Here is a 287,566-nt window from a genome sequence, read left to right as displayed (position 1 = left end):
AGGTTATTGGAGGATGGTGCTCACTCAGCTGGGCTGGCACCACAAAACCTCTGCCTGATTTAGTGGTGTTGCTGTCTCTGCGTCTGTGCTGGTGCCTGGCACAGCCCAGGGGTGGAATCTTCTTGTGGAATGACATGGGACAATGCCCACTGTGACCCCTCTGTGCTGAGCAGGACACAGGCAGGGGACACTAAAACTTTTTTACCCCATTGCTCACTTCCTGACATTTCCAGAACTCTTGCATCCTGCAATCCACTCTCATGAGTTGCCATTGGAGCTATTTCTGCTCCTATCCCAAAACCTTTAATTTTTTTTCTCCAACTGGCTGCCTCTGGAGGGGGAAAACAAGCCACGAGCACCTGTTTTCATGCCTAAAGGCAAAGTGTCAATCAGCCTCTGCCTGTCCCTCATCCCCCACGATCCCACTGTGACCTGCCTGGCTGCTGGGAGCGAGTAAAGAGAGAGAAGAACCTGCTCAGATAAAGGCTGGGAATTGTTTGCAGCAAACCAACAGATGTTTATGGTTCATGAGTGCATTCCCAAAAGGACGATGTTAGCAGCCTGAAAAAATGGGAGGGCGGAAAGATGGAGGAATTGATTTAACATCTGTGTTTTTCTTGAGAATCTGTTCTCTCAGGGATGTTGGGGAGCTGACATTTTCACAAGGCAGGAGTGGGGCTCACGGCTAATTGTGGTCCTGACAGTGAAACAGCAGAGGATCCAAAGGAAAGATTTGGAGGCTGCAGCATCTCCTTCATATCTCCTCCACCACCTGGAGCACTGACAACGAGAAAACAAAAATGAAAAAAAAACCCACCTCACTACAACTTTGTCCTCTTGGCTTCTTTCACACATTGATGGTTTTGCAGCCTGGCCCTTGCCTCAGCCAACACACAGCCTGGAGGGAGCACCACTGCTCCAGAAATGTGAGAAATCCACCCTCAGCTCCCGGCTTGTCCCTCTGCCTCTCTCCTCTGCTGACAGCCCTGCTGCTCTGCAGACTCTGCAGTGCAACAATCTGTGTTACAGGTGTTTGATTATATTTTAATTTCTCCTTAAAGTGGTGCTGCTCTCACACAGACAGCACAGGAGTGGTGCCAGCTGAAAAACCCAGCAGCAATAACTCTGTCCATGCTCCCGGAGTTAGGAGATTCACATTGCACTTCTCTGCATTTCAGCCTGCTGGGTGTTAATTTTAGAATCAAAAGTTCCTATCTGGGAGCTGATAACGTGGTTAACAACTGTTGCTGTGCCCTCTCTCGGCAGGAGGCAGCAGCATCCCTGCCTGTATTGCTGCTGTACTGCCAGGTTGGTCTCAGAGCTCCTCCCAAAATCCTAGCAGGTGCTGCTGAAGCCATGGGTCCTGCACTTCCCGCTGGTCTGACTGAATTATTAGACAAAATTTGGGGTATTTCTGCCACTGGAAATGTCAGTTCATGCTGGATGAGCCTGCAGGCATTCCCTGAGTCTGGATCTCTGCCCTGGTGTCACCAGGTGCTCAGGACACTCTGCTGGCAGGGGACATTTTTGGGAGATGGACTTGGAGTGTGCACTGAGGACAGACAAGACACCTTCCCTCACTTAGCTGGTGCTTGGTGCTCTCTCCTTGGCTCCTCGTGGATCCTCCCCAGTGCTGCTGGCCTGTGGTGATGCTCCAGCTCTGGTCCTCACTGGGGCCCTGGAGCTACAGAGGCTCCTCAAACTTTCTTCTAAAGTTTTGGGGGATCCCAGCTCTGCACCTGCAGGGAAAACCAGCAGCTGCAAGGTCATTGGCACATCTTCTCAACCAGCCTCAGAAGTGTGAAGTTGCACACCCCAAAAATGGGTTTTGTTGGTGCAAAAGGGAAGCCACAAATCTCCAGGGCACAGCAGTGCCAGAAATCCAGATCAGCCGAGAACACAATCAGCTGAAGCTGTGGAGTTGTCCTTATTTTCAAAGTAATAAACTCTGTAATTAACCATAGCTTAATAAGTCATCAATCTTATGTTAAAAAAGGAATAATGAACTAATTAACTAGAATGCATTTCCCAGTGTAGACAATCAATGCCTTATCTTAATGCTGGGTATCTCTGGAGGGGAAGGAGGGAGGTTAGAAACAGTAAAGATACTAAATATTGAGGGAGAGAATGATTTGCTTTTCCCCATAAAAGGAAATGGATTAAGAGACAAACTCCAGTGTTTGAAACCCAGGACAATTTTCCCCTGTTTTAATCCTTAGAGAAGATACAGACTAAGAACTACCCTTAGTATTCCATGAGTAACTGTTTAATGTTTAAGACAAGAACCACAAGGCTGGCAAAGCCCCTTTAGATCACCCTCCTTCCCTCTCCCCAAGTTTAAAGAGATGTAAATTGCCATTCCAGAGGCAGTGCCTTCAAAAAGAGGGACTTTGCATTTCTGTGAGATTTTGGAATGTGTCTTTCTAATCTTCCAGTCTCACACATATTTATTCCAGTGATTCCCTTTGCTTCCTCTTGTCAGGCTGAAGTTAATTCAAGTCATTTTCTACTCCAAAAGCAAATCTTTCCTTGTATGTTTAAAATATAGTTTGAACCTCTCCCGGTTCAATAGAGTCACTTGGGCTGTGAGCAACTGCTCAAGCAATTGCTGCTTCTTCCCTCCAGAATATGACATTCTCTGGTGCTCACAACAAAGCCATCACGAGTGTTAATATTGTTGTCATGGTGACTGACAGCTGCTGCAAACATGGCTGATAGAAAGTTAAATTACTGCACTTTGGAAGCTTTGAACGTCGCTGGGGGATCTGTTACATCCTCCTGGGGAAAGCTGAGAGAGTTGAGAGCCTTCCCCCAAATGTCATCACAAAAAGCCTTGCACTCACCTGTCTCTGAGTGAGAGGCATCTCATCTCATCTCATCTCCTGGGCTGAGCCTCAAGTCCCAGGGCAGGGAACTGTGGGTTGTACCCACATCTCTGAGGTTCCAGCCTGGCAGAGATGTGGCTGATATTAATCACCGAGTGTGTCTTGAAAAATCAAAAAGGTTTTAAAAAAGAAGGAAAATAATACAAAAACAAATAGTAAAACTGAGCACAGTGTAGAGACAAGTCTCCTACTTGCTACAACACCTTGAAGACTGAGGAGCTTCTTTGTTCTCTCTTTAGTACTTAATGGTTTAGCTGGGCTTTTTGGCCCTTGGCCCAGTGAGATGAACAACAGACCTTGAGTTCCATTCCCAGAGTCCAATCCACACTTCTGAGCCAATTACAATGAGAAACCCACAGAACTTTCCAGCTAAACTCCCTAAAATGTCTAAAGGTAAACTGAAACTCTTCCCCTATTTGGAAGCACCTGCTGGAGGTGTGGGGAATGCATCACCCCAGGGAACAAGGGGCTCCTCCAGCCCTGCACAGCAGGAACAGCCAGAGGGGAAAGGGACATCTCTGTTAGCAACAGTGGGTCCAGGAAGGGACAAAAAACCTCCCACTGCTGGCCCTGGTGGCCACAGCCCAGCCCAGCTGAGCTCTCAGGGATGGGAACTTTCCCAGTGAGCTGCAGGATGTGCAAACCCCGAGTGAGCCAGGCTGGGGGGAACCTGCTGAGCACAAACATCTGCACCTGGAGCCAACACCTGCCCCAGGCTTCCTCTGCCCTGTTTATTCCCTTCTGTCCCACGGTGATTTTATCTTCCTGCTCCCTACCTGTGGCTGCACCCAGCAGGAACAGGACATGCACCAGAGCAGCTCTGCAGGATGAGCTCCCACCTTGACACTGCCTGGGCAGGTTTAATCTTCTCATCCATCTCCTGACCCTTCCCCACATCACCCAGCAAGGCCCAGCAGAGCTGCTGGAGGAGTCAGTGCACCTTCCAACAGGTGAGCACCAGTCACTGTCTCTGAAAGCTCCACCAAGGAGTAAAACCCGCAGTGGAGTTAGAGGGAGAATCAATCAAGTAGATGGAAGTGTGGGAGTGGAGTTTAGGTTAAGAAAGGCCACCTTCAAACCTTATTTTTAATTAAATCGGGGGAAGTTTTTAACTGATAAAAACATCTTTAGTCGGACTTAATGGCATTTAGCTGCTTTAATTGGGATGTCTATATTTGGTGTTCGTAGACAGAGACAGATAATAAGGCAACAAAAACAGATCACAAGGGCTTAAAATCCTGGCATTTGCATAACCCAATTGTTCACATTATGAAACGGAAACCCTGTTATCAGCTTGCATAAAACAGCTTGTTTTGGTAGATTGCAAATACTGTGTTTAATTAACCAAGCTTCAGGGACAGTGAATCTTATTGTTACAAGATACCACTCTGTGGAAATAAAGGCATTTTCATTTAAATAAAACAAAAGGGGATGTTTATCAGGATGTTACTTAATTGTCAGCATTGCTAAAGAGTTTTGTTCCTGCTACAATTTATAAACTGGAATTGATCAGTGAAGCAGGGAAGCAGACGCCTTTGTCCTGTACAATTAAAGTTCTGTCATCTTAAATCCTGGCATTAATGACGCCAGCAGCCAAGAGGAAAGGGGGGAAAAAAAAAATCTGCCAAGTGCATTGGAAATCCTGAGTTGTGCATGAAATCCAGTTTAAACCAATTGCCCTCTCAAAGGATTTCAATTGTGGTGGAATTTACCTCTGGCTCTGCCACTGAGGTCCCATCGTGTTCCCCACCAAAGAGCAGAGGAAAAAACTGGGCAGGTGTGAGGGTATTTTCCATTGACATTTTCTCTGCCATCTCCTCCCTCAGCATTCAAGCAGGAGATCCTTATCTGAAATCCAGGAGCTGTCCACAGAGTGAGATGGAAAATAACTGAACTGCCGTGAAGGGAATGATTGGGTTTTCCTTGCAGAAAACACTGCTGGGAATGGAAAACATTCATTTTGAGCTTCCGACACGATAAAAACTAAACATTTCTCTATCTAGATGTATATTCACATTTCCACTATGTCAGAAATCATTTTTCATTTGGGAAAAAAATAAAATAAAATACCCAGACATCTGCAGAAATGTTGTTTACTGTGCTGCAGCCTCCCTGAGAACCTGCCTGAGGCCACACCTGGGTGCACACAGGGCATGGCAGGAGCATCCCTGTCCTGGGATCCCTTTTCCCAAACTCTGGGAAAAGCAAAAAGGGAAGGAAAGAGGATGCTGTGCCCACAGAGGACAGTCCTGCCCACCTTAACACGAATGCAAAGCACAAACCACAGGGTGTTTCTCTGAAATGTGTAATTGTGTTTGAAAGGACACAAAAGCTGCAGTTGCTGAGCTGCTTCCAGCAACAAATGTATTCCGTGGCCTGAGACAAAATCTTATTTATGTGCTGTGCTTTCCTGTGATTGCTTAAATATGCTTATCACAGTGCTCTTCTTGCCATGCAAGACCACTGAATTCCTTCTGCTCTGACGTGACAATGTGCAAAACCTGATTCCTAACCACAGCCAGACCCCCCAAACACCTGGAGGGGAGACTCTGCTGGGGAGTTCAGCCAGGGCAGAAGCTGCTGGTGAACCCAGCAAAGCAAAGAATCAAAGAAATGTGCTGGAGTAATTGGAGGGGAGAGCAGATGCTGCCGGCAATAAAAGCCTGTGTGAAACCCAGCTGAGAAGCCAACTGTGAGACCCACAGGGGCAAACTTCCCTGTGGTAGGACAAAAGAGACCCGGCGAGTGAATAGCGGAAAAATCCATCGCAAGGTGCCCATTATCAGGCAGCAGCGGAGCTGCAAAAAAGGAGCAAATTGGATTTGAGGAGGGAAGGGAAGCAGGCACCCTGCGGACACAATTACAGAGCCAGCTCAGGAATTGCAGGGTGTGTAAATGCAGGAGCAGCAGCTGGGAGAGGTCTGAGGATGCACTGGGAGCCCTCTCCCTGTAGGATCATCTGTGGATGGCAGGGAGAAGGAACTCTGCTGACCTGGGATATTCTAGAATACATGGGTTTATTGCAAGGGTTGTGGGTAAAGAGGGCTTTGCCTTCAGCCACCAGCCTGGGCTGGAGGGAACCCCAAAGAGAGAGGGGGAGAGAACAAGAGGGTGAGAGCTGAGAGAGAAGGGAGTGAGAGCGCAAGGGGCAGGGTCAGAGTGCAGGGGGAAGAGAGCTGGAGAGAGCTGGGGTAAGAGAGCAAGGTCCTGGTTACAATACATTCTATCTCCTTTTGTGATGAATATTCTAATTTACAGTGACTGACCAATACAAGACACAAAATCCTATAGAATCTGCATACAGCCTATAAGAACTACTACATTACCATACTGTGTTATATTTTAAACTCTAAAAACTACTCTTTAGACTTTTCTCTTTTTTGCATTGACCTTTGGATTCCTCAGCCATCAGAAGAGTATTGTTCAATCCAAAGGGATTCTCCTTCAGCTGCCCAGGCTGTTGTCTTCAGGTTATAAGTAACTAAGACTCGGTATCCTACAACTCAAAGTAAATTTCCATTTCTATTTCGATTCTAGGTTTCATATTTTCAGAATCTTTTGCTAAGCAATCATATTTATAAGGTTTCCCTGATTCATCTTCCCCAACATCTCCCCACGTGTCTCAAGGAAATGTCCAGCTGCTGCTCCTGTCCCTCCACACTGCCCAGCCCCACCAGCTGCTCTGTCCACACCTTGGCAGCTCCATCTCCTCTGTTCCCAGTGCTGGCAAAGGTCACCAGGGGCTGTTGGAGGTGCCCAGCAGCAGGACATGACCCCATCAACACACTGGGATTCTGCTCCCTGTCCAGCTGGGATCCAGCACTGCACAGCCCTGCCCTATCCCAGCCCTGGAACCTCCCAGGAAAAACTTCCCAGCAGCCAGACTGCTCCTGGAAAAGGTGAACCTGGTGCTTGAAAGGCACCGAAGCCTTTAATCCCTGCAGCCACTTTAACCCTTGGCCTCCAGAGCCTCGCCAAAGGATCTGAGAGCTTGCTGAAATCCCAGAGTATCACAAGGATCATTGTACATCCTTAAATAAACCTCCTTTCTTTAGCTCTCTCCCTTTGTGAGGATTTATGCTGCGAGAGGCACAGCTGCTCCCGAGGAAATGGCTTGAGGTTCCAAACCCCCTCCTGGTTTTCACTCCTTGCCTCTCGAGGGTTAACAATCCTCGGGAGAGCAGAGCAGCCTGTCTATCCACTTTGGTAATTGAAATCAATTTCTTTGCCTTATCTGTAGGAAACCTATATAGTCAAGACACTAATCTGCTGGCTCTGGCATCTTTTAAATGAAAACCTATTTTTAAAAAAAGAAAAAGGTCCTTTCCCTGCCTGCTGGTGCCTCCTTCCTTCAGCTTCTGAGGGTGGGGACAGACAAAACTCCAGGCCCTGGATTTATTTTGGGAGCTCACACACTGGCCAAGGGGACATCCAGTGGGAGAAGGATGCCAAGAGCATCTTGGAGAGGGGTTTTCAGCTGGATTTCTCCCTGCTGCAGCTCCTTGGCTTGCCCTGCAGTTGCCCCCAGGCTCTGTTCCTGACTCCTGTGGACAGCAGAAGGGTCAGGAAATCAGGATGGCACAAGCACAGCCACAGGCAGGGTTGGAGGAGATAAACCCCACCCCACAGCCTGCTCTGATGGGATCACAAACCTCATCAATCTCCAGTTACCCAAAACCAATCCTGCAGGAGAAAGAGCAGCCCCAAACCATGTTCTCTCCTAATCCTGGTCATTAGGAGTCCAGCCAAGCCAATAGATTTCTATTTTGCAGTCAATCAGGCTTGAAATCCCAGTGGTTTTGATTGTAATTACACAGATCAAGTAATCAATAGAGAATCACACCTTCCTGAGCCTAAAACAGGGGAATGAGAACCCGGGAGCTGCCTCAGAGCAGGGAATGTGGGACAAAGCAGAGGCTGAAAGGACCTGAGTTATTACACAGCCCTCTGTGTGCTCCCATCCACTGACCCTTCCCAAACACCCACCCCACTGCTGGCTGCAGAAGGCACCAGCCTCATTCTCCAGTGAGAAATGTTGCACTTAACCAAAAATGAACAATTTGTAGGTTCTTTCGAACCAAGTGGGCTTTTTGAGCAAGACAATATAATTAAATGAGGCACATTAATACCGTGAGATGAGCATCGCTGACCACATTTATGACAATATTAAAGGAATTCAGGGAGAAAAGGGACTTATACCCCATAAATCAAAGCATTTTGGTGCATAAAATTTGGGAACACGAGTCTATGAATTGTAATAGAGCATGACCAAGTCTCATCAGCAGAAGTAAATATTAAGCCCCCGATGACAAACAGACACACACATCCCATCTGAATGTTTTTTCAATTTAAAGCAGTTCCCTGATCCTTATTCTCTTAATTGAGGTAATTTGCTTTAAGTGTCCCTTGCAGCTGAGGAATTGCAATTGCCCCTTTAATATTCTGGTAATACTAACTGCATTTTCCCCATCTGATGCTAATCCTCATGTTCCTCTGAGGAGGAATCCTCTTTGGGTGAAAAAAGCTTGATAAGAGGCCAACATGCACATCAGAAAATGAAATGTCTGACAGTGATTTGACTGCATAAGAGGAGAGGAGGGAACGGCCATTTCCCTGGCCTGGCTTCCCCAGCCAGTTATCCATTATGGGAAATTGCCATTATATTCCTTTCAGCTCCCTGAGAAGTCAATAGAACATAATGAAGTTATCACAAGATGCAGCTTCCTGAGCTAATTTGGTGATGGCAATATAAACCAGCTCTGGGTAAAGGTGGGGAGGAGCTTTGTTTGCAGAAGGGAACAGGAGAATAGTTGGGGGTTATAGAGGACAGGTAGGAGTTTCTTCCATCCTCCTCTCATTTTCAGACAGACTTTTTAATAAAATGCCAGAAAAGTTTTAGTACTCAATGTCACAGCAAAAGGAACCTGAAAGATCAATATAACTCCAAGCTGTTCTTGCCTCTGTCCATTCAATGTGTTAAACAAAAGCTTGTTCCATGTCTCCAGGAACTTCCATCAGGTCTTGCAGGAAAGCCCAATACACACAGGTTGTTTTTCTCAGCAGAACTAACACCAAAACAATGACTCACAGGATGGTTTGGGTTGGAAAGGACCTTAAAGCTCATCTTGTTCCAGCTCATCTTGTTCCAGCCCCCCTTTCATGAGCAGGGACAGTTTCCACCAGAGCAGGGGCTGGATGCTGTGCTCACCATCCAAGATCCTCTGAGGTTCAGCTCAGCTGATTTTTCTCCACCTCTGTGGACAAATGATGCATGAGAGGTCCTGGAAGGATGCAGGCACAGTTTCTGTCATGCCTGGTGGAGTGACAGTCTGCAATGATTTGGAAATCCACCTGCACAGCTCGCTGTGTTTGACAGTGGGAATGCTGCTGGTGTTAAAGACAAACTCCATACTGAACACAGGGGGTATTTCTGACTTCTTGGTGAAAACACAACCCCATTTCAGCAGCAGATCTCCTGCCTCCTGCTCACCTGGAGCCAGGTGAGCCCTCCCAACAACACAGGGCCTGGTCCCATGCAGTTGGAGCTACCACTGGCAAACCCACTCTTTGTAGCCACACAATTTTGGCAGCTTTTACCAACCCAATTTAGGAACCAGAGGCACCTTGGAGCTGCATTAATGGATTTATTCTGCTCCTTGTAGGAATATTTATCCTGTCAGCCAGTTTTAGGATTGCAATAGTTCCTCTGTCAATCTGCAGTGTACCAAACTGAGCAGGGGCTCACTGTGGGAAGGAACATTGGGGGAGAATTGCACACACATTTTGGGGAATATGGCACTGAGGAATATCCCCACAGCTGTCACTCACTGCACTCACACCCCATTAATTGCTCACTAAAGGAGTGGCTGCAAAACATGCAGGGAGGAACTCTGGCTGCTGGTTTTGGAGAGACTGAGAGAAAGTGAAAATGCAATGAAATATTTCACTGCAGCCTGGGCACACAGTGGCTTCAGGGCTGCATCCTCAGGGGGGACGTGGAGGGGGATGTTGGGCACACACTCCCCAGGACTGGCAGGAGCAGGGACACCACAGAGCCCAATCTGGAGGATGAGCAGCCGAGCAAGGAGTGGATTAGGACAAAAGTTTTCACACTGGAAATTTTGACCACAAACCCTTCATGCTGAGGATCCCTACAGCCTGTGTTATTTAGATTATTACTAAGTTCTGTGTACAAGCACCACTGGGACAGTTTTTTCAACCTCTTGCTCCACCAAGTCATGAAGGAAGGAGGGTGGTGTTTAGTTTGGTTTTTGCAGGAAGAATTAACAGAATGAAGGTCAAGGAGCAGCGTGGGCTGACCTGTACAAATCTGGCATTTTTACTCCTGTCTCAAAGCACCATGATAAACCACTCTGAACACAAACCTGCCTGGAAATGAATCACCCACTGCTCCACAGAGCAGGAAATTGCAAGGGGACACTGCAGGCCCTGGGCATGGAGAACAGTTGTTCTCTCAGCATTTCTACCAATTTTTCTTCCCCCTCAAATTTCGATAGGCCACGTCTAATTATTGACTGACACGTGTTCCCCCTCACTCCAGGGTTTTATCAGAACACGTCACTTGTGTCAGTCCACGGAATTAGCAGCCATAATTGGACCCTTTTAACAAGGTACACAACACATTTGAAATTAAATTGCATTCCATAAATCAGGTTAACCTTTTCAACATTGCTCTAAGAAAATTAATTACTCATATCGAAGCACATGACCTTTTCACAGTGCCTGGGATTAGCTCCCACATTTCTTTTATTTCCCCTTCTCTCTGCTCCTCCCTCCTCTCTCCCCTAGCCCAGACTTCTTGCTTGACTTAAAAGCATCAAAAACCCAAAAAGCATCAAGGCAGAGCACCTTGCTTCAGTCTAGCATAACTTAATTTTTTAATCTCCTCTGCCAAGCAAGCTGCCCCTCTTCCCTTTCCCTCTCTCCTGGCAGGTGAAATCAGGGCTGCCCAGTGCCAGAGCTCAGCTTTGTCATCAAACCCTTTACTTTTGTGTTTTGTGTTTGCTCAAAGCACCAGGGAACCTTGTGGTGTGAGGATCTCCATTTCCATCACCAGCAACTGGCAGTGTTTCTACCTTATTAACCATAAATAAAGTGTGGATTAGTGCCAAACAACTCAGAGGGAAGGAAAGGGAAAAGTGCTTTGTGTTAAAGTTTGCCAGAATTTCCCACAACGTTTCTGGAGGGTTAATGGGAATAAATGTCAGCAGAGTCCCAGCAGCAGCAGGGCACCCTCTAACCAAACCAGGTGGGAGAAACCCAAACAGATAAAATCCCACCATCCCCACTTGATCCTGACTGGATCTTCCATGTGATTTGGGTTCTCTGAGCTTCCTTCCACCTTCCACAGTGAGTCCCGAAGCTGCATTAGCAACACTTACAAGTAACAAATCTCAGTTGTAGTGGGGAGAATTAGACACAGCTCTCAGGGAGCAGCAGCAGTTGGGGTGGGCTCACCCTGTCCCCAGCCACGTACCTGCCCCAAAATCCTACAAGTTCATATTAGGATTTCCTCCTTGGCAAGCAGCAGTACTGGGATATTCAGTGGGAGATAAATAAATTAAAGGCTCACTCTGGAGCATGAGTTAGTGCCTGGATCCCTTCAACCCTGGGCTCTCTTCCCAGAATCCCCTTTGGGATAAAACCTTAAGTTTTTATCACCCTCCTTGGTAAGGTATCACATTTGTAATTTAACTCGGACAACTTTGCAGACATCTTTCTGCAGAAAATCCTTCCGGAATGGAGAGGTAAATTTAGGATAGAGACCATTCCCTGGGCAGTGATGCACTTCAGCACATTTCAGGAGTTCCACAGTTCACAGTGCCGGTTTTGTTTGGCAACCACACCCACTGCTGTTAGCTGCTAAAACAGGTCTGGTGTATCATTTTCCTGGTCTGGGGGCTCCACTCCAGGCTTGGGCACCTTCACACTGGGAGTTTTAAAAAGCCAGAAAGGACTGGCACAGCAGTGCCTGGAGAAAACCCTGACAGGACAAACTTGGGGGCTGTGAACTGATCATTGTGGGGTCCCTGGTGCAGCCCCTGTCACACAGAATTACAGAATCACAGGATAACAGAGTCACAGAATCACAGACTGAACTGGGTTGGAAAAGACCTTTGAGATCATCAAGTCCAACCTATGACCCAACACCTCCTCCTCAACTAAACCACGGCACTGAGTGCCATGTCAGCTCTTTTTATAGACACGTCCAGGGACGGTGACTCCACCACCTCCTTAGACAGATTATTCTAGTGCCAAATCAGTCTTTCAGTGCAGAATTTCTTTCTAACATCCAATTTAAACTTCTTTGAGGCAGCTCGTGTCCTCTGTTGAGTGACTTGGAGTAAGAGGCACAGATCCATGGGTTGAGTTCCCCTGGTGTTGGTGCTTCCCAGAGCTGGACAGGCAGACAGCAAGACCCCCAGGCCTCATAAATGTGTATTTCCATTTTGAGGGCACCCTCTCTGTCCTGGCTCACGGGTGTCCAGGCTGAGGGAACAGCCCCTGGAGAGGGGAGGGGCTCTGTGGGTCCAGCAGCAAGGTAAGAGCAAAGCTCTCAGAGGCTTTGGTGTTACTTTTCAGCATGAGCTGCACCTTCCCTGGATGCATTTTCTGCAGAGAGACTCCTTACCCCTCTCTGTCCCTGCTTTCCACAGGTGAACAAGTCCCAGGTGTGGGTGTCTCTGTCCTGTGAGACCCACAATGGTGGGGATGGGTGTCAAACTCCACACAAATATGTGATTTATAGAAGATCTGCTGAAGTTAAGAACATCTGTTTGTGCTGTTTCCCCCCTGAAAAAGGATAATCTATGTAGTTTTACTATAGACTGTATTTCCCAGCTGCCTTAATTTCTTTAAATTGCTCAGTGAGTTGCTGAAGTCATCAGCAGAAATGCTGGAGTCAGCTGGATTTTAAACATTTAAAATGATATAGCACCGTTTTCCTTCAGAAAGAATCTTAAAAAATTTAATTATTCTTTTTCTTTTTTTCCCTATTTCTTTCCTTTCCGTTTAATGACGGGGTTGTTGAAACCTCTCATTAAAAGTGCCATAAAATAAAACAGACAAAAAAAAAAAAGCTTAGAGCAGAATCTTAGAATGTGACAAAGTTTTGTTGAAAACATCAGGCTGGTGATGCTTTAGTGCCTTTTTTTTACACAGAAAAGCGAGGAATGAGGAGGAGGGGGGTGCTTGAAGGTGGCTCCTGTGTTTTATGCAGAATTTGATGCCTCATCAGCAGCACTGCAGTGATACCTGCTCCTTGGAAACCAGATATATGAATAGATAAACACATTAATAACCCGTTGGAGTCCAGGACACCCTGTTGGATGAGCTGGGACCTGGGAAAGGGAATTTGAGCCCTGGACAGGGGGTGTGGAGCTGGTCCAGGGGGGTTGGAGACCTTGGCACAGCCCAGGAAGACACTGGGTTTGATCTCAGCCCATGGGAGAAACTTCCAGCACAAGGAGAGGAATTGCAAATCACCAGGAAGTGAAAATAGTAGTTTAGCACAGTAGAACATGCAAAATTCAGTAGTTTAAGGGTTTTTAGAATAGAGGTAAATGGGGGACAAGATGGTGGACTTTGGGTGGTGCCTCGTGTCCCTCTCCTTGTTCCTCATCCTCCATCCCCTGAGGTGGTGATGGCACAGGGCAGTGACAGTGGGTTGGGTCAGAGCAGAAATGACCTTTTTAGTGTGAGCCCTGGGCATTGGTACAAAATAGTAAATAACCTACACGTAACTATCTGTATAAATGTGAGGTGACCCCATCGGGGGCAGTCCCCTCATGTCCCAGCCCTGTCCAGACCTTGGCTGGGAGCAGAGAAAACTCTGAGATATCAAATAATAAACAACACGAGAAACCAGAAAACAAGGCCTTGAAGACTCCGCTTCTTTGTACCAACACGCCTCAGGGCTTTTAGAGGGCCAAGGACTTTAAACAACCTGAATCTTGGGTGAGAAAACCAACCTGAGAATAACCCAGGCACAATTAAAACAGCTGTTCCAGCCTGGTCAGGCCCATCTGGCCTCAGGGTGAGGGTGGTGAGGACTCTGAGCACATGTAGACTCTGAGATAGTGATGCAGAAATAAATCCTGGCCCCCTTAAACTTACTGAGAACTTATTGTGTCTTCTATAATTTCCCAATTAATCAGCCTGAGTTGATCTCAGAGTTGTAAGCTGGAGACAAAGGCAAGACTGAAAGCTCATTTGGAGAGAGGAAACAAACATAGGTTTTTCCCCTTGCAGTCTGCTTAAACTGTGTTTGTTTTTGTTCCTGTGTACCCAGACACACATTAAAAAGATTGAACATAATAAGTTAATTGTTTGCCTAATCCTTAATGAAGATTGCTATTTCCTCTTCAGAATTGCTGCTTGAAGTAAGATGCATTAAAGCTCCCTTGGAAGCACTGGGGGTGTTGGGAGGAGGTGGAACTCACTGGGAGTTTTTTGTCTTACTGCTCCCAGTCCCCTCCCAGCAGGGGGATCCTGTCACTGCTCTGTTCCTCAAAGGCAGCTTTCCCTAAAAAGCTGCAAAATTTTTCTTCCTGAAAAATGCAGGCAACAGTAAAATACAAGTCCCATCAGCTTCAGTCCTGCAGCAATTATCTAAGATCACCTTGAGGGTCATTTCTGGGCAAACACCTGTAGCAAATGTTTGCTGGTTGGTTGTAAGAGTGAGGAGCTCCTGGAGGGGCTGGGGGCTCTTTTCTGTCCCTTGTTTCTATGAAAAAATTGACTTTTTGAAGTTGTTCTGAAGGCCTTTTTCTGTGTCTGGTTCTCTTCTCTGTGGCAGAGCTGGCTACCCCAGGCTTCCTGTCATTTATAATTATGATGGTTTTGTTCAAGTGATTTTGCATCAATCCATCCATCCCTGCCCTCCAGTTGTAATTATGCTTTTTGATGCCACTGAATTGCAAAGATCTGGGGGAAAATGCTTTCAACATCTTTGATAGCAAAATGTGATACATCACTCAGCTGGGCTGGGGCAGTGGCTCCTCCAGCTTGCTCCGAGCATTAAATCAGATATTTTGATGGTGAGTGACAGAGCCATGGAAATGTCTGGTTGCAGATTAACTCAGTCCCTCAAAGTGAGGAGTTAATACTTAAACAAAGCCAGAGCCCTGTCCACGACACCGTGGTGCTGATGACTGAACAAAGAGTGTGAACTCAAACAACCCAAACCAGCATCAAATCAAACAGCAGCAGCTTTGCTTCTGAGAGATCCATTTTTTGCCCTAAAGTTTCATTTGTTGCATCCCACTTGTTTCAGATGTTGCTCCAGTAGCTCCTTCATTACAGCAAATCAAATAAACAAATGAAAAATTAAAGCTATTGTGATCCAGCCGCTCCCTCGGGGAGGTCTGTGGCTCTTTGCATATTGATGCTGCTTTTTGGGCTGTGTGTGGGATGAGAACAGATGGCTGATGGGTTCCACCGACTTACCTGCTCCAGCAAACTGGCAGGTGTCCACACCTTCAGCAAATGAAAACCCACAGAGCAGGTTTGGGAAGAGAAGTACATTGTAGCCATTGAAAGCTGCTTCCAATTGCTTATTGTTTATTTTTTTTTTTTTTTTTTTTTTTTTTCTAGTGGTCTCCTCTGCTGTGCTGTTCATTAGCCCCTCTGGAATTTAAATGGCACATTTTATGGATGAGAGTTAACTGGGTTTGCCAGATAGAATTGCTGCATTGCCATCTCCTCTGTGCGTGAATATAGAGATGTGGACATTGATAGGAATGCAAGTCACTCCAAATGTTCTGACTGCTAGAATATTTCTTTTTCCCCTCCTTATTTAATTTTGCTGTTTGGAGTGAAAGGAACACATTTAAATAATAAAACGAACCACAATGTGCCTGCTGCTCTATTCAGGGAGTTTTTCTAATTTCAGTCCTTTTCTGCAGAGCTGCTATAAATACTCTGACATGAGAATGCCTGAGAAATAGGTCACAACGAAAACTGCTAATATGTACATTTGATAGAAGTCCTTCCAAAGTTGACTTCTTTCAGAGTGTTTCATAAAGCAAATAATGTGAAGATTAGGCTGGAGTTTTCAAGAATACCTGCCTGAGAGTGGGAACCAGATGAACATTCCTCTGCTTCTCCTCACCCCCAGACACGCTCTGAATCCATAATCTCATAAGAGACAGGTAAAGCTGCTGCAGGCTGGAGTCCTGCAAGAGCATCAGGACTGTGATTATCTTCTCCTAGGACAGTTTGAGTTTTGAAATGACCATAATTTGGCAGATGCTGCTCCTTCCAAGGGATTTGCTGGTGTCTCGTACAGGGTGCACCCAGGAGAGGTGGAATCCCTCGTGCAGCAGAGTCCTCTTCCCTTAGAGAAAATCCACATCATCTTTCCTCGAAGGAAGAGCAAACAAAGAAAGCATCAACCTGCTCATTCTGTCAGAGTGTGAGCAGCAGTGGGGGGAAAGCCCTGCAGCAGCTGAGCTGGGAGTGTGACCTGGGAGGGAGAGAGCAGGGACGTGTTTGTGGCACATCCAGGGTAAAGCAAAGGGAAACCCTTAAAATAATTGGGAAGCTGGACGGGAGCAAACACAGATCCAATCACTATGATGAATTCTACATTCTCTGTTTATTTAGTCTAAAATGGCAGGTTATATACTCTTCTAGATAGTTTACAAATGCAGATACATTTTCGTTGGCACACAGCACAGGAAAAATGCAAACATAAATTGTTTTACTTGTTCCTTAAGGTGGCTAAAGTGTCCACACTAATAAATATACTTAGTAACCTCTAGAAAACCAACTATCTCCCATTAACACCTCAACATCTAATTTCTAACTGCACCACAGGCTTCACAGTTGGCCTTGGTGAGGGGCCCAGGCTGGGGTAGCTCAAACCTAATTCCAAAATATCTATACCAGGGAGCAGGGACGTGTTTGTGCCACATCCAACAGAGCAAACCTGGCATGCAGGGCTGAGCCTGCACTACCTGGCTGCTGCAGCAGCCTTATCTCTTGTCACAGAGGTGTTCAGCTCTGTTTTATCAGCTTGTCCCCATGTGTGTGTCAGCACGTGGCACCTTCCCCCAGGGGCTGCTGTCACCTCTCTGCCCAACCCTGGAGAGGCTCCTGAGCAAAAATCTTCTGGAAACAACTGATTTCTGTAAGCAAAGAAAAAAAAAAAAAAAAAAAAAAAAAAAAAAAAAAAAAAAAAAAAAAGGCATTTAAGTTCTCCCAGCTGAATGTGTGACATAATAAAATTCTAAACTGGCTTTGGCATCAGGCTAAGTAGGATTTTTGGCTGGGACTCTGGAGGTTTTGGCGTGATGTGCCCAGTGAGGCTGCAGCTCCAGAGGAGGGTGGTGGGGATCAAAGCCCAGTGTGTTGGCTGCATTTTGGCAAAAGAATTGGAATTTTGAAAATCTCTTTTTAAGCTTTTTCTCCCAGGGCCTGGGAGCTGGATTTTTTAAGAGACACGATGCACACTGGGCTCAATCTGATTTATTTTTTTCCCCCTGCAGCAGTTTGGAGGAACTTCAGATAATCATCAGAATGTGTGGACGCTTATTTAAACTGAACAGAACTTTAAGCTGCTGTGGAAAGTTGCTTAGAAAAGCTCTTTTGGGAGGAAGAGTAATCTTAAAAGACAGAATGGAAATATGCATTTTATTTTAAAAAATTCCTTGTGGTCTTCTAAGCATTCTTGATGATAGGGGAATTCATGGGCATGGCTGAACCTGAGTAGAAAATCCAGGCTGAACTTACGTGTTTTCAGATGATGTATTACACAAAATCAAATTAAGTTTTAGATTCTCATTAAGGTAATCTGCGCATTTTATTTACACTAATATAAATTAACCGCTTTGATCTAAGATGGTTAATAAACCAAATATGTCCTGAGGTCTCCCAAAGGGATAACAAGCCTGGTTTGCTTTAGGGCACTTGTATTTAATAAATCTGGAAGCATTGAATAAGAGAGGGAAAGGAAAACATGATGCAAACAGAATACACTTAACATTTATCGTGGCAGCATAAATAAATGTTTGGAATGTTGGAGCCTGAATCTGAGGCAATAACTGGTAAAAGAAAACAGTAGGAAAAAAAAATATGCGATAATGGCAGAGTGGAAAAGTTAAAATTTAATTCCAGCACTGGAAGCAGTGGTGCAACAGGGATTGTTTTTCATGGAGGCTGATCCCTTGAGATGCTGGCGACCTTCTGTTGTGGTTTGAAAAGCAAAACGAGTGAGAGGCTCCAAGTCAGAAATACAATTTAATAAGAAGAAAGGTAAAAAGGTAAAATAAAATTAAACAAATGCAATAACACAAAAGAGCACTGACAGAGTCAGAACACACCCTGAGCAGGGTGGTGGGAGCAGTCCAGGTGAGGGGCTCTTCCTGAAGCAGTGATCCCACAGAAAGGTCTGGGAGCTCTGCTCCTCTGGGAATCCAGTGGCTCAGGGCTGCTTGTCCTGTCCCAAATCCCAGATTCTCTCCAGGTGGGAATGCTTGGCTCCTCCCCCTGGGCATTGGGAGCATCTCCCAATGGGATGAGGAGTCGTGCAGTGGCTCCTTGATGGCCCATTAAACAGAGAGAGCTCCTGGAGGGAGTTCCCTGTGAGTCCTGGGCAAGGCATTGATGGGCCATGAGCAGAAGAGCCCAAAGGAGGGGCCTGGGAAAACACTGCCCCACCTGGTTCCAACAGCTCATGGGGATGGGGATGGAATAAATACTTTGTGCACATCCTACACTGCAACCCAGGACACCTTCCCACCAGGATTAGGGGAGGCTGAAGGGTTCCCAAACTGTCTGTTGGCACCTTCTGGGGGCACTGGGCTCCCTCTCTCTGGCCCTGCTCCTGCCCAGCCCAGGTGTGCAGTGAAGTGCTCTGGCAGCAGAGTGGGCACAGCCATTTGGTGTTTAATTACTGCTCTGCTGCTGTTAATTCTTAATAGACTGGCTGCAATAAGTGCGAGATGATCTATTCCAGCCAGGCTCCCAATGTTTATCATTAATAGAGAATGAACTGACATAAAAGCTTAAGTATCTCTTTCCCCTCCTGTAGTGAGTAAAAACTTGATTTCCTTAACTAATAGATTGCTGTCAGTGTAACAGGAATGGAGTTTCCAGCCTGTAGTTAAAGAAAAAAAAAAAAAATCACTTGCTCCATTTACTTCATACAGGAAAAAAAAAAAAAGAAAAAAAAAAAAAAAAAAAAAAAAAAAAAGAAAAAAAAAAAAAAATAAAAATCCAACCCCAGAACGCTGAAGAGCTCGTGCTTTGTGTGTGAAAAATCCTGTGTTTTGGAGGCAGGGATGGCATTAACATTCTAATGGTGGCTGCTTAAGTGCAATCAATGTATTGCAGGTGTTCAACAGATCCCGGGGATGGAGCGCTCCTTGTCTGGAGGTGGAATTGGCTGCCTGCCTTCTGCTCTCTGGGGGCTGATTCAGTTTGTCTGTTTGCTCATATTTTACAGTAAATTAGAGACCTGTGACCATCATATTAATACTTAGAACAAAAGCCTTTGAGGGCTTTTATCTTTAGAGTAAATTATACTGACTGGAATTAAGAGGCATTTTGAATTTTTTCCTGATGAAATAGGAATGTCAGCAGGAGGAATATGCAAGTCCCTTTTGCCATTTTCTCCATATCAAAGCCTGACATCCAGCACCAGGTTGGAGCTCAGGAGATGGACTTGGACGAAGCATCAATGGCTCTTCTGTTGCATCTCTTTGGAATAAGATACATCTTTTATAATGTTTTGGTACAGCATGAGCTGCAGGAGTGCTCCTGGCTGGGCTTTCCAGACACCAGCACACAGCTCATGAGAATCCAGGCTGCCCTGAGATGCAAGACTTGGAATCAGCTGGACAAAGCCAGGAAACTGCTGATCCTTCCCTACCTTGGGGCTGCATTTGCTCAGCAGAAATGGTCCCAGCTGGAGTCAAATTTAGTGACCAGAGTGATGCTGGGCTGGAGCTGGGGCACAAGGATAAATTATTTATACCAGTGACTTGTGGGTTGTCTTTTGTAATTTGTCTCCCTCGAGCATTCGTGGCCTTATTTTCAATGCTGTTGATCCCTTTATACAATTATTAATGAAACTGGGTTTTAGAGATAAAATGAAAACCAGACTCTCTCTGGAGATTTTAAAGATGACCATGTGGGTTTTGGGGTCTGGTCCAGACATGCTGCAGTCAAGGGAGTCCTTCAAGTGCCTGAGCTGGGCAGGGATTAGAGCCACAAAGGATCAGAACTTGGCACAGCAGCAGAGAACCCCCAAATATCTGGACTCACTGTGGGCACTTAACTGAGGACAAAGCTTTTGGCAAACTGGCAGAGCTGGGGGTGATTGTGGGGCAGTGGCACCCCCAGGGAAAGGAGAACAAGCATTTTAGAGAATGAATGTTCTCTTTCCAACCCGATAGTCCCTGCGGACCTGGAGAACGAAAGGCAATCTCATTGTAAAATATTCATAGACAGCTGCTCTATAGCATTTATCCCAGTGTTACTTCAGTCTTGAGCTAGTCTATAATTAAAGCATTTATGTTTCAGATGCTTAACAGGGTGTTTTAAAATGTTTAGGTCTTGTAAATGATGTTTATTTATGGTTAGCTAATTAAGCCAGCAGAGTTCAGCTTGGTCTCCAATCCAGTCCAAAAGACGAGCGGTGACATTCCCTGTTTACTTTGGAAGCAGCTGGTCCAAAAGGGACCCCCAGTCCCTCATTCCCTGGGCAGCTCTGGGTGTGGAACTGATGCCTTGGGAAGGCTGAGCTGGAACAGAGACAGGACAGAGCTGGAGAATAGAGTAGAGATTTATTAAAAGGCTTTTAAGGATCCACCTTGGGCAGGACAAGAGCCTGGCCAGGGCTACACCCAAGGTGGACCCAAAATGGTCACAAAATGGACAAACAGTCATGAGGTCTCACACTTTACTAAGTTTTGTTCCATTTGCACATTGGGGTTTAATTGTCCAATTGCAGATTCAGGTTATGAGGTCTCATCCTTCTTGCTTCTTCAGCCACCACTGTTTGTGCTTTTGGACCTGAAAACTTGTAACAGTTGTCCTCCTTCTCCAACAGGAAAAGGATTTGTTTTGTGTCCCTGCTGTGTGCAGAGCTGGGTGACACTGACTGTGAGCTCAGAGCTGCACCCCTGGGCAGCACAGAACCTGAAAAATCATGAAAGTTAAAACTTAAGTCATCAATGGTGCTGACAATAAGCAAAGGGATGGGTTCTTGTTTGAGTGTCTGAAGATTGTTTATTCAGGGGCACCAACGGGAACAGTGAAGGGTCCAGGGACACAGAATAGAATAAAGGAGATGGAGTTTGGGTTCTTGCAATGAAAGCCAAAGTCTGCAGTAACACTATTGCCAGTGAGGCTGGTTTGGGGCCACCCCTGCCTTCCACAGGGATGCAGAGAGCCAGCCCAGCCTTCACTCCCAGCTGCAGGAGGCTGGGCAGAGCACAGAGCCTGCAGAGCAAACCTGCTGCCAGCCCTGGGCTGGGCGCTGCGGGCTCCAGTTCACCCTGCAGACACACTCAAGCCTTTCTCTAGTGAACAGTTAATTATCTTTCCTGGTTTTGTGTGTGTGAACTCCCAGGCTTTCAGGGCAGGGATTCTGTCTCTGCTGCCGGCTGGATGCTGAGCAGGGCTGGCTGCTGTGCGGTCTCGGTGCTATTGTGATGCAAATACCAATAACACAAGGGAAGGAGAAGGTAAAGAGCTGTTGGCACCAGCTGGCAAGCTCGGATGTATTTTGTTTCCACCAGATAATCCTGCGGGGCTGTGATACCCTGTCACTATTTCTCAATTCCTTTTTTTTTTTTTTTTTTTTTTTTTTTTTTTTTTTTTTTTTAAATGCAGTATTACTGTGAGGGGTTGGCCTTTAGCATCCTTAAATCCTTGCTTTTAATCTTTGACTTCTTCTATTCATGTAATTGTTTCCATCCTCTTTCCCCCCACTGTGAAGTTTTGCTTTCAGAAGAATTCTACCTTAAAAGCAGCAACTAAATGAGGTCCAAAAGTGCATATATGGAAAGAATATCTTGTCTAAAACATTCAAGTTATGGTTCATCAGCCTCTTGGCTGTGTTGAAGAGGATATTAGCAATAGCATGTGTAACCTCCCGTTGCTTTACTACCCGTGTTTTTTTTTTACTTTATGCTTTATCCACCAATGCAAAAACCTCTGCTCAATGAGACTTGCTGATGGACTGGTCCTATTAAAAAAAAAATAAATCCTGATGGTGATCAAAGCATAGCTCAGACATTACCCCGAGGCTGTGATGCCCCTGTGCTCTTTACAGGGGCCAGATGGTTGGTACGTGTGCCAAATGCCACATATAAATTCATGGCATCTCCGTGGTGAACCGGTGCATTTTAGTCCGTGTAAATCAAAACACAGCCCCAAATTACTTCTTAACCAAATTGTAACACTTTAATATAACTGCTCCCAGGCCGGCTCGAGTGGGGTTTGCTTTTGTTCATTTCGGGAACCATCTGTGCCTGCAAGCACAGCTCCAGTGCAATAAAAATAACTCCAGAAAGCAGAGTGAACATACAAAGTGGGCTAAATCGGGTTAAATTAGCTTCAATATAAAACCTGGTAGAAATTCCTCTCTTCGGTGCTGCCTGACAGAGAAATGTGTTCCCACCTTGTGCATTGCTGGGCCATCCAAACCCTGGTCCCTTCAGGTGAGCACATGTTGGAATTTTTCTCCGTGGATGGCAGGGATAAGGAACTCTGCACACCTGAGATGCTCTAGAAACTCGTGGCTTTATTATTACAAGGGTCGTGGGTAAAGTGGGCCTGCTTCCAGCCACCAGCCTGGGCTGGAGCAAAGCCCTAAAGAGAGAATGGGGAGAGAGAGAGATAGAAGAGAGCTAAGGGGTAAAAATGGGGCAGGGGAAAAATGTGGGGAGAAAGCAGGAGCAAGGGAGGTGAAAAGGAGGAGAGGAGATGGGCCAAGAGAGGTAAGGGAAGACGGGTGAGAGGGCCAGAGGAGAGAGGTGAGGGCAAAAGGTAGGAGAGCCAGGACAAGACAAGACAAGAGAGGGGAGAAAAGGGGAGAAGAGCGGAGAAGAGGAGTGGACAAGAGCGGGGAGGAGAGGACAAGAGCGGGGAGGAGAGGACAAGAGAGCGATCCTCTGGTTACAATACAATATATCCTTTTTTCTGTTGAATATTCTAATTCACATTGACCAACCGGCGTGAGATACAAAACCTACACACTTTGCACGCAGCCTATAAGAACGACTGCATTACCATGTCATTTTACTCTCTATAGACTTCTTTCTTATGCCCTTGTTCCCGGATGTCTTTGCCAAGGTGGAAAGGCAACATTCTTGTCCTTTTGTCAGCTCATCACCGTCTTCCTGCCTGCCATGCTCACATCTCCAAACTGGCTTTCATTCCTATTTCACTCAGGTTTTACATCTACAGTATTTCTTGCCATGCAGTCATATTCATAAGTCCTTCCTGTCTCCTCTTTCCCAACAAGCACAGAGGGAGGAGAAGGGCAGGTGGGACCCACACGAGGTGGTTTCATCTTAGTGTTTCTCCCAAGAGCTGCCCAGGTGTGGGACAGACACACAGACCCCACAGCTCCACAGCACAGACACCATCAGGGTTATTAACCAGGGATATATTCTGCAGTTGCTGCACAGGAGAGGGAATTCTGGGAGCGATGTAATTCAGATTGGAGCTGTGATTCAGCTCCTGGAATTCATTGAAGCAGCAGGTCTAAAGCTGAACAGTTTTACCTGGATCTATGCAAATTTATGGCATAATATAACATGGAAATATATGTAAATGTTGTCAATTATTGTAAAGCAAAGAAGCACATTGATGGAATATTCCATGAAATGTTTTATACAGCATTTTTTTGAATCCCTAAAAAAGAAAACCTGAGAAATAGCAAATGAACTGGAATTGAGTGTGGATGTTCCAAGCCCATTACATTGGGACATTTTCTTTGAACTGCTTATTAATCTCACCTTCCGTGCGGGTTTTCAAGAGCTCCCTTCTCTCCACTGCTACATTATACCTTTACAAATCAGGAAAATGTCAACTCGTGATTTACTGACAAAGCCGACAACTGACATAATTTATCTCACTTGAGATCAGTTCATCAAACTTGGGAACATCTTGGCTGCTGTAAAACCCAGGCATTTGATACAATCGCGGCTGCTTAAAATGCAAAGGCTAACCTACATTTTTAAAATGCTGTAAAAAAGAACAAGAAGTGATGCCAGGATGAAAATTTATGAGGCACGGAGCCGGGATCTGAATTTAGCGTTTGCTGCGTTTGGAGTGTTGTTACTATCTTGTTTGCACAGTTGAAAACGAGTGTTAATGGGAGGATGGAGCGAGAGGGCTCGGCTTTAACATTCGAGTCCAACTCTGGCTCTGACCCCGGTGCTATGCAGGAATTTTAAATGCTCATCCTTGATTTAATATAACATTGTTTGATACCAGTGGCTCCTTGTTAGTGGAGCTCTGATTAGAGCAGCGGTTCGAGCGCTCGCTGCATTCAAATTCAGAGATAAATCTATGAAAACACACTGTGGAAGTGGAGGAATGTAGTTCAATATCAACTACTCTGATAATATTAAAATGGGATTAGCTTTTGCACCTTCTGTCGGGAGGTGTTCTGTTTGACGTGCCAGCGTTGTAAGGTTTTGGGGGGGGTATAAGGTTTGTTTTGGGTGTTTGCACAAGGTGCGGGATGTGGCTGAGTGCTCTGACAAATAACAGCTCCTGCAGATCTCAGCGCCCGGCTAAGAGATTTCATAGGATATTAAAACACAGAGCTTTAGATTAAAACCTGATAGCCCCTTCCTGTTATCTCCAAGTGCCTCGGTAATGGCCAAGCTATTGGATACAAATTGGTACAGATCCCTCTGTGGGGACTGAAAGCAAAATAACTGCCGTGGGAGATGAGTTCTGGTGTTGTAAAACAACTTTGGGGAGCACTTTGCTCTTAAATATTCATGACCAAGCCATCAACTGATGTGTCAAGAGCTGTGCTGACACAAAACCTGATCCAAGGGTAAGCCAAGGCTCAGCCTCGATGTTTAGCTCAAACCTTGCGCAGGATTTTTGCACCCCAAATGTTTCGGATGCTTCTGATCTCTTTGGCAGCCGGTGCTGAGGCTGGAAGGAGCAGGGCTGGGAGTGTCTGGGGGTTTTTCTGCAGCTCTGCCCGGTGATGTGTGTCCTGGTGACAACACAGCACTGCCGAGAGAGGCTCTGCAGGTTATGAGGAAAAGCATAACTTGGGTTAACATTTATCTCAACTGTCATCGCTATTTGCAACACTAAATCTCCCTCATAAATAAGTGCAGAAATCTCCTGCTTCAAAGTGAAAAATTCATGCTCCAGTTAAACCTCAATTATATTTCCAAACAATATTTATCAGATTTTCGGATGTGTGCTTAGCGCAGTTCAATTTTGTGCTATCACTCAGAAGTGGCAGCGCTTGAGGAGGGGGGAGCTGGGAGGTGTTTTTCAGGTGGGAAATGGAGCGTGCAGAGAGGAGGCAGAGCTGCCAGGGCAGGTGAGAGGGGCCTGTGGCTTGGGTCCACTTTTAATGAAATATCAGTGCATGATAAAATAAAAAAAAAAAAAAGGAAAAAAAAAAAAAAAGAAGTCACTGTAACGTTTCTCCCTGTAGAACAAGGGAAATGGATCTGAATTCTAAAATCTGCTCCAGGAGCCTGGAATGGGAAGCTGTTGTTTCTGGGGAGGTAAAAACCAAGCACCTCTAATTTCATGACTCTCTGAATTTATTTCACCTAATCTTTTTTTCTACAGCTATTTACCACATTAATTTAGTATAAAACCTGACAAGTGTGCTTATGCAGAACTTAAGCTCAGTCCTTAGGTACACATTAAGTAAAGATTTAAGGTTTGAAATATAAGATTAATTCAACTCCCGCTTACGGTTGCATTGCAAAATTGTTGATTATCCAGAAACTCATGTTTCTTGTTCATGTGAATTTGGCCACGTGTAATATATTCTATGTATAGTGCAAACACTTAACCATCAGAGAAGTAAAACTCTGGAGCTGAATGGGAACCAAGTGTGTGTGTTTTGAGGCTGCAACATGGAAGTGTCGAACAGATTCTTCTCAAAGTTTTGAGAGGAAACTTGTGGGCTGGAGCTGTGACAGCCTGAATACGTGAGGTGCTGGCTCTCAGCTCGTGTTTTAGGCAGCGTCCCCAGATCCGGTGCCTCCCTAAATGTTCCTACTCCCACTCACCCACCCATTTACACCTGGAGCTGCTTCTTGAAGTTATTTGTGCTTCTTCCATTGATGTACTAAAATTGGGCTGTTCCTTTTGTTCTAAGGGAGCTTATTCTTTGGTCCTGTCCTCAAGGCAGGAATTAAACATTCATTTCAGCGCTGGGCAAGAGGGAACTTTGTTTCAAAAGGGATTTGCTTTGGGCATGGGTAAATCTGGCTCTTTGTAGGTTTGTGGGGGCACAAATTACAGCTCCATGAAAGGAGAAATGGTAGGATGTTTCAGAAAGTCTCTGAACATGCAAGGCACATATTGTTGTTTATCTCTGATCTGTGCTTCTGAACAGGGCATTTTATATAGAAAAGGAGGGACCGAGACAAGTGCTGGAAAAAAACCACCAGTACCCAGAGACCAGATTCCAAGATTCCCATTTCAGATACATATAAAGAGGGGAGCTATAGCAGTATCATTCAAATGTGACAGCAGTCACTCCAACCTTTGCTATTACGGCACAAAATTACATGTTCTTGCCAGAGAAATAGGAAGGGCTGATAGGGACGACAGCTGGGATTTGCTTTCTTATCTATATTTTACACACATGCTCTTTCATTTCCCTCTCTCTCCCTCTGTTCCAGGATCCAGGCTGGCTCTTAGAGCTGCTGTTAGTTTGCAAACAATGGGACGGCTTTGTATCCTTTGGTTCTCAGCCCTATAGATCCGGGTTGAAAATTAAATTACTTAATTCCTGAGCTTTGTAATTGGTAGTATTAAGAGCGAAGCTCTGCCTGCAATGGGCTCTTTGTCCTGAAATGTCTCCAGAGGTCCTTTCCTGAGCTGTGGGTGAGGGATCCAGCTCTGGGGAATCGATGTGTGGTGGGTTTGACTTGGCTGTGAGTAAATGGGAATGCAGTCTCAGCCTGCACTGCTTCATGGCATCTGGAGAGAAAATGCTGAGCTGAAAATCCTGAATAGAACAGATCCTGGGAGCTTGCATGACCTTGCTCTGCTGGAGTTAATGGCAGCTATTACTTACTGCTAATAGCTCATCAAAGCTCTTTAAATTATCTACCTCTTGGGAGCATATTATAGATTCTATAAGTCGTAAGATTTGTAGTACCCTCTTGTCTCTGCCTTCCTGCTTCTTTTCTTGATCTCTGCAACACTTGCTCCTGGGTTCTCACCCACCAGTACCACAGGGAGGTCCATCCCCACACTCCCATCACAGATTTTAGAGGGATTTCTGCAGTGGGACACCCCCTGTGCCAGGGCTGTGCAAACCGAGGGGTTGGGAGAGGTGATCCAGCAGTCACTCCTGCATGGGATTTGCAGCAGTCACACTGGAGAGGAGCAATTCTGAGCTATATGAAATGTAAAACCAGAGCAAGACGAGGGGCTGATTTGATGGATTAATAGAAAAGTTAATTGGCCTTCCCCAGCATGATTATCATTAACAAAACGCAGCTGCTAACCTGCCAGAACCAATCTGTGACGACAGGGTTTGGGGCTTTTTTTTAAAGGCTGGTTTTTATTCCGCTCATCACTGCTTGGGATAAAGGTACTTTTTTTTCAGCCTTCACATTCTCTCCTGCTGGAGCCTGGCGTGGGCTGTTTCAGTGGTGGCTCCTCAGCCAGAGCTGTGGAAGTGGGTGAGCTCCAGCTCTGGGGATGGCCACGAAGTTGGATCCGTGCCTGTGGTTAAGGAAACTTGAACTGACAAGCACCGTGGGCTGCCTGTGCGAATGCAGGGAAGTTTTCTGTGCCAAGTCAGTTCCATTAATCTTGGGGCTGTGACATGTCTGTGCTCTTATTGATTTCCCAGCAGGCTGATCATCACCAGTCTCATCACGTTAGGAGCCAATATGGAGAAGGCACAGGGGGGAAATGGGGCTGGTGTGTTTATCTCTAGGGCACAGGAGGCTCATAATCAATGCCACTTGGAGACAAAGCCAGATGGGTTGAGATAATTGATGAAAAGCGCCTCTAAGTAGGAGAGGTTCTACATAACTTACGGGGGGGGGGGAATTTTTTTTTTTTTTTTTTTTTTTTTTTTTTTTTTTTTTAAGGGCAACAGATATCTGTGTAGCCCTGATAGTCAGAGCAGGTCCAGGCAGGCACTGACCACACCTGGCCTGATGGACACTGAGGCTGGCTTGTCCCAGGCTGTGCCCATGGGGAAGGTTCCTCTCCAGGATGGTGGAGGGCTGGACACAGCTGCAAAGAGTAAATAAAAAAACCAAGAGCAGCAATTCTGTCCCACAGTCTACACAGACACCACAGAACCAACCTCATGTCCCTGCAGCTCTAGCAAGACTCTTGCTATGCCAAAATACACAAACTCCCCCCAGAGTCCTTCATTTGGTGTCTGAAACTCTCCTCAAAGTAGTCACAAAATGTATTTTTCAGGAACTTAATTATTTCTTCTCTACTCAATCAATAATGAGCTATCCCAGTCAAGCCCTACATATTAAGTTGTTTTCTTGTTGTTCTTTTAGACAGCTGCTTGGAATTAAAATAGCTCTTAGGCAAATCTTAGAGAAACAATTAAAAGCCTGGTGTTTGGGAGATTTTTGCAATTATGAACTGATCATGGTTTGGTCCTGGAAAGAATTGTGCCTCGGGCATTAGTGGATGGGAGCTGTGTGAAGAGATAAGTACAGGAATATTTTTTTTTTTTTTTCTTGATTGTGGTCTTCATGCAAACTTGCAGTTGCTATTTGTTTATTTAGTATCACTTAATTTATCTCATTGTCTGTTTTGCACATCCTGGAGTGGTTTTGGCCCAGAGAATGAGGGCTGGGACAGGTCAGTCCTTGGCAGAGCTGCCTCTCTGATCAACTGCATTCTGCAGACACAAGGCTGATGGTTAATCTTGGCTTTTATCTGCAGAGAAATTACAGCCCAAATCTGAAAACTCTTTCCCTTATGAGCCCAAGGAGGGTGAGCTGCAGGTGCAATCCCAGGTGTGCACTGGCCCAGCAGAACCTCAGCCCAAAGGCTGAGCTCTGGACCCCTGGCTGCCCCAGAGCCTGGCAGGGAAGGGCAGGAGAGTCAGACTGTGAGTGGTGCCCTTGGAATTCTTGTCTCTCTCCAACTATTGTTTAAAAGAAGCAAAGCTTGAACAGCACTACCAAAAATAAAAATATATCCCAAAATATTTGTGTGTGTAGAATCCCAGAAGGGTTTGGGTTGGAAGGGACCTTAAAGCCCATCCTGTTCCATCCCCTGCCATGGGCAAAGACACTTTCCACTATCCCAGGTTGCTCCAAGCCCCATCCAACCTGACCTTGGACACTTCCAGGGATGGAGCAGCCACAGCTTCTCTGGGCACCCTGTGCCAGGGCCTCCCCACCTTCACAGGGAACAACTTGTTCCCCTCTAACCATGTCCTCTGGCAGTGTGAAGGCATTCTCTGTGTCCTGTCATTATATTTATATAGAGAGACAGCTATATATATATATATATATATAAAGATATGTGTGTATATATATATAGATAGGTAGATATAGATATGTGTGTATATATATACATAAACGTATGCACAGACATATATACATGTATATTTGACCTCACCTTGCTGATGGGAGCCAGAAACTTGAAATAACAGCACAGGTTCCATTTTCAAAATTAAATTATTGTCCGGGTTTTATAACAATTTATTGTTTCATGTTTCTGGATATCAAAGAGCTTTTTCTACCTACACAGAGTAGAGGGGGGGAAAAAATCTAATTTATTTTCTGTAGCTCATAAAAGGAAGCTCCTTTCCCCATGGCAGGACTTCTCCTGTCAGTTAATAAGCTCCTACAGCCAAACCTATTAGGAGCACTTTTAAGTGGTTGCCAGCATGGTTTAATTTGCAGCACCCCGGTGTCTGCTCCCTCCCTCTGACAACTTTCAAGTTGACACAATTGTTAAACCTTTAAGCTGCAAATAATTACAGTTAGTGTCTGATCAGGGACACGTTTATACATCATCAATATCAAAAGTTTGCCCCATGGGGAGCAGCTGAGGGAGGTGGGGAAGGGGCTCAGCCTGGAGAAAAGGAGGCTCAGGTGGGACCTCCTGGTCCTGCACAACTCCCCAACAGGAGGGGACAGCTGGGGGGATCAGGCTCTGCTCCCAGTGATGCCTCAGGATTTCAGCTTTTATATTCTTCATATATTTGTTATCCTGCAATTCCATAGTGTGTAACTCCAAACTCCACACACAGTGTGAGCTGCTGCTTCCCCATTTTGGGCAGACACAACAATTCCTCTCCAGGCCTGGGGATCAAGGACACCTCACTGCCTCAGGCCTGAGAGATGGAAACTAAAGTGAGTTGGGGGAGCAAACTTGGGATAAATGACTTCATTACCTGAAGCTGGAATTGGAAAATTAACCTCCAATCTGCAAATGGACCAAACTTATAAAAATGTGAAAGCCCCTGACCCGTGGTCTATTTTGGAGGCAGCTCCTGGGGGAGTTTTGTCTGTCCTAAATGTACCTGAAGGCTCTTCAATAAATAGAACTGCTTTTTATTCCTTTAATTTTCTCTGCCCTCTGTTTTTAGGTAGCCCCAAAAAAGCATCACCAGGGAACAGGGACAGGAGGAGAGTGAACAACCTCAGGCTGTGCCAGGGGAGGGTCAGGCTGGACATCAGGAGGAATTTCCTCATGGAAAAGGTGGTCAGATATTGGAACTGCCCAGGGAGGTTTGGAGTGCCCATCCCTGGAGGTGCTCAGGGAACTCCTGGATGTGGCTCTCAGTGCTCTGGGCTGGAGATCAGGCACAGGTTGGACTCGATGCTCTTGGAGGGCTTTTCCAGCCTTAATCATCCTGTGATTTTCTGCACCTTGGAGAGAAATAACACTGTACATTCTGTCATCCCTATCCAGTGTCAGAGCTTATGAAATAGAGAGCTCTGTAATTAATGTATTTCTTTCCCAGATGTATTTCTTTTCTTTCCCTTTTTATAAAAGAATGTCGTTCCCAAGGTGGGCACAGCAAAAGTGGGCTTATAACGTGTCATTAGAAGCTTTAGACCTTGTGCCTTGCAGGGTGTTATTACTGTTCAGTGTGGGAGAACAGATGCTATTTTACTGGAAAAGCAAAACTGCATTAAATTGACAGCACTTTAATTTTTCATGGTAGTAGCAAGAATTCTTATTTCCTATTTTATTTGCATTTTTATTACTGAGAAGCACAGTGACTGAGCTTCCTGGTGCTTTTGTCAGTGCTGCTCATCTAGCCAGGCTCTGACCATCCAAGTAGCAGCTGGACTGTGAATATGTATCATTTATTCATATGACAAACTTTTGGTCCAGGATGCTGAATAGATGGAGGCTTCCTGCAGTTACTGACCTGGAGAGCAGAGGGCAAAATGAAGTGTTTTGAAGTGGAACACTCCATCAAAACATTCATTGTCACCTAGAAGTGATTCTTCTGTTGTTGACATTCTCGCCCAGACCATTATTTTCTGATTTCGGAGCAGTGTTTAGGCTGTGTTGGAGCTACAGGCTTGTGCTGGGTTATTGAAATCAAAGATGCTGCATTGAAAAACACCAAGATTCTGACATTCTCCAGCCAAGGTAGGCTTCAAAAAACTCAGGGATTTTACTTTTCCTTTTTAGATTTAACTCACATTAAAAGTTACTAAGGTATCCGATGCCCCCTGACCTCCTTTTAGGGAGGGACATAATGCTGATTTATATATGAAGGTCAAGGATTGCTCAGTCTAGAAAACATTGACTAGAATGTTCTTCAAATGTGAAAAAACAAACCCAAACAAACCCAAAAAACTCCTCAAACTATAGAGGGGAGAAAATACCTTGTGTGTTCTAGGCTGGGCTAGAAGAAATGGTGTTAAATAGCAAAGAATAGAGGTTTAATTAATTTGTAAAAGCTTTCCACTGATGAACCAAGTGAAGCATGGACTTGTCATGGCTGGGGAGCACAGGGTGCCTGACACTGGGGGCTCTTTAAGAAAGTTGAACTGGGATTTTCTTGAAATTCTTCCCTGTGAGGGTTGGTATTCTTTCCTACATGGATATGTATAGCTGTGCAGTTATTTATAGTCAAAATGTCTGTCCTCCTGTGAAATTGTGACAGGAGCCAGTAAAAATAGAAAAAAACTTGTGATGCTTCAGGGCTGCGTCAAGGGAAAAGTCTGGAAAACAACGAGTGCCATCCCTCACTTGGGCCAGCACCGTCTGGAAGGGTCAGTCCCACTCCTCCTGGTGTGTCTGAGTCCAGCACGACCCTCAGGGAGCCCCACTGGGGCACTGCCCACTGCTCTCAGTGGGTGAACTGCAGCAGCCTGTGGTGTGCAGGAGTTCAGAGTAAATAACTCAGCTGTCTCACGGCTTTAAACTCCTTGAACCTGTGGAGGATTCAATTTGCTGCTGATGGGAGCCACCAGTGCTCTGGAGATGTTCATCCCTGAGCCTGGAGGGTGCCCAGGCAGTTCCAGCCTCTTGGTCTCTTTGCTACAATTATTTATATTTATAAAAAGAGTGAAGTGCCTGCAGCACTTTGCCTACAATGGTAATACACACTCCTCAACAATGCAAAAGACTTTCTTTTGATAAGATCATTTTAAAAGGTAACTGCTTATGATAATACAATTTATTCGTAATGGCTTGAGGGCAAGCTAGGATGGAAATGAAGCATGTCTTCCATTAGAACCATACAGAAACAAACTAATAGGCTGCAGAGAGAACCATTTGTAATGTTACTATACTTCACATGATTCATTAAACTGAAATGGAAAATGATAGCATTTCCCCCTGAAAAAAAAAAAAATCCGTATGGAATTACATGCTGAGATCACTTAGCTGAACTATTTTATTGACTAAGCATCTTGTTGTGCTGATGTGGAGATTATAGAGGCCTGCAGGCATTTATTTTTCTGATTTCTAAAATTAGAACTCTTTTTTTTCTTATGGGATTGCTGGGATGTGTTTCCCCTCTGGCTGGAGCTGCTGGCCATGACAGGGGCTGCTCTTGGGGCATGTCCTGGCAGTGGGAATTACAGGATCCTTGGAAATGTGCTGCTCACTCTCCCAGGTCACTGTGGGGAGGTGAAGGATTGAAGGGCTGTGAGGCAGCAAAAGGCACAGAAGTGATGGGTTTTAGCAGCTAGAGATAAAAACCACAGTTGCTTTCCAGGTGATTCATGTCTTTGGGATCTGGAGAAGTTTCTCTTGACACGCACACTCAGCCCTCCCTGGAATGTCACCCGTGATTAATGTCAGCAAACACGCTGTGCCATTTAAAGGATTTTTGGAAAACAGCACATTGAGCAGGTTTTAATGCTGATTTTTTGACAGCCTTCACGTTTGGCCCTGACATCCTGCAGAGTAGACTCTGTCTACTCTGGCCATTTATCAGAAGTATCGCAGGACAGAGAAAGAATATTTTAAATGAGCTCAGGATGACCTCAGAGTGGATTAATGTATTTGGGAGGACTGATCAACCTGACAATCTCACATTCATCAGTGTGAAATCAATCTGAAAGGTACAATGGATTGTATCTACTTAACTGTTGATAGAGGATGCCAGAACTGACAGAATAACCTGGCACTTGCTATTTATTGTGTAGAGATGCAGAATACTTGCCTGTATACATAAACATCTCTTCTCTCTATAGCAAGAAAAACTAATGGCAGTCTGGGATAACTGGGCATTTTCTGACAGACTCACACATCTCTTCATTTATCTGTAATTCCACTGAATTCCCATCTCATGCAGCAAAGGAAAGCAGGAGCTACAGTGATGGCATGTAACTCTCGTGCCAGTGTCATTTACATTTTGCTTTATTAGACAAAAGTCAAGTAATTAATCAGTTGATTGCTTAATTCAAAATTCAGTCGATTGCAATTGAGGCTTCATCACTCTGCTTTCCACATGATGAGATCTGGTTGATAAATTTGATTCTGTTTTGGTTGCCTGGCTCTAAATAAAGCAAGTTTGGGTACAGGCAAGCCAGAGGCTTCAGGTTTTGTGTGTGAGTAGAAATTGAAAAATTGGGCTGTGACCGACATTCCACAGGGAGGTTTTCAGACAGCCCAGTTGGATTTCAGAAAGTGCACTCAGGGTTGTGTTTTCAGAAATGCTGAGCTGATGCTGGAGAGAGGGAATCTCATCAATCCATACAAATATCTCCAAGGGGTGCCAAGAGGATGGTGCCAGACTCTTTTCAGTGCTGCCAGTGACAGGATGAGGAGCGGTGGCCATAAATGAAAACACAACATTTCCTCTCCACATGAGGAAGAACTCCTTTCTGTGGAGTGTGGCTGAGCACTGCAACAGGTCTCCAGGGAAGGCACAGAGTGTCCCTTTCCAGAGACATCCCAACCCCACCTGGACACCTGCTCTGTGTTCCTGTGATCATGTCTCGGCAGGGGATTGGTTTGGATGATCTCCAGGGGCTCCTTCCAACCCCAACTATTCTGTGATTGTGTTTGCTCCACTTCTTTCAGCTCAGTTTGGGTGCATTTACCTCTGGAAGGTCAGATCCTGTCTTTACAGGTGGGTAAAGCTTCCCTGCTCTAAACAACACTCACAAATTATAAAATACACTTGAGCCCCTGTTCAATCCCACAGGGAGGAATCAGAGCTACTTCTAGGCTGGACAATTTCTGCCCTTGTGCCAATGCCCAGAGGTGCAGGGCCTCATGGTGCAGTGAAGGAGAGCACTTGGAGCAAGTGGTGCAGACAGAGAGGTGAGTATGAGGGAAGGGCTGTGAATTCCAAGGGTGTGCTGGGTCCCTCTTCAACAGTAACTTGGCCATCAGTGCCTCTGAGCAGCCCTGAAGCAAGAGAAATACAGGAGAGACCCAAATTCCTGCTGCAGGAGAGACCTAAATTCCTGCTTTTAGAGTAAATTGAAGTATGAGTACGAAGAACAACCAAATGTGTGGCTTTGGAGATGCTCACTTCCCCGTGAAGAATATGCATTCAGTGGTCTCTTACCTGCAAAGTCATAAATCTGCACTCCAGCCTGGATTCCCCCTGTAAGCTCGAGCAGAAGCTGTCATTTCCTATTGTCTAAACAATTTACAGCTGCCTTAAAAGGGTGTCTCAGCAATCTTGACATCTCGACTTGATCATAAATTCAGAGGTATTGTTGAAGGAAAGGCTTTTTTCCCTTCAGATAAGCACAGCAGTGGAAATCTCCCCAGCCTGAGCTGCAGGATGTGGCTGTGTCTGCCCCTGTGCCCCTTCCCTGGGCTCTGCAGGGCCAGCCAGGCACACCCATGGGGATTGTCCCCTCCCCAGGGCCAGGGGCAGGCACAGGAATGCTGCTCTACCAGCAGCTATTTCATTATCAGCTTGTATTGCTTTAAGAAACTCTCCACAGTGGAATTGTAATCGGGTAAACCTGGGGCCCATGAAATGAGATTTTCAGTTCTGTGAGTTAGCAATAGGTGTGATATATTAAAGTAGATTTACGCCCCACGTGAGGGAGACTTTTATGAGAAATCTGATAAATTAAGCACAGAGATTTCTGGTACAGAGCTCAGCTCGCCTGCTGACCCACTACCCTCGTTTGGCTTTTTCATCTGCTTGCTGTGTTTGAGGGAGTGCTCCACAAATAAAATTAGCCATAACGTTACCCATACTTTTCTGCAGTGCCAAGGCCAGGGAATTTATTCTTGAAGATGTGTGAGGTTGTAAGAAGGTGAAACTGTTCTCAGTGTTCATTCCAGGAATAAAAATGGGGGTCTGGAGCATCCTGCTGACACCAGGAACATCTGCTGAGGCTGCTTGGCACTGGTAGAGCAATTCATCCTGGATCCCTGGTGCTTCCACAGCCCTGCCCCTGCTTGCCAGGAGCCAGCCTGTGTGAAGGCAGGAAAGGTGCCAGGTGTGCCAGAAGTGTGAGCTGTGGGGCAAGGAGCAGGTGTGACCTTGCCCTGATGCTGCTCTGGGTGTCCTGGTGCAGTGCCAGCCCCATGTGTGGGTGTGTCCCCACTGTCCTCTGCTCATGTGGGGACAGCTGGTGCCTTTTGTGGCTGCCTAAAAACAGAGGCCAGACAAAATTAAGGGAATAAAAAGCAGTTTTATTTATTGAAGGCCCTGAAGGTACATTTAGGGCAGACAAAACTCCCCCAGGAGCTGCCTCCAAAATAGACCACGGGTCAGGGGCTTTCACACTTTTATAAGTTTGGTCCATTTGCAGATTGTGGGTTCATCTTCCAATTCCAGCTTCAGGTAATGAAGTCATTTACCCCAAGTTTGCTGCCCCCAACTCACTTTAGTTTCCATCTCTCAGGCCTGAGGCAGTGAGGGGTCCTTGATCCCCAGGCCTGGAGAGGAATTGTTGTGTCTGCCCAAAATGGGGAAGCAGCAGCTCACACTGTGTGTGGAGTTTAGAGTTATACACTAAAGAATTGCAAGATTACAAATATATGAAGAATATAAAAGCTGAAATCATGCGGCCTCACAGCCAGGTACACTTGGCACCAGGACTGGCACAATGGGGCAGCAGAGAGTGCAAAGGGCTGGTAACATCAGTGACTTTCTGCTCATCTTCCTAAAACCCCCTGAGCTTTCTGGATTTTGCACTGTTGTGGTTTTCTTCTTTTCCTTGCTGTTATCACATTTTTTTTTTATTTGTTACAGATTTTCTCTCTCTCTTAGCCTTCCTGGGCCCTTGTGCCCTTTGCCAGGTTTCTCCTGGTGTGGTACAGGTTGGGGTCAGGGGGGTTCAGTGTCCAACAGCCGAGGTCAGGCCAAGCCCATCTCAGCTGTGGTGCTGCTGATCTCTGCTGTGACACCATCAATACAGTGTTTACCTGTCAGCCTGTTCAGCCCTGCAGACACCTGAAATAAAGGGTCAGGAAGAATGAAGTGGCAGTTTTGTGCTCTCTGTGCTGACATGTGCCTTGCAGGACGGTGGTGGTGTCCTGTGGGTGAGCTTCGGTGTGGAATTGCTCAGAGGGAACCCAGTGGGAATCCCCAGGTGAACTGGGCTCCAAACAGCTGAAAATCATGTTTCTTACACAGACAATAACATGCATAGAAATTCTATTCCTCTCAGACCTCGGGGTGGGATTCACAGGTGGTGTGGCAGCAGAAGGAAACGGGACCACAGTGACAAGTGCCACTGGATAGAGCTGGCAGGCGTGTGACAATGGGAAATTATGGAGGCAGCAGGTCATGGAGAATCCTTGCAACCACTTCTGTGCGATTCCAGAGGGAGAAATGAGCCTTGTTGTGTGTCTGTGGGTACATGGGTTCCTGTAATAAGCCTGGGCAGGTGGGGGTGTGGCACTGACCCTCACAGCAGGGACTGTTTGTGCTCACTGCACACAGACCACTCCAGCTGCATTCATTTAGTCAAAGTTTTTAATAAGATGTAATTGGAAAGGACTTATACAAGATCTGCATGTGGATCTGACATTTAAGGATATGATTAACTGAAAGCTGCTGAGGTCATTGCTTGACTAAATTGGCTTAATGAATGTTGATTACACTGTACAAGTTAATTTAATTTAGTGAGATTTTTATCTTCTGGATTGGGTATCACCTTCTGTTCAGCTATTGATTGAAATATGGGAGGATGCCAGATCTGGTTCTGTCTGAGTTGATAGGTCACTGCAGCCCTGGCTGCTCAGCATGCCTAGGAGCATGGGCTGTGTGTTATTCTCAGTCTCTCTGTCTTCCAAGACAGCCTTTTTCTCTCCACTGATGGCAAAAATTCCTCCAGGACAAGGAAAGGCTGATGCAATGCTCAGTTTCTCACAGGAGCTGCCCACGTAGACGTTTTTGGGCTGTGGTTCGTGAGTGTGTCACTGCTGTGCTGCTGCCTTTGGACAGCTGTGAGAACACTGTGGCCAGAGCTGCCTCTGCTCATACAAGTTTTCTGCCTTGTGGGCGGGAATCTGTCTGTAGGAGGGAGTGAAGAGAACAAAGTCACCTCCTCAGAAAGGCTGCAGAAAACTTAAGTCATGAGGAGACTAATTTGTCTGTGTGTGTTTTGTGTGAGGCTGGGAGTGCTGTCCTGGCCAGGGTTTCAGGGTGGTGAGGCTGGAGCTTTGCTGGCTGATGTGTCTCTCTGGTGTTTTGGGCAGGAGGGGTGGGAGAGGAGACTTCTTTCCCTCCATCCCTTTGCATTCCCATTATGGCTCTTCTGAGCTTGTCTCCTGGCCAGCTCTGCTCTTCAGATACCATATGAGTGAGTTATTCCTTTGGGTCCAGATTTCAGACAGAGATGTGACTTTGCTTGGAACAAGGAGCAGCTCACACTTGGTGGTAATTAGGGAGGTGTTTATTTAGGGCAAAGCCCTGGTGTCAGCAAAAGTGCAAGTGTCAGTCTTGGCTCTTACCTGCCTTTATGAACGGGGTGTTATTGATGGAAATGAGGGGGAGTGATTTAGGTACAGGGGGCATTGACATGGTCATTTTGGGGCAAAAGGGGTGGGAGGATACCTGAAGCCTTGGCTGAACCATCTGGCTCTGCCAGGGCCATCAAGCACCAAGGAGTGTCCATAGGTAAGATACTATAGAATGTACAATACACTGGGAGAGGGCTATAGAGGAGACATACAATGGGGAGGGAGAGGCCTATTGAGAAGTTTGACAGGGATTAAGGAAAGGGGAGTGGGAGTGGATGAACTTTTTACAGAAACTCAATAATAAAAAATCATACAGAACTTTAGAAAACCCAAAATGCACATTGCAACACCCATGTTTCTAGAACAGGGATTCTGCTGCTCCACCCTGGGATGGCAAAGGAGCCCAGAGGGCCCACGGTGTCTGGGCTGTGACACTGCCAAGGAGCCCCTGCCCACGGCACAGGCTGAGTGCATGGGGAGATGTGCTGCTGCCTTTGGAGAGAGCAGCTCCTGAGGGAGCCATGCTCCATATGGAATGTCTCAGTGGCATATGCCGTTAATCCTGTGTGCTGAATTATTCAGCGCTTCGGAATAATGAATCACTGAACAAAGCCTGGCTGTGCAGCTCCACAGGCCTCGGCTGCCTGGTGCAGCAATCCTGGCCGGTGCTCCTGGGTGGGAACTCTGCAGCTCAGGGTGACTTTGACAGGGTGACTTTGTTGGAGCTGAGATTCCAGGGAACCCTCTTTTGGGCCACTGCTTGTGGCTGCCCAGGAAAGCTCAGTGGAGCAGCTCTGGCTCAGGCTGCTCCTCTCTAAAATGTAGATCTGCTAGAAGGTTGTTTGGTTGGAAAAACCATCCAAGATTGAGTCCAGCCATTCCCCCTGCACTGCCAAGGCCACCACTAACATATGTCCCCAAGTGTCACATCCACATGTCATAAATCCCTCATGGGATGGGGACTCCACCACTGCCCTGGGCAATCTGTGCCAGGGCTTAACAATCCTTTTGGTAAAGAAATTGTCCCCAGTATCCAACTTGAACTGCCAGTGGTGCAGCTTGAGGCCATTTGCTCATGTCCTGTCCCTTGTCCCCTGGTAGCAGAGCCCAACTCCCCCCTGGCTGTCCCCTACTGTCAGGGACTTCTGCAGAGCCACAAGGTCCCCCCTGAGCCTCCTTTTCTCCAGGCTGAGCCCCTCGAGCTCTGCCCATGTTTTCAGAATGTTTTACTCTATGTCAGTATTGTCATTCTTGTCATCTTTTTAAGATTCCTACAGTTCTACTGCTCATGAACTCGAATTGGAATCCCTGCCCACACCCCAGCTCTGGTGTCACAGGCTTGGAACCTCACCACGGATCTTTTGGAGGCTCAAAAGGTGGATAAGGAGGGCAGGCAGCCGTGCTGCAGGGTCCCCTGCTCCTCCCCTGCCTCTAAACACGGGTGTCCCTGGGCAGGCAGGGGAGGGAGTGCTGGAGGAGCAGCCCTGGGACAAGCAGGAGCAGAGCTGAACAGTGCTGGGCTCTGCAGAGCACAGCAGCAGCTCAGCCCAGGCACATTTCCATACAAATGCAGCCTTTCCCTGGCAGCCTCCTGACCAGGCTCCGGGCTGCTGCTGGGGAAGATTATTCTGGATGTGTAAAAACTATAATCTGGATACCTCGAGGGGGGAAAAACTGCCTCCCACTTGTCCTCAAATCACAGCCTCAGTGGGGCTGCTGACAGCTGAACCCCCAGGGGGGTTCATTCCTTCACATTCCTCTGTCCCTCATCCTTGATTCTGCTCCTGACAGCCCTGCAGTGGTTAATATTTGTGATCAGGATTCCTTTGCTCACTTGCAGCAGGTCAGAGCTGTGCTCTGGCCATTGGTGGTGTCTGGTGCTGCTGGTTCTGCTCCCCTCCCACGCTCAGGGAAATGCTCAGGGCCAGGATTAAATTTAGATTTTTATCCAAGTGAAAACTTTGTCATCTCAGCAGATGTTATGTGCTCCAAAACACTAAAATCGCTGTTATTCATAGGAGAGAAGAGGAAAATGGATCTTCTAATCTCTGTTCAGAGCTGAGCAGTACACTTTGTCTTCAGTTAATATCAGGGTAACTTTCCAGGCAAAAGGAAAAGCAAGTTGAATTTGGCTAAAAGCTGACCTCAAAAGTGTAGACTGCCTTAAAGGTCAAACGGTTTTGCTCTGTTTGAAAAATTATTTTTAATGAGTATTTTTGGTATTTTTTAACAAGATTTCTCATTTCAGAAATGTGTATATTTTGATAGTACTGCATTTTTCCTTTTAATTTCAGTGGCATTTAAAAATTAATGTTTTAAAAAAATCACAGCTTTGCTTAATATCTTTCCAAGTTGTTTTGCAAGTTGTTTTGCAAGTTGTTTAGCTCTACTCTCCAGAGCATCCAATGGTTATGAACTGGTATCAATTGCTAAACATCAGATTGCTCAGTGTAAAAAAATGTTGGAGCTCTCTGGGGTGCTTGAGCCAAAGTGTGAACAACACTTAAAAATGCTTAAAGACCAACTATCCTGGAACTTCTTGAGATGATGCTGTGATATTGTCTGACTTCTGCACTGGTAGGTCTCATCACCCACCACAATCCTTGACCCTGCAGTCATGGATTGGGTATGAAACGGAGAGAAAAAAAACCCAGAGAATGTAGGGCTACAATTCATAATAAATTCCAAAATAAGTTAAAGTCCCAGAGCAACCCATTTAATGAGCAACTGAGCTGAAAGACACTACAGTGGAATTGCTGACGTTCTGATGTTGTTCCCACAGAGCCCATTAAACCTCTTTATGTAACATTGCTGCAGCCACACATTGCTGAAGATTTCCTCATTGTGCATTTCGCTCGACGGTTTCGCGTATTTTAATAATTCTTCTTTTTGTCCTTTCAATTTAAAAAAGGGGGGAAAAAAAAAATCACAGTTCCGCAGCTTAATAAGGGGCAAGTGAAATGTCTCATTTCTTTTTGAAGGCAAGTTTTCTGGTGTTTCGGGTTTTAGCAGCGCAATTCCACCCCGGAAAATAAAAAGCAGTGTTTGTTGCCAGCCCTGAGAACCTGAGCAATAAGAAAACTGTCAAAAGGAAAATATTCAGCACAGCATTCCACAGCAAGCCTATAAAAGTTGCCACAGCCTGTTTATTGAAAGGAATGCGTTTAGCTTTGCACTGTGGCATGGGAAAGTGGTGGCCATGGCTCTTTGGGAGAGGTTTTGAATGGGAAATCGAAGGCCATGTCCCCTTAGGAGGGATTTTGGATGGAAAGCTGATGGCTGTGGTTCTTTGGGTGGGATTTTGAAAAGCACAATTACACCAGCCTGGAATTAACTGTGTGCTGTCCCCAAAAAGGCTGGAGGGGGAGTGGGTGCTGTGTGGGTGCTCTGCTGCCTTGAGCACCCCAATAACACGTCTGTGCTGCTGCTGGAGGTGGGGACTGGGGGACTGGTGCACAGTTTCTTAATCACTCTCTGACAAACACTGTTAAGCCTCATTAATGCAAATTACCAGATGATCTATTTTTGCAGAGCCTCAGTCCCATCACTTGAACTCACACTACACAGCAACTTTAGAAAAAATCAATTTTTAGTCCTTACAACAAATTGATTTATGGCTTTTTGTGCTTGAAGCTGCTGGGGCCTCGAGCCCTGATCAGCCAGGCTGCACGTTCCCCTGTGTGCCACCATGGGGCAGAGGGGAAAGAAAATTTTCCTTAAAGAAAAATTAGCCTTGAGATTTCTTTCTGAAAAGGTGGGTAAAATCTTGCAGAATCACAGGGTTGGAAAAGCCCTCCAAGGCCATGGAGTCCAACTGTTCCCTCAGCACTGCCAAGGCCAAAATTGGCTCATGTTCCCAACATGCACATGGATTTTAATTCCCCCCAGGGATGGGGACTCCACCACTGTCCTGGGCAGCTGTGCCAGGGCTGGACAGCCCTTTGGATGAAGGAATGTTTCCAAGTGTCCAGATGTGCAAATAGAAGGGAAGGATTTGTGGTGATCATGTCTGAGTACTCTGCTACCCTTTCCTTGAAGTGTTGGAGTAAATATGTTTGTCACCCTGAATTTTCTTATTTTTGAATCTTTGAATCTTCACAGCAAGGTTCTCACGCAGCTTGATATAAGCTATGTGTATTTTTAGAACTTATCTGTGTGTTTACATGTTTCTCCTCTGGGAGGAGAAATATGATTGATGGTGATGTTGACCAAAGAGGTCCATGAGGTGGAAACCTCTACAGCCAATTTTTGGACCCTTGACAGAAATGTATAAAAAGATGGAGCCAGAAAATAAAATTAGAGCTTTCCTTGTTTGACCTGCTGCTGTCTGTCTCATCCTTTGTGTGTCCAAAATAGCGACACATGTTCATATTAGTGACTTGTGTGGTTACATCCCTGATGCCTCGTGGTTATCTGGGTGACAAGAATCCTGAACTGGAGGTTGGAAATCACAATCACTTCACTTGAAGGTGGTGTGCTCTCCTGGGCTCTGACCAAGTAATTATGTTTCAAACTTGAAATGAAATGTCTTCCTTGAAATGAGAATTTAAACGAATTAGCTGCATCTCTTGGCAGGCGCTGCTTTAATTTAAACTCCAGGTAAAGTCCTGCCTTGGCACACAGAGCTTAATTGCAGTCACTTCTAACAAAAAACAAAAACAAGGGGAGAGCAGAGCTGGGGCTTGAAGTTTTCTACAACTCTTGAAATTGCTCTCTAATTAATTAACCCTGACCTAATGAAGGATGTTCACTTGATCCCACAGCTGAGTCAATATTTGCCACTCAAATCTGAGCCATCAGGGCAGGGCTGGGGGAGCTCCAAGGTGGGGTTCAGCCATGGGTTGGACTCAATGATCTCAGAGGTTTTTTCCAACCTGGCTGATTCTGAGAGGCTGCAGAACTCGCTGCTGTGGGGGAGGCTGTCCTGATGCTGTTTTTGGGGTGTAAGAGTTGGCATTTCCCCCAGGGAGAGGTGGCAGCAGCCTGGGGCAGGATGGCTGGGTGATATCTGGGAATGAGTATCTTGTGATGGAGCAGGGTGGAGTGACTGGCACAGTGGGAATCAGCATAAAAATAAGTGTATTGGAATACTAGAAATGTTTTTAAATCTACTGTACACCTAAAAGAAATGGAAGATTATACCCCTAACAACAAGAACAATTTCATTTTCCTGCTCCTAACGTCAAACTGTTGGGGGGAACACCACGGAGCTTCCCAAACAGAACTCTTCGCTAATCATGAAATCATTTGTTGATACACCTCCTAATTCTGCGCCTGATATTTATTTAGCAGCCTAGAATGTTTTTGTCACGTCCTGGAAGCCCCCTGATTGTCTCTGTTATTTGTGCCATTAGCGCGGTTGATCGCACGTCGGCGTTGGCGGCGCCTGGCTCGGAGCTCGGGCTGCTCTGGAGGCAGATGTGTTTCACAGGCCTGAGGATGAGCTGGAGCTGGCAAAACAGGGGAGTGATTTAATGAAGTTTTGATACAGCTCATCAGATACCGAAATGGGAAGATGCAATATTAATTTAGAAAGGCATTATCATTTCAATTGTAGTCGTTCAGAGGAGTATTAATAACAGGGGAGCTTGTGGCGGTTTGGGAAGATGATGTATTATTCTAAAGGCAAAAATATTCTTCAGAATTATGTTTCATTTGACACCTAAACATCTAGCATATTCCTATTATCACTGTGTAATCAATTTTTTTTTTGCTGTGACTTCCGTGCTTACAAACATAATCACTGGAGGCACTTCAGGCGCTGCACGGGAGGTTCTGGAGGGGGGAGGCAGGATGAGCTTAAAACACCAGCCTGACAACTTCTATCTTTTAATCCTCAATTCTTCTGTGGATTTAAATGACTTGAAATTCTTTTTGACAGCAGGAAGTCCTTTTGCTGTCACAAGCAAAAGAAAGAAAGAAAGATGCAAATGTCATCTGAAACTTGTTCTGTCTGTGTCAGATCAGGTCGTGTCCCACGGGAGGGACTGACCACTCTGAAAGCTTTGATCCTTCTCGCATGGGACTTGATGGATCCTGGGATGAACGAGGGGTGTCCCAGTCTGCTGAAACAGACTTGGCTCAACCAGAGCAGCATCCCTGGTGATGAGAATTGTAGAAAACACATCCTGATTTTTGGACAAAACTGAATTAACTTGGTAATCTATGAAACCACTCTCCTTTTTACTGTGACACTTGTTCAGGGCATAGCCCCACTGTAAGTGCCCAGCCTGAACTCCTCATGGAACCAAAGACCTTGAGGATCATCAGGTCCAACCATGAACTGTGTAGTGCAAATGGTGAGCTCAGCCTCTGAAGAAGAGTCAGGAGGAGCTGGCAGGAAGGAATGGCTTTTCTATTATGGTTGGGGATGTCCCTCCTGCTGTGCCTGCCCCTTGAGGCATGTCCCTGCTCCTCAGCTATGTGAGATGAGATAAAAATGAATGTTCTGGACAATACTTAGCTGGCTTGAACTTTGCATTGAACTGTTGAAACATGGCAACATTTAAATGGCTCCTCACTCTGTCACAAGTGGGAGTCCTGCCATCCTGCATTTGAATAATCCAGATCCTCCTGTGATGTGGGGATGTGACCAAGGCCCTCAGTGTCATCTGTTCCTGTTCCCTCTTAATCCCATCCCAGCTGGGCAGCTCTGGAGCCTGTGAAGAATCTGGGATTCCCTCTATGGCTCGGGCTGTAATCGAGGCCTATTCACACCCTGATGGTGCTTTGGGAAAATGGGCAGGTTCTCTCCAAAACCCCTGCTCATGGCTTGGGTGAGCTCCAGCCTGAACAACCACTTAATTACCACAGTCTCCTGGCACTGGTGTACAAGCAAATTGCCATCTAACTGCAGAACAAAGCGATATTTAGCGTTTATTCATAGTCACAACCATTTAATCTGTGAATTCTTGAAATCCTCAGATGAGTTGTCTGCAAGACAGCTCCTTCCTAAAGCTTCACAGTGAATTCCAGCCTGCTGCCTTCCTGTCCAGGGGCTTGGGGCAGTTGTCCAGCAGCCACACCAGCTCTCCACAGCAGGCACTGCATCCTTGGGCTTCTCAAAGGGCTGATCTCACACCAGATGTCATCTTCTGTTTCCAGCTGCTCCTGAAGATGCCTTTCTGGCAGTGTCCCAGGAAGTTTCTGAAGATCTTACTGAGTCTCTGGACTTCAGTTTCTCTGGCTGGGTTTTAATAAACCCGTTACTGCTGCCTAGCTGGATGCTTGGCAGCTCTGCTGGGCTCCAGCTGCTCAGACTGCAGTGCCTTCCATAATTTTCCTGACACAGGCAGCAAAACAACCTTGGCTGGTTCCTCCCAGCCTGTGGGACCTGTCATTCCCCCAAGAAGGCTCTCAGAGCCTGCTGGATTTTTTTTTTTTTTTTTTTTTTTTTTTTTTTTTTTTTTTTTTAGCCACACAGAGCTGTGGTGGGGACAGGGAGGTGATGGATGAGCAGTGTTCCCTCAAGTGTGCAAGCAGCAGTGCATCATCTCGGCAGGCAGAGACAGCTGGGCACGAGGCAAAGCCTGTTTGCTCAGAGCACACTCAGGCTCACAAAAAAAAAAGTGTTTGCTGGACACTGTTCCCCCAGGGAGAATGCTGGAATTGAGCTTTTCTTAGGGAGCTGTGAGCCTGCTCTTACAGGCAGGGCTAGTCTTTCCTGACACTGGTTTTTAGTGGAAATGCCATCGAGTGATTCCCTGGTGCTTCTGAGACTGTCACTGTGGGGGCTCAGCTTCACTGCTGTGCCCAAGGTCTGCCATGGTGGGCACTGCTGGTGACAGGTTTTTGGGCTCCATGGAACAGCAGGCTTTTCAAACTGACCAAGAGCAGCCTTAGATTGAATATTTGAAAGAAATTCTTCCTTGTGAGGGTGGTGAAGCCCTGGCAGAGGTTTCCCAGAGAAGCTGTGGCTGCCCCATCCCTGGAAGTGTCCAAGAGCAGGTTGGAGGGGCTTGGATCAACCTGGGATAGTGGAAGGTGTCCCTGCCCATGGCAGGGGGTGGAACAGGATGATCTTTAATGTCCCTTCCAACCCAAACCATTCTGGGATTCTCTGTCAGTCTGTGCTCAGGCCTGAGTCATTGTGAAGGACAAAGTCACCTCTGGAGATGCTGTGGGTCCAGTCAGGATGGAAGATCTCACACACCTGTTCCAGGTGCAGGTGAGGAAATGGCTTTGATGGTTTTATGCAGAAGTTCAGAGGCAGCAGCCAGAGACACATGCTGTTGTGCTGTTGCCTCCACCATCTCACGGAATGAGAAGGTACCCGTGGGTTAAAAAGGACCAGATGCTCCAACAGCTGCCAGCAGACACCTCCTCCTCCTCCTCTTTGGGTGTCTGCTCATGAAACAAGGATTTTACCCTGTTGTGTGCATATATATATATATATGCAAAAAGTAACCAAGGATGAGCAAAGGTAAAACTGCCACTTCAGATGAAACAACAAAATTCAAATTTAAGGGAAGGTTTCTGTTAGGTAGAGACTTGGAAAAATAATTTTCTCAGTTATTTCTTTACTTGATTCCCAAAGCAGGACAAAAAAATGGGCTCAAACACCAGTTTTTACAGTGGTTTTCCTCACTGGGGACTGTGTTGTAGCTGCCCTCTGAGCTGGACTTTGAGCCTTATTTGTGTTTCAAAATTTTTACACACCTGGCTGCTCTGAGTGGGGCTGCTGGAGCCTGAGTGTGCTGGAAGGCCCATCACACAGTGCTGGGCCTGAGGAGTCACCACAGGTCACAGTGGCCTCGGGGACAGCTCATGGCATGTTCTCATTGAATCAAATCCATAAAAATAAATCCTTGTGTTAGACTGCTGGTTTCACAATAATTTAAATCAACAAAGGCCTGAGCTCCCTCTCCAGTGGCTGCTGCTCTTGCCATGTGATGGGGGAAGATAAATAACGAGGCAATATTTTACTCTTCAGGCTCTGCCACTGGCAAATGCTTCCAAACATGCTCTGTGAATTTATGCTGCTCGTGGCAGACTTCCCTGGCAATACTGGTAATTAATCACTCTGTTTAACAATGAGGAACATTTCACTGCTCTGATTAGCACCAGGTGAAGTGATCAGCACAATTAATCTAGTGCAGGCAAGGATTGGCATCGGATTTGGGCAGAGAAAGTTTAGTTTGAAACCAAAGAGTTTCGTGTGTCGGGTCTTGTCGTGGTTTGAAAGCAAAACAAGTGAGAGGCTTCAAGTCAGAAATACAATTTAATAAGAAGAAAGGGAAAAAGGTAAAAGTAAAATAAATGCAATAATACAAAGGAGCACTGACAGAGTCAGAACACACCCTGAGCAGGGTGGGGGGAGCAGTCCAGGTGAGGGGCTCTTCCTGAAGCAGTGATCCCACAGAAAGGTCTGGGAGCTCTGCTCCTCTGGGAATCCAGTGGCTCAGGGCTGCTTGTCCTGTCCCAAATCCCAGATTCTCTCCAGGTGGGAATGCTTGGCTCCTCCCCCTGGGCATTGGGAGCATCTCCCAATGGGATGAGGAGTCGTGCAGTGGCTCCTTGATGGCCCATTAAACAGAGAGAGCTCCTGGAGGGAGTTCCCTGTGAGTCCTGGGCAAGGCATTGATGGGCCATGAGCAGAAGAGCCCAAAGGAGGGGCCTGGGAAAACACTGCCCCACCTGGTTCCAACAGCTCATGGGGATGGGGATGGAATAAATACTTTGTGCACATCCTACACTGCAACCCAGGACAGGTCTGAGAGGAGTCTTGGCACATCCCAGACTGGGGGACCCGTGCTGGGGACAAGGGTAAAATAAAGTGCATCTGGGAAAAAACCATCCCAAATGTGGCACCAGGTCCATCACTCAAGGAAACTGAGATGGCCAAGTGACTCACGTGAACTACTCGCAATTACCTGTGTTTGCAGAAAACTCAGAAAGTTCCACAAGTCTCAAAACAATCCTAAAAATACATGTTCTCTAAAGACTCTTCCCCTTTTTTTGCTGTTTATATCAGCTTTCCACTGCCTGCTCTTTGACTGGAAGGCTCTAACACGCTGGTGAATATTTTATGTGGCTCAGTTCCCAGCAGCTGCTCTGAAGAGCCCTGAAGGAGCTGGTTGTACCCGTCACTGCTGTGCCAGGTGATGTGACAGTCCTTCCCACGTAGCTCTGCCGTCAGTGCCACAGCTCCTGTCCTGCCCTCCTCGCCTTCAGAATTCAGCCTTTAGCCACAGTGTGCATGTGCAGTGTTTTAAATTGCAGCTCTGGGCCCGTTTCTGTGCTGCACAGACACTCAGGTTCAGGATTTCAGTGGTTGTAGCTCACGGTGTGTAATTGAACAGCCTTAGGGAGCCACTGTCAGAACCAAGAGGCTCCCGGCAATGATTTGAATCTGTTGGTGAATTACAAGGTACATTTTTCAGATGTTCATGTATTTATCCGTTCCCGTGGCGCTGCTTTTCCTTTGGAGAATTGTGCTGATGAATGACCACCGCAGGCAATGGAGAGGGACAGGTTTCCTTTGAGCCAGGTGGTGTGGGCAGCCTTCAGAACCACTGAAAACAACAGAACAACTTGAAAACAATGAGCAATACCTTGATCTGTGCTTGTTCTCTTACCCTGTGCCACCATGAAGTTTTTTTGCGTGTTCCCAAAGCTGAGCTGGCAGCAGAGGGGTCTGTCAGTGAACAGGCAGAGATGGAATCCTGGAAAAGACCTTTAAGACATCAAATCCAACCATCAACCCAATATTCACCACAAAACTGTGTCCTCAAGTGCCACGTCCACATGTTTTTTGAATACTTCCAGGTATGCAGACTCTACTACTGCCCTGGGCAGCCTGTGCTGATGTTTTGTGACCCTTCCTATGAAAAAATGTTTTCTAATATCTAATCTAAACCTCTCCTGGCAGAATTTGCGGCCATTTCCTCAGCTGAAGCATTGCTGGCTGGGGGTTACTGTCTCCTGGGATTCCTTGATACCTAACCAAGGGTTTTCCTCTCTGGGTGACTGAGGTAGGAGGAGGATTTTCCTGCTCATGCTCTGCCTGCTCAAAGAATCAAGAGCTGTGGGTGCCCTGGGACCCTGCTGGTGCAGGAAGAGCCAAGCAGTTCCCACCTGACTCACTTCTGCCTCTCTGTGGTTCCACTGAGTGCAGGAATGGGATTCTGAGGGAGGAAATACCAAAAAAATTAGAAGTTAAGGCCTGGTTGTGCCTGTTGCACTCTTTTTGACTGGGAATCAAATAAGATACAAGCTGTCCTGGGTTTAGTGTAGGATGTGCACAAAGTATTTATTCCATCCCCATCCCCATGAGCTGTTGGAACCAGGTGGGGCAGTGTTTTCCCAGGCCCCTCCTTTGGGCTCTTCTGCTCATGGCCCATCAATGCCTTGCCCAGGACTCACAGGGAACTCCCTCCAGGAGCTCTCTCTGTTTAATGGGCCATCAAGGAGCCACTGCACGACTCCTCATCCCATTGGGAGATGCTCCCAATGCCCAGGGGGAGGAGCCAAGCATTCCCACCTGGAGAGAATCTGGGATTTGGGACAGGACAAGCAGCCCTGAGCCACTGGATTCCCAGAGGAGCAGAGCTCCCAGATCTTTCTGTGGGATCACTGCTTCAGGAAGAGCCCCTCACCTGGACTGCTCCCACCACCCTGCTCAGGTTTGTTCTGACTCTGTCAGTGCTCCTTTGTGTTATTGCATTTGTTTTATTTTACCTTTTTTCCTTTCTTCTTATTAAATTATATTTCTGACTCAGAGCCTCTCACTCGTTTTGCTTTCAAACCACAACACAGACACTCCAGACTGTTTCCTCTTCCTATTCCACACATTCCATGTTTCCCACAGACAGTGGGTGAGCGCGTACAGGGTGTGGCACCACGTGCAGTAATTTCTGTAAGGCTGGAGTTTCTTTATTAGGGATTTCAGTGCACACCAACATCTACCTGTTGTTACTGGTCCCCTCTGGAGTAAGAGGGAGGCTCTCCCAGGAGGAGGCAGCAGCAGCTGCAGAGCTGTGGAGTCTTTGTCAGCAGAGGGGACCTCAGACACGGACAGGGTGATTCATCTGGATTACGACAGGAAACACGTTTTCCCGTGTCAGATCCATCTCATGAATCCCAAGGCAGCTGCTGCTCTTCATCAGAGTTCAGTGAATCCTTTGCTCGAATTAAACAGTCCATTGACAGGAGAGGTGCAGGAAAAGGCTCTCATTCCCTTTAAGCTGACTGCTCACATTCCCTGTTCCCTCTGTTTGCCTTTTCCAAAGGTAAGGCCAACCATTAATTTAGTAATTTGTGGGCCCGACAGGCTGGGAGGCTTTCAAAGGTTATTTCTCACACATCCCTGTCTCCCAATCCCGCGGGACGTGCTGTGTGAAGGGGTGGAAGTGGTGCACGATGAGGGAGATGCCCTTTGGAAAAGGTTAAGGCTGTGCCAGTTTATCGCGGCCCCCGGGAAATCAGCGAGATCAGAGAGGGGCAGCCCCTCCCTCCCCGAATTGTGGAATTCGGATCGAGGCCTTGGGGTTTTAGATTTTATATTCTTCATGTGTTTGTAACCCTGAGATTCTTTAGTGTGTAGCTCTGATCTCCACACACAGTGAGAGCTGCTGCTTCCCCATTTGGGTCAGACACAACAATTCCTCTCCAGGCCTGGGGATCAAGGACCCCTCACTGCCTCAGGCCCCAGAGATGGGAACAAAAGTGAGTTTGGGGGGCAGCAAATTTGGGGTAAATGACTCCATTACCTGAAGCTGGAATTGGAAGATTAACCCCCAATGTGCAAATGGACCAAACTTATAAAAGTGTGAAGACCCACAACTCATGGTCTATTTTGGAAACTAAAGTGAGTTTGGGGGGAGCAAACTTGAGATAAATGACTTCATTACCTGAAGCTGTAATTGATTATTGATATTTGTAAAAGATTAACCCCCAATCTGCAAATGGCCCAAACTTATAAAAGTGTGAAAACCCATGACCCATTGTCCATTTTGGGTGTAGCTTCTGGGGGGCTTTATCTGCCCAAAATGTACCTGAAGACCCTTCAATAAATAGAACTGTTTTTTATTCCCTTAATTTTGTCTGGCCTCTGTTTTAGGTAGCCCAGGAGAAGGCACGAGGATGAGCAGGATCAGATGAACCCTGGCACTGCCACTGCTGCATTTCAGCTCCTCAGCAGTGTCCTGGTCAGGGGATGCAATGTCACCAATGTCACCATGGCAGGAGTTTTTCCAGCCCCCCAGTACCAATGTGGTGCTGCTGATTTTGGCTTTGCCAAAAACCCAACTACCCAATTGCTCTGTCCATGCCGGTGGTTGTGCTTGGTTCCTTTTTTTTTGTTTTGTTTTGTTTTTTAAATGCAGAAAATCACAGAATCGTTGAGGTTGGCAAAGACTTCCAAGGTCATGGAGACCAACCTGTGGTTGATTCTCAGCTTGTCACCCAGCCCAGAGCACTGAGTGCCACCTTCAGTCCTGCCTTGGACACCTCCAGGGGTGGGGACTCCACCCTGGACCCCCCATTCCAATGCCTGACCATCCTTTTCATGGAGAAATTCTTCCTGGATATGCATAATTCTGCATTTGGAAGCGAAACAGGGCACAGACATATTCTGAGCAACTGCAAGGAATGAAAACAGGAGCTGATATTTAGCTATTGAAATTTTATACTCCACCATTGTATACTTAATATCTTCATTATTGCTGCCCCCAAGCGCCTCCATTACACCACAATTGCGAAACTGCTTTTAGCCTGTGTTTTTGGATTAATTCTGCTTGTTCCTGTTTCCGTGCAGTTGGTTTTCTTTCAAACCAGGAGAACTGAAACCTCCCAGCAGCCGACACAAAGGAGAAGGGGAAACCTGAACAGGAAAGCCCAGAATTTGCAGCCTCATCCAGGGAGGTGAGCTGAGCTCTGTCACTGCCCCCTGTCCCTGTAAGACATTCCTGTAAGGAATTATTTGTCTGCAGCAGGGAATCCACAGCCTGCACTGGGAGGGAACGTTCCTGCAGCTTTTTCAGCTCCATTAGGTGGTACAGCTGAAATGGATGGAGCTAATGAACATGTGCACAAGCTGGATGCCTCAGGAGCTGGAGAGCCTGGGAGCAAGTGAGGCAGAATTAGACAAGAAAAGAACCTGATTGTTTTATCAGGTGATAAAAGATTGGTGTGGATTGCAGGAGACGCTGGAAATTTGGAGGATATGTAGATCTAAGTGGGTACATTTGTTCCAATTAAATAAGGGTGAGGGAACAGAATGCCTGTTCAGGAGCAACACAGACAGAGGTTTTCATCTTATTTACTCTGATTCCTGGAAGAACAATTAATGGGAATGTTCCTGTGGCTGGAAAGCCTCATGATGCTGGTTAAAGCCTTTCTCACCTGTCCTTGAGAAGGGAAGGGATGGCAAACCAAGGGGACATGGAAAACTCTTCTGACAAGTTGTTTTTAGTGAATCTGAACCTTCCCCTTTGCCATGAGGCTTGGTTTCTTCTCTGTAAAGTTTTGTTTGGCTTTGAAAACAAATTTTAATTGGGGACTTTACCAGGTTCATTTCCAAAGCTGGTATTGCTTTTTTTTTTTCCAATTACAAGTGTTCTTCCTGCAGCCTTTGGAAAACACAATATTTCTGTGAAGGTTTTGGGAAGCATCTCAAAGAAAATTTTGATTAAAATCCTGCAAACTGAAGCATGTGAGAAATGTGTTGTTACGGGCAGCCTCCCCAAAGTAATCTATTTTTATGAAAAACTGGAATGTGCTCATTTACACCCATTGCCCCGAGGGCACACACCTCTCCTGGGAGTGGGGGGAAAATGATGTTTCCAGAGGTTTTCATACTGAGAGGAAACTCAACACCTGAATTTCTCTTCTTTATGTCCCATCTTGAAGCTCCTGCTGTTCCTGTCACCCCTGTCCTGTCAGAGCTGCTGTGGAAAATGTAAACAGAACAATTTCCCAACTCCGGAGCCCCCTGGAAAAATCCCCTGGAAAAAAATCTCCTGTCAGGTTCATGCAGCCACTGCTTGGCCCCTTCCTCCCATTCAGGGCTCAGGATAACGGTGGCATTGACTGAGCAGGAAATTCATGGAGGAAAATTAAGCCTCCAAAAAGATACAATAATTTAAATAATTGGCAATTTTTTTTGTGTGTGTGTGTGTGAGAACATGAGGAACGCAGCCGCGTTCATTCACTGTCAGCTCCTCCAGGACCGCGTTACAGGAGCAGATGAATTCTTATGAAACAAAGATTCTATTTTCATGCAAATATCCCTCAGTAATAAAATACCCAGGGAATAAAAATGACAGGGAGATGTATGAGGTACAAGCAGAACTGTTTCCAGAGCAGTGTGTTTCCAGAGCTGTGCTGGGACAAGGTGCTGTGCAGGATCAGGATTGGGGAGCAGTGGGATGGGACAAGTGGCTGCACCTGCTGCTCATGGAATCAGAGAATTATTTAGGGAGGAAAAAAATGCTGATTCTGAGCTGAAATTTCTGTGCAGAAATTATCTTTTCTATTCTCATATTGTGTCAGGGAAACCCCTTTGTACAGGGTTGGGAAGAGTCTGCCCCAATTGCTGTGAAAGGGAGGTTTTCAGAGCTACAAATTTGAAGTTTTTCCTTCCTTCTATTTAAAATAACTTTATTCCGTCAAAGCAAAAAAAAAAAATCTTTTGTTCAGAATCCCTTTGATTGCCAAAGCTGTTAACGAATTCTCAATCGAGATGTGAGGAATTTACCTGCAATGGCAGCTGGTGGCAGCCTGTCCTGCTTGGGTGGTTCCCAAAGGTAATTCCTGCATTTTTTAAATTGATTCTCTCTGTCCCTTCCCTTTGGGAATGCCAGGTCCATCTCTCGGGCTGCTGAATGTCCTGCTAGCCTGTTGCAACATTAATCAGGTTTTTTTTTTTCCTGCTGTATCTTGGGCTTTCCAAGCATGGATTTAAACATTAGATGAAACTAAATTAATCGATGTATAAATTAATTACCAAAAATCGCTTTGCCTCAGAGGCTGAAGCAGGGATGGGTGAGAGGGAAACCTAAATGCCAAAATTAAAATCTCAATCAAACTTTAAAAATAATGGATAATTACAGGGCTTTTTTTTTTTTTCTTTTTTTGCTTTATGTTCATATTAAATTGTAAGGAATTATTAGATATTTAACTGACATTTATCCAGATAGCCCACAGCAAGTTAGGTAGCGCTTACATGCTGTAATAAATGTCAGCATTTAAAAATTAATTGCTGTGCTATCTAACTTGCTGTGGGCTGTCTCGTTAAATATTAATGGGATGTCTAAAAATATGTTATGAGCTGAAAGGATTATTTGGATACGGGATTGCGGAGCTCTAAGGCCTAGAGGGGAAAGCTGTGTTTGAGCATCGCCAGTTCCTTGGGATTTCTGTCTGACAAAGCAGCTCTGGCTGGGCCCTCTCCAGCAGAAATGGGGTCTGGGAGAGCCCAGGGCTGTGGGACAAATCCTTCCCTGTGAGAGTGATGCAGGTTCCCAGAGAAGCCCCTGGATCCCTGGAAATATTCCAGGCCAGGTTGGATGGGGTTTGGAGCAACCTGGGATAGTGGAAGGTGTCCCTGCCCATGGCTGGGGTGGGATGGGATTTAAGGTCCTTTCATTGTGGGATTCTGTGATCCTTCAGCTCCTTTGATAATGGATTAAAGGAAACCAGTCCTGGCAGAATTTGATCAGCTCCTCAGTAAGGAAATAGATTTTTTTTCCCTGCTCCCCTGGAGAAGAATCAGGAGCTGTGGGTGCTCTGCTGGTGCAGGAAGAGCCAAGCAGTTCACACCTGACCCAGTTCTGCCTTGCTGGGGTTCCACTGAGTGCAGGAATGGGATTCTGGAATGGGAGAAAACACCAACAAATTAAAAATTAAGGCCTGGTTGTGCCTGTTGCACCCTCTTTAAGGACCTGGAAACCAAACTCAGTGTTGCTGTTTCCCATCTCTCCTGCTCCCCCATCTCCAGGCTGGGGATGGCCCTTGTGCTCAGGCTGGGAAGGAGGAGGAGAGAAGAAAATCTGAGTGTGGCCTCAGCTGCTCCCTGCCAGGAGGAGATAACACACGGTGGGGAAGGTGAAAGAGGAGGGAGGGAGGTCCTGTCCAACACGAGCACTGGTATTTATTATTTATTTTGAGCAAGCCGTGCCAAATGCTTTGCAGAGAACACACAGCCGAGGATGCGAGGGGTGTAAAGAGCAGCACAAACACCGGGAGGGAAAAAAAAAGTCTTTTGCAGCTCAGTGATAAACTGAAGGGATATTTCTGTCCTGAGTCAGTCTCTGCCATGAATTATGCATGCTGGCCTCGCAGAAACACGGGGTAATCAGGAATACACCGTGCCCGTGGTGAACACAATGCATGTTGCTGTAATAGAGCTAAAGACCATTCCCAGCCGCTATTAAAGCTAAGAAATGTGCAGCGTTTTTCCCACTCAGCCACCACTTTAACTCCAGTGCTCTGCTATTCCCCAAACACTAATAAAAGTGTTTAGAGTGAGCCAGAGATTCTGCACGCAGAGAAAAGGCTGCTGGATCAGACTGTGGGATGGTTCTCCCTGTGGCTGCAGGGTTTGGAGCCACTTCAGGTGCCTGGTGAGCTCCTCCCCTGAGGGTTCACTCACAGAGCAAATTAACTCTACAACCAAGGAACTCCCTGTCCCCTGAGTCCCCCATGCTCAGCCAGGCTGGCAGGAGTGGGGATCAATCCCAGAGGAGGATCTGTGTGTGTCCAGGTGCTGGTCCTGCAGGAGCACCTTGTTTTTTTTTGTCTATGTCAAACAAAGTCCAACACAATTTGGATTTGGTGATCTTGGAGGTCTTTTCCAACCTGAATGTTTCTGTGATTCCCTGATTTTTGTAGCCCTTGAGATAAAAATCCACCACGATGTGGCTTTTCAGTCAGCTGGAGCATGTGGAACAGGTCTGCATGGATTTTGGAGAAGTGGCATCTTAGAAATAGAAATGGTGGGATTGCTGCAGGAATAACCTTGAGCAGGAGAAAAAAAAGTGTGTCCTGCACAATTTCTGTCCTTTCCAGCATTGATCTGCCCCCAACATGCTCTGGAATGCCCACATGAAATAGAACATCCTCAGCCTTGGGTGGTGCTCATCCAGCACGTTGCCTTTAATTCAACAAAAACCAGCAGAGAATTGAATTGAAGATGATCCAGAATTCCCACTTCCTTTTCCCTGAACAGACCAAGGAATGTGTTTTCATTCATCGCATACTCAGTTCAAAGCACCATTTACTGCTAAAGGATCGAGCAAATATAATTTAAAGTTCCACTGTGCATGTGGCAGATTTAATTAGTGTACTTGGGAGCTCGAAGTTACTCAGGAAGTATTTGTTTGCATAAAACCAGGCTATGTCTGCAATTTAAACTGGAATAAAGTAATGCAGTTATGGAGGATTTAATGAGTTGTTGCATAAACACCATCCTGGATGGGGAATTAGATTAGGAAATAAAACTGGGTTAGGAAGTGCACCCAAATCCAGGCTGCCACATCCTCCTTGCCCACGGAGGCTGTTAATGCCATTCAGTTAACGTGGATGGAATTGTGTGGCTGGAGTGAGGATCCCTTGTGTTTGTTATCCCCTCTGTGCACCCACTGGAGCATCACCCCTGTGGCTGGAAGTGACAGTGGTGAGGGCACTGGTGGGATCAGACCAGCTCCTTGGCAGGAGGAGCTGATAACTTCACTCCTTGTGGGGTCTGGGAAGTTTGTGCTAAAACACCGCAATGTTTTGTGCAGAGTTGTCAGAAAAGGGTCTCACCTGGGAGGGTGATGCAGAAACTGAGCCTGGTCTGGTGTTGTTTCATACAAGTCTGTCCACCCCACTCAGAGGTTGGGCTGCTGGCAGCCTGATTAGAACCTGCCTGTGAAGCTGGTGAGGAGTCAGGTTGGAGGCAAACATGATGACACAGCCCAGATTTGTGTGAGGAGCAGAGAAAATGGCTCAGGAGGTGCCGTGGGGCGCAGGGGTCACTGGCTGTGGGTGGGATGAGCGATGCTCCACCAGCCCTTGGGGAGGAACCCTCAGGTATTAATTAAAGCCAACATGAATGGCAAGCTGATGGGTCTCTCTCCCCACTCCCCAGCAGAATTTTCATCCTGCACTTCCCATATAAACCCCATTTATCTCCTACAGCCCAGAGCGGCAGTGATGAAATTGGGGGAGTGAACTCTTTTTTCCGACTCAGGAAGTTCAGTTGTTACCTGGTACCTCTGGAGGTCACTATAACAAAGAAAAATACAGCTACTGGAAGAGGTTTTTAAGGTTTTTATTTGACTATTTACTCTTGAAGTTATTTTTTTTGTGTCACAGCATGTGCATATGTGAAATCTGATCAATTAATGCAGGTGTTTTAATGAATTTCTCTGTGGAAAGTTCTTGATCCTGCAAGATTTTGATTTATCTGTCTGTCCTTCCTGTTACCTACAGCAGTCATTGCCTGCTGTGCCTTCCCAGTTTGAAGACTTTGCCACTGGTCAGAAATGGGAGATATAACCTGGCACTCCACATCCTACTAATCTGTGCAGACCTCCCAAAACTCTGGGCTTTCCCTGAGGTGTGAGGAGAGTTTGATTTAATTTAATGTTTTTTAAACATTAAACTGATGCCAGAACTGCAGCATGGGGTTCTTACGAAACATAGTTTTAAATGGGAATAGTTTTAAGGCAAATTAACTCAAGTAGCACCTAATCATGTCCACATGTCCAGCAGGTCATGTTCCACCACTGACATATCAGCCGGTCCTTCTTAATAAAGCAAAAAGCTTTATTAAATAATGACTAATCAAGGTGACAAACTGCAGTGAAATTTAACAGCTGCTAATTTTTTTTTTTTTTTTTTTTTTTTTTTTTTTTTTTTTTTTGTGATATGCACCAAACCAAGAAAGGACCCAATACTCTCAGTATTCTGTTTCTTTAATGCTACATAAATATCCCTACAAAGAGAATTTCTCTTAATGCTACCATTTAAAGCATCTTTTGTTTGAAAGAAAGATGCTGATGGAGCCATTTCCATTGGTTTTTTGTTCAACAGGTTCTCAGTCCTTGCTGGCAGAGGTGGGTGCTCATATCAGCCATTTCACACCCCGTGTTGGGTCTTTATTTCAGAGCAGACAATTGCAGCATCACTCAGAAGATGTTATTTGGGAACTTTCCAGGAGAAATAAGAATTTTTCATCTCGGTGATATGCAGCATGACCTTCAACTCTGAACACCCTAAAATAAAGTTTGTCTGAACTTTCCCGTTGATGTATGCAGGCTGCAGGATAAAGCCTGAAGGTTCCTCCTGCTCGGAAAGCTTGTGCTCTCCAGTAGTTTATCACCTGGAAAGTACAATGTCTATTCCCTGATATGTCAGGATAGAGACACTATTTTTTGTTTGATGGCACAGCTTGACTTTTCAATGACTAAAATTTACATCGTGGGGTTTCAATCATCCGAGTTAGTTCTTAGCCAAACTTCAAATGCCTTTGATCGCTGCCCATGGGTTAACTGCTCTGAGGAGTCTCAAAACTGTTGGTATTGTTAAACAGACAACATATTTTTCTTTTGATTAGACACCGAGGCCAGCAACACTGTCTGCTGTGCAGAGTTATCTGAGCAGTCTTCTCAAGTGCTGCAAGTTTACCCTTGAATATGACAGATATAAACCACCTTTTCTGTGTCTGTGTATCTTTCAGTCAAGTGATTGATCTGCCACATTAGTGCGAGCTCCAGCTTTGTCACCCTGGCACTCGCAGGCTGAGCTATATATTCTGCAAGGGGAGACTGCCAAGGACAATCCTAGGATGGAGTAATCACCAGAAGAAACCTTCGCATCATTTGCAAATATATGAATTTGGTTTGTATACTAAGAGGCACAGAATGTCCCCAACAGAAATTGTTTTCAAGGACAAGCACAGAGCCCAGAGAAAATGCTCCAGCCTCAGTCACATCATTCAACATCTTCAGTGGGCTTTAACTTTTCAGAGGTGCTACCAACCAGCTGGTTAAAACCCTCTGCTGATAATATTTCAACAGATCTGTAAGGACATAAAGGAAGGACACGAGGAACGCGGTACAAACTGCGTTTCCTAATTTCCCTTTAAATTAATTTTTGGAAATGAACGCAAAAAAAAAAAAAAGATGAAGATGCATTGCAGAAGTGGGACAGAGCATGGCAAATTCAATCACTTTATTCAGGACACGGATAATTCCTAATGACAGTAGGCAGAAGAGCAAGGCCCCATCAATTAGTGCCAATCAGGTGTTGAGTGCAGCTTCTGTTCCAGGGTAAATGTGGGCAGGAGATGACGCTGCCTCCTTCGTTTTGCTGGAGGAGCTGGATGTTCTCGGTGTTGTCTTGTGCAAGAGTTGAGCAGGAAAAAAGCCCATCGTGTCACCTCTCAGGGCTGAGCTTCCTGAATTTCAAGGGCTTTAAGTGTGGAGTAACTTCCTTTGGTGACTACAGGCACAGTACAGAGTGATCAGGACACATTCAGTGGGGGAGAGGGTGTCTCTTGTTCTGCCTTGCAATCACTGAGTGCAAAAAAAGAAGGAAAAAAAAAAAAAGCTCAGTTAGAGTTAAACAATGGTTCTTAACACCTGCAAAGTTAGGACACTGTAAATAGCAATTATAGCTTAAAAAGGATGGGTTTTACAGTGGCTTTGGAAAGTGATTTTTTTTTGTTGTTTTTGGAAATGAACATTTTAGAGAAGCGGAGCTTATTGTGTGGTAATGGAAATGGAATTTTGTACAAGAATCATCACCTGTGACCTGATGAACTGGGCAGCAGCAGGTCCAGGGCACCCTTCCCTCAGTCCTGCCCATGCTGAGCCTGGTCCAGGCACGACTGTGACATTCCTTCAGGATTTGGGGCTGTTCCTCTCCAGCCTGTTGGTGCCACAGCTGTGGGTGGCACTGACCCGTGGGGAACTCACAGAGTGTGAACAGTCAGATGGAGCTGGGGAGAAAATATCCCTTGGAAGTTTGAATGGCAGCCGTCAGATGTGCACCTGAGACCAACCTCTGTTTAATTCGCCTCAGGAGATGAGAGACTCCTTGGTGACATTTAGTTCTTTCTCCAGAGGTGTAGAGGTGAGGGGTTCTGGACACCACTTCTCTGAAGTGCTGCAGAATAACTATTCAGTTCTCTTTACTCCTAAGAGACTCTGGGCATCTTGTCGAAATACCAAGGAGAGAAAGGTAGAAAGACATAAAAAGGTCATTAGAAGAATTTAAGAAGGTGGCATTTAGCAGATGTAAGGGCCCCATGATGGCTGCAGAGCCAGCCTTCACACTAATTGTGGCTCAGAAAGATCACCAGGAATGGTTTTCCAAGTCTCATTTGTCAATAGACTTTTCTGAGGGAAAAGTTGATGGAGTAAAACAGAAAGAAACACATCCCTCTTCACTGCAGCATGGCTGGTGTAAGTGATCTCCTTGAAGTTACAACAGGAACTGCAAACACCAACAGGTTGTATCTCCCAGCTCAGTTTTGGGCAGTCTCAGTGGGGATGTGGAGTCCTGCCCTGTTCCTGACCTCCTGAAAGAGTGAAAAGCTGGACGTTGCCTGCAGTGGAATCACTGAATTGGGGAATGGCCTGGGGTTGGAAGAGAAATGAAAAGTCATGTATTTGTACCCTCTGATGTGGGCAGGGACACCTTCCACTAGGACAAGTTGCTGAGACCACCCTCCAACCTGGCCTTGAACACTCCCAGGGATGGGGCAGTTCCTGGAAAAATGGAGATTTGGTGATTCCTGGATTGTGTTTATTTGCTTTCAGAATACTCTCACCATTGAACTTTCTGTAAAGAGGCCAGCAGGTATTAAAAGAAATTTTGGGTTTTTTTTTTTTTTTAAATTATTATTATTATTAGTATTTTAGTATGAACACCCTCCCACCCCATACCGAATCCAGACTTTCTATCCAAGGGTGAATATTCCCACACAGGATTATTCCCTGGTGCTGATGTTCCGACTGGCTGGGAGGAAAGCTTGTTAACAAGATTTTTTTCCCCCAGTTCCTCCAGCTCTCCTCATTTGCCTTGTTTGATGTGGGCAATCTGATATGAAGGCAAATGCACCTTCAAGTGCTCAGGAAGTGCCAGGATTTACGGAGATAATGAATTAAAAACGCTGCCATGGAGCTCGTTCCACCTCTGATGTGCATGTTTAATTATGTGACAGGTTTTGATAGAAAGTACAATGTTTAAGTGTCTGTAAATTCCAAGCATCCGGTTTGATGAACTGATCTTTATGTATTCCTGCCTCATAAATGGCTTTGAATGCACTTCTAACAAGAGACTGGATTAGGCATAATAGGACAGGGACAGCACAGGGAGAACGTTTCAATTGGCATCTAAAAAGGCATCACTTTCTGTGCGGGGTGAGAGTGTGAAAGTGCCTTTTAGAATAACCCGTGAAAAATGCAGGAGATGAGTTAAATGTGAGCCCAGGAGGAAGGTCTTGAAGATTGTGCTCGCAGCAAAAATGTGATCAATGGGGAGCAGAGAGCGAAACAATGCGGGGCTGCCGGCGAAGTAGGTCACCCGTTAACGAGGCCCGACTCACGCAGAGGGAGAATTTAATTTTTAAACACCAAATCCCGCATTTGCCTGAAATAAAACGTAGCTAGAAATTTAGCGGTTGGCCAAATAAAGAAAGAAAGAAAAAAATTATTTATGTTTCGTTCTGCCGCGTTCGGTTTTTATTAAATTTACTTGTATAGCGATTTAATAACTTTTAGCATTTAAGTCTTGATTAGATGTGACTCCTTTGTGTTGCTGCAGCTCAGGACTCCCATGAACCAGGAGCTGTTGAACAGTGGTGGTTGTTGGGGATAAAGCTGTTCATTCCTTGCACTTATGCTATGGCAAGCTGATAAATTCGAGTTCTTTGTGTGCTGTCTGTTCACAGAAATAATATAAAAATATATGTGTGGGTATGAAAAGCATAAAATACCAAAGCTTTGAGAAAGCAGCTGCTGCTGGTGTATCCTTTACGTAACTCCAGGGCTGTATAAAGTGTGAGTAAAGTGACATAATTCAGATCAAGGCTTTCCCAGCATATTGGCTCTCCATGAACAACCCATAATTTAACACGTCGCTGTTCCTCCAAGAGCAGCTCCACTTTCACTCGAACCCCTTCCTGTTGTAATTAGTATTTTATCTTATTGATTAATGGAGAAGGATCTGTTAGGCCACTCTTAAAATCATTTAGCAGTAAAACACTGTGCAATAATAGTGTCTCTGTAATCCCTTTAGCAATGACACAGAGAAGTTATTATTTCTTCTCAGGTGTCCACGCTGGATTTATGTTAATGAGAGGGAAATTCCTGGTGGATCAGGGTGGTCACAGGCTGCAGTTTTGGAGTCCCAGACCTCAGCAGCTGAGCTGTGTGCAGCCAAGGCTCAGAGAATTGAATAAATCCTGATAAACCACTAATTTATAAGATTTAACCCTTCTGTCTTCTTTCATCTGCTGCACTTTTGTGTTAGTGGAAAAAATATCCTGTTTCATGCCCACAAATTTTCTGCAGAGCAAAATATTTTCGATAGTGTTATTTTTAATTTCTGTATTTGCTGGTTAGCAGAGGGTCTGAAGCAGGCCCAGGGAAGGGAAGGGAAGGGAAGGGAAGGGAAGGGAAGGGAAGGGAAGGGAAGGGAAGGGAAGGGAAGGGAAGGGAAGGGAAGGGAAGGGAAGGGAAGGGAAGGGAAGGGAAGGGAAGGGAAGGGAAGGGAAGGGAAGGGAAGGGAAGGGAAGGGAAGGGAAGGGAAGGGAAGGGAAGGGAAGGGAAGGTCCTGCCCACAGGAGGCTGGAGAATGCCCAGAGCCCTTTGTCAGGGTGAGCTGATCCAAAACAGTCTGCACTGAGGGCAGGATGCTCCACTTTAGGTCACACACCAAGTGCCTTTTTATTTTTTGGTCCCAACTGAGCCGAGTTAAGCCCACATCATCCCATTTTAAGGAGAGAATAAAACATCCACATGAAGCCGTGCCCCGATTTAATGGGAATAGCTCCTCTGAGCTGCAGAATTCTAAATTGAAGCTGGTGACTAAAGGTGGAATTTTTACCATTGTGCTTGGGCTTCTGCATTATCCAGAGCAACTCATCTTCACGAGGTTTCTAAAAGCATCCTTGAGAAATGAGCACAAATTCTGGGCATTGGCCAGCATTCAACTGGCAGGAAAATGCTTTATGTCTGGAAAATGTTTGAAAAGAGAGATTTGAACCTTCCCCAAGCTTCATTAGGGGGATGAGGTACCTGAAGAAAATTTCAGTGGAAGGAATGAAACAGGAATTGGGACAATGATTTAAACAAAGGCACAATAATTGTCCTTTTCTCACCTGAGGATCATTTTTCTCCAGAGTTAAACCTTCCTGTCTTTCTCCTTGGAGCAATGATGCTCCTTTGGACCATGGCAGAGGCTGAGACAGGGACTGAAGGAATTCGGGGGGAGTCTCTGTGCCTTCATTTCTGGTGGGTGTTTTTACAACTGTCTGCTCCTAGGCATGGGTCTAACACAATGAAATGCATATGTATTTTTAGAGGTGATATGAATTTTGGATTAATTAAGAATGTAAGTCCCAAGCTCCTTCTTTAGATGTTAGCTCTTATTAATATTTATAAAAAACCAATTCCATATTAATACATTCATAATACATCAGATATGTGGCACTACCTGGTTTAATGGATTTTTTTTAGACCATCATTGTAACTGTGAGGATGTTCTCCTCTGTCCTTCTCCGAGTTGAAAGAGTATTCATATGGATTTTTCTCCCAGTGTTTAGACAGGATTTTTCTGAAAAGCCTCCTTTTTAATTACCTCTCCAGTCCATCAATAAAGGGCCATAGGCAACGTAATTTCAGCAGCGAGCAGAGGTAGAAACTGCAATGGGAACAGCCAAGGAGCAGGATTGCTGCAGGTGTGGATTGAATCAAATCCAATCCCTGGCACTGCTGCTGGGGAATGGGAGTGGATGTGGGGCTGGGGCTGGGGTGGGGTTTGGGGCCTCCAGCCCTGTTCTGTGGGGTATCTCAGCTGTGTCTCCCTCCTGGTGCCCACTGAGGGGCTGTCCTGGGGCTGCTGGGGGGGCACTGCTGGGTTGGCACATCACAGGGACTCCACAGGGCACAAGGGGTGTCCAGCTCCAAACTTAAAACTGTGTGCCAAAATCTGCTTTAGAGCAGGGCTGGGAGCCAGGCACAGGGAGGAGGAACCAGCTGCTGGTTTTGAGTAATTCACAGAACTGTAGAATCCTGGAATGGTTTGGGTTGAAAGGCACCTTAAAGATAATCCTGTTCCATCCCCTGCCATGGGCAGGGACACCTTCCACTATCCTGGGTTGCTCCAAGCCCCGTCCAGCCTGGCCTTGGACACTTCCAGGGATCCAGGGGCAGCCACAGTTTCTCTGGGCACCCTGTGCCAGAGCCTCCTCACCCTCACAGGGAAGAATTTAAGGATTTCTTCCTAATATCCCATCTAACCCTGCCCTCTGTCAGTGTGAAGCCCTTTCCCCTTGTCCTGTCACTCCAGGGTCTTGTAAAGAGTCTCTCTCCATCTTTCCTGCAGCTCCCCTCAGCCATGCAAGGCCACAGTCAGATCACTCCAAACCTTCTTCTCTCCAGTCTGAACAATCCCAACTCTCTCAGCCTTTCCTCAGGGCAGAGCTGCTCCAGCTCTCTGCTCATTTTGTTTTTTAACCACAAAGCAGTGAAGGTGTGTCGTCGTTTCCTTGCTCTTTTGTGCTGCTGTTGGGCTAAAACTTCCCCCAGCTCCTTCCCCTGCAGTAATTAGGATTCCATATTTTTTTTGTAAAAATCTTTTTAACATTCCTCATTTCAAAGTTAATTTGCTTTGAGAACAACCCAATTAGAGGTGAATCACTCTCTATATGTGCAATTCTGCACTAATTGCTTTATTTGATCATTTTATATTTATAAGCTAAAAGCCTTATTTTCTTTAGGAGGGAGCTCTTGCTGCCTCCCACCTCTCCCAGCTCAAGGTCTTTTCCATTTGTGGGTGGCTGTTGGCAATAAAGAACAATGTTATTATACTGTTGTTCAGAGAATTTATGTCATTTGCAAAGGAATCTCAGTGAGGAGCCAGCACAGACCATGAGAGGAGAGGCTGCGTGGGGCTTGGGAGAGCAGCGTGTCCTCCTTGACATCACAGCTGTGGAGGCTGGGACTGAATCCCTGCCCCAGGAGCTGGGAAAAGTCCTCACATTGTGAGGAAAAAATCTCCACAGTGGCACTGAGGAAGGATCTGATAGCTTATCGTGCTCACAGTTATTCAGAGTTCACACTGAAATTTAACCACAAATGATCCCGTGTCCTGGTGATGCCTCAGGATTTCAGCTTTTATATTTTTCCTGTATTTGTAATCCTGAATTTTTTAGTGTATAACTCTGAATACTCGTGTATGCACTGAATTCTTTAGTGTGTAACTCCAAACTCCACACACAGTGTGAGCTGCTGCTTCCCCATTTGGGTCAGACACAACAATTCCTCTCCAGGCCTGGGGATCAAGGACCCCTCACTGCCTCAGGCCTGAGAGATGGAAACTAAAGTGAGTTGGGGGCAGCAAACTTGGGGTAAATGACTTCATTACCTGAAGCTGGAATTGGAAGATTAATCCCCAATATGCAAAAGGACCAAACTTATAAAAGTGTGAAAATCCATGACCCACCATCCATTTTTGGGTGTAGCCCCTGGGGGGCTTTGTCTGCCCTAAATGTACCTGAAGACCCTTCAATAACTAGAACAGCTTTTTATTCCCTTAATTCTATCTGGCCTCTGTTTTAGTTAAGCCCAAAAAAGCATCACTGGGATGTTATTTTTTGAGGTTGAAATGGGCGTCTCCAAGTTTGTAGTAAAGATAAATCAATAGTTATCATCTGTTTTGTTACATGGGTTTAGGATTGATTCTGAATTAGTCCACAGTGGCCTTTAAATAAATCAAGCTGTAAGATATTTTGCTGTTAGGAGGAGTGTGAAGCCAGGCCTGGGTGAGCCAGCTCAGGGTAGCAGCTCCAGCACTTTTTTAAGGCTGGTTAATGTCCATCAATCCTCACTGCCAAATTAACACCCAACATTGGCAGTTGGGATGTTTATTACCTGGGTTCCAGCAATCTTGTTGGAAATGTGAATTCTCCCAGTCCTGCTTTTCCCATGGAGGGGGTTATCCTGACTTTGTGCTCATCACTGTCATCCAAATCCATCATCTCCAAAAAAAGAGTGAGTGTGTTGTATGTACAGATCTAGCAATAGAGAAAATCTGAAATATTGAGGAGGAGGGTAAAAATGAAACAGAGGATGGGTAAAATTCCAGATTGAGCAGTGGGAGCAGCTCATGATCCAGGCCTGGCAAGAACCACATGACTGTGCCAATCCCTATTTATGTGGCATTAAAAATATTTATCTCTTTTTTTAAAAATAACACAATTAGAGACGATGCCATGTTTTGAAGCCTGGAGAAAATTTTCAAGGGAGAGAAAGAAAGTCCTGTTAGTTAGATAAATCAATATTTAGGTGAGTTTCCTGGTGGTATTTACAACACTGACATTTGAACTCCTGATTTATTTATAATTCAAAGGATCCTGAATCCAACTTAGCAATACAAATATTGCCACCGTATCCCATTTCAGAGCTGCAGGCAGCACTCCTCACCCCTAGCAGGATCCCATCTACCAGCCCAGCAGCAGGGAAAGAAATTGGCACCAATTCAATTTATTCAGGCTGGAAAGAAGATTGGGAAATACCATCACCTTAATTCATTATTATTTTCACTAGGTGAGTTGTAATCTTGTCATTATCCTTTATGCCAGCCTTAAGATCATTCTGTTCTCCGGGGGAGTTTCAAATGTTCCTTGTCAGGCAGCAGTGCTGGAACTCTGGCACAGAGCCCTGGGGGAAATCAGGGGGTCATTTCAGAGTCCCTGGTGGGGCTGGGGAAGGTGCTGTGCCCCCTGTGCCACCCAGAACCTGCTGCTGGTGTTGCTCAGGTGTGTGTTGGATCAGGCTGGTTGTTAATTCCACAACTCACAGAAAGCCCCGGGGATATGGTCAGGCCATAAATGTGCCTCCTTACCACTGGCTGTGCTGGAAATAAGGAGCTGTTGTGAGTAATTTCCAAAGCCACTGGAGCAAGCAGAGGCAGGGTGAGACCCCGCAGCCCCCAGAGCCAGGACAGCTGGAGGAACACATTGGGAATTCTGGCTCTTTTGGCCTTGATCCAGTGAAGTCCTGTGTGTTAATTGGGGGGAAAGAATTTGTACTGATGACTGGGACAGGGGCAGGGAGCTCTGGGTGGAACCTGCCTGCCCTGAACAATCCCTGGCAGTTTAATTTTGGCATCCTTGGGAGCTCTGTCCTGCTCTCAGCACCCCTGGCAGTTCTATCCCAGCTCTGACCAGGGGCTGGGCTGAGGCTGACTGGACAGCAGGATGGAGAACAAATGCTGATATTTGGGACAAAATCACTGTAATACAGAGGGAATTATTATTTATTAAACCAAAGCCCTGAGAGGTGCAGGTGAACAGGGTGAGTGCCCTGGAGCCACGGGCTGGGACCCTGTGGCTGCCCTGAGTCCCCAGCAGCTGCCACAGCCCCAGCAAACACACAACTCCTGCATCCTGCAGGCTATAAAAATCCATGATGGGGAATATCTGTAGGAGCATCAATCTTCCTGAATGAGGAGAGGATGGAGCAAGGGAGTCACGAGTGAGTTATCCTGTCACTCCTGACAAATGGAGATAAATCGTGTGACACCGGCTATTTATTTATACACTTTGCTGGGTTTGCATATATGGGTGTGAGCAGGAGGAGCAGCATCGTGTCACAAGTGCCACTGCTGCTGCAAAGGGCTTTGCTCAGGGCAAATTTTGGGTGGATTTCACTGTGAATTGGTCACAGCTGGCAAGGACTGGGCTCCACAGAGGGAGATCAGAGAAGAGCTTTTTCCAGCTGATGCTGTCTGGGCTGGATCCCTTTGTTTCCTGAAGCCCAGAGTGCTGTGAAGATTGAAATCTGTAATTCTGAGAGTTCTGTATTGTTGGAACAAGGCCCTGATGGAGGTAATCCCTGATGTTTTGCAGTGCTTGAAGCGCACATCTGACGGAGGGAGCCGGGAAGCTGCGGGATGTGCATCATGGACTTCGCATTATGCATCTTAGAAATGCAAATTTATTTTCATATTAACCCTCAGCTCAGTGCAATCCTGCTAATCCTTTCACAAAGGCATGAACTACTAATCCAAGTGCTGCACAGGTCTTGCAGATCCCTGAGCAGTTTCCCAGATTCCTCTCCATGTTGGAAAGGGAATTTGTGTTATTTGGATCAAGAGTGCAGCTGAAATTGGGGGTGACTTTTACTTCTCTGGAGAGATTTCCTGGGAGTGAGCTGGTGTGAAACCTTCCTTCCAAAGCTGCCTGAAATAGGAGGCTGTTGCAGCTGAGTCCTGCTTCTCCTGGAACTCCTTCTAATGGAATTGGACTAACACAAAATGACAATGAATCAGACAAACTGACACTGAATTTAGGGGGCTGTAGAAGCCTGCATTGCCTGTACTTGGTTTTGTTAAGGAAGAAGTTTGAGTGGGTTTAAAGATTTGTTCATCAGTGTCTGATTCATGAGCTGGTTTCTTTGCTAAAAAAGACAGCAATTTTTGTTTTGGAATAAATTCAGTACACAAATGTAATCACCCAGAAAAATATTTACTGTCACCAGCACAATCATTTCCCTGACCCCTTTGTCTTTATAAAATCACCCAGCAAGGCTGCTTTGTAATTTACTATTGTTTTATTAATTTTATCTCACTGCTCTTTCAGCAATCATTCCTGTCACAGTCAGGGATTTGTGATCCAAGCCAGCCAGCCAAAAACCCAAACCAGTTTGCAAACACCCAAACAGGACCATTAACAGGCCAGGGCTCAATGCTCTACGTGCATTGTTGGTGTCTCATCTCTGCTGCCAGCCCCTTGCTGGGGGAACATCCTTAAATGCTGAGGGTCCTGCAGGGCTGGACATGGTTCAGAGCTCCTGATTTACTGTGAGTGAGACAAAAAAGGGTGCCATGAGGTCAGGGAATGCTGCTTTTGGGAAGAGAGGGAAGGAGCCCATTGCCAGCATAACAAAACTGCTGCCCCTCCTGCCAATCCTCCCCTTGCTCTGTGCATGGAGGGTTTCTCTAACATTTCTGGCTGGAGGGTGTGTGTGTTCACATTCCTTTATTTATTTAATATTCCACGGACACATGAGCTGAGACCAAGCTGTGTAATTTTCTTCCCACTCCCTGTGTGCAGCCACTGAATTCATCTTAATTTCCTGCACCAGTGCCCGTGGACTGGGAGCTGGTTTCTGCCCCCCCCCCCCGCCCCTGAAGTGAATGATGCTGTTCAGGAGCTCAGGTGATTAAAAGGGGCAGACTCCAGCTAGGCACAGAAAAGGACATTTTCTCATGTGTGTTCTCTGTGTAATGCAGCAAAAAGCTGAGGGGTTGTGGGTTGAGCCTTCAGATGCCACCACTCATTTGCTCTGTCACCACATGGAGCCATGGCAAAGCTGAGCCCCAGAGACCCCCTCTACAAACCACATCCTCTCCCCACCCTGGATATTCTTGAGGTTTTGATTTTGCAACCCCTTTTTTCATGCTCTGATTGTGTATTTGTGGGGACTCCCAGGGTGTTTTGTGTGGGAAGTCAGAACAAGGCTCCTGCAACCCTTGCACAGTGTGGAAATGGGTGTTGGCACCTTGTGGCTCACAGCAGGGGAGGGATGGAGGGAGGTAGGACATTTCAGTTCAAAGAAGGATCTTTGCTTCCCTTTTTATCCACGAGCTCCTCCTGCCCAAACAGAGCCCCTTGGAATGTCTGGGACCTTAGACACTGAGCTGCTGTCTCCTGTGTAGAGTTAGAATTTCATAGATCCACAGAATCATGGAATGGTTTGGCTTGGAAGGACCTTAAAGCTCATTTTGTTCATGGCAGGGACACCTTCCACTATTGCTCCAAGTTGCTCCAAGCCCTGTCCAGCCTGGCCTGGAATATTTCCAGGGATGAAGCAGCCACAGCTTCTCTGGGCAACCTGTGCCAGGGCCTCCTCACCCTCACAGGGAAGAATTTCTTCCTAATATCCCATCTTGCCCTGCCCTCTGTCAGCGTGAACCCATTGCCCCTTGTCCTGTCACTGCATTTTTTGGTAAAAAAATTTAATAGAAATAAATAAATAAACAAAGAGCATTTCACTGGCAGCTGAAAGGCCACCATGTCATTGCTGATTCTCAAACATCCTTTTTCTGGTTTCTTGTTGATCCCCAGCCAGAGAAGCCCCAAGTGCAGGAGTTGTGTCTGTGCTGCCCCATGGGCAGGGCCTGTCCCTGCTGTAACCAGCCAACGCTCCCGCCTGCTGCAGGGGATAATTTTTTGTTTATAGAAAAATCCATAAGGTTTGAGTTATCAAAAGCTGTGTGCACTAGTGGGAAGGACACAAAATCAATGCTGAAATATTGTCTTATTTAATGGCTGCTGTAAATAGCTCTGTTATGATTCTTTACTAGCAGTGAGTTATGGCACGGGGTTGGGGGCAGTGGGGTGGGCTGGGCTGCAGCCCAGAGCCCCACGAGCCCCATGAACCCTGGGGGAGCTGACAGGAGGCTGTGACAGAACAGGGGGAACAGCTTCCCACAGCTGGCAGGGATAGATGGAATATTGGGAAGGAATTGTTCCCTATGAGGGTGGGCAGGCCCTGGCACAGGGTGCCCAGAGAAGCTGTGGCTGCCCCTGGATGCCCAAGGCCAGGTTATGGGGCTTGGAGCAAACTGGGATAGTGGAAGGGGATGAAATTCACTGGATGAATTTTAAGGTCCCTTCCAACCCAAGCCATTCTGTGATTCTGTGATGGGTTAGTTCATGGGTTCATGGGAAGGAATTTAGTAGAATCACAGATGCCACAAGCAGGGACACTTTCCACTGGGCCAGGTTGTTCTGAGCCCCATCCAACCCAGCCTGGAACAGGGATGGGGAACAGGGATGCCCAAGGATGTGGCATCCAGAACTTTTCTGGACAACCTGTGGCTGTGCCTCACATGTGTCTTCTCCCCTTCTCCTTTTATAAGACACGTTTTCAGAAACATCACTGAGGCTTATAAATGAGACTTCTAAAACCATTCAAATACTTGTCATATTTATGGTTTGTTTCTGTGTCGTTGAATACAATTATCTGCAGAAGTTCTTTCTAGAATGTGTTCAGGTAATTTGGAAAACACTGGTATTTCCCCCCCTTTCTGGAAAGGCCTGAGGTCTGGGTTGGAGTTGCAGGAGTATCCCAGCTTTGTTTCCAGCAGCAACAGCAATCACCATCGGTGAGAAGAAAATAATCTCACAGGGTTCTTTGCTTGAAAGTCAGAAGGAAATAGGAAATCCTGCTCTGCATCGCTCCTTGAAGGTCAGGCAGGCATTGCTCAGTCCAATCACATGTGCAAACTCCAGCATCTGAGGGCTCACAGAAGCTGATAAAGAGTTTTCCCTGAAGTGCTGCTGCAGCCAGTGGGATCGTGCCAGCATCACCTCTGTCAATATTTAACTCTGGGTCAATACAGCTTGATGTTTGGCTTAACAGAACTTAATATCTGCCGAATGTCAGCCAAGTTCTTGCAAGTGCAGGAGCTGCCTGGCTCTGTGGGGAAGGGGTTCCTGCCTGAGGAGGCAGAGTGGAGGGGAAGCAGCCCTGCTCTGCTCCCAGGTGAGGGCTGTGGGTGGCTCCTGCTCCTCTCCACCCCAACAGACAGGGCTGCAAACCCAGAATGAGTTACTGGGGCTGTGCAGGGAACAGGGAGCTGAATTTCAGGAGTTGAGCCTGTCACTGGTGCACGGGACAGTCACCAGGCAGGGCTGCAGCTCGAGGAGCAGCAGCTTCCCAAGGCATCTGTCCCTTCCTGTGTGAGCTGCTGGGGCTCATGGGGCTCCATCTGGCACAGACAATGCACAGCACAGAATCACAGAATGGTCTGGGTGGGAAGGGACCTTAAAGCCCATCTTGTTTTAATCCCCTTCCACTAAACCATTTGCTCCAGTAGAGGCCCTCTGGTCCTGTCAACATCCCCAATATGTGAGGGCTGCTGTTTTTCCCTGTTTTTTGTGTTCTCTTGAGTTTTTTTCCTTTACCTGCCCAGCAGTGATGCCCTGAGGCTGCTGCTGGGACCTGCCCCTCTGTCCTCCCCTCAGCCTGGCACTGTCCCCTCCTCCCCACAGCCCAAGACTTTGGGCAGCACTCACCCAGTGACAGGGGTTTCTTTTTCTCGTGGTTTTAATATTCATGACACATGCAAATTAGGGGAAAAAAGGTAATTGTCCCAATTAACACTAAATAGGTTTTTCTCACACATCTTGAATAATTCGATGCTTCTGCTTATCTCATAAAAAGTTTCCTGGTGGAACTGCCTCAGCCTCGGTGTTCATACAAGAGCCTGCTGAGCCTTGGTAATTAAGCTGTGATTAGCCAGCTATAAATACGTGGGGTGGAATTCTACACTGCACTCGTAGGGCACCCGGAGATGATGTTAATAAAGTGATCAGATCAGTGAGCACCTCAGGTACAGCAGCAGTGGTGGGAGAAAGCTTTGGCTGCTGATGGCAGGTCACTGCCATGGGTCAGCTCCTCTGGGCTCCAGGCTGGGGCTGATGCTGCACCAAGGCTGATCCTGGTCGGTCACTCCCACTGGAGTCCCAAAAGCATTTTGTCACAGAAAGGGTGGTCAGGCATTGGAAGGGGCTGCCCAGGGAGGTTTGGAGTCTCCATCCCTGGAGGTGACCAAGGAATGGCTGGACATGGCACTCAGTGCTGTGGGCATCAGGCACAGGTTGGACTTGATAATCTTGGAAGTCTTTTCCAACCTCAGTGATTCTGGGATTCCCATGAATGGGAGAGTGGCTTTTTGAGGAGGGAGCTCATTGGGTTCCTCTGCTCCCCCTGTCCCCTGGGTTTGGGCTCCAGAGATGTGATGAGAGGTCCAATGAGTGAGATCCTCCTCCCCCCCAGAGCAGAGGACAGCTCCTGGGCTCTAAACCAAGGGCCACGAGGTTGTGTTCATCCAGCCAGAGACATGATGGATCTCATGGCCTCTGGATCCAACTGCAGCTGTTTGTGATGTCAGGGGACTGCTCTCCAGTGAATTACAGCTGGTACTTCATCACACACATTATTCTGGTAAGGAATAAACTGGAGGAAGCCAGGACAATTTGGAGAAGAAAGCGAACTGACAGTTCCCTAGTAAATGATTCATTATTCACTCAGCTCTGGCTGCTTATTGCACTTGCCCCGACTCCTGAACAAAAGTTGGCTCATTTCAAACCCTGCTGCATTCCTATTTCTCTGCTGTGACATGACCTGGCAGCTAAAATGTTCATGAACACACTTATCTTACGAATTAGAAGTTCTGTCAAACCTGATTTCTGCGAACCGCTCGCAGGAAATTCATATCAGCTGCTAATTTCCATCCCTTTACGTCTCAAATACCATTTGTGAGCTTTCTAACTCAATGCTATTTCAGTTTTAAAAGCACTTCAGGAAAACAACGTGGGATTATTTGGCAGGAGGCAGTTGTCTAAAGCACTGTCAGAACAAGCACTTTCTCTTTAGCAGCCTCTTTCCTCACCATTACAGCTCCTGCAGGGGCTGGTACAGACTCGGCCCCTTTGGGCCTGGCACTGGAGGAGCAACGTGCACAAAATCCTGATGGTTTTGTAGAGTTTGACGTACTGTCGTGGAAGAGTTCCAGTTGTGTGAATGAGGAGGCAAACAGGGAAATCTGAAACTCCAGAACGCTGTGCAAGAGCAAAGAGTTGGATGCTGAGAAGTGCAGCACCAGGGAGGGAACCAGAGCTCCCTGTGCCCAGGTGAGGGGAGAAATAGAGGTGGAACAGAAAACAGTGAGCTACTGTATGTAAAATATTCACGAAAGATCCCAAACAAAATTCAAAGAAAGAAAAAGAAAGCTCCAGCTGCCCTCTGGAGCGGGATGTGTGGGTGGATGTGGTGAGTTCCATCATGAGGAGGTAAACAAGGAAATCTGAAACTTGTCCTGGGTTGCAGTGTAGGATGTGCACAAAGTATTTATTCTATCACCATCTTCATGAGCTGTTGGAACCAGGTGGGGCAGTGTTTTCCCAGGCCCCTCCTTTGGGCTCTTCTGCTCATGGCCCATCAATGCCTTGCCCAGGACTCACAGGGAACTCCCTCCAGGAGCTCTCTCTGTTTAATGGGCCATCAAGGAGCCACTGCACGACTCCTCATCCCATTGGGAGATGCTCCCAATGCCCAGGGGGAGGAGCCAAGCATTCCCACCTGGAGAGAATCTGGGATTTGGGACAGGACAAGCAGCCCTGAGCCACTGGATTCCCAGAGGAGCAGAGCTCCCAGACCTTTCTGTGGGATCACTGCTTCAGGAAGAGCCCCTCACCTGGACTGCTCCCACCACCCTGCTCAGGGTGTGTTCTGACTCTGTCAGTGCTCTTTTGTGTTATTGCATTGATTTTATTTTTACCTTTTTACCTTTCTTCTTATTAAATTATATTTCTGACTTGGAGCCTCTCATTTGTTTTGCTTTATAACCACAACAAACTCCAGAACCCTGTGCAAGAACAAAGGGTTGGTTGGATGCTGAGAAGTGCAACAACCAGAGAGGGAATGGCAGAGCTCCCTGTGCCCAGGTGAGGGGAGAAACAGGTGGAACAGAACCACTCTATGTAAAATGACACAAAAGAAGATCCCAAACAAAAATTCAGAGAAAGAAATAGAAAGCTCCAGCTGCCCTCTGGGCCGGGGTGTGTGGGTGGATGCGGTGAGCTCCAGCCAGGCCTGGACCTGAGTGCAGCTACCTGTGAGCAGCCAGAGCCGAGCTGCCGGCAGGAAACTTCCCGCAGAGGGCTGTGAATGCATCCCACGTCATCCAACAACTCCGCTCGCTGTTCTTGCCCGCGGCGGCGTTAGAATAACCACAGAGAGCACTAGCAGGCGTTAGCTTCGGTTCGGGCTGTTTGGCACAAAGAACCGCGTCCCTGTACGTGCTTATTCAGGCTGGGAGGGGAGATGGAAGCGTTTCCCTTTCATTGCTGATTTCTCCATCTGTTTTCTGTCTCTGCTTTGTTCGCCTGCAGCGCTGCGTGGGTGCCTGTTGGGGAAGGGCGTTCCAGAGCCCTTGCACAGTTTCCCTGGTAAACACGGTTTGATAGTCACTTCAAGTGTGGCTTTTGCAGTGTTCTCACATTTCATTCCTTTGTGCTCTGCCAATCCAGCCGGGTCCTGCTGCTCCTTTTTGTCCCCCTGCTCTTCCAGCTCACGAATGCAGTGCGAAGTATTTTTTTAAATATATTTTTTATTTTTTTCCAATTTAACGCTGACCAGTTTTTACGTGTGCCTGTAAGCGGGTCCATTAGCGCTGGTCAGAGGAAAGCTGAAGAAACATTTGGCAGATAATTGGGCCTGGATCCATCAGAAGGTCCTGATGTGGAGCCTGCAGCTCTCTGTGCTGGTGAAACATCTGTGTAAAGAGCTCTGCAGCTGAGGCTTCGTTAGAACTGCCCGTCACGATAGTCCTCTTAAAGCTCTGGATTCACCAGGGACTCCTCTGGGTCTACCCAAAATAGCAACTCTCCACTCAGGCAGAGTTGTCTCATTTCAGTGTTCCCGGCTGTAGGCATGACCTGAGCCTCCTTATGGGATGTGCTGAGCTATCAAAGCCTCACTCCTCACAGCTCTCGTTACTCCTGGAGGACCGTGGGGCTGGAGGTGGCACCCAGCTGTGTCCCTGAGCTGAGTGTATAATTTTTCCAGCCGCAGCTGGAAAGGGGCAGATGTGTAATTGCATGCAAATGGTCATTTGTCACAGTGAAACTGTCTTTTCTGGTAGGGTTACCCTTGAGGAAAAGGCTGTACCTTAGAATGAGGAGATAATTGTAGTGTTCATGGAACTGAGCGACAGCCAGATAAAATCTGGGGCACTTTCCCCAGCTCTGTTGAAATTCTGCTCATCCGCAGCCTGGCACACACCTGTGCAGTGCTCTGGGGTCCCTCACCACTGTCTCATGCCTGACCTTTGTTTCCCCAAGCATTTTCCAGCTGTGCCTGTGCCCAGTTCTGCTGCTCTGTGCTGGGACCTGCTGCTGGCTCGGGGCCTTCTGCACTTGTCCTGGCTCAGCGCAGCTCAGGCTGTGCCTCCAGAACCAACATAAGGTTTATTTAAGTGGCTGTCAGGGGATCACAACAAAATGAACCTTCCAGAAGTCTCTTAAAAACATCCAACGCTGAGAGAAGATGCAGAATGGACCTGAGGCATCTCTGCATTTCCTGCAACAGGGCACGGTGAGTTCCTCCTGAGCATCACAGCCTGATCATGTCAACTGTCCCAGGATCCTCCAAAGGCATCAGCTCTTCAGAGTCACCCACAGCTGTGCTGTTGTGCCCCCCTGCCCTCTCCATCACTGTGATGGATCCCACCTCCCTGTCCACCTCCAAACACTGCCCATGCTCGTGGTGTCAGCCTGGGCTGTGCAGAGGGAGCTGTGGGCTCCCCATCCCTGCTGATTAATCCGGAAGAGACATTATTTAAGATTATTGTTGCACCACTGAGATGAAGTCAGAGGATGCTGTTGGCTTGCTGGGATGTGGGATGGCTTGGTGCAGAACACACACCGAGGGTGATGCTGTGCAGGATGAATGCCAGCGAGCCCGGGGAGTTTTCAGACATGCAGATTTGTTTTGTGGATCGTCGTCTGTTCCTTCTGTGTGCTGCTTAAACTGGCTGTTGTTATGCAAATCCCGTAATGTATTTAGGAGTGCTCTCCAGAGATTTCAAATGGCATCTAATCTGGTTAGCAGATCCATTCTGCAAGAGACCTGGCTAATGTGCTCAGCTAAAGATGAGATATTGGTGTTTTATGCATTTCACCAGCGACAGAGGCTGTTTTATCCCATTCACCAGGCACTTACTGACCCAAAACCCGTGTAACTGCCAGCAAGAAGAATAAACACACAAATAATGTGAACAAGCAAGTGCAATGTATTTACATCTCCTGACAGTGCCTCGGAGTCGCTGCAAAGTGGGAACTTGCCTGTTCTCCTGAGTTAAACAAGACTGGGCCGAGTCTGTACCTGGATGAGAAATCCAGGAGATGCTAACTCTTGTTATCATTATCATTTCAGGCCCCAGTGCACCTTCCCTCTGCTCCCTGGATTTAGTTGTTGCCAGTTTGATTTGCAAACAGTCAGGGAGTTTTCCTGTGCCTCCAGATTGATGAGAGTTCCATGCTCAGACTTCTTCCTGATGTCCTTCTTGGGCTCTGGGATGTCCAACAGGAAACAGATCCCTATTAAATCTGTTTTTAATGCAATTATTTTCATGCAGATTAAGTGTTTCTATTTTACTGGCTGAATTTTAAAAGCTGTGTGTATCCACTTGGAATGTTCCACTGAAACCACTTATTTCTAGCCCAAATGGCAACCCAGACTTTTTGACCACATGGCACTTTACTTTCTGCTAGCTGAAACAAATGTTTCTGTTTTTTTTTTTCTTTCAAATGCCGCACTAGAATCGGATTGAGAGAAGTCAGCTCGAAAAGTATCTCATTGAAATAAATAAAAAAAAAGTTAATTGAAAAAGTTTTTGCTCTAAATTTAAATTTAAAAGGCAAATATCTTCAACAAAGCAACACGAGTGATTAAATAATTTCGATGTACATGAAACACTTTTTATCAAATTAATCTTTCCTTTGAAAACTATAAATATAATAAGTCACATTTGTGTGTTGTGGAAATTCAGAGGGTTTAGTGGAATTCTTCTTCTTGGTTCCATGTAGCTCTGGGCTGGCTCCTCATTCCCTTCTCCACCATCTGCTCAGAGTCTCCTACCCCAGCCCTGTCCCATGTGCCACTGTAAATGTTCCTTGTCAGATGACAGATTTCGGGCAGCTTTAGTAATTAGGAACTCCACTCTCATCAAGGAAAATAATTAGTGGGAATGCTTGTGGTTTACTAAAGCAGCTCAATTAAAGAGAGTAACAAGCTTTTTTACAGCAACAAAGGAGGGACTAAGCAGGCCTTGGTGAGTAAATAAAGCTGTAATCAGTGTGATTAATTTAAAGTCTCAGGAAGGCAGGGATTGGATTGATATTCCAAAAGTCTCACACGTCTCATGAGATCTCAGAAGAAATCGTTCCACATTTTAGGGCTGACATGAGGCCTCGTTAATTGAGAACAAGAAGTAGAAGTAAAGCCTGACAAATGCAATTTGCTATTAATTTCCTCTGAAACACAGATTTTCATGAGTGTTTTCATGGGGCTCCTAAAAAAAAAATAAATAAATCAGTGTATGTTTCCTGGCTAAAATAAATTCAAGAAAGGTTTAGGAATGGACTGGGTTTTAACCAGGATCATTAAAACCCTCCCTTATCTGAATTTTTTTCCACCCTGGCACTATCATGGGGACTCCTTTGTGCTGTTTCTGTTGCTCAAGAAATCGGTTCCTCCTCTTACACCTGAAATTTGGCTTTCCTCCACAGCTAATTTTGGGATACAACAAACCCTAAACAGCTGGACAGGAGCTTGGGCTGTAAATAGCAACCAGCTTTAATTTAGTTCATTTCCCACCGGTGACTGATGGTTTTATGGTGCTTTACTGCACTTCATAATAATTTAAAGCAGATATTTAGTGTGTCTATAAAACCTCTTTCGCGAGGTTCTGGGGAAGGGAAAGTAAATACTCTCCATGTTTTTGGTTGAGTTACAAACTGTTGACAAGTCAATCTATAAAATAAATAATTCCTGGGGATGGAGGAGTCTCTGAACCCCTTTGCTCATGGGAACACATTTATGGGGGGGTTCTCAGTTTTCTCTGATTAAATCCAGACAGGCTTAATGCTGAAATCAGTTTTTGAGCCTGGGAAACATCCTGATAATGTTTCAGTCTGGAAATGTCATATCAGACAATTCTTGGGTCTCCTTTTACTGCAAAACACAAGGATTGAATAATTTCCGTTGATAAGTATTTTTCATTCTCTCTCATTTTTCTAGTGTTTCCAGCATTCTCAAATTTTTTCCTCGGCTTTTTTTTTTTAGTGGAAAAAAGAAAAATCACTTGAGTGTCTTATAACTGATGATTTCCACGACAATTATCTGAGAATTATCACCTCTGATTGCTGAGTTTTCCCTTTGCACAAGGCAGAGCTCAGGGAGGTTCTGAGTGATTTTAGTGCAAACCCAGTGAAACCCTGGGTGCACCAGGCTTGGCAGTGAGGTGAAACCTCCTGTCTCAAATCACAGCTCAGGTTCTGCTCCTTCTCTTGTGTTTCCCAGAGTTTCCTCTTGCTGAACGTGGTGAAATCGTGTCTTGGCTGATGAAAACAAACACTCCAGCGCTGTGTCACTCTGCTGTGGCACCCCGGAGAGAGATGTGGCATTTCCAGCAGACATCTGAGCAGGGAGAAGCAAAACAGACCCTAATTGAAAATACAGCTGGATCAGGACAGTCCTGATGTGGTTCTGGCAGCCACTGGGGACGTGGAAATGTGGAGGGTCAGGGGGTGCATGGGCAGAGTGATGGTACCTGACAGGGCTTGGGTGTCCTTGGAGAGACTCTGGCCAGACCAAGGTCAGCCTCCAGTGGGAAACCAGATAAAAACCTGCAGAAGGAGCATAATTCTAAATTCTAATTCTAGAATTTATGAAGTTGTGGCTTTGCAGCGTCGCCTGGACTGGCTGTGGCTCTTGAGAGTATCCTGCCCATGGAGAACCAGCTCATCCTGCATGGATGTGGATCCAGGGCATCCCCAGGCTGCCCTCCCTGTCTCACTCCTGAAATCACATCCCCCTTGAGAGGGAATTTCATTTGCAAGTCTCCAGGTTTTGGATTATCCTTCCCAATCCCCTGCAGTATTATGAATGATTTTTAAATTTAACTCGAGTGTTTCTGTGAACCTTGCCCGTGAACTCTGCAGTAATTTGTATTGTAATGGGAAGGGCAGCACGGCACGGAAAGAACCTTCCCAGAAATAAATGCTGTGTGCTGGGGGAGCACCTGCAGCAGGAATGAAAAATCAGAGGCGATGGGGCTATTTCAGCAAGTTCAAATTCCAACCAACTTCCTTTCCAGCAGAGGAAAACACCATTCCAATACCTGCCGTGTGGTGTTCATTTGCACTGGAGAAGGATCAGCGTTTGCATTAGGTTCTCCAGATTTTGATAACCTCATTTCCCCTGAGGGAGTTTTCGGGCAGGATAATGTATAGCCCCATGTTGTGTGTTCCGAATTCCATTTGCGAGAGATCAGGATTTTATTGCCAGAGCAGCATTTAAAAATTGCTCTCTCTTTTTTCTTTGGCTTTGTGGGAATTTACAGGCCCAGAGTGGAAAGAAAAGGATTTTTTGATAAGATGTAGGCTTGATTTTTATTTATTACTTTTGATGGGAATCTTTACCCCATGGATGAATCTTGCTAGTTATAAAAAGTAGTTGCTGAAAATGCCCAGCTCCTTATTTCAGTGGTGCTGGAGCTGCCAGTGCAGGATTTCCCAGCCCAGGAGGGGCTGTTCTGGAGCTGAAACACCTGGTGGTCTGAGTGCCCAGCCACCAGCATCGCCAGGCAGGCAGCTCCAAGAGCTGGGGCTCAGCTTTTCCTAAAAATAGGACTTCTTTGAAACGTTTTAAGTTTTTTTTTTTTTCTTTTATTTCTGCCTTTATGCCATCATCCAGCAGCTGCTGGGGCAGCTGAGTCTTGTGCTCAGGTACCTCCCTGCAGCTGCCTTAAAGTTTTTTTTTTCCTTTATTCCTGCCTTTATACCATCATAAAGGTACCTCAGGTACCTCCCTGCAGCACCTCCTGCTCCTCTGCTCCTGCAGATGGATGTTGTGCCTCAGTGGCTGGAACAGCATCCTCTTCACTCTCCTCCTTTTTACCCTCCTCCTCCTCCTCTTCTTTGCCCCAAGTGCTCTCTTGCCTCACAGCTCCCTGTTCCCTGTGGTGCCAGATTTCAGGGAACAGTCAATCTATAAAATAAGTAATTCCTGGGGGTGGAGGAGTCTCTGAACCCCTTTGCTCACGGGAATCCATTTATGGGGGGGGGGGTTTCTCAGTTTTCTCTGATTAAATCCAGACAGGCTTAATTCTGAAATCAGTCTTTGAGCCTGGGAAACTTCCTGATAATGTTTCAGTCTAGAAATGTCATCTCAGACAATTCTCTAGGGGTTGCCACTCGTGCCTGGGTGAGGCTGGGGAGGCTGGAGGTGTGAGCAGACATTGTCCAGTTCATGCTGAGCTCCTGCTCCAGCCCAGATCCATTTTGGGGTTGTTTGGGTGCTCCCCAGTGCTGGGTCAGCTCCGTGCTGGGCTCTGTCTCCAAACTTGGAATGTGCATCAACGTTCCCCACTGAGTTTTCCACTTGTTTTTTATTTAATGGAGCATCTCTCAGCGCGTCTCCTGCTCACTGGTTTCCTGAAGGATTGAGGCATTGATGTAGATCATGGGAATTATTCCTGGGACAGTGGTTTGGGCAGTTCCGCTCCAACCCAGCAATGGGCTGAGATCCTTTAAATGCACGAGTTCCTTTCCTGAAGAATTAACAGAGGGACTCATTAATTCCTAATTGCTGCTAATTAATCCTCTGTATGGTTTCTCGTGTTTATGAGCAGATGAAGTAGAACTTCCCCTCATCGACGCCTTGAGAACATTTAAGCCTTTTGTGTGGCTTGTTAAATCATCACATTTCAAACTTCCCAGCTACCAAAGCAGTCAGTAATTAATTGATGTCCCCGTGGTACGAGGTAACTGTATGTTGGTTTTCTCATCCTGCTTTACTTTGTGTGTTTTCATGTCATATGGAAAATTAACTCCAGTTTCCATATTTTTCTCTGAACACTTTCAGAGCCATGGTCTCTGCTCTCTGAGGCCCATTTGCCCACCTTTTAAGAAGTCTTTACTCCAGCCCTTCTCCCCTCAAAGCTCCATTTTTCTAACCCAGCCAAAGAATAGCAGCACCAGCTCCACAAAACTCATCAAACTTGTTACTTCTTGGTAGCAACTGGAGGTGAATGGATGTTCCCTTCCCTCTGGGGGTAATGATGGTTTGAAACTCCCTGTCCTGCCTCCACTTCCTTCATTTGGCAGGTCTTCGGGAGTTTATATAATCTGGCAGTGATCCTCTGACTAAACCCTGTCCAGCATTTCATGCAATAAACTTAATGGACTTTTCCATCTTGGAACAGCTGAATTCTCTCAGAGCAGCTGCTGTGGTTTATTGATGGGCTCATTAGAGCACTGCCACTGGCCCAGGAGGGGCTTTGTACCTATCCCAGCATGGAACATAAACTGGGCAATTCCAGATGATCCTGTTTAAAGGCTGGGAGCTCCAGGGGCTGGGATTGATGGCTGGGATTGCAGGAGCTCAGACAGGGAGCCTGTGGAGATGGAATTGAGGAGGGCAGGGAAAGCCAGAGGGCAGGGGCAGTGTGCTGAGCCCTGGCTGGTTGGCAGGAATGCTGTTCCACGGTTTCCTGTGGGATCTGTGTGTTTTTGGGGTGGGAGATTGCATTGAGAGGCTGAGCTGGGGGTCTGTGGGTCTCTCCCTGCAGCCCTGCCAGGGAAAGTGGCACTTCTCTCACTACTACATTTGGAAGAAATCTAAACAATTTGAGATTGTTTTTAAATTTTCTTTGGAGGGCTTGTAATGAAAGTGATTCCCCTCCAAGCAAGAACATTGCTTTTTCCACATAGCTCTGTTGTTTACTTCATCCATCATCCTTGCTCGGGAGCTCAGTTCATAGGAGTGCCCTGACTGCTTGCCTGGGTGTGAAAATTGAAATTTCGGTTCTTGTCCTTGTCTACAGAAGTCACTTGGCCTGTGTCCATTGGTGAGCTGGTCCAGACTGTCTCATTAAACCTCGACTTTCAGGGGAATAAAAAATTCCAGCTTTATTTTCTGAGACTGTTCTGCAACATCCACCTCAATCACACTGTGACAGAAAACATTCAGGATTGCACTCATTTACAGGGCCCTTCTAGGGATCAGCATCTCCTGGGGAAAAAAAGCCTCAAAGGAGTAGGAATAAACTCAAAAGGCCTCCAAATTTTGTATTTAACATTCATGATCATTTTAACAATTCTTTAGGTCTCAGCTGGCACACTCAGAGCCACAGAACAGCCCTGTCTTTGCAGCTGAGAGGAAAAGCCTTGTGCAGCAAGTCTGGAAGGGACAGGTCCTCTGAGGAGCATTTGGAGCACAGCCTTCAGGATAATTAGGGCTTGTGTTTGGGTGAGCAGGTGCCAAAGGCTGCTGTGTCCAAACTGCCCCTAACCCAGCCCACCGTGTGCTGTAAATCCTGCTGGAAATAAATAACCCAGCCCACAAACCAGTGATTCAGCCCTCAGAAACTCAGATGGTTTTGTTTGTGTTATTTCCATTTGCCCGGGTAATCGAATTTGTTGGAATTAGGGGTTTGTCTGGATAATAACGTTTTCTCACCCTCTGGCAGGGGGAGCGAACGCCGATGCGCTGAGTGCTGCATGCACTGGAATAAACTGGCCCTTGATAGCATCAATTACCCACTCCTGATGGATGGCTGAGAGCAGGCTGCCAGCTTTGGATTGCACGGGATCAGCCACTCTTTCTCTCTGATAGAAAAGCTCTGAAGAAATTGCATTTCCAAGCATTGGTGGAGACCAATGTCTCCAATGTCTCTCTGTGCACATGGAGGGACACTGGGGACAAGGACAGCCTGGCATCCCCTTAGTGCCTGTGGGCCCTGGGCAAACCCCCACTGGTGACAGTGTTCTGCTGCAATCTGTGCCAGGCCACTCAAGGAATTGCCTCTTGGCTGGTGTTTCCGTGGGGATTGCGGGAGTCAGGCCCTGCCAGAGCTGTGGTGACAGGAGCAGGAGCACCTCTAATGGCTTGTGAAGCTCCTCAGAGGCTCCTGGTTCTCCAGGGGGAGGCTGGGGGATGACAAGCAGTGGCTGTGGTGTGTAGGAGGGGGTGTTGGTGATGGCAAAGCTGTGTTGTACCTGAGCCCAGTCCTGGTGAAGGATCCATAAAGTGGGTAATTGGTGCCCTTGTGTAGCTCTGTGTGGGGCAAAGGCTGCAGCAGCCACATCTCTTTGTTCCAGCTTCTCCAGCAGCAGCTGGGTGATGATCCCTGGGGCTCTGGTGTCTGAGCAGTCCCAGCCAGAGCTGCAGGAAATACAGGTTGGATATCAGGAAAAAAGTTCTTACAGAAAAAGTGATAAAGTACTACAATGGTCTGCCTGGGGAGGTGGTCGATTCACCATCCCTGGATGTGTTTAAGAAAAGATTAAATGTGGCACTGGGTGCCAGGGTTTAGTTGAGGTTAGGATTAGGTTGGACTTGATGATCTTGGAGGTCTCTTCCAACCTGATTCTGTAATTCTGTGATTCTGTGACCCTGCCAGCCTCACAGACACAGGGACCCTGCCACTGGAGGGGAGCAGGGCCTCTTTCTGCTCCAGCCACAGGAGCTCCCCACAGGTCTGCTCCATGGGCTTGGGAGTCTCTCTCCATCCAGGGACATCTTCAGGAGGTTCAGGGGTAGAGTTCTGTGCCAGGGAAGCCGCAGTACAGCAAAGGAAACTGGGAATCAGTACAGACAGACTGTGAAGTGTGAGCAGGGCTGGAGGGGTGGCTGTGTTGCTGATCATCAGGGGACCAGAATTCCTGCTGAAAGACAAATCATCCCAGTTGTATTACCCACGGTAGCTGCATGATCTGCAGGATAGATTGGGATTAGTGTTGTAGTGACAACCTGCTGAGCAGCTCCTGGCTCCTGCAGCCTCCCTAATGCTGCTGTGAGCCAAAGGAGTCCTGTGTGTCCCCGTGCTCTGCTGCTGTCTGAGGAGACAGGAGTGGCAGAGCCATTAGCTTGGAGCACATTCCTTAATGTGGCACAAGCAGCTAAAGAAGATGTATTTATGCTCCTTCACTTTCAATTGGTAATCTCAAGAGTGGGAGCTGGTAATAAATTCCCTCACTGGGGCTCCTCTCCCTCCAGCCCCGCCACAGAGGGGAAGAGCAGCTCATTTGCATGAGATAATGAAACTGCAGTGAAATAGTAAAATTGCAAAGCAACTTTGTTTTAATAATGACAGATGCTTCTTAAACACTTCAATTATTGCCTCTCCGAGCTGTTTTAGCAAGGCCACACAGAAAGGGAGAGAAGTATTCCTGAAATACCTGGAATAAAACTCCCTTTCCCACAACATCTCCAAGAGAAAACCTTTCCCCTTTGTTCAAAGGAAAGTATTTGGGTTTTTTCCTGGCTCAGGGCTTGCCTGTTTCAGGTCCTGAGAGGGGAAAGGTGAGTGTTCCCAGGCAGGGCACCCTCCCTGAGATGGGATGGTGTGGGCTGTAGGCCCTGGGAACTACCAAGGAACTACTTTTCCTTGTGCTGTCCCATGGGAATTATAAAAATGGTGCCAATTTCCATGGTTCACGACCCTCCAGTGACACAATGGCAGTACCAGCCTCAACTTCCCCGAGCAAAACTGGCTCCCTGGGTGCTGCAGACACTTTGCTATAAAGAAGCAGCAAATGGTGCATCCAACAAAGCACGGGGAGCAAGATAAACACATTAATGGAGAGAAAAAAAAATAATAAAAAAAAAGCCATTATGTGAGCACACAGCGTGCATGGAGAACAGGGAGAGAGATTCTGGGCAGCAGGGGAGGATGAAAATAAGACAAGCAGTACTGAAGGGTAAAAAGCCTGAGAGACTGGAACGCTCTGTGCCTGAAATCATTCTGCAGCACGTTTTATTTTTGTATTTTCTGCGGTGATCCTCCAACCCTGCGTGCCCCTTTCCCTCCTCTAATGGTGCCCTTTTCCTTTCTGCTGGGGACCACGCTCTGCTTCCTCCTGCCTCCCTTTCAATGCCATGAAAAGAAAACCTCTCCAGAGCTTCTCCTCCCCTCAGCCCGTGCAGTCTCGGGGCTCTGAGGTGTTACCTGTGTCACAGTCACTCCGTTAATTTACGACAACCATTTCCAGGCACATTATATCCAGAGCCCATATGTCACCTCGCCGCTGCCAAAAGAGTTCTTGTTTACTAAAGCTGATGCTTTCAGAGCGCGCTAAGTGGCACCATGGATGCTACTTAAAATAAAAGGTGTCAGCACCTTGTCTGCCCCTGTGGATTGCTCAGAGCTCTGAAATGTCCCTGAGCACCCACACCTCACTCTGAGCTGCCTGATGCTGCTCTGTCCCTGCAGTTCTCCTGTGCCCCATCTCCCCACCAGCAGCTCTTGGGGCTGTGGCAAGAAGGCAGCTCTGGGTTTGGGGCAGGATGACACACACACTTTTAGTGGTTTTCATGTTCTTAATGTCTGGAAAAGCAGGGTCCTGTGTCTGCAGGTGCTGGTGCTGTCCAGCTGTGGCAGAGGAGCATCTCCTGGGGTGTGCAGAGCCCAGAGAGAGCCTGTCCCTGTCACCCAGTGCAGCTGCATCCCTGGGATGTTCCCAGTGCAGTCCTGGGATGTTCCCAGTGCAGTCCTGAGCTGACACAGCCCTTCTGCTGATGGACCAGGCTCCTGCTCTCCTCCCTTTCCTCACCCTGCTGTTTTTTTCACTCTTTTAAAATTTTTTCTGCTTTGTTTCTTTCCCTGTTTACCTGAGCACAGCTGTCTAAGCCAGAGGCTCTGTTTTTTCCTAGTTAAAACCATAAAATTAATACACAACTCCAGTCCCACGGCTGGTTGGATATTTCGGTTTCTGGTGGAAAATATCAGATTGCAGGAGTTGCACGGAAATTCTTGAAGGGAAATAAATGCCTACCAAATTCTCCCAAATGTCACAATCCAGTTTGGATCCAGGCTGTGTGTCTGGAGGTTTGGGGCAGATTTCTTTTCTGTGCTATTCACCTTTCTGCTGGGCTCCACTTCTCAGTGGCATCACTCCCTGATCCTGCAGGGCCCAGCTGACCCTGTTCCCATTCTGTCCCTCCTGGAAGGGGGAATAATGGAGAGGTCTCTGGAGACAGCTCCACAGCTCCTGGTTGTGCTGCAAGTCACTTCAATTTCTCATCTGTGGAGCCAGAGATGGCACAAGCTGGGATCAACCTGTCACGCTCAGTAAAGCCGGGTTGGGATGAGATAATGCCACTTGTGAAAAGCTCAGGAAGATCCTGAAAGGCTCCTGATGCCAGGCAGACACGAGTGTTGTTAAATGGAAAGTTTTTATATTATATCCCTGTTTCCATGGCTGTTTGGGCCTCCTCATAGTGATGCAAACACAGTTCTTGTGCAGGGACTGTCCTGCCCAACCCACTCTGGCAGGCACTAGAGGAGACAATGAATTGCCATCACTCCCTCTGTTCCATCCCCAAATTTCCATGAAGGAAACCAAGTGTATTTTACCTGTGAGAACATTCAGCTCCAAACTTACCCGAGTCCTCCCCAGGTGACAGAGATTTTGTCTGGTTTGGTTTGGGGAGAAGGAAAGAGTTGGTGCTCACAGAGAGCCAGAGGGCATGGAGGGGTTGTGGTGGCCCATGTTGGTCCCTGTGAGAGGGCACAGGGATGTATCAGAACACTGACACCCGGGGTCAGCAAAACACCTGCTCGCTGATGTACAATTACTGCTTTGAAATGGTATTTCGCTGGAAGAAATCCAGGTTAAAAATCATTCTCTGCTGAGCTGAAAATCAAAAATGTCTGAAGGTGCCTGGCTGGGACCAGGAGGTGGGAGGGTGGGCAGGCACCTCTCACCATTTCCCCATTTTCTCCATATTTTGCCCAGAGGGATTAATTGACGCTTAAAGGGAACCGAACTGCTGTTTTATGAGTGAAATCTGTTGCCTCGTTCATTATTCATCAGGAGGTGATTGGCAGCTCCGGGGCGGTGGGTCACAGTCTGGTAAAGGGTGAGCTGCTGACTGACAAGGTTAATTACTGCCTGGCGTTATTGCTGATAACGATTTATGTTGACAATTCCTGGTGTTCCTGGAGCAGCTGGAGGTTTGTCACGCAGGGTCAGCCTGCTCTGCCCCGTCCTGCCCCTGCTGTCCTCGGCTCTGGGAACAGCCATTCCCTGGGCACATGGGAAGGGAGGAACATTTGTCTCTCTTATGATGCAGAAGCAGCTTTGCAAAGGCATCAGTGGCTTTTTACCTTTTTTTCCTGCTTCTTTTTGCTATGTTCTCTGCATATTGATCAGGGTTCAGAGCATGAAAGTGAGGCTGGGCTGATCCCCCCTTTGGTTTTTCTGGGGGCTCAAGCGAATAGAGATGTGAAAGATTTTTTGAGGGTGACCCTTAAAAACAATTCAAATGGGAAGGAAATTTGTCTTTATTTCACACTGTGCAGGGTGGGCTGTGCCACTGAAGCCCAGAGCCACCCCTGGGGGCTGTGCCTCCACTTTTGGGGTTGGTTTTATGGCTGCAGGAAGGGCACAGCTCTAGTTGTGCTCAGAGCTTCCCTCCCTGCCTCGATATAATAAAGCAGAGTCATAAAGATTTAGACTAATAAACGCTGGCCTTTAGGGTGCTCTCAGCTTTTATCGGGCTAATAAGATTTTTGACTTACATGGAAGGGAAGAGGCAAACGAAGCTTTTATGAACCTGATGGCCTCATTGGGGCTCTCAGCTCCGGCTCCTCTCTGTGATGGGAATCTCCAGGCAAACCACCATGGAATATCCAGGCTTCATTATCCAGGTATCAAACTGTGGGAGGTGTGTGAGGGCAGGGAGAGCTGCACTGTCTGAGCCTCATTGTCTCTTCCCTCCCTCTGCCCAAAATCAGGACCTTCCCTTCCTCTCCATGTGCTCAAGACCATCACCACTGCCCCAAATGTGCCACAACCCCCTTGGTGAGCAGCAGCATTTCCCAGGTGTTTAGTTTCAGTTGGGAATTATTTTATCATAACAAGCTTTATGGCTGATAAAGTTGGGATGTTGTTAAACAATGTGAGATTTAGACAGAACCTGAGCAAGAAGGAAGGGAGATGTTGAGTATAAACAGGCATAAACGTCATTATTTTCTAGAAATTATTTATTTAAAATTTAAAACCATATTACTTCATACAGCAAACTGTGCACTTTGATATATCACAGTGTCTTAAAAAGGAAAATAATCAGAATTTTTTCTTTTTTTTTTTTTTTAATTTTTTTATTTTTTGGAAATTGTATTTACATCGGCCTAGAATGATCAGCAAGTAACACAGTTACTATGAAACCAAAATCGTTACAAAATGTTTACAAAAAACTATATTCATAGAAATTCTGCATGTCCACAAAGGAAAATCCCCTGAATGTCACGGAGACTATTTTTTCCTTTTTCCCACTCTTTTCTCTTTTTTTTTTTTTGTTGTTTTGGTTTTTTTTGTGTTTTTTTTTTTCTTTTTAATTTTTTTTTTTTTTTTTTGAGAAACATGTCAAAGTAAAGTACAGAGCAGGGAGCTCATGATGCCAATGCCTGGGAATGCCCCTGCCCTGCCAGCTCCGAGCACTCTGGGCTCTGTTGTACCCCACGGTCACTGGGTGCTGGGCTGAGCACTGGGTGAAGCCACCAGGATCCACCATGTCCCTTTGCTGTGACCTGCCCAGAGAACCTCTGTGCTGGCACCCAGCTGAGTCCTGCTCCCAGCACCGGGGTGGAGCAGTGGGTGCCCAGAGCTGGAGCTGGTTCCCCTTTGCATATTCCATCTCTCTGTGGGTCTGTCCCCTCCACACCAGACCTGACTCGTGCTGTTGGTTGACTCCAAACAGAAAATCCACCTCAGGGTGATGCCTTAAGTTTGAGATTTTGTGTTTTTCAGGTTCTGTGCTGCCCAGGGGTGCAGCTCTGAGCTCACAGTCAGCATCACTCAGCTCTTCACAGAGCAGGGAGACAAAACAAATCCTTTCCCAGATGGAGACCAAAGACAACTGTTACAAGTTTTCAGGCCCAAAATCATAAACAAAGGGTGGGCTGAAGAGAGAAAACAAGAAGGATGGGACCTCATAACCTGGAGCTGCAATTGGACAATTAAACCCCAATATGCAAATGGACCAAAACTTAGGAAAGTGTGAAACCTGGTGACTGGTTGTGCATTTTGTGACCATTTTGGGTCCACCTTGGGTGCAGCCCTGGGCAGGCTCTTGTCCTGTCCAAGGTGTATCTTTAAAGGCCTTTTAATAAATACCTACTTTATTCTCCAGCTCAGTCCAGTCTCTGTTCCAGCTCAGCCTCCCCAAGGCATCAAGGGAAGCTGCTGGCTGTCCCTGCTCTGTCTCACGGGAGAGTTGGAGGGAAAAAAGCCAGTGATAAGGGGACGGTGAGCTGAGGTGACAACAATTTAGACACAGTTTAATAATCCAAACCTCCTTTTTCTGTATTTCCTTCTCAGTTTTCCAGTCCCTCTGCCCAAGTGAAGAAAGGAACTGAGTTAAACAGCGTTGGAAGTCAGATAATTTCAGATGTGAGTTGTCACTGGTCCCGACCAGGTCACAGAAGGCTTTGAGGCTTTGTCCTTGGGTCTGTCCCTTCCCCAGTCTCCCCACACGTGGCTGTGAGGAACATTGGGCTGGCTGCTCCTCCTCTGGCATGAACACACACATGGCTTTGGGCTCCGGGACCAGGAGCACACAGGGAGAGACTCCCCAGGGTGAGCTGCCCCGGGTCCTGCAGGAAGGCTGAGGCTGAGATTGTCCACGTCCCCTCAGGCAGGTCACAGTGAGGAAGGGTCTGGGGTCCCAGCAGCTCCTCTGCCTTCTTTTGGGGGCTGCAGAACATTCCCTTATTGGATGTCAGTTGTTCCAAATGAGCAAAACTTCAACACAAAGCTGTAGGTGCAGGATTTTGGCTGCAGTTCGTGGCTGATTTAAGGATGGGAGGGAAAAGGTTCATCTGCAAGGTTTGATCTGGCTGGCAGTACACCAGTAATTCCAGATGCTCACCTGTCACATTTGTGAGTAAAATCAAATCAGGCTGGTGTCAATAAATGAATGGGGTTTGTGGTATCAGCAATATTTATTTATTTTTAAAAAAAAATCTGCCAAGAAGCAAAATGAATGCTGATTTCTGTGGTATTTTACTCTCTGGACATTTAAAGCCAGCTTCAGGCTTTGTTTTCATCTCTGCTTTTTTTTTTTAGAGCTTAGAAATCCACAAGGAAAATATAAAATCTACTACTCTGACAAGCCTAAGGATTTGCAAAGGAATAGAGAAAACATGTCATTAGCTTTGGGAAGCTGCCCCACTCTTCAGTCTTGTCCTCTGCTCAAGGTATTTGGGCAGCAAACTATTAAGAATCTGATGCCCATTGCATTGGCAGCTTTCATCCCTAATTTTTCAAGGTTTTTGTGAAAAGGTGAAAATGAATGTAAAATCTTTGCATATCTTTACTTGAGTCAAAGAATGACAAATCACCTGGTTTTGTTTGGGGTCACTCTGTGGTTTCTTTACATTATGAAAAAAAACAAAATAAGGACAAACTATCTTCCATGATGGGGTGGGGGAGCAGCTCTTCCCCCTTGAGCTAATCTGCTAATTCTGCTCAGCTCGAGACAACCTTCCCAACTGAGCACGGAGAGGAGCAGGTGGGGAAAAATCCAAAACCAGCTACAGAGAGTTTTGTTCCTTTGGGCGAGGATAAACTCTCCAGAATGGCTGTGCAGCTCAGGATGGGGAACAGGCTCAGTTCAGCATCCAGGTTCCTGCAGGGGCCTCAGCACCCTCTGCACCCATGGCACAGAGCAAGGCTCTGGGTGCAGAGCTCAGGCACTGGCTGCTCCATCCCTGCCCCACCTGCCCTCCACACAGGTGGGGTCCTGCAGCAGGTCACTGTCCCTCTCACCCCTGCAGGAGAAGGACATTGCTGTTTTCTACACCACCAGCGTTTAAATCAGAGCTTTTGAGCACCTTTGCATCACGTGTGTGACATTCTGGGTTAGAGTGGGCAGAGGAGTTTCCATTTGTTTAATTTTTGTGAATGAATCCACTGTGGGTCCCCTGGCAGGGATGCAGCTGAGGGACGTTACTCAAGTGTTACCTTAGGTCAGCAGAGGGGTCTTTGGTAATTCTGCCTCAATTCATCTGCAGGACCAACCTTCTGGGTTAAGCAACCTGAAAACAAGAAGACAATTCATGGAAGATTTCCTAAAAACGTTTTAGTGTGTGTTTGCTTAAATCCCATGGAGAGGCTGCCTGAGGGGCGGCAGTTCGTGGTCAGAGCAGGAGGGATCCCAGGCTTGGCTCTGCTCCTTCCAGGTCAGCCCTGGCTGAGATTCATCTTTCAGGTCCTTGATGCCACGGAGAGCACTCAGTCCTAAACCAGGCCCACAGTCCCCTCCCAGTGTGGAGTTGCAGTTCAGCAGTGCTGAATTTCATGGAAATCGGTACTTTTGGCTCTTGGAAGCAGCTCTGCTGGAGCCTGTGGACCGGGTTGCTTCCCATGCCTCTCTGCAGGAGAGACTGAGCTTTGCAGGAAGAGCAGAGACAGAGCTGAGCACCTGGAGATCCCGGTGTCACCCTGGGCTTGGGCTGGAGCTCGGCACGGAGAGTGTGGGTGCTGTCACTGCAGAAGGTCCTGTGCATGCCACGCTGGCCTGGAACTTGGCTCCATTACAGTCTCACCTTCCCCTTCCCAGCCAGCTGCCCTGGATCTTCTGAGGGACCTGTGTCACCTTGTGCCACCACGCTCCCAGGTGGACGTCCCACTGGGGATGGCTGCGCCAGCACAGCCGCGAGGTGAGGGCCACCGCGAGCTGCTTGGAGGGCAGGCACAGCCTCCACCGCCATCCCGGGGCTCCCCAAATTCCTCTCCCTCTCCCGGGCAATGTATCCAAAATGTGCTCTGTGTGTCGGTGTGGGTAAGGCGCTCACACCCAACCCAGTGCTCCTGTTTATTGCCGTGCTGATGGAGCTGCCCTCGAGGCTCCTCCTCGCCCGCTCGGGGCTGGCTCGATTCTGCTTCGCCTCCGCGTGTTTTCGGTGTGTAAACATCAGACTCCTGGGTGGTGGTTGGACTCCATGAGGCCTGGAGGATCGAAGCATTGAAAAAAAAAAAAAAAGGAATGAAAAGTAACAAAAACAAACGCAAAAAAAGCCCCAAGACCCACGTTACTGTCCGTGCTTGGAAGTTCTGGCTCCTCCGCGGTGATGGATGCAGCTGGGTTGCAAAGGCCTTGTTCTTGAAATGAACAAACCAGGCTTTTTTTTTTGTTTGTTTTGTTTTTTCTTTTTCTTTTTTTCCATGTTTTTTTTTTTTTAATCCATTCTCCCTTAGTTAAGGGCGCATCCAACCTTTGTCTGCAGCAACTCCTTCCCCTCCCACCCACCCCCGCTGCCGTTCCCTAGGGAAACACGGGTGCCAATCCGGTGTTGCAGGTCATGTTGTCCTTGCCGGGCAGCCGTCGGTCGTTGAAGGTGTGCATGTTGATCACGGCGTCCGTCTTCACCATCACAGGGGGCTGAGGCTTGTGCTTGACCCGGCGCTGGCAGGTGAGCGACAGCCGGATCTCGTCGGCCATGGCGCTGCAGAAGGAGCGCTGGGGACAGCGGGGATGACGCCTTAGGATTTTTGGCTTTTATGGGTTTGTTTTTTTTTTCACGTATCTGTAACCCTGCAATTCTTTAGTGTGTGTTAGTTATTGTGGAGCTCTGTAGCCTGTCAAGCTACTGTTCTCCTGTTTTATTTGGACAAAGTGATTCCTCTCTAGGGCTGGGGGTCAATGATACTTCACTCTCTCTCAGGCCCCAAAAAGGATAAACAAAAGTGAGTTTGGGAGGGGAGCAAACTGAGGGGATGCGACTGCATTAGCTGAAGCTGTGATTGGAGGATTAACCCCGATATGTAAATAGACCAAACTTATATCTGTCTACAAAACTTGTGACTACTGTCCATCTTGAGTGCAGCCCCTCAGAGACTTTTGACTGCCCAAGGTGCATCTATTTATATATTTACTGAAGGTGCATTCAATAAAGACTTGCTTTTATTCTCTCAATCTTGTCTAGCCTCTGCTTTAGGTAGCCACTCCAAGGCATAGAGGACAAAACTCTCCATTACTGCTGCAGCGCTCTGCTCCCCCAGTGGGTAACCAGTACCCAGATTTAACTCCCCAGCGGGGCTGGAAGGGCTCAGCAGAGGGTGAGCACGAGGTCTGGGGCTGTTTCAGGCATTGGCTCTGTTCTGCAGGGCTGTGTGGGCACCTGGCTGACCCTTCTCCCGTGGCAAGGACTGTAGCTATGACATGCTAAATCCTGCACAAAGGCAGAGCTGGAGGCGGCTGCTGAATGTCTGGTGCTGTGTGATCCCTGCAGGGGGCTGGGACGGGTCTGACCCTCCTGCTACTGGGCAGTTTTCCTTTCTCTATCTAGTCCATCATGAGGGCAGCTGGCTTTCATTTCTGGTCATGCACACAAGTGCTCATTGCACTTACTGCACCGGGACACCCCACGGAAGAGGAAGAACATTAAAGCATTTCTGTTGTTTTCTGAACACTGATCAGCCACTGCTGGGCTGTGTCTGTGAGTGTGGCAGAGTTGATAAAAGTGTGAGGCTTCCTGGTGGGCCCTGACTTGTTCCTCTTTGAGTGGGACTGGGGAGAAGGCATGGATAGTCACACCTGGAACATGCAAGGTGATTTCAAGTGGATGCAACAGCTGAGAAAGGCCCCTGGTAGGGCCTTCTGTCTGTATTTTAATGACTTATTTGTCAGCTTGCTCTAAACTGCCCTGTCCTGGTGTGGAGGCTGCTGCAGCAGACAACCCTGCTCAGAGCAGAAGTGACTTTCCCCCGAGTGGAGGCTGTCACAGGGGTGCCAGGCTGGATCCCTGTGCCCCCTCCCTGCCTGTCTCTGGGGTCAGGATGCAAAGCTGGGCTCAGGGCAGTGCAGAGAACCAGAGGGAATCAGGCAGTACCTGCTCGCGCTCCGCCGTTTTGCGCAGCTTGTAGATGAACTCCACCATGGCCACGAAGACGGACAGCACCAGGCCTGCTGCCAGGACAATGAAGATCCCTCCGATGTTCTGGACACCCAGAGCACTGGCCTCCTTGTTCTCATCCTCAGGGCAGCCATTCCCCCGCCACCACTTCTCCTTCATGACGTGGAGCTTGTCCTCCTCCTGGAGCTGCAGGATGGCGATGGTGATCTTGTCCCTGTACGGTGACCCTGGGGATGGGAACAGCATTACACACAGATGGAAAGTGGGACAAAAATCCCACCAAGCAGGGAAGGTGTCTGTGCTAAGCAGAGCAGTTCAGACCTCTCCTCAATGGGCAGACACTGTCAGGTTTGGTGTTTGGAAATCACCTCTGTCGTGTTTGTGGTAAGCAGCCCCCCTCGGGGTGCCTGCAGACCTGTCACTTACCCATGGGTGTCCCAATCCCGTAGCCTTTGGTGTCGATGAGCCCCCCGATCTGGGTGAGGTTGCAGTTCCTCTGGGTGATGTACTCGATGGTGGTGGACTCCATCAGCAGCGCGTAATCGGCCGTCAGGGTTCGCTGGATCCCCTCCTCGTTGTTTTTAACCAGTGCCGTGGGTTTGCTGCTCATGAAAGCCCACATTTTTTCAAACGTGGAAATTTTGGATTTCTGGAAAAATGATACCCCCCACCCCCCAGCCCCAAAATAAGAATGAATTCTCCATTTGCTGAAAGGTGGTATCTTTTCAGTTCATGATAATAATAGTAGAGAACAGATCACACAATGGAGCAACCGTGAATTTGACTTTGTCTTAAATACCTTCCCTGCCCAACATTGTTTGGATTTATGTTCGAAGAGAGACAAGTGTTGCAGCAACATCCCACTGTGCTTCAGGTCCTGAGGTGGAACTGAGACCTTGCCCAAAGCCCTGCAGTCCCTTTTGTCTCTCAGATCTGCTTAAATGTGTTCACTTCCTAACCAGGATTTGTTTACCCTGTAATGTTTCTGCGCGCGGAGAGAACAGAGAGAGTTTTGGAGGACGTGGTTTTCTCTACACACACTCTATGATATTTTTGTCTTTCCTCTAGCATGGCAAGGAAACATGTCTCCTCTGAGATATGTGCAACTGCCAAACAGATTTAACATCCCCACGTAAACAGAAGCACAGAGATATTCAAGAAGATTGTCTTACGGCTAAAAATAAACACGGATATTCTTTCACTATCAGCAGACATTCTGTTGCAAAGGAAGAAATATGTTTTCTAGCTTGCTATTCATGTGAATGTGTTTTTTTTTTCTTCTAGAAAATGTGTTGAGTGAGAAGAAATATGGTTATTTTACGTCTTGCCATAACATTTGAAAAGTACCATTTATCTACAGGCACCTTCTGAGTTGTTTCTGTCAATCATCACAAAAGCCACAGAATCCCAGAATCCCAGAATGGTTTGGGTTGGGGAAGACCTTGAAGCTCATCCTGCCGTGGGTAGGGACACTTTCCATCTACTAGACCAGACTGCTGGTCAGAGCTGGCTTTAGTTTAAGATTTTCCAGACAGGCAGAGCAGTGTCCTCTTGCCCCTTTGCTGGTCCCAGTCCTCCTGTGGGTCACTGCTTCTCCCTCAGACCAGCCCTGGAGCAGCACTTGGATACTGAGCCTTGTGTTCCCACTGCTGCCAGCTCCTTTATGCGCCCTTCTTCTTTTCTGCCCAATTTCTTGTTTTTCCTAGATCTGTTTTTGCCTTCTTATTTCACAAGAGGCAGCTTAGCCAGCTGAGCCTCCTCCTCCACCGTGCTCCTCGGTGAGCCTGGAGCTGGCTGATAAGTCAGAGGGCAGATAAGTCCCTGTGCTGTGCCTGGAATAAGGGTGGCCTCTCAGCAGCTGCTGCACGAGGAGTGGCTGCGGCAGAGCTGTGATTTCAGCCGTCGTTTATCTCTCCACAGGCCTCTGTCCTTCCATGAGGAAGCAGGAGATGGAGCCCCAGCCCAGCCCAACTCGCTCTGCCACATTTCTTCAGCATCACCCAAACTGTGCCAGCGTCGGTTCTTCTGATGAAACCATAATAAATAATGGTGAGGTAGCTGAAAGTCCCTTGTAACGCTTCACATCCCGAACGCTTCGCCCATCCACCTCCTTTTATTCCAGCAAAAGTTAAACAAAAGCTCATCACCCCAAAGCTGGGTAGTGCAGTGCTGTTCAAACAAAGGTTGTTCCTCTGCCTTTAACCCTGTGGGCCCCTTCTGCTGGCTGAAACACTCAGGGATTCATTTCTTCTCCATTAAAGCTCGTGCTCGTTATAATCCACTTGATGAATGCGCAGCAGTGGATGTGCTGGAGCAAACTTCATTCAAGAGGCAGGATAATCTCCCTCGTTTGAAAACCTGGACCAGTGCCTGTAAGGTAGATTTGTGGCATCTATCAAGCCTCAAAGAGCAGCAAGAAATGTAGCCTCCAAAAGGATTATTAAATATCTGTACATTACAATGGGTAATTGAAATGAATCGTGCGCTCGGCTGGCTGATAAGGACTTGTTTAACATTTATACAGTTCACATCAGAGGCCTCTGGGTTCCTTGGCTCTCCCTCTCTCTTCTTCTTTTTCTGCATTTAATGCTCCTTGGGTGTTGACACAGAGCTTTTAACATCAGTGTTCTCCCAGTTTGGAGCACAGAGCAAAATAAACTGGCAAAAAATCAATAGGCTGCATTTAGTGAAGCAAATGGGACTTGCATGAGGCAGTGGACCTCTTCAGGCAACTGAAATTACATGAGACAGGGCTCCCTGGAAGAGAAAAACCACTTTTCTCTTCTTCTCTTAAATCACTGCTGCTGACCAGCTTGAAAGGACTTAATTGTGTTTGGGATGCCAGGAAGAGCCCAGATTTGTCAGTGCTGGTTGTGCTGCTCTGAGCCCAGCTCTGACCCTGCCAGGGGTTGAGCACTCCTCCTGGGGAAGGGCTGGCCAGGAGGATGGAGCTGCTGGGCACTGCTGGCTGGACAAACCCTCTTCTGACCCAGAGATGGGGCTCCTGAGAGGTGTTTTAAAGACTTTAATTCCATTTTCAGTCTCATGAGAAGGGTGAGATAGTGCAGATGTTACAATTCACATCCATCACAATCAGAAGCCAAACTATTTCTTAATTCCAGTCCATTATATGTGTTTTTTGGCCTATCAGCTTTTGCCACCCAATGCTGCTAATGCTCCTAAGTCAATCATCTATTAAAATACCCCACATGGATCTTCCTACAATACCTCTTTCATAGTTCTAATTCTCCAAAATGTCTAGTCTATTTGCAAGGCCATCATTAGAAACTTATTTCTAGTTCAATTTCTCTCTCAACAATGTCTGTCCTATCCCATGGCCTTTCTAAGTCAGCATTTTTTATCTCAAAGTTTCCATACAGATGCACAAGGCTGTGTGAGCCTTCTGCCAGGCTTTGAGAATTCTCTGTAAATCCATTTCCCACAACTGCTCACTTGTGCCTGATGAGCAGCTGGACAGAGATCTGGGTGCAGGGCTGAGACCTCGGCAGGGAGGATGAGCTGGGGGATCCCTCCAGGAGGGAGGGCAGGCCATTGGTGCTCACACCCAGCCCTGGTCAGGGCAATCTCAGGCTCTAAAACCTAATAAAAACACTACTTTTCCAAGGGAAAACTCCCCAGCTGTAATTCCCAGCACAGCCCTCACAAGTTGATCATTTACTAAATCCTGGAAGAAACTGTGAGAGCCGTGTCAGTCACGGATCCCAAATCTCAGGAACATCCCTGCTCCAGCTCACACCCAATTAAGCCACAGAACATGTTTGTAGTTGAAGGAAAAGTTCATTTCTCCCCTTCCTCCTCTCAAATACTTGGGCCACACTGCAAAGGCATTGCTTATTGATGGGAATTTGGATGTCATCAGCCAGGACAGCACCACGGAAATAATCAAAACCATCTTAGCAGTAAAGTAGTAATTTAGTAATAAAGACTGCCTTAAATTGTGTTTATTTTGCTGATGCTTTTTCTGTGTTCTTTATTTGCATGTACATTTTATTTTGCTGGACCTCTGGTTTGACCATAGTTTACCTCAAAAAATCCTACCATAGTTTACCTTAAAAAATCCTTGCTGGGGTTAGTTACTGGTCTGATCTGGTATTTGCTGTGCTGTGGGCTGGGTGATAATTTCTTCTCGAAAGATTCCCCATTTACTTTTATGGGCTTTTTAAAAGAAGCATATCTCAGTTGGTTATGGGTAAAGGGACCCTCCTGTGCCCCCACATACTCAAAGGTCCCCTCAGGGACAACTTTGCCGTCAAAGGCAGATGAGGAGGAGCTGCTTGGGTGCTCTGAAGCATTAAGATAAATTGTCTGACTCTGGTTTCTTCCTGGCAGAGCAGTTCCCGTGTCAGGAGCTCCGAGACATCAGGAATGATGGAGATGTTGCTAATTACCAAGGGCTGGTGCTGCAGGGGTCGAGCCTCACTCCTGCCCACATCTCTCCCTCCGACTCGTGCAAGTGGAGCTTCTCCTCGATTTGCTCGGGATAAATAACACCGGGAGCTGCTCTGCTGTGCTCTGCATCTTAATCATCCCGTGTTAGTGCTAAATGAGATGTGTGTGTGTGTGTGTGAGAGCCGAGTGCCAGCCCCTCCAAATGCAGCGACACCAGCGACGCCTCCGAGTTCATTCTTCAGAGTCACAGCTCAGAAGGCAACTTTAATAAGCAGTTCTGCAGGGCCAGTCACCCAAATCAATTAATGGAATCATTTAGAGGAGCCCCTACGAGGCATCTTGCCAAGACATATACGCTTTTTTATCAGCCAAATTGGCAAGAAAGGAACTTTCAGGCTTAAGATTTTCAATTCCAGCCTGTATGAAAAAAAAAATAAATTGATTTCCACCAACTGAAGATACTTAATCTTGAGGATTTAACATTTCCGTGTGAGTGAGTATCTGTGTACACACATACCCACACTCACACCCAGACTCCAAACTGCACATGAGACCTGGCTTTCCATTCAGAGAGGCAGCATCCTCTGCAGGATGGGAAGGATTTATAAGTTATAATGAGCTCTGGAGGCTGTTCTTAAATTAATTGATCTGTATTTATTCCTGTAACCCAATCTGCATTGCCAGGGAGTAAACAGCTTCTCAAAAGTTCTTTTCATTAAGTCAAAATCTGGCAATGTGGCTGGTAAAGCTCTCTCTTCTTCCCGTTTGCTGTGGCTGGTTTGCTCAGCTGCATGGGGCCAAATTTTTTGGGAGCAGCATCCCTTGTGGTGGGGCTGTCCCAGAGGTGTTTTGGTTCCATTGGGACCTTCTGCAGTGTCCCTGGTGAGCTCTGCACAAGCTCTGGGGCAGCCTGAACACAGGTAGAGCTGGTCAGTGCTTTGGGAAACATCTCATGGAAAGCATCTGCCTTCCTTTTCCTTTTCCTTTTCCTTTTCCTTTTCCTTTTCCTTTTCCTTTTCCTTTTCCTCTTCCTCTTCCTCTTCCTCTTCCTCTTCCTCTTCCTCTTCCTCTTCCTCTTCCTCCCACTGTCCACTGCTCCCCAGGCTCAGCCCCTGGGGTGGTGCTCTCCTGCATTCCTGGGGGGACCCAGCATTGGTGGGCACTGACAGAGGGGCTGCAGGGTGTGCTCAGGGCTGGTGCGTGCACCTTGTAGCTGATTTAACAGGGAGAAATGGAGGAGCCAGACCCTGCTGTGAGGGGAATGACTTTGGGGAACAGGCACACAAGGAGCCAGGCAGCAATTTGGGCCAAGTCTAGCAGGTAATCCACGGAGAAGGTGAGATCCTCATTTGTCCCAGCAGTGACAGTGTGTTCAGAGCTGCTTCAGGAGGCCTGGCTGGCGTGGGCTGGCTCTGCTGGTGTCCCCTGGAGCAGAGCAGAGGAAGAGGAGGGAAGCCACATGCTGTTCTTCCAGTGCCACCCATCTGAGGGAGTGTGGCACCTGGAGCTGTCCCCATGGAGGTGGCACTGACAGAGCAGCTGAACCTAAACCACCACAGGAGTTACCCAGTTGAGCACAAAGACCTTGCTGGGGGCTGGGAGGAATCCTTCTCTCCCTCTGCGCACGAAGGACAAGTGAACAGAGCATCCCACGTGGGCACTCCCACTGCTCCAGCACTGGAAACGCTTGTCAGAAGGGACATTCCTGAGAATTCATCTCCATACAGCAGTGATAATAAAAAGGAAAAGGAAAATATGCTGCATCAATAAAGCATGCCAAGGCTGTTAGGAGCCTGAAGTACGATTCTGATGGATAATGATATGAAGCAATAAATATACTGTGTCCTGATGATGGTTAAAAGAGACAGTTTCCTTTTATTCCCATATAAAACTGGTGTTGGAGAGCGCAGTTAAAGCACACAGTTACAGCCTGCCTTTCCCTGCTGGCTGCTCCAGGTTTATATGGCTTTGGAAGGCACCACCACAGAACTGCACGGACCAGCTCCACGGCAGGAGGCAAACTGGGCATTCCCAGGATTGTTAAAAGATCAAACCAACCCCTCCGTGGTTCTTTATCACCCTCTGCTGCTGCCTGTCAGAGCCAGGACACAGATTTAGGGAGGACAGTGGCTCCTCAGCCTGATCAGAGCCAAGAGAAGTTGCATGGGAGCAATGCTCTCTCTATTATTAAAATCCAGCATATTGCCTTCCTTTAATGAGTCTTGCCAATTAAACTGCTGAGGCCTCGTCAAGCTGCCATCACCCTGTGCCTGCTCAAATCTTCACAAGCCTGGTAAGGCCTGGACTGTGATAGTCACAAGCATTTCTTTCTGCATTGGGGTGGTGGAGGGGGAAGGAGGCAGAGGTGGGTGGGAGCAGCTCCCATTCCTGAGCCAAAGCCTGGGATCCTCCTTTGGGCCTCTTTCCTTGCCAGGGTGATAATTCCTTAATCATCTCTCATTTCTATCCTTTTATTCTCTCTCTTTTTAAACTGGGTTTTTACAGGCCAGCAGTGGTTTTAAAGGTCATTTTACATCTCTCAGTTTCTTTCTATTTTTGAGGCTACGGTGGAATCTGACTGACTTCTGAATTTAATTATGCTTTAAATAGAATAAATTAATGCAATTGGATTGTGATGCATTGGTAGCATTACCTTGCCCTGGATCTCAGAGGTTAATAAAACTGGATTACATTGATATGAATACCTGAAGGACGAGAAAGATATTTCTGCTGTAAAAAATACTGGTCAGGGAGGGCACTTTGCAACATCTGTCCAGCTGTTGGCTCTCCTCTGTTCCTGAAGTCTGGCTGGATCAGCCTGGGGGCTCCATGGGGTTGTGCTGGCAGAGGCAAGGAAGAAGCTGGGTGGGTCAGATGTGGAAATTGGGAAGTTGCTTTAGGGAAAGTAAGATTTTTCTGCATTGCTTTAATACGAGCTCCACTTTGGCACATGCTGCACTTTAGGGTATCTGAGCCAATATTGGATAACCCTGCAAAACTCTAAAATCAGTTTAATTTTGTAACTGTGACTTCAGTTAACAACAGGGAGGAGGATTTAGCCTTGGAGGGGCTCAGGTGAGCCACAATCTCAGTGTGGGCAAGATGTGAGAGTGCAAGAAGCTGCATGGCAGGAGCAGCAGGGGTGGCTTGGGAGGCTTTTCTGTCTTTGGATCTTTGTCCCGGCTCCCGTCGGCATCTCTGCCTGGAAGGCAGAAAGCCTCTGCCTGGTCTCACCTTGAAGAAGGTCATGGTAGCTCCATCCTTCACTGCTCCATACTCTATTTTTGTCTGCTTTGCCAAGTCATCTGCCGAGTCGATGGGGGATTCCATCCTCTCCACCGTCAGGAAGGCCGCGAGGTTGGCCGTGTAGGACGAGATGATAATGAGGGTGAAGAACCACCATATGCCACCAATGATCCGTGTAGACAGGGCTTTGGGCATCAGCTCCGAGCCTGGCGTGGGACAGGGGAACAGCGGAATGGAAATAGAGGGGAAAAAAAAACCATTTTATATATCCATATGTACATTTTATATACATATAAATATATGTGATCAGGTATCACTGTCAAAAGTGCTACAGCCATGCAATTAAAGCCAACTGGTTTTGAGGGAAATTATCCAGACATCTTGCATGCGAGGACATCAGTGGGGTTTTTGTAGCATTTGCAGAAAAACCCTCTTCCTTGATTACTGACCTTGGGTACGGTGCCCAATTTACAGGAAACATCCAAACTGAAGTAATTACTGGGCTGCTTTTATGAGATTTAAATAGCAAGCTATTTATGAACTTTTATGAGTGTTTTGTTCTGTCATTTTAAAAGGGCTCTGCTTTTATACAGATTATTTTCAAAAGACTCACTCTGGGGAATGTGTTCAAATACACAAGGTTTTTTAAAAAAATCAAACACTGAGAGAAAGGAACTATCAGGGTCCAGGGCTTTGAGTGCCAGTCAGAAATGGGGAAGCAGGAGATGTTACAGCATAAAAGGTGTAGTGGGTCTGGAATGACTTTTATTGAGCCGACATGAAGGGCTAAATGGCTTGTGCTATTTTTGTAATCACCCAAAACACCTTTTAAAGCCAGGCAAGAGCTTTGGGTTTGAAACAGCTGTGCTCAGAGGATTTATCAGCCTGGAATGTGCAACAAAGATTGGGCTTTGCAAAGCAATTTTAGGCAGCGTGGCATCAAAGCAGAGCACGGGGTGTAGTTTTCTTCTCTCCAGAGTGCAGCAAGGAGACACCAGGAAGAGGAGGAGTCCTGGATATTGAGGGTGCTTTGGTTCTCCTCAAGATCCTGCTTCTTCCCCCTTCCATCTCCGGCCCTTTGATGCATTGGATGCTGTGACATCAGCCTGGCTTTGAAATATTTTCCTTCTGAGATGCAGAATTGAGTTAAAAAGAATATAGCTCTTTTCATTTATCAGCATCTGATAAGAGGGATGATTCATCCTGCTAAACCGCCTTGCTGGGAGCTGTCACTGTCCATGAGGGCAGCTGAGATCCAGGAGGGATCTCTATTACAGGCAGCAGTGGAGCTCAGAGCAGGAGCTCTGTGCCTGCCACTGAGCCGGGGCTGTGCTTCTTTTGCTCTCTGGATAGAACCACTGATACACGGTAAATTAAAGTGTGACAAATGTTTGACATTTTTCCACTTATTTCTATTCCTGGATTTTCTGCAATTAGATCACAGCTGAATTTCGTTCCTTATTCAGAGCTGCTCCCAAGCTCTCCCCCATCCCTGCTGCCTTCTGAGCAGATTTATTCTATTCATTCCCTCTCTCTGTTCCATTCACACACAGGGGTGTAATCCCATCCAGATCCCATTGCTGAGGTCCCTGTGACTGTGGTGGTTCACACACAGCTCTCCTGAGGAATTGCTGGGCAGAGGCTCCCAGGGCAGCTCCTCACCTCTGCCCTGGGCTGGGGGAGCTTCAGGGCATCTCACACTGCTCTGAATGACCAGGAGAGGGGAAAAATGGGGCTGGAGCAGAGGGCAAGACTGGAAAAGTCTGCTGGAAAAGTTGATTTAGAACAGAGAGAGAGACAGAGCCAGGTGAGAGATCCTGAAACTGAGCAAATGGTTTGAATGAACAGAAATAGGAATTTGCGGAGTCTGTGGGATGTGGGTGAATGAAGCAGCTGAGGGAGATGAAGGCAGTGCTCCTCCTTGGAGCACTTGGTGCTCAGTGCTGCAGGGGCCAGGAGGTGCTGGGAGCTTCCAACCAAAATCAGAATTTCAATTAAAAAAAGCCCTAACAGCAGGTTAGGGTGCCACCCTACCTTGCTGCATCAGCGCTCCCATCCCGAACCAGAAGCTGTTCAGGAGGGTGAAGTTGTTCTCCACGATGTCGGAGCCCGGGTTGCAGGGGTGGGCGTCGTACCACTCGTAGGGGCTGAACCTGCAGCACACAGGGAAACCAGAGCTTGTCAGGATGCCTTGGAGGGGCTGCCTGGAACAGAGGCTGGACATGATTATTAAAGTAAAAGCAGGTATTTATTAAAGGCTTTCAATAGATACACCCTGGGCAGCCAAAAGCCTTCCAGAGGCTGCACCCAAGCTGGACCATGGTCATGAGTTTTTCAAACAATTATAAATTTGATCCATTTACATATCAGGAGTTAATCCTCCAATTACAGCTTCAGGTAATGAAGTCATTTACCCCCAGTTTGCTCCCTCCCATTTCACTTTTGTTTGTACTTTTTGGGGACTTGGGCTGTAGGGTGTCCTTGGATTTCAGGTCTAGAGGGATTGTTTTCTCTGACCAAAATGTGAAGACAGTAACTAACACTTTATATGGAGTTTAGAGCTGTGCACTAATGCAGCACAGGATTTGAAAAATATAAAGAGATGGAATGAGGATGGGATGGGATGGAATGGGATGGGATGGGATGGGATGGGATGGGATGGGATGGGATGGGATGGGATGGGGTGGATGGGATGGATGGGATAGGATGGGATGGGATGGGATGGGATGGGATGGGATGGGATGGGATGGGATGGGGTGGATGGGATGGGATGGGATAGGATGGGATGGGATGGGATGGGATGGGATGGGATGGGAAGGCATCCAGACATGAAACCTCTCGTATGTAACAGTTCAAAAATGTGGGAAAAAATGGCATTTTTGATTCACTGAGGGGAGAAGCCTCAGTCATTCTGCAGCAACAGTAAGGACAAACTGGAATTTGAGGAGACTGTCCCACCAATGCACATGGGAATCAGGGTGGGATTTAGGTCACTGAGAAGTAGAACCTTCCACCATCCTGATGAGCAGCAGTTTGGCCCAGTCAGGGCACTGGCAGAACACTGGAATGTGGTGACAGTTCACTGTGGATTGCTGTGTCACTTGGCCCTGTGCTGGGTAGTGGGAGAAACTTATTCCCTGTGGGGATGTATTTCCATGGATAGCCCTGCAGTTCTTCAGCAAGACTGAGGGAATTTCCTAGGAATATCTCTGCAAATTCTGCCCAAGACTGGCAGGCAAGCACTGCTGGGAATGAGCTCATTTAGCCAGGATCTGGGGAGGATGCTCAACAGGAGAGATGTTAATATTTTTAGAGCTGTTTATTTACATTTTCTGAGAGTCCCAAATTTTGCAGAGATTAAATTAAAAACATAATTGGTATAATTGCTTTTGAACCAGGCATTAATTATCATCTCCGCTTCCTTCTGGAATCCCTGGAGATTCACAACAGCCCCTTCTCAGAGCCCAGCCCACAGCCTGTAGCAGGAGATGTTTCCCTCTGTGATTCTGCACCAGATGCGCCACCACCCAAGGAGACGTTTGGTGGCTCAGTTCCAGGGGTCCCTTTGCTCAGACACTTGGATGTTTTTGGAGAAAGGCCCCAGCTCTGTGCCAGGAACATCCTGACAACTGAAACCTGCCCTGGGCATGTGTCAGTGCAGAGCTGTGGTCCTGGAGCAGCACCATGGGAGGGGTCCATGGGGAAAACCATCACTGAGGATGGACAAGGCACAGCCCACAGCTCTTGTGGCTTTAGGAAAGATCACCCTTGGGCACAGCTGTCCTAATTTTTGCTCCTGTTTTCCACCTTCAAGGTACAGGCTAATAATGATCTCTCCTTTCCTCCCTGGTTTATCTCACCTTCCTGCAGTGGGGACTGTTCCCTGGGCTGGGTTTGGGGTGTGGAAGCACAGGTCTTGTTCAGGCTGCACCCTGACATTGCTGCTTGTTCATCCAGGTAATGGTTGGGCTGTCCTGGCTGCTCACCCTCCTCTGCTCTCTAAATCAGAGGAAATCAGTGAGGAAACAAGGACCAGGCTGAACTCAGACCTGGATTTCTGTGCTGCTTATTCCTTGGAATTTGCTATAGATTCAGAGTTGGATAAAGGATGGTGTCTTGGTCCTTTCTGTCAGATAAAGCCAGAGTTCAGGAATTAGATTAAAACTTTCTTGGGCTGCCAATGCAAGACTATGAGAAAGAAAGGGAATGGGTAAGATCAATGAGCCTGGCAAGATGACATGCTGGAGAACTTCAAGGTCTGAGCAAAAACCTACTGGTGCAGCTCAAATGACAGAGAAATATTCAGAAATCTGCAAAGCAGCAACAGCCTCCTTGTGCTTGAGCAGGGAAACCATTAGTGGAAGGAAGAGGTAATGAAGGAAGGAGGGAGAGGAGCTCATTGACCCCGTACAGCCAGAGCTCCAATCAATGGGGAACTCAGGATTTCCTCATCCTCACATGCACAGTGGACTCTGAGAAATACTTCATCAAAACTAGGATCATTCTCCTGTCTCTTTTGGCTTGTTGGCAGGGAAATTGAAGCATTTCGAAGAAGTTTAAAAGATCTGACAAGAAATACTTTTGAGTCTAAATTGCATCTCTGGAGAAATTTTCAGTGGACGACCCAGTCCTGGCTGCAGTTGGGATGGAGATTAAACCCACCCAGCCTGCCCTGCAGCCAGAGGGGTTTGGTGGCATTTGGAGCCCAAGGACAGGTGGCAGTTCAGGCACCACAGTCTCCAGACACAGAGCTGTGGGGACAGCCAGTGTTTGATGGCTCTCTGGGGGTTGGGGGTTGGGAGCAGTGGCTCCATCAACAGCAAAGAAAAACTGATTAAAATGACAGATGGAGCAAATCCATCCTTTGCCTGCCTCTAAATACTTCCTGAGTCTGTTTTAAGTGGCATTGACCTATGGTTATGGCATGAGCAGAGGGCTCTGGTGCCTAGTTCAGAAGACTCATGTCTCTGAATTAAAGCTTTTCTATTTTGATTGTGGTTTTCTTCTGACAATTGGATTTCAGAGGCCTTGATGGGGTCAAAAGCAGATATTGTTTCCATTACTTCTCAATGCAATAAATATTTTCCCAGTGAAAGCTCTTGCATTGCATCTCTATGTGTTAAAAGAAAATTCTTGCAGAATTTTAATTACCCCGAGTACTTGGCGTTCTTTGAAAGAATAGGATGACAGAAGAAATGTCAGCAGCAAAACGTGAGAAAGAAACTGTAATTGCAATATTTTATGTGTTGAATTTAGTCCAAAGAATGGCCTGATAGGGAGAAAATGTTCTATCACATAACTGATGCGATGCAGAGAGATGCCGAGGATCATTTCAGAATAAAACCTGAGACAAAGCCACAATTCTTCAGGTTTTCATCCCTCAATATCAGTCAAAAGCTGCTGTTCTCAGACAGATGTTCCTGTTTGTGCAAAGTGGTGACTGAGGGACTTCACATCAAGACCTGTCCCAGCATTTCCTTCAGCCTTTCTGCAGTGTTTTGTGTGCAGATACAATTTGCACATTTAATGTGCTTTGAAAGCGGGATCTGGACAATTTGGGCTGGATCTGGCCATTAAGAGCTGGGAAAAAAATAAGCTCATAAATGTAAAATTGTGTTTGAATTGTCACTGCAGGCCACACGAGCAGTCTGGTGCCTGGTGCCATCCAAACCAGCAGAGCCCACTCAGCTGTGCCCTGCCTGGATGACAGGGACAGACAGCCAAGGGTTTTCCATCAGCCATCACAGGGTTTTCCTTCTCGTTGTGATGCCTCAAGCTTTAGCTTTCATGTTTTTCACATTCTGTGCTGCTTAGGTGTGTAGTTCTCAGCCTCATATTGCATTCACAGAGTAGGGAGACAAAACAAATCCTTTTCCTGCTGAGAACCAGGACAGCCTTCAGCCCAACAGCACAAACAAGGGTGGGCTGAAGGGAGGAACAAGAAGGATGGGACCTCACAACACCCTGAAATTGGACAATTAAACCTCAACATGCAAATGGACCAAAATTTATAAAAATGTAAGATGTCATGACCAGTTGGGCATTTTGTGACCATTTTGGGTCCACCTTGGGTGTAGCCCTGGCCAGGCTCTTGTCTGCCCAAGGTGGATCCTTAAAGGCCTTTTATTAAATATCTACTTTATTCTCCAGCCCTGTCCAGTCTCTGTTCCAGCTCAGCCTTCCCAAGGCATCAATAGTTACCTTGGGTCCATTTTCCTAGAGGAGAATCTTGTGCTGCTGAGAGCACCTGGTTATCTCTGCCACCCTTGGCTGGGGAGGCATGGCAAAGACAAGAGAGGAGGGAAATTCCAGCTGCAATCTGGATCAGGGAGGGTCCTCCATGTCCTCTGAGAGGAAAACACAACATCCAGCTCTGCCCCCATGCAGAGGAGGGATCAGAGGATGTGTCTGCCCTGCCATGAGCGTTTAACATGCTTTGAAAGTGGAGTCTGGACAATTTGGGCTGGATCTGGCCATTATGAGCTGGAAAAAACACAAGCTCCTAATGTGAGCACTGCAGGTGCTCACAGCACTCAGGGCCAGCTCACTCTGCTGTTCTGTGTAATTAGGATATGACAGAGTGAACGCAGGAAATCTGCTCTAAGTGCCCCTCTGGACCTGAGGGATGCTGAAGATTTGTTGTGCCATCAGGGTTAATGGAGTCTGCTTGCTCCAGTTGTGTATCTGATCTTTCCTTTGACTCTCTAATGTCAGTGGATGAGGGAGGAAGGTTTCTGATGGATCCTCCCAGGGAAGGTGTAGCACAGCAGGCCTTGGGGAAGAAAGAGGGTCTCCATGGACCCCCAGACCAAGGCAGCAGGGAGGGCTCTGAAATCCCCACTGGTATAAAGTCAACTGGAAATAATGAGAAATGAGCATCAAACTGCAGAGTGGGCTGAGGAATCATTCCTGGACATGGTGTTTATGCAAAATATCCCGTCGAGGGCCGTGTGTGGTCATGGAGGGCAGGTGCCTGCAGGAGGGGACAAGTGCTCTGTTTTGATTTGAAAAGGTGGGATCATAGATTGAGAGCAATCCAGGACTGCGTCTCATCAAAGGCCCTGTGGAATTAACAAGACATGCAAATGTATGCAAATTCTGCCTTTAAACATAGAGGATTTAAACATGCTAATTAGATGCATATTAATGCTGTAAACAGACACATTGTCTGATCCGTGGCAACGGCTTCTCCATTCTTTTGATACAGGGAGGGGTTTGTGTGAGGTGGAGGGATCAGAGACAGAAGTGGGAAATGGAGTGAAAATGGGAGCTCAGGACCCAGGAGAGGCTGGGAAGGGTGTGAGCAGTGACCAAACAGGAGCAAGAATGGACAATGACACAGAGCAGAACTGCTCCTCGCACACCTGGAGGTGCTGACGAGATGGAAAAGCCGCAAAATTTCTGAAACCGTGAAAAAAAAAGCCCATTTTAAAATCATTTCATACTGTGAATGTGTGAAAGTGAGCAGCCAGCCCATGGTGATGGACCAGAGGGGATCTCAGTGGTGACAAGGTGCAGCTCCCAGCAGGGACCAGCGTCCCCTTACCTGGCTATGACAAAGAGCACACAGCTGACCCCCAGGTAGGCGAGGAGGATGTACATCCAGATGTCAGGAGACAGAGGGTTGAGGAAGGAGAACACGCTGGGGTTGGTCCCGTTGGGTTTCCTGTAGAGGATGCTGACCCCCAGGGTCATGAAGGGCTTGGAGAAGTCGATGGCTTTCTCCCGGACGTGGGTGATGGTCAGAGGAGCCACAGCCAGGTCAGCTTTCTGCAGGCAGCACAGAGGGAGGGGACACGGGCAGGGAGAGAGGGGGAGTTACAAACTGAGGTGTAACTCAGTGTAACTGAGGTGTAACTGAGGTGTAACTCCATCCCCTTGGAGACACCACAGCTCTCACACAGCAGAAACAGACCAAAAACCCCCAAAGTGCAGCCCCCTCCTGTTGCACATGTGCTGTGAAATACAGATGTTGGGGTACAGTGTTTGCTGTGAAATACAGATGTTGGGTGTATGATGTTCACTGTAAAACACAGCACAACCCAATGGAGGCGTTGCAGCCTCTGCAGCTGCTGCTCCAATGCAAGGAGCTCTTCTGAAATGGTCAGAAAAATCAGATTTTACAGAGTTCTAAAGTGCCAGTGACCCTTGTCGTGCTTTCTCCTTGCCACAAGACTCTACAACAGTGAGTAGCTGTGTGCAGACCCTGCTGTTGGCAGCAGTGGTTGTTGCTCTTGTTGTCCTTCCTTTCATTCATTGTTGTCCTGCCTTTCAAGAGGAGAGGAGGGTGTGGAGGAAGGCTACTCTGGGTGGAGCCATACTGTGGCAGTGTGGGGTAAAAGGTCCAATTTCTTTTCCCTCAGTCATTTAATGATACAGCTTGAGAGGCTCCCTCAGGCAGGAATTCTCAGTGCCTGCCAGGTGAGAGGGAGGGAGGTGTGGAGCTGAGACCCTCTGAGAAAACACCATTCAGTGATGGACTCCTCAGCCCTTCCTGCTGGAGTGCTCTGGGGTCCATAAGGAATTTCAGCTGAGCATATTATTTATCCTGACAGCCTGCATGAATTGTGTTTGTTTCTAGTATTTCTGTTATTTACTAATTCCTGTGCTAATTCAGCCAGAGACTACATGCACCCTCTTTCTGTTGGTTGAGAGCTGCATTCATTCCTCTCACTCAATATCCATCCAGGTTCTTAAAAGCCACAAGTAAATACACCCAAGGTTTCCTCAATATCACCCTCCTTGCTTCAGCTTTGCAAATGATTCTTTGGGATTATGAACTTCCAAGGAAACACAGACACATAAATTACAGCTCTGAGACTGAGCAGAACCTCCCCCCATGCCAGGAGCCTGGTCGAGATTTATTTAACATCTGGTTCTGAAAATTAAAATTCTAAATTACCCACGAGTGATAATTACCCAGAGATACAGTAGATTTGTCATTATTCATGAACTTTAAATCAATACTGGCTGGAACACACTTTGCTTCAGCAGGAGCTGGGGGTTCACTTCAGTAGGAACCAGAGCAGATCCCTGGCCTGTGCTGGGAGTAAAGGTTGTATTAATGGTTTCATTTGACCTTCCCAATCTGTGATGAAAGATTGTATTTATATTTTTATAAATAGAGGAATCTGGTTCTTTTACTCTAGGAAGAGTCTCTACATGAGCTTTTGTCCACTCCCAGGTGTGTGTGTGTGTATCTGTAAGGGATCCCCCTCCAATGATGCAGCCTTAGAGCTCCTGCACAGAGACCTTCAGGAATTATGTAGCAAGGGTAAAAATGATGTATTTTTGTTCTAATGTGGCTCTCTCCAGCTGCGCCCTGGTTGGTTTCCTTTCCTTCTCACTTTCCAGATGGAAATACATTTTTACATCAGCCTGGTACAGGAAGAGCCCATTTCAGTCACTGGCATGTGTCAAAACCTGTGGAAAATGGGAACAGTGTTTTTTCCAGTGAGCCCATTGTGCCAGCTGTGGCTGTGGTGACATGGACAGGAGCTGAGGGGGTTGGAAATGGATGGGCATTTGTGGCTGCCCAGCCTGAGGTGGGGATGTTCCGCATCCTTGGCACCATCCTGGCAGGTTTGGAGCTTGGCAGCTCCCACCACCTTACAGCACATCTGGAAATTTTGGCTCGGCGCTCCCCACAGTCACAAGGCAGAAATGGCAAAAGAAATGCAGCATTTTCCCTCCTCCATCACTTCTGTGTGGGTGTCCTGACTCACCAGGGAAGAGCGAGGAAGATGTTGAAGGATTTGGCTACGGAGGGATTTTTCTGAAGGAGGGAGCAAATGTTCTGTGGTCAGAGCTCGCTGGCACTGGCCAGGCTGAGAGTTCCTTGGCCAAATCTGTCAGAATGATACAGTGAGAACTAAAGAACTGCCTGGAGTTTGTGCTTTGCCACAGAAAATGAAGAGACAGAAATCTGCATGGATGCCCAGCGATCCAACCGCTTTTAGCGCAGAAGTAAAATTTTACTGTGTCACTCCAGCAGCTCCTGCGATGTGCTCCCAGCCCTGTGTCCTTGCAGGGAATGTCACATTCAGGCAGGACAGCACGGATCCAGGAGCCTGGGCTGGGGTGTGTCCTGAGCAATTAGAGGCAGCACAGGGCTGCACTTCCATATCCTTTTTACCAATGCAGATTTTTCTGAAGGTGGCCTCTAATTAAGGGTTTGCTGACAGAGAGGATCTAAATCAAACCCACCAAGGGTGAAGCTTTGATTTGTCGTGCTCTGACATTCCAAACTGGGCAGTCAATTACCAGACTCTGGCTGTTTCCTTTACTCAGCCCTGACTCTTGTGCTGTTGCACAGTCAGGTGGGTTTTATTAAAGCTGAGGAATTAGAGCAAGTGCCAATGGCTTAAAGACCCTTGTCCAGCAAAACCACTTAAGCCTACACCTCTGTTTTACTGGAGCTTACACAACTTCCAAGCCTTGTGCTTGTTCTTAAGTGTTCTGCTGAATTGAGGCCAAAAAGATGAATTCTGCCAAGGCAGCTCCACATCAAATGCAGACACTTCTGCAGCACACCTCCAAGGGTTTGGATCTCCTCATTCACCCAGTCACAGCTGCTCTTGGCTGGAACAGCTCTGAGTTCACCGGGCGTTCAGCACAGGGATGATGATATTCACTGCAGAGATATTTGGCTTTCATCAGAAAATGCCAAGCCTTATCTCCAAGTCCTCAGTTATCAGGGAGATGTGGCCTGTGGGTCAGGACAGCTCTTGTGCAGCCACGGTCACTGTGGGAATCCTGCAGTGCCTGACCTCAGCCAGAGCCAACCCACGGGCAGTGGCTGGTCATGGCAGAGCCCACCAACAGTATAAGCACCAAGATAAATATTTATTCAGGAAAATAAGCTGCCTCTGTGCTTATTTTGCCAATCTGCGTTAGGTATTTACATAAACTAATCATGTGTGTGTTGCCTGAGAGACAGAAATAGTGTGTGTGTGTTTTACTGATTTAATTGTTACCCAGGTCTGGCACTGTCATCCCTCGGTCTCTTGCCACTGCCAGCACTGGGGTTTCTGCCTTGGGTCCTATCCCTGTTTCCTACTCTCCTTGTTTGGCTGCTGTGTCCTGCTCCTCCTCCCTGTGCCCATGGGCTCACACTGCATCTCCCTGCACCTTTCCCTGCAGCAGAGCAGCCCCAGGTGTGTTGGGGGATGAGGAATGAGTGGGGCAGGCACTGCTGGGCTCTCCTGAAGCTCAGAGCTCAGACAGGAGGTGCTGCTGCTGGGGCAGGGGTGGGAGTGCTCTGTGAGAGCCCCGTGCCTGCCCAGGGACAGGGAAGCACTCAGTGGGAGCAGGGATGCTCAAGGAGAGCAGGGTCAGTGCTAACTGTCTGACTCTGGCTCTTAATGGCTGCTCTTGCAATCTCAGTCCTAATTTAGATATAATTTTTTGTCAATGGATTCATTCAATATAAGGGATGAATTAAGAATAGGTGTCATGAGGAAAAACCCAGCTGAGAGCTGAAGGGGAGGAATGAGGGCCACGAGGTGCTGTTGGGGCTTTTCTAGTCTTCACTTCAAGAGAGATCTCCAGAGTTGGAACTGCCATTAATTGTACCTGAGGGATGTGAAGGCTGGAGGATTCTGGTGAGAACAGCTCTACTGTGAGAGACAAGCCCTGTGCTATGGACTCCTGGCAGGTGAACCAGGGGCAGGGACACCTGCTGAGGCACACAGAGAACTCGGGGCTCCCAAAACACAGACCCTTCACCTGGATCCCTGAGTATGACCCAGCCATGAACCACCCAATAATGATCTGAGCACAAAACAAAAAGCTGTTCTGGCTTATTTCCATCCCATCCCTAACACTGGGGTCCTGCAGTGTCTAAACAAAAGGTGGAGGATTAAATTCTTTCTTCCAATGAAATTGTTTGTTCCCCATCCCTGGCCCAGTGAATCCAAATGAAGCCCCAGTTCACGACACTTGAGATAAAACATCCACCAGTGCAGGGCATTAATGGGGAGCTGGCAGTGTGGTTACAATATGTATTTCTGCCAGAATTTACTGCCAGTAAATGCCCACTTATTGTGCCATTGTTAAATCAGCTGTCAGGAATCGTCCCTAAGGATGGATATTACAACTCCTCTACAGTTACCATTGGCAGGGATTTCCATTACAAACCCCAGTATTTACCACTTCTCTTTTATTCCCACCTGAAGCTGCAGATTGAATGGCAATGTGATGTGCACTGTCGCAGCAGAAGACAAGTTTTATTTGTCAACAAGTTTGTGCAAAATGTCCAGAACAACTCATTCTGCTGGTTTTATGGGATTCTGCCCACAAACAAAAGGGAAGATTTGCAGGCGTCGCTTTGCCAGACAACTGGAATTTATAAATCAGAATGGATGGGCCACGGTGTGCAGTGGAGCTTTGCTTGTATCAGTAATAATTTCTATGAATAAACATCAATAGCAGTTCACTGCTGCTGAAAGGAGGAGGTTTGGCTCTTGTCAGGTTCCCTTGTTTGTTATGAATAAAGGGCTCAGGAGCTTCTTTGCATCACCTGGGCTCCCCAGACCTCCCTGAATACCTGAGTTCAGCTCTCATGGCCCTTCTGATCAAGGCTCCTCTGCAGGAGTGGCCACAGGGGTGACAATCAGCAGTAGACTGTGGTGAGGAGAGAGGCTGCTTCTCCAGGGAATGAACTGAACTCCTCAAAACAGGGACTTTTTGTGCTGAGGATGAGCAGCAGATGAAAGGCAGCAGGGCAGGGCTGTTGCAGGCAGCAGCGTGGGGCTGTTGTCTCTGGATCTGCTACTGGGGACCTGTCGGACAGGGTCGTGCTGTGCCTGCTCTGATTGCTGTTGCTTTTCCTGTTTATGCTTAAGGCCAGACTAGAAACACAGGGATTTTACAAAGGATCATAGCCCGAGGCATCCCTGCCTGTGGCCAGACATGTCTGGATCAGAGAGAGCGGAGGGGGAGGATTCGTGACTGCATCCAGCCCAGAGTGCTGGCTGTGTAAACACCTGTCCTGGTACGTGACGTACCTTTGGGGTGCCAACTTTTGGAGATTTACCCCTTTGGTGACACCACCCTTGTCCCCTAGACACTGCAGTCATGCATCTACCCAGCTCCAGAGCCGACTCCCAGCACTGGGTGAGCTCTAGATCCCACTCCCAGCAGTGAGTGAGCTCCAGACCCTGTTCCCAGCACTGGGTGAGCTCCAGAGCCATTCCCAGCAGTGGGTAAGCTCCAGACTCCCTTCTCAGCAGCAGGTGAGCTCTAGAGCCCACTCCCAGCAGTGAATGAGCTCCAGTCCCCACTCCCAGCAGTGAGTGAGCTCCAGAGCCTGCTCCTAGCAGCAGGTGAGCTCCAGACCCTTTCCCAGCACTGGGTGAGCTTCAGACCCTGTTTCCAGCAGTGGGTGACCTCCAGAGCCATTCCCAGCACTGGGTGAGCTCCAGGGTCATTCCCAGCACTGGGTGAGCTCCAGAGCCCATTCCCAGCACTGGGTGAGCTCCAGAGCCCATTCCCAGCACTGGGTGAGTTCCAGAGCCCATTCCCAGCAGTGGGTGAGCTCCAGACCCTGTTTCCAGCACTGGGCGAGCTCCAGATCCCACTCCCAGCACTGGGTGAGCTCCAGATCCCACTCCCAGTAGCAGGCGAGGTCCAGACCCTGTTCCTAGCACTGGGTAAACTCCAGAGCCTGTTCCCATCAGTGAGTGAACTCCAGACCCCACTCCCAGGAGTGAGTGAGCTCCAGACCCTGTTCCCAGCACTGGGTGAGCCCCACAGCCCATTTCCAGCAGTGGATGCTGGGCAGAGGAGCCGTGTCCCGGGGGGCTGTGCCGAGGGGCACAGCCACCGCTGTGTCAGTTCTGATCTGTGTCACACTCGTCACTTGGAGCGGCAGAGCACCGGCGCCTTCCGCTGGGACACCGCCACTCGTCTCACTCGGCAAGGCTGTTGTGTAAGAGGCTCTGAAATCTGTATTTTGAGCTGCACGGAGTTTTCCAGAAGGAAAAGCACCAGGGCAGGTTTGCAGAGCTGGTGGTGCGTTCCCCCATGAGGACGTGTCCTGCTCCCTAGGGCTGTCCTTGCCTGCCCTTGCTGCTCTCCTGCTCCCTGGGCCGAGCCAGCCGAGGGCTGCAGTGATTGTCACAAGCTGATTAAGCATCACTTTGTCCCTATAAGGGACATAATCATTATCATCTGCATTTTACAGATGGAGGAAGCAGTGCACAGAAGAAGCAACTTGCTCAACGTCATTTAGGACAGAGAAGGCAGATCTGGAAGCTCAGCCCAGCTCCTGAACCACTCATCAGCCCCAGCCAGTGCTTGACTCTCCACACAGCACAGTGACTCACCCAGCAAACTCATTCTTCTCCCATGAATGGTAACAGCATCACAGCCCTACAGGGGATTATTTTTGTGTCTTTGCTGCTTAAGCCATGAATTCAGAATGTAGCCAGGACCTGGAGGTGACCAAGGGCTGCCCCACCTGAGCAGGACACTCAGGAGGAGAGCGCTCTGCACTGCCCGCACTGTCACCCTGTGCTGCAGAGAGCAGAGATTCTTCTTGTCCTTAGCTTTTCTTCCAGAGGCCTTCTCCGGGAATCAGATATTCATAAAAACACCAGCTTTCCTCACCTCCATAACTGGGCCCTTGGGATCAGGGGATGTGCTGGAGGCAAGATATCTAATTAGGAAATTGAGCAACCTCCGGCCGTGAGCAGCAGCTTCAGCCTCGGTGACGCTTTGGCGGCTGCAGGAGCGAAGCTGCTGCAACAGGTTCCCTGGGGTTTAATGGGCTTCTGGAAGTGGCCATGGAAGGAGAAGCACAGCTGCTGTGTGGCAGAGGGAGCTCCGTGTCCCAGGGGATTTGAGAAAATAAGTTGCTCTTATAGAAAATAAAAAATTAAACTGTCCAGGGCACACCTGCTCCTGCAGTCTGGATACTTCCTTTGGACTGGGCTGTGTCTGGGACATGCCTGGGGTCCCCAGGCCGCATTGGTGCTGTGCCCATGTTTGTCCTCGGGGGTGAGAGCAGCTCATGCTGCCAGCCCAGGACAGCCAGGGGAAGCCTCTTTCCTCTCCACATGCCCAGCCTGTGTCCTACTGTGGGACAGGCTGTGCCTGGAGTCACAGAGCCCATTTCTCTGCTGGGAGAATGGCTGTTTTCAGGAATTTCAAATGGAAATTTGGAAGAGCCAGACACAGGGATATTCTGACAACTGTAATAAGGAGCAAGGTGTGATCAGGAGCTTGTTGTGGGTATTCTAGGCCAGCAAGAAATGGAACCTGTCCCACCCCAGAGAACCAGCCCAGAGACAGCTCCAGGGACAGCCTGGGCACAGCCAACCCTCAGCAGCCACCCATGGGCTCACTCACATGGTCGATGAGCTCCTTGATCATGCCATTCCACTGCCCCTTCTCATCCTGTGCCCCGTATTTGCCGTCCTCCACCAGGCGGATCTCGTAGGAGAAGCCCAGGATGATGGCCAGCTCCTTCAGCAGGTCGATGCAGTAACCCTCGAAGCGATCGTTCCCGAACAGGGCCGTGTCGGATTTACGGAACATCACAAAGGGCTCCTCCTGCACCGGGAAAACAAAAAAATTCCCTGTTCAGGGTGACACAGAGGCAGAGCCACCTCTCTGGGTCATCCCGAGCCGCCAGGCACCGGCTCTCCAGGCGGGGCTGGCACTGTGACATGTTGGGAATAAATTAACTTTGCACAGCGCATCAGCTAATTAGCAACCTTGTTTACCCCACAAAATTTAATTTTGTCTCTTCTGAGCAGCCAACTGTTTTCCATTTGGTAGCATTTCAGGGAGAAAAAGAACCATTTCATGCTCTGAAAAATGAAGTGTTAGAAACAGTAAAAGAGGGGGAGGACAAACTCAGCCCCGAGCCCTGCACTCAGTACCTGCCATTCACCACAGCCAGCAGGAGGCTGGGGGCTGAAATTGAGAATGAGGGAGCTGTGCATGGCTGGGGCCACCCCAAAACCTCCCCACTCAGCTCTGGAACTCCTCTGTGCTGGCTCTACCTGATGGACACAGGGCTTTGCTGCTGCCCAGGGGAACTTTGCTGCATTTGTGGCTGCCTGAGAGAGCTGGGGGGTGTCTGAACCACAGCAGAGCTGAGCACCAGCACAAGGGACAGGAACTAATGCAGTGACCTCCTAGAACATGCAGAACTAATGGATCTCCCCTGGAGCAGGGCTGGATGAAGTCACACAGACAAGTCCAGCATCCTTTGGTGCCTCTCAGGCTTGGGCAGCCACCAAGGACCAGGAGCACTGGGGAGCCTGAGGGAACAACGTGTGGAGGACAGATGGAAATGGGAAAAGGTGGTGGGTGGGCAGCAGGCAGGAGCTGGAAGGCAGGAGGAGGGTGAGGGACCTACAACGAGTCAAACTGGAGGAGTCTGCAGAGCTCCTGTCCTTGCTGTGGGGTGGCCAGTGAGGGAGGGTGAGGGCTGTGCTTTGTGCTGGCAAACATCCTCTGTGATTTTGGTCAGGCACGAGGGGCTTGAAGAGGTGGGAGGGCAAGTCTGGAGCCCTCATTAGAGCCCTGTCATTGTGCCTGGTTTGGTGGGGTATGGATGACCTGTCCAGGGGTGCTCTGAGGAGGGGGCTCAGGTGGGGCTGTGCCAGCCTGGAGGTTGGTAGTGCTCTGCCCTGGGGTTCTGTGTTCCCACAGAGGGGCAGGGGGTGCTCCTTTGGCCCAGCAGCAGGGTCAGGAGGGGACGTGGCAGCACACAAAACCCCATTTTGCAGAGTTCTAGAGCCCAACTGATCACATCACGCCCGTGGAGTTGAACTTGGCACACGCGGCTCGGCTCAATCCCGCGCTCCCCCGCCGCCTCCTCGGCTTCTTCTGCTCTGGAATTAGTGCTTTGTTTGTGAATCAGCTGAATCTATGGATCCTGATATAAATACAGCAGCTCCAGAGCAGCCATAAAGCACTATTAATTTTGGGAAGCGCTGTAGGGATTACATACATATTTAACAGCCGAGGCACTGAACATTAGGACGCCACTCGCTTCAGTAATGTATCTCCAGGTCTCAAACATTTCCTAGGGGGTAATTCTGAACTCTGTGAACCACTTATTCACGGACTATTTCACAATTTATTACTGAAAATAGCCAGACATCCAATTCACAAGCTCTCTCAGTTTGCTAATCGATTTCTCAGTGAAGGTGCCCTCAATTTCATAACTTCACAGTTCCCATATTGCTTGGGGAGAGCGGCACTGGCTGCTGGGGTAATATTTCTCTTCCAACGAGTCACTGCAATATGAGCAAAAAGGGGAAAAAACAACCTTTCATGCTTTTTCTTTTAAAGGCTCCTCCTATGGCTCTTCTCTCGTCATTTACAGCAGTGCACAACTACAAAGGGGTGTTGCAAATGCAAATAACATCTCGGGTTGTATTTTATGTTTTAGACTCCAGCAGACGCAGTGCAATTACTGCAGAACTCAGGTTTGAGCACATCCTCTCCTCCCCTGGGCACAGGGATCCAGGACAGCCCTGGTTCCAAAGTGGAAGCCCCGTGGCACGTGTGCAAGCCCATGGAGTGGCACAATTAATGGGAACTGATATCACCCTGTGCCTTATGTAATTGGTACGTGCTCGCAGAGCATGAGATGGAAATGTTGCCTGAAAAAACCCTGTCAAAGGCAGATGGCTGACAGTCCCCTCCTGGCTCCATCGTTTTGCATTATGCTGTGGCCTTTGAGGTGTGGTGGGCACCAGGGCCTGGACCCAGAGAATTCCACAGCCATGGGAACGATTCATGGGAAGAAATGTCATGTGTTGGATGGGAAGCTCCTTAGGAGGAGTGGCTGATTTGCAAGGAAAGCTGCTGCAGCATCTGTCTTTGGCTTATGTTCTGCTTCCACCCTGCTAAACCTTTGCTGAGGGATACAAGACCTTCAGTTCCAGCTGCTATTCTGCCCTAGACCAAGCGTCCCCTTTCTGTGTTCCCCTCTGGGCACCTCGGTCCCATTCCTTCTATGATACAAATCCACACTATATCAATCCTCTTTTGGGAAGGGAAGCAACAAGGTTTCCCACTGCTCCAGACTGGGGGATGCATCCCCAGCTGGCTCTGCTCCATCTGCACCTTTACATTCCCTGAAAACACAGAACACAAAAGGGCTGGAAAATTTCCCCATAACTCAGCCTCAGTTTTGGGCAGGTTGGCCAAGGGCTGATGTGTTTTGTTGCCTCCTGGTGCCATGCCATGAGCCCGTGCTGTGTCACAGCCATGCAGGAACCAATGCCACCAGATTCATGAACTAGTCAGTAAAAGCTCATTGACATCTGACACCTGCTGCCAGATCCCAGAGTGAACAGGAGAACAAAATGCAGCACCACACTTGGGAGCAGAGCTGGATAACAGCATCAGTCCTCCCCACTCCAGCAATGTGTGCTCAGGAGGGGGACAGACAGACAGTGTCATAGACCCAGGGGCTCTGCTTGCTCTTGGTATTCCCTTCAGTACCAAGAACATTTCTAGCTGAGGTGGGCAGTGCTGGCCAGTGAAGTGCCCACTGCTGTGCCCCTGCCTGTCCAGGGTGCACGGTGACACTGGGCTGCCCTGGGGCTCAGTACAGTGACACAGGGCTGTACTGGAGCTCCAAGGTGACACAGGGCTGTCCTGGGGTGACATGTGGCTGTCCTGGGGCTCATCACAGTGGCACAGGGCTGTCCTGGGGCTCAGCACGGTGACACAGGGCTGTCCTGAGGTGACATAGGGCTGCTCTGGGGTGACATGGGGCTGTCCTGGGGCTCAGCACGGTGACACAGAGCTGTCCTGGGGCTCACCATGTACAAGCCCCCTGTGCCCTTTGGCATGCAGGGATCAACAGGGAGAGTTCTCTGCCCATCCCTCCAGCCTGCAGGGATCAGCAGGGCATGGGCCCTCTGGCGTGCAGGGATGGGCAGAGGAGGACTCTCCAGCATGCAGGGACATGCATGACAAGGGACAGGGACCTGGCCTGGCAGAGGAAGCAGAAGAGCTCAGCCCAGGATGAGCTTCCTGGGCAGGAGAAGCACCTGGAGGGGGACAGGGGCAGCTGAAATGGAGGAGCTCAGCCAGGACCAGCTCCTGTAGTTCCCACTGGCCCGTGCTCAGGGACGGTGGCATAGGGGAGGTTGGAGGTCACCTCTGTGCAGGGACATGGACATTGGGTGTCCCATGAGCCCTGTCCACGTTCAGGGCCCCTTCCAGCAGGTCTGCACTGGGCTGCTGTGAGCTTTAGAGATATTGGATATCCAATATCTCTAAAGCTCATAGCAATATTTGGGATATCCAACATTTGGGATATCCCTGGGATTCGTGGGGAAGGACAATGACAGGCTGGCAGTCTCCTACCAGCACCGTGGTGACAATCAGAGATCTGTTGCTCAGCGAGTCCGTGACGTTGGGCCCCCGTCCTTTGGAGATTTCTGTGATGTTCAAACCATCAGAAGGGCTCCATGCTCCAACCTGGAAGGAAGCAAAGCAACACAGTGAATCCCCATCTCGAATTCTTCAATCCCTGCCTGCATTCCTTAATCCCCACCTTGCATTCCTCACTTGCTCTCAGCATCCTGCTGGCCTGGAAAAGGGAACTTCCTTCTCCTGTCTGCAGCAAACAGCAGCAAAACTGGAATTCCCATGTGTTAACATGGGTAATTCCCATGTATTAATTCCCATGTATTAATTACCATGTGTTAATTACCATGTGTTAATTACCATGTATTAACCCTTCAGCTGCAGGTCAGTCCAGTGGCACACGTTCCACAGTCCCTGTGCTGCTGCAGTGGATGAAGACTGTGGGGACTGGAATTTAGGGGCTGAATGAATGAACAAACAATTTGCAAAGGCACCGCATAGAGCAAAAATCAAACCACACTAAAGAGTCAAACCTGGGCAAGGGTAAAGCACAACAAAAGAAAAATGACCACAAATCTGAGTCCATTTTCTTTCTTTTCCATTTCTCCACCAATTTGCTTTGGTGGGGAGGATTAAAAATGGCTCGAGCAGCTCTGAGGATCCCTGATAGGGACCATTCCTGCTCTCTGTGCCGTGGCAAATCAGCTGCAGGTTTCTAACACGTCTCTTGGCAGGGCCCTGGGCCCCCTTTGGGAAATCCCTGCCATGGGGGGGTCTCAGTCCTGGCTGCAAACCTGGAGGAGGGGGTGCCTTGCCCAGGCATGGCACAGGCACATCAGCTCGATTTCAGGTGCTCTGTTTCCTCCAGCTGTCAAATTTAATAAATTATTAGGCTTTAATGAAGTCTATTGATCCAGAAATGGCAAAACATGTCTCTATTTAGGGAAGTCATCTGGGCGAGGCTAAGCCTGTTAACCTGATCTCCACGGTGCAGGGGAGGCTTTGGGACAAACTTTGAAGGCAGGAGTGGCTAAAGGACTGTGACAGTGAGATAAAATGTCAAGAAAGCTGGAGGAATATGGGAGTGCTGCCAGCAAATGGAGCAGGGTGGCCACGGAGCCAGCCTGGCAGTGAGGAAAAAAAACAAACCCCACCTGGAAATGGGAACAGAATGATCCATCTGTAGGGTCAAACTGCAAGGTGGGACTCGGAGAGAAGCAAAAGGCAGCCAGCTCAATCCACCAGGGAGCCAGCAGCTTCCCATCTTTTATTTATCGCTGTTTTTAAGATTCTTCAGCCTCTTCAGCAGTCCAAGGGGAGAACTTGGTTTTACTGCATCCCCAAAAAGAGACTTTGTAATGAGCAATGCTGCCTGGCAAAAAAAATTGTCATAAATTCTAGAAGAGTTTCCATGAACTTTGTGAAAGGTTTTAAATATTTCAGGTAAAACCGAAGCCATCTCCCATCTCTGCCTTGGATCACACAACAGCTGCAATGTCAAAAATTATTATTATATTGGGGATGGGAAAAAAGCAAGTCCAGGAGGCCCCAGTTTACTGCACTGCAGCCTCAATCACTTCTGCCTCGCTACGTTTTCTTTAAGAAAATTAAATGCACGGCACTTAAGACTGAATTAATCAGTTTAAAATATTAAAAAAGGAAGAAAAAAGGCAAAAGTGCTTTAAGAGAACTGTGTGAGTCAGATAGTCGAACTATATGTAATTAGGATTTGGTAATGCTCCTGTAATCCCTGGAACATCCAGGAGGTATGAGGATCAGGGGTTCAATCCTAAAGCTCAACAAACATAAGCTGTGATACATAATGCACAATCCAGCTGGGATTTGTTTGTAGTTTGGCGTTTTGTTAGTTCAGATTAACTATTGACAGAATCCCGGCTTCAACAGAGATTTGACATCGATACTTTAAAACCCCTCTGGAGCTGACACGGAGCTTTCAGGAGAATAATGGTGGGAACTGTGAAATCTCTGAATTATTGGAGACAAAAGTTGATGGGGTGTGCAGGGGACGCGTCGAGCTTTGGCAGCTTCCAGTGGGCTGGATGTGACAGAGAGCTGCAATAACTCCAGCTGGTGCCAGCTCTGCTCAGCACACCTGAGGGGTGCTGGTTTGACAGGTGATGCTGTGGCTGTGCTTAAACATTTGGATGTGTGTGGTATTAAAGGCTGCCACGTTTTCTGTTACCTGCCCAACACAGCTCTCCAGCAGAGCGGTGATGCTGCCGGACTTCACAAAGATGTGTTGTTATTTTTGTGCTCTGCTCTATAAACAAAATATCTTGTGGAAAAAAAAAAAAAATAAGGCTACAAAGGTCAGCTGCTGCTCAGTTCTTGCAAGGCACTGGTGTCTTCCCCAGCTCCCTCCTGCCTCCTTTCTCAACCACAGCCAGACTGAAGGTCACTGGGTTGGTTTGAAACGTTCCCTTTATTCCGTACTTGACACCAAAACCTCCCCGGCAGGAGGAGGCTGTGCTGACCTTGAGCTGTGTTACCTGAGGCACCGAGCTGCTGCTGTGGTGGGGAAGTGTGGCAGCCATTCATTTCAAAGCCCAGGAAAAGCAAACTGTGAGGAAAGGAGGATGGGCTGGCGGGTCCCGGGAGCCTCACGGTGCAGAATCCATCCCCTCCAAAGGGAGGATTGGGATCCAGCCCTGGGGCTGCCTCCCTGTGCCGAGTGATTAATTCTCTGGACAAGTCCCCTGTGCTCTGGGGCCATTCATGGCTAATTGAAATCCCTCCCTGCTGCCAAGCCGGGGTGTCCCTCGGGCTCAGAAGCTGTCACCCTGCCCAGGGGGACAGGGCCAGCGCCGTGCCCGGCTGCCACCGGCACCTGGTACCTGTCGGAAAGCAGACTCTGCTCTAGAAAGGGCCTCGCTGCCCTGCCAAATTCCTCCTGTGCAGGTGATAGACACCTGTAGCAGAACAGGGACACAGAGATGCTCACAGAGTGGTCAGAATAATGGGATTTCTTGGAAATCAGAGCTCCCAGCCACTCTCTGCTCTGTCATCAACTGAGCTCACCTTGAAACCTGCTTTCTAAGGGCTTTAAGGCTGTGTGTGTTGCCTTTTTATTTTAAGTTTGGTTTTTTTTTAAGTAATTGAAGAGAAGGAAATTAAGTCCCCAGGCACACCTGGGATCAGATTTGCACATCAGCACATGGTTTTACTGTGCCCAGAGGAGATCTGCACTAATTTGAAGGACTCAAAGCTGCAGTCTTCATGCCTTCGACCCTCATGACACCCCCAGCCAGGCAGGCAAGGCCACACTTCTTATTTTTCCTTATTGTCCCTTAGATAATAAATAAAATACCCAGTGCATCCTCCTGCTAACTCCAGGCTGTAATAAACTGGGGCCATTCCCAATTTCATAGTGGGAAATGACTCCAGGTGATGATCCCCAGAGCTACAGGATCCTCGGAGAAGAACTGAGGGTTTGTGAGCCAGGCCAGCAGGAGGGAGTGGGACAGGCATCATTCCTGCCTGCTTAGGGCAGGGAGGAGTTAATGGATGCTCAGGAAGTTTCTTTTGCCTTCACCATCCCAGGAAAGTGCCACAAGCACTTCTGCAATCTGTAATCCCCCGCACTGGCTTCAGGGCGAGTGAGTCATGGCTGAGCATGGAAAAGGATCTGAGAAATCCCACAAAGTGAATATCCTTTTATATAAACCCCAGAAACCTGGAATCAATACAGCACCAACCATTCCTCTGTTGCCGAGCACCAGCGTTTATCCTCAGCCTCATGCAGATAAAACAAACCCTGCCTACCTTCTCAAGGCCGTCTTCTTTGAGGCTGATGATATCCAAATCAAAATCTGTCCGTAAACCACTGGTTTTATTGAAGACAATTCGTCCCGTTAATCCTTCCCATTGGGCCTGTGGAAGGGAGAAAAAGTAGCAGGGCCGTTACTTGGTATCATAAATAATCTTTTGCCCTCCACTGTATGTTCTTTTAATTAGTCCTTATGCTGGTTCTTTGTCCCTAAAGAGCCTGATTAATTAATAATCCCTCCGTCGCTGCTCAGACTGCAGACGGAGCTGGAGATTTCCCTTAACTCTCTTGCAGTCCTTGCTACAATTCCTGTTCGCACCTTTTGTGTTCACCAGCTGTTGCAGGACGTGATGACTCAGTAGAAAAGGACTTGCATTTATCACAGGCATCCTTGTGTGCTGCGTTTATCCTTGTAGTGCTGATAAACGCCGGCTGCAGGGAGCCGCCTCTGGGACAGCTCCAGCCACAAGAAATCCCTTTTGTGCACGAACTCGCTGGTGCTTCCAAGGTGTGTGGGAGCTTAAATGTCTGGAATGGTTCTCTCTGTTCTTCCAGAGGGAAAGTGGAGCGGAAGAGGCCAAGAATGTGTTCGTGCAAGCAAGATCTGAGGTTTGGGAATAGGCACAGGGGTCTGGGGGCACTGCTGGTGCTGTGCTTCAGTTTTTGGCAGCATAAGGATGGGGCAGGTGGTCACTGGGACATCCCATCCCCAGAGATTTCAGTGCTTGGTTGTCTGAGGTTCTGAACAGCCTGGTCTGACTGGGACCAGGAGCTTGGGGTAAAGATGCCTCAATTCAATTCCACAAAACCACCCCTGTAATTCAATTTCTTTCCCACTGTTCACTTTGCAGCACCCCTAGAATGAATCTCTCTGATATAGGAGGTGCTAGAACCCCCAGAACCAGGTGCTCTGTGCCAGCAGAGCAGGACCTGGGGGACAGAGAGGTGTCTGATGGCTGGGGACAGTGCTGGATGTGCTGTGTCCTGAGGAGGATGCTCCCATAGGAATGCCAGGCTGCTGCCACAGTTTGCTGCTCAGCAATCACATCCCAGCAGTGGGGCTCTGAGCCTCAGGCTGGGCTCTCTCCCCTGAGCAGCTCCATGCTGCCTGCTCACTGGGAAATGTATTTCCTTTATGGGTGGGGGAGCTTGAAATATTCCAGTGCGACCAAGGTGGCATAATGTATTCTCGGGGGGAACAACTGGCATTTCTCCCGGTAAATACGCTCCTCTGGCTCTCCCTCATTAATTCCTGAGGAGCAGTGACAGCCTGCTCCCAGCCTCGCCACCCTGGAGTCCTGGGGAGGCTGGTGTTTGCTCATTTGGGCGTGCAGGTGGTTTGCCTGTGGGACGTGCAGCCCTCGGAGCCCCCCGGGAGTCGGGGAAAACACGGAATGTTTGAGGTGCCCAGCTGGAGCAAACACAGCTGTGTGCTGAGCATGCAGCTCCCACGGGGCTGCGGTGCTGATGCCTTTTTGGGGCTTGCCTGAAAACAGAGGGCAGAGAAAATTAAGGGGATAAAAATCAGTTCTATTTATTGAAGGCCCTGCATGTATATGAAGGGCAGATGAAGCCCCCCCTGGGGGCTACACCCAAAAATGGATGGTGGGTCACTGTTTTCACACTTTGATAAGTCTGATCCATTTGCATATTTGGGTTAATCTTCCAATTACATCTTCAGGTAATGAAGTAATTTACCCCAAGTTTGCTTCCCCCAACTCACTTTAGTTTCCATCTCTCAGGCCTGAGGCAGTGAGGTGTCCTTGATCCCCAGGCCTGGAGAGGAATTGTTGTGTCTGCCCAAAGTGGGGAAGCAGCAGCTCACACTGTGTGTAGAGTTTAGAGTTACACACTAAGGAATTGCAGGATTACTAATATATGAAGAATATAAAAGCTGAAATCCAGAGGAACTGTCCTCTCCAAACTCCTATAAACTCAGAGTAGTGCCAAGGGATCTGTCCCCCAAGGCTGGGAGCTGGGCAGCCCCTCAGTGCTCCCACCAGTGCCTCAGGATTTAGGATATTTAAAAATTAAAAAATATTTATTATTATTATTATTAGGGTATTTAAAAATATAAAAATATTTAATTAATAAATGTAAAAAAATTTAAAAATAAAAAATTAAAATTTTTTAAAAATTAAAAAGTTTAAAAATTAAAAAAATGTAAAAAAATTTAAACATTTAATTATTTAATTAAAAAAATTAATAATTAAAAAATAAATTAATTTTTTAAAAAATTAAATAAAGATTACTAAATAGATAAAAAATAAAAATTGAAAAATGTAAATTATAAAATTATAGATATAGAATTATTTATTATTATAAATATAAAATTACAAATTAAAGAATTATAAATAAAATAAAAATAAAATAAATTTAAAATATAAATAAAAAATACAAAGAAAATAAATATAAATAAAATATAAATATAAATATAAATATAAATATAAATATAAATATAAATATAAATATATATAAAAAATTTAAAAAGTAAAATAAAGTAAAGTAAAAATAAAATCAGGGTTTTACCTCTTTGATGAAGTTCATGAAGCGGCCCCCAAACCTCCAGGCCTTGTGGCGGTGGCACTGCAGGGAGTTGACGGTCATCTGCGGGGCGCGCTGGTAACACACGGACACCACGTGCACCGCGTCGTACAACAGGGCAGCGTCTGTCTAAAGGGAACGGGGACAGCGTTGGTGGCCACGGCTGGGAAAAGGGTGGAACCCGCTCCGGGTTACCCACACCAGCCCCAGGGTTTCTTGTAGGAGCATCTGTGACTTACAGGGACAGAGTACTCTGCAAACCTGAGATATTCTAGAATATGTGGGTTTATTGCAAGGCTTGTGGGTAGAAAGGGTCTTGCTTTCAGCCACCAGCCTGGGCTGGAGGGAAACCCCAAAGAGAGAACGAGAGAGAGCAAGAGGGTTTGGGCTAAGAAGAGGAGAGCGAGAGAGCAAGGGGCAGGGTCAGAGTGCAGGGGGAAGAGAGCAGAGGTAAGAGCAGGGAAAAGAGCAGGAAAAGAAAGAGGGAAAAGAGAGCAGGGACAAGAGAGAGCGAGGTCCAGAGAGAGAGAGAGAGAGAGGTCCTGGTTACAATCCATTCTATCTCCTTTTGTGATGAATATTCTAATTTACAGTGACCGACCAATACAAGACACAATATCCTATAGAATCTCTATACGGCCATAAGAACTACTACATTACCATGTGTTATATTTTAAACTCTAAAAGCTACTCTTTAGACTTTTATGTTTTGCTACATTGACCTTTGGATCCCTCAGCCATCAGAAGGGTCTTGTTCAATCCAAAGGGATTCTCCTTCAGCTGCTCAGTCTATTGTCCTCAGGTTCTATAGTAACTAAGACTTGGTATCCTACAACTCAAGGTAAGCTTCCATTTCTATTTCGATTACAGGTTTCATATTTCCAGAATCTTTTGCTAAGTAATCATATTTATAAGGTTTCCCTGATTCATCTTTCCCAACAGTTTCTCTGTCCCTGCTTGGTGGTTCCTTGGATTTTTAGATTGAGATCTCGGGGGCTCTGTCTGAAATCAGCGATTCTGGAAGTGTCGTTTGTCTGTGAGTGGCTGTTGGGGTTGTTTCTTGCACATTTCCTGCTGTGGTGTCAAAGAGGGAGGCAACGGCTTCTAAATGTAGAAGGTAGTAACGGAATTTTCTTATTGAGTCTGTTTTGTCTGAGTGCAAAAAAAAAAACTATACGAGAACATATTTTCCGCGCTATTTTATACATGGGAAAATAAAAAACAGAGGTGTTTGTGGGCACACAGTTTTCCAAAAACGACACAAGCTGTCACCAAAATCAGGACCTCATGGCTTTGTAACATATTCTAGCATTTCGGTGATCTGAACTAGGGAGAACTTTTTTTCCCCCCCCGTATAATGTGATGATTTTAGATTCAATTTGAGATGCCCTATCTCACATCCAAACACTGATCAAGAGAATTGGATTTATTTTTCACTCTGATGTGGTAAGACCTCCTAGTGAAAACACATTATTTGCTGGCTTCACAGAGCCACGAAACAGATGTGAGTGTAGCAGCAGCGTAATAAACCGCAATAAAACAAAATAATACAGCAAATAACTGAGCAAACATCTAACAGGACGTAGCCATGGAGAAAATCCTCCAGCCTTGGCAGCCATCTCTGACCTTCCCTTCCCTCAGCAGCCAAGCATGAAGAGCAGGAGCCCCACCTGCATCCGTGGGCGGGTATGGACCACAGCAGGGACAGCTCTGTGAGTTTGGGCTGGAGGAAAGGGGGAAAGGATATGTCCATGCAATTTCATGGTGAATTACAGACTGTAATGCCCAGCTGAGTCCAGGGCCCCACTGGAGAGACACCTGGCAAACTGGTAGCAAAGGCAGGATCCCTCTGAGAAAGCAAAGAGGGGCTGGGAGGAGAGGCAGCCCCAGGGACAGGAGGGCTCAGCTGTGGGCAGCCTGCAGGAGAGTGGGAATCTCTCTCCCCTCACAACAAACACACCAGGAGGCATCTGAGGAGCCATTTCAAGGTGAAAGTCTGGGAGGCTTTGCCACTTTGCAGGGCTGGTTCTGGCACATCTAAAGGGAGAGGGAAGGAGGGAGGCAGTCAGCAGTTCCGGGGGTCGGAGGCAGCCTCGCGGGGAAGACAGATGGGCGAGCAGGTGCTGCACCTGCCGAGCAGAAACTCAGCAGAGCAGAGCTGCCATCAGACCCTAAAAGGAGTCATCAAAGCTGCAGCTCAGCTCATCTCTGGGCATTGCATTGGTGCTTTCCTCCTGCCTCAGTCTCATCAAAGTGCCTGGCCCAGCCTGGCTGTGTGCTGTGCTCCCAGCCCTGGGAGTTGGTGTCCTGCTGCTCTTGGGGCAGCTGGAGCCCTTTGGGACACATCCTGGCTGCCTGCCTTGTCTGGTGGCAAATCTGTTGGCAGCTGGGCCGGAGCAGCAGCATTACCACACAGTGGGGCATGGGCTTCACCCCAGGCTTTGAGGGACAGTGTGGCAACCAAGCTAGCTGAGATACCTTAGCCCAGGTAGCTTATGCAGAATCGATAAACCTGAGACTGTGGGAGGCAGGATATGGAAATTAGGGTGTTAATGGTGTCATTCCAAAATAGGTCATGTCTCTGGTTCTGGTTCTCCGTTGATTTGGGACCTTCGACTTATAAAGTCATGTCCCTGTCCCATGTTGGGATTGGACCCCTGCCTCCAGATAATCTTATATATTGTTATTAGCCATGCCTCTGGGTCTTTGGATGTTGCTCTCTGGACCATTCAGTCTCTGTGTTTGTTTTTTTACCACCAATAGAATTCTATTTCTGGGCAAATCCATCATTCCCTCTTCCCTATTTCTGCCATGCTCCACCCAGCTGGACTGGACCCGGAATCACAGTGCTGACTGTGCTGGGACAGTCATTAAAAAAATGCAAGAAAGCACCTCAGGCGTTACTGCTACCAATAAAAGCAACATTTATGCCTTACTGACTGTCCCTAACTTCCTTTACCAGCCTGCCCTGCCTCCCCAGAGCCCCGTGCCCTGCTGGAACTGCCCATACCATCATCACACCATCCAGAAGCCCCAGCTCTGCCTTGGGTGCCGACTGCAGCCTCTCCATGGACCACTTCTCGATGATGGAGGACACGTGAGGGTTCTCCACGTTGAGGATCCGGAAGCCGGTCAGGTTCACCCCAGAGTAGCGGTATGGTTCTAGGTCTAATGCATAAAGATCCTTAAAAGAGAGAAACCAGGTTAAACGTTTTGCTTAGCTTTGTTTTGTTTTGAGTTTTCTGCGTCGGTTTGGTGTCTGTGTTTGGAGACTGCAGAAGGTGGGAGGGAGTGCATATCCCTCAGGAATTCAGAGGATTGTGCTGTCTGCTGCCGTCAGTCGCTGCCTGCAGAGCCCTGGAGGTGTTGGTGGAATTTGGGTGCCGTATGTGCAGGTTCCCCCGCACGCAGCAGAAGGGAACTCCTGCCAAAGAGCCAAAGAATTTGCTCTCAGCATGAAAGAGGCGAGTGGATTGTGGGGACAAAAACAGAATCAATGCCTGTGACCCCGAAAAAAGAGACTTGTGACCCAAGGAGGGGGGACAAGGCAGAGTTTCTGTATCTGAGGTTCCCATGGGCTTTTCCATGGAGGATTTGCTGGCAGTGCCGAGGCCCACGGGGTGCTGCGGATGACAGAGTCACTCTGAATGCAAAACACCAATTTGCAGACTATCAAAGAGGAACTAAGACGCATTCCCTGACATTCCGACCAGCCTACACAGTCTGCAGATGAATGAGGGTGCCCTTTAGAGGCTGTGAGAACCAGAGCCAGGCAGTGCTCAGCTCTGCTGGCTGCCAGCCTGTGAACATCACTTAGGAGCCAGTGAGGAGCACCGGGGGTGCTGGGGGGCACAGGGGCAGCACTGCTGTGGTTCTCTTGGCTCTCTGTGTGTCTGAATATCAGCTGCAGTGCTCAGGAATGAGTTTGGGGTTAGGCAGCACATCAGGAGCATGTGGAGGTTGATCTGCTCCCCAAAGCCAAGCAGCTCACTTGAGGGGTGAGTGAGGGAGTGTAGTGAGACCTCAGCCAGGGGTGGCTTGGTTAATGGGAGCCGTTTGTTGGGTGGGACATATTTCATCAGTGTTTATCCTGAACAATTTCTGCAAGTGTTTTGTGGCAGTATAAATGTGGAGAGGTGGAGAGGCAGCACCAAGAGTCTTCTGCAATGGAGCTTGGGGGTGAAGGCGCGACATTTGCTGCTCTCACAAGGGCTTGTCAAAACCAGGTTCAATATGGGATGAGATGCTGTGGCTGTGGCTGTGCTGGGGCTGTTCCGTGCTCTGTGATGGGGCTGTGCTGGTGGGGCACAGCTACTCTGTGGGGCCACCCAGCTACAGCACCCACAGGGGGCTGGTGAAGTCCCACACGAGCTGCCCTAAGCAAAGCAGAGCAGCAGCAGCACTTGCCAGCAGCTGAGACAGCATTCTCCAGGGAAGAGGGAGGCTTCTTATGGCTGTTTTGCTTTAATAAGCTTTGGGGGTTTGATCTTTTCAGTAAGCCTTGCCCCAGCCCCTGCAGCCCCAGGGCTCACTGCTGATGGATGCAGTGCTCAGACCTGCAGGTGCAGCAGGCACCAAATCATTAATCACCCTGCAATGGCAGTCCAGACTTGGGTTTTTTGGGTTGTTTTTTAACCCTGAATAATTGCGAGTGTGAACCTGCACGTTCTGTTAAAGGGCACTGTGAAAAGCAGGCCACAATGTTGACTTTTAAATGACTTAAGGGAGCTCAGGGCAAATACAGTGGTTTGACCTCAGACAGGTGCTCATGTCTCTGGCTGGGAGGGGGGACAGCAATTCTGTGCTTGACCTGCTGTAGCGGGTCTGGTTTTGTCAAGATTCATTTTTGATCAGACACTTCAGTTTGTATTGCAGAAATCGTTGTGAGGAAATAATTTTTAGTTGCAAAAGCCAATGATTTCCCCTCAGAATGTGACTGGGTGTGACAAATCAGGTCTCCCAAGCTCCAGACCCCATGGTCTCTATTGCCCATCTGTCAAACCACCAGCCCTGGTCACCTCTCAGATCCCACTGGTATTTTGGGTGCTGTCCCTGTCCTGCTGCTCCCCTCTGATCATTCCTTTCACCAAGTTCCTATAGACACCAATATCCTATCAACCCTCCCTGCTTGGTTCCAGTTTAAATCTCAGCTGCAGCCTGATTTATCTCCTCCTGGAATCAGAGGGTAATTCAGAATACCAGCTGAGTGTCAGGACATGGGGAGGTGTGGATGGGAATCATCAGATCAGTTTCTTGTGGATTTTCTGCTCCTGCACAGCCACAAATCGAAACATCTGGTTCTATTTTCCACCTCATCTACATTCCCTTTCACTCATTATTTTCTGTGCTGCAGATTAATTCTCCCCTCCACCCTTAATTTTATTCTCAGTGTTGCCGTGACGCTCTCCCCCTTCCCCAGTTTGCCCAGTTTGGGCTCCTCAGTGGTGGCAGCAGTGCTGAGGACTGATCCTCTGTGCACCCCACACCCTCAGGGGGAAGCTGGAAAGGTGATCCAGGAAGGGCACCCCTGTCTTTGCTGCCTGTGGGTGAGGTGTCACCACAGCTCTGGCAGGGTCCCATTTTACAGACTGCTGAGACACCCCAACAAGAGTAGAGTTCTGGGGTTCTCCCTGCAGGATGGAAAATCTGCAGTGGCAGAGACCAGAGCTCATCAGAGATCCTCCCTCTGCTCCTCCTCCTCCTCCTCCTGTGGTGCAAAAGGCTGGTGGGGCTCTTCATGCTGGAGTCAGTGAACTGTAGTCGTGCTGCCTAGCAAAATGTTGAAGCATTTCATGCCAAGTGTTGATACACTGTGCTCAGTATTGACTGGGGACCTTTTAGAAACATTCAGTATAACATAATAGACTAATTCATTAGCACCCCATGGGTCTCGTACTGGGGAAGCTGAAGCACAGGCATTGCAAGCTAGGAAAACATTGCCTTAAGGAATGACAGATTAAAATATCTTTCCCATGATATAACTGTTATTTCAGGAAAGTGGCATTAATTGTGATTGCTTATCTATTAATTTATTATAATTCCTCTTTTCCCACCTCCAGGCTGTACCTACACATGAAATGTACTCCAGGCTCAGCTGGGGCTGATTAATAGGAGGTTATCTGGGAAATGCTTAAAGCTGCCTGGAATAGATAATGGCAGCAGGGGTAATTAAAATGTCTTTTGCATTTGAAAAATAAATTTTGTAGTTTTTAAGGGTTAGTTTAGTCTGCTTCTTTCCTAAAGGCAAAAAGATAAATTGGATTTTCAAAATCACACAAAATTCAACAGTAGACTTGACAATAGCATCTTAAATGGAGACAAAAGTGACCCTGCCAGGAAAGCCAAATGCCTCCCAGAGTCAGAGAGGAACTGGCCCGTGTTTAACAGAGGGGAGTTAATGTCAGGCTGAGCTCCCCTCCTGCAAAATAAACCTGCAGGGCTGAAGCTTGGAGCACAGCAGGGCTGCTCCTGCCTCCAGAGGGGTCCTGGGTGCTCATCCCCAGCTCCTGCTGAACCAGGATCTTACCAAATCCTGGGTGGGGGCTGCAGCCTTGCACTCTCCCTGTGCCCATTGTCAGTGCGTGGGGAGCTGTACTGAAATTAGAATGACTGGGAGGGAAAATCAAACCAGAACCCACAGCAGTGCACTCCAAAGGAGTGACCTGTCCAAGGGCAGGGGAGGGAAGAACTGAATCTCTCAGGAGTCAGAGCCAGGTCACTGGGGTCTGACCCTGACCTGCAGCCAAGTCCAGCCCTGCCCTCTCCTCCTGGCAGGGTCCCAGAGCTCCCCTTTCCTTGTGTTTCCCACCCCATCCCAGTGCAGTTCACACCAGGATCAGACACCCATCCCACCCTCACATCCCACCCTCCCTCAGTGAGTGTACAAGGAGTGTGCACAGCCAGATACTTTACCAGAGTGGTGAAGATGAAGTGGTAATATTCTGTCATCATCCCCATTGCCATAGCCTTAAGGAGAGCAGGGAAAAGGGGTTAGTAAAGGATACAAGAATATAACAACAGCCACACAACATAAAACTCAGAGCTTGTTGGTAAATGGGGCAGGAAAAATCCAGAAACACCAGGGCTGGATTCAGGGTTGAGGTCATGGAGCAGTTAAGCCACACTCAGTCCTCAAGAGGCACATGCTCAAGTGTTGAGCTGAGCAGAGCTGTGGCCCTCAAACCATTCTGAAACCATGGCAAAGGCTCAGTGCCCAGCTCTCATGAGGGCTGGTGGCATTTCTGGGTGACACTGGGTTTCCCTGGGTGTGCCAGGGCATTGTGGCACTTTGCTCATGGGCGCAGGATCCTCCAGGGCCACAGGCTCTGTTGGGAAAGGGGGTCACCTTTCCTTCTCCAATACCAAACAATGAGTAACCTCACATAAACCTGTGCAGACTGACCATAAATTGCCCATTTTCATAGCCCTGTAATGGCTGAGAAGCCAGCTGAAAGGGGTTTGATTTCTGACACGTGTAATTCTGGGGCTCTGCATCCCCACTTTCAGTCCCATTTGTGCAGTGAGTTCATGGAGCTCCTGCCTCTGTCCCTCCTTCCTGAGTACAACAGCCAGATCCTAATTTAGGGCCTGGTTTAGAGGGGGCTCACTGAAGGTGTAGGCACAAGGATGGGGGGTGGGAGAATCCCCTGTCCCTCAGCTTTTGGAGATCACAGTCCTGAGAGCCCCTGGCCAGCACAGCTTGAGATTCCCTGCCAGCCCCTGCACGGAGCATGGCTCCTGCAGATTGCTGGGATTTGCATAACTGAGCACTGGAGAGAACAGACTGTCCTGGAAGCTCTTTCAGAGGACAACTGTGGGCTGAAGGGGCTTGGCTGGATGACCACATCCAGACCCTTCCCAGCACGGGGGGAGAACATTTCAGTCGATGAGAAAGGTCACCTTGAAGCTGGTGGCTGGTGATAGGAAGATTCCTGTGGGTTTGGCTGGGATGCTGACTGTGTGAACATGTTTTCTGGAGAAAACACATGCAGGAGCACTTTAAAATCCCCACTGATGGGAAAGTGACTTCAAGTCCCCCCAGGAAATGTTTGCTTCCCTTGGCTTTTTGCTGAAATTACTAGGGCGGAATTTACCTCCGAGGAAGGAAGTGACAGTCTGAAAAGAAGTGAGATGTCAAAAAAAACAAGGGAAAAGGAAAGGATCTGGATTGTAAGCCTAGATACTGTGACTCTAGAGTGTGATTTCACCCCAGGTTTCCTGCTCTGGAATTAGCTTTTAGAAAGTGTGGGGGCTGTCCCTGTGGCCTTTCACTGTCCTGCCCCCCAATCCCTGCCTGGTCAGTGGATCCAGTGTGGCTCTCCCCCTCCTGCACACCCTGGTTCAAAGAGCTGAAGCAGGGAATGGAACCTCAGTATGGGAAGCATCACTCAGTGATGGGGAGCCAATCTGGAGCAAAGAATGAGATCCCAGTTCATGCTCTACAGCTGGATCATTCTGGCCATAGCTGAGGAGCCCAGACCTGCTGTCAGAAGGGAGCTCCAGCCTGGGGCAGGATGCATCTGGGTTTTTGGGGACATGAATAAATGATCATCCTGGTGGATAAGCCACAGGCAGTGGCCAGGATGAGAGCAGGAGCTCTGTCAGAGCTGACAGGCACAGCTGTGCCCTGCGGAGCACAGTGACTGCTTGGGGCAGCACAGGAAAGCCTGGGAACAGACCTGGAGTGATAACAAGGGACCAGAACTAAGGAAGGCCAGAGAATCTGGGGTAGAATGGGAAAGCCTCACAAGCAGGACTCACTCTCTGGTATGTTTCTACAATTATTTTTTTTCCAAGAGCACAAAATAATGGATGGTTTGATGCCTGGTCACTCCAAGGAACCCAGTCTGGAGCAGTAGGTGACAGTCTCATCTGTACAGCTGTGCTGAGTCATGTGCTGTTACTCATGGATTACTAATCCATGGTGTTTTTTTACTTAAAAAACCCTGCCCAGATGATCAGTGCAGTGCTGTGGGAGCACAGAACCTTGGATCTCTGGGGAGCAGGATCCCAACTGGCACCATGGTGTGTGTGCACTGCTCAGTCAGAGCTGCCTCAGCCAGCACAGGCTGTAGGTGCTCAAACTGTCTGTGTTATCTGAAGATGTGCAATGAAAATCATGAAAATCGGTGTCAAGGAGTGGAAATTTCAGCACAAGTCTTGTGAGAACCTTGTTGCCATCCATGAAGCTACATAGGATTGGCAGCAGGGCCGAGAGACTCCAGGGACTCTGTCCAGCCAAATGTCTGCAGAGCTGACTGGTGCAGTGACCAAAATGTTACAAAAGGCACATAATGGCAATAAAATATGATTATTACTGATTTTGGCATAAACAGAATGCTGGGCCTTCCTCTCTGGGTTTGTGGGGGATTTTTTTTTTTTGTTTGTTGTGTTTTGTGTTGTTGTGGGGCTTTTTTTAAATTTTATTTTATTTTAATTTTTTGTCCATTATTTGTTCTGTGCATTGTTCTTCTACTGCCGTGAAAGGAAGCAGATTCCCCTCCTCCAGGAGATGACTTTGCCTAGCTCACACTTTCAGTGGAAAAGAGCTGTTTCACAAATAAAGGTGGCACCTCTTTTCTACCTTGTTACAGGTAGAAAAGTGAGGAAAATATGAGGTTTTTAAGCCTCCTAATCTTCAGCAGGGTGACCTGCAGGTCGTGGTGTTCTGCTCTGAACCTGCCTGATGTAATACACCAGAGGGGCCCAGCATGCAGAGACCAGTCTGTGGTTTGGGTTTGTGCAACTCCTCAGACTCTGAAAATACTTCAGGATTTCCCTGAGTAAAAATACACGCTTTTATATTGCTAAGCTGAAATCCATGGCTTCAGGTCCTGACAAAACCCCGACACAAACACACAAACCCAGGCAGAAGGACTTAGAGAGACTTGTCTCCCCTGGTCCCCCCTCTCCTCCATCTTCCTCACTCTGCACTGGCGGTGATGAGCTGAGCAGATGGCACAATAAACTATAATAAACTGCATAATAAGTGAGCAGCACCAAACACCACCAGCACGGGAAAATAACTGGCAGCAGACAATGAACCCCTTCTATTGCTTCCCATAATAATCCCTCCCAGGCTTTCCCAGTTCTCTGAGCACTTCCCTTCATTTTGCATCAAGCAGGCTGCAGGAAAAGGCTCTTGCCTTGTGCTCTCTTTCTCATCCCTTTGGGGATTTATTTAATCTGTGTTGTGGTGTCGTGCTGGGCTGATAGCAGCAACACTTCCACCAGCTGGTTTTTAGCATCTCTGTGAGAGCCTTTTCCTCTGCCTCACATTGACCCTGAAACCCAAAGGCACTCGGGAATGAGGTGGAGCTGGGGTGAGCAGCAGGAATGCCAGTGGAGGAACTTGTGGAGGAAGAAAGGAGGGAGCCCAGTTGAATGGAAAATCACTGACATCTGGCTTAAAGTCCAAGAATTGCAGACAGTGCTGGGGAAGGGACAGAGAATTCTGTCCCTCCTGGGTGGGCCTGGCTGGGAGAGCCAGTCTGGATGGAGGTGGAAGGGGAAGAGGGACGAGGGAAGAGGGAAGAGGGAAGAGGAAAGACAGAAGAGGGAAGAAGGCTGGGGCTGCACAGCTGCAGGGAGAGCCACAGAACTGTCCTGCCCCAGCCTGGGCCTGGTGCTGCATTTGGCACAGCCCCTTCTCCTCCTGTAGCATCAGTTTGTTCTCACCCACAGCCACTCCTTGGTACTTCCAGTTTTTCAGTGAAAACACCATTTTCTGCCGAAATCCAGCAGTGTCCTTGAAGGATGGACATGCTGTAGCTCTTAGTGTGGCTGTGGATTGTGGCCCAAGGGAAAGCTGCACCCCAGGCTGGGGTCACCCTTCATTACGGCCACCCCACACCCACGAGCTCCTCAGCAGCCACTTCACTTTCCTGCTCGCCCCCTGCTCACCTGCTTGAGGATCTGAGCTGCCATCAGGTGGCTGCAGTCGAAGATGATGCGGAATTCCCTGCCCCTCTTCATCTCCTTGAGCAGGGGCCGGGCGTCGTCGGTGTCCAGCGGGAGCTGCCGGATCTTCAGGCGGATGTTGTAGCGGGACGGGGCCATGATGAGCTCCTGCAGCCGGATGAGGCCTTCGGGGGTCACACAGAGATAAACCCACGGGGTTACAGCCTGCCTTCCCCACAGATGGGCCTCAGCACCTCAGGGCTTCCCCTGTTCTCCACGGAATGAGATCAGGACCGACATCCATCCATCCATCTATCCATCTGTCCATCCGTCCATCCACCATCCATCCATCCATCCACCATCCATCCATCCATCCATCCACCATCCATCCACCATCCATCCATCTATCCATCCATCCATCCATCCATCCATCCACCATCCATCCACCATCCATCCACCATCCATCCATCCATCCATCCACCATCCATCCACCATCCATCATCCATCCATTCATCTATCCACCATCCATCCATCCACCATCCATCCGTCCTCTATCCATCCATCCACTATCCATCCCTCCATCCATCCAGCCCTTCATCCATCCATCCATCCATCCATCCATCCATCCATCATCCATCCACCATCCATCCATCCATCCATCATCCATCCATTCATCTATCCACCATCCATCCATCCACCATCCATCCGTCCACTATCCATCCATCCATCTATCCATCCCTCCATCCATCCATCCATCCATCCATCCATCCCTGCTTCCATCCATCCCTTCATCCATCCATCCATCCATCCATCCATCCCTTCATCCATCCATCCATCCATCCATCCATCCATCCATCCATCCATCCATCCATCCCTTCATCCATCCATCCATCCATCCATCCATCCATCCATCCATCCATCCCTTCATCCATCCATCCATCCATCCCTTCATCCATCCATCCATCCATCCATCCATCCATCCATCCATCCATCCACCATCCATCCATCCATCCATCCATCCACCATCCACCATCCATCCACCATCCATCCATCCATCCATCCATCCACCATCCATCCATCCACCATCCATCCATCCATCCATCCATCCATCCATCCATCCACCATCCATCCATCCACCATCCATCCATCCATCCATCCATCCATCCACCATCCATCCATCCATCCATCCATCCATCCATCTCTCCCTCAAATGGCCATTGCTAAAGGGCACTGAGGCACTTTGGGTGCAGGATCCTCCAGGGCCACAGGCTCTGTTGGCACAGCTGTGGGAAAGGGGGTCACCTTTCCCTCTCCAATACCAAACAATGAGCAACCTCACATAAACCTGTGCAGATTGACCATAAATAGCACATTCTTATAGTTCCATGTCCATGTAGGCTATCAAAGGGTATCAAAGCCAAGGTGTGACATCTCAACCATTAACCAGAGAAGCTGTTCTAGGACAAAATGGCTTTTCCTGGTGGTTCCCTGCCACCACTGCAGCCAGCAGAGCTGGATGGGGTCCCTGCACTGGGTAGGAAGGGGAGAACAGCAGGTTGGTCCTAACCTCAGGCACCTCTGGGATCACAAAAAATTGTCTTAAGCAGATGTGCCCTTGAGAAAGGACAGCGTGTGATAATCAGCCACACAACAAATTAAAATCTGCATATTTACCATGCACAGCAGCAAAAGGAAAAAATGAATATGCGCTTGGATTTATGAGTCGCATAGATCGTAATGGTCACTTAATCACAACTCGTAACTTCCTACTACCCTCAGAACCCATTTCTGTTTCCTGCACAAGGCAGAGAGCCATGGTGGATGCAGCTGAGCAGGAATTATTGGGATCTGGTGTTGCAAGGAGAATTTCAGCAGATGCCTATTGCAAGGGGGATGAGAGAAGCGTGTCCCTCTGCACAGAAGAAACACATTAGAATATGCCACGAAGGGAACATACTGTGACCCACATTTGCAAAACAGGAATGTCAAACTGTGTTCTCATCAGCCCTCCCCTAAAGAAACCATTTGGTTTAGTGAAATTAGGTTGGACAGGCTATCCAATGAGGCTTTTGTTTTTTTGGGGGGGCTTTATCTAGAGCTGTGCAGCACTTTGCTTTGTTTAACCATCAACAGCTTTCCTTACATGAACAACTTTGCCAGCTCTGTGTTACAGAATTATCCAGAAAACAAAAAAACTTTCCAGAATTGCTTTTGGTTTTAGCTGGGAACTGCTCCCTCCATGGCAGCTGTGGACAGGGGATTTTCTGTTGCAGGGGGCACCACAGTGCCAAAAGAGCCAGGCTGAGATGGTCACTCCATGTCAGTGAAACCCCCCATGACTCTTTTCCAGCTCACAGCCTCACTTGCTGAGAGCTTTGTGAATGAAATGTTTAGAAAGCTCCCGGCACTGCCTGGAACTCCTGGGAACACTTCACTGCATGGGGCTCTCGAGAGGGTTCATTGGAAAAGCTCCCAAAGAGACTCAGGACAGGAAATCTCCAGGATCTCTTCTCTGAGCCCCTCCTTCACCCACCTGTGCTGTCGTCGTACACCACAGTGGCTGACCTCCACTTCAGATACTGCACCAGGTCCAGGATGGCGTGGCTCAGGGAAGCATAGTCAGGGTACAGGTTGACATAGAAAGTGTCCTTGTTATCCAAAGGGTGATGCTTCCATCGGAGCTGTATGTGGGGCACTTCCAGGGCATTGCAGATGGACTGGACAGCGTTGGTGCAGGAGCCTTGGGAAGGTCCAAATATTGCAACGACTCCCAGAGCGAGCTGGTCACAGGCTGCAGGGGGAAGGGAGGGATGTCAGCAAAGCCTGAGGGGGGCTAAGCATGGGGCAGCCCTGGGCACAGCCCAGACACTTCTGGGCACTGACCCAGCACTGATATTTGGGTAATTATAGCAGTGATGAGGCACAGAGAGAGGACAGAATATGCCAGGTGGGTCTGTACTGGTGGCACAGAGGAGTGCCAAGCTCCTCTGAGGGAGCCTCCACCACAAAATCATCTGAAAAGGGAGACAGGGGCGTCACTGGGCTGGCTGGGAGCAGAGAGCTCCCTCCTGGTGATGTCCCTCCAACAGCAGCCAGCTCAGGCAGCAGGTTTCCTTTCTCCCCAGCCAGAATCAAACTCCACAAACCCGCAGGTCACCAGCTCACAGCCTTTGCTGTGCAGTCCCTCCCCTTCAGCAATTCGAGTGTGCTGCTGTTATCCAGTAATCAAAAGTGACTGCTATTAAGAGAACAGAACATCCATGTGATGGAGGCGAACACTGCCAGGGAGGCAGTGACACAAACACAGGCATGGCCTCCAGACCTCTGCTCAGGATTAGAGCAAACGCTGAAAGGAGTTTTGTGAGGCTTTCAGAGGGAAAAAAGGGAGTGTTCCCCTTGTATTAAAATGCCTCTGGAAGGTCAGCTCCAGCAGGAGTTCTCATCCAGATCACTGGTGAGAGTAGGACAGAACAAGCTGCTGGTCTGGAAACCAGACCTTTCTTACGCTGAACAAACGCCCACAAAGCTGCTCAGAAGTTTGCTCTGCTCTTACCTTTCTTAGTTGCTTCAAAGCTGTCGTGGAAGTGTATCCTCTGGATGTCATAGGTCAGGGTTGTGTTGGGCAACAAAGTTCTGTTCCTGTTAATGATGTTGGCAGAGAATCGGAAGGCTTGTTCCTCAGCACTCATCACCTGCGTGTTGGGGCCATCTGCATACTCAAAAATTCCTCCTGCAAGACAAAAAAAATTCCACCTTTGAGCCACAGTTTGTTTCACAAACTTGTGCAGCAAGGATGAGAAAACTCTTGGGATGTTTGCAGGTGGAGCAGGGTTGGCTTGAGGATTTGTCCTGTAGTGAAATGAAGACATGAAGATTTGGGATTTTCTTATATCCTGGTCTGTGGGAATGGTCAGGGTGGCAGCTTTGTGGGGCAATAAGAGGAGGTTTAAAGTCTTGGAATATTTTTACGAGCCAGATAAGTGGCTTCTCATAAAACTTTAGGAGCAGACCGTGGGAAGTGGACAGGCTTATTGCCCATCTGCAGGGAGGCTCCAGGTCTGTGCTCTGAGGAGTTACAGGGTACAAAACTGGCACTGCCCTCCTCTTGAAATCCTCCTGCCTCATCCCCCACCTCTGATCCTCGCATAGGAGACAGGCAGGGCAGTGCTGCTGCTGCCTATTTTCAGTGCCATTTTCAGCCCCCTTCTCCTTCTTTATTATTCCTCACGTTTAGTCCTCCAAGTTCTTAATTCAGACCAGCAGAGACTTCTGGATTTGCCTACCCTACAGCTCCTCTGCTCAGTAATGCACATCTCGGATGCAGCTTTGCTGTGTTCAAAAGTTGTTAATGCCATTACACCTCCCCAAGGGCAGCGAGCTCATGTCGCAGCATCGCTGGGTTTCTTGGCTCCATGTTCTGTGAGTCTTGTCCTCAGCTCCCACTGACAGCCACTCTAATTGGAGTGACTTGGTGCAGGCTACAAGGGTTATGTAATGGTGTGTCCTCGTCTCCCAGATGCAGGAGGCACCCTGCTCCCCTCTCAGGACCATGGGAAGTCACAAACCTTGCTCTACCTTATTCAAAAAGCAAACCAAAATAATTAATGGACGAGCGAAACGAGCAAGTACAATTGGTAACAGATGGTCTCAGGGTTCATTAGCAGAAGGAAAATCTTGCTCTTCGATTTAAGATCATCCTCAAATGTTTTGTTGTAGACAACAGATGTCTGCTCAGCCCTCCTGGCTTTCAGGCAATGCCATGAATCCTTCTCCAGCAGCCAGAGCACATTTTTTACAGTTTTGTGGCAGTTTGGTGTTAGCCAGGAGCTCCAGTTTGGCCAGAGCCAAGCTGACAGTTTCTCTGATGGCCATGCTCTGGGTGTCCTCCCAGGAATGTGACCAGAGCCAGGACTGGGTGAAGCACAGGAGTGATGGTTGGAGATGATCTCAGCAAAGAAGCAGAAGAACTTGCAAAAGACTTCTGACTTTCCACTCCCCTTGATGGTAACAAGTCCCTTTCCTCCTCTTCCTCTGCAGTTTTTGTGCATCCGTGTCCCCAGTTGTGAAGCGAGTGTGGGAATTAATTTACATCCACAGACATGAAAAAAGTTTGAGCTTGAAAAAATCCCACTGAACTCAGTGCTAATTTTGGTAATAGGCAGAAGAATGAAGGAAAAAAAGAGTCTGAATGCTCATTCTGGAGCATCATTCCAGCCTGATGTGATTTCCAGCCACTCACTCATGGGCAGGTTTTCAATCCACAATGCTGAGCAGCGTAGGCAGGAGTGTAGCAGAATTGTCCACGTGCCTCATTCTCACTGGATTGTGCCAAAACATTTGGGCTTTGACTGGTGCAAAGAAAATTATTCATCCCCATCTAAGTTTGCATATGCTGGCAGCTCAGTTTAAATTTCTTAGGGCAGAGGAAAGTTCATCCACAGTATTACATGAGACACAATAAACAAAACTAAAGCGAGTGTGAGATTCACCCCATCTTTCTGTTCAAAGCTTTGCTGTCCAGACTGTTTAGCCAGGGATTTTTTTGTTTTCTAGTGTCATCCTGAAGTGATAACTGGTTAATGTTACATCGATTATCCACTAGCTGGCATTAGGCTTTCTCCCAGCCCAGCACTTTCAGGGTTGCATTGGAGCATGTCCTACTAGGAGATAATATAAAAGGGCTGAGTATGTGGATTATTGGTGTTTGATCCTAAATAAATTCCCCTTCCAGACATCCAACTGGATATAACAGGCTTTTTGACAGGAAAGAACTTCCTGTGCAGCCACCCAGTACCTTGAGTTCAGGGCCAGGCGATGAGAGAGCTGACAGGCAGCAGGGACGTGTTTCCATATATTTCCCATTACTGGGAACAGATTGGGAATACTCTGAGACATGAGGAATCTCCTACAGCTGCTGAGGGCAGCCACCACATGCCCCAGTCAGCTCTTTGCTCAGAAACTGGGGAGACTGGGAGCACCTGATGTCAGCTCTGTGCAGGGATGGAACATCCCACTGGATCCTCACATCCCTCTTGGCTCTGCGCCGCTCCTTCAGAGACGTTCATTCCCATCATTATTTAAAGAGCCTAATAACTGGCTTGAAACAGCTGATTAATGCATAATCTTCATCATGATTACACAGCATAACCGGCATTAATTTGCAAAGCCAGCTAATTATGAAAATAATTGTTGCGGTTCTTCCATTTGAGCAAAATGGAGACGCTTGGCTCGTGGCGTTGAGAGCACGAGGGATGTGACGTCAGCTGGGCTGGGGGAAGCCAGGAGTGCCCTGCAGGCCTCAGCAGGAGAGATGAAGGAGCAGGGCTGGGCAATCTGTTTGTCCTGGGTTTAGTGTAGGATGTACACAAAATATTTATTCCATCCCCATCCCCATGAGCTGTTGGAACCAGGTGGGGCAGTGTTTTCCCAGGCCCCTCCTTTGGGCTCTTCTGCTCATGGCCCATCAATGCCTTGCCCAGGACTCACAGGGAACTCCCTCCAGGAGCTCTCTCTGTTTAATGGGCCATCAAGGAGCCACTGCACGACTCCTCATCCCATTGGGAGATGCTCCCAATGCCCAGGGGGAGGAGCCAAGCATTCCCACCTGGAGAGAATCTGGGATTTGGGACAGGACAAGCAGCCCTGAGCCACTGGATTCCCAGAGGAGCAGAGCTCCCAGACCTTTCTGTGGGATCACTGCTTCAGGAAGAGCCCCTCACCTGGACTGCTCCCACCCCCCTGCTCAGGGTGTGTTCTGACTCTGTCACTGCTCCTTTGTGTTATTGCTTTTCTTTTATTTTATTTTACTCTTTTTCCTTTCTTCTTATTAAATTGTATTTCTGACTTGGAGCCTCTCACTCATTTTGCTTTCATACCACGACACTGCTGCAGAGGGCTGGACAGCTGCTGGCAGCTCCACTGCAATGATCCCACATGGGCTTAGGACAGAAACCTCCTCTGGCTTCACTCTCACAGACCAGAGTCAATGGCTGTGAAAAGTCCACAACAAGTCTCCACTTTCATACACCACAGATCCACAAATCGTGCCTGAGAGAGTAAAACTGAAGCTCCTTTAATGTTGCTGTCCCTCTCTAAACCTCTGCCCTGTTTTAGAAGCCAGTTCCAATGTCTTGGAGATCACTGGGTGCTCTGTGGTGCTCGTGGCCTTTCCCACTATTTTCTGTCTCTGCAGGTCTCAACTTCTCTGTCCTTCTTTCTTCCCCTCCTGTGGCTTGGCAGAGAGATAAAAGATGGCTGTGACAAGGTCTGTCATGCTTTGTACATCCTCCTGAGGTTCATGAGAGGATTTGCTGCCTGATTCATGTGTGCTGCTCCTTGGCCAGTCGATAGAGCCCAAGGACTCCCCACTGCAGCACCACTGAAGTTTATCAATTCAGATTGACTTTGTTTGCATAAATATTTTTCCCTGGAAACCTTCTCTTTATGCCATGTTTGGGGGACCTTTGGTGCAGTGAGATCTGGGAGTCAGCCTTGTAGGAGATGCCTCACACAAGCTGTTGATGAAGGCTTTCAACCCTTATCACTTATTTTACATATTTTTTGATGGAGTCATCCATTATCATATCTGACTTCTTGGATTTTAAAATCAATCCCAAGAAGGTTAAATAATTATTCAGTTGTCTTTTACTCTTAAAGCAGACTAATTGCTCTCTGGAGAATGTCAGCCAGCGTAGGGGAAAACACACTAATTACAATCAACTTCATGTCTGACTGTTTTGTGTTATTTGATGACCTCGACATTGCTGCTAAGGTGAGGAGTTTTCAAAATCAGAAATGAGATGCCAGAGCAAGTGCCTGAAGCTCCCTTTGGGTCCAGACCAGAGGAACAACAGTGGGGCCAGGCAGGCAGAAGGAACCTGGCCTGGCACAAAGGAAATTTGGCTGAAAACCACAGAAAGTTTCACCCGGAGTAGCAGAACTTGAGCCTCTCTTCAGGGTAAATCCTACAGAGCACCTAAAATCCCATTGGTGGCAATCAGTACAGGCCCAGGTCTGTCTGCATCCAGCAAAACTGCATTTTTCTGTCCCCAGGGATGGATCAAGACCCTGGGAATGGCCCCAGGATGGAGCAGGAAAGACACCTGAACACTGGGCTGGGAACTCTCCTCCATTGCTCCAGTGATCCCAGGACAAGGCTGCATGGGCTCAGTGCCAGTGCAGTTATTTTTAGCTTTGTCAAGAGCTAAGTCAAGAAAGTCAAAGTATTTTAGGTTTTCATTCCTCCCCTCCTTTTGCTTTTTACCAAAACAAACAGCTTCATTCTCAGAGAGAAAATTCCAGCAGCCCTCAGCGTGTGGTGTGATCTCTTATCTTCTACTCCTTATAAATCACGGAGTTATTTAGCTTTGAAGAACAACTATTTCTGATAACACTTTTCTCTCCCCCGCTGACAGTGTTGTTCACACATTTAGACAGCTCTGACAGCCTCTTTCCGTGTGACATCCGGGAAGAAATACCTGGTTTGAGGCAGCTCTTACCGAGTTTGGAGCCAGCAGAGCTCCTCAGGGACACGGGAGCTCCTGTTCCCTCACAGCTCTTCCATGCCCACAGCTGTATTTTTTCTGTTTTTTTTTTTTAATTTTTTTTTTTTCTCTGAGATTATAAAATGTTTTTTCTGTTGCCTTCTGAGATATGAGATTTGCCCTGTTCTGAGGACAAATCACTCTGTTTTGGGGACAGTATTAACAAATGGGCCAGTGAGGACAGGTACACAGAATTTAGTCCCTTTTCCTGCAGGATGCTGCTCCACAGCTCCCTGAGGCAGAGAATGGAGAGTCTATGGAGAGTCCTCCTCACAGAGAAGGCTTGGAGAACCTGGCACTGCTGCTTGGCTGACAAGCCCAGTGGGGAAAATCTCACTGTCATGGCCCAGGTCCCCAGAGAGCTGCTGTTTATACAGCAGCATTATATAGAGAAATGAGATAACACTGCTGGGAAGTGAAAGGAAGTTCCCTGGAGCACGAGGTTGTGGCTGGGAATGGGGCTCCAACTCCCAGAGCCTGCCCACCCTGGGGGACTGTGGCAGTCTCAGGTGCAATAACAAGGATGCAGAGAGAGCAGGGAAATCCAGAAGGCAACAAATATCAGCGAAACAAAAAGTGAAAGCAACAACAGATTTATTCACAAGAAATCTCTCCTTGCACCTTCCCCCAAGGAGCTGCTACCGTGAAATGTTCCATGAGTGTGCTCTGAGGAGCTGGTCCTGTGCTCAGCCTGGCGTGGAGCAGAGCCCCCAGCTCTGGCGTTGATTCCAGCTGGTCCCCAAACAGAAACAAACCCACCCTATCGTTGGGAAAACCCAGCTCGCTAAAAAACCCAGCACAATTTATTTCAGAGTTTACATACAGATGCACGAGACTATGTGAGCTTTAAGAATCCTCTACAAATCTATTTTCTCACACCCTATAAACTGATGAGTGAGGAAAGCAGCTCTGGGGGCTCCCACCCTTCTAGAACTCTTGTTACTCCTGGGAAGTCCTTGCTGCCAGAGAGGTGCAGTGGATATGTCATTGTAGGACACAAAAAAGATGAGAGACTCTAAATATTTCAGAAAGCAAAGAGCACAGGAAAAAAAGGCCTTATTTTCTAATTCACCTTTTATAAGGTGTTCCCATACTGACTGAACATGGTTGGTGAATAGGAACGACACCTCTCTGATCCCATTGGTTAAACCAGAGAAACAGCAAAACACCACCTGGAGAAAGATTGTTCTGAGAAAGGAGAGTTGTTTGCCAAGATTGTTTTGAGAAGAAACTTTCTTGAGAAATTTTTCCTTGGGAAAAAATTAGCAGCTGCCAGCAGGCTGAAATCTCTCAGACCTGGAAACATCAGGCCCCTATGGATGCCCCTGTCCCAGCCCTCCCCAGGCTCATCCAGCCTGGTGTGTCAGGTGGAGCATCCCGGGCTGTGCCCCGTGGCAGGACCGATGGTCCCTCCAAGGTTGTCTCTCCAGCCAGCTCTGCTCTTCTGATACCACATAAACGAGTTATTCCTTTGGGTCCAGATTTCAGACAGAGACATGACTTTGCTTAGAACAAGGAGCAGACTTAACACTGGGTGGTAAAGAAGGTGTTTATTCAGGGCGAAGGCCCAGGGTGCTGAGTGTGTGAGAGTGAGAGTGAGGATTTTGGCTCTTACTTGCCCTTAAATAACAGGGGCGTTACTGATGGAAATGAGGGGGAGTGATTTAGGTACAGGGGGGTCTACATTGCCATTTTGAGGCAAAAGGGGTGTGGAGATACCTGAAACCTTGGCTGAGCATCTGCCTTATCCAAGGCCATTAAGCACTAGGTGTGTCTATTTGATAAGATACAACAGGAGATCCAATACACTGAGAGAGGCTATTGGGGAGGTACAATGGAGAGGGGGAGGCCTATTGAGAAGTTTAACAGAGATTAAGGAAAGGGGGGTAGGAATGAGCCATTACAGGAACTTAATAACAAAAATCATACAGAACTTTAGAAAACCCAAAATGCACATTGCAACAGCGGGCGAGCACAACTTGCGAACAGATTGAAACAAACCTTCTGGGAAAGAGCTGAAAATAATTCCCGCGGTCTGTCAGTGGCTTCTTGGTTTTGACAGAGCGGCAGGATCCGAGTCCCTGTCCCCTTCAACTGCTGCTGATCATGCACCGGCCCTGTCACTTCAGCGTGGCACTGCTTAATGTGATGCAGCACAGCCACGGATCCAAAGCAATTTCAGGCTTCATCAACGCGCATCACGCAAGAGAGACCCTGCGCAGGGCTCAGCGGCTCGGGGGCTGAGCTGGCCCTGCCCACGGGAGCTCCTCACTCTGGATGTTGATTGCTAAAAACCCAGGAGCAGGATCTGCCTGGAACGCAGGGAGAGGATTAACCTCCGAGCCGGTGTGTCGGGATCGCTTACGCTCACACACTGCCCGCGCTCGCTGTGCGTCTCTTTTGTATAAATTAAAAAGTCACCAGTCTGTCCCTGAGCTGCTCCTGCCCTGGCAGCTTCCCTGGCTCTCAGGTTTGAGGCATTTCCACCTGCTTTTGCTGAGGATGCCAGTTCCATGGAGCTGATGAAGCCCATGACATGCGTGCCCACCCAGGAGCTTTCCCTGTGTCCACGATACTCCGTAGAGAAACGGAGCCAAGCAGGGGATGAGCACAGCCCCTCTGGGATTGGGTTTGGGTGTTCCTGAACTCCCCAGCACACCTGACTGGATTTGCTGCTCAACTCCCTTGGGGAGAGGCAGGACATGGAGCTTGAATCCCCTGTGAGGTCAGAGGAGAGACTGGCACAGTGGGGTGGCCGATCTCCCCAGAGTCCAGGAGGATGTCCCCAGACTGTCCCCAAACACCCTCAAATGTGACCAGGAACGTTTCTATTTCTATTTCAGCTGCTGTGACCCTGCATCACAGAGCCAAACCTGAGTGGGAACAGTCCTGCTGTCATCTCCCTGCCACAGCCCCCCATGCTGTGACTTTGGGGATGTCCCTGGGACCCCACAGTGGCTGGTGGAGGAGCTGATGGACAGAGACACATTCCCAGTGCCTCCGATTCCACCACATGGTGCAGCAGGAGGCAGAGCCAGGTACTTGCTGAGTAATGCCAAGGAAATGAATTCAACCAGAAAATCAGATCCGCGAAGTGCGAGCGTGTCCCACGAGGAGGGATTTCCCGCCTGCCAGGACAGAAATCCCATCACAGCAGGTTGATCCATTCCCAGGAGATGGTGTCTCCTTCTTTTCTCATTTTGGCATTGAATATGCAAAATCCCATTTCATTTGCTCTGAATTAGGCACTTCATGTCACAGGGGGTGACATTCTTCTATGTATAAGCTGCTTAACAGATGAGCAGTCAAGTGGCAAAGCAATACATTATTAATGCTTCTGGTTAAATTAACTGATTAAAACCACTGGAGCTAAAACGTATGTATCAGCACTTTACTCGCACTAAATGAGGAATTAATGGAACATGGCAGGTTGTGTTTTTAATGAACAGTAGCTCGGGAAGGTCTGGAAAGGTTTGTCACTGCTCCTGGGGATGACCTGTTGCGTCCTCAGCTGGACGTCAGCACCGCTCGTCCCCCAAGGGTTGGGACACGGCCAGGGCAGGGCAGAACAAGCTGTGGCTCCTAGAAACAAACTTCCCCTCATTGCAAACCCTCCTCGTTTGGCCTAATTGGCAGCGTTTCCTCTGCCACGCTTTGAACAAGCTGTACTGGTGTTGCACGTTTGACATCTGAGGAAGAGCGTTTACCGCCGCGGCGGAGCGTAACCCCGACCAAGGGAGCGGATCAAAGAGCTAATCTCAGATCAAAAGCCTTCAGTGGTGCTACAGCAGAAATAAATTAAGTTAGCAACAGATTTCTTAATGATATTTAAATTTCTAATTTGCATAATACATGATTAAAATAAAATGGGGCTTTTTTTTTTTTTTTAAAGCGGGCTCAATTAATTAAAAAGAAAGAAAGCAGCATCGTAATCTCAGAGGAACAGATTCCCATCAAGATAAAGGCAGGGAAAATGCTACAGAACTTTTAATTCAGCCAATATTCAGCTCAGAGGAAATACAAATCTCCCCAAGTGACAGTAGGGTTGCAGCTTGAGGCCTCCCCTTGGGGCTGATCTCCCAGTGCCACCATTGCCTTGGACGCTGGTTGAGAAAGGCTCCCACAGGCTCTAAGTGGTTTATTTCTCTATAAAAGTGAGATCTGGCAGCTTTGGGCTACTTGTGCTTCTCTTATTCTCACTGTGGGACACTTCTGGGCTCCCTGGGATTATTTACCAGTTCCCATTTTTTATGTGTGTGAGCTGAGAATTAAACCACGGTGCCGATTCCAGCCTCCACTCTCTGCCACCCACTGCTGGACTGGATTGTGCCACCAGTCCCCCCATGCCCATCCCTGCCCTCCTGCTCTGAGTGATGGGGCATCTCCTCCCCAAAACCTCACTGGAACAGTCTGAACTCAGCAAATGTGTCCTGGGAATCACCGATGGCTGGATAAATCAGGCACACTCAAATGTCACTTTTACAGCAGTGCTTTGGGCTGAGAGCGTGTGTTACACTGTGATATATGGGGGGGAAAAAAGGGTTTGAAAGCTTAAAATTATTGCAGATGTGTAACACAGGGTCGAGCTGGTGCAGCTGGGAGTGTATTTTCTGTATAAAACGCAAAAAGTGGTGTTTTATTGCCCTGTGGAGGGGTCTGGGGTGTCCATTGGGGGAGAGGCCACACTGAAACACAAATCCCACCTCGTGCCAGGACTGACCAGGCTTCTGACAAAGTTGATCACCAGCAGAGTGATGAAACACTCTGGATTTCTCTTTACCGTGTGCTGGAGAGCTGAGGGCTGGCCCCATGTCCCCCTGCACACACTCCCCACCCAGCAGAACTTCCACTGGGCAGGTGATTGCTCTTCCCATTTATCCCAGTGCAAACTGGGTCTGACTGGTCCATTTGTAAAAAATCACTGTAAACTGAATACAAGGTGTTGGAAACCAAACCTGCTTCTTTTGGAGAAAAAAAAAAAAAAATTGTCCTCCCAGGTAAACTGGAGTTTGCAAATATTTGAGCTCTACACTGGGAAAGCCCATTGGCTGCACACGAGCAGAATTAAAATACCAATTATTGCATGTTAATTAAATTCTTCTCCAATATTCATTGCTAAGACACAGCTAATAAATGTTAATACCCACCTGGCATGTAGCATATATTAGACTTAAGAAATCTACATTAAATCCTGTTTTCCTTCCACAGTGTAGCCAAACACCAACAGTCAACTTGTTTCTCACTCTTGCATTGATGCTTCCAAAAACTGAGGCCTTGACTAAGACGAGGCATTGAATGGCAAATTCAGTTCTGCAAATATTATGACATATTGTTTGTCATCTGCCCTAAATATTTAACAGTTCTATTTTGCAAGATTTTTGTGCCACATGCTGAGTATTTGCTCCTGATAGATGCTAAATTTGACTGATGGAATGGATTCCATTCAGGAGCTGACAGTCCCAAAGCCTTGTGAGGATCTTTGCTGTTGGCATCTTGTGTTTAAAAGAAAGCAGAAAAAAAAAAAAAAAACCCACAGAGTGCCCTGGGAAAATTGTTTCTGCTTAATCCCATCTCCTCTCCTCAGAAAATCCTTTTTGGAGGAAGAGATCAAAGGTCTGTAAGAGATTTCAACAGGTCTCCAGGAGGTGTGGGATGCAGAGGGAGCGTGGGGCTCTGCGGGATTGACCTGCCCTGGTGCCTGGGGCAGCCAAAGGTGTAACTGGGAGATTCAGAGACTCATTTTGCCTTTTCCTCTTCCTATTTTAATATTTTAGTGTTGTTAAGCAGAGGGAAAAACCAGACTTTGCCAGGATGTGGCACTTGCTGGGCATGGGAGGTAGGGGCAGCACAGGGGTCCACACAGGGACCTGTGAGAATAAAATCTCACCGTTTTTTACAAATTACTTCTCAATCTACCTTGACTGAAATCTTTTATGGTGGGAAATATCTGCCCGGGGAGGGCATTTTTGAAACATACAATCTTCAACATATTTTATGAATGGTTATTTTCCCTCCCTTTGTTTTAACCCTCCCTCCCATTTTTTAATTTTCAACTCTGAATGCTCAGGGTAATTACAGCTGAAAGATTTGCTGGCTTAAAAGCAGCACTTTATTCCAAGGAAAAAAAAAAAAAAAAAAGGGAATGACAAAAGGATCTGCTCTGAAAAATGCTTTCATTATTTTCCTGTCATCTGTACTCTTAGTTTACAAACAGCCCCACACAGACCAGGGGATGTGAAGGGGCGTGCTGGACCTGCCTGGCAGCGCAGCTCCAGAGGAATTCCACATTCCCTAAATGATCCAAACCAGCTTTTTAAAACCTGTTCTGTCTCACAGAGGAGGGACAGCTGCCCATGGAGGAGCAGCTGCTGTGGGGCTGTGTTGGTGCCATGGCCTGAGCACGTCACTGCCCTGGGCTTGGGGAGGGTGGCCAGGGGTCCCTGTCACCCTGGTGGGTGCCCTGCCAGCCTGCCCTGGGTGTGGGTTTGTCCTGCTCCTGCCTCTCTGCCCAGGCAGGGCTTGGCAGTGCCCTGGCAGAGCAGAATGGGGTCCTGATGCCACCTGTGCTGAGCTCTGCTCCCCTGGGAAAAGGGTTTGGGATTGTTCCATGAGAGGGGACAGGACCCAAACACCACCTGGGGCTGCAGCTGAGCTCTGGGGAGGGCAGGACCCCGCTGTGGCACTCTGCTCCAGAGAGGGGACGAGCAGCAAGTGCCATGGGCACAGTGCCAGTGCCATGGACAGAGTGTCAGTGCCATGGGCACAGTGTCAGTGCCATGGACAGAGTGTCAGTGCCATGGGCAGAGTGTGAGTGCCATGGGCAGAGTGTGAGTGCCATGGGTGCAGTGTCAGTGCCATGGGCGCAGTGTGAGTGCCACGAGCACAGTGTCAGTGCCATGGGCACAGTGTCAGTGCCATGGGTGCAGTGTGAGTGCCACGAGCACAGTGTCAGTGCCATGGGCACAGTGTCAGTGCCATGGGTGCAGTGTGAGTGCCACGAGCACAGTGTCAGTGCCATGAGCACAGTGTCAGTGCCATGGGCACAGTGCCAGTGCCATGGGCAGTGTCAGTGCCATGGGCACAGTGTCAGTGCCATGGGCACAGTGTCAGTGCCATGGGTGCAGTGTCAGTGCCATGGGCAGTGTCAGTGCCATGGGTGCAGTGTCAGTGCCACGGGCACAGTGCCAGTGCCATGGGTGCAGTGTCAGTGCCATGGGCACAGTGTCAGTGCCATGGGCACAGTGTGAGTGCCATGGGCAGTGTCAGTGCCATGGGCACAGTGTCAGTGCCATGGGCACAGTGTCAGTGCCATGGGTGCAGTGTCAGTGCCATGGGCACAGTGTCAGTGCCATGGGCACAGTGTCAGTGCCATGGGTGCAGTGTCAGTGCCACGGGCACAGTGCCAGTGCCATGGGTGCAGTGTCAGTGCCATGGGCACAGTGTCAGTGCCATGGGCACAGTGTGAGTGCCATGGGCAGTGTCAGTGCCATGGGCACAGTGTCAGTGCCATGGGCACAGTGTGAGTGCCATGGGTACAATGTCAGTGCCATGGGCACAGTGTCAGTGCCATGGGCACAGTGTCAGTACCATGGGCAAGGTGCCCTTGCACAGAACCGGTGGCCTTTGCTCTAAAGGGAGAACCCACTTCACAGGGATCCTCTGCTGGTGATGCCACTGCCAGAGAGATCCACTGCCAAAGGGATCCACTGCCACTGTGATCCACTGTCAGTGATTCCACTGAAAGAGGGATCCACTGCGACTGTGATCCACTGCCAATGATCCCACTGCCAAAGGGTTCTACTTCCAGGGGGATCCACTGCCAAAGGGTCTCATTGCCAGAGGGATCCACTGCCAATGATCCCCCTGGCACACTGGCAGAGCTGAGTGTCTCGGCAGGAACTGAACCAAGTGTCTGCTAATGAAGCTGAATATTCATTATTATGACTAAACACAACGAATCACAAATTAAAATGGGTAAATTATTAGTTGGTAGATCTGAAAAGGGGGAATTAGAAAAATATTCCTATTCCAGAGGAGGTGGGAGAGGAAAGCTTTATTAAGAGACCCAAATCCAGTTAAAAGTGAGTGTTAGTCATTGTGCAGTGCTTCACACAGCCCTTTGTCACTCGTGGCAGTGGATGTCACTGTGCCACTGGCAGCTCAGCACTGACCTGACCCTGTCACTGCTCACACCAACCCCCGAGCCTTGATGCTTTGTAAAAATCTGAAATTCATCATCATGATCACTGTTTATTTAGCACTAAGGACATTGTTTCCTCTGCTGCAGTGTTATGAATTACCAAGGATTATGTGTTCAGTGGCTTCCATTGATTCATGCAGAGCTAATTAATGGGATACATCAACCTATCATAAACATGAGCAATAACTCATGCCTCGTTAGCACCAATGAGAAAACTGCTCCAGGGAGCAGGCAGGTCTCTGGAAGGGTTAATGGATCTACTGATGGAAGTGAAACTTCTTTTTTTTACCCTAGAATAGGTTTTTTTTCCTGCACAAGTTTCTTATATTTTAGGTGTGTCGGTATCTCCTTTGTAATGGTTTAAACTGGGAGCTGTAAACTGGGAGTAGCATGAATTCAGTGGGAAAATGGTTTTGAAGAAGCTTGAGAAGAAAAGGGATACTGGTGAGTGGGAGCTGCAAAAGGAGCTGAGCATGCAGTTGAGCTGAATTTGACTTTAATTAAAAAGCATATTGAAGGAAGAGATTTCTGACAGGAAAACTGAGGAGTGAAGGGTTCCTATTTCCCACCCTATTTATAAATCAGTGAACACGAGCTGGCATCCTCCTCTCACAAGGGCTGTACAGTAAGCAGATTGTCTGGGGGGAAAAACCACATGAAGTTGGGCAAAACAATCCTCCTCCTCTTCCTCCCATGTGTGGGATGAGCAGGTGGGGAACAGCCCCATGGGGGGTCACAGCTCTGTGCCTGCAGCACCAATTGGAATCAGGGGCAACATCCCTGAATTTCCTCTCATTTAACAGGTAACTGCTGCAGAACTTGAGCGATATCTTCAGTTTCAGAGTTAAGTGACAAAAAACCAAGATTAATAAGTGGAGCTGTCCATGTGAAAGCAAATGTGGAGAGGATGCTGCATACTCCCCCCTGCTGCAGCGCCGAGCTGCTGGCTCCTGCAGCACTTTCTTCTTGAGGCGTGTAATACATTTAAAAGCTATTTGGAGAAGATGCTTCTAGCATCTCCTGGCCCAGCAGTAAGTGGGGACTGTGCTGGGCAGCAGCACGTGAATCTGATTAGATGAAGTGTCGGGTCACTGCCACTTGTCCTCTGCAATATTCAGAATTAAGCTGCTGCAAACACTTGAGTCCCAGTGAAATCCCAGCAAGGGGGCTGGACACGGAGCTTTCAGATTGTGTCCTCTTGCCCTGATCTGTGCTCTCCTATTATTGACCCTGAGTTGTTGACCTTGGCTACTCTGCCAGGGTGAGTGTGTGCAGTTCCCCTGCTCTGTGGGATTCCCTTAGCTAAAATCCACTGGTAACACCGTGAGGCTGTAATGATGCCTTAAGATTTTAGCTTTTATATTTTTCCATATATTTTTATATATTTATAAACTCCATATAGAGTGTTAGTAACTGTCTTCACATTTTGGTCAGGCAAAACAATTCCTCTAGGCCTGAGATCCAAGGAGATCTCACTGCCTCAGGCCCTGAAAAGTATAAACAAAAGTGAGTTGTGGGGGAGGATGTGACTTCATCACCTGAAGCTGTAATTGAAGGATTAACCCCTGATATGTAAATGGACCAAACTTATAATTGTCTGAAAAACTTGTGGCCATCTTCCATCTTGGGTGTATCCTCTGGAGGGGGATTTTTCTGCCCTTAATGTACCTGAAGGACCTTCATTAAATATAACTGCTTTTTATTCTCCTAATTTTTTCTGGCCTCTGTTTCTAGGCAAGCCCAAAAAAAGGCATCAGTAATAATGAGGATATATGGGGCAGCAATGGGAATCAGTGGTGGTATTCCAGCTCCTGTGGTGGGCCTTGCTGCTGAAATGTGTCAACAATGCAGAAAAGATCTGAAACTAAACCACAAAGTGAGATGGGGTCTGTCCTTGCACCCCTCACTGCTGCCCTTGTCCTTGGAGCAGCTCCAGGGGTGCCCCAGCTATGGAAGTGACCTTCCCTTCCCCAGAGCAGGGACCACTGTGGATCTCCTCACTTTGCCTAGGTCCCTCCTGGCCAAATACTTGCAAAGAAAAGCAGCGTGAATTATTTCACTTCTTAAATGCTGCTTATGGAAATACTTCAAGGCCTGACCTAAGTCACGTCTCACCAGACAATGGGTTGGGATAACCCAACCCCCTTAGTGCTCTGCTCAGCTTTGTAGTAGAAAGAGAATCCTCCAGCTTTATAGTGCAAAGAGAAAAACCAGACACCAGCTGGAAGGCACGGGGAGAAGGGATGTGACTTTTGGAGCTTGCAGGCAGTAGGATTAAGGCTCAGGATGATGAATCTCTGCTCAAAGTCAGCAGTGTGTTGGGTGCCCTGGCTCAATGTGGATCCTCTCCCTCCTGGCAGTTCTGGGTGAAGCTCCAGGCATGATTCTTTCTCATCTTGCAGTAATAAAATGCTTCTACCCCAATAAACAGGAGTTAATTTCAGTGCATTCGAGCTCTTTGTTCAGTTTTGTGGATTTGGGAGGTTCTTCCCAAAGCATTCATGCTGAACTAACAAATTTTTATTAATGCTTTCAAATGGAGATTAAAATGATACGTTATCTCAGAGACGTCAGGCTTGATGAAACCAAAAATCCCAGCTTCAACCTCTGTTCCTCCTGCTCTGTTTAGCTGAGCCTTAATGCAGTAATGATCCCGCAGTCCCCTCGGAGATGAAGACACAAACCCTGACTGGATTAGCATGTGGAACTGTTTATTCCAGCTGGGTTTCCTTTGCTCACAAGAGCTGCTCTGAACTTCATTCATTAACCTGCTGCTAAAACAACTCAATGGGTTTCAGACATGAGTTTTGTCTTTCCCTTCTCCCCTCACTTAAGGAAACCCACAACTCTTTATTTCCTCCAGCAGGGCAATCCAGACCCAAATCCCAGGGGAGGCCAGGTTAATCTCTTTGGCCACTGCAGCTGGTGGATAGAATCCACTGGAAGTGAATATTGGGGTTGGTCAGAGATAATCCCACCCTCATTCCTTTGTCCCTCAGTGAAGGGAGGGCTGGCAGCACTCACAGCTCATCTTGACAGCTTGGGGGTTTGGGGACAGTGACACTCCTGGGTCATAGGGCTTTGGGGACAAGTGGCTTTGGCTGCCAAGGGTACCACAGCTCCTATGTCATGGGGGTCTGGGGATAGTGACACTCTTGTGTCATGGGAGTTTGGGGACAGGTGACACCCCTGTGTCATGGGGAGTTGGGGACAGGTGGCTTTGGCTGCCACGAGTGCCACAGCTCCACATATGGCTTTGGCTGCTGAGGATGTTGTGGCTCTCCCGTCCCACTCTTTGCCCTGCTGGGGACACCAAGACATGTCCCCATGGGCTGGTGGCTCTGCTCAGAGGGGTGGGCAGTCACAGCAATGGGCTGTGAGCTGAGGAGGACCACAGCCATTATTGCAGCCATGTGTGTCCTGAGGTGTTGCTTTATCCTTCACAGATTTCACTGTTAATAATGTCATTTTCAGCTTTCCCTCCCAGAACTCATCCAAGCAGGGATTGTTCATCTTGCTCAAGTGTATTTTGAAACATATTCTCACAAGGTATATTGCATGAATATTAGAAACTTTTTTTTTTTTTCCTTGGGTGTTCTTCAAATAATCCCTGCTTTGAAATGCTGAAACAAAGCCACACAAAGGTCTGGCTCTGCAGGACAAGTGCAAGTGAAAGGTCACAGAGGAACATGGGGGTTGTGTGTGGAGCTAAAGGGATAAACACAAATGCCTTTCTGAACTTTCCTCCTCCTCTTGCTGCTCACCCGCCCCCACTGGAAACCCTTTTCCAGAGGAAACGGGGAGACTTTTCTCTCTTCTGAATCTTTCTGCAAATTTTCATTTTTAAAGTGGAATCAGGTAGTAATAACTGTGCCTTTTCCTGGCTTAATGCAAGGAATCTTCCCAGTGTCAAAGCAGCATTAGAAGCGATGGGGCCAACTCACTCCCTGGGTTTTCCTGTGACCTTTCAAGTCTGCACAGAGCTACACTTTGTATAAATAGACTGAAATAATAGTGAAGGATGTGGGTTGGCTCTTTAGTTTAGAAGCAAAAAAGGCTTTGCTTAGATAAACACAGCAATAAAGGTCAGAAACTGAGCCCCGTAGCCAGTGCAGGGGTTGGAATTAAAACCTGAATTGCCCCTTGGAGTCACCTCAGCACAGCAGACCAGCCCTGGACTGTATTTTGGCCAGCACCCAACATCTGCTGGGCTATACCCCTGGTTGGGGTTCTTGGGGTCCAGGCAGAGCAGTTCAGCTCTCCAGGTGTGCAGAACAGGTACTGGAGGTCTCCACACCAGGCTGGGAGTGTCCAAACCCTCTGCCAAGGCACAGCTGTGTCCTACTTGTGTCCCTGCTGCCTGTGCTGCCCGTGCCTATTAATGAGGAGGTATTTTAGGGCAGAGCACCAGGGAGTAGGTTTAATTAGCAGGTTACAGGGTATTTGTGCTTAAATTAGCTTTGGCTCCATTTTCCTTCCATTGCACAAACTCAGTTAAAACAGCAGTTACTCCTGACAGGGTCCTGGGCAAGAGGTTGTGGCTTCACCTTGCAACAACCAGAGGTTGTGATGTGACATTTTCCACGGGTGTATAAAAATAAACACGTGCAATGGCCTTTCAGCAATTCTGTGCAGGGTTTGGGCGAGGGGACAGAACATAAACACAGCCATAAAATCACTGTAACATCACACTGCTCAATGACAATATCTCGTCTAATTATGGAGAGCTCAGAGACATCCTCAAAGAAGATATAAAATGGAAATGTAGGTGTGTGGATGGATCTGGGATGAATCCTGAGGAGACTGAGTAAAAGAAGTGGGTATTAATGAGTAGTGCAGAAACAAGGAGTTGAGGAAATTCAACTATAAAAAGATGGGGAAAAGGGATTGTCTGTATAACTAGGAAACAGCTAAAACAACAGACCAAAAGGGAGACATAAAGCTGAAAATTGGGTAATAAATCTCTGCCCTCATCAAAGAAGAGACAGTTCTATTGGAAAATAAAAATAACATTCTGGAACACAACAAAGTGGAATTTATAGTCCAATTAAAAATGCACATCTGAAAAAAAACCAACCCAAACCTCAAATACTTTTCTTCCTACTTTAAGTAGAATGCAGTGAGAGCACAGCACATGGCGGGGGCTGATCCCAGACTGGAAGGAAAGAAAAGCTTGGGTGTGTAATTGATTCAGGATTTCTCCCTGTCTTGGAGGTGGTTTGCAAAGTCACAGGCTGCCCTAGAGCTGCTGTCTCCCTCAGTCTGGGAACTCATTTGCTCTCCAAATTTTCTCTCTTACCAGCTGAAGACTTTATCACTCTCCACAACTCCCTGAAAGGTGCCTGTGCTCAGCTGGGGTTGGTCTCTTTCTCCAGCAGCACTGACAGAACCAGAGGACACAGCCTTGAGCTGCACCAAGGGAAATACAGGTTGAATATCAGGAAAAAGTTTTACTAGAAAGAGTGATAAAGTACTGGAATGGTCTGCCTGGGGAGGTGGTGGATTCACCATCCCTGGATGTGTCTAAGAAAAGACTGGATGTGGCACTTGGTGCCAGGGTTTAATTGAGGTCAGGGTTGGGTTGGACTTGATGATCCTGGAGGTCTCTTCCAACCCAGTGATTCTGATTCTGATTCTGATTCTGATTCTGATTCTGATTCTGATTCTGATTCTGAATGTCTGGCTCTGGTGTTCCAACCTGAAGCAGAGAGACTGAAAATGTAGCCCAGGGAAGGGTTTGTAGGGATGGCTGTGCTCTGTGTGACAGCACAGTGTGGGAATCTTGTAGGTTTAAACCTAAAGCTTTAAACTCGTGGGAGATACAACTGGGGGACAGGGTGGAGGTTTGTACCTGAGGTGGTGTTGTCACAGGAGTCAGGAGCAGCCCTATGGATCTCATCCCTCAGGGAAATGCAGTGCCAGAGCATTATCCTGCCTACAAACCCGTTGGAACAGCCTGGTGACAACAGATTGTCTCATTATAGAGCCCACAAAAACATCTTTAAGCATCATAAAGAACAGAAGTGGAGGTCTGAGGACGAGCCTCTGACTCTCAAATAAGACGGGAAAGGGGGAGGAATCACCAGTGTGCTGCACAGGGACAGCAGGTCCCTCCTGTAAAGATGTATGAAAGGTCTCCAAAACTAGAAAAACCCCACTATTTTCAGTCCATCACTTCAGAGTTACTGGGGAATGATATGAAGAGGGAGCTCAGCCTCCTGCAATCTCCCCTCTGCACTTTTTCATGAAAATACAGATTTTCCCCTCTTGTCCTGTGCTGGTGGTGACAGCAGGGAGGACAGAGGGACCCCAGTAGGGTCCAGTGGGGAGAGAATCCCCCTGTCTGTGCAGGGAGGGAGAGAGGAAAGCAAACACTTTTGCCATCACAAACCCTCCTGAAAACTCAGGGCAGCTTTTGCATGAGCAACAAGAGCCACACTGGCCACACAAACCATCTGGAGCTCCCTGTGGGGATTCAATAAACTCCTGCAAATTGCTTCAGACATTTTCCACTCTCTCCACTCATTTTATGTGCGGAGTTCAGCGAGACGCTGTTTCCTATTCAAACAACACTTGTCACTTACATTTGGGTCGTTTTTTTCTTCTCCCTGGCAGTGCTTTGCTTTTCTGGCTCTTTAGTTTCCTGTGTGCCCTCAGTGTGGAGGGGCTCAGTGTGAGCCTTGGCACGGCTCAGGGCAGTGTGTGGTACAGCAGGGTGGGTGAAAACCTTTTTCTTGCTCCTAAAATTAAGAGCCAGACACAGTTAAGGGATAAAAGGCTTTTATCTTGGTATTTAATAAGGATCTTTAGGGTGTAACACTTCCACTCCACCAAAGTGGAGCACACTGAAATGCACACACAGGATAGATTTTTATAATTTTATATATATAATATATATATTTATATAATATATGATATATAATATACAATATACTATATATACTATATATATAGTATATAGTATATATAGTATACTATATAGTATATATACTATATATACTATATATAGTATATATATATATACACTATATATATATAGTATATAGTATATAATACATAGTATATATTATTATAGACCTTGCAAATTAGCATCTCTAACAACGATGCCCCAATAAGAGGCTTGAATGAATATAGCATTATATCCTCCTATTTCAAAGTATTCCTCCCTGGACGGGTCTAATCCTAGTTTAGAGGAAGTATTTTTGAGGAGACCTTGGTTTTTCAAGATAGTGTAGGGCTTTCCAGCCTCCAGCTGTGAGACCTTTAGGATGTTGGGTCTTCTGGCCTAACAGAATATTAGGACTATGCTAAATTATCAGAATTAAGGAATTACAAGTATGCATGTTAAGGGGACTGAGAATACATCAAAGGTATATAAAAGAAAAGGCAATCCTGTGGTACAGCACTGTGGGGTACTGATATTTCTGGGCCTGAGAGATTTTTACCCTGCTGGTAGCTGCTAACTTTTTCCCAAGGAAAAATTTCTCAAGAAAAACTTCTTCTCAAAACAATCTTTGCAAACAACTCTCCTTTCTCAGAACAATCTTTCTCCAGGTGGCGTTTTGCTGTTTCTCTGGTTTAACCAATGGGATTAGAGAGGTGTCGTTCCTATTCACCAACCATGTTAAATCTGTATGGGAACACCTTATAAAAGGGAGTAAGAATTAGACAATAAAGCCTTTTTTTTCTATGCTCTTTGCCTTCTGAAATATTTAGAGTCTCTCATCTTTCTTTCATGTCCTACAACAGCAGGGTGCAGCAGTGTGGGGTACAGCAGTGTGGGGTACAGCAGTGTGGGGTCCAGCACCACCTGTGGAGTGTCACAGTGACACTGGTGGTGCCCCAGGGCTGTGACTCAGTGCCTGCCCCTTCCCTCCTCTCCCACAGACCTGCTGTGGTTTCCCCTCCTGTCCCAGTCCCTGCCAGCAGCACCAGCTGGTCAACCACGTCCTGCCTGTCTGCTGCTTATCAGGAGTCCAGCCACAGACACTCACACTCCAGCAGTGAATTATGATATAAAAATAAGCACAGGCCTGATTATTCCCTTTGTCTGCTTTTTTTGCAAACAGATGCTCCATTATTTGTTGAGCGTGTTCTCAAACTCCACTGACACACACGTGGTGGGGGGTACCTTAGATCTGCAGCCACTTTTGTGTCTCAATTTTTAAAGTGCATTCTTGAAAATGCCTTGCAGATGAATGTTGTGTGTGGTGTGTGTTTGAGTGACCTCGTGGCCCAGGGCAGTGATTGAAGGCCAGAAGAGCTTTACTTCCTCACCCTGTCAGAGATGTGGATCCCAGCACAGCCTTGACCTGGAGAAAGCATGTGGGTACCTACCACATCCTTCCCTTCTTAAGGAAGGAGAAACTTTGTTGTGCTGACTCAGAGTCAGTTTTCTGCTAGACAGTGTGTGGGAATGTGCTGAAGAAATGGTCACCAACCCCTGATCGTGTCATCTCATGACATACAGAGGGCTGAACTCTTCACAAGTTGCCCAGTGCATGTTCTCTGCTCTGCTGAATGACTAAATAGGTATTTCTGGGGCTTGCATTTCACTTAATTTGCTCAGCTGCAGATTTTCTGTGAATATAGGAGCTCACACGATGAAGAGTTACCTTGTGTTGAACACGTTATCCCTTATCTGTCTGCACAGCATAGATGTGGTCAGGAGATTCATTAAAATAAAAGGTTTTACATTGAGAATATATGAAAATGTTGTGCCTACCAGGGTCGTTAGGCAGATGGTGGACAGAAAAGAGCCCCTGCCTGCTCATGGTGCTGCTTGTGACGTTCTCAAATCTCAGCCCTGTCCTGTTCACCAGTGCTGCAAGAGTGTGTCCTGAATAAGGGGATTTGGTGAAGCTCTGCAGGACTCAGCAATTTCAGCTCCCGGAGATACAGAGGAGCAATTTCCCTCATGCTCCTTGCCATTTCAGCTTTCATTTCCGCAGAAACTTAAAGGAAAATTCAGCCCAAATTACTCCGTATTTGCCTCCCATCAGAGCAAAAATTGTATGATAGCTTTTACTTGATTTCTGCATGAAACCCCGTGTCTTTGCTGAGTTTTTTTTTGGATGGATCCCACTAAATAATGAGAAAGAAATGCAGGTGTTTGAAAGGGTAAAACCCACTCTCAGCAAGCTCGACTCACTGCAGCTCTCCAGCCAGGGAAAATGTGGGAGGAAAATTTCCTTTTTAAAGGAGATTTCTTTCAGCTCCAGTCAGAACTTGTCCTGGTGCCTCTCTGGGTACCTGGAGCCCCTCAGCTTTTGGCACTGCTGGGAGAGGCCAGTGCAGGACCCTGTGGGAATGGAAAAAGCCCAGGCAAGAAACACTGACCGAGGCCAGGCTTTCTGCTGCTGCTGCTGCCAAATCTGTTTGTTCTGCTTCTAAAATAATAATAGAACAAATTTTCCGAGCGTCTTGGCGCCAGACTTCTCTTCCCTGGGTGCTTCAAAGGAAAGAGCTCCTTTTTTTTCCAGCCCTCGCTGAGGTCACCGAGGCTGCAGCACAACAACACTCCATGGCTTTCAAAAGCATTTTCAATTAACACAAAAATCTAATGAAAGCACGTAATCACAGGTGCTCAGCTGCCACGGGACTAAGCGGAGACGCCGACTTCAAATGCCGCGTCTTTAGAAACTCGGCTAAAAAAGAGGGTTTTTTAATTCCTGTTAGTCTGAGACAGGCCTTTCCACTTGTGCCTTCAGCCAGGGGATGGTGTTTACTTCGTCCTGATAGAAGGAAAAACCACTTTGCCCTGCAGGACTGAGTTTGGTCTCAGCCAGCAGAGCCAGAGCCACCACTGATTGTTGCTGCCTCCAACCAGGATCCTCATCCCTTGGAAAATCTGGCAGCAACCATTCCCTGGGTTCTTGCCCTTGGCCTGAATGGGTTTGTGTCACCCTGATCTTTTTCTGATGTTTGCATTTTTGTAGTGGAGTTTCTTACAAATTTTCATGTCAACTGTGTGATGTTATTGTAAACTGTTTTTCTTGTTTATCGTTTCTCTCTTGAGGAGGGACAATTGATGGACTTTTAGTTTGACCAGTGTGGTTGGAGAGGTGTCAACCTCATCCTCCAATCTGTGATCATTGTCCAAAATCTATATAAATCAAAGTAGAAAAATAAACTTCCCTCTTTTTACCCTGACAACTTAACTGTGTGTATGTCATTTATTAAGTGTCCTATAGTGACAGGTTTGACTTCTACAAACCAAATTGAAGCCTCCTAAATGATGTGCAGATGTGTCTGGCTGAGAGGGGAACTCCAGCTCCTCTGAACAGCCACAGATCACTCAAGTTGGGCCACTTTGTTGCTTTTTGATAGCCAGGAAAAAAAAAACCAGTATAAATTCAATATTGGTCAGAGTTTGACAGTCGTGGATTAGATTTGTGCCCTGGAAAAACAAGCCAAAGGAACTTTTATTATTAAGTGTCCCTACAGCACAGAATATCTGAGCATGAATCCACCCGGGCTGATTCAATTGGAAATAATGTTTTCAAAAACAAGACGCGTCTGTTCTCACCTCCCCTAATGCGATTATTTAGTGCCCTGCTATTATACTGCTGCAAGAAATAAGATTCACTGCATGCTAAAAATGACACAAAAAATTGATTCAGGCAGAGGAAGTGTGTCTGGAGCACCAGTGGTGACCTGAGCAGCTGTGCCACACTAGCACACTTCATGGGAAGTGCTTTTTATAGCAGCACCACTAAGTGCCTCACAAATGTGCTGCTCCTGTTTTGTTCACAGGCTGCTAAAGGCAGAGAATTGTTTGGAGCTCTTGGTGCAGGGACACTCAGGACTTGTTACTTCCCAGCGATGGGAAAGGTTGGGGTGGGGGGAAGAATGATTAAATCACATAAAGTGGAGAAGAAATGGCCCTTGAGTGCCTTTTCTGCCAGAGTACAATTTCTTTTTTTCTGGTGTCCAAAGCTGTGGTGTTTGCTGGCACTTTCTTCCCGCTCTAAAAACCAGACACATCATCACCCCTCGCTCCCAGAATTGTGTGACTGCTCCAAGGTGATGTCATTTCCAAGGAGGGTTCAGAGATAGTGGTACAGTGATTTGTTTTTCCACTTAAAATGAAAGCAAAAAATGCCAAAATGCCCCTTCAGACCCCTGGCCTGGCCATACAGGCCCCTCCAGATACACCTCACCAGTTTCTGTGCCTTTCACCATCCTCCCCAAGGGCTCCTCACAGTAATTTATGCCACTTGCCTGCACCAGGCTCACTCCAACACTAAACTCCAACACTGGATAAAGAGAGGCCGTACCCAAATCCCAAACCTCATAAGAGAGTGAAGTCAGATTTCTTTGACGACAGTTTTCCATGGAAATGTGTGCAGCAGCATCACACTACTGCTGAATGCTTCAGTTGTTGACCTTCCTGCCAGCTCTGCCCAGCCTGCATTAACAGGTTCATGCTGCTTTCCCCTCCTTCACAACTCTGTCCTCCAACTCCTTGAGCTCCCCAGATGTTGCACATTTTGTTGGGATCAGCCCTTGCACCCAGAGCTGCTCCTGGATATCACCCAGGGCAGCTGGTGGGTTTTTAGTCTCTCCTTAAAACCACAGTCTGGGCTCTGTCTCCGATCCCCACAGGAAGAAATGCACTTCAGCTGCCCTCAGTGGCACCTTCTCATGTAAAGACCAGGAAATCTGTTTGAATATTCTTCTGGTTCCCTCTGCACTGGTAACAACAATTACATCACATTCCTCTAGTAATGTCCTATCAGTTCAGTGGAGTCTCATAGGGTTTCACCTTTTCTCCTCCGCCTTGCTGACCATGGATATTTCATCAGGATGCCTTCAGATTTTTCTCACCAATTTTTTACTTCTCATTTATTTTACTGTTACCAATTTGCTACTTTTCCTTTTTCCTCGACAATGCTTTTTGTGGTTTGTTTCTGCCTTTTAATTTCATTGCTGGCTCCCATTCAGCCATGAGCCAGGGTGGGCTCCCAGCCAAAGCTCTCTTCCTCTCTGATTTGCTGAAGAAGATTTATCTCCATGTTCTGGTACATTCCCTGAGGTCTGGGGGCTGCAGTGTCTGGGAGCTGCTGGCCAGGGCTGTGGTGCCAGTGCTGTGTGAGCAGCTGTGCAGCACCAAAAAGTTACTCAGAAAGATTCCCCAGCTTGATGAGCTGCACCTCAGCCCCTGGAGCCTCTGTGGTGGATATTTAAATATTCTCTTGATGTTTAAATGAGAAAATCTGGATGCTGCACTGCAGAGAAGAAGGTTTCCAGTTCACTGTGGGCAAGGTCTTTTCATGGTGTGCCCATCCCTCACTCCAGAGCCCAAGCACAGCTCAGGGCAGTAGAGAGATGCTCTTTGGCTGGCACAGAGGAGTAGCTGTCTCTGTGCCTCTGAGGCACCTTATCCAGAAAGTTCTGAGCAGGTTCTTCCTTTATCTAGACAGGGATTGAGCCCCTTCCTTGCTCATGGGGGTCTGATCAACCCAGCTCTGTGCTCTGCCTGTGCCTGGATGGAGCCCACAGAGCAGATTTGCCCTGTGCCCATGGAGCAGGCAGCCCTTGATGTCTTTTTGGGGCTACCTAAAAACAGAGACTGGACAAAATTAAGGGAACAAAAACCAGTTCTATTTATTGAAGGGCCTTCAGGTACTTTTCAGGCAGACAAAGCCCCCCAGGGGCTACACCCAAAATGGACAATGGGTCATAGCCTTCCACACTTTTATAAGTTTGGTCCATTTACATATTTGGGTTCATCTTCCAATTCCAGCTTCAGGTCATGAAGTCATTTACCCCACGTTTGCTGCCCCCAACTCACTTTAGTTTCCATCTCTCAGGCCTGAGGCAGTGAGGTGTCCTTGATCCCCAGGCCTGGAGAGGAATTGTTGTGTCTGACCCAAATGGGGAAGCAGCAGCTCTCACTGTGTGTGGAGTTTAGAGTTACACACTAAAGAATTGCAGGATTACAAATATATGAAGAATATAAAAGCTGAAATCCCGAGGCATCAACCTGTGGATGGGGAGGAGGCAGCTGCCAGATTCTGATTTAGGGAAACAGGGACAGGGAGCACCCATGGGCTGGCAGCACAGAGCTCCCACCTCAGTGTGTGCCCTCCTGCCACTGGCACAGAATGAGTTTTGCTGATGGGAATTACAGGTCCTTTCATCTGCATTGCTGCAGGAACTGCTGCACAATCCCACCACTCTGCACAATTCCCAGTGCTCTGCACCCTGGAAGGGACACACACCCAGCAAGGAGCCACCAGCTGAGACACTTTTCCCTGTGCTTTTTCCAACAGAATCCTTTCCCCCGGGTCCTCTCCATCCCCAATCCTGGCTTACCCCAGGATGCAGTGGAGCACCCCTGAGAGCTTGTAAAAGCATCTGTTGGGCTCCAATTTCTCCTCTTTTAAACCTCCTCCAGCATTTCCTGGATGTTTAGTGGGAGCTGCAGAAAGCTTTCAACAACCACGGGAAAATTCAGAGTATTGGGATTTAAAACCAGCGGTCACAGGGGTCCTGATGTACCTGGCTGAGAGAAAGCTCCATTTGCTTTGCTCTCTGCAAGCCCATTCCAGCAGGGCTGTTCTGAACAACACACCAGTTCCTGGAATCTCAGACACAGCCTGAGATTGCAGTGTTTTTAAGACATAATGAAAAAGGTAATTTTCCAGCCTCCCTGCAATCTTCATCATTGGGGAGGTATTTTTGTGCAATTTTCAGTCCTGGCTATAATCATGCTCCCAGAGATGATGGCGTGCTGCTGTGACACTGGGGGGGCTTTGAACCCTGCCATGCTTTTGGACCCTCAAGTAAATGGAAGGAAAAGGGAGTGGAGGCACTGAGGTGCCATCCCTGCTGGGGCTGCCATGTACAAACCCCACACTGAGAGCACAGCGTGTCACCCACAACACCCAGACCTGAATCTCTGCTCACAAGATGAGAAGGTAAAACAGAAATCAAAGCTGAACGGATCCCATGGGTGTGTTGGCACACAGACCAGACATCCCAGGAAGGGAGCACTGACCTGTCTCTGGTGACACAGTCTGCTCTGCTGTGCTGCTCTTCCAGGGGAAACACTCACAGCTCTGAAATTGTGGCAATCATCATCATCATAATTTTGGCAGGATTAGTTGCTATGCAATGGAAGAGACACGCAGTCCTTCTGATGTCCAGCACCTTTGAACACACAATGGGGCTTGGAAAAGCTTCTTTCTTTCTGGGGGCTCTGCAGCCTTGCCTTTGTCTGGGATGGATTTGCTGAAGCCGAGGGCAGAGAGGGGGAGCAGAACAGGATTTATGGGGGGATGAGGGCTGGGGTACAAGGCACCTGGGGGCTGTTTTGGCCCCCATCCTGGCAGTCCCTGTGGGCAGGTGTTGGGCTGGGGAGGCACAGGGGCAGAGCTGTGGCTGCCACGAGGGTCTCCAGGGGCACGAGGCAGGGGTGTTACTCCTTCACTTAGAGGGGTAACACGTTGTGACGTGGGTGTGGACCCTCACAGAGGACAGCAGGCAGCAGCAGGGTCAAACATGGAAAGCTTCTTTATTATATGACTCCGATTAACTTATATACACTTTTTATAGAGGGCCAAGAATGGCCCAAGGAGGTCACAACCTCCTGACTCCATTGGTCACTGTGACCATCAGTCAAATTCTCTGTCAGAGAACAACTATGCAAAACACATAGATAAATTCTAAAAATACATATTGTTTACATCAAGCAGCGTGAGAATTGTGCTGCAAAGGTTCAAACACTTGAAAGCAAGAAAGTCAGGGGTGACACAGGGGAGCTCCCCTCGCCCCACAGCTGGGTCTGTAACATCTGCAGACTCTTGTGGAACAGCATGTTTCAGAGCTGTGGGACAAGACTGAGAAGAGCTGTGAGGAGCAGGTTGCTAATGCCTGAGTATGTAGATGTGAGGGGTATTAATAACAGAACAGCAGCTCTTTAGCTGGGAGCTCCCAGCAGCCTGGACGGGCTCCCTCTCCTGACACTGCAGTGATGGCTCAGCAGAGGCTGCATTTCACTTGTACCCACGAAGGAGATGCTGAGGGGTAACACAGAAGCAGCACAGAGTCTGTGGTGCCCTTCCAGCAGCAGCTGATGGAAGAAAAGTGCAAAGTTGTGTTCCTGGCAGAACAGAGCCCAGGAGCCCTGGCAGCAGCCTCGGAGCGCTCATGAAATAAAAACTGGCTCTTTGTGCTACCTGCCAGGAGCCATTAGCCAGAGAGAAAATGATCTCCAGGATGGTCTGTGAGGAGAGCAGAGCTCGGAGAGGAGGGAGGGGGTGCAGCAGCTCATCTGCCATCATTCACTTCATCAGGACATCTCTGTCACAGCCTCGTGCTCTCCAGCGCCAGGGCTCGTGATGGAGATTCGCAGGCAGCGGGATGCAAACAAGCTGTAATGCTCCATCAGATGATGTTAAAGGATTTCAAGGAAAACAGAAATGAAAATGTCAAACCTGTTAAGCTGTGGAGTGCTTTCACCAGAACGTGGGCAGAGGGACTCCGGGAGGTTGTTTTAAAAATAGGAGCCAGGGGAGATTGCTCTCACAATGGCACCGTTCTGGTGCCAATGCCCCGCTGGGGCACGGTGCACTCTGCTTTTTATAGATCTCAAAAGGAAAAAAGTGAGCCATGTGATGCTGAATTTATGAACCCACTCAAAAAAGCAGGGGCTCCAAACTTGGCTGTCATCTCAAGCCGAGCCTTGATAGTGTCTGTGTCATCCTTGTGAGAGCCTGAACAAAGAGGCAGAGGAGGGGAGGTCAGGCACAGGCAGCCACATCCAAGCCTGGCGCCTCTTAAAATTGTTTTTACCTGTGTAAGGACAGCCTAGGACACTGACACCTTGGAGAGGTGCCATCTTACACCTTTTTACAGCTCTTAAGTACAGATCTCTGCATCAGAGAACTGTAGGCCAGCTGCCTGTGCTGCCTCTGCCTGTGGCTCAGCTCACAGGGGCTGCTCAGCTCTCTGGAGCTGCTTCTCAGCTAAAGCACAGCATGGGTGAGGAGCTGCTGAATTGCCCGAAAGTATGGCGGGAGCAATGAATACCAGGAGAAGTCTCAGGAACATGTCTAGGTACAGCAGTTTCTCTTCCATGAGGGCACTGAGCACTGGAAGGGTCACTGGGTGGGATTTTGCAGTTTAAGGCCATTTCATTGCATGTGTAACTCGGGGTTTTGCTCAACTAAACTATGCAGATGTGATAGTAAAGTCTTTTCTCATGTTAATTTACATGCAAGGCTTTGGCTTGTGCTGTGCTGAGCAGGAGAGGCATCACTACAAATCTGTTTGTTAATGACAGCAGTGCTCTGGGAAAGGGAGGATTCTCCCCTCATCTCCTGCCCCAGCAGTGCCAGCACCTGGCAGTGACCTCACAGGATGGCCACAGGGTCCCCAAAGCCCCAGCTGGCCCACGTTGACCCCCAGCACCTCCATGAGGTGTCACAAGAGCTTGGCAAGGCTTCCTTTAGCAGCTCTTTCAGCCCACCAGGATTCCCTAATGGTTACAGCTGCTCTGGTAACATAAAAGTGATTTGTTCCGAGCCTACAGATACAGAAACATTTTGCCTACCCCATTTTTCTTCTTGCCTGAGAGGAGGCCAGGCCAATACATCATCACCAGGTCTGCAAGCAGCATCACAGCCATAAGTGATGTGTGAAAATATCTCTGAATCCTCTACTCCAACCACAGGCTGGGGACTCTAAATGTCCCTGCCCTGCCTGTTCCTGTCCCTGTCCAAGGCTTTGCCACACAGGACAGGGCAGAGGGCTCTCAGTCCCTGGGTGGGTAAGGAGGGATGTGCCCAGCTCTCTCTGTGCTGAGCTGAGAGCTGGAATGCTGTGCTTTGGGAAGGCTGAAGAAGGAGGGGTTTGTAACGTGCCATATGCTGTCCCTTGGTAACCACACTCCAGCCACTCTTCCCTCCATCTGCACCGCGAGGCTCCCACCCTCCTCCCCTTCCCTGGCCTTCTTTTCTCTCTCTCATCTATTTACAGCCCCAGAACCTCTTCCCAGCCACGTCTGGGTTTGTAGAGCCCCTCTATGACAGGGTCCTTTTGCTGTCAGAGCCTCTCTCTGTCCCTGTCCCTGTGCTGGGGTAGGGACTGTTTCTGTGATGACTCTGCTGGGGATGCTCCCTGTCCTTCCCCTCTCCTCTGCTCCATGATCCCAGGGAGCAAACAGACACTGTGAGTGCACTGAACAGGCCTGAATCCTGTCAGAAACAGAGTCTGATCCACATCCAGGTGTGAGGTGACAAAATCCCAAGCAGCCAGCAGTGCTGGGAGTGAATTGTGCTCCCACAGCTTGGAGGGCTCATCTTCACCCTCCTGCTCCCTTCCCAGTCACCTCCTCACTGGGCTCCTCCATGGAGCCCATCCTGCCAGCAGAGACCCACGGTGGGTGTTTGCTTTGTGCAAAATCAGTGTTAATGTCCCTGGGTGCTGGGGTTGGCCACCTCAGCAGGAGGAGAGCCACAGTGAGCACCCACTGGCCACCCCACAGTCAGCGTGTGGCTTTGGGTTGAATAAAAAGCATCTCCTCAAGCAGAAATCCCAAAAGCCCCTGTCAGAGCTGTGGCACCCTCCTGCTTCCTTCCCAGTCACCTCCTCACTGGGCTGCTCCATGGAGCCCATCCTGCCAGCAGGTGGGTCTTGGCTTTGTGCAAAATCTGTTAATATTAATGTCCCTGGGTGCTGGGGTTGGCTCCCTGTCACCTCAGCAGAAGGGGAGCCACAGTGAGCACCCACCGGCCACCCCACAGTGGGTGTGTGGCTTTAGGTTGAATAAAAAGCACCTTCTGGAGCAGAAATCCCAAAAGCCCCTCTCAGAGCTGTGGCACCCTCCTGCTCCTTTCCCAGTCACCTCCTCACTGGGTTCCTCCATGGAGCCCATCCTGCCAGCAGAGACCCACGGTGGGTCTTTTCTTTGTGCAAAATCAGTGTTAATGTTAATGTCCCTGAGTGCTGGGGTTGGTCACCTCAATAGGAAGAGAGCCACAGTGAGCACCCACTGGTCACCCCACAGTGGGTGTGTGGCTTTGGGTTGAATATAAAAAGCACCTCCTGGAGCAGAAATCCCAAAAGCCCCTCTCAGAGCTGTGCAGGGAGATGGAGATGAGGCAGAGTCGCTGCAGCTGCAAATCCCCCAGGGCCAGGGATGAGCTCCACGCTCCGGGAGAGAGAGGCAGGGAAACAAAAACTTCGGTCCCATAAAAAGTCGTAACATTCACCTTATAAAACACACAAACTCAGTGATTTAAAGGGGGGAAAACTACTATTTGTTTCCAAATTTACAGGCAATAACACTTGATTTAGATCCCTGTCTGCCTCCTGTATAGACTGCAGTATAATTTAAAGGACAATAAAGTCTGAGGCCATAACACCATCACCACGATAAATCAGGCCAGCTACCACCACTCAGAACAGAAATTATTAATCTGGCTTCCAAATGATATGCCTGCATATTGCTTATTTGAGCTGTTTATGCAGCAAAGCTGAGATAGCACTTTCCCTCGTTATTATTTTTTACTTTTGCAGTGAAATACCATCTCCTCCTACCAAGGGGGGCATTTATTACCCAGTATATATGGGACCAGCCAAGTGTGTTGTGAGGAGCATCCAGCATCGATAGGACTTTCCAGAGTCCACACTCTGCCTTTTCTAGGGTGTTCTCAGTGCTGAGGGCACTAACTCATCCCCAGACAGAGTGTGCCCTGGGCAGGGCTGCCAAAGCTGCCACAGTTTGGGGAAAGGATGGTGCTGATGCCTTTTTTGGGGCTTACATAGAAACAGAGGCCAGAGAAAGTTAAAAAAATAAAAAAGAGAATAAATAAAATATATTTAATGAAGGGCCTTCAGGTGCATGATTTCCCTAGACACCAAAATTGGGTGTCAATTTTGGACATCCAACACTGAAGATGATCACAAGTTTTTCAGACAGAAATAAGTTTGGTCCATTTACATATCAGGGGTTAATTCTCCAATTACAGCTTCAGGTAATGAAGTAATTTACCCCAGTTTGCTCCCCTCAATTCACTTTTGTTAATACTTTTTGGGGCTTGAGGCTGTAGTGTGTCCATGGATCTCAGGTCTGGAGGAATTGTTTTGTCTGACCAAAATGTGAAGACAGTAACTAACACTCTACATGGAGTTTTGAGCTATGCACTAATGCAGTATGAGATTTGAAAAATATAAAAGTTAAAATCTTAAGGCATCAGTGCCACCCAGGGATTCTGTCTGCAGCCAGGGAGGAGAGATCCTGCTCCCAGCACCAGAAAGTTCCTGTTGGGATGTCCAGGATCCCCAGACCTGTTTTTTCCTCTCCCAGTTTTTCTGGGAGGGCTCAGAGTTCCTGGAGGGTTTGTTCCCATTGCATTCACAGACCATCAGTGGGTTTGGCAAAGCATGTTCACAACACTGACAGAATTCAAACTTTAAAAAATTCAAATTTGAGGGGATTTTTAATGCTGCAGGGGAGGGAGGAAAGTCTGTTAAATGTTGAGGGAGAAAGCACATATTTTCATGAAAAAGTGCAGAGGGGAGATTGCAGGAGGCTGAGCTCCCTCTTCATATCATTCCCCAGTAACTCTGAAGCAATGGACTGAAAATAGTGATTTTTTTCTAATTTTGGGCATCTTTCATTCATCTTTACTGAGGCTTGATCGTGCAAAGTCCACCTTCCTCTAATAAAAAATTCTTGGACTCACATTTTCAGTTCAGGAATGATGAGTCCACCTGGAGCAAAGACCACCCCACCAAGGGTCTTCATCTGAATGAAAACTATTATGAGCTTCGTGGTTAAAATTAGAAGAAGTGCCAACTCCCCTGAAATTGCAGGGATTTCCTGCGAGGAGGAAGTGCTGCTGTCACAGGCAAACCCACTCACAGCTGCACTCAGGATTTTGTCTGCATTATCCAGGGATTAGCATCATTTTCATTTGCGGGAATGATCTGCTTTCATCTCGTTGTAAAACACGGAGATGTTAACGTGGATTTTTAATATACCCCTCAGGACGACTTAAAAATTAGTGTTTTTAATAAAGTGCAATTTATTTGCTAAACAAACAGCATTTAAAAAAATTAAATTGCCACCTCCCACATTTTCTACAAACCCCCTTCTGTCTGAAGCAAAGGGCTGCGAGTTACATTTGTACATCATGAAACATTCAGCACTGAAATTGTCCCCAGGAATGCCTCCATCTGCTGCTAGCTTTCTCTTCAGCTAATTATTAAATAGATCTGAACAGAAATAAATAATAGATTTCCTTTAAAGAACCAGAAGTAAAATTTAATGAGCATTTGGTGTCGGGGTGTGTTTTTTTCCCTCTGAAGCTGCAGTCCCTTAACACATCCTGAGCTCCCACCCAGCACACCAAGACTCCCCTTGGCCTCGTGGTTTTGTTCCTGTTCCATTTGCCATAAAACCTTTTTCCAAAGCCACTCCTCAGATCAAAAATTCCATTTTTTAACTGTTTTCAATTTGTAAGACCCCCCTGCCCCGTGGGAAGGCCACAGTTCCCCCCAGAGCTTCAGCAAACCCAGACTGGAAGAGCTCCAGGTGCTTCCATCATTTCCTGCTGAGTGAATTTTGAGCTCCAGTTTCTTCCATCATATTTCCCTTCTTGCTGAGTGAATTTCATGCCTTCACTGGAAGCTATATCCAGGAAAAAGTGAGTGTTGCTGTTAACAAATCATCTCACAATATTCTTTTAAAATGTGATGTGCAGCATTAAGTATATTAATTTATATTGCATCACTTAATTCCTGCAGGCAGGGCCAGGGCTGAGGCAGCAGTGCCAAACAGCCCAAAAGATCCTGGTCCTGCTTCTACTGGTTTTTAAACTTCTTGGAAATCTTTACTGAGCATAAGGAGCTTGAAGTTCCTCTGGTGCTGCTTTGGTAGAGCACAACAATGTTGGGTGTTGTGAGATGTGATTCCAAGCAATGCTCCTCTGGAGTGTTTTAGGGAAGGTGTTTTCTCTTCTTCCCTCACTCAAAAATGTAGTGAAAATATTAAGAAACATAAAAGAGTGACAATGTTATACTGCAGATACAGAAAATGTGGAAGAAAGGATGAGAAAAGTTTTATTTCCCCTTGGAGTAATTATTGACACACCCCTGGAAATGTTGCCTGAGAATAACTCTGTGCTGAGGTGTGGGACCCACTGTCACCTCCATCCCACACCAGGCAAGGATGTGTAATGTCTGTTTTTTGAGGGTTTTGCCCTCTTAGGCGATGCTTTATTGGGATAACATAAAAAAAAAAAAAAAAAGAGGCCAGGTAAAATTAAAGGAATAAAAGTCAGTTCTATTTATTGAAGGGCCTTCAGGTACATTCAGGTCAGACAAAGCCCCCTCTAAGGGGTTATACCCAAAAATGGACAATGGGTCACAGGTTTTCACACTTTTATAAATTTGGTCCATTTGCAGATTGAGGGTTCATCTTCCAATTCCAGCTTCAGGTAATGAAGTCATTTACCCCAAGTTTGCTCCCCCCAACTCATTTTTGTTTCCATCTCTCAGGCCTGAGAGATGAAAACTCAGTGACAATTGTGTCTGACCAAACTGGGGAAGCAGCAGCTCACACTGTGTGTGGAGTTTAGAGTTACACACTAAAGAATTGCAGGATTACAAATCTATGAAAAATATAAAAGCATCAGAAGAGCCACAGGGATGAGGTGTCTGTCTCCATCCCACAGCTCCCCACTGCAGCCCGGGGGAGGCACTGCCTGCTGACACCATCCTTACACTGGTACATTTTCTTTCCTCTCACTGGAAAGCAAAAGTGTCCCTAATAGTGCAAATTGCCGCAGAAGTGTTAATGAAACACATTGCAGCTGTAAAGTCAGAAGAAATCTGTTACTATAAACTGCGTTTCCATTTCCTTATTTCCACTCAGGCTCGGGGAGTCAAACGGGTCATGTTTGTGTACGGCTCATCAAGAAGAAGATTCACAGTTAAAATACCAAGAGGAAGAGTTGTTTAATTGTTAAATGTGCCTTTTTCTAGGGAAGAAATGGAAAGGTTTGCTTGGGATGAAGCTCTCTGCCTCATCAGTGGCTTTCTTCCCCCCAAAATCCCAAATATTCCTGTTCTTAAATAATGAACCTCTTCTAAAAATTACATATTCTTACCTCTAGGAAGATCTTCTTAATCCATTATTTATATCCCATGTGTTTCATGTTTTAAGGTGGTTTTAAAAATCGACAGGAAGGCGTCTTGTTGATGACAAATGTTGAAATTAAGTACAAATCCTGTTTGCAGCTTCTTCCCTTATGCCACAGGAACTTCCCGGGGAGGAAAAATGAAAGCTACAAATGTTAAGATAAAGGATTCTCTATAAATAAGGTTTGATTCATCTTTCCATCATTTCTGGAAGAAATAAACTGAACTGTACCACAGTTCATGAGGTACAACTTTACCTCTCTACGAGGCTTTCAGATTAAATCCTAAAACACTTAAAATCTGTTTCTGGTAGAAACTACAGGTCAGATGGTTATGATGAAGATTTTTTGGGGGGTTTATCACCTGGACAAAAAGCTGATTTGATTTTAAGAAAATCCCATATTCCTGCTCTGGAGATGAACATGAAATGTGTGGTGAAACATTTTGGGATCCCCCAGTAGGAAAGGTCTGTATTTGTGTCTGATCTCCCATCACCTGCTGCCAGTGGAGATGAAATCTTTGTCTTCTCCCATGCTGGAATATCTCATTCCTCCTCACATCTGTTTTCCCCACTTTATTCTAGATAAATTTGGATTAACATATATAATGGCAAGTGAAATCTGATTTAAAATGCTTTCCATAAACTATCTGTCCAAAAAAATCCATTTCTGCCCCTTCCAATTGGCTTTTTGGTTTTCTCTGAGTTATTGCAGAGTTGTCACTCAGGGTACAACAGGAAGGAGACTGAGGCAGCAGCCAAAGGCTGTGAATTATTCAGAAATGTGCATTTCTCCAGGGGACCCAGGTGAGGTCTGTTCATACCCAAGACCTCAGAAGACCCAGAGAAAAGTTGGGAGTTAGTGCACGCCTTTCAAATCTCCCAGGCTGAGATGATGTTTGTCCATTAGCAGGTCCCTGTACCTGTGCCCTGACAGGAACAGCCCGGACACACACATACAGCATTTCATGCATATTTAAAAGTACTTTTCTGCATTTTTCCTCTTCCCCTGAGCCCAAACCCTCCTGGTGCTGCCCACCTTCCCCTGCTCAGCTTGGTCCTGCCCCTGCCCTGCCCAGCTCAGCTCTGGAGAACAAAGTGTTGGTGGCTCTGGGGACACGGGAGAGGAGCTGTGGTGACCCACAGGGTCAGGGCCAATGGTTGTCACCAAGCACAGAGCCCTGCCCAGCTCACTGCCACAGTCACTGGGGTTGGAAAAGCTCTCCCAGACCATCGAGTCCAACCTGTGCCCAATCCCCACCTTGTCACCCAGCCCACAGCACTGAGTGCCACATCCAGTCATTCCTCGGACACCTCCAGGGATGGGGACTCCAAACCTCCCTGAATATCCCATTCCCCTTGATCACCCTTTCCATGAAGAAATTCTTCCTGATGTCCAACCTGACCCTCCCCTGGAGCAGCATGAGAATGTTTCTGTTTGTCCTGTCCCTTGTTCTCTGGGAGCAGAGACTGATCCCCACCTGGCCCCACCCTCCTGCCAGGGAGTTTTAGACAGTGAGAAGGTTCCCCCTGAGCCTCTTTTTCTCCAGGCTGAGCCCCCCCAGCTCCCTCAGGGGCTGCTCAGCAGACTTGGAGTGAACCAGAGGATCCAGAGCAGAGCAGGCAGGGGGAGCTGGACCGTGCTGGGAGGAGAGGAACTGGGCAGGGACAGGAGGGACAAGGGCTGAGACAGGAGAGAGAAGGGCAGGGAAAGGAGGGAGAAGGGCTGGGACAGGAGGGACAAGGGCAGGGAAAGGAGGGAGAAGGGCTGGGACAGGAGGGACAAGGGCAGGGAAAGGAGGGAGAAGAACAGGGATAGGATGGAGAAGGGCTGAGACAAGAAGGGACACGCACAGGGACAGGAGGGACAAGAGCAGGGATAAGAGGGAAAAGGGCTGGGACAGGAGGGAGAAGAGCAGGGACAGGAGAAGATCCACACAGGAAAAGGAGGGAGAAGTGCAGGGGCAGGAGAGGACCCGTGCAGCGTCAGGAAGGAGAAGGGCAGGAAAAGGAGGGAGAAGGGTAGAGAAGGGAGGGAGAAGGGAGGTACAAGAGAGAGAAGGGCAGGGACAGGCGAGGATGAGCACAGAGACAGGAGGGAGAAGTGCAGGGACAGGAGAGGACACGAGCAGGGGCAGCAAGGAGAAGGACAAGAAAAGGAGGGAGAAGAGAGGGACAGGAGGGAGAAGAGAGGGACAGGAGAGAGAAGGGCTGAGACAGGAGAGACAAGCACAAGGACAGGAGGAAGAAGGGCAGGAACAGGAGAGAGAAGGGAGGGACAGGAGACAATGAGCACAGGAGAGGATGAGCACAGGGACAGGAGGAACAAGAGCAGGGACAGGAGAGACAAGCACAGGGACAGGAGAGGATCCGCACAGGGAAAAGAGGGAGAAGTGCAGGGGCAGGAGAGAGAAGTGAGAGACAGGAGGGAGAAGGGAAGGAACAGGAGACAGAAGCCCAGGGACAGGAGAGGACCCGCGCAAGGACAGGAGGGAGAAGGGCAGGAACAGGAGGGAGAAGGCAGGGACAGGAAAGAGAAGGACAGGGACAGGAGAGGATGCGCACAGGGACAGGAGGAAGAAGAGCAGGAACAGGAGAGAGAAGGCAGGGACAGGAGAGGATGCGCACAGGGACAGGAGAGGACCCGCACAGGGACGGGAGGGAGAAGAGCAAGGACAGGAGGAGCCGCAGCCCCACTGGTTTCCGTGGCCGGCTTTGGGGAGGCTCCGAGGCGCATCTTTCCCGGGTGACCCGCAGGAGCCCCGGCAGGGCGGTGTTCCCCATTCCCGCACAAACTCGCGCCTTGTGTCTTTGTTATGCTAATGCCCCAGCGCCGCACAATTTAAATAGCACTTCCAGAAAAATTAAGTATGTTCATTGACACAGTGAAATGTTTTCACCCTCCATGTAACCTTCACAGTTTCTGTACAAAATCTATCAGTCAGTAAACTATTCATCTGCGAATGCTTACCAATTATTATGCTAATGCATTACAATACATTACAGTGAATTCTTTTTAAATGCCAGGAAATGCAGCTGTCTGGCATCCTACCTCGCCTGTATTATGGAGCTATCAATAAACAGCAGAGCGTTTGCAACTGGATTTTTGACTGCTTTGTCAGAACTCTGAAAAAAAAAAATATATATATATATATATATATACATATACTCCTTATCATTTAATATGACGAGGAAATTCTGGAATTAAAGCGGTGTAATGTATTCTTCAGGCAAGGGGACCCAAAAATGGCACATCATTCAAAAAAATAAGGCTGTTGCAGGGTGTTCAGTGAGCCAGGGTGTGCAGGGACATGGAGTGTGTGGGCCATGGGAGCCCAGAAATGTGCAGCATGCTCGGAGGTGTAACTGCTCCCCAGGTTTTTATCTCTTTTTGGACCTGGGTGGTATTAAAATTTTGACTAGCATATGTAGACTGCAAGTGCAGATCCCAGGTTATATATGGAGTGTGGCATATTAGCAGTTCACACTGAGATGATTCTGTCCCCACATCGTGGGAGCTGCTTCCAGGTACCAAAAGGAACTCTCTCCTTTTGTTGCCTGAGAGAGGGAATGTTCAATATCAATATAAATCTGGCTGTACTCTAAATCATCCAGGGATCATACGATAAAAATCCCGGTTTATTATCTAGAATTATTATTGCTTGTTGGAAAGACGGAATTGCTTAGTCTGTGTATTTTAGATTTCATTGCGTTTTTAGTGCCCTGCCTGTGCTGAGAGTGTGCAGAGCACTGAGCACCCAAGTTTGCATTCCCAGCAGCACTTTCTGTTCCCTTCCCTGAGAACGTGTGCCAATCCCTATCCAGCCCCTCGCAGGGCTGTGCTGTGTAGGCTCCCAGGAATGTACGTACTTGGTATTTTTAAACATTTTGCAATTGCATAATTCCTTAATGAATTCATTTATTCCTCCGTAGCATGACACAGAATCTGGGAGAGAGGCTGAGCATACATTAGTGCCACAGAAACCTCCTGGGCTCTGAGGAGCCCTGACCACCAGGGTTTGGATCCCTGGAGAACAGCAGCTGTCCTGTAGGACGAGCTAAGCCTGGCTGCACTCAGGGCTCTGTCAGATACAATAATCACATCCTCGAGGCAGAGAAAAATCTCCATTTTCTCAGAGGAGGTAACCCCTGGGGGCTGGAGATGCTGCCAGAGCCTGGTGCCCCACAGAGCTGAGTTGGCTGAGCTCAGAGCTGGCCTCCAGCTGGACCTGCCAAGCATTTCCTGGCTGGGAGGAGCTGGTGGACCTGGAGAGCAGAGCAGGAGCACTGGCACCGCCACACGAGCAAATCCCTCTGTAGGTACCAGCCCCACCATTCCACAGCTCTGCCTCCCCTCCAGGATGCCCAACCCTGGGGCTTTTTGGTCCTCATCACTCCCAGGCCCTGGGATGCTCAGTTTTATGCAGCTTCAGGCATTGTGGACATTCTGCAGGAGCCCCTCTTCCCACCAGCCCCATGGTTCCAACCCCACCTAACCCTTTCAGGCTACAGGGAGTTGTCTCAGTGTGGGAGATGTTTGGGAGTTTTTAAAGCAAAAATGCAAAGTGGAAAAAAATGCAGCTGGAGGCATCCATCAAAACTTCTCCGCTTCCTCTATTTGTCTTTTCTCAGAAGCTAATATCCATGAATTTGGTTATTAGAGTCATAATGTTATAATTATTTCATTTAATACTCTAATTATCCCTTGTGATTAATCCTGACCATAACAGGAATGTCTGTGAGTCTGGAAGGCATGTTCCAATGGCTTCTGCATTATGAATGTTAATTTGAGTTAACAAGTGTGAGAGCCAGAGGAAAAGAAACCAAAGAGCACGAGGACTCTTTGCTTACAAGCGAGTTCAGGGCATTTCCTGCCTGTTTTTGGTGGTAACTGGGCCAGCAGCCCCAGTTTCTGCTGGCATGGATCCCCTGACTGTGGTGTGGCATTGGGAATTTTGCCCACAGCTGGGGCAGGGGTAGCACAGGCTTCTGACAGTCCCACGTCCATGCCTTGTTTTGGCAGCACTGCCCTGTTCATCCCTTGTAAATGTCTTGCTGTTAATTTTCTTTGGGCAGAGTGTGAGCCCAGGAGTGTCACCAATGTCCTCCTGCACCTCCCTGCTCCCCATTGCAGATGGATGTGGTGAAGAGCTTCACTTTGGGCAGTTGTTATTTCCAGAGCTGTCTATCCCATCACTGTACCAGCTCCTGTTTTGTCAAGCTACAGCATCGCACTCAGAGAGAAGTACCTGAAATTTTTAACTTCCTTCAGCATTGTTGTCAGCAGACCTGGTGTAGCCACAGCCAGGAATGGCAGAGCAGAAACTTTTTCCTCATATCTGGAGGTCCCAGCACCTCTGTGAGTGAGATAAGTATTGGCTACATACACAGAGATTTCTGCACACACCTTCCACTGCAGCTGTGAAACTCCCTGTGCGGCAGCACCAGCCCAGCACCAGGTCTGGACCTTTGGGTGGAACCTGCTGCAGGGATAGCTTGACCCAAAAAACTTCTTGTGGACCAGCACCAGGTCTGGCACCTTGGACAGCTCCTGCAATGGTAACCTGAGCCAAAACACTCCCAAATGGGTCAGCACCGGGTCTGGGACCTTGGGCAGGTCCTGCAGGGGTAACCTAAGCCAAAAATCTCCCTGTGGGTGGGCACCAGGTCTGGACCTTTGGGTGGAACCTGGTGATGGGGTAGCCTGACCCAAAAAACTCCTTTTGGGTGGGCACCAGGTCTGGCACCTTGGACAGCTCCTGCAGGGGTAACCTGTGCCAAAACTCTCAAATGGGTCAGCACCAGGTCTGGCACCTTGGACAGCTCCTGCAGGGGTAACCTGAGCCAAAACTCTCAAATGGGTCAGCACCAGGTCTGGCACCTTGGGCAGCTCCTGCAGGGGTAACCTGAGCCAAAACACTCCTTGTGGGTCAGCACCAGGTCTGGCCCTTTGGGCAGCTCCTGCAGTGGCAGCAGCGAGCTCAGGCTCCGGGCTGTGCTCAGACAAGTGTGCATTCACACCCAGCACACACATGCCCTCACAAACCTCGGGTGCCCGTCTCCAGGGCTCCATCTGTGCCTTTGTGCACAGGGAAAAGAAACATATGGGCAAAGGGAGGGGATGCTGCTGGCAGAGCCCCGCGGGGCCAGGCTCTGGGATCCCTGGGGGGAGGCTTTGCCTCTCACAGCTTGGAGCAGCACCGTGTCAAAACCAGCCAGTGGCACCTCACTGAGGGCTGAGACAGTGGCTGTGAACAGACCTCAGTTCAGGGTGCAAAGTGAGGGTGTAGGAAAGTTTCTGAGCTTGTCTCCTGTGTGCAGGATTGGACAGAGCCAGCTTGGCCCCTGTGACCGTGTACTTCACCTGGGCCTCCATCCACCATTGTCCCTCCTGCTCCACCTCCTCAGGGCCCAAGCAAAGCTACACAGGGTTTTTTATATACACAAACTATGAGGCTGCAGGAAAGAGCTTTTCAGGGTGAGGAACCATTCCTGGCTCCTGTGTCCATCTGTCCAAAGAAATGCTTGCAAATGGGGAAGGCTTTCACCTCACATGTCCTGAACAACTCAGAGCAAAAAGAATCCAAACTGGATGAGCACATCACTCACTGCATGAGGAGAGTTCTGGGGCCTTTACATTCCCATTAGCCAGTCTTTGAGGAATCAGGAATCCCAAAGATGATCCTCCTGCTGTCAATATCTGAGGCTGTCCTGTCCTGTTCCCACTGGTGGTTTTTGGCTCCTATCCCCAGCCTGGTGAGACTTGAGCCCTGCAGGAGCAGGTTCCTGAGCTGGACAGGGAGCCCTCACTCTCTGACATGCTACTGCTTAGAAACCATTGCTGCTCAGAGGGAAGGAAAAGTCCCTAATGGGAAACTGTTTTGTGTTTCATCAGCTGCACAGTTCTGAATCCTTTTGCTTCATTTGTTTCCAAAATGAGCTGCATTGTTTTGCAAAGCAAGTAACCAGGGATAGACAAATTACCAAAATTTATTTTTCCTCCAAATAAAGGAACACCTGGCAATGTCTGGCTTCCAGGGGTCTGCAAATGTTGTTCTTTAAATATTTCTTCATGCGCTTGCAGACGTTTGCACATCGACCTCCCCGGAGCTGGGAACTCCGGGAGTGCAGGGATGGAGCACAGTGTCTAATTTTAGGTACAGAAATGTGAAAGATTGAGCTAAATGTGGCAAAGCCTCCTGTACAGCCTGAGGTGGGAAGTGAGGCTCAGGAGAACCTCCTGAGGGATTCTCGTGCCCCTGGATGGCTGAGGGCAAACAGGGAATTGCCCCAGGGCTGTATTATAGGCAGGAAAATGAATGTTACCTGGTTTCTTCTCTACTAGTCCCTGACCCACACATTTGTTCCCAATTTAGTTCCCCTTGTAGTAAGGCCACAGCAGCTGGATCTGCCACCCCTGCCCTGCTGGCTGCACTAAGGTTTCTGCACACTTGCTGCTGCACATCTGCACACAGCAGGCTCCTGACCTCCCCCTCCCACCTCCTGCAGCATTTCAGCTCCTCCAGATGGTTTCCAGAACTGCCCACAGCCGTGTCCTGCAGGGCAGAGCTCCTGTGCCCCTTCCCAGTGATCCATGGAGGCTGTTCAGGCTGTGGTGCCTCCTGAGCATGGACAGAGCCAGACAGAGATCCAGATGTTGAGCAGCTGCAGAGGGCAGGCACAGCCGGTGCAGAAGGCAGGCTGCTGGGAAGAGACTCTTCTGCAGGGGCACACAGGTGGCTCCTAATCCCTCCCGAGTTCTGTTCCACGTCCTCCAAAGCAGCTGCCCAGGATTGCCACCACACAACGGAGCTGCAGCCCTCAGCTGGCAGAAAGATGATCCCAATTCCACTTAAAAGTTCACATCAGACAAAATATCTCTGCTGGGTTTCTTAGCTCTCCCTGGGCTTGTGGGAGAGCTGCAGGAGCAGGGAAGGTTGGGGGAGGCACTTGCTGAGCGTCATAGGGCTGTTAAGGATGTGCTGTGCAGCACCCCCAAGGAAAGTGCTGATGGATGATTTTCAGATGGAGCAAACCTCATCCTCTGTGAGCAGCAGCATCCCCTGGACTACACAGTAAAGCTGTGGGGTGGTTTGCAGTAAACAGCCACAGGGAGGAACAGGCACAGTGGGTGCTGCACCCAGGGTGACTCTGATGCCTTGGGATTTTAGTTTTCATATTCTATATAAAATATGTATATATGTGTATATATATATATGTATAACTCTAAGCTCCACACACAGTGTGAGCTGTGCTTCCCCATTTTGGGCAGACACAACAATTCCTCTCCAGACCTGGGGATCAAGGACCCCTCACTGCCTCAGGCCTGAGAGATGGAAACTAAAGTGAGTTGGGGGAACAAACTTGGGGCAAATGACTTCATTACCTGAAGCTGGAATTGGAAGATGAACCCCTGATCTGCAAATGGACCAAATTTATAAAAGTGTGAAAATCTGTGAGCCATTGTCCATTTTGGGTGTAGCCCCTGGGGGGACTTTGTCTGCTCAAAATGCACCTGAAGGCCTTTCAATAAATAGAACTGATTTTTATTCCCCTAATTTCATCTGGCTCTGTTTTTAAGTAGTCCCAGAAAAGCCTCACCCCATCACAGTCACCCTCCCTGCAGAGAGCTGCTCACACCTTGCTCAGAGCCGAGTGGAGGAGCTGCACCTTGGGCACATGAAGAAAACCCTCCCAGGGATGTTTTCCCCATCCTGCCATGGGACAGGACGTGCAGGTGACATGGGACACACCCCACTGGAGCTGGAGGAGCTGGGGATCCTGGCAGTGCCCAGGCAGGAGCTGCCCCACAGCCTGGCCGTGCCCTCGTTTGATTAACGAGCGCATGGACTGGGCTCCAGCACCAGCCCTGTGTACAGACAGCCAGTCTTGGGCGAGCCAAATCCCCTTCTCTGTGTCTCTGGCAGCCAATTACTCATTTCCAGTGCGACAGTCTGTTCCTAATTTGGCCGGTCAGGGGTTGTTGAAGGAAATAAAGCAGCGATGTCCTCTCAGAGGGAGTCTCAGAAACAATATTCTAACACACAAGAGAAAATTAATGCAACAGTGTAATGTTTACCAGCCCCTGTCTCTGCCCATGCCTGAAGGACTGACTATTAACACCTGGTCAATAAGAAGATCTTTCTCTGCAGATTTTTTTTTTTTCCAAAAGGCATCAAGGATGATACTGAGGTGCATGAAAATAATCTGATAATATGATGACTCTCCTTGAAACATTTCTGAAATGTGTGAAGTGTTACTTTTACTGCAGGGTTCTTTTCTTCACAAAGTGGAAATCGAAGTGCAGAACAACAGAAAAAGCAGAGATCCTTACGACACAGAATAATGAGGCCATAAAACCAAACAATAAAGTTAAATAATTTACCATAAATATCGAAAGCTCTGAAATTATTCTCTACATTAACTGCCTATGTTTCAAATGATCTTTGCATTCACCATGTCACAGATGGCAACATCAGACAAGAGAGTCCTTGACAAAATCTCGCTGTAATTATTCTTTCCACAGCTGCAGTTATTTTAATGCCTTTTCAGTTAAGCTGAAAGAGACGCACACGTTTTATAAATAAGGGCTTTTAACCAGTTTGACAATGAAGCATTTGAAACGTAGTGTGGAAAAAAAAATAAGAAAAAAAAAAAAAAAAAAAAAAAAAAAAAACCAACCCAAAAACTTTTGCCGCATCTTGAAACCTGGGAGAGCGACTGTGAGGACTTGGAGCAGAAAGACAACCAGTCTTTCTACAGCAATACTTAGCAATTAAGACTAAAATTATGTTGATTGTGATGGTCTGAGATCGCTGTTACTGGCAACTTTCAGAGTTGCTCAGACACAATGCAACAATTAGGTTTATTTTGGCTGGCGGCTCAGAGGAGTCTTTTCTCCATTGAGAAACTGCCCCTCATGGACAGGCAGGGACTGAGTTCAGCAGGAAAATACAGCTTGGGTGAGGTCAAGGTTACACACTGCTCAAGACCCGAGTGTCGAGCTGCAGTCCAGGTTTCATTGGCTTTTCTTGCATGTTTTTTGTCTTTTTCCAAAGTGCTTTAAATCCTTGTGGAGGGCTCTTCTCCCCAAGGAGCACCACAAACCCATGGCCTCTCCTGCCCTGAGGGAGTCTGGCCAGCTGGGTGACCACAGTGCTGGAAGAGGAAAAGGATGAGCCACCCTGGAACACCTCAAACCCCCTTTCTCAGCCAGCTTGATGCCTTCAAATTTTAGCTTTCACGTTTTTCAGATTCTGTGCTGCCTAAGGGTGCAATTCTGAGCCTCATATTAAGTGTGAGTCAGCTCTTCACAGAGTAGGGACACAGAGCAAATCCCTTTTCTGATGAAGACCAAAGACAACGGTTACAAGTTTTCAGGCTCAAAAGCACAAACAACAGTGGCTGAAGGGAGGAACAAGAAGGATGAGACCTCACAACTCAAAGCTGTAACTGGACAATTAAACCCCAATATACAAATGAACCAAAACTTATAAAAGTGTGAGACCTCATGGCCATCTTGTGTCCATTTTGTGACCATTTTGGGTCCACCTTGGGTGCAGCCCTGGCCAGGCTCTTGTCCTGCCCAAGGTGGATCCTTAAAGCCCTTTCAATAAATATCTACTTTATTCTCTAAGCTCTGTCCAGTCTCTGTTCCAGCTCAGCCTTCCCAAGGTGACCAACACCTCCTTCCCCAGCCCCTGGTCATGCTCCCTCTGGCCCAAAATTCCTGTTCCCTTCAGGGCACAGCTTCTGCCCAGCTCAGCCCAGCCCTGCCCCTGCAGTGATTCCACTCAGGACACGGCTCTGGCACACTTCAGCACCTCAGTAAAAGCAGGCTCACTTTGGAGTGGTCCTGCATCACAGACTCACAGAATCACAGAATCACAGACTGAACTGGGTTGGAAAAGACCTTTAAGATCATCAAGTCCAACCTATGACCCAACACCTCCTCCTCAACTAAACCACGGCACTGAGTGTCACATCTGGCCTCTTTTTAAACACATCCAGGGATGGTGACTCCACCACCTCCCTGGGCAGACCATCCCAGTGCCCAATCAGTCTTTCAGTGAAGAATTTTTTTCTGTCAAACCTAAACTTCCCTTGGAGCAGCTTGAGCCTGTGTCCTCTCCTTCTGTCGTTCCCATCCACTCAGAGGAGTTGGAGTGTTTGGCACACATCAAACAGCACAGCTGAGGATTCCAACAGCGAGGAAAACTTGAGCTGACCACCAACATTTCAGTTCCCATGGGAGTTTGTGGAAATGTGGCCAAGCACAGCAGGCAGTGGGGCACTGGAGGAATCTTCATTCCTGCTCCCAGCTCTCTGGAGAGCTCACAGAACACCTCTCCCCTCAATCCACGTTCCAGGAGCCTGAATGAGTGGCTGTATTTTTTTAAAGCTCTGAGCACTCAAAAGCTCTTGTGGAAAACAAAAGGAGCTGAATCCTCTGGAAACGAAGTTCCCCTTCTCCCAGCAAGATGCAGCTGCTTCTCCTTCCCAACATAAGCTGTCGGTTAGTTTAAAAAGAAATGTGTGGAGATGCAGCTAAAGCAGTGGGAGCTGTACTGGGAGGCTGTTTTCCCGTTTAAACCAAATAAAATGAAAATGAAAGAGCAGGAGATCGGTGGGAGGTTTTTCTCTGTGGAATCCTGGCACAATCCTGGCGTACAAAGGGAGACGTTTCGGTCTCCGAGGCTGGCGGGCTGGGGAAGTCTGATTAATGGGGGTTATTGTCGGGGAGGCCTGGCTTTTGTGCTCAACACTGAAAGGCACCAAACCCTCCAAGTATTCAACATCACACAATAACAGATTGTGTGCAGTTAGCCTCAGAAAACAAACGTGTTCTCCCTCTATAGGATTATAGAGCATCCATCAGTGGCTGGCATTAAATGCCACCCAAGTGCGTGTAATTACTGATACATGAAACCTAAACATCGTTTTAAAGCTGTTGGAACAACAGAAAACACCTGGAGGTTTCTGTTTCCCCTTCACTTTGAAGCATCCTTCCTTTCCTAACCCAAATCCCAGGGAACAGCCTCCTCCAGCCCGTGTCTGGGAGGGAAGGGCTGTTCTCCTGGATTTCTGACACTGGCTGCACCAGCCACCTCTCCCAGGACTGGGACCATTCTCTGTTGATCTTCTCATTAGATTTAGACTGTAAACAAAATACAACTGCAGAGCTGAGAGGGGGAAAAAGGGATTTTTATGAGACACTGTGTGCTGGGTTCATGGGCAGCTCATAAACCTGGGCTGGCCTCGAAATCCCCTGCAAAACCCCAAGAGCTGCTGCTCACAGATCCCAATGCAGTTTGTTTGATCAGTTCTCTGTAGGAGAAGAGTTTGGTTTGCTCTGAGGGGCACAGGCACCACAGTGAGGGCCTGGACAGTGACCCAGGGAGTAGAAGGATTTTTCCTGCCTCCCTTGCACGGTACTGTAGGATCAGCCACACAATTAAGAGCTATATTTAAGCACTTGAATAAACAAGCTCCACTCCTGAAAGATTCAGGCACGCCTCGTGGGGTCCCTGTGTTCCTTAGTTTTGTATCTCAGGCTGATAAATTAAAAGCAAAAGAATCACTTATACAAATTAACTTCATATCCTGCCACGGAGCGAGCACAAAGCTGTTGTCACTTCTGATTTCCAGCAGGTTTGAATTAAAGGGGAGCTTGGATTATTATTTTTAATTTGAGAGAAGCAGAGCAGTCACTGGGTGGGATGGCAAGCAGCTGGCTGCAGACAGATGTCTGAGAGCTCTTGCACAGAGCCAGCCTGTGGCAGCCTGGCACGGGGCAGGATCATCCCAGCATTGCTCTGGGGGCCAGATTTATGATCCCCAGCTCGGGGAGAGGCCAGGGCAGAGCAGGGCAGGCCGTGGGCTGCTCAGGCACCCGGCAGGGGGACAGCAGAGCAGTTCCCAAGGTTCCCATGAACATCAGGCAGCATTTTGGCCTTGGTGCACCTTCCAAAGCTGCTCCTCCACATCAGAACTTCTGGCCAAAGCTGGAGGTGGCTCCTGCAGGGAAGGGGCTGGGGCTGGTTGCCGTGGCAGGGGTGAAGCCAGAGCTACTGTGATGAGCAGCTGCTTCTGAAGAGCCCTTTAACCTGTGACATTCCAGTCCTGGGAGCTCTGGAGTCCAGGAGCATAAAGAATCCATGGTCCAGCTTCTCTCCCAGAGCATCCCGGGATTGAAATTATCCCATATGGAGTAGAAGAGATCCCCAAGGTCTGCTGAGAGCCCTGTGGGGTCATGACCCTGCTGGTCCAGCCCCACACAGACCAGCCTCACACAGAACCAGCCCCACATGGACCAGCCCCAAAAAGGATCCACCCCACACAGAACCAGCCCCAAATGGACCCAGCATCACATAGACCCAGCCCTAAATGGACCAGTCCCACATGGACACAGCCCCACATGGACACAGCCCCACATGGACACAGCCCCAATAGGACCAGCCCCAAATGCACCCAGCCCAAAGGAACCAGATCCAGCCCCACACAGACCCAGCCCCACATGGACCCAGTCCCAAATAGACCAGTCCCACATGGACCCAGCCCCACACAGACCCAGCCCTACACAGACCAGCCCCACACAGAACCAGCCCTAAATGGATCACTCCAAAATGGACCCAGACCCACATGGACCCAGCCCTAAATTGACCAACCCCACATGGACCAGCCCCAAATGGACCCAGCCCCAATAGGACCAGCCCCAAATGCACCCAGCCCCAAGGAACCAGATCCAGGAACCAGATCCAGCCCCACACAGCCCCAGCCTCACACAGCCCCAGCCCCACATGGACCCAGTCCCACACAGACACAGCCCCACAGGAACCAGCCCCACATAGACCCAGCCCCACATGAACCAGAACCAAATGGACCCAGCTCCACACAGATCCCGCCCCAATAGGACCAGCCCTAAATGGACCAGCCCCACACAGCCCCAGTCCCACACAGCCCCAGCCCCACGCTGCCACTGTGTCATTCCAGGATGTGCTTGGCACCCTGTGACAGGCAGAATCCTCCATCGTGTGGGTCTGGCTGAGGAGCCAAACAATTGGGAGCTTATTACAGCCTCCCTTTTAATTAAGTGTCTCAAATAGGATGTAATTGCAATGTAATAGCACACACTATTGTACATTAGTTAAATACTAAAGGATTATTAAGAGTATGTTTTAAAGGCTTTCCAGTCCCGGATTGAGTAAACAGTTGCTAAATTTTGATAAATAACTTTTAAAATCTACATTAAATAAGCAGTTAAGTGTATTTAGGATACACTTTTTTTTTTCCTCCAGAATTGCTCCAGTCAGAGCGTCCCGGGTTATAATCTCAGTATTTCACTGGTAATAGGGTTGTGCCTGCTCATTTCTGTTTGTTCTGCCTCAAAGATCCTGCTGGGTGTGGCGAGCTCGGCTACTGACATCTGCAGGCTCTAAACCCTTCCCATTCCCACAGCCCAGAGGAGCTGCTTGTGTGCTCAGCCCTATTTTACAAGTACAGAATTAAGGCAAAGTCATTTGTTCAAAGCCATGCAGGGAGTCTGTAATAAAGCAGAACAGGAGCCAACAACAGATCAAAAAAATACTTCTCTAAAAATAAGGCTTTGAAAATCCATAAAGGAAACGTGGCTCTGACAAAACGCTCCGTTACGATCAAAAATGCAATTAGTCATTACTGACTCTGGTAATGAATGTACAAATGTCCCATGACCCCCCAAAAGCCAACAAACGTCTCCATCCATCTGCTCCTTGTGCCCAGGGACTGAATAATGGGTGAGCACCACTGAGTGATCCCTGGAGGCACCTCCTGCCTCTGTGGCACCAGGAAAAGTCTGCCCAAGGTTGCACATCACAAAAAAAAAAAAAAAAAAGAGGTGTCATGGCCCTGGCAGCCACAGCAAGATATAATTTAGTGCTCCCTTCACCTTTGTAAGGCTGATCTGGAGCTCCCTGCTGCTCCCTGCAGCCAGGGTGTTCCTGCTGGGAATGACTGGGGCATCCTGAGGAGTGAGCAGGTAAAAGCTGCTGTCCTGTAAAGGGGTACAGAGAGCCCAGTGGCATTTGAGGGACAGGATATGGCTGAATTCAGCCCAGCTGACAGGGTGGGAGCAGGAGCAAGGCTCTGGGCACAGGGACCCATCAGTGATGCTGGAAAAGCCAAAATTTCCAGGGCTGGGACAGCCGCACTGTCCTGGAGGGTGTCCAGAGTGGCTCAGAGCACGAGCAACCAGCCCTTGGTGATGGGGGCCACCAGGCAGGCTGGGGCCACTGAGCCCCTGAGCCAGCCAGCCCCGCTGGGGAGAATAAAACCTCACTAAAATCTTGCCACTGCTCCCTCCTTCTCGTCCAGAGCTTCCTGCTCCTGTTCTCCCCCTGTACAGCAGCCTGGAGTGAAATGCCCCTCCCTGAAGTGTCACCTGCACTGCTCCACGCTGTTGAACAGGTGACACTAATGAAGGAATCAAGGAGTCGGAACTCGTCAAGCAAGCGCTCTGAAAAATTAATGAGAAGCTGCAGAAGAACATAAATAATCCCTGCTCCCCATTAGAGGTAGTTAGCACCGTTACAGTGATCCAGGGAAAACCTGCCCAGGCACCACTGCTCTCCTTAGGAATCGCTGTCCTGCAGGTTTTGTCAGCTGGAGTCAAAGGACAGTTAACGCTTTAACACCCGGGTTATTTTGGAATAATTATTGTTAATATAAATCAAAAGTGACAGCTTAACTGGTCTCAGAAATGGATATATATAAACCAAAACGAAGTTGCCTGGCCTCAGAGGAAAAATCATTAGCTCCCTGGTGGGTTTACAAGTAATTTGCCGGCAATAAAAATGCAAAAACACATTTTGGTGTGCAATGATCATAAATAATCCTTGGACAAGATTTCTTTCTAGGACTCACAAGTCCACTCCCTTAATGGCAAGTTTTATTACCCTGGTTTCTCTGTGTTCTGTTACAAAATGTTGCTGTCAGAACAATTTACGAATTACAGCCCTGTTGGTATCAACTTCCATAATTCATATGGAAATTGGTTTCCCCACAAACCCTCACCGAGCACAAAGAGTCGTGTAACCACATAGAATGACCTTAATAACAGCAGAATATAGACACCAGGTGCCTGGGCCAGCACTAAATATCAATGGTCACACCAGGCTGGGAGAAGCTTCCATTTAATTTATGTGGTGGTGAGGTCAGTGTGGGTGCTCAGGCTGTCACCAGTGCTGGTGGCACCTCACAGGATCTTTAGGAGGCCAGGAACATTCTGTTCCCAAGCACTTGTGGTGAAAAATCCCCATCCAGCTGCTGAGGAAAAAACTCTGAATTGTCTTAAAATTCAGCATTTTCTTAAAATACCAGGAAGTACAGCTTGTTCAGGATTTCAAGTGTGTTCATCCCTTCTCTCCACTTTTGAGGCCTGGGGGAGAGGAGGGGAGTTCAGCAGCTGAGATGAAAGTCCCAGAGGGATGGCAGGAGTGTGTTTGTGCAGGAGCCCAGGGCAGGTCACTCCTGCCAGGGTCACTCCAGGGGCTTTGCTTGTGGCTCATCCTTAAGGATCAATTGTTTCTTTACACCAAATGTGTGTGTGTGTGATCCCTGGAGTAAGAGAGAGAAGGAAAAGGAGTGATGGTCAATGAGGTGAGAATCACCTCAAAAAAAAAGTTCTAAAATAAATGCAAATCCAGAGTGTAAAGAGAGGGGGATCTGCAGCCCAGGTTCTGGGTGCCCTGTGCCACTGCTCTCCCTGCAGCTGGAGGAAATGGATCCAGCAACTGAAATTGTCACATTTCATAGATGAAATTCCACTGCAGGAAAGAAAATTACTCAAACAGAAGCCACTGCATTGATGTCTAGGAAAATTAAGTAAAGATTAACTATATTTTTTTACAGATCCTTTATGGGCACACATCCAAAGCCAGTTCTGACTGTTGGAATATACCACAGAGTAGAAGGTACCTGCTGGAAGAACTGAGCATTTCTTATATTCAACACTTCATTTGTAACTTTAACCTAAAGGGAATCTGATTAACTGTGCAGGGACAAGCTTTACATTTTAAAAAATATTATTGGCTTCATCTAAGATCTTGAAACACCTGTTCTGGACAAGGCTTTCACCGTGATGTAAATGAATAGGAAAGAAAACTACAGGTCCTATTTCCATTCAAATATTATGAGCCAAGCTGAGACGCCACCCTGAAGCAAAACATCCAGGGTTTAGCTTTGAATTCCATCTAAGCAAAGATGACAAAAAACTGCTTTTGCAGAAATAAAAATTCGCAAGGAAAAGAAAGTGCATAAAATGAGGAAGAAAATGGTTTTCTTTCCCTATAAAGAAAGAGCGGGTCCTTAAGATTTTATAGCTCAGAGATTTAAACCAAGAACCTCCTTTTTACAGGTCCCTGGTTCAGCTTAAAATGGTAATGGCATTACTGCTGAAACAAATGGCAACTGGAGCTGCAGGAGGTGCTGGGCTCTGCAGAACTCTTTGGATGGGAGGGACATGGATTCAGAGGATTCTCCTGCAGCTTCTTCTCCTCTCCTCCCATCCCAGGGATGTTCTGGAGAGCTGATGTCACAATGGGGAGCAAAACACTGACCATCAGCTCCTGCTCCTGGGAACTCCATGGGGCTCTGCCACATCTCGAGGTTTTTGGTCTCTGTTAAGTTCTCAACTTTTGATGAGATGGTTCAAATCAGGGAAATCCTGTCTCTGTGCCAGGCAGTTAAAACTAAAAGTAATTAAGGGAAAATCTTTTCCTGCACAGAAAGTACCTAACATGTGGCAATAGCAGAATCATCAGCGTTCCTGCCATCCTAAGCCCACAAAACAAATTGGATTTTGAATGAAGCACATGGAACAGTGACCTTTGTATGAAACTTATCTTGACCTCTGAAAGTAACGGCATTTTGTCTCCAATTCTACTGCTAATTGCAAATGCCACATTCTGAATATTCACATTTGAGAGGGATCCATGGCTTGATTGTTTCAGGAATCTGAAAGTTTCTGTCCTCACAGGAACAGTGTTTGCTGAAGTTCCCAGACCTATTCTGGGAACGTTTTCCTGCCCAGCCCAAACTCCAGCAGCGCTGTGGGAGGCTGAACCCAGGCTAAACCACCCATAAGCTCCAGACTTGGCAACTGTGACTCCTCTTGCTTCCTCCCACGGTTCATTCCCCAGCTCAGCCCTCTCCTGACTCACAGGGGACAGACACATCAAACTCCTCATATCCCACTCCCTGAGCTGCACAAGACCAACGGGATAGGGAATCACATCCCACCTGGGCTGAGCCCCCTCTGCTGGGTCTGGCCACGGCTCCAAACCAGGCCAGAGATCCCCAAAGCAGATTAAGAGCAGTTAAAGCAGCCAATAAAGCAGAGCCAGAGCAGAGACCGGGGGCACGAGTGACCTGAAGCATGATTTGCAGCGAATGTCTTTCCCTCTCATAAATAGGAGAGACACAGTGGGACGATTATGAGCCCAGATTTATCTCCTCAGCTCCGTGTATATCCTTCTGAGCTTAAAAATGTCTCGCTGCCCTTTGCGTTATTGCATTGCCCTTTACATTCATAGCACATAAACCTCTCAAGTACCGTAAAACTTACAAGGTGTAATATAACGTCGGGGGGTTTCTTTTACACACCATAAACAAAAGTCACTGGGAAAGGAGCAAAGAAAGGGAGACATTACTCGGCCTGACAACGGTACGGGAGGAAAATATATATACAAGTATACATATATATACACTTAAAATCGTGAGCTGGATTGATTATCTGGCGTTGATGGATCACCTGAATGTGTTACGTAGATAAGGAAATTGATTATTCAATAAATCGCTGTCCGCACTAAGAATCCAGTGTTAAAAAAGAAAGAGAAAATATTATAAATCTGTCTCGTGCAGGCGAAGAAAAAGCGTAAGGTTTTAAGGTTAATCATGATGTACTTTTTGCTGCACGCCTGATAAAAAACATCATCTTGGAGTTCTGCAGGGCTAAAGGACTGGTGTCTGTCCCAAGGCTCTCTAGGAAGGGAACTTCCCTCGTGTGGCTGAGGGGCTGTTCCTGCGTGCCAGCACTGGGCAGGGTGATCTGACAGAGCCCCCAGGGTACCCCAGCCCCATCCCTGGAAGTGTCCAAGGCCAGGCTGGAGAGGGCTTGGAGCAGCCTGGGATAGTGGAATGTGTCCTTGCCCATGGCAGGGGATGGAATGAGATGAGCTTTGATGTCCCTTCCAACCCAAACCATTCTGGGATTCTGTGACATCCAGCCTTGTATCCTCTGCTGAGCAGGTGCTATGCTGTTTGTTCCATTCAGAACAAAAAATCCACCCTGTCCCCACCACAAAACTCCTCCTGCAGCCAGGAAAAAGCCCCCTCAGCCCGGTGTCTCCCAGGGGGGTGGAATTCCAAATCACTGCGGTGACTTCCCTCAGAGTGCCTTGAATTCACTGCAAAACCAACCAACAAGTCTGACACTTCGATAGACAGCCGTAACTCAGCTAAATTTGTGGGTTATACCAGATTTTATTTACTGTTTCATCCAGGGAGGAGAGTGCGAGCTGACAGCCGTCTATTCATTAGAGTGGGGGAAGCCGCCCACGGCGACGCTGGTTCTCTCCCCGAACACTTCCCCGTCTCTAATCGAGTTTGGATCCTGCAGTACCAGCTCTGGTATTTTGGGATTGACGTACATCCCTACTCTCCTGGGAGCTGGGGAGTTCGGAGAGATGGTCTGTTCACCTCCAAGTCTGAACAAAGATGTTGCGGCCATCGGTGTCATTTCCAGCTAATGACAGCCCAGTGGCCTCTGGCACAGTCAGTGGCCTCATCCCAGTCCTTACTGGAGGTGGGATCCATCATTTCCACCCAGCTGCTGCAGGGGCACCCCTGATGCTCCTGAAGCTGCTGCTTGCAGGTGCCAAGGATGAAATGGGAATTTGTCTCAAAAGCCTGTGTAACAGAGTGCTCCGGTCCCAGGGGAGCTGGTACCCCTCAGAGGGGATCCCCAGGGCCCAGTTTCCAGAGTGATGGGCAAAGTGCAAGGCCCAAATTCAAGAATTTATCTGAACACTTAGGTAATTTAAAGCCTTTATTTTGTGCCTTTGGTATTAAGTGATTTTTCTATCTGCTTAAAAACTTCTCCAAACGTACCCACATGGTCCGTGCCTTTGGAATCCCAGTCCCTCCTGCTGCTTTCCAGGTCACTCTGCTGTGCTGAGTGTCCCGGGCACAACGAGCTGATACACAATGTGCCAGTTATTCCCTTTACTACTTCCCAATTCTGATTTCTCTTCTCTGACCCCACACAGAGGGGTGCTGCAAAAAAAAAAAAAAGAAAAAAAAAAAAAAAAAAAAAAAAAAAGCCGAGGTCTAACGAGGTCCCTGGACTAAAATATTAAATAACACAGATCCTGTGTGGTGGCCAAGGCTGATATCTGCTTCCCTCCCTCCCTGCCGGTGCTGCAGAGCTGAGCAGTGTGGGGGAAGCTCAGAGCAGCTCTGGGGTTGCCTCTGACGCAGGGGTACCCCACGCTCTGCTCAGCCGTTTGCAGCTGAACCGCGTTTCCCCGCTGATCCTCCCTGCCAGAAATAACAGAGCAGTCACAATCCGTGCGTTGTGTTATTGGTGCCCGCTGTCTGCGGATTTAAAGCACAAGGAGCTGAGTGAGGAGAGTCTCACCGTGCAAACCTGAGAGGTGAAATGTGGGTGCCCCAGGGGGGTGAGAGGAGCCAGAAGGGGTTAAATGCGACCACAAAGAAAAGCTGGTGCAGGAGCAAAGACAAAGCCATGAGCTGAGCCCTCCACCTGCTTTAAGTAAGGACCGGCATCTATTTTAGCCTTTATTACAAGCGGTAATAGCAGCACATCATCCCTGGCAATAATTTCACTGTCAATAACACGAATCAATGCACCAACGCAGGACCCCCCATCCCGTTTGGATCCCCTCCGCACCGGCCCGTGCTGCGACAATCCCATCCTGGATCCTCAAAGGGGCACAGCACTCCTGTTTTCCACATCCATCCCCTCCTCTGAGCAGTTCTTATCCTCCCTTTCAGCCCTCAGCTCCTTTTAATATTTTCCTCCATCCCCTGCCTCGCTTTCTGGCGCTTTCAACTCGCTATCTGCCTTTCCCAGGGACTCGCATCCCCGTCCTCTGCTGCGCCGCCTGGACAGACAGAGCAGGGGAAGGGGATGGAGAAACTGGTGTAGCCGCACATTACACTGGATTAGAGGCTTAGGGCTGGCTGTGAACACGGCGGGTTTGACGCCGCGTCTCCTCCAGCACGGAGATGCATCGGCAGGTCCGTGCCGGGGGATGCTCGGGGAGAGGAGCGGGACGCGGCCGGGCACTGCCCTCTGCCGATACGGGGCATATCGCGACAGGCGGGGAGCCTGGAGGTCCTTTGGGGGACAGTGCTCTGTGCCCTTCAGAGCGCTTCATTTCCCGGGGGAAAAGGGACCCGGCTTTCTTTTTTAGTGGCTGCACCGGCAGGAGCCTTTGCAGAGCATCAGCCTCTGCTGGGTTTCGTTAATAAAAATATCGAGATGAAGTTCATAGAGGCGGGTTTGCACCTATGATAAAACCAGGCGTGACACTGCAGCACCAGAGGAGCGTGTGTCAGTCTGTCCTGGGGCGTGTCAGTGTGTCCCATAGTGTGTCCGTGTGTCCTGGGGCGTGTCAGTGTGTCCCACAGTGTGTCCGTGTGTCCTGGGGTGTGTCAGTGTGTCCTGGGGTGTGTCAGTGTGTCCCACAGTGTGTCTGTGTGTCCTGGGGTGTGTCAGTGTGTCCTGGGGTGTGTCAGTGTGTCCTGGGGCGTGTCAGTGTGTCCCACAATGTGTCAGTGTGTCCTGGGGTGTGTCTGTGTGTCCTGGGGCGTGTCTGTGTGTCCTGGGGCATGTCAGTGTGTCCCACAGTGTGTCTATGTGTCCTGGGGCGTGTCAGTGTGTCCTGGGGTGTGTCAGTCTGTCCTGGGGTGTGTCAGTGTGTCCTGGGGTGTGTCAGTGTGTCCCACAGTGTGTCTGTGTGTCCTGGGGCGTGTCAGTGTGTCCTGGGGTGTGTCAGTGTGTCCCACAATGTGTCAGTGTGTCCTGGGGCGTGTCAGTGTGTCCTGGGGCACGTCTGTGTGTCCTGGGGTGTGTCAGTGTGTCCCACAGTGTGTCTGTGTGTCCTGGGGCGTGTCAGTGTGTCCTGGGGTGTGTCAGTGTGTCCCACAATGTGTCAGTGTGTCCTGGGGCGTGTCAGTGTGTCCTGGGGCACGTCTGTGTGTCCTGGGGTGTGTCAGTGTGTCCCACAGTGTGTCTGTGTCCCAGTATGTCCCAATGTCTGTCTGTGTGTCCCACTGTGTCACTGTGTCCCAGTGTCTGTCACTGTGTCCCAGGCTATGTCACCGTGTCCCAGTGCCTGTCTGTGTGTCCCAGTGCCTGTCTGTGTGTCCCAGTGCCTGCCTGTGTGTCTCTGTGTCAGGTTATGTGCCCCCACCTCTCTCAGTGCACAACGAGCCCACCAAGGCTCTCTCACCCCTCGGGCTGTGCCCACCCCCGCTGTCTCCAGCCCGAGGTCTGTCCAACGCCCCGAGGCAGCAGCCCAGCACGGAACTGTCTGCTTTGCTGCCTCTCCTGCCTCGTGATAAATGAGAGTCTATTCTTTTCTGCTATGTGGTTTGATCTTAATTTCCTGTATGAAGTTCTCAAGAGAATGCCAAGATCAAATAATTAGACTATTTTGCGATAAAGAGTTAACATTGTTATTCAAATGTATTCAGAATTCATTTACCACCAAACAATTTACACTGCCGCCCTCCTATCCTGCTGAAATTACCAGAACGTGTTATCTGACACACAAAGCGTCTCATGACCTGAAATAACTTCATCAACCATTAAATGCTTGAGCAGTGGGTGCCTGGTCATAGAAATGCCCCAGGGAATGCAGGAGAAGCTACAAAGGCAATGGTAGTGAATTAAAAACACCCTGGTGCCATCCCCTGCTGGTGTCCCCAAAGGACTCTGGTCACCAGGCACAAGCTGAGCAGAAAACCCCTCGAGCTGCCTTTCTGAGGACTCCCACTGCAGTGTTCATGTCCCCCATGGCTGTGCAGCTCTCAGCCCTCGGGTGCTGCCTTTTCAGCCTGGAAAAGCCTGTTTCTGCCTTTATTTTTAAAAATACGACTTCATTTGCAGAGTGTGGGAAGGTGGTTTCAAAATAAGATTCCTGACAGGCATAATAAGCCTCAGAAAAGCCAATCACACAGAGCAGGATAATTATCCACAGAATTTGTTTTCTATGTATTTGTATAAAATAATCAATGATATTTTTTTTCTCACACGGACTCCAATTTGATTGCGTTTTCTGTGTTACTTGCAAATCATACAAACAATCAATGGCCTGACCCTTTCTCTATGCAAACACAGCTTAGAAAGACACTACAAGAAATAAAATCCGATAAATTCCTCATGCGGGGCTGTTTGTTTAAAAGCTTTGCTGGAGACTGATCCTGCTCACAGCGACTTCAGAGACACAGGACTGGGACTTGTCAGACATGCTCGAGGTGGGATTATTGCCACAAACACCAGCAGGGACAGAACCGTAGTGGAAAAACCCGGCACAAAAGTGAGGAGGACCCAGATGCAGGAGGAAAATGAATCCATTCCCTGGCCCAGCACACTCCTCCTGCAGAGGGGCCAGGTGAGCACACACAGCTGGGCTTGGGGTGACCCAGGGGCAGGGTGGGCTGGGTCTCTTGGCACATACAGGGGGACACACCAACAGGGTGGTTCAGTGTCACCTCCTCATCAACATCTGAGTGCAAACCTACTCAGGAATCCCCAGACCCAGCTCTCACTGCCTGCCCAGTGCCAAAGGTCTGTTCTTTACTGATCCCAACCATTGCCATCTGACCCCCACCTGTGTCTCACTAACACACCATCCCTCAAAACAATCACCCAGGGGCAGGGTGGGCTGGGTCTCTTGGCACATACAGGAGGACACACCAGCTGCACTCCTGGCAGGAGTGGGGTGGCAGCAGGATGGTTCAGTGTCACCTCCTCATCAGCACTTGAGTGCAAACCCACTCAGGACCCCCCAGACCCAGCTCTCACTGCCTGCCCAGTACCAAGACTCAGCTCTTTACAATTTACTGATCCCAACCCATTGGCACCTGTGTCTCACTAACACATCATCCCTAAAAAACAACCACCCCGAGCGATTCCTGGTGATGCTACAGCAAAGCAGGAGGCAGGAGCGGATCTGCTGGATCCACCAGTCCTGCTCCACCTGCGCCACCCATCCCGCTCATCCCGCCCTGCTTTGTCAGGGATGGTGCCACCAGCTCTGCAAAATGGCATCGAGCTCTGTCTGTCGCACTGAAAGGTGCTACTACAGCTTTTGAATCCGAGTGGAAGGTTACACAAATGGGCTGTAACCACCTCGCTCTCGGTGTTTTTAGCTCCTGGTGCCAGGTGTGATCTCCCCGAGCTCAGCCGCAGTCAGGGCTGGCAGCAGAGCAGGGGTTTTATTTTTTTTATTTAGGGTAAACACAGTGCAGCTCTTTACACCACCACCCTTCTCTGCCTCTATTCCGGAGTAACTCGGAGCTGAATCGAGCGCTTGGAGCGGCTCCGGATGGTGTTTTCTGATACGGCATTTTCAAATATTTAACAGATTGCGTAATAACCGAGCAGCTGTTGAATAAGCTTCAGATACAAACTGCTGCTTTAAAAAACCCCATCCAGTAACAAGGCACAGATTTCTCTTTGTACGGGTGCATGTATAGATTATGTTTAGATGTGTAGATTAAATATTTATATTTTACTGGTGAGGGAAAGAGCGCTTTTGGCTTTTTCTTCCCTTTCTTAGATATGCCTCCCTGTATTTATTTTAATAGTCAGCTTCACAAGGGAAAAAAAAAAAAAAGATCTTTGAGAAGTTACCTGCTTTCTCTCTGGTTTGATTTTCAGTGCTAAACCAATAGTTACTTAAGTGTTCTCCACTTCTTGGCATAACCTAATAATTAAAATAATTACTTGAAAGCCAGGGCAGCTTTGCACAAATTAATGCAGGGCAAGAAGCTGCAGTTTTCCAGTGGGCTGAAAACGAGGTCACAAAATGATGCCAGTTTTAGCTGAGAGAGAAGGTAAACACAGATCTCCCTGCAGCCCCGATTAAAGCCTTTTCCTGATCTTTTAAGTTTCTTATTTTACTGATCAAGAAGGTGGCTGGATGATGGGCTGGCTGTTGAGGGATTTCTCAGCAGGTAAAGCGAGGCTGCTCCTGTGGAAGGCACGGCAGTGCTGGCAGTGGCACAGCTGTGCTCCTGCAGTGGGCAAACCTTCCTGCCTTCCTGCCTGCCTGCCTCCATCCCTCCCTGCCTGCCTCCATCCTTCCATCCCTCCCTGCCTCCATCCCTCCCTGCTTTTCTCCATCCCTCCCTGCCTGCCTGCCTCCATCCCTCCTTCCCTCCCTGCCTCTATCCCTCCCTCCCTGTCTGCCTCCATCCATCCCTCCCTCTCTGCCTCCATCCCTTTCTCCCTGCCTGCCTCCATCCTTCCCTCTCTCCCTGTCTCCATCCCTCCCTCTCTGCCTCCATCCCTGCCTCCTTCCCTCCCTCCCTGCCTGCTTCTGTCCCTCCCTCCCTGTCTTCCTCCATCCCTCCCTCCCTGTCTCCATCCCTGCCTTCCTGCCCGGTGAAGGGGAGCAGAGCTGCAGCAGACCCAAATGCTTTCGTGGAGGGCTGGCAGCATCCTCTGCACCGAAATCTCTCCTCTGTCCTTTTGTGCAGTTGCTTCAAGCCTAGAAAATCCATCTTCAGGACAACTGAGGCACTGAGAGTCGAGACTAAACACCTCCAGGGATACTCCTGAGTATCCTGAGCATCCCCACCATGACTATTCCCGGGAGTCTCAGCATCCTCCAGCCCCATCGGCCTCAGCCCTTTCCCCCACCAGCATCTGCCACAGCTGCAGCTGCCCCTGGCCCTCCTCCTCCAGCGACAGCCTGGCAGCAGCCGCCTCTGGCCACCAGGAACCAGCCCCACTGCTGCCAAGCCCAAAGCAGGAGGAGCTGCCAGCCCGGCAGCCCAGCTGCACTCCCAAAGGGGATCCGAGCCCCGGGACCTGTCGGGGAGGGGAATTGAGGCACAGCACTGCGGTGCTCTCGGTGGGGACAGGCTGGTGACAGACGCGGGGGGGTGTCACAGCAGCAGGACGCCTCCTCCCCGCTCCCGGAGCCTTCCCGGCAGTGGGTTTGTGTGGCACAAAACATTTCCAGCTGTTCCAGGCGGAGGCTGAGCATACTAAGCAGCTTGGCTCTGGTGAAAGTTCAGCAGCCGCCAGGGCCCCAGGCCTCGGAGGCAGATCCATTAACCTTTTCCACCGATATTTCTGGCACCAAAATGTGAGTGGGGTAACATCTGCATGGAGCGCCCCATTCACAGGAGGCTGGGGGGGACCAGATGCTCACCCTGCAGCAATCAATCAATCAATCAATCATGGTCCCTTGTCCATCAGATCATCTGGGCCATGCCGTGCTGGAGGTGACAGTGTTTCACTCCAAAAAGCACCTGTCCCTCAGGAGCAGCATTTTTTCTCTTTCTGGCTTTCATATGGCTGCTGTGAGACTGCACTGGTATAAATAAGAACCGTTTCTTTTCCAGTTAAAAATCTAATTCACTTCTCGCTGGTTTCTCTGAGTTAAAATTCGAACCCTGAAAAAGGCAGGTAAACTCGTCCTTGTGATTTTTAGTGGGCAGACAGCAAATCCCCAGGAATGTGTACTGATGGCAAAGTGCACGGGATGTAACAGAAACCGGCGCCGTTCTTTACACGACATGATTAAAACAAGTATCTCGTTTAATTAGAAAAAAGAAAGATCGCAGTCTCATTCCCAGGATGTTATCTGTGCAATTACTTTATGTAACATTATTAAAAATTAATTTTTCCCCCAGAACCTCAGCAATTTAATGAAACACGCCTGGTCCTCAGCAGCAGCTGGGAAACCCACCGGCATCCTCCAGGCAGCGGGACTGGGGCACATCCAGCCCTGGGTCAAACACCTCTGCACAGCCCCCTCCTGCCGCAGGCTCCTCTCACCGGGTACCGCAGCCCTGCTCTCTGCGAGGGCTCGGCATCCCCATCCTTGTGAGCAAAAATCCTCCTTCTCCAGGGGATCAACATCCCCCTTCTCTGGGTACTCGGCATCCCCTCGGCATCTTTGGGGGCTCGGCATCCCCCCTCTCTCCTTGTGAGCAAAAATCCTCCTTCTCCAGGGAATCAACATCCCCCTTCTCTGAGTGCTCGGCATCTTTGGGGGCTCAGCATCCCCCCGTCTTTGGGTACTCGGCATCCTCCCGTCTTTGGGGGCTCAGCATCCTCCCTCTCCAGATTCAAAGCGTTCGTCCTCTCCGGGAGCAAAGCGTTCCCCTTGTGGGACCAGCCCCCCACTCTCCAGAGGGACAGAATTCTCCTCTCCTCTTCACAAGGTGCCCAGTGCCCCATCTCACCTCGACCGGGGCGGCTGCCGGTACCGAGAGCTCTGCCCGCTCCGTTCCGGGACAGAACTCCCGCCTCGGCACCGGCCGGGGCATCTTTCCCCGGGGAAACCACCCTGGGCACCGGGCAGCGCATCCCAGCTCCGGCTGGAGCATCTTTCCCCGGGGAAATCTCCACCCGGGCACCGGGCAGCGCATCCCCAGCCCCGGGTAGCGCATCCCCAGCCCCGGGTATCGCATCCCCAGCCCCGGGTAGCGCATCCCCAGCCCCGGGTATCGCATCCCCCTCGGCGGCCCCGGGCAGCGCGTTCCCCGCCCCGGTCCCCGAAGTTCCCCGCAGCCCTTACCGATCCGGATGACATGCGGCATCCCGTGCGAGTTCTGTCCCCAGAAGGCGCCGAGCAGGAGCGCTGCCCAGTATTCCCAGAGGACGCGGCGAAGCGCCGGCCAGAGATGGGGCATCGTTGGGGCGGGAGGGCCCTACGGCCCCAGGGCCAGCGGGGACGCGGGCGGCGGCTGCTGCTGCCCGGGGCTCAGGCGGAGCGCGGAGCCGGGGCCGGGCGGCTCATGGCACATCTTAGAGCGGCCGCGCCGGCCCGTCCCGCGGCGGCCACGGCTCCGGCCGCTCCCTTCCCTTCCGAGCCGAGCCGAGCCGAGCCGAGCCGAGCCGAGCGGTGCCGGTGCCGGGCGGGAGGCACCTGCGGAGCCGGGGCTGCCGGTGCGCCCCAGGAGCGGCTCTGTCCCCTCCTACCGCTGATGCGCGGCTCGCGCAAAGCCCCGGAGTGGAGCGAGCACAGACACACTCACACACCCCCGACACACACACTCTGACACACTCACTGACACACACACACACCCCTGACACACACACACACACACACCCCTGACACACACACACTGACACACACACCCCCTCACACACACACACACTGACACACACACAGCCCTGACACACACACCTGACACACACACTGACACACACACACCCCTGACACACACACTGACACACACAGCCCTGACACACTCACACCCTCTGACACACTCACACACACAGCCCCTGACACACACACACCCCTGACACACACACACCCCTGACACACACACAGCCCTGACACACACACAGCCCTGACACACACACTGACACACACACTGACACACACCCCTGACACACACAGCCCCTGACACACACACACACACTCCTGACACACACACAGCCCTGACACACACACACACAGCCCTGACACACTCACACCCCCTGACACACACACTGACACACCCCTGACACACACACAGCCCGACACACCGACACACGGCCCGGCCACCACCCGCACCCGCCCGCTCCCCCGGGGCCAGGGCACCGCAGGGCGGGGGGCGATGCCTCAGGGATCTCAGGGGTCCCGGCAGTGCAGGGTGTTCCTGTTCTCTCTGACCCCCATCCCGCAGATCGCGGGGTGCCTGGCGTGCCCCAAGCTCTGGGGGATCCCGTATGACCCCGGGGGTCCCGGGAGAGGCGGGCAGGGGGTTTGGGGCTGGGGACGAACAGGAGTTTAATGACCTCGGTGACAGAGACAAAGGGCTGCCCATGCCTCGGTCCGGGAGCTGCTTTGTCAACCTGCTGGGCCAGGCTAGGAAGAATTTTTAATTTTTTTTTCTCCTTTAAATAATTTGATCTATTCCATCATTTCCAATCGCTCCCATTTGCCAGCTGTCTGCTGACTCCAGGCTGGAACAGCCGAAGAGCAAATCTTTAATTCTCTTACAAACATACTATCACTCTGTATCGCCTCATCTCTTTAATTTTCCTTGCCCGTCGCTGGGGCTGGGGAAAAATACTGATCTCCATCCTGCACTCTGCTCCAGAGACCCATCCCGGGTGTCACAGTGGAGGGGATGCTTCACTCCCACCTCAGCATCCAGCCAGAGGTGCTGCCCAGCCTCCTGCAAAGTCCCAGGGGAGGGGGTTGTTGGTGTTGATGGTGGGCAGGGCCAAATCTCCACTCCCAGCCCCAACCTTCCCTCCTGTGCCCAAGGTGGTTACAGGAAAGAGTGGCTCGAGTGAGGGATATTTTTATCCCTCCTGACACCGAAATGGATAAGATTTAGCAAAAGGGCATGGAAGAAAAATTTCTTTACATACTGCTTAAGTGAAGGACAGCTGTTCCTGTGAACTTGTTATAAAATTAAATGTCACAACCTGGTGACTCTTTGCAGCTGGAGATAAAAAAGCCCCACAAAGCTGTTGGGAGGGAGCAGGTAAAAAGGGCTGTTTCAGTCTTTGCTCTTTGCAGACTCCAGCACATGGAGAAGAGGTTTGATTTTGTGGAGTGTTTAAACTGGGAGGAAATATTCTGTCAGTTTGGGATGCTGCTTCCTGCCTTTCTGTCAGTACCAGGCACTGATAAAGCTCCAACTGGATCCTACTGCAGGGCCAGCACAGACAGTTTATTTTGTATTAAATTATTTGATCAGTCACAGATGGAGGTCATGGACAGTCCTTGTGCATGTAGGTCAGAGAGGGCAGGACTGGAACAGTCCTGTACCAGGAATCACCACAGCAAAGGGCACAGGCAGAGGAGCACCCCAGAGCTGCTCAGATCCTCCCTGGGCTTTGCATGGCTTCTCCTTCCCAAAGCACCCCGGGGTGCTCAGCAGAGCTGCCCAGCAGGGCTGTGTCTCCCTTCCTTTGTATTCCCAGACTCCCACACTGTCCCCAGCCCATCCCTCAGGGGTGACATGGCAATGCTCCTCTCCCTGGGCAGCACCTGGGGATCCTCTGTGACAGGATTACAAATAGCACTTTTTTTATTCTTCTCTTAGATGTTGCACCATAACTGCTTGGGGTTTTTTTTTTTAATTTTTTTGCCTCCTACAAAGACTCAATTTCACCTGCTGCCCATGGAGGGGCTGCATGGACCCAGAGCTGTGAGCAGTGACCTCCAGCCGCCAGGCCAGACTCCCACTGGAGCAGCAGGCAGGCTGTGATGGATAATCACAGCACAGACAGCGTGGCTGGACAAAAGAAAGAAGCACCTGGGAGGTTGATAGAGCTCCTCGTGGGCCCAGAGCTCTGGCTCAGTGCTGCTGCACAGGTGAGTGGGATGCTGGGCCTTGGGAGTGGGATTTACACCAAGCTGAGTCAGGACTTTCTTCAGGAATCTTTGTGCCTTGAAGGATGATCAAAGGTAGCAGAAGGGCTTTGGCTAACTTCTTACAGCGATGCTAAAAATACAAGATATTTGCCCAGTTCATAAGTGCTGTGAAAATAGCTTTAATGTGGCAATTCATCAGTTAAGAGTGTATCAATTAATGCAAACTCGGGTGTATTTATAACTCGTGAACATGGTGTACCAGGGAGAAGTCGATTGGTTATTTTGAGTTTGTTGTGCGGATATTTGGATGTTACTTCTTTTTTTTTTTTTTTTTTCTGTGCTGCTGTTTTTACTATGAATACGTGTGGTATTTAGAGCTCCAGGTGTTACAGAGGTCAGATTTGAAACTGTAGTTTTTATAGGGGTTTTAAATACATAAAAATTTCAGTTCTCTCCGCCTACAAATAAAGCTGTAGGTTTGTGGGTGTCCTCAAGTCACTGATGTAAGACTCCTTATTTTTGAATATGAAAGGGAACCACTTGCAAAAATTGAAAATAATGTTGAGATTATTGATACCTAGGGGAAAATGCTGATTGACAAAGGACATTTTCAAATCAGACTAATGCTTTAGAACAGCAGCAGAGCCATGAACCTGGCAGAAAAAAAAATACATAAGCATCTCTATAACTATAGCATTTTTCAATCCTAATGAAGAAAAAGAGGCTCCTCTTTATTTCTGTAATGGTATCTAAACTGGCTCCTTCGAATTAGCTCCATCCACGTGTGTTTTGTTTAGATTTATATGCATCAGCTCTAATAGAACCACAATCAATCTGAGTTATGAGGCTCAGTGCTCGCATTACCGAGATTCATGTGCCGAATTCGGCTCCTAAAACATCAGAGGGAAAATACCTGGGAAATGCAGATTTCTGGGGCTTGAGTGCCCTCTACTGAAACCGTCCCAGCTCCGGCCCTTGGCTGTGACACCCGCAGCTTGATTGATGCCTTGTTAAATTGAATTGAAGCCTGCGGTTCACACATCCGTTATGAAGGATCCCCCTCCTTTCCCTTCCTGCGGGTCCCATCCTGGGTTCCAACACACAGGTTAGTTCTGGCTCCTGCAGCTCTGCCAGAGGAGATTTCCTGGTTTCAATGACCAGATTTTCCTGGTTTAAACGACCAGATTTTCCCGGTTTAAATGTGCTGTAAGGAGGATTCCCGGTGCTGTAAGGAGGATTCCTCTGGTTGTAATAATCCAGGAGCTGTGATGGCATTGAGGGCTGGGCTGGGAGAAGCTTTGCCCGAGGAGTTTGGATCTGCTCACTGCCTTTTCCTGGGAGAGGCACAAACTCTGTGACTCTGCCACCACCCACGCCCCAGCAGCTCTCGCAAAAAATCAACCACCAGCCATCCGCAAACTCATCGCCACTCGTGTTACGTTTCTCTCGTCGTGGGGCGGAGGGAAGAGAGGGAAAATTCCACATCCTACTCGGCATTCCATCTGGAAAGGTGTCGTGGTTTGAAAGCAAAACCAGTGAGAGGCTCCAAGTCAGAAATACAATTTAATAAGAAGAAAGGGAAAAAGGTAAAAAATAAAATAAAATAAAATAAATGCAATAACACAAAGGAGCACTGACAGAGTCAGAACACACCCTGAGCAGGGTGGTGGGAGCAGTCCAGGTAAGGGGCTCTTCCTGAAGCAGTGATCCCACAGAAAGGTCTGGGAGCTCTGCTCCTCTGGGAATCCAGTGGCTCAGGGCTGCTTGTCCTGTCCCAAATCCCAGATTCTCTCCAGGTGGGAATGCTTGGCTCCTCCCCCTGGGCATTGGGAGCATCTCCCAATGGGATGAGGAGTCGTGCAGTGGCTCCTTGATGGCCCATTAAACAGAGAGAGCTCCTGGAGGGAGTTCCCTGTGAGTCCTGGGCAAGGCATTGATGGGCCATGAGCAGAAGAGCCCAAAGGAGGGGCCTGGGAAAACACTGCCCCACCTGGTTCCAACAGCTCATGGGGATGGGGATGGGATAAATACTTTGTGCACACCCTACACTGCAACCCAGGACAAAGGGAGAGGCAGTGCGTTTGGCCGTGTCTGAAAACCTAAACACAGTGGGTTTTTAGGGTTGGGATGGAGGCAGCGGCAGCTCCACCGTGGGGCCAGGGCAGAGAGAACTGCTCATGTGTTGTGGTGCTGGGCAGATTTAAAAGTGGGGAGGTTTTCCCCACTTAAATTTTTATGAGGTTTATCCTCTAATTAATTCCCACTGCGGCGGTGTGGCTGCTCCGTCCGGGGCAGGGAAATGTGGGGTTTCTGCAATCTGTGAAATAACTCTCGGAAGGATTGTTGCTGCACTCCACCGCATGTATTTGTGTTGGAACACACTGTGGTATAATAGCTGGTTTGAAATGTATCCAGTTCTGCTGAATATATTATTGTGAAAGTCGGGAGAACACGAGCTGCTGTCAAACCCCGAGCAGCGACGCCCCACAGAACCTGGGAGGGTGGGAAAAGGAGCAAGAACTGCACTCCCCTCCTTGGCTGGGCTGGCTGAGGGGGCTGCAGGGAGCTCAAATCAGAGCCCTCTGTGCCTTTTGGGCAGATCAAAAGGCTCTGTCTCTGCTTTATGGAGCAGTTGGCATCACCCCACTGTGCAAACCCCACTCTGACCTGGTGGGTCCCGCCGTCAGCTGCTCACAGCCAGCACAGCTGGTGGAAACAGGTTTGAGATTTTGTCACCACTGTCCCCAGGCTGGCAGGAGATGTGAATTGGCTCTTCCTTCCCCTTGTGGTGTTTGCAGCACTCATTTCTTCCACGACTCCTTTCCAGACGTGGGGGTGAGACAGGGGCTGTGTTGGGAGTGCACGACCCTTCAAACAACGGCCAGAGAGCTTTCCCAAAACCTTTTTTCCTGTCTGGAGCTGACGTGTAGCTGAGGCTATTTAAATGAGATGATAACAAAGCGTGTGAATCTCATTTCCTATCAGTTCCTCTGCAGTTTGCCCTGTCCTAGACTGCCCTGCAGGCTCATGGAGTGTCACACACCCAGCAGGGTCCCTGCACCAGCAGCAGCCACCGGGGATGTCAGGCCTTGGAGGTCTGGCTGCTCCCACCCGGCAGGGCGTAGTGGGGACCCTTGGGTGGCATTGGGAGGTGTCAGCTCTTGCCTGGACCCTGTGCAGCCAGACACTCACTGGGCACCTTTGGTCAGCCCCTTCCTTCAAAGGGATCTTGGTCTGAACCTGGAGAAGGGCTGGTGCTCTGGGAGTCTGGACCAGGCACTTCCCAATGGACAGAGTCACTCCAGGAAGGTGAACACGGGAGGATACAGACACCTGCCTGGCCTTTTTGGATGTGATGTGGTGGCTGGAGCTGTCCTGGCACCTGAGAGGTGACAGATCCCCCTGGGCTCACAGAATGGAGCCACGTGCATCCCGGCTGATTGTCAGCCTCGTGCAGCAGCAGCTGAATTTGTACAATTGCAGCGTGTCATGCGGCTGAAAAGGGCAACAGGGAGCAAATGACTAAGTAAGACCAGTTAAAATTATTGTCTTTATCACCCACTGTGTTCGTATCTGACAGAAGAAACTGTTTTGGCCAGTTGCTCTCATCAAGGTCTCATGTTTCTGAGCTGCAAGATGATCTCTTTGAACCAGCTGAGTGAAAACACGTATTTGTGTCAGCCAGCTTTGCATGTGTTTTTTCATCCTCGAAATCATATTTTTTCCCCTCTGAAAAAAAAAAAAATTCCTCTATCTTTAGGATTGGTGGGAGAAGCCATTTGCAACTGATGGGTGTAAATTATGCCTGCTTAGTCAGACAAGAAAATTAGAGGCTGCGGAATTAGCCTCTGCTCGCTATTATCTTTGCATGGGAGCAGTTCACAAAGAGACTTGGTTTGCTCCACGGCGTCCTGCTCAGCCCTCACATGACTTGCTTGTGACTTGTTTGTGACCTGTCATCCCCGGAGCGTGGCCCATTGTACACACCCAGCCAGGGCAGCTCCTTTTTTTTTCTCCTCAACAAAGGTACCAACTGGCAGAGCAGAAGGTTGGGCACCTGCCAGCCCAGGAGTGCACAGGGCTCTTTGCTCCCCACATGGCTAATTACTCGTGCAAAGATTGGCAATGAGTTGTTAATACCTTTTTTTTTTTCTTCTTGTACACACGCAAAGGGCAAGAAAAGATCGTGTTATTTCAAATGCCTCTTAAATTCCACTTCAGTGGAATTACGCTGGGAATTAATTTGGCCAGCTGCAGCCAGTTGTTTTGCCCAATCTCTGTTAAATTCCAGCCCGTTTCCAATTCACAGCAAATTTCCTGGTTGTTCCAGCACGTTCAGAGGAAGTTTAAATGTTGGGTGAGAAGCTGTGGGTGGATCTGGCTGTACCTACAGGGAAGAAAATCTGTCCTGATGTGCTGGGACAAGGGAGTGAGGTCTGGAGAGATCAGCTCTCCCATGGCAGTGGGTGTTTGCCACAGGACATGCTGTGGAAGCCTGAGGAGAGTTAAATGTGTGGAGGCAAAAATTATGCTCCTGCAGGAGGAAAATGACCTGACCCTGAGCTGTGGAGGGGTCCCACCTCTGGGCAGGGGTGTGGCAGAGCAGGAGGGGTGATGTCCTGCCCTGGGGTGACTCAGGGGCTGGGATGATCCCTGCATTCATCTGGCACCTGCTCAGCCAAGCTCTGTGTCACTACCTGCACCCCCGAGCATCTCCCACCATTCCAGCTGCAAACCCCAACCTCCGTAAGATTTGCAAAGCCCACTTTTCCTGCTGTCCTGCCTGGATAATGACAGAGAATTCACAGGACCATGCCTGGTCCTGGCTGTGTCCCTATTTCCTGCTGCAATGGCAGTGACGAGCCCAGTGCCCACAGCTCTGATGGGCACCAGGGCAGAAAACCACACATCCCACATCCTCAAACACATCCCTGTTGGGGTTTTCAAAGCTCATTTGTGGTCCAGATGTGTCCAGTGAGACCATGGGGTGGGTCTGGCAGTGTCCCTGCATGGAGGGAGAACCTCTCCATCAGCCACCACCTCTCTCCCAGCTCAGCTCATGGGATGTGAGGAGCCTCTGGAACATGGATTTCCAGTGGCCTTGTTTTAAGCTGCTGTGAGACTCCTCCTAAAGGAGATCATCGTATCAGTTAAATCCCTTTTATTCCCAGTTGCCAGTGTCTGGGCACCAGGTTAATTTTGGCACTTTTCAGCTTAGCAAGCAATGAGCAGGTTCTTGTTCTTTCCCATGGGAAGGAGATTGTGCAGCACATGGGGATTTGTAGGTTGAAAGGGGAGTGTGGGAGGCTTCCCATGTGTATTACTATTCACAGAAAGAAAGAAATGCTGCTTTTTTTAATTTATTTTTTTTTTTTTAAATCTGATGTTTATTTGGCATTTACATGGTGGTAGGAAAACAGAGAAAATTAATTTCCAGAGATGGAAAACAAACTGGGTTTTAAAAAATTGCTCTGCACTCCAGTTTTCCTGCTTCTCCCAAGTCACACCAGTGATGCTGGGGATTGTCACACTGCCAGGGATGGCTGCTGCTGGTGGGAGACACCTTTCCCTCCAGCACTGGTGCCACTGAGCACCTTGGGCAGCTGCTGGCGTCCCCATGGAGGAGAGGCTGGAACATGATGTGCCTCAGGCCAAGCTGAGGGTGGCTTTTTGTGGAAACCATTTCCAGATGGTTCCTTATGGCAGCACAGCAGATGCAGGGCTCAAAGATCCCCCAGCAGAGGCTCTGGAGGTGCCTCACACAGGACATTTTCTTCTCGTGGCTCTAAATTGGAAGCCAAATCCCTTAATTTCATTTTGCTGCTGTTTCTATGTGTTGTTTCTGTTTGGTGATGAGGCAGAAGAATAATACATTTAAGCAGCTCTTAGCACAAGCAAAATGAAGCTGATGTGGCTTTATCTTACACAGTGTACACAAAAACTTCACTAGATTGTATCTGTGCACAGCCCTCCATGGTGGGAGTGTGACTTGCATATTGAAACTTGGTGTGAAAAATCCCTTGGAAAAATAACAAGCCTCTCTTCCTAGTTTATTTCCATTTTTTTTTTCCATGGGAAGCATTTGCCTTTTTTTTTCAAATGTAAAGGAAAAGGGAGAACTGTGTCCAGTAAGCATCTGATATTTAAGTATTTGTACACAGAGAGGCACTTTGTGTTGGCTTTTTTACAGTATAAAAGAAAAAAAAAAAAAAAAAAGCATAATTTTGCATAACTATTTTTGGTTTATAAGCATCCCCTGGGGGAAGGGAAAGTAAGGTCTTGCCAAAATTATATATGTTCTGCACAATTTTAATTTTACCTTTTTATCCCCAAGGCATTTCATTGTATCCAAAACTCAGCTGGGGGTGTGATGCTCACTCTGTCCAGGACAGGGGGAGGCTGATGCTGGAATGGCCTGGGTGGCTGATTTTTAATCAATGAAGGGCCAAATCACATCATTGATCCATTAGCACTTCTTTGTACACCCCAGCTCAGTTGCCTTTCTGCATTAACTGGAAGCGAATATATCTCTTTCCAGGAAAAGCCATCACAACCCTCATCTAATATTTCAGTGAGCTACAGCCTGAAAGTGAAGGTGAGCAAAATATCCCAGCTCTGCTCTCCTGGGGCTCAGCCTCTTCCTGCAGGCAGATGTGGCTTGGAGAGAGACAATTACACACCCTCATGTAGCAGTTTAAAGATCAAGTGCAGAGCAGTTTGACTAGAGATTAAATATAAAGATACCCATTTATGAATTGGGAAAAGAGAAGGAAAAACCCTCCGAGTAGATTAAAGTCTTGCAGAAGTGACTAATAAATCAGCGGCTGGCGGAGCGTGGCAACCTCGTCTGCCACTCTGAAGTGACTGAGGATGGGTTTAATAAAGCTTTACACTTCAGAGGCTCGATGAAGAGCAGGCAGAGAGAGAGCAGCACACCCGCTGGCTGAGGGTGGTGGAGAGGGACTCAGCAAGGGACTCAGGGGTGGGCAGTGTGACACCTCAGGATTTTTAGCTTTTATATTCTTCATGTATTTGTAATCCTGAAATTCTGTAGTGTGTGACTCTAAACTCCACACACAGTGTGAGCTGCTGCTTCCCCAGTTTGCTCAGACACAACAATTCCTCTCCAGGCCTGGGGATCAAGGACACCTCACTGCCTCAGGCCTGAGAGATGGAAACTAAAGTGAGTTGGGGGAGCAAACTTGGGATAAATGACTTCATTACCTGAAGCTGGAGTTGGAAAACAAACCCCCAATGTGCAAATGGCCCAAACTTATAAAAGTGTGAAAACCCCTGACCCATTGTCCATTTTGGGTGTAGCCCTTGGGGGATTTCATCTGCCCTAAATGCGCCTGAAGGCCCTTCAATAAATAAAACTGCTTTTAATTCCCTTAATTTTCTCTGCCCTCCATTTTTAGGTAGCCCCAAAAAGGCATCGCTGTCATGTAGGCACTGTGTTTGGGCTGGGCTTTTGGCATGAAGGAGATGAATGCTGTAGGCATGTGGGATGAAGGGGGAAGGCTCAGAGCTTTGCTGGCTCGTGGTCCATGGTTATTTATGTTGCAGTAATGTCATTTGTGTTGCAGTGACTCCCCTGCACCATCACAGGCCAGCTCTCCTGCAGCCCCAGCACTGCCCCAGGGCTCAGAGCCACCCTGAGGGTGTCAGGCAGTGAGATGAGTTTTACCTGCAATACTTGTGTTTGTTAGTGCATTCTGAGCACTTGTCTAAGGCACAGACAGCCTTTCAGTGCTGGGCTTTCAAGCAGGGGTGAAGGGGCATTCCTGTCCCCAGGTAAAAGCCTGGTGTGACCCCAAACAGGCTGGAATGCACTGGGGAAACACATAACCCTGGTGGGAGATGGACCTTACAGAGCAGGTGCAGTGCCACCAGCTAAGACAGGTCATTTACTCCAGCAGAGACCTCTTGCTTTCCCAGGCTGTGCTCTCCTAACAGCCCACCCTGCAGGGCCAGCAGCCTGCAGGATTGATTGCTGCCTCAGGGAGTGAGCAGCTCGAGGTGAAGTCAAGGGTGATCAGCCTCAGCCAGACAGTCAGTTCCCAGGAGATGCTGTGTGCCAAGGGTACTTCTGTCTATAAATTGCTTTGGATGTTTGAATATAGACCTCTTGTAAACTCAGACACTGCACAGGACACTCGTGTCCTCGCTCTGCCATCCCGCTCTCCATCACTGTCTCTTGTTCAAGGTCATAAGAAGAGCCCGTAGTGATCTAGAATTAAATCAAATTTGTTCAGCTGCTTGTGTTTTTTTTTTGTGGTTTTTTTTTTTTTTTTTTTTCTGTCTTGTCTTTGCACAGAGTTATCCCAGCTTTCCTGAAAGGCTTTTCAGTTGTGTCCTGTGGGGAGCTCCCGGGTCCAACTCGGCGCTGACGCATCAGGCGCCTCCTGAGCAGCCACAACTGGATTATTTCTGCAGGGTGCTCTCAGAATCTGCTCCAAGAGGGAGCACAGTGCTGAGAGCCTCTGGCAAGCAAAGCACTCAGGCCCCCATTAAAAACAGCAGAACAAGTTTAATCTCTGGATGGCAGGGAAGTTTGCATCGTCAGCAGTGTTTGATCCAAGTTTTCAAGGCAAAATTGAAATCATTCTTCACCAGGCTCAACACATTGATCTTTAGAAAAGAGCACTTGTAAATAAGCTCCTTGAGAATGTGTCGCCCTCTTTCTCCTCCAGAGCCACTCCTCTGTGAGAAGGGCGATCCCTGAGGATGCTCCACAAGCGAGGAGGAGGAGAAGCAGAAATGGCTTCAGGGAATTTCTCTCCCTCTCCTCCCTTCTCCAGTCCAGCACCGCATGCACACATCACATGCTCCAGATCACAAACCATTAATAAGGAAAACCACTGATGCTCTTGTTTCCCCTCTCTCAAGAAGGGCTGAGTTCCTTTCCTGAGCCAGGTTTGACCAGGCTCTGCCTTGAGCCCATCCCAGCAGACTTTGGCTGTTCTCCACTGTTGGAAAAACCCTTTTTCTGACCCAGAGATGGGGCTTCTGAGAGGTGTCTTAAAGACTTTTATCCCATTTTCAGTCTTGTGTGAAGGGTGTGACAATATGGATGTTATAATTCACACCATTGCAATCAAACTATTCCTAATTCCAACCCTTTGTAAATGTTCATCCTCTCTGCTGCAGGAGCAAGCACAGGGCAGGACTGACTGCAGACCTGTGGTGCCAGGGGGACTCACACCCCAAAAGTGGATTGGTTGGGTTCTGGTGCAGGAGTTTTGTCCCGCAGCACTCATGCTCTTCCTCTCCTTAGGGCCGTGGTTTTCCATGTCCTGCCTCGGTGAGGAATCCTTCTTGCTTCTTCCTGTAACTCACAGTAATCTCCTTGTTAGTGCTGCTCCTGGCTGAGGTTCCTCACAGTGCACAGGTGCCTGCAGGCAGCCCCCAGGGCTCTGCTCCTCCTCCCTCACTCACATCAAGAATTTATTCTTTCCACCTGGCAAAGCACAGAGGCCGAAGCCCCACCTCTCATTTTTTGGGCAATTATTAAAAATTACAAAGCACTTAAGCAAAGTCCCACCAGCTCTTCCCCTCTATCCAGCAGCAGCCCCAGCCACCACCTCTTGTTCTCCAAATCCTCATTTCTTTTTTGTACACCCTGAGGAGACCCAGCCCGTGGGAGGCACATCCCTCAGGGTGCTGTGCTGCAAATCAGAGAGGATAGAAGGGGATAGAAGGGAATAGAAGCATTCCCCTGCCTTTGGGTATGGTGCTGTGGGATTGAGCTCTGGGATCTGCAAGCTCACCTTCCCTCAGTGCTGATCCCATTCCATCCTCTCTCAGGGTTGTTTCAGTTCAGCCTTTGGGGCAGAACAAATGATCCTCTTGCCTTGGGAATCGATCAGATGTTTTCAGGAATATTTTCAGTCAAAAGGAGAAGCAGCTAATGTTAGACTTGCTCTAAGCATGAGATTTCCCTGGCAGGGTTGGATATATTTAGGGCATCTGAATGCCAGGGAATTATAAAGCAGTTTTGGGGTTTTTTTTCTTCCTCACAAAATTAAACACAATGATCCCTTCCAGCACCTTGTAAATTGCACTTGAAAAATGGCAAATTTTCCATTTTGGAGACTTAAATTTTAATTTTTGAATTAGCCCTTGGTTAACCTTGAATATGGCTCAAGGCTGGGGGAGCGTGGGACTCTTGTGCTGGTGTAACTGTGCTGGTTTAACTGGTTTAACTGGTGTAACTGCCACCAAGGCCATGGAGCTGCTGCCATGAACGTGGCCTCCTGTGGGATGTGATGGTGAAAGGTGCTGAGAGCACTTCAGATCTGATCTCTGAGCATCTTTGACTCCTGTGAGCTGATTCATTAGTGTCAGGTTAAGGATATGTTTAAATGGTTTGCAGAATTGAACCCAGCCAATGTGATTTTCAAATTAGATACAATTCCACGGGTCTTTTTTCCTTAGACTTATTGGATTTTAAACGGGTCTGAAGGGATTGTGTGGCAGTTGCTGTGACCTACTTCAGAGCAGAGGCTGGTGAGTCTATGCCACAGCTCTGTGCTGCCTGACAGTGTCTCTCTAAATGCAGACCTGGCCACTTGAATGTAATTCTCCTGTTAGGAGAAAAAAGAAATAATTAGGGCTGTGTAAATGGGGCAAATTCACAGGAAAAGCATCTTTTAACAGTGGCAGGCATCAAACCCCTGTTCCACCCTGAAGAAGGAGGATGTTTTCTTTCTCTCCCTTCTCATCTTATGTGGACAAATCTTCCCGACCAGGGACAGAGCCAGGACTGTGCTTACCAAGCATCTCAGTGGTGACATTTGATCATGTATTGTTCCAAAATCAATGTATTCCAAATTTCCCATTGATCTGGAAGGGCTGTCTGAGGTGCATTGGGGGTTGGAGGATATTCATTTTGGGGGAAACAACTCTAATTTATTTTTTCTCAAGCAAAGCTGTATCTGTATCTGAAAGTGAAAATGGCCACGATGCATTTTTCAGAACGAGCCTCAGTAGAAGATGCAGCCAGTGCGGGAGAGGACATTCAAAACCTGACAGAAGCCTCACATAGTCTTGTAGATCTGTGTGCAAACCTTAAGATAAAGTGTGCTGACTCAGAAAGGCCATGGAATAGGATGGACGTTGTTGAGAGAGAAATTGAACAAGAAACAAGTTTCAGATGATGGCCTTGCAAATAGAACAGATATTTTTGAGAAATAAAACTATGAAAGATGTATTGTATCAAAGCCATGTGGGATATTTTTAAATTATTAGCTTAGAAACATTAGTAGTGTTGTGTGGCAAGAACTCATAGGCCAAAAAACACTTATAATGGATTGGAATTAGGAACAGTTTGATTGTGATGGTGTGAATTATAACATCTATGTTGTCTCACCCTTCGCATGAGACTGAAAATGGGATAAAAGTCTTTAAAACACCTCTCAGGAGCCCCATCTCTGGGTCAGAAAAAGGGTTTTTCCAACAGTGGAGAGCAGCTAAAATCTGCTGGGATGGGCTCAAGGCAGAGCTTGGCTTGGAACTTGGTTCCAGCACTGGAACCTCCGTGAGTCTCTCAGGACACAGGGGCAGGAGAACCTCTGGTGGTTCTGGAAACCCTTGGGGAGGAAGGATCTGTGGATCTTGGGAAGCGCAGGCAGGAGGGGAGAGAGAACAAAGCATTGTTTGGAAATGAAATAAAATGAAATGAAGTCATCTTTAATGAGGCGCTTCGAAAATAGCTTTGTCACTTTTACTCACAAAGGAAGTCATTGTGGTGAAATTACCTGATCATCTGGCGCTGGTTTCCCACCACGCTGTGCCTCCAGTGGAAAGGGACTCAAAAAGCTGATTTTTTTTTTTTCCCCCTTAGAAAACCAATGCTGTGTGGGGGTGTGTTTGTAATCAATGGGGGCTCGTGGCTGATGCATTCGAAAAGTTTAGAAGCCAGCAACAAACTGAAGGCATTAATAACCGTTGCTTTCAAGTCAATGGGATTGATTAGCAAATTCCCTTTATTTCTGAATGATCATTGCAGAAAAGTGGAGAGCAAACCAATAGTGAGAGATGTACCTGCAAGCAATAACACATGATTGCAGGCTGGGCCGCAGGGCCCGGGCTGGTGACACAACAGATCATTCATAATTGTCAGCCAAATTGCCCAGCTGGCATTGAGCTCTAAAAAATGAACCATAAGAAGAATTTCACATCGATTTTTGTTTCGTTAGAAACAATACAAGGCTGTCTTAAAGAACCCAGAACAGACTGCGATTGATTCTCTTTACTTTTTTTTTTTTTTTTTTGAGCAAATTCTAGTAGAATTTGATATTGGTTATTAATGTGGGATTTATGAATGCTTTTCTTCTCTTTTTCCTTCAAATCTCTGCCCCTTCTGTTGCTGGAGGAGAGATTTGAAGGAACAGGACCTGAACTAGAACTTGGAGAAAATTGGTGCCATAGGACACAAATGCACTGAAGTTGGATATTTCACTGATCCTGTAGAGAAGGGTAAAAAAAATTAAACCCAGAGTCCAACACAGAGCCAGAGACTGCTGATTCCTGGCAGGTAGGCAGGATGTGCTGCTGCCAGCTCTGCAATTCATTTCTGCTCCTCTGCCAAATATTGGGATTATCCCCAGCTCCTCCTCACTGTCCTTCCTCTGCTGTACAGGTACTGTCATTAAACCGTTTATTTATGAAACATTACACCTGTACTTGCAAACAGAGAGTTCAGATGTCTACTTCCTTCAGATTGTTAGGCTTTAAAGTGAAAATGCCCTTTCTGTGGCAGGACCTGTGTTTCTTAGGTGTTGGTTTCATGGGGATTTGTGAGTCCTCAGCAGACCAGGGTTCCTTCTCAAGGCAGACAGAGGAGTTCCCTCCCAAAAAATTATGTCACTGCATCCACGTGTGGGATTCAGCTCCCCTGCTTTCTCCTAGACAGATCCATTTCCTCTTCCATTCCCCCACTGAAACACCAGTAAATACACAGCCCCTCATCCATGAAGGTTACACATCCATCCTTCCTTCCTCCTCGGAGGCACAGGCAAAGCCTCAAAGGCCTGATGTTATTTAAGGTCCTTCTTTACATGAAAATGAGATGTAATCACCCTTCACAGCTGAGGTGTTCTGAGGGGATTCATTTCACACGGTTCTACATTAAGCTGGTTCAGTGTAGGTGATGCTGTTTTTACACCACAACGACACAGACTCTGAACTTCAGAAGGCTGAAAATGACTCTTCTATTTTTGGGATGTGTTTCTCTTATATACCATTTTACACAGATCAATTTGATTGGTGACAAAAAATAAACTTCTTCACTCACATTGGTCAGAGCAGAGGGACATCAAGAAGAAGTCCCTCCTGGGGAAAGAAATGAAAACAAAGTTACAGTTACAAAAACATTTCTCTTATTTTTCAGAAAATTCCCTGGGAAAAGAATTTCAGAAAATCAAAAAATCTCGGGCACGAAACCAGGGCTACAGTATTCATTTCAATATTGGGAAAAGCCAATCATATAATGACATAGTGTTACACCACAATGACACAGACTCTGAATTCACAAGGCTGAAAATGACTCCTTTATTTTTGGGATGTGTCTCCCTTTTATCCCATTTCACACAGACCAATTGGATTGGTGACACAAAGACAAACCTCTTCACTCCCATTGGTCAGAGCAGAGGGACAGCAAGGAGAAGTCCCTTCTAGGGAAAAGAATGAAAACAAAGTTACAGTTACAAAAACATTTCTCTTGTTTATAAAATTCCCTGGGAAAAGAATTACAGAAAACCAAAACACCTCAGGCACAAAACCAGGGCTACATGTAGGTGCTTTGTGCTGGCTGTGAGGAGGGGGAGGCTGGGTGGGGTCTGGACAGGTGGGCTGAGCCTGGGCTCACCTGTGGGTGGGCACTGCCCCTTTCTGAGCTTCCTGCAAAGGCTCAGTGAGGCTGCAGAGGATGCACAGCACTGGGGTTTGAGGTAAAAAACCAAAGCAACCAGTTAGCTTAGAAAGTGTTAGTTAGAAAACTCTGAAAGTGTTTATGTTTTGCCTTGTAAAATACTTCCCTGCTGCCAATAGAAATATGATGTGAAACCAGATATTGTTTTTCTTCTCCTGGCATCACCCAGAGGGTGATGTGGCCCTGTTTGAGGGGAGCCACTTGTATCTGCCACTGTCCTGGCTGTCAGACACTCTTTTTGGGCCAGGATGGTCATTACCTGGTGCTGTGTCCACAGCCAGTCCTTGGCTCTGGCTGGGGATATCAAATTCCAGATCTAGAACAACATCTGTGTGTTCCTGATTTCCTGGAATACCAGATGTGCTTCAGCTCAGCCCTGGGAGCATCAGCTTTTCTAAGAGCACTGGTTTGTAGGGGCTGCTCATTCACACCCTCCTGTTAATGGTAAAGATTTAAAACTGCCCAAATAATCACAGGATCAAAATTACTCACAAACACCTCAAGGCCTGAAGCTGCTGCGAGCTGGTCAGATTTACATGGATCATACGGATAAATAATTGGAGTTGAGCAGATTAGTGTGTTATGCCTCTGATGAAATGATCCCTGAATGTGCCACGGCCTCGTGCCAGGGCCTTATGAGAGGTGGAAAATCCGTGTTTGCTGCCAGTGACATTCAAGTGACAATGAAAGCTGTTGCACTTAGAGATGCTAAAAACCAAATGAAGATGCAAGACTCTTATCAAGGGCCCAGGAAGAAAAGACACACTGGGAGAAAACAACAAATCTCTGATTTTTATGCATTTGTAGAATATTTTTGGCACTAGGAAGGTGTGTGAGCTTCTGTGGGGGACAGGACTCAGACCATGGCAGCAGCAACACTCTGCTCACCATCTCAGGCTGCTGATGTTCCCCTGGTTATTGTGGCTCTGGCATCTCCACAAACCCAGAGCTGCACACAGCATCAGCACAGAAATCTATTAGCATAAATTACTGACAAATTCACCTCAAAAGCCAAGCCCCAGCTCTGCGATTAAAAATAGTGACAGAACTTCAAAGGGGCAATAGGCATGATTTATTTTTGAGATAATGTGGATAATTTCAAGTACCAAAGGAAATGCTTATGCTGCTTTCTGTAGTGTTCTGCATAATCCGCTGTGTCCAGCTAAGATTAGATAAAAGTCAAAGCAGGATCTTTTTTTTTCCTTCCAACATTAACTATTTGACTTACCTTTATCCAGAGATGAGCTTAACATGCAGGATGCTCTGGGCTCTGCTTTCAGATAAAACTTTTGGGGGGTTTTGTTGTTTGGTTTTTTCCTGCCTGTGCTGCTTGTGGCTGTCCCTGTGTGAGCTCTGGGGTTGGGAAGGTGCCTTGGCAGAGCCAGGGAATGGTTTGGGTTGGAAGGGACTGTAGGGATCATCCAGTCACAGGGATGGTGCCTTGGAGTGGCTGCCTAGAAAAGAGAATAGACAAGATTAAGATAATAAAGTGGGGATTTATTAAAGGCCTTCAATAGATACACCCTGGGCAGTCAAAAGCCTCCCAGAGGCTACACACAAGATGGACAATGGTCATGAGTTTTTCAGACAGAAATAAGTTTGGTCCATTTACATATCAGGGGTTAATTCTCCAATTACAGCTTCAGCTAATGAAGTAATTTACCCTCAGTTTGCTCTTCCCCAATTCACTTCCATTAATACTTTTTGGGGCCTGAGGCTGTGAGGTGTCCTTGGATCTCAGGCCTGGAGGGATTGTTTTGTCTGACCAAAATGTGAAGACAGTCACTAACACTCTACATGGAGTTTAGAGTTACACACTGATGCAGTACAGGATTTGAAAAATATAAAGGCTAAAACTCTAAGGGATCAACAGGCCCCAACCATGTCTGTGGTGTGTGTGGGCACATCCCTGCTGGCCAAGGGCCATCCAGCCTCATCCTCCCTGCCTGTTTTCATCCAAAACTGTCCTGTTTTCATCCAAAACTTTCCTATTTTCATCCAAAACTTTTTATTTACTCACACTGGGTGCAGGTGAGCCTTCCACACAAACACCAGCAGAGCTCATTTGCAGTGTGCCAGGCATCTCTAAAAGTCCATTTTGTTTCATCAGGCTTTTAATTCTTCAGAAATTGCTCAGGCTCAAAGGGGAGTAAACGCTCCTGTAAAACTGACGTGATTTGGCCTCTCTTTTCCTACACTTGATCTACTTTTGGTTGTAATATCCTGGCAATCTTTCTTTTTTTGGGGAGCTCCTGGAACACTCTCGTGGTGCTGGTGAGTCTGTTCCCACATTAGAAACCTCCTCCAGGCCACAGTAACTGGAACATTGGGACTAATTAATCTCCATCTTTCTCCAGGATGGGCTCCAGGGATGGTGAACTGGGCTCTACCTGCACTCTGGTTTTACCCACCAATTTTGTTTTACCCCATTTGTGTCAGATTTTACCCTTTTCTGACCCAGAGATGGGGCAACTGAGAGTAGTTTAAAAACTTTTATTTAATTTTCAGTCTCATGTGAAGGGTGAGACAATAGTGATGTTACAATTCACGCCACCACAATCAGAAGCCAAACTATTAATTACAATCCATTATAAACATTTCTTTGCTCTACATTTCTATGGCAGAACTCAAAACAAAGCAAATAGAACTTTCAGGAACAATCAAACCCCAGCCAAGAGCATTCTCTTACACCTCAGCCACGCAGGCAGCCCAGAGTGAGCCCTCCTCATCCTTCCACTCCTTCCCTTTCCCATTGTTAGTGGCAGGAGAGGGGGGATCGATGCCTTTGGTGTCAGGGCATGACAATAATTCTGTGTTCTGGCCATGATATTGACAGCTCGGCTGCTTTTCTTGTGTCGTCTCCACTTCATTTGTGAAAAGTACCACAATTATCCCCTGGCAGTCGTTCGGGGAACGGCAACAGCTTGAAAAGAAAGCGAAATGGGCACACCTGATTGAAAGAAAAACACTTTAAATATTGAACAAATTTTTTTCCCCTAACTGGTTCAATATTTTCAGTTTTGTTCAATTTTCTATCTGCCTCGGCACTTAGCATCAGCACAGACGTTTTGTTTGAGCCTTAACAATGGGCATTTTACATCGAGGGCATTTTAGAGCAGCAAAAAATAAAGAAAGGTTCATCCTCCACACCCTTTCTCACTGTTCTGCATCTCTCCTTCCATGTCAGGCAATTACTAAACCCTTAAATCTGTCTTTCCCCCCCCATCCACGCAGTTCTGCCCAGCCTAATTGTCAGTCTGTCTTTCATTAAGCCAACTGCAGACTTTTGATCTACTCCTTTGGAAGAGCTTTTGTGCTCAGCATTCGAACGAACCAGTCCCCTGTTTACAAGATTTACATCAAAATAAGGTTTCTGGAAAAGAAAATGCAGCTTAGCAAAATAAAAAAATTGTGCAAAGCCCCAAGAGAGCTAATTCATCTGCATCTCAGCAATAATAGTAATAATAAAAAATAGCATGAGACAGGCTGGCTTGGCAATGGGGAGCTGCAGGAGGGATGGGGCGTTCTCTGCTCTCCAATTTTTTGGGTGCCTGTTGAAACAGCTCTAAGTCTGTAGGATCAAGGTGCTGCACCTCTGTGGCTCTTTTTATTTGGAAAATTTGTCACCTTGACACCAACCCCTTGGGCTTTGTGTTGAGGTAACTCCCAAGAGCCCTGAGCTGGAGGAAGCTCCTCGGGCAGGGGGTTCCCAGCCCTGCTCTGTGATAACTCTGCTCCCTGGGGATGTGTTCAGCTCTGGAACAAGTGTTCCTTGTTCTAGACACACACACCCTGTCACTTAGGGGAAAAAAAATCAATTTAGGAGCTGACAAAAGCTGAAGAAAAGTGCAGCAGTTAATTAATAGCCCCGTGTCTCGCACAGTTGGCTCCAGCACAGACTCCGGTGTCGGAGCTAATTGGGAAGTCAGGCCAGATCGTACCCTACAGAACAAGCTCATGTTAATAAGCCATTTCTGTATTCAAGGGTGGTTTTTTTATTCAATTTCTAGTACTTTGTTTTGACTAGCAAGTCAAATATTCTTGAAGTATCAAAACAATCTTTGTAGCTGTGTAAAAGGAGCAATGGCAGTGTCATTAAAACCCGAGCCCGGCTCGAGCTGGATGCTGGCAAAACAACTTCAAAAGTATCCCAGTGACTCCAGGGGAAGGGAGCTGCGTTCTCTCAGGATGAAAGGATCCACTGGAGAATAGTTTAAAGGCAAGCCTGGTCCCAGGTGCAGGGAAGGCAGCCTGGGGATCCTGCCTGGAACCAGCCTGAGAATGTGAGGGTGCATTTTGGGGAGGCTGTGAGTGCTGGGGCAGCCCCTGAGGTCACACAGACCCCAGTGTTGCCTGTGGGAAGGAGAGTGGGAGCAGCAATATTCTGTGCAGAGGGTTTGGATTTGGTTTTCTCACACATGGAGAGACCCACAGACATCTCTGGGTAGCTGTAAAACAGAGGGAAATGTTTGTTTTCAGAGCATGGAGGTCTTGGGTACTGGATGGTGTGGAGGACCATGAAGGGAAGGGAAGGGAAGGGAAGGGAAGGGAAGGGAAGGGAAGGGAAGGGAAGGGAAGGGAAGGGAAGGGAAGGGAAGGGAAGGGAAGGGAAGGGAAGGGATGGGGGATGTCCTTGGGTGGCAGATAACCAGGAAATTCCTGACACTTCACCAGAGCTGGAAGTACAGAGGGTGGGAAATATCATACTTTTAGTTATGACATGTTTCAGAAATACATAATTTTAGTTTTTTTCCTATGACATATTTTAGAAACACATACTTTTAGATTTTTTTCTCCATACATTCAATTTTGCTGTTCTTGCAAGCAGGAGTGACAGGACTCAGTTTACCTCAATTTTTACCTCAATTTTGTTCGTGAAGCTGTGAAAATGGCACTGATAATGAGAGACAGGGAAATTCTGGAGGAATCTATGGAGAGTCCATGTTATATCAGTCAAGGCTGTGTCACTCAGGGTTTGACAGAGCAGCCAAAGAGTAGAATAAAAAAATTAATTTCACATTGGGTTATGGAGACTGGGATTCTCTGCATTCCTTCCATTTTTTTGGGATTTATCCTTGCTTTTCTTTCTGGAGCATGTCTTGGATTTAAAGAAGAGTAGGGCTGTTATTTAGTGGCTTTTCTTGTCCTAGGAGAGAAAAGAAATGTCAGGCAGGTTAATTCAACCGTCCTGTGGGATGAGACTCTTCACTAAAAAACTGTTAAGGAATTTGGGCTTAAATTTCCTCATCTGGCAACATTCCTGTATCCTTATAGAGCTCAGCTCAGCTCTGGGGTCCCCCTCCCACAGCAGTTGCAGACAAATGTGTCTTTAATTTTGGGGTTGAGGCATTAAAAGGAGATCAGGACAGAGAGTTGTGGGTTAACACAACCTTTGTTTATGAGGCAGCGGAGCAAAACCCCAGAGGTGTGAGAAGCCAATGCAGACTCTTCATTTCCCCCAATATTTGTCTCACCACTGTAAAACCTTGTTCACATCAGCCACGAACGGTTGTGCAGCTCTGCCAGGAGGTCACTGTGCAGTGAATGTGCAACACAAACTATTTCTGCATATTAACCAAAAGGAAAAAAAAAAAAAAAAGAAAAAAAGGAAGAAAAAAAAAAGAGAGAGATTTTTCTTTTTGCATGCAATTTTTAAGAAGCAGAGAGCAAAGAGCCATAAAGTTTCCTTTTATAGATGGAGGAGACAGCAGCGGAATGCGCCAAAGTGAGCGAGGAAAACCCAAGGTGACACATAATTTTAGCGATAATAAGCAGTGGCAAAACTCCTCTTGTTAAAGACCTAAGGCAAAACTGTACAGCAGCCTGTGTGAATTCTGGAGCTGAGAACCGCGGGGAGCGAAGGGAGACGGGCTAAGACACCTTGAGCAGGATTCAAAGAGCCAGGCTTTAATTTTAGGGATGAAGAATTTGAGTATCTCTGCTGAGCAATGAATGAATAATGCCTGTCACAGTGGGATGAGCTGTTCTGCCCCTCAGGTTCACACCACGGGAATTCTCTGGATGAGGTGAGGCTGGGCTGGGCTGCAGCCCCTGGCACAATGTTCCCCAGCTCCTGACCCCTGAGCATCCCTGCTTCTCACAGCTTGTGTGAGCCATCAGAGGTAATTTCCAGTGTTGGAAAGGCTGGGAGGGAGCTGCTGGCTGTGACTGCAGCATTGAAGGGCTGGAGTCCTGCTCAGGTGCTGCTTTTTGGGTCCAGACAGAGACAGGTCTTGAGGGGCCAGTCCAGCCAAATTATCCTCCAGGCTCCTGGAGACAGAATCTGCCACCTCTCATCCCAAAACCTTGCAGCCTGTGGATGAGGGGAGGAGCTGGGTCAGAATTGGAGCTGACAGGCAGAAGGCATTCAGAGTGAAGTGTTTTCTTTAGCAGGTGACCAGCCAGCAGGTCTGTGTCCCAGCTCACCCTCGTTTGGCAGGTTTCACCATTGAAATCCCGGGTTCAGAGTATGAAGAGACAAAAATTCTTTGCTTTTACAGGTTTAGGGGCGAAGCACCATAATTCCCACCTTGTGCTCAGCTCCAGTGCACAGCTGGGGGCTGTTGGTGGAGTGGGAGGTCATGCAATCCCCCCTGCTCCAAACACATCAGTTTTCTGGGAGCACAGAGCCCTGGCAGGTTTGTGCTGCAATCCTCACCAATTTCTCTTCATTCACTGTAAATCCTCCCGACTGAACGTTTCCAGAGGGATGAGGGCTCCTTCCAAAGGGCTCTCTGCAGACGCTGATTCCTGGTGGCAGCTCTGTCTGCAGATAATTGCCCAACACCTATCTTGGCAGCACTTTCTAGGGAAGAATTAATAAAGCCTAATAAGGCACTTAGAGAGCCTTGCAGCTCTGGTACAGTGGGATATCGAGTGTCTGCTCCTCCCAGGGCTCCCCAGCCTGAGCTGCTCCTCTGGCCACAGCACTTCTGGGGCTGCTGTGGGTGCAGGGGGTGCAGGGGTGGCCCACCCTACAATGTGCATTTTGAGATTTCAAAAGTTCTGTATGATTTTTTTTGATATTGAGTTTCTGTAATGGTTCATCCATACTCACTCCCCTTCCCCTAATCCCTGTTGTTATCCCCCTCAATAGCCTCTTCCAGTCTATTGTACCCTCCCGTTGTACCTTATCAATAAACACTCCCTGGTACTTGATGGCCCTGGCAAAGCCAGATGGTTCAGCCAAGGTTTCAGGTATTTCCCCACCCCTTTTGCCCCAAAATGGCAATGTAAATCCCCCCTGTACCTAAATCACTCCCCCTCATTTCCATCAGTAACACCCCTGTTTATAAGGGCAAGTAACAGCCAAAATCCTCACTCACACTCACACTCTCACACCCTGGGCTTCTCCCTAAATAAACACCTTCCTAATTACCACCAAGTGTGAGTCTGCTCTTTTTCTTCCAAGCAAGATCACATCTCTGTCTGAAATCTGGACCCAAAGGAATAACTGGTTTATGTGGTATCTGAAGAGCAGAGCTGGCCAGGAAGACAAGCTCAGAAGAACCCATAGCCCACAGCAGTGTTTGCCAGCGAGCTCCAGGTGTGTTTGTTAATATAGGAGCCACCAGTTGGATGGAAAATAGACCTAAAAGTCACGAATTTTTCAGACAATTATAAGTTTGGTCCATTTGCACATCAGGGGTTAATCCTCCAATTACAGCTTCAGGTAATGAAGTCACACACCCAAGTTTGCTCCCCTCATTTTACTTTTGTTAATACCTTTTAGGGCCTGAGGCTGTGAGGTGTCCTTGGATCTCAGGCCTGGAGGGATTGTTTTGTCTGACCAAAATGTGAAGACAGTAACTAACAATTTATAGGAGTTTAGAGCTGTGCAGCACAGGATTTGAGAATAATAAAGGCTAAAATCTAAAGGCATCAGTGACACCCCCCATTGCTCAGAGCAGAGTCTCCAGCTGTGCAGGGTAACTCTTGTGCTCACCTCCCACAAGGTGTGTCTGTGCCCAGGAGCATTTGGGACACTTTTGCAGCCCCGTGAGCTGCTGGGGCAGGACCTGCCTCCTTCTGGGGGGGCAGAAATGGATGGGCCAGACCTGAAACTTCCCAAAGGGAAGTGTCTCCTTCCTTTCTGCACCTGGCAGGGGAAAGGAGATGGGCTGGCAGCTCCTGCCTGGCTGCCCCTGGGGATTCACTGCAGGGGGGAACAGGACAGAGAGATCAATTGCTCCCAAATCCATCCCTGCAGCTCTGCCTCCTCCTACCTGGATCAAAGCAAGGCTGCCTGGCCCAGACCACAGCTCTGAATTTTTGACATTAAGCTCCTTTATAGCAATCCTGTGAAAGGAAGTGGAAGGCAGCAAGAAGGGAGATCCTGCTGACCAGCAGCTGCTGAGCCCTCAGCTGGCTGCAGAGCCAGCCCTCTCCCTGCCTGTGAGGACGTGGGTATAAATAGCCACTGAGCAGAGGGGATGAGCTGGTTTTACAATGAACCTCAGCACTCCCAGAGCCAAAAATACCTGCAGGAATGATGGGCAGTTTGAATGACACTCGCAGAACGCCACTAATGGCAAAAAAATTGAGCAGAGTCCCTGTCACTGAGTGACTCATCCTGTCCTGCCTGTGTGAGCCTCACACCCTGAGCTCAGTGCTGGGCCCAGCTCTGCACTGTGCAATCCCTGCTCCCTGCACAGTTCTGCCCCAGGAGGGACAGGGAGCAGCACACAAAAGGGTTCCAGAGTTCTGTGGTATCCTCAGCCCTGCGGCTCAGGTTTCAGGTCAATGTTATTTTCCTTTTCCATTTTGCAGAATGACAGGAGGACTGATTGTGCTCACCTTGGCAAGGCGGCGAATCCTCCCTTTGTTGCTGGATAATAAGGGACAATAATTCTCAGAGAGTGAGCAGGAGACAGAGTTTTTGTGAAATGCTCCCATTTTGTATATAAACCTGTCTCTATTTTTCAATCCTAAATGGCCCTTGAATTGAAATCCCAGTGTCAGAGCTGTCTCCATTCAGTGTGAAATCTGCAGAGAAAATGAAACTGTCCTGAACTGCTCAGCCTCTGGAGAGGGGACGTGTTTCTCAGTGGATGTCTGTAACTGTGTCTTCCTGTGAAACTGCCATGATTTTATGTTTATGATGTTGGGACAAAGGGTCTTGAGCTTGTCCTCTGCCTCCATCACTGCCCTGGGTGGCTTTGGGTACTGTCTGTGTAAGCTGTGACACCTGTGGGGTCGGTGTCTGTAGGAGCATCTGTGGAGGGCAGGGAGAGGGAACTCTGCACACCTGAGACACTCTAGGAACAAGTGGGTTTATTGCAAGGGTGGTGGGTAAAAAGGGCTTTGCCTTCAGTCACCAGCCTGGGCTGGAGGGAACCCTCAAAGAGAGAGGGAGAGAGAGAGAGAGCCAGAGGGTAAGAGGGGTAAGAGGGTAAGAGAGGTAAGGTAACAGAGCAAGGACCTTATTACAATCCATTCTATCTCCTTTTGTGTTGAATATTCTAATTTACAGCGACCAACTGGCACAAGATACAAAATCTACAGACTTTGCCTGCAGCCCATGAGAACTGCTATATTACCATATCATCCTGTATTCTAAACTCTAAAGAGACTTTTCTTATCTACTTTTTCCCTGTTGCCTTGGCAGGGTGAAGAGGGGCTGCACCCTTGGGTCCTTTTGTTTTCTATCCCTCAACCCATCTCCCAGTTAATCCCCGTCTTCCTTCCTGCCATGATCACATCTCAGAGCTGCCCTTCATTTCTATTTCTCTCACAGGTTATATATTTTCAGTATCTCTTGCCAGGCAATCATATTTGTAAGCTTTTCCTGTCTCATCTCTCCCAACAGGTGTCCCCTCCCCTGGCAAGGTCCTGGGTGCTGCCCCTGGGTGCAGAGTGGGGACCTGCCCATGGGTGGGTGAGTGCAGCCCCTGCAGATGGCCCAAATGCCATCTTTTCTGGGCAGAAAATGAACTGTTCCTCCCCTCTCTTCACTTGAATCATGGCTCCTCTTGGCTGTTTCTTGGAGGTGGGAGCTGAGATTCAAGCACAGGGTTGTTAAATGAGGTGTGAGTAGCAGGTTCTCTAACTCAGGGGTCAGGGGGTTGGGGGCTGGCTGGGACCACAGGGCAGAGCTGGGCTAAAAGCAAACAGTGAAGGTCCAATGCTCCTTTCCAATGCAGATTCTGGGAGCATTCCCCAAAAATCCTAAGTGGGAAGTAAGGATGGAAATTTCCATCTGCCTTGCAAGGAGGGAGAGCCCGGTTAGAACTGCCTGATTGAAACTCCAACCTGTGGAATTTCAATGCTCTGTTTATTTTCCTCTGTTTGGAGTAGTGAAATGCTCCTTTGGTGGTGCCTGTACCTCTGCCTGAGCTCCTTCAGAGAACAAAACCAGCACCGTGTCCCTGCCTGCTCCCAACCTTTTGGATCCTCTAGACATATATTAGCAGTTGCATGACTCAATTGTATGAGTTGTTGCATTAAATTACACGGTCCTACTCAAAAAGAATGTTAATTTAGTTTTCCTACAACTGTGTTCCACTTAATTTTTAATCAGATCTGACAGCAAAAATTTAAATCAAGCGCTGTATCTCTGCTCTGAGAGGGCCCAGTACATCCTGAACCTTCTAAAATGATCAGGACAAGTTTGCAACACTGATACTCACTAGACGTGGGCTGCCTGCTGTGTGGGAGGCAGAAATTATCCCTTTTCTCCCACTAGGCTTCAGGGAGGAGCAGCTGTGCTGAGCTCTGGGGTTGGGGAGGCAGAACTGAGGCTTGTTTGGGGCTCAGCTGTCCAGACCCCAAAGGGCACAGCAGCTGTGGCAGGGGCTGGTGGCACAGTCCTGGCTGCAAACATCAAGCAAACAGTAGATTAGAAATCTTTGTAATTTTCTTTGTAATTTGAACAGTGCTGCAGGGGCAGGGAGGGAGGAACCAGAAGCAATTTGCAGCCCAGAGCAGAGGGTGACTGCAGGGAGTGGAGGTGACAGGGAGTTTTCTGGGCAGTTTCAGCATCACTGAACTTGTCCAGGTGCAGGAACATCTCCCAAATGGGGCCAGGGAGCAGCTCAGCACTTCCTGCTCTGCGTTCAGGAGATCAGGAGTGACTGACTCATTAGGAAGGGTTGGCTAATTAATGAAAAAATAAACCACTAAACCCCTAACAAGCCACTGGCCTGTTAATCATAGTAACACTCTGGGGGCAATTCAGGAAGATGTGCAAGTCCCTAAAAATCCCAACAAAAACATTACACCGCTCTTCCTTTCCTTCTTTGTTGAGATCATGGCATTTTAAATATTTTAATCTGCTGAAAATACCAATGGCCACTTGTCCAGCTGTGTGGGAAGAGGCAAATGTGGCCTCGTGCTCTGGGTTTGTCTTTGTTCCATCAGCAGGCAGGAAAGGGTTTTCCCTCTCTGGAAGCAGCCTGCATCACTGCATGTCTTCTAATAGAAAAAGCAAGATCTGTATAAATTCATAATGGCTGCAGTAATCTTTCTTCTTGGTGAAAAGCTGGTATTAATCAGGAGTGTCACAAACTATGAATTTTATTGTGGTGATATTCATTACGTGTGATGTACGGAGGGAAAACGTGATGCAGAAAGTGCAATGAATTGCATTTGTTGCAATGACTAGAGCTAAGTGGAAATAAATTAAGCGTGATGTGTTTTAGGAGGTTCTGTGTTCTGTAGCAGGTATTAAAAAAAACTGTCCAAAAACGTTGATATAGGAAAGATTTCCAAGGTGTAAACAGAGCTACAGACACAGCAAAAGAAAAATAAATTCATTTTGATGCACACAGACATGTCCTTTGCTGTGCACTTAACAGAGGGCTGCAGAAAGCAAATATTCTTTTTATTCTAGAAATTTCCAGAACCAGGATAATTGCTACCTGTGGTTGCTGTGGGAACCAGAACTTTCTGATTCCAGATTTTAAGAGCATGAAATCTCAGCCAAATGTGCCATGTCAGGGTAACTGCCGCCACCTTAAAGAAAATCAGGCAATTGGTGGTTAACATAAACACGAAAAATTGGGAGAGGAGGATTTTGTCAGAGTGGAGACTTGGCTGGTGTTTTTAATCTGGAGGAAAAAAAAAAAAAAGCAACAAAAAACTTATCTGGGGTTTTGGCAGCTGGATGGAGCCACAGGCTTTGTTCAAAGGTGGAGCTGTTTGACCCCAAATTTCCTCTTCTGTGCTGGAAGAAGGGAGAGGAGCCAGGGGCAGCACACTGGAGGAGCAGATCCCTCCAGAAGAGCAGCACCATCCCACAGCCCAGCCCTGGGACCCCTCTGGGTGTTCACAGAGACCCCCTGGTGCAGCTCAGACTCAGGGATCAGGGCACAGTGATGCTCCCGGGCTTCTGAAGCTCATGTAAGACCAGGAAGAGTTTTGTCATTCCACTGGAAGGATGTAACCAGGATAAAAAGGCTCCCTGCTTAATAATTCATGCTTGGCACAGGATGGTTTTCCATGTGTGTGATGATGGCTTGGCACAGCCCTGGGCTGCAGGTGCTGGTGCTGAGCTGGGCAGTGGCACCAGCCCTGGCACACCTGCACAGTCCTTCCTGACACCCTGGGGACATCCCTGAGCCATCACAAATCCCACTTTGCCTCCTATGGCACCACCCTGGCAGCGTTTGATTTTTAAGGGATGTTTTAAAAAGCTGGTTTGAAAACAAGGCAGAGAGAGGGCAGGAGGATCCAGCAGGAGAGGATCCAGCAGGAGAGGATCCAGCAGGAGAGGCTGGGCAGCAGCTGGAACCCCCAGTAACGAGGCCCTGGTGAGAACCTCAGCACAAAATCTCACCTGAACTCAGAGTGAAGGGAAGGATGCTCCAGCTTGGATCCATCTGCAGTGAAGCTTTTTATTGATTGTGTGAAACCCTTCAGGCAATTCCGCTCACACCTGCAAAGGAGGATTGGGGTTTGTTCCCGGGGATGCCATTGTTTCCTGCCTGCAATAGTCCTCCTGATTTCTTTTGTGCAGTGCTGGAAGCTCTGCTGGAATAATCACTTTAAAATTCGAGTTTCTAGAAGCAGCTAGAAGGAACAGAGCTGTTCAGCCAAACCCAGTGCTCCTTGCATTTCTGGCTTCCCTAAACTCTACTCAGGGTTTGCTGTGCTGGCACATTTAGGCTGAGTTTTAGCAACTGGCACTTCAGGAGATCTCAAATATTCCTGTGTAAAAACTTATTCTGGCTAATACACGTTGGCTTGTGCTTCCTCATTCTCAAAGGGTGTTGGTAAGTGCAGTGGGAATAGCAATTGTTGTGCACAAATAGGATAAATTAGAGGGAACACTTGAAACTCCAACACAGCAGTTAAGTGACATTTAAAGGAGAAGTGAAGAGGGTCCTGTGTCAGCACAGAGTCTTGATGCTCAAGAAGAAATTTGGAAGTAATAAATACTATGTGTTGTATTCTGTTCTGTGTAAGCAAGGGTTAAAAAGTGCAGAATTTAACAGATCTGTTAAATTTGGAGGTTATTGCTTGCAGAGCTTTGCTAGAGGTGGTTTATGGAGACAATGAAACTAAAACCAATGGGCTATTTGATGTTTCCTTCTGTTCTTTCCAAACCTCTCAAGTGCCCGCTCTGGCAAATCACTTCACTGCAGCCAGAGCTTTCCCAGGGGACTTGGGGCTCTTGGCTGGGGGGGCCTGCTGTGGGCACATCTGGCACTGAGGGCTGCTGTGTACACATCTGGCACTGAGGGGGTGTGTGCACATCTGGCACTGAGGGTTGGTGTGCACATCTGGCACTGAGGGGGGTCTGTCCACATCTGGCTCTGAGGGCTGTGTGTGCCCACATCTGGCATTAAGGGTTGGTGGGCACATCTGGCACTGAGGGCTATGTTTGCACATCTGGCACTGAGGAAGCGTGTGTGCACAGCTGGCACAGAGGCTGGTGTGCGCACATCTGGCACTGAGGGCTATGTTTGCACATCTGGCTTTGAGGAGTGTGTGTCCACATCTGGCATTGAGGGTTGGTGTGCACATCTGGCTCTGGGATGTGTGCACATCTGGCACAGAGGGCTGATGTGTTCCCAGCTGGCTCAGGTGTGTGTGTGCACATCTGGCATTGAGGGTTGGTGGTTGCACATCTGGCACTGAAGGCTGCTGTGTGCACATCTGGCTCTGGAGTGTGTGCACATCTTGCTCGGGGGTGTGTGCACATCTGGCACTGAGGGCTGCTGTGTGCACATCTGGCACTGAGGGCTGTGTGTGCACAGCTGGCTCTGAGGGCTGGGCTCTCTCTGGGCATTGCTGGAATTGCTTCTCTGAGCTGCTGGTTTAGTAACCAGTTCAGAATCCTGTCCCCACCTGTAGGGCAATGCCTTGTCCTGGATTGATCAGCAGGATTTTAGGATTGTGAGATCATAAACAGATGATGGAAATACCCCGTGCCTCAGCCATACATCAGTGTTGGCATAAAGAGCAGGAGTTACTCTCCTAAAAAAGCAATTTCTGTGCTCAGCCCCCTGCTAGGCAAAGGGGGCTTTTACTTACTCTGAATAAATGTTCTCATTTGAAAAGGAAATAAATCCATGAATTTTTATGATTATTTGGAGCAATCTTATAGCACAATTAAAATACTGGGGTTTTGTGTAATCTCACTGGGAAACAAAGGATTGTTTACTAAGTAAAGGAAATAACAAGCTTGTTGTTGTCATTTGAGATTCTCCTTTCCAGGGTAGGAACAAACCTGCCCCTGCACTGGAAATGGAAAGTAAAGATTTATTCTGAGACCACTGAGCCTGGAAGTCGGACAAGTTGAATCAAAATGGCTTTTTTCATTTTGAACATCTTTACCACAGAATTTTGAGAATCTCAAACTTGATGTTTCCTTTAACACTTTCATTAAACACTTTTCTTAAAAACAAGGTTTGGGCCAAAGCAAATGGAACCAGCTTGGGCTTGGAAATCTGGTTTGGATTTTAAACCTGTGATAGTACAACACTTTCCAAATTCCAATTAACTAGATTATTTTTCTCTGCCTTTTTTTTTCTCCATAAGCCTCTATTCTTTATGCATTTTTAATAAGCTTTATCCTGGGAAAACACGAGTGCTGACTACAAGTGAAAAGAATAAAAGCAGTTGCTGGGTCACTCTGAAAATCTGAGGAGTGCTGGCAAGCTTAGAGGGGCAAGTAAAGCAATCAGGAAATCTGAGCTCTGGTTTCATTGGAAACTGTGAATGGAGATAAAACCTTTCACAAACCCTGTTCAGCTGAAAAAAAAAAAAAAAGAAAGAAAAAAAAGCAGAGTAACAGCAGTAGATAAACCTGTGGTGGGGCTCACACTTGTGCTGATAGTGGAATCAACAGCAGGAGACCCCAGTGTCCTTTTTCCCTCCTTAAATCTCAGAGCTCTGAGTTTGGGACTGGCTGATCCCACCCTGAGAGAGGGAAAGTGTGTTGGGAGGCAAAATCCCTCCCAAACCCAGATTTTAAGGAGACAGCAGTGATGGAGATGATGCTTCCAGGATGTATAATTTATATTTTTGTTTTCCTTGAAGGAGAATAGGTGGGCCTGGGGTGCCCAGCAGGTGAGTTTGTCCCCAGTTTGTGTTCTGGGGCTGCTGGGAGCATGTCAGGGGGTCACTGGGAGCAGAGCTGGGGTGGCTGTCAGGGGTCTGAGCCCACCCTCCCCCAAATATGGGGATCACTGGGCTGGAGCCGTGGGGAGGGATGAGCCCCTGTTTGATGCCTTGTTTGGTTACCTAAAAACAGAGGCCTAAAACCAGATAAAATTAAGGAAATTAAAAGCAGTTTTATTTATTGAAGGCCCTGCAGGTACATTTAGGGCAGATAAAGCCCCCTCCAGGGGCTTCATCCAAAAATGGATGGTGGGTCACAGGTTTTCACACTTTTATAAGTTTGGGCCATTTGCAGATTGGGGGTTCATCTTCCAATTCCAGCTTCAGGTAATGAAGTCATTTACCCCAAGTTTGCTGCCCCCAACTCACTTTAGTTTCCATCTCTCAGGCCTGAGGCAGTGAGGTGTCCTTGATCCCCAGGCCTGGAGAGGAATTGTTGTGTCTGCCCAAAATGGGGAAGCAGCAGCTCACACTGTGTGTGGAGTTTAGAGTTACACACTAAAGAATTGCAGGATTACAGATACATGAAAAAAAATAAAAGCTAAAATCCTAAGGCATCAGTGCCAGGATGGGAGTGAGGAGCAGGAGTGCCTAGGAGGGCTGTGGGGATAGACAGACTCTCTGGGGCTCCCTGGGGCTCTCTGGGCTCTCTGGGGCTCCCTGGGGCTCTTTGGGGCTCTCTGGGGCTCTCTGGGGCTCCCTGAGGCTGCCCAGCACTTGCTGCCACATGTTCTTTCCCACCTGCTTGTGTTTTGTAAACACTAAGCAACAATATTTAATTGTTTAAACAAAACAGACTCCTGATTTGAGACTAATCACTTGTAGTGGGTGGCTGGAGCCTCTAGAGCTGCTGCTGGGAATATTTGCTGTTCCCAAAGGATATTGGTGCCTTCCCTTCACTGAAATGACACAACCTCAGAAGATCCCCCTGAATCGTGTCTGCTGTTTGCTGCTGCTCCCTTTTTTAATGCACCATGACCTCTCTGGTTAAATGTGGGGGCCCCCAGGGTCAGCAGCTGGGGCAGGGGGTGCTGGAGCTGCCAGGGTTGGATGGATGGGTGCAGGATGCTGCAGGTGAGCCCTGCTCACCTCCTGGCAGGTCCCAGCCTCCCTTGGAGAGCTGCAGCCCCAGCCCTTTCCCCGTCAGAACTAATCAGCATCAGACGAGCTAATGGGGAGCACAAAACCTATTTAAAAGCTACATTTACCACTTGGCTGATTCCATTAGGTCGTGTAATAACCAGGTGTCACATTTCCTCTCCAAATGCCGATTTTAACGCTTTCCCGGCCTGCAGGGCTCAGCCCTGTGACAGGGTCCTCTCTCTGTCCTCCTCCTGCCCCGCAGGATGCAGCAGAGGCCAGGAGGAGAGGGGACCTGGGGGTGCCAGTGGGTTACGGTGGCACAGAGGGTGATTCTGGGGTTTTAGGTTTCTTTCACCCGAGATTCCAGGCTGATGGTTCGAAGGGGTTCGAGGGAGTGTTTTTCCCTCTCCGATCTCTGAAGGCTTTGGATCAGAGTCTGGTGTGGGGCAAGAATGATGTGGAGTCTCAAGGTTTTGGTTTTCTTGGTTTCTCGTGTTGTTTATTAATTCTTATCTTACAATTCTCTGTGTCCGGCCAAGGTGTTCACAGCAGCTCAGGCACGATGGGACTCCCCCCGTGATGGGAGGTCACTCTGCTTTTATACAGATAATTACGTGGTTATTATTTACCATTCCATACCAATGCCTGGTGCCTGTACTATAAGGGTCATTTCTACTTTGACCCAATCCTATCAAACTACTTTGTGCCCACGTCACTACAGGAGATGGATGTCAAGGGAGAAGAAGAACCCAGGGCACTGCCCTAAAATCTCTGTCTTGTCCCTTTGCATCTACATTCTAAAAACCCCAAAACTACAAAATCTTCTACCTGGTGATAAACTACACCACTGTCTGTTATACATTTGTGACTTGCAATTCTTCTCTGCTTGGAAGTTTTTCACATGGCCCAAAATCAAAGCCTGTGTCCTCCTGGGCTCTGTGCCAGGCAAACCCCCCTGCACAGACCCCAGACCCTCTTTTTTGGGTCCCAGGCCTCTCTGCTGAGCTCTGTGATTTTCCAGGGTGCCCAGAGGGATGCCCTGGACTCTGACAGTGCTTGGATGGGGGCTCCAGAGCTGGGGATGGGTTTCAGTAGCTGAGCTGGTGTGACACTGCCAGACCTCAGTCCTGACACTCTCAGGGACACAGAGCTGATGGGGGAGGTTCTGGAGTCTCTCAGGTTTCCAAGGCTTTTCCTGGACCTGGTCCATGTGCTGATGGCCTCAGCTCCCCGTGGCTTCCTGGGAAGGCAGCAGCCCCTGGGTGATTTCTGAGATCTGAGAGCTGAGCACATTCAGTTTTAAGTCTGTGTGTAGCCTCCGTTGTCACTGAATTATGCATGATCTCTTGGGAGCAGGAATGGCTTCAAGCTCTCCGCATTTGTTGTTTTTAAGGGAACACCTGTGCCCACCTTCCCCCCACTGTAACAGTCAAACTGTGCCTCCCTGCCTGCTCTGTCACCCCAGCAGGGACAGGGACAGGGACAGCTGAGGCCACCCAAGGGTTGGTTGGGTGTCTCCCCGTGCAGTGCTGCCCTTCCCTGGAACCACCCGGAACCATGAATTCCTATTTCACAGCCATTCTTGCTTTAGAGCAGATATTTTTGCAAGGATTCGGGTGCTTAGTGAAATGTAAATATCACCGGGGCTGCTCACCTGCCTTCCCACTGGGGCTGTGTCAGGAGCAGCTTCACACGAGCCCCAAAGAACAACACAGATGCCAGGCAAGTTCTGCTGTGGGATTGGAATAGGCCTTGTAATGCTAAAGTGAGATTTTTTTAAGTCCCAGACAGAGCTCCCAGTGTGCTGGATTTCTCCCAAGGTGAGAAGAATGTTTTTTCAGCAAACCAAGTGCTGTGTACATAACTCCTTGAGCTTCATCTCTTCCCGGGACTTATGAGGCTGGAATTCCTTTTCTAGCTTTTGCTTTTCTTCTCTTTTCCTTTCCCTTTGGGCCCTGAAATCTCACAGATCTCTACTTGTCTTAGTAAGTGTATCCAGAATTAGAAGAAAACCTTATCTTGAGGCCTTGCTGATGCTTTCAGTTCTCAGTACACAAATGCCAGAAAAAAAAGCCCCTGAGTTTTCAGCTTGCACTCGAGCTGTCTTGCAGGGATCTGAAGTTCCTGGGAGTTCTGAAGCTCCTTCCTAAGAGTCTCGAGTCAAGCATCAAAGATCAGTTGTCATTTTTACTCTCCTGTTTGTGTTCGTGCTCTGGTGTGTGTGTCACCCGTGGTGGTTTTTTTATCTGTAGCTACAGTTTTATAGGACAAGATTAAGGATGTAATTGCTTCCTTTGATTCTTAACAAGATCAAACAGAATGACAGGAACACCAGGAAAAGGTTTGGTGAGCTGCTCAGCTCTGGGAGCAGATGTGTGGCTGCCTCCAGGAGCTGATGGGCTCGGGGAGCTCGGGGAATGCTCTGTTGGAGAGGCTGCAGCCCCAGGAAATGCTGCTCACACTGTGTCATGGTTTGAAAGAAAAATAAGAGAGAGAGTCCAAGGCAGAAATACAATTTAATAAGAAGAAAGGGAAAAAAGTAAAATAAAATAAATGCAATAACACAAAGGACCCCTGACAGAGTCAGAACACAGCCTGAGCAGGGTGGTGGGAGCAGTCCAGGTGAGGGGCTCTTCCTGAAGCAGTGATCCCACAGAAAGGTCTGGGAGCTCTGCTCCTCTGGGAATCCAGTGGCTCAGGGCTGCTTGTCCTGTCCCAAATCCCAGATTCTCTCCAGGTGGGAATGCTTGGCTCCTCCCCCTGGGCATTGGGAGCATCTCCCAATGGGATGAGGAGTCGTGCAGTGGCTCCTTGATGGCCCATTAAACAGAGAGAGCTCCTGGAGGGAGTTCCCTGTGAGTCCTGGGCAAGGCATTGATGGGCCATGAGCAGAAGAGCCCAAAGGAGGGGCCTGGGAAAACACTGCCCCACCTGGTTCCAACAGCTCCAAATGCTGGATATGGATCCTCTGGAGAGGAACAGGAAGCAGGAGCACTGAGGATACTACTGAGGATAAAAAATGCAGTTTAACATTTAGGGTTTTAGAAAAAAAACCTCTTTGGGCCCCCTTAAAGTTGCTTTATTTTAGGTGCTGTTGTGAACTCAACATGAAGGTACTGATAAATAGTAAGAAAACCCTGGAGGAATGCAACCAAAGTATCATATTTGGCACACCCTAAACTCAGATATTCAAATAAACAGGAGGGGAGGAGTGTAACAAATGGATGTAGAAGGAAATGTTCTGGGTGCAGGTGCAGAAATAAAGAGAAGGGGAGTCACAGGATTTTGTTTTCCTCTTTGAATTATCCTTTGCTCCTCTGAGATATGGGAGTGATAAGTCTTTGAGAAAGAAAAACCCCCCTCTCAGTGACCTTATGGATTTAAGATCTATTTCTAAACCAAATTTTCATAAAAAAACCTGCCACACACAATCTCCAGATTAAACCTCATTTTATTTTCAGGCAGACATGACCTTTCCCAGCTTTGGATATTAAATATCACAAAACCTGCTGCAATTTAAGCTGAGGATTTTACATTCAAATAAATGTAACTTAAAAGCAAAAGTAACTTCTCTGCAGAACACAGGGGACCAGGAGGGGGGAAGAACTTCCCCATCTCCCAAGGAGGGTCTCACAGTCCATGCCCTGCACCCCTCAACAGCCTCCTGAGGTTGAAATGAGCAGTTTTCTTGCTGCCAGTCCCTGTGGACACTGTTGGGAAAAGGAAAAGGCATCCAGGAAATCCTTCCCAGTGCTGCAGGGATGGTCAATGCCATCACAGTGGCATCAGTGCAGCCTCTGGTGATGGGCTTTGCAGGGAGGGAAGAGAAAACCCCACCTGGTGTGAGAACGCTGGGTTTGCTGTGCTCATCCTCATCATTATCAGGGGATTATGCACCGACATCAGCAGATTCTGTCTCTCCCTGCTGGAGAGCTTGTTCTCAGCTGTAAACCAAAGTTTGGCTAATTTGCAAAAAACTTTAAACTTCAGCAGGTTTTTTTTTGGTGTTTTTTTTTTTTTTTCCATCCTCCCCTTTCAGCTGGAAAAGGCTGCTCAGGTAACAAATGTTTTGTGACAACAAATCAATGTTGTTCTCTGTAACAGAATTAACTTGACTGGCTCAGCTCTGGCTCTGCTCTTTGGTCACTGTCAGTGTCTGAGCTCTCACAGGTGAAAGGAGGGATCTGAGCTCGTTAGCACCAGAGTCATCATCAGGAGGAAGGTAAAACCTCCAGAGGAAAGGGCAGTTTGGATGGACATGAATGTTGAACAAATGAGATAGTGCTGGCTAAGGCTGGGGTGAGGGAAATAATCCTGGTTTGAGCTGGGAGGGTTATTCTGGAATCCCTCCCACGGCTTTGCTCTGTCACTTGGATTTTTTTTTTTTTTTAGTCTTGCACTTGAAATTTCATGAGGATTAAATGGCTCCTCTGATTTCCAGCATTGCTGCTTCAATATCTGGACCTTAAATACCTCTCTAGAGAGGAGCTGTTGCACTTGTGCCTTAGGTGCAGAGCTAAAACATCATCAGGAAAAGGAGGTGGAAAGAAATCCCTGCTGTGGACAGAGGGCTCATGGCAGGGAACACTCTGCTCAAGTGATGCTGCCATGGGCTCCTGCTGTGGGGTAAAGGCTCCTCAAAGCAAGGGCTGAGCGGGGCCAAGGCCAAGGGAAGGGCTGGTGGAGGGGTGGTGAGGGTGGGGGACTGCTCCAGTCACAGGGAGCAGCAGGAGGGAGGGAGATGAAACGTTGAAAAGGGGATGTGGAGCATCAAATGGAATATTTCCACCCAGGTGGCTCCGTGCTGTGCTACATGCAGGTGGAGAGGGGAGCAGTCAGCCAGGCTCTGGTGGGGTGTGTTGGAGGATGGAGGAGGGAGGGAGGAAAGCCCTTGGTGCACTCAAACCTCTGCAAACTCCTGGCACTGCAGCAGAGCCTGGAGGGATTGGACTCCCTGCCTCCTTTGGACCATCCTCCCATTTATCCTGAACTGGAATCTCTGTCTGGGGATTTGACACGAGGCTCCTCATGCCTGCCCCATCCCACCCACGGAGCCAATCTTCTCCCTGACTCCCTGACACGCCTCTCTGCTTCCAACCCTGCAAATCTCCTTCACTGCGGTCATTCCAGCACAGACAGAGATGTTCAAAATCCACAGGCCCCACATGTCTCCTCGAGCCCACGTTGGCAGCTCCCTGCCCACCTCCCTTACTGCCCCAGCTGTGGGAGGAAGGTCTGAGCAAACCAAACCCACTGTGGCAGTCCAGGAGAACCCCGAATTTCCCAACACCAGGAAATTCAGGCCACATAGGCGAGTTGCCATGGAGATGTGCTGAGCGCGGGCACGACGCTCCAGCAATGGAGCCTCGCAGCCAGAGGCATCTGTTAATCTTATTTTTATCAATTTTTAAAGAGGGTACGATGGTGGTGTCTTCCCCCATTTCCCCCTCATCTCTTGCAAAGTTTGGCATTAGGGCTGGCTGAGAGCTCGGGCTTTGAAAACGAACCTTAACGAACACGGAGCAGCAGAGTGGAGAACGTGTGCTCCAAGGGGTGGAATTTAGTAGCAGGGAGCTGCCACCTTTGACACACAGCTCCTGTTTTAATGAGGGGGAGATTGACAGCCCAGCACAGGTAAAAGGAAGATGCTCCTTTGCCTCTGCCTCGGGGGGTCACGGCTAAGCTGGGGCCCGTGGCCAGGTCAGGAGGAGGAAATGGAGGAAACTTTTATTCTTTATTTATGGAACTCTGATTCAGAGTCTGTCTGCAAGTGGATCTTTTAATTGGGTTTGCTTTCTTCTTGTCCTGGGTCCCTGACTCCTGCCAATGTTGTGTTCCAGAGGGGATGAGTTGGTGGGTCCTGGGTCAATGCCTGGCTCAGAGGGAGCATCTCTGGCTGTGCAAAAAGAGGGACAATTATGTCTTTTTGAGGCTACCTAAAAACAGAGGCCAGACAAAATTAAGGGGATAAAAATCAGTTCTATTTATTGAAGGGCCTACAGGTACATTTCAGGCAAATGAAGCCCTTTAGAGCTACACCCAAAATGGACAATGGGTCACGGGTTTTCACACTTTTATAAATTTGGGCCATTTGCAGGTTGGGGGTTCATCTTCCAATTCCAGCTTCAGGTAATGAAGTCATTTACCCCAAGTTTGTTCCCCCCAACTCACTTTAGTTTCCATCTCTCAGGCCTGAGGCAGTGAGGGGTCCTTGATCCCCAGGCCTGGAGAGGAATTGTTGTGTCTGCCCAAAATGGGGAAGCAGCAGCTCTCACTGTGTGTGGAGTTCAGAGTTCTACACTAAAGAACTGCAGAATTACAAATCTATGAAAAATATAAAAGCTGAAATCCTGAGGCATCAACAGGAGCACCCAACAGCTCCTCCTGCTCTGACACCATGGGGGCAAAGACCAGCATGGAGCCTGGCCATGGTCCTGCTGCTCTGCTGAGCTCTGGGGGGCCCAGGCAGGGTGGGACCCCTGCAGCAGGTGAGGGATGGTCACCAGGATTTGAGTGGAAGCACACAGGGATTGTCACCAGGATTTCAGTGGAAGCACACAGGGATTGTCACCAGGATTTTCCTGGAAGCACACAGGGCTGGTCACCAGGATTTGCCTGGAAGGACACAGGGATGTCCAGCTGTCCAGCCAGGGTGCGTCTGTGGTTCACCAAGGTTTCAGAGCCTCCCTGTCCTCAGCAGCATTTGAAGTCCTCACACAGCCGCAGGAGGATGTGAATGCTGAGCAGTAACAGTGTTCTGAGGAAGAAATAATTGTTTAATGCAAAGAGAATATCTGTGTTTTCCTCGTTTCCCAGATGATTTTATTTAGCTAAGTGCCATCAAGTCTCAACAATGGGAACATTTCCACTTCAGCTCTGACAAAAGCCAGCCTGTCTCTCGCAGTAAATCACACTCCCTCCACTAAGGCTCTTAGAAGTCACTATAAAAATGACACAAAGAACCACACAGGGCGTGAGCCAAAACCAGCAGGGAGAGGGGGGAAATAAAGCAGTTTTCACCTTTATCACCACAAAGTGCACTTTCCAAAGAGATTCCCGAGAAGAATAGCCTGAAGTGAGATCCCTATGAACCAGACAGCGATGATGTGGAGATGTTTCTGCTCATAGAGAGTCCAGATTTTCAGCATCTTGGCAGTGCTTGAAGACATCACTGAGGCTCCAGCCTCGTTAAACTCTACAACCATGTAATGAAAGGCTGCTCTCCTGGGAAATCCATCCCTGACCTTGCACTGAGCAGGTTGGCTCCCAGCCCGGGGTGTGAGTGGGCAGCACTGATGGGATGGGAGATGATGCCATGGGGGGTGACATTACCAAAGTAGAAAGTAATTAGCACAAGCTGAACCCTAATGAATAAAATAACAGAATAAAATAACCTGGGGTGAGATCACCCAAGTGACTCTGGGCCATGTCCACACCTGTGCTGTGCCTGCTCCTGCCCACCCCAGACTCCACAGTTATTTCTGTGCCCCTGCATGCAGCTGTGTGCAGGAGAGTCTCTGGAAGCCAACAGGATTCACCGTGGGACACATAACACAGAAATATGAGAGCTGTTTGCCTGAGTATTATCTAATCTTGGAGCTAAACTGAGGTCTGTGCTGATGTGGGCACATTTTCTACACGAGTAATCTGCAAAAGAAGATGCTCTACATAAATGCCACCTGATTTTGCTGGGATTTAATTACCTTTATTTATTGCACCGTTGTACCTGTTTATTATTTTCAGTTTCTCCTCTAGCATTTTACCTGCGGTGTTTTAATCCTGCATCAGGACATCTGGGTGAGGGCAGCACAGCCCCTCCGTGTCACTCTCTGCTTGGGTGTGAAAGCAGGAGAGGGAATACAGAGGAAATAGATGCCAAAATAACTGCACGCTCCAAAAATAGTGCCACAGCTCCTCACAGTGCTGGCAGGGAGGACTCTGGGGGCAGCCACCAGCCCTGCCCTGCCCAGCAGAGCCCCTTCACTGGGTCAGTGCCAGCGTGGGCTCCCTCTCACTGCCAGTGCCCGTGGTCCCAGGGCTGTGATGCCTTAGGATTTTGGCTTGGATATTTTTCAGGTCCTGTACTGCGTTAGTGTGTAACTCTGAACTCCATTTGGAGTGTTGGCAGCAGCTCTATCTTGTGGTTTTGATAGCCTGAGGATTTTAGCTTTTATATTTTTTCAAATCCTGTACTGCATTAGTGCACAGCTCTAAACTCCATATAAAGTGTTAGTTACTGTCTTCACATTCTGGTCAGACAAAGCAATCCTTCCAGGCCTGAGATCTGAGGACACCCTCTGCCTCAGACCCTGAAAAGTATAAACAAAAGTGAATTGGAGAAGAGCAAACTGAGGGAATATGACTTCATTACCTGAAGCTGTAATTGGAGAATTAAGTCCTGATACGTAAATGGACCAAATTTATTTCTGTCTGAAAAACTCATGACCATTGTCCATCTTGGGTGTAACCTCTGGGAAGCTCCGACTGCCCAAGGTGTATCCATTGAAGGCTTTTAATAAATCCCCACTTTATTCTCTTAATCTTGTCTGCTCCCTGTTCCAGGGAGCCACTCCAAGGCATCAGCTGTGCCAGCAGCATCTGCCCCCAGCCCTGCCTGGGGCTGACCTGGCCTCCCCCAGGGTGCTCCCAGCCTGATCCATCAGTGGCACAGTGCAATGAAGGGGAGAGGCTCTAAGGAGCTGTCCAAGGTGTCCCACTGCAGCCCCAGGTTGGGCCAGCCAGGAATTCTGGCCTGAGGAGATTGGAGGACCCATCCAGACACCCCTTTTACAGCAGGAGAGATTCTCCCCCTGGATTCTCCCCCTGGGCTGCAGAGGGTTTATCAGACATTATTATGCCAATTATTCCCCACATCACGCTCCAGTTTCAGGCAGGCTTTACCACCTGGCAGTGAATCTCTGCTGGGCAGAGGAGCTCAGCCCTTTCCCTGCAGGATAATCAGCCTGGTGAGACACCGAGGTTTGGCACACAGCTGGGGACAGTTTGGGCACAAACGCCTCGGTTTGGTGCCCTGCTCTGCAGGGCTGGTATCAATCCTCCTTCAAATCAAAGCCCCTCTCACACATGCTCCAGTGAAGTGGAATTTTGTGCAGAATAAGGTGTTATTAACCCAGGTCTGCACTTCCCAGTGAGGAAGGAGCCCTGCCACTGAAACCATTCCTCACCAGTGAACCCTGTTAAACAGCCATTAGCACAGGGAAATGCAAACCTGTGACCTTTCCAGCTCTCAGCTTTTAAGACCTATTTTTTTATTTCTCTTCACAGAATTCCAAAAAACCTGAGTTTTACAGCTCTTCTCACGGGGTCATAATTTTCCCACTTCTCTGTTTGTTTGTTTCTCCTCTCCCTCTTGCTCAGAGCTCCTGTGGGACCCTGAGAGCTGGAGTGGGGAGAGAACAGGGAGAACAGACACCCAGGGATGTGTGTCCTTGGGAGAGGTCACATCCTCACCTTCCCCAGGTAGTTTTTTGATATTCCTCTCAGTGCTGTGGCTCCCACCAGGGGAGCAGAACAAGCAGATGTGCCAAAACAAGCAGCCAAAATGGCAAAAAATCACATCCCAATGTGATGGGAATGGCCAAACACCCGTGTCTGGCTGTGACAGAACTACCCAAGCACCCAGCACAACCACAGGCTGCTTCACAGGGGTTTGGTTGGCTTGAACTGCCCTAAACTTGTGCTTTTCACACTCTAAATTCCCAGCAGACCTGGCAGAGAGAGGGAAGTGGTGTCAGCTCAGGTACCAGAGCTTTTTCTTGGGGATAAGCTCTTACATCAGCGCAGAGAGCTAACAGCTGTAATTATTAGCTTTAAAATTTTTTTCTCCAACTTTGAAATGAAAAGAAAGTTTCAGCATAAAGCAGAAATCTCTGTTATAGGTATTGACACAGCCCTCACCCGCGTGCGTTGTCATAAACAAGGATATGATAATTAGATATTTTTAACAGACAAAATTATTTTATTTGCTTCCCTGCCAGTTTCCATGAGCCCATCAGTCATCCCCTTCATAGACAAGATTTCTTATGTTCCCTGACAGGATAAATTATATGGTTCTCATCCAGCAAATCAGCTTTACTGCGCAACATTATCTCTGGCAAAGAGATGGCTGAGAAAATCATAAATTCTGTCCAGGTTTATTAGATCTGTCTTTTATTCACATATTTATTTTATCCCGAGCCGAGGTGCATTTTTTCCGTAATTATTAATGACATTCATAGAGGAGAGGGTGTAGCTTTTGGTAAGGGCAGTGATGCTCAGGTGATGATGGACTTTGATCAGAGGGTACAGTGAGGTCTGGGAGATGGTTGAGACCTTTCAAAATCCGAGTTAAATATTTTAGAAAATCTAAATTATTGGAATGACTTATTAATTACAGGCTTTCACATTTCCCCTGGCGAGCTCCCTGACAGAACTCCAAAAATGAGCAGTGGGGCAGGAGGGGAATTTCTCCCTGCAGGCTCTTGGTTATCAGAGGAGCTGGAGAATCCCAGCACTGATCACCTCAAACCATCAAATGAAATGAAGGTGTGAAGGGATGAGACTCTGCAGAACTGTAAATGTCACTGTGAGCCAAGGACCTGCTGTAATGTGAAGAGCTTGAAAACAGAATGGAGAAGGAAATCAGGAGCATGGCTGGAATTTAGAGATGATGATGATGATGCTCATCACCAGCCCAGCCCTGTGGGAACTGGGCTCTCCTGACACCCCTGGCCATCACCTCCCACCAGACACCTGCTCTGAGAAAGGAAAAAGTGCTTTGCAGGTGTGGAAAGGTCCTCACGAGAAGCAGAAGTCACTGCTGAATTTATTGACTGTGTGAGCAGCTGGGTGCCAGGGGCTGAGGCATTTCTCACATCACTTGTGTATAATATGGTCGCTGTAATTCCACATCCTTTTATTCTCCAGGGCTCGTCAGGAGCACTGAGAAATGAGGCTGGAAATGTGGGCAGGGGTGAGTGAGGCTGAGTTATTGTGGATGTTATTGATTGAAGAGTGGGAGCAATAGCATTAGAGCCTGGATCTCATTCTATTCTTGTAGTGAGAGGAAACAACATTTTCTTAAACTATAAGTCGATAAATAATTGTTTGTGACTTTTTTTTTTTTTTTTTTTTTTTACCTTTTCTGATGATGGTTTTATGTAGCTCTGAGGCATTTTGGGGAAGGAGCACAGCTTTCTTGGCCTGTGGAGCAGTGAAATCCATCACATTATCTGGTTAATGTGAAAAGGAGGAACCTGGGTTCCTTAAAAGAAAAGAAAATCTCTAACCAGCCACATAGGACAGGAGTGAAGGGAACCACAGGCAACCCATGATCTGTTAATTCTGGTGTCCTCACCCAGTTTCTGCCAAGTCTCTGTGTTGAGCTGTACTCTCCACCCTCAGAAACACCTGAAGAGCATCCAAACCAGTATTTAAAAGATCAGCAATTTGTAAGGTGTAGTTTATCCAGCAGATTAAAGTTTTCCTCCGCAGAGATTTCTATGAAGGAACGGGTAATTTACTCCTTTGTTCAGTCACATTAAGCTGATGAGTAAAGAGCAGGAGCAGACTGCAGGGTTTTCATTTTATTCAGCATTTGCCATTCTGGGCTGGGTTCTGGGACTGGCAGGGGCTGTTTCTTTGCCATGGCTGCTCTCCTGACACTTTTAAGGAAGCCCTGCTTCTTCCACTACAAGGGAGTTTAATCTTGTAATTAAATTAAACTTTCACTCTGAGCCAAAAAAAAAAAAAAAAAAAAAAAAAAAAAAAAAAAAAAAATTTGCTTTTCAAGAACATAACTCAGAAAAGACCCAAATTCCCTTATTTCATCAGCTTCCCCCCCCAAAAGTGAGCAGCGGAACCGTTTATGGCGATTAAATTAATCACCGAGCAGAAATTTGCGTGTAATCGGCTGCCACCAGAGCAGCCACTAATGATTTTAAAGCGTTTTACTCTCAGGGTCAGCGATTCCTCACCCTTTCAGGCTGGGATGAAGGGGCTGTCAGGCTCCTTGAAGCAAAATCTCCCTGGTTAAAAGGAGGGAGTTGAAGGGTGTCGGGGTTGGAACAGGTTGGAGCTGTTTGCAGAGAGGAGATGGGGGTGTGTGGGATGAAGGGGTGAAGGGCACAGTGGGGTTGTCAGGAAGATTAATCCACTAACAGCAGAGGTTTATGTCCAAAAAAGGAGACAGAGGAATCCTGAAAGTTTATTTGAATAGAGGGAGAGGTCATGGGGCATTCCCCATGGGGTCTTTCAAAATTTTGGAGAACACAGCCTCCTATTTATCCTAATTTCCTGGTCTCATTTCCCTCTCTTTCCCCATTGGCTGAGGTACTTGACAGGCACAGACTTCCCAAATCACCTAATACAGATCCCCTTCTAATGTATAACAACCTCCCTTTTTCCTTCCCTTGTGTCAATCAGTGGAATTCCTATGGGATTTATGATTCTTCCCATTGCTTCTTTCATCTCTCAGTACCTAATTTTATTTATCAGCAAACCTACAGTCTGTTTGTAAAGACAGATCTCTCTCATTCCATTTATCAATCAGTGGAATCCTTCCCATTGTTTCTTTTATCTCTCAGTGCCAGTTTTATCTAGTAGCAGACCCACCGTTGGTTTGTAAAGACAAATCCTTCATTCCTTTCAGGGTGAAGGGCACCGTGGGGTGAAGGGTACAGAGGGGTGAAGGGTACAGAAGGGTGAAGGGCATGGAAGGATGAAGGTCACAGAGGGGTAAAGAGCATGAAGGGGTGAAGAGCATTGGAGGGGTGAAGGGCACAGAGGGATGAAGGGCACAGGGAGGTGAAGGGCACAGGGAGGTGAAGGGTACAGTGGGATGAAGGGCATGGAGAGGTGAAGGACACAGAGGGGTGAAGGGCACAGAGAAGTGAAAGCCATTTGGAGATGAAGGGCATTTGGGGGTGAAGGACACAGAGAGGTAAAGGGCATTTAGGGGCGAAGGGCATGGAGGGATGAAGGGCACAGTGGGGTGAAAGGCATTTAGGGATGAAGGGCACAATGGGATGAAGGGCACAGAGAGGTGAAGGGCACAGTGGGGTCAAGGGCATTAGAGTGAAGGTCACAGTGGGGTGAAGGGCACAGTGGGATGAAGGTCACAGAGGGATGAAGGGCACAGAGATGAAAGGCACAGAGGGGTCAAGGGCATGGAGGGGTCAAGGGCACAGTGGGGTCAAGGGCATTAGAGGGGTGAAGGTCACAGAGGGGTGAAGGGCATTGGAGGGGTAAAAGGCACAGAGGGATGAAGGGCACAGTGGGGTGAAGGGCACAAAGGGGTGAAAGGCACAGGGAGGTGAAAGTCACAGAGGGGTGAAGGCACAGTGGTGTGAAGGGCACAGAGGGGTGAAGGACATAGTGGGGTGAAGGACACAGAGAGGTCAAAGCCATTTGGAGATGAAGGGCACAGAGGGATCAAGGGCACAGAGGGATCAAGGGCACAGTGGGGTCAAGGGCACAGTGGGGTCAAGGGCATTAGAGGGGTGAAGGTCACAGAGGGCTGAGGGGTACAGTGGGGTGCCTGGCCGTGCTGAGGGGTACAAGGAAGGCAGGATGGGGCACACAGGGCCGAGGCAGCAGTTGTTTAGCAGCTCCCCACAGCGCTGGTGGGACGGATCCCCCGGGCAGTTCTCCCCCTGCGTTACAGCAGGTGCTGTTAACACGAGCCACACAGAGAGACCCGCCATCTGCTCTCAAGGAATAATGTTCTCTTGCTCCTTCTAAGTGGCATTGTGGGAGATGAAACCGTTTCTCAGGAACAGGCACAAGATTTGAACCGACATTCCCTGAGAAAATGAATTCTGTTGCTAATTTCCCAGAGCGCGGGTTGAGCTGAGCGCTCAGTGAATGATCCTGAAGCACCGCCCGGGTGTTCATTAAGCTCCAGCCTCAGCTGCTTTGTTCTTGTCGTGTTCTGACTGCAGAAAACTTCAGCCTTGGAGGCCCAGCACCCAGAGGGACTTATTTGACCAGAGTGGTTATCTGGGAACACACAGACCTGCAGACTGGTTTGCTTTTGTGGGCACTTTATGTTGTCTGGTCGTTTACCAAGACCACGGATGTTTTTTAAAGAAACCACAAATTTTTGAGGCAGATTTGGCTCTGCTTGGGTTTATCCTTTGAGAGGAATTACAGATTTGTCTTTACAAACAAGCACTGGGTCTGCTGGTAGATAAAACAAGCACTGAGAGAGAAAAGAGACAATGGGAAGGATTCCACTCATTGATGGATGGAAAAGAAGATATTTGCCTTTACAGACAAACTGTAGGTTTGCTGAGAAATTAAATTGGATATTGAAAGATGAAAAAAACAATGGAGAAAACCCATAAATTACATAAGAATTAAAAATTAAAAGGGGGGTTATACATTAAAGGGGAATTTTAGGTATTGGGCACTCTGGGAAGTGTGTAACTGTCAAGTACCTCAGCCAATGGGGAAAAAGAGAGGGAAATCTGGCCGGGATAAATAGGAGGCTGCATCCTCCAAAACTTCAGAGACCCCATGGGAAACACTCCATGGCCTCTCCCTTTATTCCAATAAAGTTCCAGGACTCTTCTGTCTCCTTTTTTGACATAAACCTCTGGTGTTTGTGGATTAATTTTCCTGACAACACCTTGGACCTGCCGAGCTCCAGTGCCTCAGCAGAGCTGAGTTCACAGGGAGGTGATGGAGAGGTGATCATCTCACAGCCAGCCTGTGAGCCACAGGAATAATATCATCAAGTCTCTCGTTATCCATTTGCGTGATTGACAAGAAAAATATTTATTTTAAACCAAGTAACCAATCATTAAATCTCTGGATAGCAATAGCGAGGAATTAACTCGGCATTAATGGGGAATGCCGTGTGCTATTATTGTGGGTAGAGAAGTAAGAAGTAAGTCACTAAATAAAGGATGAGAGATGGGTGTGGAGGCTGTACTGAAAGGGAGCAGCTGGATATTGATGAGACAGGGAAATCCTTCAGAAGTTCAGAGCCAAGGTGTTTCCCAGAGCCCCAAAATCCAGGGTTTGGTGATTTCAGACACATTACTGTATAGGTTCTTGTGATAAATGTGGCATTGGGTAAAAATTCGTGATAAAAGAATATAGCAATATGTGTTAGATTAGTGTTAATATAAATGTGAAAAGGTATGGTCTGTAGAAACTTTCCTCCAAAACAGGCTTCTGCCATCCCCCAGTCCTGGGACAAAGAACAGGACAGGAGCCATCAGGAGGAACAAAGACACTGGCCAACCCAGATAAGAATCGGCATGGCACCCAGACAGAGAAATTCCTCCCCGAACGAAGGGGAATTCTTTGCTGAGGAATACACATTGAAACAACCATGGGCCGGCGGGCTCCATCCGCATGTGAAAGGACCTTCCCGGAATACGATCTGCAAAGTTTGGCAAATCCGGGAAGCCCATCCGAAAATTATTTGGACTATTTGCTGGACTATCCCGGGCACCTGTTTCGCCTCGGGACACAAAACCCCCGATAAAACCCCGAGCTGCGATCTGCTCCGTGTGGATTTGGGAAAACTGTACCTTAGAGTACAGTCCCCTCATCCACCCGGCGCTGCGCTGCACGTCCTATTTGTGGTTTTCTCTCTTTATCGGTGATTGGGATTGTTTTATTAATAAATTGTTTCTTTGTTAATCTGATTTTTGCCGTTGCATTTATAACAGTTCTCTTTGTCCCGGCTGAGCCCATAGCACAAGTGAAAACTGGCCGGAGGAGAAATTGCTTCCGGACCTGGGTATTTGCACCCTGGAAAGTGCCCGCAGAGCGAGAGCAGCTCGCTGCTTTGTCAGGCAAATAATCCTTTATTTCCATCCTAATGCGATGCTCACCTCCATCCCTCCCCGGAGCCGCCGCATCATCATGTTCCCTCATTGTGCCCGAGCACAATCATCCTTCAAAGGGCTCGGATGAAGCCGAGGGGAGCCGGATGGGGAATGTTTTTCTCCCGAACAATAGGCGTTGTTAAGGCTTTTGTGCTCAGCTCCCCCCCGAACGCAGAGCGGGTAATCTTCGCCAAAGGAAAGGGGGAAATCCATAAAGGCCGTTCCAGCCCCGCAGATTGCTCCGTTCTCCGAGGGGTGGGGAATAAATGCTGTTCCCCGGTGATAGACGGGGCACAGAGCGGGGGTCCCACGGCCGGAGGGGGATGTGCGGGGCGGGGGATGCTCAGGGTCAGAGATGCTCAGGGACAGGGATGTTCAGGGACAGGGATGCTCAGGGAGGGGATGGTCAGGGAGGGGATGCTCAGGGACAGGGATGTTCAGGGACAGGGATGCTCAGGGATGGGATGCTCAGAGAGGGGGATGCTCAGGGATGCTCAAGGACAGGGATGCTCAGGGATGGGGATGCTCAGGGATGCTCAGGGATGGGATGCTCAGGGAGGGGATGCTCAGGGCGGGGATGCTCAGGGACAGGGATGCTTAGGGATGGGGATGCTCAGTGATAGGATGTTCAAGGACAGGGATGCTCAGGGATGGGATGCTCAGAGAGGGGATGCTCAGGGACAGGGATGGGATGGGGATGCTCAAGGACAGGGATGCTCAAGGAGGGGATGCTCAGGGATGGGATGCTCAGGGATGGGATGCTCAGGGATAGGTTGTTCAAGGACAGGTATGCTCAGGGACAGGGATGCTCAAGGATGGGGATGCTCAGGGATAGGGATGCCCAGGGACAAGGATGCTGAGGGAGGGGATGCTCAGGGATAGGGATGGGATGGGATGGGATGGGATGGAATGGAATGGAATGGAATGAGGGTGAGGACTTCTCTTTTACCTTTAGAATCAATCAATACCTACAACGTGAAGGTTCTTAGGAAGATTGAATTATCAAAACGTGCTGCCAAGTGATGCCATTTTGCTGGGCTGTTTAGGTAACATGTAAATGGTGAAGAATACAGGTTTGAAATAAAATACTTACAGCAAATTAATAAAAAATTGAGAAAGAGAGAGAAAATTTTGATCGATTTGGTCATTTTGACAGAATTATTTAATTAAAAATCAGAAAATAGTGCAAAGACCAGTTCTTAAGATTTTTTTTTTCTAACACTTTATATAACCAGCAGAGAATTTTCTTTCTTTCTGTTTATATTTAGACCAACCTCCTGCATCAGAGGTAAAAAATAATTTTGCTTAATTTTAGAAGCCCCTTAATTTTTTCATTACTTCAGAAACATTCCTCCCCAGCCCCAGGGCCTTCAAGCCCAAGACAGTTGCCTAAAGACAAAGTAGAGCCCGCGCCTCCTTTGTCTGCTCTAATGAGTGGCTGCCATTACCCTCGCAAAATGCTTCCAGGGCTGTGAGCTCTTAAATGCCTGTTTTCAATAAAAGGGAAGATATAATTTTAGTTTGGAATGTTTAAAGTTTAATTACACAGTAGCCCCTCTGCAGATCCTCCTTCTCCCCTTGTTTGCAGGTCGGTGGTTGAAAATAGCTGAGGCGGGGGTGAGCTGGCTCGTCCCTCCCCAGGCAGCTGTCCCACCTGGGGACAGCAGGGGACAATGTTTCCAGTCAAGTTCTTCTCTGGGCAGCTCTATCTTGTGGTTTTGATAGCCAGAGGATTTTAGCTTTTATATTTTTTCAAATCCTGTACTCTAAACTCCATATAAAGTGTTAGTTACTGTCGTCACGTTTTGGCTACACAAAACAATCCCTCTCTAGGCCTGAGAACCAAGGACACCTCACAGCCTCAGGTCCTGAAAAGTATAAACAAAAGTGCATTGGAGGGGAGCAAACTGGGGGTAAGTTAATTAATTACCTGAAGCTGTAATTGGAGGATTAACCCCTGATATGTTGTCGTGGTTTGAAAGCAAAACCAGTGAGAGGCTCCAAGTCAGAAATACAATTTAATAAGAAGAAAGGGAAAAAAGGTAAAATAAAATCAATGCAATAACACAAAGGAGCACTGCCAGAGTCAGAACACACCCTGAGCAGGGTGGGGGGAGCAGTCCAGGTGAGGGGCTCTTCCTGAATCAGTGATCCCACAGAAAGGTCTGGGAGCTCTGCTCCTCTGGGAATCCAGTGGCTCAGGGCTGCTTGTCCTGTCCCAAATCCCAGATTCTCTCCAGGTGGGAATGCTTGGCTCCTCCCCCTGGGCATTGGGAGCATCTCCCAATGGGATGAGGAGTCGTGCAGTGGCTCCTTGATGGCCCATTAAACAGAGAGAGCTCCTGGAGGGAGTTCCCTGTGAGTCCTGGGCAAGGCATTGATGGGCCATGAGCAGAAGAGCCCAAAGGAGGGGCCTGGGAAAACACTGCCCCACCTGGTTCCAACAGCTCGTGGGGATGGGGATGGAATAAATACTTTGTGCACATCCTACACTGCAACCCAGGACAGATGTAAATAGATGAAACTTGTATCTGTATGAAAAACTCCTGTCCCTTCATCCATTTTGGATGTAGCTCCATCAGCCCTTCATGTACCTGAAGGCCCTTCAATAAATGTAGCAGCTTTTATTCTCTTAATTCTGTCTGGCCTGTTTTTAGGTAAAGCCCAAAAAAGGCAACAGTTTTCAAAGTGTGTGGATGCCAAAACCTTCCTTCCTCAGCTCTCCCTCAATCCCAAAGCTCAGCAAACCCCCCAGCAGTGGGAGCTCCGGGCTCAGGAGGGTTTCACAAGGCAAACAATCTGTGTTAAAACATTCCAGCACGATGTGTGTTAATAGAAACAATTTTTATGCTTAAGTCAGTGCATTTTTTTAACAGTTATTTTTAAAATACTAATGCTCTCCATTAGACAACCTGCAGATCCCTCCTGGATCTCCTATTTCCCACTGGTTGATTGATTCCAGCAATTTCCCTATTACAGCAAACCCGGGAAGTTCATGTTGTATTCCCTGCATGTTTGTGGCATGAAAAAAGCAACTCCGATTTTAAAAATGATTCTGAGCATTCTTTTATGACCGACCAGCTGCAATGGAATATTTTAAATCAAAATAATGGGATTTCTATGAGTGGGTTCTCTTTCCCTGTGGTTTCAGTGAGAAGAAACACCAGAGATGGTCATGCTGCCCTGCCCTGGAAGCTCCTGGGTCCTGTTCTCACTGGATTCACTCCCAGAATTTCAGAGAATGTGAATAAAAAGTGAGTTACCAGCAGATTCCCCTCCTGGTGGGTGGCTCTGAGGGGCCACGGCTGGTGCAAGGACCTGAGTGAGACTTTCTGGAGCACACTGAGATTCCTCCCACCTACAGCAATGAATTAATAGAAGAAACAGATCCTGGAAACACCCTCAGCGCTGTGACCTTCCTCCTCCAGCTGCAAAGAGCAATTAAATGTGTGTTAGAAGTGGCAGATCCTTCCCAAGGACCATTTGGCTGGTCATAATAACAGTCATTGGGAAGGGAAGGGAGGGAAGGAGAGCCCCCACTCAGCGCTGCTGAGTCACACCACATAATTGCTCTCAGGTCTGAAGCTGACTGGAAAAACCTGAATTATTACTTTTTTTTTGCCAAGTTCCAAGGGATCAGATCCATAAGCCCAGGCAGCCCCCAAGGCTCCCAGGAGCTGCAATGGTCATCACCCTGCTGACCACCCCACCACACCTGGGTGACACAGGACAGAGCCTTGGGGAGCCCATGGGGGCTCCAGAGGAGAGAGGAGGAGCCCATGGCCCCCTTGTGCATCTCCCCAGGCTGCTGGGGGCTGTTCTGTGCCCACCCCGGGGTGACAAGGAGCAGAGACACTCTGGATGTGGGACCTGAGGGTCTGTTGGTGTCACAAGGGCAGGAGGGCCCAGGGACAGGCACAGAGGGGTCGTGGTGCTGCAGGCACAGCTCTGGGGAGGGTGACACACTCTCAGAGGTCTCTCTGGACCTGGTGGAAATGGTGTTCAGGGGAAAAATGTTCCTGTTGTTCCTGGGGAAAAGCAGGCAGCTGGAAGGGAGAATTGCAGGCATCTGCAGAAAGACCAGCCAGTCTTCAGAGGTTTCAGGTGCTGCTTCTGTCTTTCCTTTCCCTGCAGAAATAGCTCTCCCCAGCAGCGGGAACGGCATCACAAACACAAACTGCAGCTGCTGTGAGCTGGCCCCTTCCCTGCCAGAGGGCTCATTGTCCCAGCTGGAGCCCTTGTCCCCCTGCAGGAGCCCTGTGTGTGCCCAGGTGTCCCTGGTGTGAGCAGGAGGTGTTGTGACATCTCATCCAGAAGAAAACACTCCACACAGCGCGAGGCTAAAAATAGGAAACCTCTCTCCCTGTGTGCTGTTGCATTAAGAGCACAGGCAGCAAACAGGACATGAACTGCTCTCTTTGGAGCTGCAGGGCCAGCAGGAGGAAGAGGAGGGAGCCCAGGCTGCTCCTTGGGCAGGACTGAGGATGAGCAGGAGGCTGAGGGTGCTGAGCAGGGTGCTGAGGGTGCTCAGCAGGATGCACCTGCCCAGCCTGGAATTATTTCAAGGGCATCACCTGGAGGCAGCACCCTGAGGTGTCATGAATAAAGGGCACTGTTGTCACTAGATGGACACAAAAAACGACACTCACCCATCAGGTTGAGAGATGAGAGAAAGAAGAAACTTTATTTTGATATTCTGACTTATATAATCTTTGGAATTTGATTGGGGGATGAGGTTAACACCTCTTTGACCCCACTGGCCAAGCCAAAAGTCCATTACAGAGAGGAATGTGAAAATTACCTACATTGTTTATGTTACAATGCGTGAGAACGCTCCAGCCCAAGAATGAAAACATCAGAAAGCTGAAAAATCAGGGCAACACACTGCTGGAGCCACTCTGCCCTCTGGGCTTTTAAATCCAGCTCAGGAAGGGGCAGACAGGGTTGGATGTGCAAATACCTCGAGCTGCAGGCAAGGCAGGTAATAGATGTGATTATTTTTATGAATGATGGGCAGGAACCTTGACTTCCACGGGTGAGACTCTACGATCTGCCAATCCCTCGCGAAGCCACCAAATAAATCTGCGTTTTGTATACAACTTAATTTCGACTTCCCAGCTCAAATGCCTGTGTTTATTCCTGGCAGTAAGCACTGCTTGTAGTTTCCATACAATGCAGCTCATAATTTTTTCACACCTCTCAGCACAGGTGACAGCTTGCGTGCGGAGTCGGGTTCATTCTCACGCCGAGCACTAAGTTGCAGTTTTTTTAATGCATCACAAATAGCACATCAAAACAACTCCCCAGACAGATCATTCCCAATCCCAAATCACCCTCCCCATGTCCAGTGAGGCCACAACCAGCCCAGCTTCACTCCATAATTTCCTCTTGGACCAGACTCCTTTTTACTGAATCCCAGGAGGCCTTGTTATGCTAATTGTTGTTTTGCACTGAGTTAATTTTACAGTGTTGGACTCTAAATGAATCTCCCCAGGCCATGAGACACCAGCAGGATGGTTCTTTGGCTCCTGTGACCCCATCCATCCCCCTGGTGCCCCTGGATGCTGTCACTGAGCATCATTCTTGTCCCAAGGTGACTTCTCCTCCATCTGGGTGCCAGGAGCCAAGGCCAGGGATTCGGGATCCTCACTGAGAAGTCTTTGAAGCCCCTTAAGCTGCAACGATTCTTTGATGTGCCATAATTGCATTTAGTCAAGTTTTAGGTGTATTGTAATGGTATTGATTGTTAATAACAAAGCTGTGGCTGCTTAATGCCAAGAGATGATTCATTTTCAGTGGGAGCAGAAAGTCCGGGGGCAAAGTATTATTTTTGACGTACAGTAATTTCTTCTAACAGGATGATTTTTCTTTCTTTTTTTTTTTTTTCTTTTTTTTTTTTTTTTCATATCAGCTCTGTGTTCTGGATGAGTGGGTGGGCTCCTGGGCAGGGTGGGCTCCTGTGGGACAGGGAGTGCCTGTGGGACCCTCACATGTCCCCCAGGGGCTCCTCTGGGCTTTAGGTGGAGCTGGAAAGAGGCTGTAGCCAGGCAGGGGTCAGTGTTCTCCCTGGAAACCAGCAAGAGGATGTGAGGAAACAGCCTCAAGCTGCTCCAGGGGATGTTCAGGCTGGACATTCTGAGAATTTTTTTGATGTAAACAGTGGTCAGGCATTGGAAGGGGCTGCTCAGGGTGGTTTGGAGTTCCTGTCCTTGGAGGTGTCCAAGGAACATCTGGACATGGCACTCAGTGCTCTGGTTGATAAGGTGGGGTTTGGTCAAAGCTTGGACTTGATGGTCTTGGAGATCTTTTCCAGCCTCGATGGTTGTGGAATTCTGAATGGGAAAACACTGCAGAACACGGGCTGTGATGGACCTGCCACTCTGGGGGCTGTGGGAAGGGGCAGGAGAGCTGCTCCCACAAGGGAAGGGGCTTTATACATTTGGTGGAAAGCCCCAGAGAGTGGCAGGGGCAGCCCTGGGACTGGCAGCCAGGTCAGGATGTTGGGAGTTGGGTGTTGGGATGTTTGGTGTAGGATAATACTCTCTTTCTGACCCAGAGATGGGGCAACTGAGAGTTGTTTAAAAACTTTTATTCCATTTTCAGTCTCGTGTGAAGGATGAGACAATACAGGTGTTACAATTCACACCATCACAATCAGAAGACAAACTATTTCTTAATTACAATCCATGACAAGCATCTCTTGGCCTATCAGCTTTTCCCACCCAATGCTGTTAATGCCTTAAAGCCAATCATCTAAAATTACCCCTCATGGGTCCTACTACAATGCACCTGTCATAGTTCTATTTCTCCAAAGGATCCAGTCTTATTTGCAAAGTCATCATTAGAAACTTGTTTCTAGTTCCATTTCTCTCCCAATAATGTCTATCCTATCCCATGGCATTTCTAAGTCAGCATTTTTAATCTCAAAGTTTCCATACGGATACAAACTACATGGGCCTTGTGTCAAGCTTTGAAAATTCTCTAAAAATCCATTTCTCACAGTTGGGAAAGATGTGGGGCTGTAGAGGAGCTTTCAGCCCCTGGATGAACTTGGGGCCACAGTGCTCTGTGCACCTGCACATCCACAGGTGTGAGGTGTGATGAGAGAGGCCTCGTGGGGGACTTTTCACATAAATAATAGAGATGAAAACCAATGTTTTCCTCATTCTGGAATTCCCCACACACGTCTCCTTTATTGGTTAATCCTCGCAGTTAACAAAATAAAAGTTTCTTATTACCTTTTAGCTCCCAGATTACTTATGTGCAATGCAAAGTGTATTAAAATGTAGTATACTTTTTAAAATTAGATTTTTTTCGGTGATAATCCATTCAGCTGTAAATGCATTTCAGTCACACTGAGAAGATGAAAGAGCCTGAGCCACGGCATTACTGTAAGTAATCAGGCTGGAGGCTAAGGGGGGTTTTCTTTTAGCTGACAAATGGAAGGAATAAATAACCTGGACACTAAAAGTTGCATTAGGCAAATAAACATTTCCACAAGAATTATGCGTGACATTCAGGGGAAGGCAAATAAACCTTGACTTATGGAAAGCTATCAAAGCTCTCAGAGAATTAAATAACAGGGGATCATTATGTAGCATTTGGAGCAGCTATTGGAGACTGTCTTTTCTTTGGGCACTACTGAAATTTGGGGTGTTTGTAGCCGTGGTCAGCTGGTACCTGGTTCTGAGAAGAATTAATGATTTGGTTTCAGCTGAAACACTTATTTATGGGAAAGATGATTTCCTGCACCTCTGCCTCTCTGTGGGGTTGGTGCCAGGGGACAACCTGTCCCTGCGGGACCATTTCAGGTGTGATGGAGATTTTCCTGCAGGGTTGGCACACGGGCAGGGCTGATGGCAATAACAACAATGCCAGTGGGGTGGGAACAGCCCCACTAGAGATTGCACGGGCAGAGCAGGATGAGAACAGCTTCAGATGGAACTAAACCCTGGTTCTGGAACTAAACCCTGGTTCTGAGACCAGCACAGGGTGCTCTGCCAAAGATGCAACAGCCAGCAAGGCATAAAGAGCACCAGCCCTGCAGCCAGGCAGCCACTGTGCATCTCAAAGCAAAACTTTCTTTCCCACTATGCTCAAACTTTTCTTCAAACGCCCCATGTGCAAAACCTTGGAAAACCTATGTGTAAAACCTTGGAAAACCTATGTGTAAAACCTTGGAAAACCTATGTGTGAAACCTTGGAAAACCTATGTGTAAAACCTTGGTAAACCTCTGTGTAAAACCTTGGAAAACCTCTGTGTAAAACCTTGGTAAACCTCTGTGTAAAACCTTGGAAAACTTCTATGTAAAACCTTGGAAAACCTTCATGGAAAACCTTGGTAAACCTTTATGTAAGACCTTGGAAAACCTTCATGGAAAACCTTGGTAAACCTTTATGTAAAACCTTGGAAAACCTTCATGGAAAACCTTGGTAAACCTATATGTAAAACCTTGGTAAACCTTTATGTAAAACCTTGGTAAACCTCTGTGTAAAACCTTGGTAAACCTCTGTGTAACACCTTGGAAAACTTCTATGTAAAACCTTGGAAAACCTTAATGGAAAACCTTGGTAAACCTATATGTAAAACCTTGGTAAACCTCTGTGTAAAACCTTGGTAAACCTCTGTGTAACACCTTGGAAAACTTCTATGTAAAACCTTGGAAAACCTCTATGTAAAACCTTGGTAGAGGTGGCAGGAGGTTGGGCAGGTGAAGCAGGAGGTTGGGCAGATGCAGCAGCAGCAGGTTTGCCTTGCTGCAAGTCCACAGGGTCTTGTGAAGGGAACTCCATCACTATTCACACTTGCTCCCTGCAGGCTTGTGCCAGGACATTCCCTGGCCTGGCAGTGGGGAGAGAACAAGATGTTCATTGAGAACCTCATGGGTATGAAGGAGCAAACATGACAAGCAGGTGCTGCAGGGCTGGCACAGGTGAGAGCTGTCACCTTCCCCTTCTCCTGGCCACAGCCTTGGCTGTGCTGTGCCTGAAGCTGAGATTCCTTCCTCTCTAGAAGGTGCCTGGGAAAGGTCAGTGAGGGTATTTAAAGCTCTCTTGGTTTTGAAATACTGCAGGGGAGCACCAGGGGATGGAGCAGAGCTGAGGGATGGAAGGAGGGGGCTGCTGCTCTGAGCTGTCCTTGAGCACAGCAGGCTCAGGCTCCTGAGCATCTTTCCTTGACTCCACACTGTTGTGCCCCTGCTCTGCTCTGCCAGGACCTGAGGTCTCGGGTTGGTTTTCTCACCCGAGATTCAAGTTGTTTAAACCCTTGGCCCTCTAAAAGCCCCGAGTCGCGTTGGTACAGAGAAGCGGAGTCTTCAAGGCCTTGTTTTCTGGTTTCTCATGTTGTTTATTATTTGATATCACAGAGTTTTTCTCTGCTCCCAGCCGAGGTCTGGACAGCGGCTGGGACACGAGGCGACTGCCCCTGATGGGAGTCACCTCACATTTATACAGATAGTTACGTATAGATTATTTACTATTTCACACCAATGCCCAGTGCTTACACTAAGAGAGTCACTTCTACTCTGACCCAACCCACTCTCACTGCCCTGTGCCATCACCACCTCAGGGGATGGAGGACGAGGAACAAGGAGAGGGACACGAGGCACCACCCAAAGTCCACCATCTTGTCCCCCATTTACCTCTATTCTAAGAATCCTAAAACTACTGAATTTTGTATCTTCTACTGTGCTAAACTACTATTTTCACTTCCTGGTGATTTGCAATTCCTCTCCTAATGCTGGAAGTTTCTCCCATGGGCTAAAATCAAACCCAGTGTCTTCCTGGGCTGTGCCAAGGTCTCCAACCCCCCTGGACCAGCTCCACACCCCCTGTCCAGGGCTCAAATTCCCTTTCCCAGGTCCCAGCTCATCCAAGGGGATGTCTTGGACTCCAACACTGAGGAACGTGCTACAGCTGCTGCCTATTTATTTTTCCCCGTGCGTGGGGTGAGGAGGTTCTGTGCCACAGAACGTGGCTCTGGAGATCACTTTAAATTAATCAATTAGGGGGAAAAAACGAGCTGTGTGATGTAAAATGTCCTTGCTCCATGCGAGTCTTTTGAACTCTTAGTTCTCTGGAGGAGATTAATTATGAGCATACAGAGCTAATGCCCTCTTAATGGAATCAGTTATTCAGTTTAAGGAGTCCCGGGTACTGAGCACGCAGGCATTAGATATTCATTGTGTAAGTTCCAGATCAAACAGGAGAGGATCAAGCTGATCAGGGCTCTGAGCTGAGCCACACGCGCTGATCTGAGGCAAGTCACAGACTGGGAGTTGCTTTAATTGTCTCCTCTGTATGTAATCCCAGAAACTGGCTTTTAACCTGCACTAAAAGGGTTATTTACAAAGTGCATATATTTGCATCTCAACTACCTCTCCTCGGCTTACTGAAACTCAGAGAGGAGCTCTTGGCTTCTCCTGGCTGCTGAGTTGCAGAAATATTCCTCCCCACATCCTGCACGGCCTTTCTCTGCTGCTCATCCTGACCTGAATTATCCATTTTTAGTGTCTGTGGTTTTAAGTGCCCGTTTTAAGGTAGCAAAGGCCTGAGCTCACACGGCTCCCAGCAGCCTCATTAGTAATTGGAACAATTAAGGATGAGATGTGCAGACACTCCAAATTGCAACACCAAGAGCAAATTCACTCATTCAGTGGCAAATTGCAAATGGGGAATTGAAAGCAGCGATCTTTGAGGGAATTCTAGAGGGAAGGAGAGGATCTTTCCAGAATACCTGAAGTCCCTCTAGGACTCTTTCAGAAAAGCACCTTTGGGGCAAAAAGGGGTTTATTAGCTGGGGAGAGGATGCGAGAGGGCGAGAAGGGCTGTGAGTTTGGCAATCTGATAAAAGTGCCACTTTTTTTAATAAACTCAACCCAGTCTGCAGTCTGGCCCCAAACAGAGGCTTCCCAGAGAGGCAACACCTATTTTTTTTTTTTGTAGGCCAATCTACTGAGATGTATCAATTATGGATCTGACTGGTGGAAGCAGCTTTCTCACTATGGCAGGAGATCCATCCACCAGCGTTATTCTTTCTCCATGGTAGAAACAAAACATTTGCTCAACTGAAGAACATTCATTAGCACACAATGGGAACGACCCAGTATTTTGGTTTCCCACTTGTCTAATTAGTTTTTTTTTGCAGATTAGCAAGCAGAACAGCTGAACAATCAATTGGACATATTAATCAGGCCTATTCTGGAAGCTTTAAATAGAGAATATGTTTAGTCTCTTCTTTCATTTAGGATATAATGGCTGGTAAATGGACACACAGAGCATAAATTACACCCTGTAACAAGATGAGAGGAGAAAATGGTGAAGTGGAAATACGGGAAGCTGGAGCATTTATTGTCAGCTCATTGAGTTGCAGCCTCTCAAGCTGATGAGCCAGGGGGATGCAGAGCCCCAGTCTCACCACATGCCTCAGCTCCATCCTCTCTTTTTCCTCCTTGGACTCACTGGTGAGGGTTTTTCTGATCGACCATCCAAGAGCTCCACCTCCCTCCCAGGACACAGGACAAGTGGCAGGGAAAAGACCCATCAGGGAACAAGAGATCCCTTGATGGGATGGGATGGATGGGATGGGATGGGATGGGATGGATGGGATGGGATGGGGTGGGATGGGATGGAGTGGGATGGGATGGGATGGATGGAATGGGATGGGGTGGATGGGATGGGATGGGATGGGATGGGATGGGATGGGATGGGATAGGATGGGATGTCTCAAAAACCACAGCAGGAACAGTTCCTGGCAGAAACATCCCAGCCAATGCCTCCGGCTCTGCACAGGAATGAATTTCCATGTGGGATCCCAGCTAGAGCTACTCCCACCTCCTCCCTCGGAGGCTGAGGAACAGGCAGCCATGGCTTACATTTCTCTGCTGCATTTCTTAGCAAAAAGGGGCTGTATCCAGCTGGGCTGGCTGGCAGGTACAAGTGGGGAGGAGGTTTGAGGTGCTTTGTTCTTCAGGTGGTCGTGACACGGGCGGAAACTTCTCTAAGCAGCAGAATGGCTGAGCAGGGTGGGCTGGTGGCCATTGTGCAGCTCAAAGCCAAACTTGAGAGTGAGGTGCCTGACTTAGGCAGGAGGGAGGGGAAGCAGACGGTGCCTGTGTGCCCACAACTGCTGGGAGAGCTCTGGCTATCAAAGGAACAAGGTCAGAAGAGAGAGAAATCTTTTGTACCTGAAAACCTCTGCTATCAGATCCCCAGCGCTGGAGCTGACTCATACGTGAGCAGTGCTGCTGTCTGTAGGTGTGAGGCAGACGCAGAGTTATGTTTGATACATTATTCCTATTTGCAAAGGTTCAATAAAAAAATGTGTGGGTTGTTGCAAATTATTTCTCCCATCCTTCTTGCAATGAAGTTAACAGCTGAGCGCATTCAAATGCATCAGTTGTATAAATTCGTAGGGCATTTTCATGTTTCAATCTAGTTATGTATTTCTAGTTGACCAAACATGTTCAAATTACCATTAACTGCAATCCTATCACTTGGTTCACTGAGCAGAAAGGCAATATCTGTGTTTTAACCCTTGCAGAGCTGAGGCTGGAGATGGAGAGGAAAGGGAGAGAGGAGGAAGGGGGGTACAGGGCTCTGATCTCCCTCCCAGCACAGTGAACTCATGTTTTGAGACCTGCCCAACTCATCAGGGCTGCTCACCTTGTCCTGTGCCAATGGTGACCTGTGAGACAGCCATGAGCTCATCCCTTCCCTGGCCCAACAGGGGCTTTTCTCCCACTTCAGTGGAGCCATTCCCCATCCCTGGTATGGCAGGGGAGGTCTCTGGGCATCCTCTGATGCCTTAAAGTTTGAGCTTTCATGTTTTTTTCAGACTCTGTGCTGCCCAGGGGTGCAGTTCTGAGCTCACAGTCAGTGTTAGTCAGCTCTTCACACAGCAGGGAGACAAAACAAATCCCTTTCCTGATGAAGACCAAGCACAACAAGTACAAGTTTTCAGGCCCAAAAGCACAAACAAGGTTGGCTGAAGAGAGAAAACAAGAAGGATGAGACCTCACAACCTGAAGCTGTAATTGGACAATTAAACCCCAATATGCAAATGGACCAAAACTTATCAAAGTGTGAGACCTCGTGATCTTGTGTCCATTTTGTGCCCATTTTGGGTCCACCTTGGGTGTAGCCCTAGCCAGGCTCTTGTCCTGCCCAAGGTGTGCCCTTAAAAGCCTTTTAATAAATCCCTACTTTATTCTCCAGCTCTGTTCAGTCCCTGTTCCAGCTCAGCCTTCCCAAGGCATCACTGCATCTCACTTCAGTGGAGCCATTCCCCATCCCTGGTGAGACAGGGGAGGTCCCTGGGCATCCTGAACCTCACAGGCTGCACCTCTGCCCCACCACCCATGGGACTCCCAGTCCTGGTAATGCCTTGGGGTATCACACTTTTATAAGTTTGCAGATTGGGGGTTCATCTTCCAATTCAGGTAATGAAGTCATTTAACCCCAACTCACTTTAGTTTCCATCTCTCAGGCCTGAGGCAGTGAGGTGTCCTTGATCCTCAGGTCTGGAGAGGAATTGTTGTGTCTGACCCAAATGGGGAAGCAGCAGCTCTCACTGTGTGTGCAGTTTAGAGTTACACACTAAAGAATTGCAGGATTACAAATATATGAAGAATATAAAAGCTGAAATCCCAAAGCATCAGGTTCAGTGCCGTGTCCAGCTCCAGTGGTGAGGGGACACATCTCCCAGTATTCCCTTGGCTGTGGCTGCTGCCTGGATCCCTGCCTGGCTGCTGAAGGGCTCTAAGTGCTTTTATGACTGCCCTCATTTCCTATCGTCCTTCCCAGGGGTCTCACTGCACTGCTGGGTGCTCTGTGAATTATTTAATGTCCCACTTAGGTTTTTAAAGCTGCTGCATCCCGCACAAGCTATGCTTAAATGAGGCTCTGCCATGAATAAATGGCTCTGCAGAGCCAGGGGTGACCATCAGGCTGGTTTAACCCTCCCCTCTGCCATCCTGAGGTGTTGTCCTTGTCCTCCAGCACCAAATATTTAACCTGTCTGTTCCCTCATGTCAGCAGAGCCTGTCAGGCTCCTCACTGAGAATGTCCCTCACTGGGGTGACCCTGTGGCAGTACCACTCAGGCAGGGACTAAATTTGGGGACAGATTATGGTGCAAAAGTCTGATGTTGCCTCCCCCAGTGCTGCAGCAGCCCCAGCCTGACCCTTGAACACGTTTCCCAGGGCTGGAATCCAAGTGTTTGCACTGCTGGAGCAGCTGTGGTGATGTGCAGTGCAGCCTGTGACACAGAATGGACTTTCCTGGCTCTTTCTAAGCCTCACGAGGGAAAAGAAAAGAAAGATAAATGGATGGAAATGAATGTTAAAATCTCAGCGTGTAGCACACTGGAGATCTGTCTGAATACTGCTGCAAGGAAAATGAGACATGGTCTGAAGTCAGCATGAATGACACTGGAATTACCTTAAAAATTCACCATATTTTAATGGCTGTGATGCAGGAGAAGTGTTTTTCACCTGCAGCTTGGCACTGCTGCCCTGCTCTGCAGGAGCAGCTCAGCTCTGTCGCTGGTAGTCCGTGGGGCATCAATCATTCCAGCGAGCAATTTCTGGGCAAATTATTAGTCAAAATTCTCTTTTCATTGATAATGCCATTTGATGCCAAGCAGAAATGGTCTGCTCCAGCTCGGCCAGGGGTCCCTCAATGCAAAACAAAGTCCATTCTTGCAGTATGAGCACAAGGAATGTGCAGAGTCTGGGGTCTGGCTCTGGCAGAAGAGATGGGAGGGAGCCAGGCTGGGGATGGGAGACCCCTGAGGGAGATGCTGGGAGATCTGTGGATGGAGATATTGATGACACTGGAGATGATAGTGGAGGTGAGACAAGGCAGAGTAGACCCACTGATGTGTTCCTGAATCCCACACAAAGCCTTGGGCTCTGGGAAATATCAGCAGCCAGGAGCAGGTAGCAGTAACCGATAACAGCCCCGACTGCTGCAGGTGTCAGCTCAGGACTTGAAAAGCCGGAGCAATAAAAAATAGATAAAGGAACCATTCCAGGCTGCTGCAAGCCCCCTAAATTGCACTCCCGACTTTTAACACCCATCTGCCTGGTGCTAAAAAATCAATTTGGTGCAGGTGGTGACAGGACGTGAGTCTGGAGGAGCCGCTGGTGGCTCAGCCCTGCCAGGACACCACGGGCTGGGAGGGCAGGGCTCTGCCAGCTCTGGGGGCACAGCAGGGCTGCCGAGGGGGCAGCTCAGAGCTGCCAAGCTGCTGGAGCCAGGCCAGCCCCACAGCTCGTTCCAGCTACTTTGGAGGAGCAAGAGCAGGCTGATGAGCTCTGGAGCAAAACTCGCTGTTTTGATGTTAGATTTAACCTAGGGTCAGCTGGAAGCTTTCCTGCACCTGGCTGAGGCTCTGCAGCATGAAAGATGCTCATCAGAAAGTATTTCACCTTGATGATATTCTCTTGTCTCTTTTCTGGCAACCAGCTAAGACACACCATTAAGGTTATTTTGAGAAGTCAGTTTAGCACAGGCTTTTCTCTCACTCGCTGCATCCCTCCCATGAGACGCTGCCTGCCTCGCAGGGACCAGGCTCAGACTCTTCATGTATTAGTCATTACCCAGGAAAGAAGCCATAAATCTAATGAACATGCCAATGTTTCCTCAAGGTACCAGTAGGTACTTTCAGAAAAATTAATTCTCCGTAAAAATCAGATCAAATAAATAACGTTCGCCTGGGATGTCTGATGCAATTCATCATTTCAGAGCTTAAGACTGGGGAGGATCACTGGATCATGTCTGTCGCCTTGTTTGTAATGTAGGGCATTGCTGGAATTCTGCAAACTGAGAATTTGGGGGTTTAGTATATAGTAATATATGTGAGTCAAGATGGAAAACTCTGGGCATTGTCTGGGTCCTTCTTCTTCATCTTCTTCTTCCTTCTTCTTCATGGGTTTGGGTGGTTTTCTCTAATTGGGTGAAAAAGGTCCAAATTGTGGGACTTGGGTGGCCATTGTTGGGTCAAAAGTATAAATAATATAGGTGTCACCTTGTTATTGGGTGATTATCACTTAAATAGCCCTGGAAAGAGTCAGAGGCTCTCCATTTTACCTCATTTCTCTAAGTTGCTAGTTAGACCTCATGGCTCGTGAGTCTGTAAATAGGTAAGATATAATAAACACCCAAGTCTGATCTTGAAACCTCCATTTCCCATGTATTAATCCCAACCTTGGCAAGGAAAAAAGGAATCAAGAACCTCAAAAAGCCATCCCAGCACAGTGTGTCTGTGAGGATGTGGCCCTTGTCTGGCTGACTAAAGCCAGTTGGAGTTGGGTTGGGCTCTGGGTTGGATTGGGTTGGGTTGGGCTCCTCTCCCAGCCCTGGAGAGCACATCCCTTCCCTGGCAGGACATTCATCTGCTGTATCCATCTCTTTTCTGCCTGATGTGAACATTCCCTCTAATCCTCCTTCCATCTGTCCACTTGTTTTGCAGGTGCAGCCCAGGAGCCGCTGGGCTCGTTGGCAGGTGAGTGTTAAATCCAGAGAACAGGTGGAAAAGAGCCACTGAGTGGTGGGTGCTCATAGTGGTCACTGCTCCAGAGTCTCACCTTTGGAGAAAGGGGAAAAAGGCCTCACAGCTTTTTGCCTTAATTAGTGTCTAGCCTCCATGCAGCTTGACATCTCCATTTAATTTTGTTTGCAATATACATGCAGAGGAGAATGATAATGTAACACTGTAATGATCGTTCCTGAGACAGTCACTTATTCAAAATATTACTCCTGTTTAATCAGTGCAGCCAAGTGATTTATTGACTTGCATAACCAATCTTGCCTGGCGTCTCGCTGTAATTAAAACAACGACGTTCCCCGAGTCCATCACACGCAGTAAATTGTAAAGAGCCGTGTCAGGGGGGACATTAATGCTGAGGATTCACACGGGTGACAGGCAGGTCCCTCTGTAGCAGTGGGATTTTAGATGGAGGAGCTGCCACCTTTTTCCCAATAAGCATCTCCTGTGGAAAAGTGGCTTGGGGAGGATTTGGGCAAAGCAGTCAGGTCCACACATCACACACACTCAGCAAAGAGAGACAAGAATGATTCTGGCCCCTCAGTTCAGGATGGACATTGAGTGCTGTGTCGAGTTCTGGGTGTCTCAGGTGTCTCAGTTCAGGAAGGACATTGAGACACTTGAGCGTGTCCAGAGGAGGGAATGAGGCTGGTGAGGGGCTGGGAACACAAACCCTGTGAGGAACAGCTGAGGGAGCTGGGGGTGTTTATCCTGGAGAAAAGGAGACTCAGGGGTGACCTCGTCACTCTCCACAACCCCCTGAAAGGTGCCTGTGCTCAGCTGGGGTTGGTCTCTTTCTCCAGGCAGCACTGACAGAACCAGAGGACACAGCCTCAGGCTGAGCCAAGGGAAATACAGGTTGGATATCAGGAAAAAGTTTTTTACAGAAAGAGTGATAAAGTACTGGAATGGTCTGCCTGAGGAATGGTGGATTCAACATCTCTGGATGTGTTTATAAAAGACTGGATGTGGCACTTGATGCCATGATCTAGTTGAGGTGTTGGGGCTGGGTTGGATTCAATGATCTTGAAGGTCTCTTCCAACCTACACATTCTGTGATTCTCTGAAGAAGGGCCTTTTGTATGGTGTGTTCCAGCAAAAGTTTATTCCAGCACACCAAATGGAATCAGGAACAAAACACTCAGACCATGTTGTGCTCAAGGATTAAATCTGAGCTCAGGAACCAAAGGTCTGAGGGCACAGGGCAGTACATAGGCAGGGCAAAGGGCAGTGCCCTATAGAGAGGATGGGGGATGAACAATTGGGCTGGGCAGGTTCAACTGGCCAATGGGGGAAGCAACCCAAGGTAGATTGGCAGAGCATCATGGGGAAGCTTTCTCTTTCAGCCTAGACAGGGAAAACTCTATGGCAGATCTTTCCAGGGCAAAGCCTGGAGGTTTCCCTGAGGAGTTTTAGGGTTCTCACAATCCTCTTCCCTCTGCTGAGGATGGGAGCTCAGGCAGGAGCTCAGGGGGTGTGGAGTCCTGGGAGGTGACAGGGAAAAACTGGATACTTTGGTCATGTCCAGCTGAGCCAGAGAAATGGCATTTAGGGCTTTTGCCAGGAGTGCTCTGGGGGAGTAAATCTTTGTTTTTATCAGATATCAAGAGATAATTGAATCCCTTCTTGATTTATGGAGGGAGGTGAATGTGAGGAGAAGCTCAGTGATTTAATCTGGACCAGAGGAGACCCCAAAGCTGGGGCAGGAGCTGAGAACTCTGAGTGAGCTGTTTGCTTCTTTCCAGGCCTTGGCAGCAGTCCATGAATTTGGAGGCAGAAGGCGATGGTGACACAAGGGTTAGAAATGCCATGAGGAAATCTGGTGCTCCTGGGTGTGGAGAAGGGGAAGGTCATGCCCTGTCCCCCTTCCCCTGCCTGAGCTGCTCCCAATGCCCCAAGGCATCAGATCATCCTGACCACTGATAACTTCACTTTTATTACTGGAGAGTTTGTGAAAATCAGTTTCTTTTTATCTCGAGTCAAATTCCAACAACCCAAACTCAGATATTCTTAAAAAAAAAAAAAAAATAGTGGAAGATGTCAGCTTGTCATTGAGAAAAGAACAACTGTCAAAACCCAAAGATTTTCTGCCAAAAACCACTGAAAAATGTTGGCTGAAAACTGCAGAGCATGAGAAGCCAGTCCAAAAGAGTCAGTTTGGGTTTTGTCAGCCTCTTTTTTTGACAAAAATCCTAAATATTTTGCAGAAAGGGGCAGCATCCAGGAATTCCTGTTTTCAGCAGCTCCATTTTCTGTAGGTTCTCACCCAGAATTCCCCAATGGGAGCCACGTTGGTGCCCCCAACCTGACCCAGAAGGAAAGAAAATCATGATTTCAATGGAGCTCAGTGGCTCCTCACTGCCTCAAAACCCTCTCCAGGAAGGTACAGCTCAGGTGGGGAATTGGAGAAGAGAAAATGCCTTCAGTCCTCCTTCTATTCCTGTTTTTTTATTGGTATGAGCCTGCCCTGCCCGGGAAGGATGCTCAGAGCTGTACCCACCATCAGCCTCGCCAGCCCCTCACTCCTGCCAAGGGAGGAGAGGTCTGGGGGAGGCAGAGGAATTCCTGCTGTGGAAATGGAAAGCTGAGAGCAGCTGCCTGCAGTGAAACCATTAGCCCGAGGCAGTCAGCTCAGAGAGGGCTGGGGGCAGGCAGGGAAAGGACACGGGGTGCTGCAGGGCAGAGAAAACCATCTGGATGACACTTGACTCTGACCCGAGGCTCTCAGCCGTGTGCTGGAGTGCTGGGATGTCGTTAAAATCCCAGCAAAGGGCTTGGGGCTCTCACCTGCCTCGGCTGCTTCACGCTGGGCTTGTCGAGCTGTGTCAGCCTGTGCGGAGGGGTCTGCGTTTCCAGCACAGAGCGGCCCCAAGTGATGGCACTGCCACCATGGAGGGGTCTGGGGGTCACATTGTCCCCATGGAGTGGTGTGGGAGTCACATTGTCCCCATGGAGGGGTCTGGGGGTCACATTGTCCCTATGGAGTAGTGTGGGGGTCACACTGTCCCCATGGAGGGGTCTGGGTGTCACATTGTCCCCATGGGGGGGTCTGGGTGTCACATTGTCCCATGGAGGGGTCTGGGGGTCACGTTGTCCCCATGGAGTGGTGTGAGTGTCACATTGTCCCTATGGAGTAGTGTGGGGGTCACACTGTCCCCATGGAGGGGTCTGGGTGTCACATTGTCCCTATGGAGGGGTCTGAGTCTCACATTGTCTCTATGGAGGGATATGGGGGTCACATTGTCCCCATGGAGGGGTCTGGGGGCTCACATGGCTCCCATAGAGGGGTCTGGATGTCTCATTGTTCCCATAGAGGGGTGTGGGTGTCATATTGTCCCCACAGAGGTGTGTGGATGTCACATTGTCTCCATAGAGGGGTCTGGATGTCTCATTGTCCCCATGGAGGGGTCTGGGTGTCACATTGTCCCCATGGATGGGTGTGGGTGTCACACAGCCCCCACAGAGGGGTGTGGATGCCATATTGTCCCCACGGAGGTGTGTGGGTGTCACATTGTCCCCACGGAGGGGTCTGGGGGTCATGCAGCCCCCATAGAAGGGTCTGGGTGTCACACAGCCCCCATGGATGGGTCTAGGTGTCACGTTGTCCCCATGGATGGATATGGGTGTCACACAGCCCCCATGAAGAGGTGTGGGTGTCACACAGGCCCCACAGAAGGATATGGGTGTCACACAGCCCAGACGGTGCTGCAGCCCCTGGCAGGAGCTGTCACCAGCTACAGGTGTCCCTGGGGCTGCAGGGACAGGACCTGGTCCCCACCAGGGAATTAAGGAGCCACTCCAGGGCAGGTTTTTAGTGCCCAAACACCTCTGCAGGTTGGGGTGGCTCCCACAGTTGCTGTCACTCCCTCTCTGCTCCTTCCAGCATTCCTGTCTCTTCTCTCCTGGTGCTCACAGAGCATTTTCCCTTAGAACCTTTTCAAGCTGATATTTTCCTTCACAGCTCCCTCATTTCAGACACACAGTCCTGAGTGTTTGCTTTTTCCCTTGGGTTTGATGTCGGGTCCTCTTCAGGATAAGGGAAGGGAATGAAAAATTCGGGGTCTTTGGCCACCCACTCCAAATAATGTTCCAGGAAATCCTTTCTCTCATGGGAATGGGATCAGAACCAAAGCAGTGGCTGCTCACCTGGAGGCTGACTCAGCCTGAGCACAGCAGAACCAGCTCTGGCTCGGGGCAGGAGGTGCCTTTGGCTGCCAGTGATGCCTTAAAGTTTGAGCTTTCATGTTTTTCAGATTCTGTGCTGCCCAGGGGTGAGTTCTGAGCCTCATATTAAGTGTTAGTCAGCTCTTCACAGAGCAGGGAGACAAAACAAATCCTTTTCCTGCTGCAGACCAAAAGCACAAACAAAAGTGGCTGAAGGGAGGAACAAGAAAGATGGGACCTCACAACCTGAAGCTGTAATTGGACAATTAAACCCTAATATCCAAATGGACCAAAACTTATAAAAATGTGAGACCTTTTGACTGTTTGTCCATTTTGGGTCCATTTTGGGTCCACCTTGGGTGTAGCCCTGGCCAGGCTCTTGTCCTGCCCAAGGTGTACCTTAAAGGACTTTTAATAAATCTCTACTTTATTCTCCAGCTCTGTCCAGTCTCTGTTCCAGCTCAGCCTCCCCAAGGCATCACCAGCACAGGCAGAGCCACACCCCACATTGCCCAGCCTGGCAGCCCCTGGAGCAGCTGAGAGGTTATTTCATGCTTGGGTGGCCTGACAAACAGGAGTGATTTATGGCTCCTGGGGCTGGTGTTCATCACTGCCCAGGGCAGCGTGTGAGGAGACTCGGTGTGAGCCACGCTCAGAAACATCTGGGCTTTTCCTTCTTTAAATTAACTGTGAGGTGAGGGGTAGAACAGGGGCTGGGAGGGGATGGAGAGGTGACAAACCCTGAATGTTGCCCCACAGTGTCTGTCAGGAGCAGAACAGCCCAGATGTGCACACATCTGGAGAGAGAGAGCACAGAGGTGTGAGAGCAGACAGAACTCATCACCAGTGCCTCTCCTGGCCCTGCTGCACCAGCCAAGTGCATGGGGGGGAGAAGGGGATCACACTGGGGGTGCACACAGAGTCAGGGCGTGCAGGGTTGGAAAAAGTCACTAAAAATGTCACTAAAAGCCTGTCACCAACCTGCTGGCCGTCAGCACTGCCCGAGCTGTCACTTGTAGAGCTGGGACATCACCAACCTGCAGGTCACAGCCCCAGGAGCTCTGGGGCAGGAAACAGCCGTGGACTTGGGGACAGAGCTGGTGGCACCGAGGTCATGCTGGAGCCACAGTCCTGCCCTACCTGTCCCATGCAGAGGTGTCCTGGCTGTCCCCAGACACCTTCCAGGGCACTGTCCTGCCCTCCCTGCCCCATGCAGAGGTGTCCTGGCTGTCCCCAGACACCTTCCAGGGCATTGAGGTGGCACCTGCTGGGAGGTGGCAGCCAGAGATGCTCCCAGTGACAGAAAACTGCTGAACAATCTGTCACCTCTCCCGTGTCCCCAGGGTGTGTGGTTTGTGTGTGTGTCCCCCGTCCAGGACCCGGCTGCGGCTGGAAAATGGAATTTGCAAGGGCTCAGCAGCCCGAGGGAAATGTTTTACTGCCTGGAAATTATGCCTTGCTCAGAAAGTAACATGGGATCTTTGTCTGAGCGCAGAGAGCGTGTAACCATAGGAGTGAGCGGGTGGATGGGGGGCTCGGGGGCTCCCCGGCTCTGCAGCCCCTTCCCCAGCTCGCAGCCCTCGGGCAGAGCCTGGGGACGGAGCTCTCGCCTTTCCCCCATCGCAAGATGCGATTGCCACCTACAGTTCTGCAGGCACAGGGAGCTCCGGCAGCTCGCTCCCATCCTGGGGCAGCGCTTCGGGCTCCTCCCTAAAGATTCCCGTTCGCCCGGCCGTGGGAATTTTCTTTCTCCCGGCCATGGGAATTTTCCTTTTCCCGGCCATGGGAATTTTCCTTCTCCCGGCCATGGGAATTTTCCTTTTCCTGGACATGGGAATTTTCCTTTTCCTGGCCACGGGAATTTTCCTTTTCCCAGCCATGGGAATTTTCCTTTTCCCGGCCATGGGAATTTTCTTTCTCCCAGCCATGGGAATTTTCCTTTTCCTGGCCATGGGAATTTTCCTTCTCCCGGCCATGGGAATTTTCCTCCTGGCGCAATCCCCCGCTCCTGGCTCGGTGCGCAGTGCCTGTGCTCCTCCTCCAGCCCGACAGCGCAGCCCCATCCCCATCTGTGCTTACAAATTACCAGCCTAACCCCAATTTTTTTTTTTTCTTTTTTTTTTTCTTTTTTTTTTTTTTTGCCTGGAGATGCTTGTCTGAATCTGATTTTTATTCTGTCTTTACCAGCTGCTCCTGCTGCCGCCCTTTGCAATTTATTTCGCATATGTGACTTACTCTGGATTAAAAAAAAAAAAAAAATCTGCCTAATTTTCTCCTTTCAGCCGGAGACGGGGTTTTCTATGTTCCACAAGTACAAGGGGAGCTCTGCCAGCGGAGCGGTCTCTGCTTTTCCTCGGGATTTACTGACTACAGAGATGTCCTGCTCTAATCTTCCCCTCTCACACCCTGTTTCTTTCCCTAAAAACCGCTAAGCTCCTTGAGTCTCCCGTATCATCTCTGTGATGGGCAGAGCTCCCGGCTGGCTCATCCCCTGCTCAATCCCATTGAAGTGCAGGGCAGCGCTCCGCATCCCAATCAGCGCGGAATTTTTTTTATTTTTTTTTCCCCTTGAATAGCCTGGTTTATGCACGCTCCGGGGGAGACAGCCAGCCTCCTAAAGACTAAAATCCTTCCAAAAGGGATTTTAAGTATTTCAGATAAATCTTACTAATGGTAAATGTAGCTATTCACTCCCAGCTCTTCATACGAGGGATTTGACCCTTTTTTATGTTAATGCCGGCGCTCCGTGGATGCTGCTCACGGTGCCGCTGCCTCTCCCTTTCCCCGCTGTCTGCCCTGAGCTGGAGCTCCCCAAGCCCCCAGCGCTGCCTCATATCGGGGAGCGGCTTTCCCCCTTTTCCTGGGGGCGGTGAGAGCCGGGGGTGCCAGCCCGGGGCAGGAGCATCACCAGCATCACCCTCTGCAGGGGCACGGGCTTTATTTCACCCGCCGAGGACCAATTCCAGCTGCTGGGGAGAGCAGGGAGAGAGCAGCTCCTTTGGGAATGGTTTTTCTCACAGTGCGTTTGTCTCCCTGAGCTGTGCCGGGTCCCCGGGCTCGGGGGTGCCCTTGTTGTCACACCGGGGGCTGTGTCCGTGTTGTCACACAGGGGCTGTGCTTGGTGTTGTCACACCAGGGGTTGTGCCCATTTTGGCACACCAGGGACTGTGCCCGTGTTGTCACACTGTGCCCGTGTTGTCACACCGGGGTTGTGTCCGTGTTGTCACACCAGGGGATGTGTCTGTGTTGTCACATCGGGGCTGTGCCCATGTTGTTGCACCAGGGGATGTGCCTGTATTGTCACACTGGATGTTGTGCTCATTTTGGCACACCGGGGTCTGTGCCCATGCTGTCACACTGGGCCTGTGCCCTTGTTGTCACACTGGGGGCAGTGCCCGTGTTGTCACACCAGGGTCTGTACCCATGTTGTCACACCAAGGGATATGTCCGTGTTGTCACACAGGGGTTGTGTCCATGTTGTCACACCGGGGGCTGTGCCCATTTTGGCACACTGGGGGCAGTGCCCGTGTTGTCACACCAGGGTTGTTCCATGTTGTCACGCCAGGGTTGTGTCCATGTTGTCACACCAAGGGATGTGTCCGTGCTGTCACACTGGGAGTTGTGCCTGTATTGTCACATCAGGGACTGTGCCCGTGTTGTCCCATCGCGGGTTGTGCCTGTGTTGTCACACCAGGGCTGTGCCCTGGGTGTATGTACACACACTCACACAACAGCCAGAGCAAATCTCTGTGCGCACACGTATCTGCTCAGAGCTGTAGGGTGGTGATGTCCTGGCATCCAAGCAAAAAAAAAAAAAAAAAAAAAAATTATACCAGGGCCTTACTAAAGAAAGCAAAGAAGGAACGAACGTAAGAAGGCTTCTGAAAGTGTTCTGGAGGGATTTCTTGGCACTGCTCCCTCCCGCCTGTCTGTGTCTCGTCAGCAGCTGACGAGCAGTGAGTGGATGATGGGGCAGCGCTGGCAGGAGCTGCCAGGAGCTCTGGGCTCCTTCTCCCTCTGTCACTGAGCTCTGCCAGCCCGGTGGGAGCTGCACAGTGACAATCTCCAAGCTGCTGCCTGGCCTGGCCTCCCCTCCCCTCTCTGCTACTCTGGGTGAGCCCAGGGGAGTACCTGGACAGCAATTATTATTATTATTATTGTTGTTGTTGTTGTTGTTGTTATTTATTGTTGTTGTTATTATTATTATTATTATTTCCTCTGCCTCGCTCTCTCTGGAGGCAGCTCTTGGCAGTGCAGCCTCTCAAATCCTCGAATCCTCACTGGGATTTTTCCCCAGCAAACCCCCGGGACTCTGCATGGCTCACAGAGGGATTTTGGGGCACCAAACGCGGTGGTTTCTGAGGGAATTGTGCCTCTCTCTCTCTGTAGGAAGCACATTCCCGCTGGAGCTGTGCACGCTGTGTGCAAATCCTGTGAGCAGCAGGACCCCAAATGAGCAAAAATACCCCAGTGAAGCCATCCAGATGTTTGCAGCTGGGTCCCCCAGAGCCAAGGGAGCCCTTGCAATCCCAGCCCCAGCCATCCCCCAGGCTGGAGCAGGGTTGCCTTCCCTGATTGCTAATTTAGATTTTCCTGCCATCCCACACAGTGGAATCAGGGGAAATAAAATTACAGACTTATTCACTCTTTTTGTACAGCTGATGCGCTGATTACCTGTCAATCACAGAATTGCATTAACATCTGACAGTGTGTGCATAACAATTACCCCCATCAAATTAAGGAAACCTTTCACACTCAGAGACACAGAGAGGGAGGAAATTCAATCAGCGTAATTAGTTCAATCAGAAAAAGATCTTCTTTTCATCAAGAAGGGGGAAAAATGTACAGTGAGAGCAGGGTGGGAGCCAGGTACGGCTCTGGGGCGAGAGGGTGGCTCTTGGATTCCGTGGGTGATGAGGGGTTTGCCAAGCTCCACGTCTCTTCCCCACCCCAGTCCCTCCTCTCCTGGCTCCCAAAATCCTTTTCTGTGGTTTCTGGGTGAGCTCCTTCCCAACCCACCTGCAGGGGGGTGGGTTATCCCCACTCCTCCAGCCATCCCTCCTCCCTGCACCCCAAAACAGCAGCTGGAGAAGGGGGTGAAGGGATGCCAAGGCTGCCAGGACCAGAGTGCGGTGGAGGTTTTGTTTTGTATTCCCCCTGGAGGGGACGGAGATAATTAATGCTAATTCCTGACAGCAAAAAAACGAGAGAGGAAGAAAAGCTCCGTTAGCAGCGGTGTGGAATTGGTGCACTCCCAGGTGAGATGGGGACAAGGTGCCAGGGCTGGGCATCACCAGAGCATCACCACCACCTTCCCCCAGAGTGCTCAGAGAAAACGGGGAAGGAGAGAGCAGGGGTAACTCCATCCCTTCTGCCATCTCCCTCTGCTAACCCAGTGACCAAAGGCATCAGGTCACCGAGGCTGAGGGTGGCTGAGCCCAGAGGTGATTTCACCAAGTGATCCAAGAAATGTCACACAGTGGAAGGAGGGAAGGGATGTGGAGCTCCACGACATCTCAGCACAGCCAGCAAAGCCAGCGGAGTGACAAAAGGACACTGGCAGTCGTGCATGAGACAGGCACATGTGCCAAGGAACTCCTGAGCTTTTCTCGAGTTAATTATTTTGTAATTCAATTCAAGTGGAAAGGCAAAAGTGTTCGTGCCTCAGCCAGCAGCTCTGGGGGAGTGAGATGGAGCAAGGGCAGGTGCTTGGAGAGGTTTTCTCCAGCTCTGTGTGCTGTGGAGGTTTTACCCCAACAAGGCCCTGTGGTCTCATATGGGCAGATCCTCTTGACACCCACCACGAGCTGTTTGGGGCCACTGCCCTGAGAGCCCCTGGGTTGCCCTGGGCTTGGTACAGGAGCTCCTGCAGATGGGCTCCCTGCTTTTTTAGGGATACTGGAGGTGAGATTTAAAGCACTTGGGGGTGGGACAGGATTCCCTGTTGCTGGGGACATTTTGAGGCAGAGAGGAGTTGTTGTGGAATGGGATAGAAGGGTCTCTCATGAGGGCACCAGCAGAGAGGGATGTGAAGCTGGGACAGAGCAGGATCCTCACTCTGAGCACTTGTATTGAAAGAGGTTTTCAGGCAGGGCCAGGGAGGGGAGAACAGGCTGCTGGAGAGGCTGTGGGATTCCTCATTCCTCCCAGGGGCAGGGAACATCTCTGGGACTGGTGACACAGAGCTGTTCCTGCCTGAGGCAGGCGAGTGGCCCCTCTCAGTGTGTGCTGCTGTAGTTTTTGTGTGCTCATTGTTAGTGTTGATATCCCAGCTCTGCACTCAGATCAAGCCCAGCTTTGCAGGGCTGTGCTGGAGATGAAGGATCCGGTCTCCAACCACCTGCAGATGAACAAGGAGAGCAGGGAGGGAGGCAGGAGAGGCACAGTCAGCTTTGGCCTATGCCTGTGTCTCTCCTCTCTGGGTGCAGATGTACAAAGCCACGTTCATTTTCTTTCCCCAAAACATGGGCTATAAACAAAAAAGCAAGTAAATAAACCCGTCCTCTCTCAGCAGCCTTGCTGCCATCTGCTTACCATTACCACCTGGCACCCACCCAGGAGTTTGTATCTCCCTTTTGCTCCAGAGGATCCAAAGCCTTCTGCAAACTCGGGGCAAGTGTTTGGCTCTCACTCGCAACCTGTGTATGTGCAGAGCAACTCAGCACTGACTTTGTTCTTTGAGAAGTTGATATTCAGGTTATTTAATGCCCACTGATATGGGCAGATGCCACCTTGATGGCCTGGGGCAGGCTGCTGAGGGACCAGCTGCCCTGGTGTCTCACAGGGAACTTGTGCTGCAGGATTCACCTTCCAAAAAACTCCACTTGCCCCAGGCTGGGCACAGGGGATGGAGTGGGTGGGTGGATTCTCCAGCTCCTCATGCCCCAGGTCTGCACAAGAACTCCAGAGTCAGGCAAGGAGGAGCAGAGCGAGGAATTAGGAACAAATTGTGAACAGATGTTGGGCAGAATAATGAGGAATGTTTGGGAGGCCCACCAGGATATGTGGATGGAGCAAAACAATCCCGGGGCTCCTCTGGCAGCAGCTGCTGTCCTGGAGGGAACAGTGTGGGGAGGAGGGACCAGCCTGGAGAGAGAAACTTGTGCTGTGCAGGTTCTGCTCCCCGGGGCCGCCCCTGGCAGCAGCTCCTGCTCTGCTCTGCTCTGGTTGCACGGCAACATCGCATTAGGATGCAGGATTTCAGCACTCAGCTCCCATGCTTGCACTCACCCCCTGAGCTGGGAAAATGGAGATGGTTTTCCCTCTCATTCCACTTCATCTGTGGCTGCAGAGGAGAGAAAAGTCTGTGAGCAGGACAGCTCACAAATAGGGGGAAAGAAATTCCTTGCATGGTGATAAAATCAGTGATGGTTCTCTTGCTTGGCTTGTGTCCCTGACCCTGCCAGAGTGAAAACTTTATTGCATGAACAGCTTGGGTGAGTCCTGCTTGTTCCTGTGTACAAACTCAAAGGCCTTTTGCAGAGCAGGACATGGGGACCTCTTGGACATGGAGAAAAAAGAGAAGAAATCCTTTTGAAATACCCCAAAGGGGAGTTTCTCTCTTTACTCACGAGAGTAAAGATCAAAACATATTTTTTTTGTCATTAGCACGTTCTAAAATAGCTCGTAATGAGTGAGTCAGAGGAAATGCTGGCGGGGGGGGGAGAGCAGGGCCTGTCATTCAGCACATGAAAGGCTGCAAAAGCTCTTTGTCTGTTTTACAGATTAAAGTATAAAGACTGGAGATTACTACAGGCTGCAGGTAATGGTGGAGCAGCTACAACCTTGGGGCAGTGGAAGGATGTGCTCTGGGCTGGTTCCCCCATGGCTGGGACAATATTGGCAGAGGGGCCAGAGCCCTGACCCTGCCCATCTGTCCTGCCTGCCATCCCTGCTCTGAAAATTTCTTTTCAAAGAAATACTTCTTTTAAGTGCTAATATTGATATTTAAGGTTGTTTCTTTTTAAGGGCTCTTTAAGCTTTGTCTGTGATTCAGCCCAGCTTGCCAATCAGGCACAGAGGGGTGTGTGTGTGTACAAATCTGCGCACACCCAGCCATGGCTGTGGCTGTTGGAACTGGAAATCAGTCAATGCTGGGATGTAGTGACACAAATTTGGTCACCAGGTTGGTTAATTGCTGCACTGATGACACCCTGGGTCAGAGAAAGGCAGGGTAAAAATTAATTTGCCAAATTAAAATGGCAAACTCTGTCTGGACATCGCAGGATGGTTTTTAAATTAGAGATGAGGAGGCACCAAAAGGAACCTCGTTTCCAATTCTGTTCTCTATTCAAGCAGGTATATGAAAACTCATTTTGTGTCATAAAGAAACTTTCCCAGCAGCAAGTGCCTGACCCTCCTGTGCTCCCACCCTCAGTGGCTCAGGCTGGGAGGAGCCACTTTGCCCTTTTCAGCAGAAAATGGAGCTTCATTCTCAATGCTGTGAATCTTGGCTGGGAAGGGACGAGGGGTGGGACGAGAGGGGTTGTTTATCCTGGAGAAAAGGAGATTCAGGGGTGATCTTATCACTCTCCACAACTCCCTGAAAGGTGCCTGTGCTCAGCTGGGGTTGGTCTCTTTCTCCAGGCAGCACTGACAGAACCAGAGGACACAGCCTCAGGCTGGGCCAAGGGAAATACAGGTTGGATATTAAGAAAAAGTTTTTTACAGCAAGGGCAATTTAGGTTGGACATTAGGAAAAGGTTTTTTACAGAAAGAGTGATAAAGTACTGGAATTGTCTGCCCAGGGAGGTGGTGGAGTCACCATCCCTGGATGTGTTTATAAAAGACTGGATGTGGCACTCAGTGCCAGGGTTTAGTTGATGTCAGGGCTGGGTTGGACTCGATGACCTTGAAAGTCTCTTCCAACCCAGTGATTCTGTGATTAAAGGGTTAATTTCTGCATTCCCATCAAGAGGAGCAGAACCAGGAGGGGAACAGGACTTGGCCCATTTGCCATGGGAAGGTGGAGGGTGCAGACCTGGGGCTGTGGTTCCTGGTGCTGGCCAGAGTGCAGGCAAAGCCTATCAGAGCCCAGGTAATTTGATTAGAAATTAATTGGCCTGCATCAGAGCCTGAAAAATCCAACAGATCTGCTGCTGATAAAATTAAAATTAGAAGCTGAATTGATTAGCCTGTGCCAGCAAAGGAACCAAAATGTCAGAGGCACCAGCTGCACATTTGCATTTGGTACTTAACAAAGTTCTCACCAAAGCGAGTGAGAGATGTTTGACATTTCCATGATTTCTGCAATTCTAATGTGTGTTTTATTGATATTAATTCCAAAATGCAAGGGAATAATGAAGTGGGGAGTGACAGGGGGGAGTTTGGTCATTCCAGCTCAGCGTCTCATACAGGGTGTGGTGTGTGGCTCCTGCTCTGCCATTTTTGGGAGCAATTGCTGTTGGACTGGGCATGTGTCATTTTTATGCTCGTCATGCTGGGAAAAAAAGAAAACTTGGGGAGTGTAAACCCTGGTGAAGTTTTAATTGGGAACAGTTATTTTGAAACATTTTCTTCTCTGATGTATTTTACCTTGGGGACTTATTACTGTGGGAAAATCCTTTCACATTTATGCAAAGGTTTTCTGCCAGAGTCTACTGGGATATTTTAATTTCGGTTTCACAATGAGATATTCAGGAATATTGTGAATAAATTGGAACGATTTTACAATGGGAAATTACCAACATTTTCACCAAAAGGGGGGGAAAAATTTTGGTTGTTTTTCCAAAACAAAAATCTCCAGAAGTTAATTTTCCCCTCCTCAAATCCAGGGGCGTTTCCAGTGTGCCTTGTGGAACTGAGGCCATGACTGGTGGTATTCACCAGCTGCCCATTTCTGGTCACTGCTGGTGCCTGTCACTGCCCATGGGCTTCCCCCTCTCCATCCCAGCCATCCCTTGGCTTCCTTTCTGTCCCTACAGACTAAAATTTATAAATATGTCAGAAGAAAAGCTTTGCTCTTTTGGAGTGAAGGTGAAGGAAAGCCTGTAAATTTTGCAGCCTGTGTCTGAGAATATAAAGGACAGCTGAAAATTCCCTTTTAAAGAGAAATCCCTCCTGCTTCATAAATATTAATTGCAAGTCAGTGGTAATGAGAGAGACGAGGAGCCTCTGGCTCTGATCTGTGATTGTTTGACTAATACAAGCAACAGTTTAAACACGACAGTTATTATTTGATATGACACCAAATTAGAAGTTCCACACTTCATATTGAAGGCTGGCTTGTCGAGAGCAGGGGGAATGTGATTCTGCAGGTCAGGACGATGCTCAGCAGATCTGGAGATTAAATTAGTGCCAGGTGGGTTGGGAAGGTGCCACCAGGGTGAGGTCCCTGGGCTGTCCCCAAGGACAGGATGGGAAGATCAAGGCTGTGCTGATTTGTGGCTACCTAAAAACAGAGGCCAGACAAAATTAAGAGGATAAAAAGCAGTTTTATTTATTGAAGAGCCTTCAGGTACATTTTAGACCAGATGAAGTCCCCCAGGGGCTGCACCCAAAAATGGACAATGGGTCATGGATTTTCACACTTTTATAAGTTTGGTCCTTTTGCAGATTTGGGTTAATCTTCCAATTCCAGCTTCAGGTAATGAAGTCATTTATCCCAAGTTTGCTCCCCCCAACTCACTTTAGTTCCCATCTCTCAGGCCTGAGGCAGTGAGGGGTCCTTGATCCCCAGGCCTGGAGAGGAATTGTTGCGTCTGACCCAAATGGGGAAGCAGCAGCTCACACTGTGTGTGGAGTTCAGAGTTCTACACTAAAGATTTGCAGGGTTACAAATATATGAAGAATATAAAAGCTGAAATCCTGAGGCGTCAGTGGCAGTGCACCCACCTGCTCCAGGAACAGAACTGCCTCTCAATCTTATAACCAGGCACTGAAAATGTGGGGAAAACAGAATATTTCCTCCTGCCACCAGCATTTCCTCAGGGACGGAGGATTCTGTGCAGGGAAGCCTCAGGAGAGGGTGGATGAGACACAGCCCAGGGAAGGAGCAGGATGCAGGTCCTGTGTTTCCTCCCAAAAGGCAACACAGCCAAAAAACAGATCTGGTGTCTGCACAGGCACCTGGGCAACTTGCTGGGAGAGAAGGTGTGGCTCCAGAGGAGCAGGGAGTGGGCACAGAATCGATGATCATTTGGATGATCCAGGCAGAGCTGGAGTTCATCCTCTGCTACATTAACTGGGTATTACTTGTACCCACTTGCATCACAGGTTTTGGGGAATACGGGGTGTTGTTTCTTTTTTTATCCCAACAATTAATTGTTGTGTTCGGCGGGTTCAGGTGATGGGTGAGCTGACCAACACCACCAACAGCACCATCCCAAAACCTGCCTGGGGCTGAGCAGAGCCCTGTGGATCCCTTGGGAACAGGCAGACAAGGAATAAGCTAAGGATAACCAGAAA

General features: G+C 48.2%; 1 protein-coding gene across 1 annotated transcript; it reads right to left on the bottom strand.

Moving 5' to 3' along the window:
- Nucleotides 1-93,282: 93,282 nt before the first annotated feature.
- Nucleotides 93,283-206,395, bottom strand: GRIK3 (glutamate ionotropic receptor kainate type subunit 3; the record flags this gene model as incomplete). Its single annotated transcript, XM_083879648.1, has 16 exons — nucleotides 93,283-93,931; nucleotides 95,304-95,554; nucleotides 95,754-95,976; nucleotides 102,972-103,189; nucleotides 105,018-105,136; nucleotides 110,530-110,753; nucleotides 118,335-118,538; nucleotides 122,328-122,441; nucleotides 126,114-126,221; nucleotides 128,647-128,790; nucleotides 131,672-131,845; nucleotides 135,574-135,627; nucleotides 139,564-139,745; nucleotides 142,094-142,351; nucleotides 143,114-143,290; nucleotides 206,281-206,395. The coding sequence occupies 16 exons, from the start codon at nucleotides 206,393-206,395 to the stop codon at nucleotides 93,737-93,739; spliced, it is 2,760 nt and encodes a 919-aa protein (XP_083735774.1). The 3' UTR covers nucleotides 93,283-93,736.
- Nucleotides 206,396-287,566: the final 81,171 nt, after the last annotated feature.

This window comes from Zosterops lateralis (genome assembly GCF_965231275.1).
Source record: "Zosterops lateralis genome assembly, chromosome: 28".
NCBI classification, from domain to species: domain Eukaryota; kingdom Metazoa; phylum Chordata; class Aves; order Passeriformes; family Zosteropidae; genus Zosterops; species Zosterops lateralis.
This window is presented reverse-complemented; position numbering and strand designations above follow the sequence as displayed.